The following is a 235,170-nucleotide window of genomic DNA, read 5'->3' as shown; positions in this document are numbered from 1 at the left end:
TATTATTATTATTATTATTATTATTATTATTATTATTATTTGCCCAATGCTAGGCCTCAAGGCAGCCTTACAAAGTTTAAAACATACATTGGCGGGGGCGGGGGAGAGAAACATAAACGTTTAAAATACACAACAAAATTATAAGACATTAACATAGATGGAGGGCCAGATTATTCTCCAAAGGCCTGCTGGAACAAAAAAGTTTTAGCCTGCCTCCGAAAGCCCATCAAGGAGGGAGCCAGCCTAGCTTCCCCAGGAAGAGAGTTCCAAAGCACTGGAGCAGCCACCGAGAAGGCCCACCAAGCACGCTTGTGAAGATGGTGGGACTGAAAGAAGGGCTTCTCCAGAAGATCTCAAAGCACAGGCAGGCTCATAAGGGAGAATATGGTCTTTCAAATAACCTGGACCCGAGCTATATAGGGCTTTATAGGTCATAACCAGCACTTTGAATTGAGCCCGGAAACACTGGAAGCCAGTGGAGCTGTTTTAACAGGGGAGTTGTGTGCTCCCTGTAACCAGCCCCGGTCAACAATCTGGCTGCAGCTCTTTGAACCAGGTGGAGTTTCTGAATACTCTTCAAAGGCAGCCCCACGTAGAGCGCGTTACAGTAATCCAATCAGGATGTAACTAAGGTATGTGTCACCGTGGCCAGGTCCGACATCTCTAGGAACGGGCGCAGCTGGCGCACCAGCTTTAACTGTGCAAATGCACTCCTGGCCACCGCTGAAACCTGGGCATCCAGGCTCAGGGCTGAATCCAGAAGTACACCCAAGCTGCAGACCTGTGTCTTCAGGGGGAGTGTAACCCCATCCAACACAAGCTGAATCCCTATTCCCTGATCTGCCTTTCGACTGACCAGGAGCACCTCTGTTTTATCTGGATTAAGCTTCAATTTGTTCGCCCTCATCCAATCCATTACTACCAACAAACACCGGTTTAGCATAGAAACCGCTTCCTTGGAATTGGGTGGAAAGGAGTAGTAGAGTTGGGTGTCATCATTGTACTGGTGGAACCGCACCCCACAACTCCGGATAACCTCTCCCAACGGTTTCATGTATATGTTAAATAGCATGGGGGACAAAACAGAGCCCTGAGGGACTCCACAGGCCAACAGCCAAGGAGTCGAACAGGAGTCCCCCAGTACCACCTTCTGGGTCCGTCCATCCAGGAAGGAATGGAGCCACTGTAAAACAGTGCCTCCAAGACCCATCCCAGCAAGGCGGCCCAGAAGGATACCATGGTCGATGGTATCGAACGCCGCTGAGAGGTCCAGCAGAACCAGCAGGGACACACTCCCCCTGTCCAGTTCCTGGCGAAGATCATCCACCAAGGTGACCAAAGCTGTTTCTGCCCCATAACCAGGCCTGAAGCCAGATTGAAATGGATCTAGATAATCAGTCTCGTCCAGGAATCCCTGGAGTTGGGAAGCTCTCCGACCCGGGTGGGCCCCGGGTGACTCTTTCGCTGGCAAAAGGAGGGTGGCGGGTAGGTGGGCGGCAGCTGATTGCCCGGCGAAGGCGCTGGGCGCGGTTTACTCTTTATCCCGTCCCCTCGAGGGGTGGCCTCCTCCTCTGCCGCTGCCTCTTCTTGCAACGCTTAAGGTAGGGTACACATTATCGATTTCGGGACGCCCTAATGCGCCGTCAGGGCGTCCCAAACCTTAAGTGTGGATCCGCCCCAAGTCAGAGCGGATCCAAGCAATTTTGTCTGCAAAGCGCTGGGCAAATTGGTCACAGCAAGCTGTTGAAAGGTCTGAAATGACTTTTTGGGGGCCAGAGTGTAGAAGGCCCCTGATCACCCGAAACAGCTCTGCTGGACGGCTCTTTGCAGACGCAATAGTGGAAGAGAAAAAAAGTTTTTTCACTGCCCGAATTGCCACAGAGTAGGCCTTCAAATAGGCTCTAGCCCATGTTCATTCAGATTCACTCCGACTTTTCCACCAACGTCGCTCTAGCCTCCGTCTCACTCATTTCATTGCTGCCAGTTCACTGGAAAACCAAGGGGCTGGTGTGGCTCCACAACGTGAGAGAGGACGCTCAGGAGCAATCGTGTCCACCACCCTGGCCACCGACTAGGCAAACAACAGCCAGAGATCAACCAGGGCTTCAACAGAATCACCTGCCGAGGCAACAGGAAAATCCCCAAGAGCCATCAGGAAACCATTTGGATCCATCAGCCTCCTGGGGCTGACCATCTTAATCGGTCCTCCACCCCTGCAGAGGTTCTGAGTGCCAGCAAGTCTAAACCCCACCAGGTAGTGATCTGTCCATGACAACGGAGCTATAGAAAGTTCCTCCACTCTCAGATCCCTGTCACCCCATCCAGCACAGAAAACAAGGTCCAAAGTGTGCCCAGCAACATGGGTGGGGCTAGATACTACTTGGGACAGACCTATAGTTGTCATGGCGGACATGAAATCCTGAGCCGCTCCTGACAGGGCAGCTTCAGCATGAATATTGAAATCCCCCAGAACAACAAGCCATGGGTACTCCAACACCAAATCCGAGACTACCCTGGCTAGCTCAGGAAGGGACACTGTTGAACAGCGGGGTGGATGGTACACCAACAGAATCCCTATTCTATCCCAGGCACCCACCTTCAGATACACACATTCGAACCCTGCAGGCTGTGGGACAGGGCACCTGGTCAGGGGGATGGAATCCCGATAGACCACTGCCACTCCACCTCCCCGCCCTCCAGGCCTTGCTTGCTGCTGGACAGAGAACCCTGGAGGGCAAAGCTGAGAGAGATTAACTCTCCCAGCTTCACCCAACCAGGTCTCTGTGATACAAGCCAGGTCGGCATGCTCATCCAGGATCAAGTCCAGGATAGCAGTTGTTTTCCCATTAACCAACCTGGCGTTCACCAGCAGCAATTTCAACCCAGCAGGTCTGTTGCCAGGGCCGTCCAAGTTATCTGAACTGGGGACAACCAACACCCTGTCATTGCACCCTCTCTTATTACAGTGCAACTGTCTCCCTCCCCTGTATCTCCCTCTGCCCTGTAAAACTGTGATGGCTGCTCCTGGGGGGATTCTACACGTCGTACTGAGGGCGCTTGCATGCGCCCCCAAAGCGATCATGTAGCTTGCCTGTTCGAAGAGATGAGGAAGAGGCGGAGCAGGAGGCGGCTGGGGAATCCGGCCGCATCCTTGCCGCCGCTGCCGCTGCCCACCTCCCCGCCGGCCTCCTGCTGCCGGCGAAAGAGCCAGCCGGGTCAGAGAGCTTCTTCCGCTCTCCGCCCCACATTCTTCCGCCGAGCTCTCCGACCCGGCCGGTGAGGAGGTAGGTGGGCGGCGGCAGCGGCAAGGACGCGGCCGGATTCCCCAGCCACCTCCTGCTCGCCTCTTCCTCGTCTCTTTGAACAGGCAAGCTACACGATCGCTCTGGGGCGCATGCAAGCGTCCTCAGTACGACGTGTAGAATCCCCCCTGGACGCCCATCACCTCCTCCACTCCCAGGAAAGCAGATATTCATGACAGGCTGGCAGAACCCTCACACGATTAAAAAGAGGCAGTCCAGCAGGCCGAAAGTAGGGGGAGGGGAAGAAAAGAAAAGAAAACAACAAAACAAACAAACAAGGGGACTGGACCTCACCCTCATGTACTTCCCCGACGTGACTTCCCAAAAGGAGCCTGCCCCCAAAGGAGCCTGCCTCTTAAGCTCCCAGTCCCCCAAAGTTGTTGCAGCTTGGGGTGAGATGTTCCTTTGCTGGGAGCCTGAGTCTGCTAGGAGGCAGTTGGAGGTTCCGCAGACTAGGCAAACAACAGCAGACACTGATTGTCCATTGCTTAGCAGCGTTTCAACTCCTGGCTGGATCAGATGGAAAGTATTCAGGTAACAGGAGCCTGCGCCTTAAGCTCCCAGTCCCCCAAAGTTGTTGCAGCTGGGGGTGAGATGTTCCTTTGCTGGAAGCCTGAGTCTGCTGCATAGGCCTCGCTGAGTTCAGTGGGGCTTATTCACAGGTAAATCAGATACCTGAAGTGTTATTCTCCAGTATACATATACGTGTACCCATGCATATATGTGCATGTAGGAAAAAAAGTGTGTAGAGAAAATGTGTACCCATGCATAAGTAGAAGACTGAAAGAAAGAGGCGGCTGAGTTTTATGCCACTGTAATATATTAGTACCAACAGAGAATAACAATTCATGCATCTAATGAAGTGGGCTTTAGTCTACAAAAGCTTCTGCCAAAGGTCTTTAAGGTGCCACAGCACTCTTGCTGTTATTTAGCAAAGCATCTGTCATTATGATGGGAGGGGGTGTATTGAGATGTGGCTTCTTGGGAGGCTGGCAAAAATATAAAGTACCTCGGCGGCCAGGCAGTCCATTATCAAGGCTGAACACCAGGTTTTGCCTTCTTTGCAATAGAAACCTAAAACGCAGGGCTTTGCTTTATCTCAAAGGAATGGATGAAAATCATCCACTCATATGAGAAAGAGTAAAGAGCTGCACAAAGGTATAGACTTTTCAGTTTCTGACGTAGGGGAACACTTGACCAAACACATAGTCATAGAAAAGTAACCTGGGGTCTTAGATGAAACAGTCTTGGGGGCCTCCTCCTGCGCGTGCGCACCCACCCACCCCATCAGTTGATAATAGAATATTAAATACATGCAACATTGACATATATTAGTTTCATATGTAGTATTTAATGATTTAATGTAGTAAAGGGGGTTCACATCAAATTTAAAAACAGAATCCACAGGGTTGTTTTTTACATAAACATTAAAAAAAACCCATAATTATAGCAGATGAAAACTGCTAAAGACAACAGGATCAGCAATATAAATTAAATGCCTGTCTAAATAAATATATCTTAGGACACAATCCTATGCATGTTTAGACAGAAAAATGTCATTCAACTCCTAGCATGCCTCAGCTAGCCATACTAGCTGGGGCGTGCTGGGAGTTGCCAGTCTTTTTTCTGCATAAACATGCATAGTAGAGTGACCATATGGAAAGGTGGACAGGGCTCCTGTATCTTTAACAGTTGTATAGAAAATAAAATTTCTGCAGCACCTGGTGACATTCCCTCTTGATTACAACAGTTAAAGATGCAGGAGTCCTGCCTTCTTTAGCTAGAGTAACCAGATACAAAACAGGGCAGGGTTGCTGGCGCTTTAACTGTTGTGATGAAGAGGGGATTTCACCAGGTGCTGCATGCATACAAATAACACCTACTGAAATTCCTTTTTCTATACGACTGTTAAAGATACAGGAGCTTTGTACTCCTTTTCATATGATCACCCTTGTATCGCACCCTTAATAAGACAGTGGAATACTGTCAGAAAGGGAGGGCAGCCAGTCTTTCCATGGAAGGGAATCCCACAATTCAGATGTAGCCACCCAGAAGATTCTCACACATCTCACCTAGGACGCAGAGGAGAACCTCCCCATCAAATCTCAGAGTGAGCAGGATTGTTCTCTAGGAGATAACCCTTTGGGTGACCTGGGCTCAAACCATTTTAGCCTTTCAAGGCAATCAGCAGCATCTTCAATTATGTATGGAAACAAATTATTAATGAGTGCAGCTTTAAAATAGGCGTGAAATGTTCCCTCAAGCAGTGCAGAGGTGTTATCACAATATTAGGCTGACCATATGAAAAGGAGGACAGGGCTCCTGTATCTTTAACAGTTGCATAGAAAAAGGAATTTCAGCAGGTGTCATTTGTATATATGGAGAACCTGGTGAAATTCCCTCTTCATCACAACAGTTAAAGCTGCAGGAGCTATACTAGAGTGACCATTTTAAAAGAGGGCAGGGCACCTGCAGCTTTAACTGTGGTGATGTAGAGGAAATTTCACCAGGTTCTCCATATATACAAATGACACCTGCAGAAATTTCCTTTTCAATACAACTGTTAAAGATACAGGAGCCCTGTCTTCCTTTTCATATGGTCACCCTACACAATATATTTACACAACCATCCCCCCAGCTGCCCCCCCATGTAATGGGACATTTTTTTTGTGATTGATTCAGTTGTGTGACTTTTTTTTTTTAACATCCTCTGCACTGAACTTAATGGCAACTGCTACCAGATCAGTTGTGTTATTTAGCTTCTCTGATGTTGTGTTATTAGCTTCTCTGATGCTTATCAACAAAGTTATTTAGCTTCGTTGATGTTTGGAATAAAAATGGGTGGGAAGCTATAACTCCGTGACATTTTGCTGGAATGGGCAAAACTGCACTGGTGGGGTGCTCTCATAGGGAGCCTTCAGATCCTGCCCAGGATAATTTGAGATTTTTCGTTCTTCATTGAAAAGTGGGTATCTCCTGTCTCACCCTATTTTCAACTTTTCAGCCACCAGTTACCTCTGTTCCATTCTATTTTTTCTTTTTGCTTTGTACATTTACACATTTCTGAATGTGCGGATTTTCAGAGTTGTGAACAGGGAGCTTTTACTCTTCTCTTTGCATTTACACAACCGTGCATTTGCACTGAATAGAAGCAATCTACCATGGGATCTGGATGAGGGAAGGCCGTCATCGCAAGCAGGGAGGAGTGGCAGAAAAGGAGAAAGGGGTTGGAGCTTGACTGGGGCTTATTTGCGCTCGTGAGGTGAGATCTCTCATGCGGAGTGAGTCTCTGCCCTTCAAGAAACTACTGCTTCTAGTGTGTTAGTTACTTTCTGTTCAGAATAATGTACTAGCAGGGGGGACCCTGGACAGGGGTGAGAAACAAGCCTCTCTCATTCTTCAGCGAGCACCTGCCAGGTTGACGAACTATGCCCCCCCGACCTAGAAGTATGTTTATTTCAAGCACTGAAAAGTTGGGTTTTAGGAGAGATATCCACCAGCGTGTAACACAGATGTACCAAAGCCAATTTCCTGATAGTACGAGGATACCAGAATGCACTTTCTGAAGATGGCCATGAAGATGGCCCCCTGGTTGCAAACTAAAGCCACCACAACTTGACAGGCAGCCTGATCTTAGGCATGTTAACTCAGAAGTAAGTTCAGTGGGACTGACTCCCTCATACAAGTATGCATGAGATTGCAGCCTTATTATGTTGATTTTGGCCATAGCTAGACCTAAGGGGCCCGATTCAAAGTGCTGGTATTGACATTTAAAGCCCTAAACTGTTTGGGGCCAGGTTATCTGAAGGAACGCCTCCTCCCATATGTACCTGCCCGGACCTTAAGATCATCTACAGGGCCCTTCTCCATGAGCCCCTGCCAAAGGAAGTGAGGCAGGTGGCTACTAGGAGGAGGGCTTTCTCCGCTGTGGCACCCCGGCTGTGGAATGAGCTCCCCAGAGAGGTCCGCCTGGCGCCTACACTGTACTCCTTTCGTCGCCAGCTCAAGACTTTTTCATTCTCTCAGTATTTTAACACTTAATTTTAACTTAAATTTAAATTTTACTGTTCTAACTCTGTATTTTAATCTGATATCAATTTTGCTGCGTGGTTTTATCCTGGTTGTGCTTTTTATACTGCATTTTGTATTTGTGCTTTTAACCTGTTTGTTGTTTTATTATGGTTTTAATTTTTGTGAACTGCCCAGAGAGCTTTGGCTATTGGGCAGTATAAAAATGTAATAAATAAGGTTTATCCCTGGATTGTCCAGGGGTCAAACCTGTTCATCTAGGTGACACACAGGGGATGCAGTGTTCAGGCAGGGGCGAACTCTGGATGATCCCAGGATAAACCTTAGGTCTAGCTGTGGCCATAGTATTCTTCCTTAGTTCACATTACAACAAATCAACAAATCAAAAGGATGAGAAAAGCCTTCACAATTGTGTATCATATAACAATGGTGGTGTTGATAATTCACCTCATTTATCTGGTAGCAGCAGATGTCTCATATTCACCTTGCTTTTGTTAATACTTCAGCGTATATTCAAATTGCAGCATTAACTCCTGTTCAGAGCATTTTATTTTTGGAAGGTTTCAAAATGTGTTGCTCTGCAAATTGAATGCATGTTGAACCATTCACTCCAAGAAGTGTGTATCCATGGCAAGGGAAGATTTTTGAGCTGTTAGTGCCCTGTAGGATCTGCAGGTTCCTCTCCCTCAGGTTGAATCTAATTGCACAGATCCCTCGTTGACAGATGCAAAGGTATAACAGACGCCTCAAAATCGTGAGGGTGTAGTGGCTGCTACATCTTTGAGTTTGCTCATAGGCAACCTGTGAAATAAGATTAAAGAAAGCTCTGGGAGACCAAAGTCTTGAAGGCAAAGGAAATATGAAGTACTGTATATGGATGAGACAGCACAAAAGCATAGCTCTGCTGTGGTATCATCCACAAATCACTGCAGCGGCTTGATGCTGCAATGAAATGACTCATATGGCAGTATGGGGCGGGAGATGAGATGTGGCAGGGAGGGGGGAGGGGCTCCTTGGAATATGCCTGGGTTTTGACTTCTCCTTTTGTCCTCAGTGTTATATCATTTGCCATTTAGAGAAATAAAGCAAATACAGCATTTTTAAAGTCCTATAACATTGCTGATCTCTTGCTTAAATATAGTAAAAACAATAAAGAGCCTTGTATCACCTTAAATACTATTTAAATTTATCATGGCAGAAGCTTTGTGGATTATGAAGTGTTATCAAAAGTTTCAGCTATGTATACAGTACACATGCTTGGGAGGGGCACATGGTGAGGTCAGAGGGCAATTAAATGCAGAAAGCACTGGCAGTGACAGTCACATTATGAACAATGGCCATTCTTAAAACAACTGCTGCAATGGCCATTCTTAAAACAACTGCTGCTGATAATATAAACATCCTGGCACTCGGAAAGCTTACTAACACAAGTATGATATATAAAAAAATATTTATCCCAGTTCAAGTCTCTGATGATAGAACTGTGATTTTGATCCTCTGGGGTTGTGCTGGTAATCCCCACACCAAGGAGCAAGCGGGGGTGGGGGGGTTACAGCTGCCCCTCCCCCCATCCCTCCCTGGTTTCACCCCTTACCCCCTTTAAAACACAAAAGGCTCTTCCTCAAAAGGGAAACCTTTCCACACTGGAAGCAGTGCAGGTCTTGGGCCATTTGGCTTGGCGGCCTACCCCTTCACCCTCCAGTAGCTTCTGGACCAATAAGAGGCCACATTCCACCCAGGAATGCCCCCGGAGTGGCTCCAAGTGAGGACAGACCAGCGGAAGAACCAGGCTGACCTCACTCTGGCTGGAAAAGTCAGGGTAAGTTCCTGACTTTTCCGCCATCCATCTTTACCTCTTTGTCCCAGGGTGGCTTCGCTGTGTCATCTAACCGACCCTGCAAAGATTTGGAACCACCCTGGAGCAAAGAAGACATCAAGTCAGCCCCTGGATCTCTTGATGAATTATAACTCAATAGTCTCTTGCTCTAATCTCCCTTTGAACTTTCTTTGGTCCACAATAGCTACTAAGGTCAGTGGAAGAGTGTCCTAGGAGGCTGAAGTGTTCTCCCACTGATTTATTTATTTTTTTAAATGCCATTTTGATGTCAGATTTGTGTCCACCTATTATTTTGCCTAGAGACTGGCTGTTTGTCCTACATAGAATGCAGTAGGGCATTGCTGGGAAAGGGCAGCATATATCACACTGGAAGATGTGCAAGTGAATTAACACCTATTACATTCTGTAATAGTATTGCCACAGTAGCTATGGCAACAGAGCTGACATCTGGAGTTGTGGGTTGGATTGTGTGTGTGTGTTTTTTTGCAGGGTCTGATCCCTGTGTGGATATCCTTGTTATGTAGCCTCTGGTTGATTGTGAATAGATTGGGGCTTGGGGTGTGTGTGCTGTCTGTAAGCAAGTACAGGCCCACCACCCAAGGCCTCTGAGAGAGAAGTGTCATTGTCCACAATGGGGTGTAACTCATTGATGATACATTTGAGTGGTTTTAGCTGAGAGCTATAGGTGACAACAAGTGGTGTTCTGTTGGTTTCCCTTCTAGGTCTGTGCTGTAGTAAAAAGCTTTAGCCTTCCCCGTCCCCCCACCCATTGATGCTAATGGTGGTGGTGAAAGACTGATCTTGGAGAGGACCACGGTGTGGGAGAGGCTTTAACTTTCACAGCCCAAGCAATCTGAGTTGGTGTCGCTGTGTGGGGAGGTTGAAGCCTCTCTCAACCCCCAACGATCCTGATGCTGCCAAGATCTCTGAGGAAACTGCCACCTTGGGGGGGGGGGGTTACAGGAAGATGGGAGAAGCTTTGAGTCCTTCCCCTTCAAGCTATCTCATCTAGATGGGCAAAGAGGGGAGGTTTAAATCTGCCCATCCCCGTTTGAGGGTGTATGAGAGTTTGTGTCTGTGTGTGGTTCTATATACACATTGAGTTGCACTACCTGTGTAGGGAAGCAGATTTGCAAGCAGAAAAGGCTGCATGCCTGCCAGCCATCATGCTATATCTCTACACAAGCAAGGTTGTATTGGCTAGTGCCCATTCCACCTACCCATTCAAACATGCCTTGTTTTACAGGGAAATTACAGATTTTTTACCACTGTCATGCCACCAATTTGCCAATTTTGGTGGCAAAATAAGCATTTTTTCAGCAACAAGGAGGGGGGCAACCCATGGTGGGTTCTAGGAGGGGTAATTGGTTCCCAGACCCACCAATGTTGGTCACCTGTGGGTTAGTGCTTGGTTGGGAGACCACCTCGGCATCCTATAGTCACTGCGTAGAGCTCCATGATGTAGGAAAGGCAGGTTATACATTGCAACGGAGTTATTGGTTCATGTTCATTTCTTCTACTATTAATATTCTTAACTAAGTCAAAATTCTTTATTGTCACTAGAGGGCAGTAAATAATCAGTGTGAGGGGTAAAACATAAATCAAATCTAAGCTGTGTTTTTCATCTGTATATCCAGCTTTAGAAAAAGAAAAGCAGGAACTGTCCAAGGTTTTGGTTTCTTTTGTTTTTAAAGATGTTATTGAATGATTTTGCAGTCCAAGGATTACATTGGAAAGTCACTCCATGGAAATTTTTAGCTGATCAAGGGTAGCTTTCCTCCATATCAAGTGGGAGAAACCTTCACTGTTTATATCCACCTTACTTTGCATATATATATATATATATATATATATATATATATATATATATATATTCTCTGCTAGTAAAAAAGAAAGAAGGAAAAGGGGGGAGACCATTGTCACTGTGGTTAATTATGAGGGAAAGCAGCTTCTAAGAAGCTTTTGTAAAAGAAAAAAGATGGCAACAACAATATTGTGGTGGATCTCATTACTGTGGGTGTTTTGGAAAAAGGAAAGGGATTCTCAGTCCTGTCCTGCTGTCTTTCAGCTAAACTGAGACTAATTTGTCTCCTTGGTCTCTGGGAACAGAACCAAAAGGTAAATTCTATGGTCTTTAAGTTGTTAGTTTGTTCCTTTATCTCTTCTTCACCTTGACTTCTCTTAGATGCCCTAAAGTCTGCCCAGTTCTGTCTGCTTTGGGTTCACCTGCCTCTAATACTTCCCAGGCATCTGTTCCAGTGATACTACTAAACATTTGTCTGCACAATTAGTCAAAATATGTCTCAGCTAACAGGTTCAAAACAAAAAGCAAGTTTTTACCTATACTGCCTGAAAAAGCATGGATAGTATCTTCTGAAAGTCTAGAAATCAAAGGCAGTCTTGAATAAAGGCTGAAGTGCCCTTGTGAGAAGGAAGAGGCTAGATTTGTTAGGATAGGAACCTATCTATCTGTTTGTAGCAAGGATGTGTTGTGTTCATTATTATTCTATATTTGCATAGAGCTGCCTTCTTCAACCTGTTGCCATCCCAATGTGTTGGACTACAACTCCCATAGTTCCCAGCTGGCATGGCAATTGCATTTAAATTGACAAAACACAACTTCAAATAAAAAGTAAAATGAGAAGGCTACCAGATAAAATCAAGGTTGCCAAACCAAACATATAAAGATGGCAGAATGCCATCAAGAAATAAGGCAAACCTCCCAGGGTGGGGAATTCCTAAAGTTGGCCATGGCAAGGGAGAAGGCCCTTTCTCATGTCCCCTGAAGTGGAAGTGGGACACCCAACAGAGCCTCACTAGCCGACATCTGTGGATGGGTAGAATTGTATGGGAGGAGATGTTTGCCCTGTCCTGGACGGGGTTGCACTCTCCCTAAAGGATCGGGTCTGTAGTTTGGGGGTGCTCTTGGATCCAGAACTGTCACTGGAGGCACAGGTGAACTCAGTGGCAAAGAGCACCTTTTATCAGCTCAGGCTGATTTACCAACTACGCCCTTATCTGGACAGAGATAGCCTAGCTACAGTTATCCATGCTCTGATAACATCTCGTTTGGATTACTGCAATGCGTTATACGTGGGGCTGCCTTTGAAAACGGTCCGGAAACTTCAACTGGTACAAAACAGGGCAGCACGGTTACTAACAGGGACTGGCCGACGAGACCACATCACACCAGTCCTTTTCCAGCTTCATTGGCTGCCAGTCCAGGTCCGGGCCCATTTCAAAGTGCTGGTATTAACATTTAAAGCCCTAAACGGCTTGGAACCAGGCTATCTGAAGGAACGCCTCCTCCCATATGTACCTGCCCGGACCCTAAGGTCATCTTCAGGGGTCCTTCTCTGCGAGCCCCTGCCAAAGGAAGTGAGGCAGGTGGCTACCAGGAGGAGGGCCTTCTCTGCTGTGGCACCCTGGCTGTGGAATGAGCTCCCTAAGGAGGTTCACTTGGCACCTACATTGTATGCTTTTAGATGCCAGGTGAAGACCTTTTTATTCTCCCAGCATTTTAACAGTCTATAAATAAATTTTAACTTGGTGTTTTAAATTTGTAATTTTGCATTGCTGCTTTTTTTATCTGGTTGAGCTTTAATATTGTATTTTATAGTATGGTTTTATACTGTTGTTTTATACTTTGAACGTTTTTAATTTTTGCGAACCGCCCAGAAAGCTCCGGCTATTGGGCAGTATAGAAATGTAATAAATAAATAAATACTCCAGTTGTGTTGGGCTCAATAGAGTTTAGACACCTGAAAAACCAAGACAAATACCAGGACAGACACGCATTGTGCTGTTCAGTTATCTCACTAGTCTATCAATCAAGTGAGATAACTGAAATAAATAAAAGAAATATATATTTCTTTTCTTTCCTTTAAACAGTTCTTCTTCCTCTCCCTTGTTTGGGGTGCTTCTTCTCTCACCCAGGAGCAAAACCAGGCCCTTGTTGGTGGAATCTGAGACAGATTGTAAAAAAAAGAAAAGAAAAAAGGAGAGCCACTATTGTGCAGTCTGCTTTGTCATTATTCCTCATCGTACTCTGAGGGCATGTTTTTCTAAGACACAAAATGAAATCTGTTTTTAAAACATCACCAGATTTTTCTGGGCTCATAAATACATCTGTCCATGTTATTGTTATATTATTGAGTTTCCACAGTTTACAGTTTCATGTTTTCCCATTTTATTTCCAGCATTTTCTCAGACAACAGTAGTCTCCACTAACAGGGTAAAACAAAATCTCTTAAACATAGAAAGATTAATTCATGCTCCTTTACTCTCATGAAATGTCAAAGGTACTGAAGCTTTGGCATTTGCTTCCATCTGGTGTGTGACATCAAGTAGACAACTCACCTTTAAGGCAATCTACAGGGTTACTCATCTGGCTTTTGCTGTGAATGATAGGCCTTTTGAAGAGTCCATGTGACTAGCACAGTCTACGCATTGTCAAGGTCCATTGACAAAGCTTAGCATCTTCAGCTGTAACAGACTCTGAATAGAGCCTCTCTAGAAACAGTTGATGGTTTGTGCAGCCCAGTTGTCAAGGCACCTAATGAGCAGCAGCTCTGGCAGGAATTGTTTGAAGACTGGAGTTTGAAGAAAAACTTCTTAGCAGCTCAGTTTGATGAGCCGCTACCCTTAAAATGTGTGCCTGGAGAGCCCAAAGCCCATATGTTGACTAAGCCTTGTGAATCTGGCTCCGTGTAAGGAGAATATTGGTTTAGGATAGAGGTATGACTAGCTGTACTAGATCAGGGCTAAGCAGCCTGGTACCTCCATACATTTTGGACCACAGTATGGCTAAAGGCCGGGGTTGTGGGAGTTGTAGTCCAAAATATTTTGCCTGCCCCTGCGCTAGACTATCTTCAGATCACTTCTACACTTATGATTCAGCAGGAAAAGAACTATTCAAGGGTTGGTATGCTGTTGGGTTAGGGTCTCATTCCAGACACACCCACACACCCGCCCCCGATGAGCTGTGACTGGAGATGCTCAAAGATTTTGTCTATTTGCATTTTTAAGCAAACCAGCTAGATTCAAACTTCTCAGACTAATGCATGGATTGGAACACACTCATCCTTTGGATTTCACTCCTCCAAATGTTGTGATATAGGCCTTAGCTAGACCTAAATTTTATCCTGGGGTCGTCCCTGCGTGCTCCCGGGATATCCTGTGTGTCATTTACATGAACAGGGATGACCCCGGGACGATCCCGGGATAAACCTTAGGTCTAGCTAAGGCCTCAGTCTCAGCTCAAAAAGTATATCCAAATGTGCCTAAAATTGTAAAGAACTCCATGGAGTCCATGGTTGGGTTCTACACATAACCTGCCAGGTCTAGATCACCATTGTAGCGCCTGGTAGCAGATTGCAACCTATGCATGCATTGGAATAGGTCCAACAGGAAACATAGTGCCCTGGGAAATGGGTCTTGAGTTGAACACTAAATTCCTAAATATAATTGGAAACTCTGCAGAGAAGCTCCATTGGCAAGACTCTGTAGCTGAATCAGTTTTTAACCAACATTGTGGTGGCTCCGGCATCCCTAATATTTACTTAGCTTCTGTTAGACCCTCCTCCCCATCACCACAAGTACCAAGATTGTCAAAGCCATCCTTTTTAGCTGTTTAGGATATACTTGTTACTTAAGAGTGCCAGACATGGCTAATGCCCCATTTTTGTTATTTAGAACTAAGTGAGAAACCTGGTCTGTGCTCACAGCATGTTTCTAATTTTTGGCAACTAGTCAACAAGTGCCATCGTTTGTGCTCCTCTTCCTCTGAAGTCAGATAATTACAGCGGCTCTTTTTCAGTTTATGTTCAATTCCATTTCCACCCCCACAACCCACCATTTTCACCAGCACTCCAGTGTCAGGCTCTGTCCTGCAGCACCACCTGGCGGCTGCAGTGCACCTTGCCGGCCGCAGAGTAGTTGCAGGACCCAGGCTCATATCATCCAGCCCTCACAGGTGGGCTGATGCAGACCAGCTGGGAGCAGCCAGGAAAGAACTGCATTTCTACTCCAGCTTTGCCACAGCAACACAGTCTCCTGTGCCTGCTGCAGCCCGTTCCTGACTACCTGCAATCCGGGACCTTGCCGGGCCTGACCTTCTGTTTCTCCTGACCACACCTTTTGCCTCTGGCCCTGCCTGAACTCTGTTTGCCTCTGGACTCCGAACCTTGCTTTTCTCTGGCCTTTGCCTCTGGCCCTGCCTGAACTCTGTTTGCCTCCGGACTCTGAACCTTGCTTGCCTCTGGACCTTGCCTTTTGCCTCCAGCCCTGTCTGGACTCTGTTTGCAGTTCCAATGCCATCCATCCCAGCCCCGGTGTTCCTGTGCTGACACCCGGCCGCCCACGCCCCAGACCCTGACACCCAGCTTCTTGATCATAAATCCTTACAATCCACCACATGGCCTTCCTTGTCCTTATTTGGTGAATGCTAATCTCCCCAATCCTCCTCTTCCTCTAGTTTTTAAGTTACGCCTATTGGGACTTTTACACTGCCCCATCAAGTCATTTTTCCTCCTCTTCAATAAATGTACATGCATTTCTTTTCGGTAACAAAAGAGCTATTGTGTGTTTGGACTTAGAATGTTAAGCCAATTAACACATGGCATTGAGACACAGGATCCTACCCACGCTTTCTCCCTTCTTGCATGTGAGGCAGTTAATACACTGCTGAAACCCCTAACCTGAAAACAAATCACTGTGAGATCATTCTTCACTTTTCAGCTCTTTTATTGCAGGCATGAATACAGGAACAGGTAAACAGTTCAGCCACAAAAAGCCTCTCTCAAGGCATGTTTTACTTACAATCACCATAGCATGCTGTCTTCTAGTCCAGGCTTCTATTCAGTTGGTACCGTGCTGGTGTAAGTAGCCTGACCCTGCAGCAACAAATGCCATCTCCCATCATTCTAGGATTCCTTTACAACACTCAAAGTTACAAAACAAAAAACAAAACAAAAAACCCCAAAACACATTTGGGCCTGATCTTGCATGCAAAACAACAGATCAGTCTCAGTATATTTATTGCAAACTCCTTGAGAATCAGGACGCTGGTGGAAAAAATAAACACAATATTCCACTTTAGTTTTCTGTTAACCAGAGAGGTTAGCAAGGGTGATATGAAAAGGAGCTTCCAAAAACAACAAAATCAAGGTATATTTGGCTGAAGCATTTTATTATAGCATTTCATTTGGCTTTGTTGGCCAAACATAGCTGGGGGAACAATTCTTCAAACAGAATATTTGAAGGAGCAATCTAATGTCAAAATAATAGAATCAAGAGTGAGATGGACCATATTGGATGCTGACTTAGAACTTTAGAAAGGAAAAGTCTGTTTACTTCAGGAGGTCCAATGCTGGAGCATGCAGAAAAATTACACTCTTTTGACTTCCTGTTAAAATTGTGCTGGAGAATCCTTATTCAATATTTTATATTTTCCCTCTTGTTGCAACTTTTAAAAAATATATATATTGAGAAGTTATCCAGAAGTTATCATTTCAGCTTCAGTTCCTGTGGGTTGTATAATACTGGGGAATATTTATGCATACAAAAATCCACCCCAACCTTCAAAACCCCTGCAGTAAGTATATCTCATTGTCTGGGATAAGCTGTTATGTAAAAGCTCTTCTTAGATTCATGACCATCTTATGAATCATCACACACACACACACACACACACACATACACACACACACAGATCGAAGACAGAGCAGAGTTCAAAGATATATCATGGACATACAATACTGTGATTTATACAGCACTGCACCCATTGCCTTCAACCATGGGGCTACTGCAAATAGCTATGAAGACTGGAAAATAATACTGATAAACATCAGAGCAAGGAAAATCTGGCTATGATATGCTTCCAATGGGAGGGGACGACAACTGGGGCTTTATGGTACTGTGATCCCCATCCCCCACACCTGTGGATGCTCCTAAACCTATCCAGGACATCACATATAAATCCAGGCTAAAACAAGTCCAGCTGTAAGAAGGGATATTTAGTGTGCCTAATGAGAGATGGATTTCAGAGCATTCTGTGAGAGCGCATCCAGTATTGCTCATCCACTGAATACTTCTCCTGATTCTAATTGGCAGTCCTCATAGAAAGAGCATCTATGCTAAATGTAAACAGCTGTGAGGCATCTGATATGACATTTGGTCAGTGTGAGCCTGTGTCAAAAACTAGGGGAAACTATCCAACAATGCACTACCTCACTATTGTTGATGTGCTAGTGGAAACCAGACGTTTGCTCAACATCAGTAGCACTTACTAGTGCAATGGGATTCCTGGTAACTTGTGCTAGCAAGTGCTATTTACATTGCACAAGTGTTGGTGGATCCTTCCCTAAAATTGGGTGAATCTGTCAGTTTCACTTTCTCCTGCATTCACATTTTTCAATCTCAAATTCATTCTGTCCTGTTTGTGAAGCAATTTTTGTGCAATTTGGTGAGATCTCATAAAAGATGAACCAAACAAAATCCTCACCCATCTGCACCAGCCAAATTCAATAGGTACAGCTATTCCCAGCATGTTGTACCTGTTTGCCATGTAGCTGTTAAAGATGAGGAGCCTATTAAAAAAAAGTAAGTGATGGCCATCCTAATTCAGCACCAGAATCAAAATTTAAAAATCTCAAGCTTTTTTTCCATCCCATTTATGAAGAAGTTTGGGAATGCTGTTAAGTTCTTATAAAAAAAATTAAAACCCAAACAAAATTCTCATCCCCGCTTGTCAATACACATAAAGACGACATGCAAAACTAAGCCTGCTTGGACCACATGATTTGCTAGTCTCTAAACGACTAGAAATGAAAGTTTCCCTGTCACTTGTTCAGCTCTTTCAGAGCACATGTAATGAACATATGTAGGTATTGGTGAGGGGGGTTGGGGTTGGGTTTCATCAAAACGTCAGTTCTGCAATTTCAGAATTAAAAGTTCTTATATGCAAGAAACACAGTGCTTCGGTTAGAAATGAAATATTTTGCGTCAGCCAGAAAAGCTGCCCGTCTTGTGGTGTTGCTCAAACTCAGTGCTTTGTCTGTGTATGGTAATAGATTCAAAAGTGGTCATCTCCAATTTGGAAGGGAGAAGTTAAACATTGAGGATGCGCAGAGACCTTTGGTACAATTGGTTCTCCAACAACAGCAAAAGAGGGAAACAGCTGTTGATGTGTTCCTAACTGTTTTGAGAAAAAGCCTTGAAGCCATTTCTTACACAATCTGTGGTCATCTAAGATTCCTACAGTTATAAACTAACCAGGCAACTAAAATCTGGCAAACAGAAAATGCCCTTCCTGGGACTCTATATCAGAGCATTCATAAATTTACCCATTGGGAATGGGAATTTGTGGGTCGTCTAATTAAAAGGAATAAGAGAATATTACAGAAATTCAGGAGATGGGGCAAAAGCCTAGGGCTTACACATTCTCCATTCAGAGATGTTAACAACAACTCTGAGACCTGCGAGCTCTAGCTTTGAAGGATTGACTTTATGGGTTTATTATTAGTTTCCAGTTTCTGTGACATGTTTCTGTCCTTCCAAAACAGTTGCAACAGGTCAATGCATTTGTTCTTCAGCTGGTACTTCCTGAACATGTTTGCATGAAAATTAACAGGTATAAGTTTAGATCTCACACTAATTGTCTTGTTCTCTACTGTCTCTCCAGTTTGTTCTGTAACTGTCAATGTAGCAACAGAGCCACAGTAATTTCACCCAGGCCATAGCTAGACCTAAGGTTTATCCCTGGATCATCCAGGGGTCAAACCTGTTCATCTATGTGACACATAGGGGATGCAGTGCTCAGGCAGGAGCGAACCCTGGATGATCCCAGGATAAACCTTAGGTCTAGCTGTGGCCCCAGTTAACTATTTTAGCCACTCCATTGCTGGTGCAATGGTGTAAAGCGGGGGAGTTGAACCTGATCTGTGAGCCAAATCTGGTTTGCCTGAGTGTCAATCTGTCTCTCTGGGGTGCCTGAAATGGCTACACCCCCTTCCCCTGCTCCCACCCCCAGATATTAGTCCTTATTTCTGAAGGCATCTTCAGAGGTTCATGAGAACATTAATATCACCAGTCCCATGCATGTTTACTGGCAACTATATTACTTCTAAGACAATATCCCCAGCATTGCAGCCTGCCTGGTACCTGATCTTTTTATCTCTTTATCCAGTTTCAGTGGCTAGACTAGGAGTAGGCAACAAACAAGACACATGTGGTCCTCAGAGGTCACCCAGGAAGCCTACCATGGGAGACCTGTCCTCCAGTTCCCCCTTGCATGTGCCACCACACTTGCTAAAAAAAGGCACTGGAGGAGAATTTTCCCCATGTGCCCTGTGTAGCAGCAAAATGAGGCTCTTGCCAGTCCAGCAATCAGCTGTTTGGTGGGCTGACAAGAACCAGATTCTGCTGGGAAACAGCTGCACAAGGAGGACCTCCCTCATGGTGATTCTGTTGGGAAACAGCCATGTGGGGCTGACTCTTATCACACACCTGTTTCCCAGCAGAATGTTACTTCTGGAAAAGAGGGTACACAGGAAGAATTAGCTAACCACTAGACAAATGTGGCTGTTATCGATTGTGCTTCGGCCTTGTAGGATGCAGGGAATGAGCCTTTATTTCCTCTATTGTGTGACTACAGAAGTTGCGGTGGGGTACTAGAACAAGGAAAATATCACTTTATGCGAAACTTTTCCGATTTATTCAGAGGAAGGTATATACACCACATATTTTAAAACCCTTGGATTGACAGAAAGAAACATACAAAGGCCACAATCCAGCTAAAGTTAAATATGATTGATTTCAATTGTTGAATACTCACATGCCTAAATCTGTCCCAGTGAAAGCAATGGGATGTCACTGAGGCCCGAAGGGTGTGCTACAAACTAAATTGATAACAATAACTAGGTGATAGCTATGTCACTGATCCTTTTGGAAAAGGATAAAGCTGAGAACAAAGCGGGCAACCTCTACCTCTGCAGATGTTTGTCCGACAATTCCTTTCATCCCTCACTATTGGCCATGCTGGCTAGGGCTTTTGGGAGTTGTAGGCCGAAAATTGTCTAGAACATTATTAAAGCTTCTTAGTGAGGTTTGTCTTCACAATTTAAAGCCATTGGGAAGAGTACTTTAATTCTGAAGCTATCATCAACCAGTCAACAATTATAGTGGCATTTCGAAGAGAAATGTTTGTTTTATATGGTTGAGGCACTGTATTTTTCTCTTGGTGATAATAGTCCAAGTATCAGCCATTTTTCTGATGGGGCAGTGATACTGCATTACCAACGCATTACTGGATGCCAGTGGGTAGAACTATTTCAGCTCGACTGCCATATAAGTATTATTGTATGGAATTTGCAGACAGACAATGATCTTGTCTTTTTCACTGTTCTTTAAGGCCTCAAAGTCCACCAACACTTAAATATGTTTAATTTTTAGACTCTCAGATTTCAAGAGAATGTCAAATATAGTTTTTCAGGATGAAAAACAGAAGTGCATGCAGATGTTTACAGGATTTGAATTTCACTTAAAAGTCATCAGATTTTCAGTTTTATTTGGTATGATATTGGGACCTATGGCAAGACAATCTGAGTGATATGGATATATGGTTATTGTAATATAAAATGAAAATGACTGCTTTTCTTCAGAAGGTGTAGATGGATTTGTGCATTTCCTCTTTCTGTAATAATTGGAGCTAGGAATTTTAAAAGGCAGCTTTTTATTTTTCTATGTAGACTAACAGTCCTAAGATAAGATGGAATCATGATTCTCTCCCCCACCCACCCACAAAAAATTATTAACAAACAGCAGTGGTTTTTCTTTAACAAACAGCAGTAGCTCAGTTTAGTTATTAGATCTACAAAATGACCTTTTGTATATGCTATCAAAATATTCTGCGTAACATTTATCTCTGTGCAGATATTAACATATATACAGAACAGAGTTTCTGAATAGAAATCAATATATATTCCTTGCTGTTCCTTTTTGACCTAGATTTACCAAAAATTAGCCTCAACTCCATTTTTATAGTTATATAAAATCCTAAGTACTTGGGAGAAATAAAGGGAAAAAGAAATCGTTGGCTGGGATCCAAAGAGCTACATAAGCTTATACAGGGGGCTTGTGCTTGCCGAATGGAATTTTTTACTCCCCCCCCAACACACACACACACACACACACGCACGCACATACACACACACACACATGTACAGCAGGTTCACGACCTTCTTTTTGAAATTATTCTCAGTTTTAAAAGTTTTTGCCATGTACAATTTGGGTGGTTGGGTGTTGTTTGAGGAGGGGGAAAAACAAATAAATCTGAATCCACCCACCCTGGACTCTCAGAACAAGTTTTGTGGTTCTTTGGATCCTGGCCATAGTATCAAATATACAAAGGAAGTCCTTGAAGTTTATGTAAAACTTTTTTTTAGCCAACGGTGATTAATCCAGGAGGATTGGATGTACCACTTTGTCACAATGCATCATGTTGTGTACACAGAAGCAGAGGAATGTAAACAGACAGAAGGCACAGAAAAGGCCCCAATCCATTCTCCATGTGAGACAGAAGTGAGAATTTTCATAATTCTGTCATCAGCAGTCTTTTCATCATCTTTTCTCGCTCCAGCTCATGCCTCAAAGTCTCAGTGCTGTGGAGTTAATAAACATACAAGCAATTATGGGAACAACATGCATCATGTTTCAGTTTAAATCATTAACACCTCAGTAACACTGACCAAAGAGTTCCCTTTATATTGTTAGAAAAACATGCTGAAAATAGATCACTGTATGAGTATAGTGTTTGGCTGACATTTTGAGCTTAATACCAAGGGCAAACCCAGCTGACATTGCTTCCAGACAAAGAGCTGCTAGGGCTACTAGTCAAAAGACAATGTGCACCTATTCCATCTTTTCTCCCTGAACAGATATTCTGCAGAAAGAAAAAAGTATGGAAAAGATGGGAGGGTTACAAGTTGAAGGTGATATTGTCTGGACACACATACCCAAAATTCCATGAATGCCCTAGAGAGTTTCTCACATTGCCAAATATGCCCATGCCCCCCAAAAGATTGCTCACCCTTGGTCTAGAGAGTGGTAGGATTTTGCTGGGGACCCAGGACCAGATAAAGGCCCAGCAGCCCTACAGGGTCAGTGTTGTGCCTTCACATGGGGCATCCAAGAAGGCTGGAGGCACTGCTCAGTTTACAGTCCACACCTCTTGTTAAGGGGACCCACTGAGGAGGCCTTGCACAAGCCACTTCCCAGTTCCTGGAGAAGTCAAAGCATGGAGTTAAGACTTCTGTGCCATCTGTGTTTTTTTGGTTCTAGAAACTGACAACTCTTCATTTTAACAAGTCAGTCTCTGACCACTCAGACCATTTTATTCAATGCTCCATGCCCTGCCCTCTGCATCATGATATTGTGTTGCCACCTCAAAATGTACAGCATTGTGATGTCGGCAGTGGAGTCAGCATAAATCTCTTGGGCAAGAAGAGTTGAGTTGGCCACATCCACTGCTACTATTCCATCACATCACAGATTACCCCCGAAGGTTGTTCCCCACTCCTGTAATAGGGTTTGTGGACTAGCAGGCTATGCCAAAGGTTTCATTGAAGAGGAGGAATTTGGAGAGAATATATCAGGCATAGACAACCTGGTACCCTTCAGATGTTTTGATTACAACTCCCATACTCCCTGACCATTGGCCATGCTGCCTGGGACTTATGGGAGTTGAAGCCCAAAAGTTGCTTGGTTGAAGTTGCCAACCCATGGCATCATGAAGGCATTCTGGGAGGCACTTCAAAGCATGAAGGGCAACAGGTAAGAAAAGGCAGAGTTATTTGAGGGTGCTGAAGACATTCAGACTGCTGCAGGTGGTGGAACGGGTTGAGCAGTAGCCACAGGCAAGACTATGTCTGGGAATAGAGTGGAGAGATATTGGAGGTGGGGGCAAGGCCATGGTGCTTTTTTAAAGTGACGACCAGAAGGGCCTGTGCAAGATTTTAGAGCAGAGAGGAAACCAAGGATGGAGATTTCAGGAGGGGTATCAGAGCAAACAGAAAGAGGAATGATTTTGGGAGCAGAGGTGAGGGGACCAAGGTGAGAGAACGGAAAACCAGAGAAGAAATCATTTCAGAAGTTAAGGTGAGAGGGTATGAATCAGAGTTTTTGCTGAGGGGACATTCAGGAAGGGCTGTATCATGCAAATGTGCTTTGAAATGTCATAAATAGAGAAGCAACATAATATGGCAATATATGGTTTCATTTGGTAGATATAGACACCTTCATGGGCTACTGCTAGAATAAATCTAGTTTGTAGCAGAGCCAGGCTCACAGGGTCAAAGTGCCAGGAGTTTTTGATTAGCAGATTGATGATGTTATCTGTCACACACACACACACACACCTCAGGTGTCCTTGTTCCCTCTGAGGTGAGTTGCAATCATTCCAGTAATTGGCAATGGGGGAGGTAATGGATTTTCCCAGCAACAATATATATTATTGTGAGCTTTCCCTGTTACAATGCAGAGTATTGGGGAGCTTGGTCTTGAATGGGCAACTAAGATTGCAATCCTATGCATGTCTACTCAGAAGTAAGCCCCATTCGTTTCAGTAGGGCTTACTCACAACTAAGTGTGTATAGGATTGTAGCCTAAGACCCTAAGAGAAAAGACCTGTTCCCGAGGAGATGAAATTTGCTATCACATAAGAAGATCCCTGTTGGATCAGACCAAGGGTCCACCTAGTCCAGTACTCTGTTCACACAGTGACCAGGAACCCACAAGTAGAACAGCACCCTCCCACCTATGTTCCTCTGCAACTGGTGCACATAGGTTTACTGCCTCTGGTACTGGAGGTAGCACAAAGCCATCAAGACTAGTACCCATTGATAGCCTTCTCCTCCAGGAATTTATCTAACCTCTTTTTAAAGCCATCCAAATTGGTGGCCATCACTACATCTTGTGGTAGTGAATCCTATGTGCTGTGTGAAGAAGTACTTCCTTTTATCTGTCCTGAATCTCTCACCAAACAGGTTCATGGGACCCCAGGTTCTAGTATTTTCAGAGAGGGAGAAAAATGTCTCCCTAGCCAAGCTAAACAACTGGTTTGTTGATACAGATCAGCGCAACTGCTTGCATTTTTAAACTCTCCTTGGGAACATGGCTATCAGGACGGTCACGATGAGCACCTGTATTTCAAAATTCAGCACTACAGCACTGCTAATGGCAAACATTCTGAAATAGAGGAAAGAGTTGTGGAAGGGTGACTCCTAAGCATTTTGGAAAACTAGACAACAGAATGGAGCTTTCACTTTCCCCTTCCCACATCCCTTTCCTTGCCACTGTGGGAAGGGGAAAGTGACTGTTGGGAGTAGAAAACAAGGCACGTAACATTTCTGTGGAAGGTTCACTCAGTACCTGTCTGCCAGAGAAATGGGTTTGTGAGATGAATAGATGGTCTGCACAGTTGGAGTTGGAATGGTCTCCACCAAAGACCTCGTTGCAGGTATTGGAATAACTGGTGATAACATCTTTGGAGATGACTGTATAACACAGCATTGTAGCTTACTGTCTATAAATTCTGCCTAGAAATGAAAGCAAAAGAGATAAGAGATGTTGCGGCATCTTTCCCCACATTTTCATCCACACTTTCCAAATCAGCAATCCTCTTCTAAACATAAGGATGAGCTGGAAATCAAAATCCACTGAGAAGCCAGAAAGACATTTGACATAATAATTGTGCTGGAGAGAAAAATGCAGAGCATTGCAGAGAATAACATTCAATTTTATTGTTAGACATTTCTAGAAAACCTCTGCAGAGCACTAACTGCAAGGGCTCTTTAAATCCTGCAAGGTTACCCCTTCTAACTAGAGGTAATTATATCATAAACTAAATATTGGTTTCCCCAAACTGGGCCAGTTCAAATGGAAGAATATGCTCTCTCTCACTCACTCACTCACTCACTCTCTTTCTACATCCAATTCTTAATAGGTTCTTCTAACCTGTGCATCAACACAATTTAAACGAGATTTTCCCAAACCAAGAACTTTCCATTTAGTCTTTAGTAAGGCAAGATTCTAAAAGCAAAGAAATGAACCACAAAAGCACAAACATTTTCTCTGGAAGCCAAAAACGAGACACTTTAAATAAATATACACTGAAAGGATACACAGATATTGGCAACTAAATGTGATCAAACATGATAGCAAAACATTCAGACTGGGGAACTAAAGTGCAGGATCTCTGCCTGTCTTGGACTCTGGCCTTTAAATACAATTATGCCCTTTTAGTAGGGATTATAAAATGTTGTTGACTATAGAATGGTTGGGGTCTCACCACAGAACTGAAAGACATGGCAGTTGCAAGTGTTTAGCATGACATAATCCTTAATACTGCACTTCATGTGTAACATATCTTCAAGTGTGCTTCGTGCATGCTTGCTTATATACTATATAATTATATATGCTTACCATTGAAAGTTGCTTAAGGTAATGCTGAGCTGAAAAAAGGCAAAATGCCCCCCCCACACACACACACATTTGCGGTGGTTATTTCCCCCCACACCCTTCTGTAAAAGGGGTACCAAAGGGTTTGTGAGAGGATGGGTGTTGAGGGAAGAAGCAATGGATCCCCATTCACAAGGCAATTAGACGGACATCCCTACACCCAATCCAGTGATAAATAGTTGACTACTTGGGGCCAAATGTGCAGGGGATGCACATTTGGATGTGCACCTAAATCAGATGCATTTATTTATTTAAGTTTTAGTCATTCTGTCTTGCTCTATAATACATAATTTGAAAATAGAAATAATAATAATAATAATAATAATAATAATAATAATAATAATAATAATAATCAGCAGCAGCAGCAGCAGCAGCAGCAGCAGCAGCAGCAGCAGCAGCAATACAAGCCAGGTTAAGCAGCACTTTACAATACAGCAACTAAGCTTGCAATCTTCAGGTCCCTGGGATGGCATCCCAGCCCTGGAGCTGATCTAAAGTCATTCCCTCCAGATGTAAGCAATGGGAAGTAAATCTTTGAGGGGGGGGGAGGACATTGGATGTGTATAAGGCTGCAATCCTATAACACTTACTTGGTAGTAAGCCCCATTGAACTCAATGGGGCTTATATCTGAGTAGACACACATCAGATTGCATTAAAAAAAAACCTTTATCTGATACCGGAAAGACCTGGGGAGGAAATTTTAAAGTTGAGGTGTGCCACAACTGAAAAAGCTCTCTTGCAGGTAGGGTGACCAACTCTCAGGATTTCCCCGGATTTGTCCTGTTTTTTGTTCTTTCCATGGTGTCAGGGAGGATTTTCTATAATTTTCAATAATGTCCTGGAATGACACACCTTCCTCTTTAAGGCTGCCATTAGCATGGCAGGAGGGAGTGACATGCTTTCTTGAGGCACATCATTCCCCCACCCCGAGCTCCAATTGAGGTCGTAAAGGGGAAAGTGGGTCATTCGTGGACATTATAGAAAAGGCCCCAATTGGAGTGGATGGTGGTGGTGCAGAATGAAATCCTTTCCCCTCCTCCACTCCAATCGGGTTCTTTAAGGTGGCAGGGGAATAACGTACTTTCTGCAGGACTCAGAAAGCTGCTTCCCCACACACACACTAGGTGTCCTCTTTTTTGGTTTCCCAAATATGGTCACCCTACTCACAGGTCAGAAAAAAAGGAGAATTGGGTTCTCAGGATGCAAATAATTTATTTTCACGATGCCCGGCACGTTTCGGCCTGCATTTTATTCGAAAGCCTTCCTCAGGGGGTTGTTAGAAGACAGTGTCGGCAGAATGTCCTCTAGCAAGATCATTGCCTCCTGCGATAACCTATGGTGACCCTTGAGGAAGATGTTCACTAGGCAGGCTTAAGTGGGAGGAGCCAATCCTTAAGTTGGTCTGCTTCCACGCTGTTTGGTAACATCTCAATGCACATCCCATTGAAAGTAATGCATAGATGGATGACATCATCATCTAGATGATGCACATTGGAATTCACAGTGCATTCAATTCCATAGGATGCACATTTGTATATGCATCCCCATTCCTGTTCTGCCCCAGCTAGGCATAAATAGCTATGAGTGATTAGAGCTAGATAAGAGAGAAAGTCTTGCCATACCTGCGGGATCGCCTTCTCCCGTATAATCCGCCCCGCACACTCAGGTCCTCTGGGAAGAATCTACTTCAGTATGCCAAAATTAGGCTGACAAGTATTACCCAGAGGACCTTCTCTTCTGCTGCTCCCAGACTGTGGAATGGCCTGCCGGAGGAGACTCGTCAACGTAACAGTCTATCAGCATTTAAGAAAGACTGATCTATTCTGGCAGGCCTATCCAGTGGAATTTTAGGATGTTTTTAGGATGTTTTAGTAATGTATACTATGTTTTTAATTCAGTTTTATGTATTTTATACTTATTGTTGTTCCCTGCCTTGATCTAAACGGAGAGGCTGGTAGGAAATAAATGTATTATTATTATTATTATTATTATTATTATTATTATTATTATTATTATTATTATTTGCAATGAACCCACCAGTGTGGTATTGGCCCAATTTCCTTGGTAATAGGAATGTGTTACGTCTTCTTCCCATTCAGAGTGAAGGCAGTGGACATCATTTGTCATTGATGTTGTCCCCCCATAGCAAAACCTAATTGGCTGCATGGCATAGTGATGCCTTCATTTTCACTATGCAATCCCTGATTGACTGCAGTGAAAAAGATTTTCAAGTAAAATAAAAAATGGCACCAAAGCAAAGGCAGATTGAGGAGACAGGGGCTGCGAACACATGAGGAAATATGTGAAAGTGTGCAAGGTAGTATTTTTTGCAGATCCTTTCACAACTCCAAAATGCCAACTTTTGCATCAAAAATTCAGCACAGCACTCGCTTAAATTCAGGGAAAGCACTTGGATATCTGCAATAATTGACAATGGCCAAAGTTTGGGAGATTCTAACTGCTGTTGACATCTTATGTTGGATAATATGGGATTGCACCAGTATATCCAGTGTGAGAAATGTGCAGCTGGAGGCTCTTAAAGAAGCAGAAAGATTCTCTGGGTCAGGGGTGAGCAGAGAGTATATCTTCAGATGTTTTGGACTTCAACTCCCAGTATTCCTGGCCATTGTCCATGATGGAGTTGAAGTCCAAAGTATCTGTAAACCTACCTTTTGCCCATCCGTGCTCTGGCTTGCAACCTCACAACCATGACCATAGTAACCATGCTAATAAAGTAGGTAAAGGTCAACACATTGTTCAGATCATAACCACAGTGGGGGCACAGAGATAAAGACCACCTACTGCCTGCACTGACTATTTGTGAAAGTAAATTGTTGCACTCAGGGACAAGCCATATGGTTAATGTAATTTATCATTTGGCCCCAATTACTAGAGTTTCGGATCAATTTTCACTATTATTCACTAAACAAAAGAGATTTTGGTATGTTGCACAATTAATAAAATGTATAGATCTAAGCTGGTTTCAGGCAGCCAGCTCAGGTCGACTCAGCCTTCCATCCTCCCGAGGTCCATAAAATGAGTACCCAGTTAGCTGGGGGAAAGGTAATAACGGCCAGGGAAGGCAACGGCAAACCACCCCACTATAAGGCCTGGCAAGAAAACGTCAGCGAAAGCTGGCGTCCCTCCAAGAGTCAGTAATGACTCAGTGCTTGCACAAGAGGTTCCTTTCCTTTCCTTTCCTATAGATCTAATTGCCTGCCCCTACAATTTTTCCTACTTTTTATTCTAAAAAGCCAGTTGAGAAGGGGTTTTTTTTAGCCTGTTTAAAAGAACAGATGTATTGTGGTCTCCTTATTTATTTGACAATTTTTGCCTTTAATTCTTTAATGCTTGGCCATATTTAGAGCGCGCTTTGGACTGTAGAAGGTTCATGGACATTGTTCTGAAATAAACTAGACTTGCACGTATTGTGCTAAATGCAGTTTTTCAGTTGCATTTTCTACTTACAGAAAACTGTGGTAGTGTTGGAAAAGGATCGAAAAAAGGATTAGATGTAGCAGCAGGGAATGTCTTTATCTTTAAGGAAGATAAAGAAAAAGATGTTACTTTCAGAACATACAAAGGAAAAGAAATGAAGCAAAGCGCTGCAAACTCCAGCTTTATGCCTGACACACCAGCACGGTTTAACAGCACTCAAATTAACTGACACACCCAGACACATGTGCAAAAATTAATGGTGAGCATTCAAAGGTTAACAGAAGGAACAATTGCACTCCTTTGATTCATGCAATTTATTAGCTAAATTGAACCATTCCTTAAAGTAGATACAGAACTGATTGTATACAGTGTATATCACAATTGCAAACAGTTATTAGAAGGGATTTCCAACTTGCTTTAATCCAGATCTGCTCAAGAATAATAGTTTTACAGCATTACGAAAAGAATGTCTGCTATATTTGTCACACTATGAATCCACGCTTTCACTTGTCTTAGAAAGGAATACAGAACAGACCACAGAAAAAGCACTTGCCCGGGCAATGGACCCTAAGCACAGTGGCAGCTGCTGCCCCCTGTTGGCTATATTTTGAGTGACAATGAAGTCCTGTGCTTACTGCTAACCAAAGGGAACACTGAAAGGCTGAATATAAACAGTATGAATCGGTATGTTCTGAAACGAGTTTTTAAAGTTGTTATTATTTACACTGTGAGCACGCTGAATGAAATCATAGGCAAGCAACTCCTCAGATACCATGTGAAATACTGATGTATCCAAAACATTAAGAGCAAGCAAAGGAACGGGCATATCAAATCAATGAACACTATTAAATACAAGAGCAGCATTGCTTTACAAGGTAGTCAGATTGCACTGCGAACGAATTATGTATAAATCCCACAAGAGATTCTGGAAAGAGGAAACCCATGTAACAGCCTTATAGAGATTAAGACTATTGGTTCATCTAGCCCAGTACAGTGCCAAGTAGGATGGCCATTTACACATCGCCAAAAGAACAAGACAAAACAGGATGGATATTTGCATAAAATGTGCATATGCTAATTTATATGAAAGTCACTGTAATTGTAGAAATAATACTATAATTTAAACAGAAATGCAGTACATTTCATCATAGTGGCGAAGACTGTGCCCAGGTGATCTGGTGCTCAGGGCTTTTCTACATGAGGCATTTATTGTGCACTTGTCATTCCCTACTAATGGTTGTTTACAATGTTGTGAACCTCTAATTTAGCTCCTGTGACTAACCAGCACTTTTGGTAAGTTTCTTTTAAAGCAAGGAAAATGCGGCATTTAATTGTGAAAGTGAAAGAAAGCGCAATTTCCTCTTGTGTAACTGCACCTATTCTACTACATCACCATGCCACCTAGAGGTTATGTAGTGGAAAAGCAGGAAAGGAAACACTCCTTGCGTAAGGCTAAGATCTCAATTCTGCAACAAAACTGAAACTAGATACAGCAGATGAATAGCCTTGTTTAGAAAAGCACCAAGTCTGCTATCTAAAGGCTACTAATTGTTGATAGGCAACTTCAGGGCCTCTGTTCTCTCATTTTAGGATTCTTTGTCTTTAAACTGAACTTAGACAGTCCTAAACTGGCAGCAGTCTCCAAAGCTTCAGGAAGCCTGATGTGAAGGACAAGATGGTGTCCGCCTCCCAATCCATGTACAAAAGCAAACTGGACTGACAATTGAATCTTTCTCCACCAAACCTGGAAGCCACAAGCTAGCTTAGGGGGTTCAGGGTAGGCTGCATAGCCCTCCCCATATCCGCTGCCTGAGGCAACTGCTTCACTCTGCCTTATGGTAGCCATACACCTGGGCCAGGGACTACACCGGAAGCTTCCGCATGCAAAGCATTTGCTAGGTGATTCACTTAACTCAGGAGGCAGATAAGAGGGGGTTGTGCCATATCAACCCTTCCCTGACCCACTCCTCTCTGAGCCTTGGTAACTCGGGCCATAGCTAGACCTAAATTTTATCCCAGGATCATCCCGGGTTCGTCCCTGCCTGAGCACTGGATGCCCTGTGTGGCACTTAGATGAACAGGTCTGACCCTAGGACAATCCTGGGATAAACCTTAGGTCTAGCTATGGCCTCACTGCCCCCCCCGGGGGAAAATGAAATGGTCCTTGCCTGAAGGCTTCTCAGCCACATTGGATTGAGCAGGTAGTTCAAATGATCAGAGCAGGGCTGGCCCAAGACAGTCTCCGGGTGGTTGTCCATTAGCATTTCACAACAAAGCCCATGCGACTGAACAGCAAATGGAAGAAGATGCCGGCCAATTGCGTGCTCTTCTCCCTGCCCAGTCTGGTTAGCGCTACCATTATGCAGAGTGAGGCTGCTACCTCCGACAGCTGATTTAGGGCTATTGACTGTTATTCTTTTGGCTGTTTGTGTGTGTGTGTGTGTGTGTGTGTGTGTGTGTGTGTGTGTGTGTGTGCTTTTTGCATCAAAGCCCCCTTGAGGCTTACATAAAGCACATCTGGCAGGTGGTTAGGTTAGGGTGAAGGGATGGGAAGCTTAAGGAAGTGTGTTGCTCATCAGTAGCTGGAACAACTGCCTACCCACAATTCTCCCCACTCTGTTTTCCCCTGGCAGCCTACACGATTGTTGATTTAAAATACCCTATTTCTTCGATTCTAAGACACACTTTTCCCCCCATATAAACATCTCTAAAAATGGGGTGCGTCTTAGAATCACGGGTGTGTCTTAGGGTTGTTGTTTTTCCTGTTGGTGGTACTGAAATTAGTGTGCGTCTTACAATCGATGGCGTCTTACAGTCGAAGAAATACGGTAGTAACTGAAATTATTGGCTTTGTTTCTAATGTTTTCTCATTTGTGGGTAGGGAGGATTAACAATACTTGGAGCCCTTCCCCCAGTCACCTGTTGGACCCAGGGGATTTGATTAACCTTTTGAAAGTAAAATGAATGTGTTAAAATTCAACCAAACCGTCATGGTAAAACTGTTTTATAGGCTTTAGCAGTCCCAGTTAAGTAAATAAAACCAGTGTAGCAACACCAGGTGTTGCGCTGCCCAAGGGGCACTCCCTATGGGCTTGGCCATTTCATGCAAACATCAGCCAAGGCCATGAGGTTATGCTCATTATGAAACATATTGTGAGACGAAATTAATTGAAGCTGGGTATTAATATTTAGGCAGACTATATAAGTAAGAAAAAGCAATATGCGGAATCCATAGAAGCTGACATCAAGGAATAAAAGGAAAACAAAGAAAATGTGTTTAGCAATAGAACAAAAATCAAAACAACTTTCATTATCAAATTGATAGTGGAGATCTGAACAAGGTTAACACAAAATCTGGCAGAAGCAAAAGAGGATTTAGAGAACAATATAAATAACAAACGTTGGAGGGGGGAAAAGGTTGCAAACATTTGAAGAGTGATGTTTTTCTGGTAGTTGGGAAGAATATCTCTATAGGCTTACGTATGTAATAATCATTTGAGAAGGTGACACACATTTCTTAGAGCTAAGGGAAGAAGTCATTTGAAGCCAATGTTGCAGATTGACTTTGAATCAGACAGAGTTTGGAGCTGCCGGTTGGCTGTAAGTGAAATATTCTGGGCTGCAAAGGCTCTCTGCAAAACTGATGTAGTGCTACTAGATTCCTGAGTGGCTTGTTTCCAATCTGCTTAGCTTGTATTTTTGTGAATAAAACAGATATTATACAGAGCCATAAATCTCCAGTGCTCCCGGAAACAAATGGTTGTATACAATGTTAATCCTACTTAAATTGTCCCATTGAAATGATTGGGATTTAAGTTAGACTAAAACTGGATACAACTCAGTAACTTATAGCTCCTAGGACTTCTCATTAAACCTTAAAAATTAGAAGTGAGTTAGAAAATGTATAGTGTACACTGGATACATCACCATTCTTTCTCCATTTTAGCTTGAGTCAAAATATATTCTAGAATGTTATTCGATGCAGCTGTCTCCAAGCAAATTTTCTGATCAACCTGAATCTCAGCAACCTTATTCTTGTTTTCTCCAACTGAATATCAATTTTTTTTAAAAAAAAAAAACTAACTTCCATTAACATTTTTCACTCTTGGATGTCTCAGACATGCAGCAGATGTTTCTGTTTTTGTTGTGATGTGAGGAAAGAGTCATTTGAGAGTCGGAGCACTGGGCTAGCAGTCATCACCACATTGCTAACTATTTTGTCTGAGAAATGTGTGCACTGCAAAGAAAAAACCCACAACTGCCATTCATGGGACCTCAAGTACAATTGTCGCTAATCACAATCAGGAAACAAGAAATCATGAATGTTATCACTGAAGAGACAGGAGAATTGTTTCTTTGATGGATATAAATAGAGCTGGAGAGATGGTATTTAACCTGAAGACTCTCATTGCACTGCCCCATGCATCCATATGGCGCTTCTGTGGTGCAGCTGATGTTTTCTATATGGAGTCTCATGAAGAGTCCTGCGGCATGATCCAGCAAGTCTCCTTAGATACATACATAACTGATTTTGCAGCCACCCTTTGGGAAAATGGCCATGAACAGATAAGACAAACTAAACTGCTTTAAGGTGCAATCCTATGCAAGTTTAGACAGAAAAAAAACTACAACTCCCAGCATTCCCCAGCAGTGGAGGCTGGTGTCTCCTATATCAGTGGGGCTGTGAATCCACCCTGAGTTTCAGTCAGTACCAACTCTTAAAGGAGCTATCCAAAGTGCTGAACCCATTTTGGGGGTAGGGCTCAGCACTTTGGACAGCTCCTTCCAGGCTTCTGCTCGCTCATCTTAGGATTCTTTGTCTTTAAACTGGACTTGGAAGTGGACAGCCCTAAATAGAGGACTGTCCTCTGTAAAGTAGGGGGTTGTCTATATGTGGGGAAAGCCCCATGGTGGCTGTGGATCTGTGCTGCATCAGTTAGGTGACACAGGTGCAGCTTCGTAGCCACTGCGGGGCTTCCCCAAGATGCTGTGCTTTTACAAAGTCAGGGATTTACCCAATTGTTTAAAAGGGAGCGACATCAATATGGTGCTTGCACTATGTGATGTCGCTCTGAGGCTAATCCAGGATCAACCCAGGAGTGGTGTCTGGTGGAAGGTGAACAGTGACTGGTCACCTTCCACCAGGAAGAGGGGAGGGGCGTCTCCGGTACCCGGATAACTGCCCAGAAACCCTGTGCTCCCTCCTCAGTGTCAGGATTACTTGATGACACCCCAGGAGAAGGAAAGTGCAGGGCTTGAGAAGGAGGTGGCACCAACCCAGTGTTGTGAAGACATCTCCTTGGGAAGGGCAAAATAGTGCCCACAATAGAAGAATGGCTACTGAAGATGTTTGAGCTAGTGGAGATGGCGAAACTCACAGCAATAATGAGAGAAAAATCTACTGTAAGATTTATAATTAAATGGGAACCCTTTGTAAACTTTATGAGGGGACGAGAAAAAGATGACTTGTATATCTGTGGATTCAACCAATAGTGTAGAAAATATTGAGAAAGAAATTAGAGATTTGGATTTGACAGTGACAGAGGAAGAAAAAAATAACAACATTGTTATATATTTTTGCTGGGGAGAATATTGGAAGAACATTTTATTTTGTGGGTTTTTTTGTTTGATTTTGTTTTGTTTGATTTTTGTGGGTGTGTCTGTTTATATGTATTATATTTTGTTCTGTATTTTTTTTTTATTTATTGGTGTTTGGAAATAATAAAAAGATTAACGTGAAAAGACAGTCCCTTGGACACATGGCTATCCTAGTGCAAACTGGCAGCTGTTCTCCAAAGCTTCAGGAAGGAAGTGAAAGACTACCCCAGATCCCATTAACTGGAGGGGCTTGGGCAGGGCTGGCTCAAGACATCTTGCTCCCTGACATGAAGAACAAGATGCTCCTTCCATTTCGGAGATATGGCTCAGCACTTTGGACAGCTCCTTCAAAGTTTGGCTGAAAGCACATTGTCAAAGCACATTGTAATTCATGTCCCTTTCAAAGCAATACAGTAAATTCTGTATCCTCCTTCAGATAGGCAGTCAGCTTTGTTTATGCTTGTGGTGTCCAATCCAAGTGATAAGAGTTTATAAGTCTATTTACATGTACAGATCTTCTTAGCTAGATCAGGGCAATTACCATCCATTTTGATTGGCAACGAATGCAACTTAGAATTAAACTGCTTTGCTAGATTTATCATACTTTCCCAAATAAAATGATTTCTCTCTCTCTCTCCACATTCACTTTTCATCACCTCATCCCAGTTCATCAGGTCAATGGAACATGTTGATCTCCCAAGAAATGAATGGGTACTTTCTTTGGATGGGAGTGCTTGCTCCTTAAGTTTCCACAAATGGAAGAACAACAATAACTCCACGTACATTTTAGAGAGAAAACAATATTGTAAGGACTGTTTGTGTCAGTCATTATATGAATTGATGTTTTTCATTTCCCCCTAACCCCCACTCTGTAACCTCTGGGATTTGTTACCATTTTAAGGAGGTTATAATTTTGTCATATAAGATGCAATGCCAAATGCATTGCCACAGACAACAGATACATTGTAACAAGCAGTTTTTATCCAAAGGAAACTGAGTAGCTACAACAAACCTCCACTTGAAGAAATATTCTCATTCAGAGAACTCAACATGCATTGATCGTTTCACCATCACCCATACAGAATCTAATTAAGGAGATGTCATTTTAAAGAATGCTTCATCGGTGAGAGACACTCCAAAGAAAACAACCTCCTTGAATAAATGCGTTGGGACATGAATGAAGCCAGCGAGAAATGAGAAGTTGTGTATGTTGTAATAATTTTGTTCCATCTAGTCTGATCCTGTGACAAAAGGGAAGCTTTTCATGAAAACTGTTAGTAAGGTCAGGCTGCCTATTATATAGAAGTGATAGAATTTGTATCTGCCAAAAGAGACTGAAACAAAGGAAAGGGATATTAGACAAACACTATTAGCAGTGTCAAAAATGTGTAGTCCATATAAGACAGACTCTGGCCTGCTTACATTAGCTGCCTGTACATTTCCGAGCCCGATTCAAGGTGCTGGTTTTAACATATAAAGCCTTACACGGCTTGGGACCACAATATCTGACGGAAAGCCTCTTCCAACATGAATCTACCTGTACACTACGCTTAACATCTAAGGTCCTCCTCCAGGTACCTACTCCAAGGGAAGCTCAAAGGACAGCAACAAGGAAGAGGGCCTTTTTTGTGGTGGCCCCCCAATTATGGAACAATCTCCCCAATGAGGCACGACTGGCGCCAACATTGTTATCTTTTTGGTGCCAGGTTAAAACTTCCCTTTTCTCCCAGGCATTTAATACCCTATGTTGAGTTTTAACTGACTCCAAAATGAGCTTTGGCCTGGCTGAGCGTTTAAAAATTGTTTAAAATGTTAGCTGGTTTTATGTTTTTGTTTTAAAATTTGTATATTGATTTTTAATGTTCTGTCTTTTTAATCTTTGTAAACTGCCCATAGAGCTTTGGCTATGGTGTGGTATATAAATGTAATAATAATAATAATAATAATAATAATAATAATAATAATAATAATAATATCACTATGAACCAATACAATTACACTGCAGTCAGCAGGTCCTCAATCACATGTTGACATCTGACATACAAGTAGGTTAGTTGCCTGTTCTCGATGGGGTTACACTTCCCATGAATGAACAGGCGTGTAATTTGGGGGTACTCCTGGATTCATCTTTGTCACTTGAAGCACTCCTGGGGTTTGACTCAGGAGCACTTGCAGGAGAACATTTACTGGCCATTGAATGAAGTCATAGCAATGTTAGCACAACTGGTATCTGGGTGTGTTAATCCTTTTGGGGGTCTTAGGAAGTAATTGCAGCCTTGTTTATTTACTTTGTATTATTATTATTATTATTATTATTATTATTATTATTATTATTATTATTATATTTTAGCATAGCTGAGCTTGGGCAATGGTGTTTCTACCAAAAAAACAAAAAGTAACAACAAAAACAGGAGTTTACTGCTGCAGGGTGGGGGCGGGAAATCCCCATGCCAGGAGGGAGTGCAGGGTTTTCCAGTGGTCATCTGGGTACTAGAGCCTGCCTGCCTGCCCACCGTCCTCTTCCCGGTGACCAATCACTGATCTCCATCCACCCTGAAACGCCCCCGGATCAAAGCCAGAGCAAGATGACATGGTGGAAGGTCCATGTTGACCTCGCTTCCAAGGGACAGGCCCCCCAACTTTTTTATATTGCAGCTTCGGGGAAAAGCCCCATGGCGGTTGTGAGTTGGCAGCTGCGTTGTATAACTGATACAGTGGCACCACACAGACACTGCAGGGCAAACAAGATATTTATACAGCCCGCAGGTCTTGTTAATATTTTTTTCCCTCTGCGCTTATAACCATTAAAAAAAACTGACAATGTGTGCAGATTTCATCAGAATTATACCCATTTTGCAGAAGGCATGATTGTGGCTGAGAAAGTATGGAATACACCAGTCTTGCAAAGTAGCTCAGTATTTTTGTTTCTATTTTATGGTGGAAGTGGGAGGTTAGAGCAGCATAAGACTACTCTTCAGTATAGTACAGTGTTGCTATCCAGACTCCTGGTGTGTTGGTGTTTTAAGGAAATGCAAATTGGGCTGTGAAGTTGATTGTAGCTACAGTGCAACTTATTTAGGAAGGACTGTTAATGTGTATATAGTTTTATTAAGAGAACCTGCCATTTTTAGTTCTTGCAGGAGGCCCAAATGGAGCCTCTCCCCATCTCTCTCTTAGGGCAGGCCTTGGAGCTGAGATGGTATGCCACATAGTTCCTCAGAGGTTAGTGTTTTCTCATGTAGTGTAGTAATAAATAACCTTGTTGTGATGGTACCTGAATCTACTCTGTGTTGCCTACAGAGCAGTTGAGCAGATCATTTCCCTACACCAGTATTAACCACCTCCTTCACCCCTGTAATGACCATTAGCCCAAGGGCCATCACAAGGGTGAAAGGAATCAGGTTAAGAATTAACAGTTTCAGCTGCAAAGACATTGTTCAGGCAATGGGTCTACCCATTAAAAAGCAACAGAGGAGTAGACCTAACATAGAGATACCTCAGAGGTTAAGTCTACCTATCTTGATAGACAAGTGGCCAGGCCTTGTCACTACCAGAAATCTGTTTCCAGGTGTTATCATGGATGCACATTTTTTTTAAAAAATGTACAACTGTGTACAAAACGTGCAGTTCCAGGAAAAATATGCAATTCTAAAAGAATATTGCTGCAGCTCAAAATTCAAGCCATGCAAAAGTGGTATTATTAGCTGGCGTAAAAGGTGGCTGATTACAATGTGAAAAGTAAAGAGCCCTCTTCCTCGACGTGGCCCCCCACTTGGTGGGCTGAGCAGTGCTGCTCTGTTTGGACTTGGGCACAATTTACGGGTCAGAGTCCCTGGCCAGATCTACACGTTGTAGGCGCTTGCGTGCATCTGGAGTGCACCCCGAAGCTCATCGAGACACACAGGCTTACTTTCAAATCGCATTTTCCCGGCTTTTGAGCGCTGTTATTTACTCCATCTTAAGTCAATTTAAGGCATTCCTTCTTCTAACGTGTGTAACAATTATTCGCTCTTTCCTCCCCACCCCGCTCCGCCCAGACTTATTTTGTTGCCTTTCAACTTCTGATACTATTTCCGGTGCGAACAGCAGCATCCATCTTTAATCATCACCTTTCCCGCGGGCGAGGACAGGTGAGGTTGGTTCCATTTTCCTCATTGCTTTCCTCTGTTGCTTTTCCCATTTTAAAAAATTTTTTAGCTCTTAATAGGGATGCGCATATGTGCATGTTCGGTTAATCTGCTCTTTACATAGCGGCGTCGATTGTGCATATACTAGTCTATAGGCAACCCACAAATCCAGCACGAAAAGCAGCATCCATCTTTACTCTTCACCTTTCCCCTTTCCCGCAAGTGAGGAGAGGGGAGGTGGGTGGGTTCCATTTCCCTCATTCCTTTCCTCTTTTGCCTTTCCCAATTTTATTTTTTTTAAGTTGATGATAGGGATGCGCATATGTGTTCGTTCGGTTAGGGTTAATCTGCTGTTTACATAGCGGCGTCTATTGTGCTTAAAGTCTATAGCCAACCCACAAATCCGGCACGAAAAGCAGCATCCATCTTTACTCTTCCCCTTTCCCGTGAGCGACGAGGAGAGGGGAGGTGGGTGGGTTCCATTTCCCTCATTCCTTTCCTCTTTTGCCTTTCCCAATTTTAATTTCTTTTTAGCTCTTAATAATGATGCGCATATGTGCATGTTTGGTTAATCTGCTGTTTACAGAGCGGCGTCGATTGTGCTTTAAAGTCTATAGCCAACCCACAAATCCGGCGCGAAAAGCAGCATCCATCTTTTCACCTTTCCCAAGAGCGAGGGCAGGGGAGCTGTGTTCTCATTCACTTTTTTCTTTAGAAGAAAATGCCGATGTTTTTATGTCTGTTGATGAATGCATGTTCTCTTTTTAATGTATTCTTCCCCCTGCCTCATGGCATAATTTCTTAAAGTAAGAACAGATACTTTCGTCAGTCCCCCCCCCCCTTTTCAAAACCTGCACTTTTGCACAGAATTTTTCTTAGCAGAACTGCTTTTGCTGCCTGGTCAAGCTCACTTCATTTCTGCATGTTGTAATGTAAATAATGTTAAGTTTCTCCCTCCACACACAAACCCACCCCACCTCTCCTTAGATTACCCTTTAATTTTGATGTTTTTATGTCTGCTGATGAATGCATGTTCTCTTTTTAATGAAGTGCTATTTTTTATTTATGTACATTATTAATTTAAATAAAGTTATTTTTTAAACAAAACTTCAGTTTTTGGAGGCTACTGGTTGAAAAGGGAAGTACAGATGCCAATACAAAAGGTTTTTATTCAATATGAAACAACGTAACACAAAACATAAAGTCGCGAAGAGAGTGAAGGAATATACAGCAACAACATTGCAATTATAGTACACTTTAATTTTACCGACGCAACTCTCTATTGCGCCACAAGTATGTGCAAATAGCATCCCTAACTTCGGTTCCCTCAGCTACACGCTTGTTTTCATTATTAACATATGGTTGTCCTAGGGTCGCAAGGTTACCCCCATAGGGCTTCATAAGCCATTTCCGCAACTGAAAGACAATGTTTAAACCAACAGGAATGTTTAAATTGAAAGACATAGCAATTTGTCTCACATGCGCACGTGTACAGGCAACTTGGGGCCAAAGGGAGAAAAACCTTGCTATACAAAACTCTCCTTCAATTGTCTCACATGCGCACGTGTACCAGCAACTTGGGGCCAAAGGGAGAAAAACCTTGCTATACCAAACTCTCCTTCAATTGTCTCACATGCGCATGTGTACCGGTAACTTGGAGCCAAAGGGAGAAAAACCTTGCTATACAAAACCCTCCTTCGATTGTCTCACATGCGCATGTGTACAGGCAACTTGGGGCCAAAGGGAGAAAAACCTTGCTATACAAAACTCTCCTTCAATTGTCTCACATGCGCACGTGTACCGGCAACTTGGAGCCAAAGGGAGAAAAACCTTGCTATACAAAACCCTCCTTCGATTGTCTCACATACGCACGTGTACAGGCAACTTGGGGACAAAGGGAGAAAAACCTTGCTATACAAAACCCTCCTTCGATTGTCTCACATACGCACGTGTACAGGCAACTTGGGGCCAAAGGGAGAAAAACCTTGCTATACAAAACTCTCCTTCGATTGTCTCACATGCGCACGTGTACAGGCAACTTGGAGCCAAAGGGAGAAAAACCTTGCTATACAAAACCCTCCTTCGATTGTCTCACATACGCAAGTGTACAGGCAACTTGGGGACAAAGGGAGAAAAACCTTAATATACAAAACCCTCCTTCGATTGTCTCACATGTGCACGTGTACAGGCAACTTGGGGACAAAGGGAGAAAAACCTTGCTATACAAAACCCTCCTTCGATTGTCTCACATACGCACGTGTACAGCCAACTTGGGGACAAAGGGAGAAAAACCTTAATATACAAAACCCTCCTTCGATTGTCTCACATACGCACGTGTACAGGCAACTTGGGGCCAAAGGGAGAAAAACCTTGCTATACAAAACCCTCCTTCAATTGTCTCACATGCGCACGTGTACAGGCAACTTGGGGACAAAGGGAGAAAAACCTTGCTATACCAAACTCTCCTTCAATTGTCTCACATGCGCACGTGTACAGGCAACTTGAGGCCAAAGGGAGAAAAACCTTGCTATAAAAAACCCTCCTTCGATTGTCTCACATGCGCACGTGTACAGGCAACTTGGGGCCAAAGGGAGAAAAACCTTGCTATACAAAACCCTCCTTGGATTGTCTCACATGCGCATGTGTACAGGCAACTTGGGGCCAAAGGGAGAAAAACTTTGCTATACCAAACCCTCCTTCGTTCGTCTCACATGCGCACGTGTACAGGCAACTTGGGGCCAAAGGGAGAAAAACCTTGCTATACCAAACTCTCCTTCGATTGTCTCACATGCGCACGTGTACAGGCAACTTGGGGACAAAGGGAGAAAAACCTTGCTATACAAAACCCTCCTTCGATTATCTCACATGCGCACGTGTACCAGCAACTTGGGGCCAAAGGGAGAAAAACCTTGCTATACAAAACCCTCCTTCAATTGTCTCACATGCGCACGTGTACCAGCAACTTGGGGCCAAAGGGAGAAAAACCTTGCTATACAAAACCCTCCTTCAATTGTCTCACATACGCACGTGTACAGGCAACTTGGGGCCAAAGGGAGAAAAACCTTGCTATACAAAACTCTCCTTCGATTGTCTCACATGTGCACGTGTACCAGCAACTTGGGGCCAAAGGGAGAAAAACTTTGCTATACAAAACCCTCCTTCGATTGTCTCACATGCGCACGTGTACCGGCAACTTGGGGCCAAAGGGAGAAAAACCTTGCTATACCAAACCCTCCTTCGTTCGTCTCACATGCGCACGTGTACAGCCAACTTGGGGCCAAAGGGAGAAAAACCTTGCTATACCAAACTCTCCTTCAATTGTCTCACATGCGCACGTGTACCAGCAACTTGGGGCCAAAGGGAGAAAAACCTTGCTATACAAAACCCTCCTTCGGTTGTCTCACATGCGCACGTGTACCAGCAACTTGGGGCCAAAGGGAGAAAAACCTTGCTATACAAAACCCTCCTTCAATTGTCTCACATGCGCACGTGTACCAGCAACTTGGGGCCAAAGGGAGAAAAACCTTGCTATACAAAACCCTCCTTCAATTGTCTCACATACGCACGTGTACAGGCAACTTGGGGCCAAAGGGAGAAAAACCTTGCTATACAAAACTCTCCTTCGATTGTCTCACATGTGCACGTGTACCAGCAACTTGGGGCCAAAGGGAGAAAAACTTTGCTATACAAAACCCTCCTTCGATTGTCTCACATGCGCACGTTTACCGGCAACTTGGGGCCAAAGGGAGAAAAACCTTGCTATACCAAACCCTCCTTCGTTCGTCTCACATGCGCACGTGTACAGCCAACTTGGGGCCAAAGGGAGAAAAACCTTGCTATACCAAACTCTCCTTCAATTGTCTCACATGCGCACGTGTACCAGCAACTTGGGGCCAAAGGGAGAAAAACCTTGCTATACAAAACCCTCCTTCGGTTGTCTCACATGCGCACATGTACAGGCAACTTGGGGCCAAAGGGAGAAAAACCTTGCTATACAAAACCCTCCTTCGATTGTCTCACATGCGCACGTGTACCAGCAACTTGGGGCCAAAGGGAGAAAAACCTTGCTATACAAAACCCTCCTTCGTTCGTCTCACATGCGCACGTGTACCGGCAACTTCGGGACAAAGGGAGAAAAAACTGTCCATAACCTAGCACTATCCATGGACTCCATCTTCTCCACAACGAGCACAACGACCCAAACAGGGAATTCTGGGATTTGAGGAATTTTTTAAAAAGGGGGGGGCAAGGGAGAACATCACAAGCATCCACCAAAGCCAGCCTCTAAGAAACGCCCACTTGGGACGGAAGGGACGGAAGGGACAGAAATTTAGAAGAGTGTGAACCACTCCAACGAAATGAAATGAAAGAAAAGGCGCATGAGGCAGTAAAGAAAGAGGCACTTCATTTAGGTACGTATTTAAAAACGGCAGACGGAAGCGCCTTCGCAACGACGTGTAGCTCTGGCCCCTGTCTGTCAAGTGGTTTTGAGCAGGCCTGAAATCCCTGTATAAGCTGGGGCAAAGGTGAAGAGCTTTTCCTGGGATCATCTTTTGATACATGGCCTGAAATCCCTCCCTGTTTGGATTCATCACCATTTGCGACTTCGAAAGCACTCTGCGCATGGATTCTCTTCTAATTGGACTTTGGATTTCTAAGGACTGTGCCATGAAAAGTACTGTGAGGCTTTTCATAGACTTAAACTTGCATTTGCGGTGGATTGGGTGTTTGTCATCAGCTCAGTTTTCGGCAGGCTGAGTTTGACTGTTTGGACATTTCCTGTGCCAGGACTCAGGTGGCTGGGAGTTGCCAGGGCTAAGCAGAAGCATAGGACTCCTGGTGCCTGGGATTTTTACCCACCCCGTGATCTTGTTTAGGGTTTGGCCACGTCCCCTCCAAGTGACCAACATATGCGGTGTTTGGACAAACTCCCTTGGGATGGTTTGTTAAGCCTTCCAAGAATTCCTCTGTGTGACTGCCTGAAGCATCATGTCAGGAATGGAGCCTAAAGTTTTCTGACCATCAATCAGCTTTAAGTGTTTTTTGAAGTGTGTAACCATTAAGGTTTTCACCATGAGATTTCCCTGAATAAAAGAAGTCTCACTGATTGGGTGTCTCATATCAGTTGGCCAGCATGTGTGAATGCCAGAGGGACCGTGAAACATGACACAATTAGGCTTGCAGCAGCAACTATTATGATAGATACCTCAAACGGCTGTAGAAAGGGAGTCACGAATTATTATCAATAATTAGAATGCCTTAAAATACTTTATGCCTAGGAATGTCGAGATTTAGAACAGGCAAATACAAGCTGTCCAAACCTATCTTAGGCTCTAGAACGGAGAAGTTTTTAAAATGTACTGGGTTAACATTCTTCTTCGGAGCAACGCACTTGCCAAGATGTTGAAAGGAAATGGAAACATAGCCACAGAGATGAACTAGACGTTGCACACAGTGGAGGCTGGTGGCTCCGATGCATGGGGTTTCAGACAAAACTCTAAAGAACCCAACAGGGTTCAGCACCTTGGATAGATCCAGACACGAAGCTTCAAGAGATACGTTTGGCGGGGAGAAGTAGCGGAAGGAAAGCGTGCTTAACTCAAGGGTGCAGAACCTCAGGCCCGGAGGCGAAGGCGAACCTTCCTGGGGACACAGTCCAGACCTCTGGAGTTCCCCAGACGGCCACGCACCCTTTACTTGGTTCCACTTCTTCCCTGACCACTGATGGTTTGGTGGTTCCTGGATTTTGCAGTTTTCCTCCCCCGATATAAAAGGTTGAAATGCCTCCCCTAGGGCTTCAGTTACTGGCAGCGAGAGCTTTATGCTAAGATATGCTGGCGTGTTGGGCTCCACCCCTTTTGCCTTTGGCTCCACCCTCTTTCACCTTTGGCCCCTGCTCATCGCTGGAATGCAGCCCCCCCCCCAAGGCCTATTCGGGCCCTTGGGCTGAAAGAGGTTCAACGCCACTGGTTTAGCCCTTCCCCAGCCATAGCTTCTGCCTTACAAATTGTAGCTATGCCCAGTTGCTTCTTCACTCCACACCTCCCTCCTAAAGTGGTTGTTCTTTCCTTTTCTTTTTAAAATTGGTGTTCTAATGCATGCATCGATGTGTAACATATCACTTCTCATACACCACAAGCATCATGTTCCAGCACCCTCAAGAGCAGAACTATCTGAGACAAGGAGGTGCCTCCTGCTGGCTGTGCCTCCACACACTTTGGAGATAATCCAGAGAAAGATAACCACAGAGTTAAATTTCTGAAGACCTGTGGGGTTTAATGAGACTTAGGCCTAACCTACATCAAGCAGGATATTGCACTATGAAAGCGGCATATAAAAGGCAGGAGCCACACTACTGCTTTATAGTGGTATTGAACTGCACGGACAACTGTTGGAGCCCATTGGCACAGACCATATACCACTTTCATACTGCTATATCCTGCTTGGCGTGGCTCCTGCCTTTTATATACCGCTTTCATATCTCTTTCATAGTGCAATATCCTGCATGGTGTCGATTGGGCTTATCTCGGGATAAATCTGGTCCATGCAAGCACATCAAACAATGTCAGGTTAAGGAAATGCCACAGTGTTGGGCTTCCTGGGATTTTAATTACAAGCCACGTGTTTCTAGTCCTCTTGAATGAAGAGAATATGTAAGACTGTTATCTGTCTAGCAGTTATCTGGTAAAGACTTTCAAAAAAAATTAAAGGGGGCCGTGGTTTGGCATACTTTCTAAAGGTCAGGGCTCTCCTCCCACCAACACCTCTGAGTTTCAACTGGTAGCGCTACCTTGGGCCACCTCCTGCCCCAGTTTCTGCCACCCACATCCTTGCAAATGTATTCCAGATGTTGTGCAACATCTCTAAATTTAATCTGTGCTCAAGGAATTTCTCTGCTACTGCTTGCATCATCATAGTAAGTATACAAGGCACAAAATATGGGGAACTGAAGTGACAAAAGTAGAGCAATATGCACTAAGCTCTCTGTATCGTTTGCTCACATAGGCCATAGCTAGACCTAAGGTTTATCCCTGGATCGTCCAGGGGTCAAACCTGTTCATCTAGGTGACACACAGGGGATCCAGTGCTCAGGCAGGGGCGAACCCTGGATGAGCCCAGGAGAAACCTTAGGTCTAGCTGTGGCCATAGTCAAAGCCCCTGGCCTTAAAAAAGTTAATTTGTAGTAGCTTGCAGTACAAGGAACACTGGCTCATGAAACTAATAGGCATTCCCAAAAAAACTGCTTGCAAAGACAGACATACCAGTATTGCGTAGTGCAATGCACAGCCTGATGGTATCCCACAGAGGAAATGATTCTAAGTTTAAAACAAAAGCAGACATTAACAATCTGGCAATTCCTACTTGGTCTGGTTTTGAACACATTCAGATGGAGACTGGGAAGTTGAAGAAATGGCCCAAAGCAGTAGTTCATTGCTTTTGTTTTGTGAGATAGCCCTCTCTGTCACACTCAAGATTCTGTCACAGGTCCAAACAAGACAAGATGTAAGATGCATTTAAGGGCGCAATCCTATGCATATTCAGACAGAAAAAAGGTCCTATAACCCTCAGCATTCTCCAGCCACCCATGCATAGGATTCCACTCTTAATGTGTCTTTTTCAATTGAAAAGAAAAGCTGCAAGGAGAGTGCTATCAGAATTGGGAATGCTGTATAAAGAATCCCTTTGCCTTTTGCAGTAGCTCCAGTGAACCCCGACTCCCTAAGATGGAAGCTGCCAAGGGAAAAAGGACTTCCAGACCCTGAAATCTAGAATGACCACTGCACTATGATCCAAAAAGAAAGTAGTAAAAATATTTCAAAAATCACATGAGATCACTAGGATGACATAATTTTCTCCCAGTTTGACGAAGTCTTAAATGGACCTTTTAAAACTGCCAAATCAACACCAGAAATCTGTCCAAATGTTACCCCATTTGTAAATATATAAAGCAGAACTATAAGGCACCAACCAGTGACATCACTTCCCAGATTATTACAGCCTTGAGCATCGTCACATTTTGCCACGAGGACTTAAGAAATTCTTCTTCAAGGCTTAACTTCCCAGGCTGCAAAATGAGATCATTTACCATCGGGGTGGCTTCTGTGAAATCCATCAGCAGATCTCCAGGCTCCAAGGCAAATGTACTTCCAGTATCTGTGGGGCTCTGGAACACAGCCAAGATTCAATAACAAGTTATTGGGTTTGAGTTCTAAAATTTAAATTTTCATTTTAGCAGATTACCTTAATGATGTATAAATCCTATATTTACTAGCAGTGCTAGAGCCACAACAATATTGGTTACAGAGGAAGCAATGTACTTCTTAACTGTTTGGTCTCCCAGAACTGGAAAAAGGCCCAGTTCAGACATTAGCAAACCTCCAACCGGTGAAAGAATGGGCAGATATTCCTCACCTCTACAACTCACAATATAATATGTACATTGCGTGTGCTACATGGAGATGAAGTACGAATGGAGGCTTCATTTGTAGAATTCATCCCCCTCAAAGAAGGGGAGAAAGATCACACAAATCAAGTTTATGGGCAGACAGGCTGGCACAATGGCACATGCAGCACTCGCCTCAGATTTTACTTTATGTATATGGTGGAAGGGTGGAATCCACAGATGTTCCTCCACCAGGTGAAGATCCTGGGAACTGGGCCTATGACTGGTTCAGATGTTTATCAAGTGGTGACAGTCTGTGTGTGGTGGAGAATGGTGGAGAGTTATGGAAATCTGTGCATGTCTTGTGGCGAGCTGAACGCTCAGCCACACAATTCATCCCCATTGGGGGGGGGGAGGCAGGGGGAGATTGGCTGGCTGGGTTTATAGTCCTCTGTGTTAAGCTTTTGCACTACTTTAGGATAGGGGTAGGCAACTTGTGGCTCTAAAGATGTCCTGACCTGCAGCTCCCATCGTCCCTCACCATTGGCTCTGCTGGCTAAGCCTGATGGGATTTGTAGGTCAAAACATCTGGAAAGTCACAACTTGCTAGGGTGCCCACTTGTGAATTGCCAACAAATGCCAAAAAGAGCATATGCATCATCAAAAAAGAGAACACCCTTCGGATAAAATTTGCTAATTTATATGAATTGCTGCAAATCCCGAAATTTTTATTATAATTAAATAAAGACAGTGTGAGGAACTGACCAGGGGCTCATCTACACCAAGCAGGATATTCCACTATGATAGTGCTATGAAAGCGGAATATAAAAGGCAGGAGCCCCACTATTGCTTTATAGCACTACTGAAGTGCACTGCAGGATCTACACTACTGTTTTATAGTGATACTGAAGTGCACTGACTACCGTTGGGGCCCATGACACATCTACACCAAGCAGGATATAACAATATGAAAGCGGTATGAAACTGATATATGGTATGCGTCATGGGCCCCAACAGTTGTCAGTGCACTTCAATACTGCTATAAAGCAGTAGTGTGGCTCCTGCCTTTCATATCCCACTTCCATAGTGGAATATCATGGTGTAGATGAGCTCCAGGTGACCTGTGTGCCATGCTCAGTATGCTGTTGATGGGCAGCTTCAAGGCACAGCCCTTCCTTCCGATGGTATTTTATTTTCTTTACGTCGGATTTGGACTGGACAGACCTTCAAATAGAGGACACCTCCAAAACAGAGGACAGTTCTCTGGTAGCCCTTCAAGCACTGTCCTCTGTAAAAGAGGACACCTGGCCACTGTGCAAGTTGCCCAACCCTACTTGAGAGGAAGGACACTTATGCCACTCCTCCATCATGGACAGCCTGTCATCATTTGGTAAACATCTTAAGCGTTCCTCTGTTTTGTCTAATCTACCAATAACTATGTTTGGTAATCACTGGATTTTTAAAGAGATAATAACTCATAGCAGACCGTTTGTTTGTTTTATCTATGTTATGAGTATCTGCCATTCCTGCAAGGAATTGTGACTGGGCACACATTAGTCCACTTCAGCTTTTCAGAACATTTTTTTTTTTAACAATACGCCATTTCTACCCTTTCAAAATAGCAGTAGGGTGCTCCCACACTATCTACAACAGTAAAATGTTTCACTTCTTTACTCTTCACACAGTCACTTCAGCAGGGGGATACAATGCCAGTTCCTCTCGCTTTTGTCTTCAAGCTGAGAAGAAAGTACTGTCTATCCCATATTCTCCAGCATTGAGTTCAGGAGTATGAGCGATGGTTCTGCTTTTGAAAAAGGCACCACTTAACTAGTTCTGCCCAGAAGGACTGAAGAAGTTGCCTTTTACTCAAGAAACAGACTGAAAGGTTTCATTTATTAACTATGATTTTAATTTCATTTTCCCCTCCCTACATTTCCTTCCAAAGACTCAAAAAAGTGCCATCATTCAGGTTTTGAGAATTTTAACATTGTTTAAATGTACATGATTAACTACTTAAGATCTGGACAGTTAATCAATTGAAATTGTTTTAATTAGTTGACAGCCGTATTCCAAACTAACCAACCCTGTCTCTTTCAAACACTGAGGGCAAACAGCAGGAAAAACTGCTATATCTTCCAGGAGGTAGTACAATCCGGTAATGTGGGAGTATTGTATAACCAGCAGTAATCTGAAGCATCAACCAGCAAAAGGTAGCCAGTTCTAATATACCGTAAATGTATTTATGAATATTCAAGATAAGGGTGGCACCGATTCATGTTTCAGTTTAATGAGACAACTCTGGGTTTCTAAAAATGGGTATGCTGTGACTATAATCGCTACAGCAGTGGTTCCCAAACTGGGTGGTACCGCCCCTTGGGGGGGGATTGCATAGGGGGGTGTTAAGAGGCAAGGGGGTGGCAGGGGGCGCTAAGAGACAAAGGGGCAGCAGGGGGGCACTCGAGGTGGTCTTTTCCATACCAGGAGTTTTGGTAACAGAAGGAAACTTCTGATCGCTATCCTGCACTATGGAGAATGGTTCAGAAGCTCCTGGTTGCACTCCCAACATCATATTTGGTGGAATGTGGTTGTAGTGGGGTCTGCCTACTTCTCTCCAAGCAAAGAAATCGACTCCAGATTACTAAACATGGTGATTTAAGACTCATGTTAAGTGACTTTAAACCAGACATTGGGAAACTGGTATCACTTCATGAAGCCCATCCATCACATTAAGAATTTACAGAATAGCAAGGTACTCTACCCTAGTTACTAAATGTGATATCTAATATTCTTGCTAAATGACTATCAGACATTGAAAAGATGATATCACTGGATAAAGTTCATCAACTATGTTTAATTGAATAAACTAAACAAATGTAATTGGATTTTGAAGAAATATTAAATTAACTGTTACTGTTTTTGAATTTTATTGTTATTATCTTCCTTAGTGGGTCATTGAAAACTGCTATTCTGAATGATGATTTTTATAGGGTAGGGTAGGGGGCACTGGGCATGAGTTTGTGGAACCAAGGGGGCGGTTACCTGAAAAAGTTTGGGAACCACTGCGCTAGAGTATACTTAAATATAGCAACAAAAGTGGGGTTATTGTTACACAGCAGCCTTCCTCAAGCTGGTGCCCTCCAGATGTTTTGGACTACAACTCCCAGAATTCCTGATCATTAGCCATGCTAGCTAGGGCTGATGGGAGTTGAGGTTCAAAACAGCTAGAGGGCACCAGGCTGTGGCAGGCTGTTATAGAGTGAAAGTCAGTGGAGGACGATATCTGAGAAAAGAGCTTCACAGATACAACATTAGAAACCATGGCTGACCATAACTATGATCAATGTAAAGAAACCATGGACTGGCTCAGGCAGTTTTTCACGTGGCTGTGGAAACATGAAATTTGGCACAAAGGAAACATGAAAACATGAAAACCACTAGAAACATGAAATTTGGCACAAAGGAAATCCAAAACGGGTGCATTCTACATATCTCCCCAAAATATGAGATATGACAATTACCTCAAAGCGGTTAAGGTACTTTCACTTTAACTAGCTAGCTAACTGAAACTTCATAACAAATGACCTCATAATAGCTTGTCTTAATGCCTCATAATACAGTATCTTTTACTACATCCCAGAGATCTACACTCCAGCACAGAGGAAGTCAGGTTGAATACAGGACAGAATGTTGGATTTTGGGAGACCAGTTGGCATTTCATAGGGAAGGGAGATTTTCAGAAACAACCAGGAATGTATATCTAAAATGCTGGGAGAGTGCAAGCTGAATTTAATATCCTTACCTGCTATTAACCTCATTTATTAAGCACTTGAATCATTGCTGACTCCTAGAGGGACACCTGCTTTCAGTGACGTTTTCTTGGCAGACTTCGTAGCGGGCTGGTTTGCCATTGCCTTCCCCAGTCGCGGTTACCTTTCCCCCAGCTAACTGGGTACTCATTTTACCGACCTCGGAAGGATGGAAGGCTGAGTCGACCTGAGCCGGCTGCTGGAGAACCAGCTTCCGCTGGGATCGAACTCAGGCCGTGGGGAGAGTTTCGGCTGCAGTAACTGCCGCTTACCACTCTCTGCCACACGAGGCCACACGAGCATTTTCTAGTTGTCTGTAAATGTACCTTTGTACATGATGAAAAATGTCCTTCCAACGTTGTTTTCTGTGACACAGGAGATGCAGATGAGAGTGGCGGAGACGCTGCTACTGCTGCTGCCAGCGCTGGGGGAAGGTCATCTTCATCACTGTGTTTGTTAAAAGTGCATGAAACTTTGTTCATTGCAATACTGAATCCATTTTTTTTAAAAAAGTACTCGTATTTAGAGGTAGGACAACCTGCAAAAGGTTTTCAAAATGGCTGCCCTTCGGTTCTGCTCACCCTTTCTCTCCTACTATATTTTTATCCAGGTTTTGAAATAGTATGTGTTCATTATACCACTTCCACCACATTCCATATTTAAGAGCAGAAGAAAAGAGGTTCTTAAAAGGCTTTCGCACCTCTCTACCTCCAGGAAACCCTGCTTAGTTAAACTTATCACACTCACTCACACCATCTTTTATAGCTTAGATTTCTGTTTAGACCAGCTTTCTCCAGCGTGGTGCTCACTAGATGTTTTTGGACTACAACACCCATCAACCCCAAATAACATGGCCAGGGATGATGGGAGTTGTACTCCAAAGCTTCTGGAGGTCACCACACTAGGCAAGGCTGTTTGGCTGTTCGCCTTGCTTTAAAATGTTTACAATGTGTTTTAAACGTGGCCTTTCATTTTGTATTATGTGTCTACTTGTATCCTGGAGAATTCTTGTAGGACTAGTTATGGGTTGCAAATTTTAAAAGTAATTATGAATACATTAACAATGTATTCTACAATATATCATACACAAAGCCTTGCCTAACTGTATGTTATGTGTCTCAGATAATAACTGGGATTTGGTTATTGCTTCGGTATGGGTTTCCCAGCTGCCATAACATAACCTCTCACAGAGCATGTTTTTATTCATATAAGCAACAATAATTTGTCAGCACACAAGAACTGCTTACAACTACACTTTTTCCTTGCTACCAAAAAACAAAAGGACTACTCTGTGCATTCATTAGGTACTTTATTAATGCAAAATGACAGATTTTAGCTCCTGACCTATTTAATCTTTCTTTTGTACCAAGGTTGTTGACATGTTCTTTCCCTTCTTACATAGCAGGGATGCTTTGGCTTTCCTCCCGCTCTCGCTAGGTAAATCTGTTTCCCTGTGGTACTCATTTGTATGGAAGTGGCGTTTTCTCCCAAAACATGCCAATTCAGTAAAGATTCGCAAGCACTTCAAAACCAGAACTGCAGTTGGGAACTGTAATCTAGTTCCTTTGCAATCTGGCCATTAAGCTGGAGCACTGAGTGACTTCTGAGATACGGGGCCCTTCATTTGAACTATTTAAAAAACAAGGATTTTAAAAAAATAAATAAGGGTGTGTTCAGTGTAACTTATGTGCATTCTTGCATGTTAAAAGGTATACATGAAGTTTATTCATTTATATTTATTATTTATTTATTTATTTATTTATTTACAATATTTATATACCGTTCCCCATTTTGGAGTGGTGTACAAGATAAAACGAAAATAAAAACAGAATAAAACACTTAAAACAGATTTTAAAAGATGCAAATACAGTGACTCATGGCTGGACATTAAGGAAAGGCTTCCTGGAATAATGATGTTTTCAGGAGGAGCCGAAAGGAGTACAAAGTCAGTGCCTGCCTGACCTCCAGAGGCAGGGAATTCCATAGGAGGGGGGCCACCACTCTGAAGGCTCTTCCCCTGGTGGACTCCATTCAGAGGATGGATCTAGGTGGAACCACCAGGAGCAGGCCCTCAGATGACCTCAGTGACCGGGCAGGTTGGTAAGGGAGAAGGCGCTCTCTCAGGTATCCCAGTCCCAAGTTGTTTAGGGCTTTGTACACAAGTACAAGAACCTTAAACCTGGCCCGGTAGCGACTAGGCAGCCAGTGCAGTTCCCTCAGCAGAGGAGTTACATGCTGGAAAGGGGCAGCTCCAGACAACAGCCGAGCTACAGCATTCTGCACTAGCTCCAGCTTCCGGAGCAGCTTCAAGGGCAGCCCCACATAGAGCACGTTGCAGTAATCCAATCTTGAGGTTACCAATGCCTGTACCACCGTGGCCAAGCTATCCCTGTCCAGGAGAGGCTGTAGTTGGTGAACCAGCCGAAGCTGGTAAAAGGCACTCTGAGCTGTGGTGGCTACTTGAGCCTCCAGCGACAGAAATGGGTCTAAAAGTACCCCAAAACTACGAACCTGTTCTTTCAGAGGCAGAGCAACCCCATCCAGAACAGGCAATGAGCCTGTCTCCCGGACTCAGGAACCACTCACCCACAGGGCTTCCGTCTTGATAACAAAAGTTCTTGCGTGGACTTGTACATCCACAACGTGCACCTGAATTCTTCTACATGAGCCAGCCTGATTTTGACATATATGATTTCTCCCTTTTTGCACTTTTTTTGAATGGGCATCATAAATATTTGTGATGGACACAACACAAGCGAACTGAATCGCCATTCAAGAAGCATATTCATTGCCATTTAAAATATTGTCCAAAGCTCACTTCAGCATGGGGAACTAGGTTTTGGTGGGGAACCTTGGCAATGTCTCGTTGCAAACCTGGGGCATGTCTAGATCAGTGTTTATCCCAGGATCAACCCTGTGTGTCCACATGACACACAGGGGATCTCGGTAGCAGGAAGTAATGAATCCTCCATTTCCTCGGGATAAGTGGGACCACTTTTAGCCCAATTCTTACCGTGGTCTCAGGATCATCCCGAGACCAGGGAAGGTGTGTGGCCACCCATCCCAGCTTCGTCCCGCCTCCTCGCGAGTAAACATGAGGAGGCAGGAAACAAGCACGGGGCACAGCAGGGGAGCAGGATTGGTTTTTTAAAAACTTAATTTTTCATTGGAGCACACGTGCGCTCATTATCTCAAAGAGTCGATAACACCCATGATCAGAATTGCACTTACAAGCTGTACTGCCTCGTCAGTTTCCTCACACGGGATACTTTAACTTCCTGCTTATCTGGCATGCCACTTGTCTGTGTTGTCTCTGGCCTTAAAGGAGCTGGACTTCTAAAAGTAAAAAGGCAAATATTAGACTGTTGGCAGATTAAATAATTTAAAGTGCATTCATTAAATTGAAATAAATTTATATATTACCCAAACCTCAATATAGGTGGCTGTTTCAGATAGAAAAAGTAGCCTTAGCTACCATTCACTCACTTAGCTACCATTCACTCACTGTTAAAAGGACAGGTATCTATTTTTAAAAAAGATGTCACTGGCCCTTTCTACACCTAAGGATTATCCCAGGAAAATGGAGGGATCGTCCCTGCCTGCTTCCAGGATCCCCTGTGTGTCATTTGGATGTATAGGGATGATCCCGGGACAATCCCGGGGGGAAAAGGCAGGTGTAGAAACAGCCACTATGTATTATACTAACATGCTAGAATCAAAATAACTTCATAAAAAAACATTATGCCCTTCACTTTCAGCCCGTGATGTCTTACCTTTTCCCGGAAAGATCTATAAAACAACATTTATTTCCGTGGTTTGGCTTATGAATTCTACAGCAAGATCATATGAGTGAAAAAGAATGAATATCGATTTTTCAAAGAGATAACTTATAATTACTTTGGCTGTTTGTGACTCTGAAGTCTAAAATCACAAATAGCGAAAATAATTACAAGCTATTGCTTCGGGAAAAAATGTATCCAACTTTCCTTTCTCTGATCAGTACTAATGGAAATGCCATGAATAATGTTTGACCTACCAGGAAGCATCTTTGCATTTAAAAAACAAAATAAAAAACCTCACCCCCTACAACTGTTGAATGCTATATTTGCAAAAATATAAATTTGCAACAACAGAACTTTATCAGAAGTTCAACCCACTGCTACAGGATAAAAATGAAGTTAATGGACAGAGTATATTAGTGATCTGGCAGACAATTTGAAAACTTGTCATTTCCCGGTGAGAATGATGGAAATGTGTCAGCAAGCTTCCGCCTACTGATAGGCCATCTAAAGAAGTTTAGAATGATAGGTAACACACTTTTTAATACCAAAAAACAAATGTTGTGAGAAGCAGACTGTATCTGCTAGGCCTCTTCTAATAACACTAGCTGTACCCGGCGTAATATTCGCCGTTGTAGCATTTCTTAAAGTTTATTAATTAAATATCATCGTGGGGGCGCGGGCTGCTTGGAGGCCACCGTTACAGCGCCGTCTGGCAGACCTGGGGGGCAGGGAGGTCGGGAGTGGGGGAGCAGGTGTCCCCCTCTCCCCGGGGTTCCTGTCAGCCTTGGGCCGTCTGCCCAGTTCGCATGAGATTAGGCTGGGGCCAGGGCTTGCAGCAGGTGAGCGGCCTCCCACCCAGCCCCCAAGGGCCCCGGCCATGCCTCGCTCATTCTCACTGCCCCCTTCATGGGGGAGGAGCGAAGAGACAGAAAGGAGGGTAGGATTACCTTGGAAAGCCCGGAGGAGTCGGGCGAGGGGCTTAGCAACCTGTATCAGCTGACGTTACACATTGTTACCGTTGCTTAGCAACCTGTATCAGCTGAAACCTTTACGGAAACACACCAAAGCATTTCATATAGATAGATAAATGTAATATTTTCTTTCAGAACTTGGAGCCAGAAACCAAGACGGGGATGACTGTAAAACAATTGCATTTATTCTGCGGAGTACAACGAAGTAACAGGAGAGCAGCCATGCTAGATTAGAACAAAGATCTATCTAGTCCAGCATTCTGTTCCCATAGCGGCCGACCAGACACCCATAGGAAGCCAACAAGCAGGGCACAAGAGCAAGAGCACCTTCTCACTCATGTTCCCCAGCATACTGCCTCTGATTCTGGAGGCAATACATCACCGTCCTGATTTGTAGTTTTGGCAGTTTTTAAAAAATCCATTCCTTTTTAGCACTTTTTCAGTACTGAAGAAGAACAGGAAGAGGAAATGCACATATGTAAGATTTCCATTTCAGTTTATTTGTCCACATGCAGACCATTAACCTGCCCAAGCCTTGGTTCGGAACATTAACTGCCTCACCTGTATTAGATGAAAAGAAGTAGTAGTGCTGGGTGTCAGCCACATATTAATGACACCTCAGTCCAGATAACCCCTCCCAGTGGTTTCATGTAGAATCTACATTGTAGATGTTGAAAAGCATGGCAGATAAAATAGAGCTCTGTGGAACCCCATAGCGGAACTGCCACTGGACACAGTAATAATCCCCTAGCACCACCTTCTGGAATTGGCCATCCAAGTAGGAGTGGCATCATTGCATATCCCACCACAGGCTGTTTCTACACCTGCCTTTTTCCCCAGGATCATCCCTGGATCGTTCCTGTGCATCCAAATGACGCATAGGGGATCCCGGGAGCAGGCAGGGATGATCCCTCCATTTTCCTGGGATAACCCTTAGGTGTAGAAAATAGGGATGTGCTCCGCTTCTAATCGGACCGGCAAATTGGAAGCGGAGTGGGGGGCTTCGCCTGCCCTTAAGGCGGAGGCGAAGAGGATTGGGGGGCCGGCGGAGCGTGGCGAAGAGGATCGAGGTGAAGGCAGATCCTTCGCCTCGATCCGGAGCTCCGCCGGAAAGGTAAGTGGGGTTTACAGGGCCCTGCCGCTGTCGCCGTCGCCCATGCGGCGACGGTGGCAGGGCCCGGTAACCCCCCTCCCCGCCCTCCTCTCCCTTACCTGCCTCCGTCCGCGGTCCATCGGCATCTTCAATTGAGCCCGCGGTTCCACTGCAGGCTCAATTAAAGACGGCGACGGACCACGGACGGAGGCAGGTAAGGCCCCCCTCTCCCTTGGTCCCTTACCGGGCTCTGCCGCCGTCGCCACATGGGCGGCGACGGCGGCAGGGCCCGGTAACCCCCCCGCCCTCCTCTCCCTTACCTGCCTCCGTCCGCGGTCCGTCAGCATCTTCAATTGAGCCCGCGGTTCCACCAGGAAGTCTGGGCCACTTGCGGCCCAGACTTCCTGGTGGAACCGCGGGCTCAATTGAAGATGCTGACGGACCGCGGACGGAGGCAGGTAAGGTCCCCCTCTCCCTTGGTCCTTTACCGGGCTCTGCCGCTGGGACTGCCTTGAGTCTTGGCGTGCATGTGTATCCCTGGACAAGCTATCATGGTGGCGAGTTTGAGGTTTCTAAAGTGCAAATTGACAGAGCTATGGAAAGGGGTGTGAATGGGGTGCCTGGTTTTCATAAATTCCCCAAAAATCAGGGGATGATGGGACTGTCTTGAGTCTCGGCATGCGTATGTATCCCTGGACAAGCTATCATGGTGTCGAGTTTGAGATTTTTAATGTGCAAACTGACGGAGCTATGGAAAGGGGTGTGAATGGGGTGCCCGATTTTCATAAATTCCCCAAAAATCAGGGGATGATGGGACTGCCTTGAGTCTCGGCGTGCTTATGTATCCCTGGACAAGCTATCATGGTGGTGAGTTTGAGATTTTTAACGTGCAAATTGACAGAGCTATGGAAAGGGGTGTGAATGGGGTGCCCGATTTTCATAAATTCCCCAAAAATCAGGGGATGATGGGACTGCCTTGAGTCTTGGCGTGCGTGTGCACCCCTGGATAAGCTTTCATGGTGGTGAGTTTGAGATTTTTAACGTGCAAATTGACAGAGCTATGGAAAGGGGTGTGAATGGGGTGCCCAGTTTTCATAAATTCCCCAAAAATCAGGGGATGATGGGATTGCCTTGAGTCTTGGCGTGCGTGTGTATACCTCCATGAGGTGTCATGGTGCCAAACTTGAGGTTTCTAACTTTAACAGAAAAAAAGTTGTATACTTTTTTAGCTTAATGCAAGCCTATGGGGGGGGGGAAATGGAGCTCCGATCCGGATCCGGAGCTCCGAGCGGAGCGGAGTGGACATAGGCGGAGCGGGGGCAGGGCGGCCTGATCCGCAAATCACGGATCTGGAAGTGAAGTGGAGCGGGGGGTCCGTGCACACCCCTAGTAGAAAAGGCCACAGTCAGCAAATCCAGGATACCACAGCCCAAGAGAACCAACATGGTTACACTCTCCTTGTCCCTCTCCCAGCACAGGTCACCCTAAAGAGTGACCAAGGCCCTTTCTGCACCTAAGGGTTATCCCAGGAAAACGGAGGGATCATCCCTGCCTGCTCCCAGGATCCCTTGTGTGGCGTTTGGATGCACAGGAACGATCCTGAGACAATCCCGGGATATAGGGCTGGTGTAGACATGCCCCAAGACAGCTTCTGTTCCAAAACCTGCGTTGGAGTTGGTTTAAAACATATCAAGAAAATCAGTTTCATCCAAGAGTACCTGGAGTTGCCCAGGAAGAGAAAGTTGGCAACCATCCTAATGGCAAGAATTGTTAGCCAAACTGTGCTTGAAAGAGCAGATGCTGAAGTAATTGCTAAGAGCCCCAGGGGCCACATTTAAGCATTTAATTCATTAGTAGAACAATATTCAGGCCATCATAGCAATTAGCAACAATAATGCTAGTTTCCTTACGTAGTGCTATACAACACCACACTTTCTAGGAGGTATCATATTTAGCATATAGTTCTCCCCATTTCCATGCATAGTAAGAAGGTTCAGGGGGACAGTTTTTTTGTGGAAGGAGAAAGTACTGGACACACATGCTTTTTGGGGGGATCATATTTCTTTTCAAAATATGCACATACAAACACACGAGCATGGGGAAACCAGGCATCGGGGAGCCAGGCAAGCAAACAGAGACCGGATTTGCACGATCAGGGAGGAAAAATAAGCCACCATGGCTTATTTTCATACCCTGTGCATGCAACCTAATTGCCAAAAATTATCCTTGCTAGCCATGGTTTGTTGGGACATCCGAACCCGACCAGGGTGGATGATGGGGTGGTTTACAAACCATCCCAGAACCCATGGCCTGTTCTAGGGTTGCAAAGTAGTTTCTAAACCACTCCTGCTGGGTTCGGACATCATGACAAGCCACACCCGGCAAGGGTAATAATGGTAATTAGTCAGTGTGCAACGAACACGCGCAAGGCAGAATTGTAACCCACAGTGGCTTGTTTACCCTCCGTGGTCATACAAACCCACCCAGAAGGACATTGGCCGAGTTCACACAATTGGGGATGGAAAATAAACCATTATAGCTTATTTTCTCACTGCATGCATGTTAGTTGCACCCTGCGCCTTTACTATGACTACCCTCGCTAGGCACAGTTCCTTGCATCATCTGAACCCGGCGAGAACGTGTGGTGGGGATGGGTTACAAACTACCCCGCAATTCTAGAACATGCTATGGGTTGTGGGGTGGTTTGTAACCCACCCTCACTGTGCACCCTTGCTGGGTTCATATGATACAACAAATTGTTCCCAGCAAGGGCAATTACGTTAACGACACAATGTGCAACTGGCACACGCAGGGCAGAGAAATAAGCTACAATGGGTTATTTCCCTTCACGAATTATGCAAACCCAGTCAATCCCAATCTTTAAAGTAGCATCAGGTCCACAAAAGCAAACAGCTTGTCCTTGGGGTCCCACTGTTGCCTCCTAAGTAGTCAAGTGATGTGCATACATGTGTGAATCGGTCCATAAACTAAGATTATAGTAGATATGTTTATTCAAATGCTTCTGAATGATACATTTAAGGAGACTGAAAGTTATACAAGAGAAGTTTCTACCTCTCGGCTTCATCACCCCATCTGCAATGCACATCACTTATCATACTGACCTACCTTTCAGGGTTGTAGAATGGATTACTGAAATAATGTGTGTGAAGCACTTTGAACATTGTAAAGCCCCTTATAAGTGCTATGTTTAATTAATTTTTACTTTGCCGGAATGGCATACTGGATAGAGTACTAGACAAGCCAGGGAGATCTGGTTTTAAATCCTTGCTCAGCTTGGCTATGAAAATTACCAAGTGGCCTTGGACCACTTGTTCACCATCAGTCTAACCCACCCCACAGAATTGTTGAGAGGACAAAATAGCCCATACAGGTCTTGCCAATCCTGTTGTTAGAAGAAGGGCTAGCCATAAACATGACAAATAAAAAGCTCTATTCTTTGTTGGTAGTACTACTACTACTACTACTAGTAGTAGTAGTAATATTAATAGGCCCTATCTCAATAACAAAACCACCTCAATTTCTGCTGTGTCCTGCTTTCTAGCTCTGGTTGAAACCTCTTTGTATGTAGGGCACATATGGCGTCGATGCAGAGACAGATTTTGAGGTTGGGTCACGTAAAGGATCACTGAGCGCAAAGGGAGAGGAGCCAGGGCTGTATTTTTTCAGCTTCCTCCCTTGAGAATTCTTTTTTTTTTTTTAAAGAAAAAAATCCAGATATACAAAGCATTTCTTTCAGAAGAGCAACTTTCCAATGTGGCAGAACACAAGAAAACTCTTGTAGCATACCAAAGAAATGCAAATTTTAGAGGTTTGGTGTGCGTGAAACCCAGTGATCTCATTCCAAATACTAAAAAAGGAATAATACTAGCCATGAAGTTCATTTTTAAAAAAAGAAGAAGTAAAATTCTTATTGGAAATGCGTAATGACAGTGAAATAAATAACAACATAGAGGATTTCTAAAACACCTCTGGGTTTTAGCTTTTACTCAAAGCTCATCCAGAATGCCTTTCATTAAGAAAAATGCCAAGGTACCCAGTTTATCTATTCACCATATACCCCAATTGATCATCAGAGAAGCTTATACATGGTTTCCAGGGCCAGACATGCTCAGCTCCAGCATCCATGCCTTCACGCTAAGCCATGGTTAGACCACTAACCCTTTTGCAGCAAATGGTTAGTGAGTGTGTTTAAACCACAGTTATGTACCCATGGTTGGGAATGGTTCACACAACACGCTAAGTCATGGTTCACATGACACGCTAAGCCATAACGTTTAGCTCAAAATGCTGAACCACTATGGCTTAGCGTGTCATCTGAACAGGGTCTCAGAGGGCCACTTTGCAGTGGAAGGCAGGGCTGAGGGCAAAGGAGGCAGGCCAATCTACCCAAAATTAAAGCTCAATGCAGCAAAAAGCACGTACTGCCAGTAACGAAGCCTTAAGAGACATCTCATCCTTTTAGAAAGGGGGAAAGAACTGCATAAAAGCAGAGAAACCGCAAAATGATTGGTGATTGGGGGGAAGGGGCTGGGCCAGCGGAGGCCCCCAAGCCTGAGGTTCCCCACCCTGACTTAATGAGTTTCAGTCTAGAGCAAGCCCATGGAGGTTTGCCTCCGTTTCCTCTGCTACTCTTCATAAGGAAGGGACTGTGGCTCAGTTCACAGATGTGTTTTCAAAAGAGGCATGCATGTATGGGGGTCGTCCTCTCTGGTTATTTGCGATCCTGAAGTAAGGAGGGTTGGCTTCCATCTATGGACCAACGTATCTCAAAGCGGCAGGAGAGGTTTTCCCAATAGCAGAGCGAGAGGAGCAACTGCTTCCAGCAGCCTGTCCTACTCAGCAGCTACTAACATGGAAGGCCATGTTTTCTGTGCGCCTCCTCCCTTCGCCTGCTCGGTTGAGAGCAGCTGCTGCCGGAGCACACAAATGAGCTGCTGCTCTAAAGATGCTGGCCTGCAGCTGCTGCCGTGCGGATTGGCGTCTGGGGGAGGCAGCTCCTGCTACTCTCTCCTCGGAAAAGGCGAGCTGAGGTCACGGGAAGCCAATCCTTGAGGCTTCTGTGGCCCCCACTGGCACTTCCGACGGTTATTAGAACGGAGCCCCCGGCATTCGTCGGCATTCCAAGCAGAGAGGGGAGGACTCCCGGCCATGTGTTCCCTCAAGGGGGAAAAAGAAGATGTGAAGTGAGGCATTGAACAGATCGTTGTTAGCTCTGTTCATTGCAGATGACATCTGGCTAGATGCTATGCACACCGCGTGGCATCTCTGCCTGTTGAGAATTGGGGAATCTGCCACACTAAGTAGCTTGTGTCTCTCTGTGTGTGTATGTGATGATGATGATGATGATGATGATGATGATGATGATGATGATTTCTATCCCCCCAAGCTGTAGTCTCTGGGGGCTTATCTACACCAAGCAGGATATTCCACTATGAAAGCGGTATGAGAGCAGTATATCAAAGGCAGGAGCCACACGACTGCTTTGTAGTGATATTGAAGTGCACTGACAACTGTTGGGGTCCATGACACATCTACACCAAGCAGGATATAACACCATGAAAGCGGTATATGGTATGTATTAATGGGCCCCAAGGTTGTCAGTGCACCTCAATACTGCTATAAAGCAGTAGTGAGGCTCCTGCCTTTTATATACCGCTTTCATACCGGAATATCCTGCTTGGTGTAATTGAGCCCTGGGTGTGGGAGGCTTCAAAATTCTCAACCAGGGGTTGTGTTCTCATAATGATCCTGTTCAGATGACACGCTAAGCCACAGTGGTTCAGCATTTTGAGCTAGACATTATGGTTTAGCATGCTGTGTGAACCATGACTTAGTGTGTCGTGTGAACCATTCCTAACCATGGTGACTACATAACCATGGTTTAAACACACTCACTAATCATTTGCCAGAAAAGGGCTAGTGGCCTAACCACAGGTTAGTGCTCTAAGCATGGCTTAGCATGTGGTCTGAACAGGCCCTATGTGTAGCTAGGCCCTGAGAGGGGACAACCATGGAAAGAAGCCCGCCTTTCCCAATTCCCAGCCATTATGGCAATGGTAGTCCCACACATCTGGACAATGCCAGGTTGGGGATGGCTGAAATAAGCTGCTGTGCATTCCCAACATCTGTCCTGGAACATAACAGAATACAAAATAATAGCAATAGTCATGATTCCCTCAAAGTTAACACCTGCAAATATCAAGGGTCTGTACATTTTAGTAGCCTCCCATGATTCGTGATCTCATGATTTGTGATCTCTTATTTTACAGCAAGTATTGGGGAAAGGAGGAAGCAGCAAGAGAGATGCCTCCTATTCCTTTCCTTCTTTAAAGCCCGGGGCAACATGATAGAAAGATACCGCACCCACCCACCCACCATCCCTCAAAGCCAACTGTGCATGGCAGACAGGGTGGCCACTGATGCACCGACATAGAAGTGGGAACGCATTGCTAAAAAATAGGATGAAAGAGGACACACATTTGCATAACGTTTGCAGATTTGAATTTATATGGATAGAGGCAAATGTAGAAATAATTAGTAGAATTCAAGTAGGGATACAAACTCTCTTCCTGATTTGGCCTTCTCCAAAAGCCTACTCTGAAGTGATAGACCAACACACACACACACACACACACACCAAGTTCCCTGTGGTGTACCGTTACGAGATTTGGTTCTCAGGCCTGCCATAGTGAAAGATCCCTGTCCTTCTGAGTTCTCTCATTTGGTGTGAGTGTGTGTGTGTCTGTGAGTGTGTGTGTGTGTGTGTGTGTGTGTGCGCACACACACACACGCAAGGATTTGTGTGCCAAGTATCCAGGTCTTGGGTGGTTGCCAATGTAGCTAGATTTGTAGACCCCTGGCAAATCTGTAATACATTCCTTAAATATTTCAGCAACTTCTGTTCACAATCTCTCAACCCTAAAAATAAGAAGTTACAGACCTCATGTTAGGGTCCTGCAGGCTGGATGTCTTGGAAGGGTTTACCAAAGAAGCATCTTCTTTTTCAACCTGTGGAAAGAATAGCAATAATTTAGTACAATGTAAAGGCAGTTTGGAGTTGAGGTGATGGTAGGCCACTTCCTGAAGCCTCTTTGGTCTCCACTGACAGCCCTCACTGGAACTCCAAATAGACACAGGAGGACTCCCATCCATATTTATTCAGCTGCAAGTCCCACGGTCTGCAACAGGGCTTGCTCTCTGGTACGTGTGTTTAAGGCAGCAACCTGAATAGTCAGAAACCACAATTTGTGGTATGCCGGTATAACAAGATGTTTATTAGAATGTTGTCATATATACATATTTGCAAGAATACCTGTGAATTAGCAGTACCATGAACAATTACTAGTCAGTCAGTCAGTTTATTGTGTTACAAGCAGTTAGCCATTATACACAAGTTATAAAAGAGAACAGTTTACAATAAAAATAATTGAGCATCATAAAAGGGGTCACTACCTAAACCCTTCATGCATTGTGTAGAACGTATCTGCATAGACTTAGCTAAAAAAATTGACACTCTAAAAGAAACAATTTTTTTTGCATCTGATAACAAATGACAAACTTTAGCATGTGATAATGAGCCCTTCAGCGATTTTAGCAAGGGAGAAATGTATATATTTCTAAGATCGTTATACATAGGACATTCAAGCAAAACATGAATTAAGTCTTTGATAGAGACTGCATTACATCCACATACTCTATCTTTAATTGGTAATCTCTTATATCGTCCTAGCTGAACTGCTAAAGGGAGAACATTTAGTCTTGCCTGTGTAAAGATTATCCTCAATTTAATGTTGGGTATATCCACCAGATAACTTGGTAGAGATAAATAAAATGGCGTGAAAGAATTATAGAAAGGGTTAGTTTTACAGGACTTAAGCTCTTCTGACTGAGACTGCATCTCAACAATTACTAAAGATTCTGTGCATTAGAAATATTGCATTATGTCATTTCCAACTTGATCACGAAAGACCCAATTAGAACAACTTTGAAACACTTTGAAACATATTCGGCCGCTATGTTCAAATTCACCAAACAATCCACTTCCTTGCCCAATCTCTGACCCAGTTCATATTCACACAAATGCAGGTGATCTGTGCGAACATCTCAGGACTGCACAGTCACTGCTGAAGGACCATCGGTACATGTGGAAGAACCATTTGTGAGAACCAGTGCCTCTACGGAGAGGGCCTCTCCGTGCTGCTAGCATGATTTGTGTGGTTGTCTTCTTGAGAAAGGGGTACTAGAATCACATACAAATCACCATTATCAACGCAATCTTTTATGACTGATTTGGCTCAGCAGCTTCCAGTTGGAGCAAGTCCTCATGCCACCAAATTGTACTGACTGCAAAAGAAAGTTGTGTCTGCCTTTGTCTGCAAAATACCTTTATGCCATGCACACTGTATCCTTCCTTATGCCATTCTTGTCAGCCATGTTCAGGCCACGTACCATAACTCCTGACTTCCTACATTAGAAAGAGTTAAACCAGGGCCAGCCCTACCGTTAAGCAGAGTGCAGCAGTCTCCTCAGTTGGGAGATGCTGGGACATGGCAGCAAGCATTGGAGGAGAGACCATTGGAGTGTCATGTGGCCTCCTCTACACCTTCTAAGTTAGCCTGCTGCCTTCAGGTGCAGTGGAGGATGCTGTGCCATCATCAGTGTTGAAGAGAGATTCATCTGCTGGTACAATGGGGAGTTATACATAGAACGGGAAGGGCCACCAATATACCTCAGGCCGCCATATGTCTTGGGCTACTCTGATTTCAGCTTTTCCCAGTTTAAATAAACTGAATTAAATCCTATTGTTATGAACAATGAGATTGCTGATGTAACAATGATGGTGGTGGGAGTTGAAACTCTCATAACAATATCTTCCAGGTTAATTTGAAGGGGGATAGGACTGCTGAGAAGTTGAATTTATTGCTCATCTGAGCCAGTGACTAATAGCAAACTTTGTGTGCAAAAACGCATCAGTGGGGGAAGGGCACAATACTCACCCACAGAGTTCTTGTGAATGGAATTTCATAATTAGCTGGCTCATTGGTCGAAAGTCAGCCATTTATAATGCTCACTGTTCTAATGAGCCTGGATTGATTTATTGCAAATTCACTATATTAAGTTTTTTAAAAAATATTGTGAGTAAAGAATCAGGAAGGTGGTACATAACGTTGTGACACATGACACCATGCTGGACTACACAATTCCAAACTACAACTCCCAAGATATACTTTGATGTTGTGCATGCCCAAAAATTCATATAGTGGAATGAGATCTCCTATTAAAGAAGAATTCTTGTCTGAGCTCACATGAATGAATTTGTTACTTTCCAAGGAAATAAGAAATCCACTCAGACTCTGTTCTTACTTCTGAATCTCCTATGGTGAGATATCAGATTCAGTGGGCTTTTTTTTGTAGGGGGGTGTGGAGGCGGTATAATATGCACAAGTTATCACTAAGAATTATTTAGAACCCAATCCAATTGTGGGAAGCTTGGGGCCTGAGTCCTTGGCTCTGCCTGCTTCCCATCTGATTGCCGGCCAAAGTAGGTGACAGTCCTATCAGTCCACCTTCTCCTTCTTGGCTTCCCCACATTGATCACCTCTGAGTGAGCACCAGCCTCACTCTGTTGCTGAAGCTTGCATCACCTTCCTCCAAGTTGTTATTTTTTTCTGTTTGACTTCATTTTGAAATCTGTGTTTCCAGTGGAGTGCCTCATCTCTAATAATACAGGGACTGCGCTTGCCTGGCAAGGGTGTTTCTTACTCCAGTTAGCCGCCTATCTGCCTGTATAGTGCCATGATAAAGTGGACTTGCTGAGGGTCACACTCTGTCCGTGCTAAGCCACAGGCCAAAAAGATACTTTCTTCTGGCACTCAACCTGCCTGCCTTCTCCATCACCCCTTGCCCACCTGTGCCTGCTGCCTGCTTAGCTACTCTGGCAGCGCAATAACAGAACTCTGAGCTTCAAAAACATTCCTCCCTGTGTTTGTATGGTGCCTGCAACAGATACAGGTGTTTCCTACTTCACTCTTTGAGCTAGCAACCTGTCCGCCTGTCTCTGCCTGCCTAAAAGACTGTCTGGGACCAGGGTGAAGTAGCAGACTTGGTGGGTGTCATGCTCAGTTCATGCCAACCCACAAGAGGCATTCTCGCAACTAGCACTTATTTATTTATTTATTTATTTATTTATCATATTTATTTATTTATTTATTTATTTATCATACTTATACCCCGCTCCTCAGCCAAAAAAACTTATTGCTGTCTCCTCGTGCTTCCTTCCACCACAACTCACTCAGCTCTCTCACACCTACAGCACATCTTTTGCCACTCTAGCGTGGCGCCCCTGTGCGGATTCAGACAAGGATGCTTTCTTACTTTGTTCCGATGCCTGCCTCTCTCTCTCTCTCTCTCTCTCTCTCTCTCTCTCTCTCTCTCTCTCTGGCTGCCGAGTGCCAGGCCAAAGTAACAGGGCTTGGTGGGTGCTCTGATGAACGTGCCAACTCATGGGCCTATATAGTGAGTGTGACGAACAGTTTAGTCCCCAGGGGGAAGAGAACTGTCTGGCTCATTCCACTACCACTCCGGGGAGGGGGGGATGATGTCAGGGGGAAGCCTCACCCTCTTGAAGTCCATCCCATCCCCTGAAGCCCCACCCCATGACATCCTGAGGGTGGGAGTTTCTTCATGCAGAGAGAGAGAGAGAGGCATGATCAATCCGTGCCTCTCTCAGCATGGAAAGTTTAAACTGTGCAGAGAGCCAGCATGGAACTGGAGCAATGCTGAGCTAGCACAGCCCTCTTCCCACTCCTCTCCCTTCTGAGGAGGTGGGCCTTTGGAGAGGGGGAGGGGTACATCCACAGGCCAGCTGTCCTGGCCTGGTGAGCCAAAGGGCTCGATCTCGATCCCTGCTGTATGGCATACTTGCATCTGGCACTCACTGCTGCCCGCCTCACCCACTGCTGCCACCACCAACTCCACCCAACCCCCTCCAGATGTTATTTATTTATTTATTTATTTATTTATTTATTTATTTAAGCATTTTTATCCCACCATTCAGCCAAAAAAAGGCTCTCATGGCAGCTTACAAAAATATTTCTTGACAGTCCCTGCCCACAGGCTTACAATCTAAAAGACATGACACAAAAGAAAAGGGGATCGGGAGGGAGGAGGAGGAGGGGGAAAAGGAAAGCAAATTCAGGCACCACAATCTTAGTTGCAAAGTTCAGCAGTGACAGTTGGCAGTTAGCAGCAGGAGGGAGGGGGCTCTCAGCTGGAGCTGGACCTAGGCACGATGGAGAGGTGCCTGGCTGCTGCTTCCTCCCTCACTGGTGGCCTCTGCAGAGACAGTTGGTAGCAGGTGGGAGGGGGCTCTCAGCTGGAGCTGGAGCCAGGCATAATGGAGAGGTGCCTGGCTGCTGCTTCCTCCTCAGATTACAACCCCCATCATCCCCAATCATTGGTCATGGTGGCTGGGGCTGATGGGAGTTAGAGTCTAAGAATATCTGGAGGGTCACAGGTTCCTCCCCCCTGCTGTATGCACGTACTTGGGAGGAAGCCCCATTGAACTAAACAGGGCTTACTTCTGAGTAAAACATGTGTAGGATTGAGCTGTAATGCAGACATAGCCTACTCCATATAAAAGGGTTGTAGTATGGAAACAGGCAATTTTCACTCCTTTTAAAAAAATCAAATGAAAAGTCTCACGCAAGCAGCTAGATTAGGTGTAGCTTTCCATTTTTGTAGCTCCCTGGTGCCTAATTATGAAGAAACTGATAACGCAGTCCCGCAGCTACAAAGCCAAAGACCCCGACAATACAACTAAAGAGTTTGTGGTGAAATATTGCTGGTTTCCTCCAGAAAACCCATACGGGCACTGTGAGCGACATTGTCATGGCATGCCTGAGTTTTATAACCTCCATCCCTGCTGAGTAGCATATGTGTACATGTGTTCATTTTGATCTATCGCTCCCCACCTTGCCAACAATTGATAAGCCATGCTGCATGAACATCTCCCCGTCTCATCGCTGACAACTTAGGCCCACATTTCCTTTTTATGCTTCAGTCGCTTTGCCAAAAGGTTATTTAGTGCGTTTGCCTACTAGATAACTGCAGCTCGATTTCCAAGCTGAGGCTGCCCGTAACTTAAAAGAGGAAAGGGCAAACCAACCAGAGGGAAATGGCAGCCTGTGACTGCCCTAACGCAGGAACAAACAGCATTAATTCTGGGATAAAACGAATGTGCCAAGGTAATTGTGGCAACGACAACGTGCACAAGCCTTGAATCAATTTAATTCCTATTTGTTTTTTTGCTGCTCCACAAATTACTGTACAAAAGGGCAGGACCCTAAAGTGTAGCTAGATATTGGTTAACAAACTGTTGCTTGTTCATAACGTCCTCCATGATTCCAATGTCTTTGATTTCACCCTTTTGTCTCCCTCCCATGTTCAAGTACTTTCCCATTCCTTCCTTCCCTCTCTGTTGAGTGCTAAAATATTTGTCCCTGCTCTGAATCATTTCATGAGGAAGGCATTAGGAGCTCTTCACTGCTAACTGCCTTCTCACCTACTATGTTCGGTTCAGAACACCTGTGATAAACTACAGAAAATTCTTCTGTGTGGTGAACCAGTGTGGACTGGGAGTTGGAGAGCCAGTGTGGTGTAGTGGCTAAGGTGTTGGACTGGGAGTTGGGAGATCCGAGTTCTAGTCCCCACTGGGCCATGGGAACCCACTGGGTGACTTTGGGCCAGTCACAGACTCTCAGCCCAACCTACCTCACAGGGTGGTTGTTGTGAGGATAAAACGGGAGAGGAGGAAGATTATGTATGCTACCTTGGGTTCCTTGGAGGAAAAAAGGCAGGATATAAATGAAATAAATAAATAAAAGTCTTCACCATCACAATGACTACATTACCTCTTCCCTTGAGATCTAATTTAAAAGTGAGGCCAGCTACTTGACCTCCATCCACTAGGTATGTATTTGGGATTTTGGGGAGGGGGGGCAACTCTAGCACTATCTATATCAAGTTCAAAGTTTAGCCTCATCTTTACTGAAGCCCTCTCTACCGGTGTGAACCAGCTATAAGATTTTCATTGATTAATCACTTTTAACCAATTCATTCATTCATTCATCCATTCATCCATTTTATATACATTTGCATATTAATACAATTCTCAGAATATACTTTTTGGGATATGGAACAAAGTGTTATTATTTCACAAAGAAAAGCTACTTTGTTTGTTCAACCAACAGTGGCTGACTATATTATTCATTTCCTGTTGAGGGAAAAGTCATCTTGATTCTTTTCTGTTTTTCTTTCTTATATTACAGTAACATATGGCAACTACAAAGTAGCTTAAAAACTAAACAGGGAAAAGGAAAGGAACCTCTCATGCAAGCACTGAGTCATTACTGACTCTTGGAGGGATGCCAGCTTTCGCTGACGTTTTCTTGGCAGGCCTTATAGCAGGGTGGTTTGCTGTTGCCTTCCCCGGGCGTTATTACATTTCCCCCAGCTAACTGGGTACTCATTTTACCGACCTCAGGAGGATGGAAGGCTGAGTCGACCCGAGCTGGCTGCCTGAAACCAGCTTCCACTGGGATCGAACTCAGGCCGTGGGGAGAGTTTCAGCTGCAGAAACTGCTGCTTTACCGCTCTGCGCCACACGAGGCTCAAAAAACTAAACAACTGCACCAATAATTCACAGGTTTTTAAAGAAGTTTTCCTTGAGTATTAAAATGTGTATTGGAGTGTTCGACACATTGGAGTGTTCGACAATTTTTATAACATACGGAGCGCATTTATTGACTTTTCAAACTGAAATAAAGAAATGCTTTATCCTCCCATGACTCTTGGGACCCTATGGCAAAATATGTTGGGTTCCAAAATTTATAATATACTGCACTGGTGAACAAAATGCCCCCCTCAGGACCCAAAAATGGTCCATCCTTCATCTAAGGTATTTCAGTGTTTCAGAGAAATGTATCTTTAGCCCATAGGCTTCGATGGGATCAAGCCATGTTAGAATTGACCTGCTTTTAATCCTGTATTTTGCCTTTCATCTTAAATCTGTACCGGAAAATGAGAGGTAGTCAGACCCGACTATCTAACTGAGAGACATGACAGTAAGTGAGGTGATAGGAGAATTCAATCTGTGGTTCTATTTCTCTGACAGTGCATTCAACAATAAAAGTCATCACTGGATTTTGCAGTCATCAAATGATCAGCACACATGTCAATCGGCTATAAAAGAGAATTTAAAAAGGCAATGTACACACACCTGAGCAGTGCCCACTCGAAATGCTGCTTCCATTTGAGCTTTAAGGATGTTACATTTCAAATGCTCTGGTACCGAGGAAGGAGACACAGGATGGTGGTGAAGGCTCTTCTCTGACATTTTTTTATCTTCACTCTGCCGTTAACATAAGAGGGTAGGAAACAGATACAGTCTTTAATAGAGATTTATCTTTACCCCCATAGGCTTCAGTATATTGTGTAAGCAGTTATAACCCCAAAACACAAAACTTTCCCCTGGACTAATTAGGAGGGTTGTTTCTTTTAATAAATTCTTGCTAAATTCAACTCCAAGCTTGTATAATGCTGAATAAATGAAACACATGACTAAACTAATTACAAACAGTTTACATTAATGATGGGACGGGGGGGACGGAAGAGTAGAGGTACATTTATTCCAGGTGGAGAGGACTGGACAGGCCAGATAAAGGCCTAATCTACACCAACCAGGATATTGCACTGTGAAAGTGGTATGAAAGCAGTATATAAAAGACAAGAGCCACACCACTGCTTTTGTTTCAAGTTATGGCATGTTCATTTTATATGTACCATCAAAGACAACCTTTCTCCTTGTTTTTCTGCAGCAAAAGTAGATGTCCTCCACTGTAGATACATAGTGTTGCTTCAGATTAGTCATGCTTAGACAACTGCCTGAGTTCATATTGTGTTTTTTTTTGAGAATGTGTCAGAGCCTTATACTCTTCAACCCACCTATGCACACCTTTGATGTCTCATGTGTAATAATTAAAACTTTTTGATAGTGAAGAGCCATCAGAAGAATACTGTTAATGTGCACACAAGACCCTGAAGAATTTCCTTGGAGGGGTCACCACCAACAGTGGCTAGATAGCAGAGTTTTTTCTGTGGAAGCACTTGCACTGTGGAAGTTCTTCCCTGGGAAGATTTGCCGGGCCTGCTCTAACAAAATCTTTTGGAGGATGGTGAAAAACATTCTGTTCTGCCAGGCCTTCTGAGTTTCCTGAGTATTGATTTTATCTTTGCTGGGCTGCTACGTTAGCTAAATTTGTGTATTCATTAATTTAAATTACCTACTTTTATTGTGTTTCTTCTTCCATTTTAACTGTGGCCCTTTCTACACCATACGGGCGTAGAGGGAAGGAGGGGAGAGGATCTCATGGTATTCTGATTGCAAGATCCTCCTCTTAGTCCAAACGCATGCGCGACATCCCATGAGGAAGGAGGGATGTTGTGCCTGCCATTTTTAAAAAATTATAAGATGAGTGCACGTGCACTCCAATTAAAGATATTAATAATATTTGTGTATGCATGCAGTTAAAACTGCAGGAGCCCTGCCCTCTTTTGTATCTGGTCACTCTACAAAAGTGGGCAGGGCTCCTGCAGCTTTAACTGTTGTGATGAAGAGGGAAGTTCACCAGGTGCTGCATGCATACAAATGACCCCTGCTGAAATTCCCTTTTCTATACAACTATTAAAGATACAGGAGCCCAGTCCTCCTTTTCATATGGTCACCCTACTGGTCAGTGGACATTATAATTCAGTGAAACCAAAGCCTACCCCCCAAAAAAAACATACACCCCACAAAAGCCAATGCTATCAAAATTCTTGTTTTATAGATTTTTCTAAATTAAATTACATCCTCCCTTCTAAAATTAACCTGCACGTGGAATTAGACACACTGCATATGTAAAAGCAGTATTTACGTAGCACTTTCCCTAAATGCTTCATATACATTATCTATTTAACCCTTACAAAAGCAATGCAAGGCAGGCCTGTGAGAGATAGTGGGTTAAGTACAGCTACCTAGGCCACAGCTAGACCTAAGGTTCATCCTGGGATCATCCAGGGTTCTCCCCTGCCTGAGCACTGGATCCCCTGTGTGTCACCTAGATGAATGGGTTTGACCCCTGGGTGATCCAGGGATAAACCTTAGGTCTAGCTATGGCCCTAGTGAAGTCATGGCAGAGGCAGAATTTGAATCAGGGCCTTCCTGATCCATAGCTCAGTCTCTTCACCAAAACACGACAACAGCTTTTAGTGCCATGGGAGCCCAGAGAGGTCTAGAAATTAATTTTAAATCTCTGGCCCTTTCTACACCTAAGAGTTATCCCAGGAAAATGGAGGGATCATCCCTGCCTGCTTCCGGGATCCCCTGTGTGGCTTTTGGATGCACAGAAACGATCCTGGGATGATCCCGGGATATAGGGATGGTGTAGACGTGCCCTCAGCTATAATGGTTTCACTCCAGACAGATATTCTCCTTCAGTTACCACTGGAATGGGATGAAACAACTTTAGAAAATGTTTGCTACCTTTTTGTTTCACGAACTGCTAACACAGACTTTCCCAACCTTTTGCACCAGATTGGCGGCAGGGTGGGGAGGCTGTGTTAGTATGTGGGGTTTAAAATGTTTTTACTGAGAAAAAATGGCCCTCATGCCATGGGAAAGGATTTGGTTTCGCTTCACGTTTGTGACGTCCTTGAGTGAGCCATTTTCCTTAAATGAATGGCTGTCACTGATTCCCATGGAGGAAAGCATAGTGCTACACTTGGGGACGGCATTGCAGTGTCCTCTGAGCAGTGTGCAGAGAGAAGACTTTGCAACCTCATTCCACCCTCTGGTTTCTGCAGTCCACGGACCTTCTAACCTCATACACCAGGGGTGTTGAACCTCTCAGTCGGAGGGCCAAATTCCATTTTGGAGAAGCTCTCGGGGGCCCACATTCCGGCGGTGGGTGGTGCCGAAGGAAAATGGGTGGGGCCAAATACTAGCACATTTTAGCTTAAAGCTCTTACTGCCAGTAACTAAGCATTAAAAGAGGCATTCAACCTTTTAGAATGGGTAGAAATGGCAAACGCCAGGAAACCACCAAAAGAAAAGGGGAAAGGGGGTGGAGCCAGGGGAAAGGGGTGTGGTCATTTGGGGAGCCCTGGAGGGCTGGATTGGGATCCCAGACAGGCTGGATTTGCCCCGTCGACCTGACGTTCAACACTCCTGTCATGCACCCTTCTAGTCTCAGTCAGTTTGCTGAACAAGGAGCGCCAAAGCACATATTCCTGTCCTGTACCTTGTTTGTATTGATGTGCAGAACTGGCCAAGGTCTTACTACTTTCACAGTTTCCACTTCAATCTTCTTTAAATGGAGAGAAGTTTCATCATAATGGCGAGGAACTCCTGGATGCCCAAAATTAGGAAAGAAAACAGCCTGAAAGCAAAGTACAAAAATCCTGCAAAGAAAACCACTTTGGGTAGATGATGTCTAAGCGGCTTTAAAGTTACATTCTTTCCCATTTGATAACAAAGCTAAGTGCATCGTTTGTAAAAACAAAACAAAACATATTCAGCTTTAAAATGTGCTGTTAAGGATTGTTGGCTCTCTAGCAAATGGTGCTGTTGCTGTTTCTCATCCTGACTAGAGGATTCACCTTAGACCAGAGGTGCAACAAATGCAAGCTGTGACCTGTATGCTGCCCACCAAGGCATTTCTGCAGGCCCAACAGCCCCCTTTGCATTGTCTGGGGCTTAGAAAATGGTAGCAAGGAGTGGAAGTGTGAGGACAGCCCAGTAAGTTTAAGGCTGTCACTTTCTCTGGGCATACCTACATTATAGCAGCGTGTTCAGAGGAGGGCAACCGGGATGATCAGAGGTCTAGGAACAAAGCCCTATGAAGAGAGACTGAAAGAACTGGGCCTGTTTAGCCTGGAGAAGAGAAGACTGAGGGGAGACATGATAGCACTCTTCAAATACTTCAAAGGTTGTCACACAGGATCTCTTCTCGATCCTCTGAGAGTGCAGGACACGGAATAACGGGCTCAAGTTAAAGGAAGCCAGATTCCACCTGGACATCAGGAAAAACTTCCTGACTGTTAGAGTAGTACGACAATGGAACCAGTTACCTAGGGAGGTTGTGGGCTCTCCCACACTAGAGGCCTTCAAGAGGCAGCTGGACAACCATCTGTCGGGGATACTTTAGGGTGGATTCCTGCATTGAGCAGGGGGTTGGACTCGATGGCCTTGTAGGACCCTTCCAACTCTGCTATTCTATGAGTCTATGATAGATTTATATCGTCATTAAACCAATTCAATTGGTCTAGCAGAGGCTTTTGGCACAGAGCAATATCAATCTTGTGATATTTTTCCCCCTCAGCATGATGCTCAGGATGCAATATTATGCCATCCACTGACCTGAAATGCATGGCACTGGTTCCTGATGCAGATGAAATACTGAGCTACGTCAATCATTATGACAAGCTAGTGTGGCAGGACTAATGTTTTTATAATAGGGTCCCGTATAAACCAGGATCTTGGGCCAGTAAATGTGAATGGGGCCTCCTACATACACGCTAGCTACTAGCCCAACCCTATGACTGATTCATTCAGTCAGATCAATCAGTGCTGACGGTTCTTCATTTCAAAAACCTATTTCCGGATCCATGAAGATGAAGCTATACACTCAAAATTATTGAGGCAAACCAGTGAGCAAATTACAAGTTCTTCTTAAATGTAAAGAAAATTTTTAAAAATATATCTATTGTTCCTGATGGGGAGGGGGACAAGGTAGGGAACAAGTGCACAGGTTTTACTAGAACTCCATTTTCAAAGTTTTGCTGGAGTTGAAGCTCCTTCCCACCTTTTTTCTTTTTCTTTTTTAAGGAAAATACAGTGTAAGTCAAAAATACAAATTGTCATGGGCTGAGCCCATGGTTCCTTTAAGAGAACATCTTTTGCTTCATCCCAGGGAGAGGGAGAGGGGTTTCTTTGTGTCTGAAAAGGGAGTAGCAAGTGAAATACCAAGGCCGCGCTGGGCAAGAAGCACCTGGCATCTGATAACGCCTCCCCGGGCTGGTACTGGGGGGAGAATAACAAGTTGCAGCTGTGCAATGTCTGGGAGCATTCCCCCCTCCCTTCGGGAGAGGTGTGGGTTGCTATGGGATTTCTATTGGTCAAGGTGGGTCTGGTGACAAGGGGGTCCCAGAAAGGGGTAAAAAGCATAGGCACCCAAGGGTCCGGTCTCTTTCCTGTGGGTGTCAGGAGTCTAGCGTGTGCGTGGTGAGTCAGAGCATCCAGGCCAGGCCGACTGGATGGCGGAGGCTCCACACGGCCACTGAGGGAAGGAGTCTTAATTTGAGTGGCGTAAAGCCAAGTCGGAGTGAGCAACAAAGAGGTTGAGTCGCAGAGTTAAATGTTTGTTATGTTTTAGATTAGGTTTGGGTACAAGTGGGCAAGGGACCTTGCCGGAGTTACGGCTGGTGGGTGGTTAAGTGGGGAGAGAGTGTGAATTTAATTGGCTTGAGTGTGTAAAGGGGGAGGGGGAGATATTAGTCCCTGCTGTCCGAAGTGTGTCATTCCTTTGTCCGTGTTTTTCCCCAAAACCTCTTACGTGTTTACCTTAATGTGTGGAAACTTACAGAAGTGTGTAATGTGAAGAATGAAAGTGTTTGGTCCCTATCTCTGGAGTGTGGTGTTGCTTCCTTGAGAACCTAGACTACAAAGGGTTAACAACCGGCAGTGAAGGGGCGTGAGTCTGGGCTGGCTGTGTCAGACCCCCCTTTTCCGGCCGGGGAATCGCTGAGTCAAATCAAGTCAGTAAATTTCCCACTTCTCTCACAAATATCCTTGCAATGCAGGAAAATTCACTGTACAGAAGTGCATATATAAGAAGGTATCAGCAATACGTTTGTAACAAAAGTAACTTCTCATTAAAAAAAGGAGTCCCATTTTCTTGGGAAACCTTTCCATGACAAAAGGTACATATGTCAGAAAGCAGGGGTACAGACTCTCAGTTCAGCTAGTCTCTTGGTTCATCTACACCAAGCAGGATATTCCACTATGGAAGCGGTATGAAAGTGGTATATAAAAGGCAGGAGTCACACTACTGCTTTATAGCAGCATTAAAGTGTGCTGCAGGATCTACATTACTGCTTTATAGTGGTACTGAAGTGCACTGACAACTGTTGGGGCCCATGACACATCTACACCAAGCACGATCTAACACTATGAAAGTGGTATGAAAGCGATATATGGTCTGTGACAATGGGCTCCAACAATTGTCAGTGCACTTCAATACCACTATAAAGCAGTGGTGTGGCTCCTGCCTTTTATATACCACTTTCGTACCACTTTCATAGTGGAATATCCTGCTTGGTGTAGATGAGCCCTGTGTCTCAATCTGGCCCTCTGGGGTCGCCCAGGTGGCAATGCCCTCACCCCCTGTTCTCACCCCATCCCCCAATCACCAAATTTCTGGCTTCTATGTATTTTCCCCCATTCTAAAAGGCCAAAATGAATCTTCTAAAGCTTAGTTACTGGCAGTAAGAGCTTTAAGCTAAAATATGCTGTCATTTTCAGTTTTTGGCCACACCCCTTTTACCTTTGGCCTTCAGCCCCTCCCACCACTGGAATATGGCCCCCGAACGCGTCTTTGAAATAGAATTTGGCGCTCAAGCTGGAAGAGGTACAGCAGCCCTCTCAGAAAGCATACTCTGGTTGGCAAGAAAATTCAACCTCCCAGTTCAGTTTCATGGCTTTCCAAATAATCTTCCGCAATAACACTGAGATGGCATTTGTTTAATAGACTTACTATTTGGACTTGGAATGATAGCAACAACATCCTTGCTGTCAAAAGGAGCAAGTGCTCCGTAGTTGGAGTGGTGGTGGTGGTGGTGGTGGTGGTGTCTTCCAGACATTTTTGTAGCGAATTGTGCTCCACCATTTTCCTCACTGTTAAATGGGTGAAGTTCAGTATTGTTCAAAGGGTAACTATGAGACACAAGTTTGGTCCAAATCAGAGTATTAAAAGAAGTGTTAAATTATTAGAGTATTGAAAGAAGTGTTAAACTTTAACATAGTAATCTATAATGAACAGGCCTCTGTTTATCACATTTGTTTTGTGCACTTTCTCCGAGTCCATCATCTTATCTACGCTGGACTGGACACTCTAATCATCATTGACAGACAAAATGATTCCTGAATATGCCATCCTTTCACTTTAGTGTGCATAAACCTCTGTCAAGAAATGGGAGTGACCACATGAATATGTACTCCTAACTGGCTCCAACTCTCGTTCACTACCTCTACTACTTTGTTTGTTATATTTATGTACCACTTTTCTGAAACCAACCATGGTGGTTTATAAAAAAAAAAGTTCGGAATATAAAAACAATAATCAAACGAATACATAGTAAAACATTAAGGGCACAGTCCTATGCCTGTTTATGCTGTCCGGGGCATGCTGGAAGTGGTAGGCCTTTTTTCAGCCTAAATATGCATAGGACAGCTCCTTAAAAACCGCTTTTAAAAATGTAACGATTTTGAAAGCCAGGTTAAAACGATGTCCTGACTCCCTTCCTGAAATTCTTGCTCAAACATCTGATGATTTCAACAGAAATCTTATGTTTAGCAAAGCATCTTAGTGTCACACATATTCAAGTAATTGTTGGTCATTACATATTTTAATATATTCAAAAACGGGGAAAAGAGATACAACTCTGACACCAAGTAGAAGCCTACTCTTCTATTTATTGCATCATAACTGTGTTATTATCTGACAACTAGAAGCAAGCAACTGGTAGTGCATCAAATAGATCTGAAACTGCAAAAATTCCAAGTTCAACTGCTTTCTATATCTGTTCATGTCCTCATTGATTCTGCCCCCCCCCCCCCGCCTTTTCCTCAATTTTCTTGTACTTTTTGCTTGGCCTCTATTCTTCATATCTTTTGAAGTCTTTGTTGCAAAGCAAGTTTCTGGATCAAAAGCTAAGACAACAGACCTCTTGGTTCAGGGCATCCTATACCTATGGTTGATGTTTCAGATCTCTGTATATCTAATAACTTATTATTCAGACTATCAAGCCTCCCTTCCTGACTTGCTCTCTTCCGACTTCTCATTTAGCTTCGGCTAATTATGAGCCATGCAAAAAAAGGATGCCCCATCCAACTGGCTTCTGAGAGTTCCCCAGATAGTGCCTACACACTGTCAACCATAGTTTTCACAAACATAAAGATCAGAAACATTATTTTCTGAAAATGAAAACAAAACTTCTCACATACAAAACCCCTTCTGGGCTAAATCCAACGTAATGTGAACGGGCTTCCGCTCGTGCAATGGGACTTCCTCTTCACCTCCTCTCCTCTGCACCCCCCACATCTGCTCCAGGGGTCCCAACCTCTGGAACAGACTTGGGCCATGTCTGATGGACTGCAGTGGGGGGTGGGGGGTGGGAATTCGCTTTGCCACAATTCCGCTCTGCTGGTGGAACTCCATTGGATACAACCTTCTGTGCTGTCATTTCACAGTATACATACAACTCTGCCTTTATTTACACTTCATTTACACCTTAGAAAGCAAGGTATGTCCTCTCATGTATAAACAAGAAATACAAATTGGTATTAATTTGCAGATTTGAAGCATCAATGGCAACTACCCTATCCTTGCAACTACCCTATAGGGTAACGTGTTATTTTTTAATCCGTTGCAAACAGGATTTGAAAGGGTCAGTAGTTGTAACAGTTACCTTTCCATAGTTGGAGCAAGCATTGTGAAGCATTATTACCTAGCAGTGGAGGCCCTGAACCAAGTCAAGTCTATGACATAAAAGTCAGTTCCAGGGACCAAATCCAGCCCTCTGGGGTTCCCCAATGGTCCCACTCCCTTTTCCCTGACCACCAATTAGCATTTGTAAGTCTGTGATCATGGGAGAACTGAAGACCTCACTTGTTATATTGCATAGCTCTTTATATCAAGGCACATAGGAGACTAGATAAGAATCTGGTTCTGAGTACTCACCATGGGATTTCAAATGCTGGAAGGAGCAGCAAATATATTCAACAGATTGAAGTTGTTTGTTCTGGTAAACACCTGGTAATTTTGATTTATAGCAATTACTCTTATTTTTGGCATGCTTAGCGACAAATGGGTGTATTTGGTTTTTCTTCACTGTGTAATGCATAGTTTTAGCCACTCAGGCTGATACTTTTGAATTATTTCCAAGATATTAATATTTACATATTACTGTGAGATCCACTTGGAGATCGTTTTGCAGTTTAAAACGAATGAAAAGAACTGCACAGAATAGGGGTGGCATTTTAATTGAACTGGATTTACTGTCTCGGTCTCCTGCATAAACAAAGGGCTATCCCATCATCTTTCTAGTGTGAACAGACCTCTCCTGTTACCAGTCATATAATTCCCCCAGTCATTCAATTCCCCACTAAAGTAGATCAGCTAAAATCACAAGCAAAAATCAGTTGATAAAAACATACATGGTTCGGACACAGCTGCCCACATAATGGTGGCCCTTAATTATTATTTTTTACAACAGCCTTGGGGGATGTGGAAAGCTGCTCCCACGTCACTGGTGTAACGTCTAAAAGGCAGCACAAGAAAATAGGAATGAGCAGTTGAGGTACATGAATTATCTAAGCCAATTTCAGTCAGGCTTCTGACCTACTTTTGGGAAAGAAACTGCCTTGGTTGTGCTGGGGGATGACCTTGCCCAGGAAAGGCAGAATGTCCCCCTCTGTTGAGCCTCGTGCATCTTTCAGTTGCATTTGATACCATCAGCTGTTGCATTTTCTGAACCACCATGCATTTGCAGTGGGGTTTTTTAGACTGTATTTACTGAGGTTCTGTTCCTATCAGATAGGTTTCAGAAGGTGGTGCTAGTTCACTGCAGCTTCACTCCATACAAGCTTCCATTCAGTCAACCCTGTCTTTTAACCTCTCCGTGAAGGCCCTGAGAGAAGTAGCCCAACAATATGGAATGGGGATTAGTCTTACCAATTTGCAGTTGTAGCTTTCCTTTCCTTACTATTTCACTAAGGAGATGACTGGGGCTTGAATTGTGCTAAAACAGTTATTTATGTATTAATTTAAAGCATCTCTATCCCATCTTTCTTACAAATATTCAAGGCAACTCCTTTCCTACTCCTGAGGACTACTCAACCCCCAAGGACAAAACTGGACTAGTAGTTTTGAATGGTACTTAAGAAGAGCAGTTTTAGAATACTTCTCCCCCATCAAACTTGCTAACAGGTAGCAAATATGGGCTGATATTTTTATGCTGCTACAGGCTTTCTGTACGACTTTTCTGTTCATTATAGCTTTTTGAATAAATGATTACCCCACAAAATGTTTGAAGCACACACCGGATAATTCACTTTTACTACTTTGTTTTCAATGGTTTTCAGAAAATGGAGTAATTGCATGCATGCTTTACTTTGGAATTGACGATTTTATGAATGGCACATGATACAAGCTATATGAGGCTGATGCTGTGTTACTAACATTTTATAATGCTATATATAGACACACATTTGATGTGTTGTAGATAATTATGATACTTTTATACATGGCTATGTGAATCCTTTTTGTAAGGGTGAGTTTGCATATATGGTTTGTGTTGTTTCTTTTAATTAACTGCGTGCTAGCTGAAATAAAGACTTCGGCAATGGACTTGTGGTTACACCTCACATAGCAAAACTAATGATTTCAGACTCTAGGTATATATCCACCATGGACAATTGCTAGAGATATAGATCTTCAGGGGCACATCTAACCCAATAGTGGCAGACACTTACCAGTTGCTGGCAAAAATAGACTGCTGCAAATTTGCATTTACCTTTGTGTAAATTTCTGCATGCCAGTCTCACAGAAGATTATTGCTTAACTATGAAGCAGCACTTCTTGATATGGACACTCCAATTGTTAGAGAACTTTTAGAAGTCTGGGCCAGTATTTTTCTCTGCTGGACATACTTGCTATCATATTTGCAAACAATGTGGTTTAGGTAGTAGCCCTCTCTCTCTCTCTCTCTGTGTGTGTGTGTGTGTGTGTTACAAATACATTGTGGATTTATGTGTAGTTTTCCAAGTTGATAGAGCAAAAGGGTACAGAATATATATAAAATGCCAAAGACGATGGAAAATACTCATATTTATTGTTTGGTACTTTACATGTACAAAGATCAAAACAAATGTAATAGCATCTGTAAACATACTTTAAATAAAAAAAATTAAACTATAATATATTTGCTCTGAACGATGTAGGCTTATCCCTATTTATAAACTTAGATTCAGTAAAATCGCATTAAAAACACTAACACTTTAAGATATCCCCAAAATATAAATATTCCTTAGTCCAATCACTCTTTTAAAAAATCACAGCTTTAAGGCCAAATCAACATGTGAACTAAAGTTGGCACTGTTATTACCACATTCAAGAGAAACAGAAGTATCATCATGTCAGGTTTACATGTTTAAAGAACCTGAGTGAGTGTACAGAATCCAACTTCGTAGAAGCTGGACTTATTTATGCATATCTTTCTTCCAAATGTATTAGTCTAAATTAAAGGAAGGCAGCGTGGTGCTATCCAGATGTTTTGGACTACAACTCCAGTAATCCCCAACCGTTGGCCATACCGGCTGAGGCGTATGTGAGTTATAGTCCAAAACAACTGGAGGGCACCAAGTTGCTGCCCCTGATTTAAACTATTTTTTTTTTAGAATCAACCTCTTTGGCCCCCTCAGATCTATGCATGATGAGATCAGGAGTGGGTCTTGGGAACTCACGTTCTTCCTCTCTGCCACTACCCAAACTCCCAGTGCGGATGACTGTAAGGGAACATATGAGCCTGAGTCCTGGCCCAAAGAAATATGGGACTGGAAGAGAAGTTAGCGTCTGAAAAAGGGTTCGTGTGAGAAGCTTCACCAGATTAAGGTATTCTTTCTTTCTGCTGCTCCTCTATTATCTAAACCCCCATTAACAATCTAATGAAAGGCAGCATGGCCTGTTATTAAGGCACTGTTTCTGACATCACATGGATACATTATATTACATAATAGCAGCAAGTATTACATCACTGATAGAAACTGATAAAATCTGAATGGTCAAATGCACTACATAAAAAAGTATAAAAACTCTAGTAGTTTTCTGGCACAAGAACTGTAATTTGGGGATAAAACAGATCTTTGTTTTGTTTTAAGTATTTGATTAGTTCTCTGGATCCCTTTATCACTGGCCATTAATTCATGTTTTATAACTACAATTATCCTGACTCTTGATTCCAGTATTACTCAAAGCAAAAAGAAATTAAAAAAAGACAACATGATTGTTGCTGGATTTGATTCATAAATGAAACCACAGAATAGATGAATTAAGCATAATGTGCAAACAGCAAAAAATAAAAATTAGACTGCTACATCAGACTAGGATGTAAAAACAACAACCCCAAGCAACCTGCGACATTCCAGAATTTGGGGCAGTGGAATCTACCATAATCCTTAGCTCATTCCAAAGTACAGGAAATATAACTTGCAAATATGTCTACATATTATGGGCTATGGTTTATGACACCATTTTTACAACTTATTTGCAATGTACACAGAACATTTTATGGAATGCAATGAGGATTTGAGATGGTGCATGAAGTAAAAAGATGGTGATTTCTCAAAGTGTTGTCATGAGCTTATCCTGATAGAACAAGCTCGGGGTCCCGCCTATGTTCTTCTGATTCTGTTCGTGGATATACCGTAAACTGCTGTCCTCTCCACTTGGGGATGGCTTCCAATAGTGTTTTTCATCATGATAGGGTGGCCTGAACCATACACACAGTGATGGTGAATGAGAAGCAAAAAGTAAAAACAGTTATGAATGAAAAAATAAACCAGCTTAGCATATGTGCATGGAAAATGAGGCAATTATGAAAGACTGTAAGAATGGAAAACATGAGTGGGGAACAAACCTAGCTGGGAAACAAATGAAATCACACAAAAGGCACAATCCTTCAGGAAGTTCACCCGTTGAAGCCCTACTGCAATGAATGGGAGCTACGTAAGAACCCACTGATGACCCACATGACTCCCATTTATTGGGGTTTGGGCAGAAGAACCTTCCGCAGGATTATGTTCCATGATGTTTCTCCAACATGGAGATAATCTCCATACAACAACATATATAGCCAATTGTGAAATACAGCAGAAGTGTCTATTTTGCCCCATATATACCAGATGGGTCACTGATGCGAACAGCGATTTTCTCCATAGAGATATCTTAAAGAGAAATGTTTCTCTTAAAGAAAAGGCTGTTTCTCTTAAAGAGAAACAGCCTAAGAAATTGTCAACTCTGAGAGCCATTTCACACATTATGCAGAGGAACATGTTTTTAGGTATACACTTAAAACATCTTAGCTGTACAACTAAAAAATAATGTGTGATACGCCCCCTGTAATAAGCGTTGATTGCACTTCTCTGCCCTTATCAGCCATATGATGTGGACCACGAAGTGAGGAAACTCACAGCCATGATCATGATTACGTTTCATGAAGAGAGCTTGGCGGGGGAACGGACTGCTTTACGCACCGTTCCCATATCACCCACAGTTTGTTGTTGCACCTAAAGTCTTTCCAGAATACATTTCATAAAACCTACTGATTGCTGTTTATTATTAGATATTCATAATGCAATAGCCTCTAGGTACTATCCGTTAGGAAAATATCCCTTGCATATGGCTGATGGAACTGAATGGAGTTGTGCAACAATCCAATCACCAACATCTGTCTCTCATTTCCCTTTTTGCCCCCAAATACAGACCAGACACGGTTTTCATTCAAACAGCACTTTTTATGTATCCAAACTGCTTTATATACGTTGGGTTGGGTTCAACATTAGTCCCACTTCGAGTAGACCCATTGTAATGAATGGGACTTGAAGGGGCATTGCTGTAACAGTTGATAGCAGTTGGCCTACTGTCACATAGTGAAATTATAGCTGAACACAGGACTTCCTGGCACACAGTAGATACACTTAGCCTCTGTTACATCAAGTTACCCACATGTTGTGCTTGCACACAAACGCACACGTAAAAATATAAACATTGCTTTCTATTTGCCAACTATTGATTGTAATATTCTTTTCTACAGTGCATAAATTGATTCAATGTCAAAACAGGTCAACCACTCACCTTACAGTCACAGGAGGATGGGGGTGCCAGTGTGATTGACCAGGAATCATATTTGGGTGATGCAAAGCCTGGAAATAAATGTGAACCTAGGTTACATATACAGTTGTAATTGTGCTACACAGGCTGAACTGTCTATGTTAGCCTAATAGGAAGGACAGACTTGTTTTATTCTCAGGACAAGTTGCTTATAAGCCAGCTATTAATGTCCGTTCTGAGCAAAAAACAAAATCAGAAGTTTACTTGAATTACCAGGTTTCTTTTCACATTTAGCCTTTTGAAAACTTTAAGCTGGATCTGGATGTGCACTGAGTGAGAATGAAGTGGTAGAGTCCTGAGATATGGACCGAATTATTTCAGACTGCAGGGGACCATTACTTTGAACACTCCTCTGTATAAGACACAGCTCTAAACTCCCTGCAATAAGGAAACAGGCATAGTAAGGAGAAGGCCTGAGCAAGAACCTTTCACCTTTTTGTGCTAGATTTCTATTTGCAGTGAGGAGAAGCATGGAGAACACTAATTCTACCACTTGCCATTGGAAATGGTTCAGCCCATTCTACTGCGGCAGGAGTTCATACATACATTCACTAGCTGCATGTATAGAACCAATCTCAGAGAGAAGCAAGCCTAATTGCTTGCCCTAAAGATGTGTCTTGTAAAGAGAAATGTTTTGGGGGCTAGCATACTTATTTTTCAATATATGACATTTCTATACTGCCCATTAACCAAAGCTTTCTGTGCAGTTCGCAAAACAGAACTTAAAACCATTAAGTACAATAACAGAGCAAAATATATGTTTAAAAGATAAGAAAGCCAAAGTAGGAACCAAGATAAAAGCCAGTAGTAGTGCAAAGATCTAAGAATGCACTAACACAATTTTTAACACTAAGGTCGTTGCTAGATGAGGGTTTAGCCCAGGCTGATACCTGGGCTCGCCCCTGTGTGTCCAGATGACGCACAGGAGATCCTGGGGTCAGCCCGGGCTAAACCCTCCCTTGGCCCAGGATAACCGGCACTGGTTGTGGCCCGGTATTTCCACAGTGGAAGGTCTAGCCCAGTTGTTCTCAACCTTCCTAATGCCGCGACCCTTTAATACAGTTCCTCATGTTGTGGTGACCCCCAACCATAAAATTATTTTTGTTGCTACTTCATAACTGTAATTTTGCTACTGTTATGTAGCAAAATTATGTAGCTCGGTTCCTAAGACCATCGGAAATATGTGTTTTCCGATGGTCTTAGGCGACCCCTGTGAAAGGGTCGTTCAACCCCCAAAGGGGTCGCGACCCACAGGTTGAGAACCGCTGGTCCAGCCGGTTCCGCGGCTTTTCCCGGCTATGCGGCTTACTCGCAAGTAGCTGGGAGAAGCCGAGCGCTGTGCCCATCGGGCTGGGGGGGGGGAAATTGCGGGGGGGAAATGGGGGCCCGGGGGGAAGAGCGGACCCAGCAGGAGTGATGGGGGGGAAGAGCGGAGCCAGGGTGGAGAGATTGCGGCCGGGGGGGCGGAGGGGGCATCGGAGATCGCAGCCAGGGCGAGTGGAGGGGGCATCGGACATGGCGAGCGAGCAGGGGGGTGGCAGGGGATCAGACATGGCAAGCGAGCGGGGGGTCGGGCAGGGGGTCGGACATGGCGAGCGAGTGGGCGAGAGATTGGACATGACAGGTGGGCATCGGTCCAGGCAGGCATATATGGAAGGAGACAATCCTTCAAGTAACCTGGCCCACAGCTGTTTAGGGCTTTGTAGGTTAATACCAGCAGTTTGAATTGGGCCTGCAAATGGCAAAATGATGGGCTGAATCACTAGCAGAATCCCTGGAAGGACCATCTCTTTCCTGGGTACTTCTTTTATGGTTGTGATATCCCAGGGGAGGCAAGGGCATCAACATCCATTTCTGTGGCAGGAGGAACAGCTGGATAGTGCATTAAAGAACTGGTCAGCCATCTTTCATGCTTCTTTCAACAATGTTGTATGTAAGACAGTAGGCAAATACCACTGGGGTACTTGGGTGCCTGGAGGCGAAGGCTATCAATGGCTACTAGCCCTGATGGTTGTGTGCTACCTCCAGTCTTCGAGGCAGTAAGCCTGGGTGCACCAGTTGCTGGGGAACATGGGTGGGAGGGTGCTGTTGCACCATGTTCATTCCTGGCCGACGGCTGGTTGGCCACTGTGTGAACAGAGTGCTGGGCTAGATGGACCCTTGGTCTGATCCAGCATCAGGGCACTTCTTATGTTCTTATGTGCATACAGACATATATATATGTAAGTATTTTACTACTGTGTTCAAATTGGGATCAGACAACTGTACACATTGGTGCTGGCAATCATGATGGATTGATAGCATCCATGAGAAATTCCGATGAGTCTAAGGCCTTTGCTAGACCAGGCTATATCCCGGGCTGATACCCGGGATAGTCCCTGTGCGTCCAGATGACGCACAGACGATGCCGGGATCAGGGAGGGATCATCCCTCTCTTGCCCCGGGATACAGCCCTATCCTTTGGCCCCTGTTTTTCCTGCGGTCTTGGGCTGCGCCCGAGACTGCAAGTGTGCGGCCCGGCTCCGCGCGATTACTCACTGGGAGCCAAGCGCTGTGCCCATCAGGGTTAGAGTGGGGGGATCGGGGAAATCAATTTTTTAAAAAAACAACAACCACTCACCGGTTGTGGTTGGAGCGCTCCTGTCTCTTTAAAAAATAAATGAATGGCAGGCGCGACCCCTCTCTTCTTGAGGTCATTGCGCCTTGCGTGTAAACGAAGGCAAGATCTCACGTTATTCACAACGTGAGGTCTCCCCTCCTCTCCCCCGGATTTTTAGGTAGGTCTAGCAAAGGCCTAAGAGATTTCATACATTACAAAGGGCATATCTAATTTTGCCACTGAAAATACAACCATCTCCCTAATGAGTGTATGTTCACAATACACTGACTTGCAAACACAAACTTGATCCCATTTCTTATCCACACTTCCACATTTTCAAGTGTGCACTTGGAAACATATTAGATGTACATTAAGGACACCGTAAGAACCAGCTTTGTTGGATTATATTCATAACCTAATGAAAACGTTCTTTCAGAGGCGCTCCCTGGGTCTCCAATTAAAAAAAATAATCCTTTGAAGGCCAACTCTCTATCAGACATGGCTTGGCTGATTAAAAGTCCAACTTACTTAGCAAACACTGGCACACTGGGGTGACAGATACGTAACAAGCACGCACACACACAATATTCAAGAACACAAAGGGTAGTGCCAGATAACAGGAGGTGCCTATTACTAAGGTAATAAAAACAAGTCAGTATTCCTCTTACCTGATAATTATGGATTTCTGGATTATTTTTAGCACTAAAACAAAAAGAAAGATAAAGGTGTTTTTTTGCTGTTGTTTTGCATAGCTCTCATGGAAGCATGTTTCAGCCATGAGCAAACGAAACTAGGCAAGAAAAATATTGCCAGCAGGCAACACCTTCTGGTGAAAACTAGCATTTCCCCTTCATTTGTCGCTCAGATTTCAGCAAGGAAATTTGAATGGCGTTTTAAGAAGCACAGGCATTAGGTTGACAGCTCAAGAAGCTACAACTTGAAGAGGTGTTTTTGTAGCGCACTCTGCATCCATTTCCCTCCCTCCATCTCTCACACATTCCCCCATTCACAGTATTCACAATACTCAACCTCCCTCTCCCTCCCTCCCTCACACACACACATACACACACACAAACGCAGAGCGAGAGAGCAGATTGACATGGTGACAATGCTCCCTTCTGGCTCCCAAGAGCACATATGGCCATTTGTCCTAGACTTTGTGTAACAACAGTTTTTAAAAGACTTTTAAAACCTCAGTAACTGACCAGTAGCTAGAGGGAGTTTGCGAAGGATGGAAAGTCAAAGCTCTTCCAGACAGTTGTGGTAGAGACTTCAAGACCTACAGCCTACGTTTATCTCAGGTTCTCTCTTTAGCTTGTTATTCTCCAAGTCAGATTCTTCCAATCCTTTGAGTGTAAACTGACCACATTTGTACATTTCTGATAGTCAGTGCTATAATTTGATAGCTCATTTGTCACTTTATGACCATAGGAAGTAACCAGAAAAATTATTGCAAATTGGCTTTGACTTTGCAAACAGATATATAAATGTGCCTCTGTAATACAACTACTTCTTGTACTTGTGTCTCCCTTTAAAAAAATAACAATCCTGTACTACTTGAAATAAACTATTCATTAGTAAAAACAGTAGCCTGGGCCCATAAACCACACATTATTCCTTTCTTTCAGCTGTGATGTAGAATAACAAGTTAAACAGGAAAATGCTGGTTTAAAATAGCATCAGCCCAAATTTTATGCAGTGAAGCATAAAAAAACCCTATTAGCTTGCCTTTATGGGCCCAAAATGCTAGGCAGCTTTGTACAAAAAAATCTATTTGAATTCACATGACAAGGATCAAAGGCTACATATTGAGAAAGCAGGAAGAACCAAAACTGCCAAGCTTTTGGTAGGTAGCAACATTTGACAGAATAGCAACAAAGACTTTATTAAGGCACAACTGATTGTCACTATTAATTATAAAGAGAAAGTGGACTTGCCCAAAGAACACTCAACAAAATAGGCAGAGCCACATATTTTACTGGGCCTACATCTTAGAGAAGAATACAATAGTGTAAGGCTTATTACTAGAGATTTACCAGACTGGTTTTTGCTCATTTTTTGTTTTAAACTGAAGCTTGTGTAGACGTGCAGAAAATTTTGAAACTTCCAAAAAGTTCAAAGCTAGAGCTTTGGGCAGCTTGGGAAGGGATAAAGGACAGGGAATGAGGCAAAGGAAAGGGGAATGCGTACGCCCCACACTGTGCATGTAATGTAACATGTGACACCGTGTGTGTCTGCACGTGTCATAATGCTTACTCCTGTGAGGTCTTAGAATGCTGGGCCAATGAAAGCACAAGCACAGAATGTTGGGAAGGGGCTGAAGAAAAGTCAGTTGGTGACAGTTAGAGGAGGAGAAGGAGAAGCTGAAGAGGAAAAGGACACCAGCGGCAGAAGAGAAAAACCTTAGATGTTTTCGACTGAAACTTCAAGAAATGGTAAACAATCTTTTCAAAAAGAACATCTTTTTTCCACCTTTGCCAGTTTATTTGTACTACATTTATTTTTAAAGTTCTAGTCGAAAGGAAAACGGGAAAATACATTTTTATCCAATCATCCTCAAGACTACCAGCCCTCATGGAGACACAGGATTTACATTAGGGAATTAAGACCTGAGAACATCACATCTACACCACGAATTAAAGACATTATCCTCAATGCAGTGTCTACAAAACCCTTGCCTTCCTCACCCTGCCCCGCTATCCTCACCTGGGCAGATGGCAGTGGTGCAGTGGTACACTGGGCAATGCATTTGGGGGATCTTAAAATGGCCACTGTTTATGGAGGATGGCAGCTACATGGTTCCATCCAGAAGCATCACTGTCCAGTTGGGTAAAGGGGTGGGTGGGACAGGGGAAGAGGGAAAGTGAAGCAATAGAGGGAAGCAGAATAACAGGAAGAGAAGGACGGGGTGACGGATTGAAGAAGGAAAAGTAACTGGAAAGCAGAGTGATCAGGAGAGGGGGGGAAGGCAGAGCAGACTGGGGGACCGGGAGGAGGAAAGCTGACTGGCCCAGGGACTGGACAGAAAGCATGGGAGAGGGAGGGGGAGAGAGAAATATGCAGGGCACAGAATGAGAGAGAAGGCAGCCTACACTTGCAAACACTCTCACGTAAAGGTCATATCCAGTAAACAGGTCCTCTTGGATTTGCATAATTTTTACATGGAATCCAACACCCCACCGCTACCATCAAATCACAGATCACACCTGTCTCCAAAAATTACGGATTCAGCACTTTGCAGTGCTGCCATGGCACGGATCCTTATGCACGGTTGTTTTAGTAGGGAGACCCCTTCCTCCAAGCAACCATCAATTTGCACCACCTCTGTAACCGTAGATGTGTTCTGTAATTTGGTTATGATTTTGTTGGCATCTGATATAGAATGCATGAGGATCCATGCTTCGGATCCATCTTTTTCTGCCATAGCTGTGTTTTTGTTTTTACAGTTTCATCCTCTGACCCATGAACTGCCCACAATGACTGAAAGTGAAGTGACATCTTTGGGCCCTGATCCTGCACTAGAGGCTTCTAATACAGTACTCTCATCGCAGGTAATTTCCCCCAGGGTCCAAACCATGGGTAGATAGTGCCAAACCCAAAAATGAATGTGAAAGCTGGCTAACACTTACCAAAGCTGGGATGCTTTGAGAGCGTTGCTTGCTTAAAAGATGACACAGAAAAGCAAGGTTAAATGTCACTATTTTGAAAAAAAGGCACACTCTTTTATATACAGGTCAACATTTCAGCAATGCCTAATGTACAGCAAGTAAGGAAACAGTATGTCACTGCCTGCGTTCAGTTTTCATGGACAGGCATGCGTGGCCTTTCCCCGCTCCACCCAACTCCTACTCATCTCAATTGATCTCTCCTTATTTCCTGATCTGGGCACAGAAAGGGAACTTAATATGGAGCCCACTTTTATGACTGAAAAAGGGATCAAATAAAAACTTGCAAGAAAACTGCAAAAAGCGAATGCGGCTATGCTTAGGCTCCATCGTTAAGCGACGCCCTGTGAGGGCAGCTTCTTTCATTGTAAATGGCCTTTAATCCAAGTCTGAAAAGTGAGTGGTATAGCAATATATACTCGTGCATATATTTTCCAAACCATTAAATATCTGAAATGGGAGAATTTGGATTGGGCAATCGGGAATCGGAGCAGAGCCATTCCTAGATCTGAATTTGTATCATCTTCTCCAGTATACTCTGATTAGTCTGCCTCAAGGGGTGATGTTTCTTCATACTGAATAGTCCATTTCTTTAGGGTTTCTGCTGTGTTTCCAAATTGGTGAACAACGTAACAAAGAAGGGCTTTGCTTTACAAGTGCTTCTGAGAACAAATAGAACAGAAAAAGAAAAAAAAGTCTATCGAAGCAAAATGATGGAAGCAAAACAAAAGGGACATGGTTGGGATGGATTAAAAATAACCCAAGGATATGATGAAATGAGAGGAGAAATATGATTTTAGTATTTCATCCTCACCCCCTCCCCATCAGAACTGAAATGAGAGTTGTGATGAAATGAAGCCATTTACACTATGGTAAGTGAGAAAAAGTGGAGAAAATGAGTTCTAATTTCAGTTAAGCAATTTGCTTAATGAAAATGGCATAGTAGTGGATGGCTATGAAATTCCAACCTTTGAAAGTTGAATGCCTTCGGGACGGGTACCGCTTGCTGGGTCGTCTTTCAAATGTACTGGTTCTGCGTAACCTGGATCCATGCGTTGCCTGGTACTCTGTTCGACCGCTTAACAAAAAAAAAAGTCACTAAGATTATAGACTTACAGCGGAATCCTACACTTGTCTAATCAGAAGTCCTGTTGAGTTCAATGTGTGAGTGGATATAGGATTAGGTGAGTATAGGTTTACAGTCTAATTAATTTCATGCCACACTTCCAAATGCAAAAGCTACACCTCTTAATACTCACATACTCCCACCCCATACATGCATTTGTACACACATACTCGTTCATGGAAGGAAGGTGGTAGACAGCATATCAAATTAATGGCAATGCATTTTATTCTCCTGTATAAAAAGCCATTCATCTGGTAACTTGTGAAAAGAATAGCTTCCAAGTAACCAGACTGGAAAGCTTTCAAAAGCTGGGAGTTAGTTGGTCCTCCGTGCTGCTCCTACTTTCAGGCCATCATTATGCGAACAAATGACTAAGGCCTTAGCTAGACCTAAGGTTTATCCTGGGGTCGTCCCTGCCTGCTCCTGGGATATCCTGTGTGTCATTTACATGAACAGGGATGACCCTGAGACAATAAACCTTAGGTCTAGCTAAGGCCTATGAAGCTAGTAAAAAAACACCCTACAAATTAGTTAACTTTTGTGGGCTTATTTGCAAGGCAACATATACAACTTAGTACCTGAATCGGAAACGAGACCCCAGCCGGATAAAATCTGACCGACTAGATTTACTGTTTGCAGGTGTGCGCAACCGGAAGAAGGCATGGTGCTCCACCGCGCATTTCCAGAGGTGCTTGCACGTTTTAGAATTGTCCAGTCTGAAAACAAACGTGTGCTCCTGCTCTCTACCCTACAAGACAAAAACGGAAGGTCTCGTAAGCTGCCCACCTGCAATAACGTTAGAATCAATGTCACAGAAGGGGAGCGTGAAATGGCAATGTGCAGAGTTAAGACCTGCTGAAGCTGCGGGACTCTTGACATTGCTAGATCAAGCTCAATGCAACATGAACAGGTTACCTGATCATCATCTTCTACCACCACAAGTGTCAGTTTGCTCTTTTTGAAGTCCATTTTAGTGATTTTAGGCCTAAGTACATAGGGAACAGATAACAAAAATGTTAATTCACAAGAGAGATAAAACACATTGTCTAAGCCAGTGGTTCCAAAGTGGGCGGTACTGCCCCCTTGGGGGCGGTGGGATTGCATAGGGGGCGTTAAGAGGCAAGGGGGCGGCAGGGAGGCACTAAGAAGCAAAGGGGCAGCAGGGGGGCGCTCGGGGTGGTCTTTTCCAAGAAGCGCCTCTCCAGAAGGTCTTAAGTAGTTTGGTCCCAAGCCATACAGGGGAACAATCCACACATGTATTAATACCGTTTAAGACGAGTCCTTTTAACGGTGAATTGAAATGTTTCAAAAGCACCAAAACGCTAATGAAGAGACATACGCTGCTTGGTGTGCCCCGCCATGCCGGCTGCAAAAAAGAGGTGTTCGCTCTCTTTTCCCTCCCTCCCTTGGCAAGCCTGCGGCGGGTGCTTTGGATTTTGAATAAATATTCAATTAATTGTTACTGTTTTGAATTTTATTGTTATTATCTTCCTTAGAGGGTCGTTAAAAACCACGATTTTGAATAATGATTTTTATAGAGTAGGGTAGGGGGCACTGGACATGAGTTTGTGGAACCAAGGGGGCGGTTACCTGAAAAAGTTTAGGAATCACTGGTCTAAGCATTTAGAACATCGCTACCTAACTATTTTAATTTTGCTTTCTATCAGCTTTACTGGCTTCTGGTCTGTTCCTGGGCTCAATTGAAAGTGCCGGTTGTACTCTTCAAAGTCCTAAACAGCTCAGAACCAGGATCCCATGTGAGTGAGACACGATAGAAGTGCATAAAATTATGCACCATGTGGAGAAAGTGAATTGGGAAACATTTTCCCCTCTCTCATGCTACTAGAACCCAATGGGGTCAACCCATGAAGCTGATTGGTGGGAGATTCAGGATAGATAAAAAGAAGTACTTCTTCACACAGCACATAATGAAACTATGAAATTCACTTCTACAAGAATTAGTGATGACCACCACATTGGATGGCTTTAAAAGGGAGTGGACATATTCCTGGAGGAGAAGGCTATCAATGGCTACTGGTCCTGATGGCTTCATGCCACCTGCAGTATCGAGGTAGTATATCTATGTAGCTCAGTTGTTTGCAAACATGAGAGAGAGGGTGCTGTTGCACTCATCTCCTGCTTGTAGGTTCATGGTCAACAGCTGGTTGGCCATTGTGTGAACAGATTGCAGGACTAGATGGGCCCTTGATCTGATCCTGCATGGCTATTCTTATGTTCTTAGTTAAGCTAAGAGGCTTTCCTGAATCACATGCCTCCAGCTGAGCCGCAGCTGGTGGGCACATGCGAGAGGGTCTTCTTTGTTGTGGCACACAGGCTGTGGAACACAGCCCTGCCCATGAGATCTATCTGTCCTCTTCCTTCTTCATGTTCTGTCACCAACTGAAGGGCTTTTTATTTTAGCAGACCTTTAGTCTGACCAATACTTGTACATACCATGTACATTGATGGTGCAATAATAATAATAATAATAATAATAATAATAATAATAATAATAATAATAATACACCTTGCTCTTCTCATTTTTAAAAGAAATTAGTTAATTTTTTAAATCTTCTACCCCACATCTTTTTAATGCTTTTGTTTTTCTCTCATTTGATATGCAAACCACTTTGGGAGTTTTTTCAAGTTGAAACAAAGCCAGGGTACCAATGTTAAAAATAAATAATGGGTATTAAATACTTTAAACTCATGAAAGTGTTCTATCAATGCTAAGCCAGAAACCCCCCTCCATTCTTCAGCTTTTTATTGGGGGGGGGAATATATTAATGTTGAATAAGAGTAAGTATAAGTAGACATGACTCACCAAAAAAATAAGCCTATTTTGTTTGCTCCTTCAAAGATCAAGATACCCGTTGGCGTCAATCCGAGAGCGTAGTCACAACCATCTCTTCCCTACAAGCAAACAGATGATGTTGTATTAAATGCCAAGTTTGAGCCACACGACTTAATTTGCAAGAAATAAGTGATGAAAGGAGTTCAAAGGTGTGCGGGTTGTTTTTTTAAAAAATATATGATGCATTTAGTGAAGAAATGCCCACACACTGTGATCACCTTTCCCATTCTCTACAGAAATAAATTGCAGATAAACGCTTACCTTTACTATGTGCATATCAACTCCATACATTTCTAACCACTTTGCTTTGTTCAAGTAGCACATTTCTGCCTGGGCAGGGCTCTTTCCCCTATGAAAACGAAAGGAAAAAATGTGTTTAGTTTAGAATATTTTCTTTTTCCTTCTCATAGTCCTTAGAGATTCCATTTTGCAGATGTAACCACAAAGACTTACGTTCATGTTTTCTTTTTGCCTCTTTTAAAAAAAAATCTCATCACATACTAAATTGCCACATGCACACACCCAAAAAACAAGAAGAAAACAAAAAACAAAAAAGCCCAACCATGGTTATATACCTGAACTCTTTCCACTTCTGAAAAATTTCAAATTCCATTGCTTCCGTTTGGTTAGGAGTAAATCTGAATTCTGACACAAGTTCTGGAGTATGTTCAGGAAGTTCACACTCACCAAGCTCAGCTGCCAAAGTTGGAAATTCCAAGTAAGAGATCACTCCAAAATCAATGATAACTATGATCAAAATACCTTCTCCCTTTTAAGAGTTTCTAACTTAGACAAATTCAGAGCAAAACAACATTAATCAAAGGGGGGAATTAGGATATAGATACATGGGCATATTTCTGATTCAGATTTGTAACCCAATTCTATTATTCAAATTATTTTTCTAACAAAAAAACAAACAAATAGTATCAAAAGGAAAAAAGGAAAAAGTAACCAACATTCAAATTCCAGATAATACAATATCAAGGAAATAAGGCAAAACTGTAATTGAACAAGTCTGAATATTAGAAACAACCCCATTTACTACCTTTGTGAAGTAAGTATTTCACAGAAACATGGATAGTAATTTGGGACTGGAATAAAGCCTACAAAGCTTAGAAAAAAACATGACTGCTATTCACATTTATGTATTGGTTCCGTTAGGCCCGTATAAGTAGTTGATCTGTAAATGCAGCAAAATGAAAGGGCTTCAGAAGGGTTTCAGTTAGACTCTCTGAGCCATGATAAAGGAAGATGTAAACTGCCCTCTCTAAAAAAAGGCAAGAAGCTCAGAGCCTGTTAGAATTAAAAAACCTGAGCATGCTTGCTTAACACTATTCCAACCCTATGCACAGGGTCATGTGAGAAACATACTGTGTATGTAGGCAATAGATGTGCTTACTCTCTTTGCAGCGATTTCCGTGTTCTCCCAAACTCTGCAACCCACCCCATGTGAAAGAGCAGCCAACATTTTGAACAGACCAAGTTGGCAACAAACATACCTTGGAGGCACAAACCTGCAAGTTCCACAGCTGTTTCATAAGGGCATTTCAATCTTTAAAGAAAGATACATAATATTTCAGTCAATAATAATAGACTCTCCCAAACAAGAAGCACCGCTGTCCTTCATTAAATGAACTTTATCTTTTATTCATTTATTAAATATTTCATATCAACATTCACAGATGGCATTCAAGACAGCCAACAACAAATAATTCAAAACAGAATCAAAATCATTTAAAAAAACAACAACCAGTAAAAAAATCTTATACACTGTATAGACTAATTCTATCCTACACTGTATTTAAACAAATTCCATCTAGTTACAGCAAAGAGAGGTGGGAAGGAGAGCCTTTCCATCAGTTCTGCTGAGAGACTGGCTACGTCTTCTTGTCCCAGAACTGTTTTCATTCTAGCTGGTCACTGTAAGAACTACTATTTCACATTAAGAATTAGTGGGTGAGTTTGCTTTCCCCCCCCCCTTCTTCCCTCAAGCATCCCTTTTCCCTTCTGTGTCATTTCACTTAGATTATAAGCCCGTGGGCAGGGGATGTCTTGTTTTATTGGCTCTATGTAAGCCACTCTGGGAGCCTTTTCGGCTAAAGAGCAGGATAGAATTGTTTAAATAATAAGAGAAATACATGCATAGATCAAGCTGAATATCCATGCATAGTGGATATCCTGCTGCTAAGGATGCATGAGAATTCCATTTGGGAAGTGAAAACTCGACAATTCTGTCTGGTTTGGCCCCGTGGTTTTCGTTCCATTCCCCACCCTGCTACTGGCGTCGATGCGATCTGTACTGAGTCAAGCCAATATGCAGATCCCATTTTTTTTAATGGCAGCCATTTGGAAAGGGGTGGATCTTGAAATTTCCGCAAATGGTGTTGTGGCCTGTCTGTTGTTTACCCAATATCCCTCCTTTTGTCAATATCTTTGTCAGTTTCATCCTGTCCACATACTACTTCTTTTAGCCTAGCAGAGCCATATTCTATATTTGTCAAAGAACTTAAAACTGACAAGTTCAGAATAAGGCTGTCCTGGAGAACACACAAAGTAGTGCGTGGAGAGGATAAAACTGACAAGATATTGGCAAGAGGGGAATACAGCGGACAGGCAGAATTCCGATTGTACAGACCCCCCCCCCTAAATTCGTACAATTACAATTTGTGTAAATGGCAGAGGCCAGAAAAAAACTGCAAACTATTTCTGGAATTGGGGGGGGGGGGAGAATCCACTTTACTCTGCTGCCACTTATCGGAACAGAAACGCTGCGGAATCCTGTCAGGCTTAAAAGGAACGGAATTCCCAGCGTTGCATGTCCCTAATTGCTGCGCAATCTTTATTTATGTCCATGAGATTTGCATGGGGTTACATTTCAAGAACAATTGATATGAAGTTGCTCAAGAGCAGCAGACAAACATACAAAACATCAGCCCTGCTGATTCAGACCAAAGGTCCATCTAGACCAGCATACTGCTGCCCACTGCAGCAAACCAGATGCCTCTGGGAAGCCCACAAGCAGACAGCATTGGCTCTCTTCACATCTGTTCCACAGCAACTGGGATTAGAAGTATGCAGCATATAGCCATCATGACTAGTAGCCACTGATAGCCTTATCCTCCATGAATCTAACTAATCCCCTTACAAGAACACAAGAAGCATTTGGGGACTGGACTTAGTGACAGTTTCTGGGATACAAAACATGCTTATGTTCATTACATAACCCAAACCAAATGCAATACTAATGTTAGGAGTCAATACGTATTTTTTTTTAGCTAATCTTGGCTGTAGTTTCCAGATAGTAAACCTATGTCTGTGTAATACTATTTCCTGCATATAGAAATCTAGCATGTCAGAGATATTGATTCTAGTTTTCTCCCTGACATGCTAGTTTTCTATGTGCAGGGACAGTTTTGTAAGGAGGATCATTCAGTTTTGTAAGGAGCACCTACTCACAGTATGAAATGGGGCAGTCCAGCACAGGTTTACTACCTCCGTGAGAAGGTACCACCACAGCTCAGTCCAACTGTAGCAATGAGCCCTCGCCATTTTCCCATTCTATACTTGCTGGACTAAAAGATACAGTCACCACTGTCAATCTCGTTTGTGGATCCCTGATTATTTTGCCCCTTTGATGCCTCTGTTCAGGCTTATCTATGTATGGGGGGAGGGGGGGAACCCAGGGCAAACTGACATCACCCTTCAATTATTGGGATTCCCAAATCCCCTTAATTACATACATAACAGTCATTGCCAAACCTGTGTAAGAGCTTTTCATGCCCTTTAAAATCTACAAATATTTATTAGTGGTAAATATTGCCTTTTCTCAGGGACACCGTGGAGAAAAAGCTTTATTGTTGACCAAATCTGCAATCCTAAACACACTTACAAGAGAGTAACCCCACCAAACACAGTTGGACTTTTGTCCAAATAAACACACAGAGGACTGCTCTGCAAAATTGCCCCATTTTATTAGATATAGGTAAGACCTGATGTAAGTTCCCCTGAGCTTCCATTAAGGCATCATTTCAGTTTTAAAAATCCATTTGGGGGCTCATAAATTGGAATCAGATTGGGCATATTGTACAGATGACTTGAGGGGCAAAAATTTCACTTTCACCCTATAACTGCTTTCTTCCCTATAAACCTGCCTGTCAGCTGAGATCTTCATCTGGACATGTCTCCAGTAGCTGGATAGAAGGGCGGCTACCAAATTTGCCTGGCACCAGCATTAGCTTCCATGCCAAAATAAACCTGTCATGTTTGCCTGGGGGTTTACTAACAATTGAGATTTATTGGTCATGTTTGGTCTTTTTCTGTGTTTGCACTACTGGTTTTTGCATTTTGTTCTGCTGCTTTTAAATGTATTTTTAATTATTGTTTCTATTTTATATTAAGTGAATTTGCAAGAGATGCTGAGGGCTTTTTTTAATGGAAAGGTGAATTAAAAACATATTACTATTATTTATTATTACATAATAAATACTATATATATTAACGGTTATTAAAAAATCGCGCTCTCTCCTCTTCCAATATGCAAGGCAGTGAAGCTCAAATTCTCCTATCATTTTTATTGCAGTGTAATCTGAGCATGGGGAAGCTATTTAACCCAAGGCGCCAGGGACACGCTGCTTTGTCAATTTAATATTTCTCAATGAATTGACTTAAATGAATATTTTACGGCTTACTGAGAAGAGTATTTTGAGCAATAAAATTTAGGATCTGGAGTTCTCTGTCTAACTGGTTTTATGTTTTTGATAGTTGTGCTTCACACTAAGCATCTGTGTGAAGCATCTTCACACTAAGCAATGTGTCTCAAGTATAACAACGATAAAAATAAAGATGAACTTACTTTCCTGAAAGAATATCTTGTCTTAGTTGTAATACAAAGAGGTACCTAGCAAATAAACAAGCCATTAGTTAGCCACAGTTCCCACCCTTTCTGTGAAATATCATCACCATTTATGATCGAAACTTTTTAAAAGGGTTCTAGCAATAGTTTTCAAATTACTTACCAAGAAGAATTTCTACTGAAACCAAAAGGATTACTTTAATGTAGGCTTGGCTTTCCTGGACCCCACAACTCAAGGGTACAGAACCAACCTTCACATGGGAAGCTTGGCTGCCCCCGCCCCAGGCCCTTTATGGGTTGGATGATATCAGTGGGCATGGTCATACCCACTGATGTGATGGCCTTGCCTCCACCTACTTTCACCTTTTCCCATTTTGAATAGAGTCTCTGAGTTCTGTGCCTCTCCTCAGCATGGAGAACTGGGCCAAGTTTGCTCTGGTTGTCCCCATCAGAAGCGGCGAGAGGGGCAGGAAGGAAGATTTCCCAGTGTTGGCTGAGTCACTGGCTCAGTACCTGACGTTATCTTCGATCTCAGATAGGATCTCAGCAGGGATTCCTCTATGTGCCACTCTTCTTTCCAACTGGGGTGGGGTGGGGGCAATCCAAGGGAATCCTTCCTGTTATTTCCAATTGGAGGTAACAGCAGAGATTCCCTATGCAGTGGTAGACGGGATTCCTTCAGGGAGTGGAGCTTGGAGGCTAAGCTTCGCCCCCTGGAGGAACCCCAGAAGGCTTGGTGGGCAAGTCTGGGGAACCCAGCGGGCCAAATTAGGCCTGTAGGCTGGGTGTTCTGCATCCTTGCCATAACGTCTGACTGATTTGTATCTCCCTGAAAAGACAGGCTATAATCACTTGACCAAAATCAGAACCACAACACAAATTTTCTCATCCTGGACCAGTATAGTCTGTTGGTTGTTTTATTATGGTTTTAATTTTTGTAAACCGCCCAAAGAGCTTCGGCTATTGGGTGATATAAAAATGTAATAAATAAATAAATATCAAATCTATATAAAGCAGGAATGGTTGATCTGATCGTGATCTAACTTTCAGGGTACCTTCAGCTTAAGCCAGGAAAGGTTTCTTTCCAAAAGTTCTGTGCTCCTGGGGTAAATCATAAATCAATCCTGGCAAGTAGAATATGAACATTTGGTTATGCTATCCATCTAGTAGCGTAATTTAGTTATGCTTGCTGAGCATTATTTTAAATATATCTTTTTTTTTAATTTAAAAACATATATTTCTGAATATGTTGAAAGATCTGCAGAAACTGCTACCTTATTTTTGGGTAGCCCCATTTTGTTTACAAACAATAGGAATCATTTTAGAGGGAACTGTGATGATGTAATATTATCTTGAATGACAGGACACTATCGCCTGTGCAAGCGGCTAAAAGCTAAACATTTTCCGCCAAATTAAAGTGCAGTGTTGAATGGAAGTCCAACAGGGGAAAGAGAAGAAGGAAGACAGTCATTTGACACTATTTAAGATATAAAGTTTTGGAGGAAGGAAAAATAGCCAGGGGGTTATAGTAGAAAGAAAGAAAGAAAGAAAGAAAGAAAGAAAGAAAGAAAGAGGAACAAGTAAGAATGGAACAGCTTTCAATTATCCTGTTATCTGCAGACTAGAATAACATAGGAAGGACAGTTTCACTTTGTATGTTAGACATGGCTATCAAAAAGGCAGGGCAAAGAAATAGCTCTGTTTGAGAGTAAGCACATGCTCTGCAGGTTTTGGAGATTCCTTGGCAAGAAGTCCTCTGGTGCTTCCCTTACCCCCCCCCCCCCCGCTTCCCAACACCATTCACTTGCTTGCCCAGAGAGCTGACAGGTAAGCAGATTGTGGCTCCTCCTCCTGCCGTCTGGGCCCAATCCTCACTGCTGCTGTTGCCTGCTCACCTCCTGACTCTTTGTGCAAGTGAGTGCACAGTGACAGGACTGAATAGCAATGGACAATCAGCAGGTGAGGGCCTTGGCAGCTTGTCCCGGGAACCCAATCCACGATGCCAGGTCTGGATAGGCAGAATGAGGGTTGGGCCTTTCTTACAAACCCCTTGAATCTTTTAACCATCAAGCCGGAAGTACTGGCTACAAATAGCTCAAAGGAGAAAGACATGGCCTCAAAGAAGCATCTGAATTATGTTGCAGTTTGGGCCAGATAGGCTGTAGTTAGCTAGGTCAACCATGCCAGTCAGGATTTCCCTTCCACAGGAGATGAGCCAGGGCACGAGACTGGGCAACTCTTAAGACTCATATCTTTTGCAGGGTGAGGGGATGCTGGGTTAGGCAGTCGGTATCAGTTTTATCAGAAATTAGGACCTAGGAAACATCTCAGTGTAAAAGAACTGGAAAGGATAAAACAAGGGACAAGGACACTCGGTACGGAGGACGCTACCATATCACCTTTTCCAACATGACCACTCCAAATGCCTCTTTCATGGTTTGGACTCCAGACCACGATGGGGTGGTTACCTGCCTTTGGAGAAGACAGACAGAAAACCCATCAGTCAAGACCATTTTACTCTCTCAGGCAGATGAGCTGGCACATGCAAAATGTACCAAACCAGTATCCTAAAAGGAGGGCAAAAACAGCCCCATCTGACAACCGTGACCCAAACATGAGACTCTAGGAAGAGGATTTAGAACAGCATCATCCCACTCAAAGACTAACGCCTGACAAGACTAACCCTCCGGCTTTCACTACACATTAAGGTGTGCGTGAATGACAAGATTGCACCTTGTTTTCTGGAGGCAGTCTTAGAAGGCTTCAGCTTGAAAGGCAGTATAAAAATATTTTAAATAATATGTAAAATAAATAGGATTGTTGCATCATGGACAGAAATATTATAAACCTGTAAGAAACATGGATACCAGCTGCCTTGTGAAACTCTCTGATATAGAGTGTAACCCAGCATCCTTTAGCCATGTCAAAGATATGGGGGGATATGAGAGTTGCCCTCCTTAGCTGTTGGTGGTGCAAAGTGCCAGTGTCTTCAAACATTTCGTGAATACGAAGTCTAGCGTAACAAATAGGCCAGAGAAATGGGAGTCAAGAAGAAGCTACTATGAAAGGTTCTTCTAACTATCCTTATGAGAAAGTCAATCCTTGATGCTCTTACGATACAATTGCTCAATCAAAGGAATTCTGTAACAATTGCAACATTTTGCCAGGAATCTACAAACAGGAATAAAGCCTTAATTAAAGGCACCAACCTTGATAAGGACACAAAACTTCCCATATCTTAAAATAACCAATTTAACCACCTATTAAGCAAAAGCTGCACACCATTCTAAAGTGACTACAGAAAAACATAAATTTCTCTTCAACCCCACCCCCATTACAAATGTTAGGGTTGCAACTCAAAATTACTTCCTACCTTGTGAATTCCTCATGGAGGTTGTTTGGTTCTGAAGAATAGTATTTGATTCGAAACTGAAACATATACGGTGGGCCCACTAGGTGAAGAAATAGTTTTAGAAGTTAAATGAAAGGCCGTGCAGTAACCAACATAAAATGCCTACATTGTAATGCAAGAATGCTTTGTGAGGATGCTGAAGCCTCTGGAATGAGCAGGGGTAAACAGAGGTTGTCACAGACAGACTGAGCAGGGAAGGGGTTGGTGTTAGGGCTGCTGAGGAAAAAAAAGAGCAGAGGAAGCCATGGACAGAGAAACAGGTACTTGACAGCCAACCAGATGTGACAGTGGCAGCCTCATCTGTTTAAACATGCATCTGCCCTGTTCATGTCTGAACTGTCTCTGAGTGTGACTTAACATCAAAAGGAGCACATGAATTTCCCCCAGCTTACCTCCATGCAGTGAGTGCAGCTAGGGCTAAACCTTTGGGCCAAAATCCAGGGCCCCACAGCCCAGCCCACCCCATGATCACCCAGAGTGGCAGGTGCAGAAGCAAGCTCCTTTTTATTCCTGCAGTTATGATAGTGTTATGATGCAGGTGAGTTTAAAATGCAAAACTGCACATGCTCAGGTTTTTTTAAAAAATCTGCCTGCATAGGGCTATGGTCAGTCACCCAAACTACTTTTCCCCATCCCAGTTCCTGTACAGGAAGTGAACTTAGCTGCCTGCCACTATCAGTTTACATTTGATTTTGAGGAGGGGACAATACCGAATGCGGAATAGGCAGAACAAGTAGGAAAGGAAGCATGAAGAGGAGCATGGAGCACAGGATAAGAGGCGAAGGCTAAGAATACGAAACCGGAGTATGTATGCCACTGGACACAATTTGCTTGAACTGGAGAGTAGCCAAGTAATATATTTAAATATCTTCATAGTAAATTGATATGTGGGCATATCATGCCTCAAAATAGGTAAGCGGTGTATTTTTTAAAGCAACATTTCTAAGAGGTTCATTTCAGCATAAAACAGAGGACATCTGAAGTAGTCAGGTTAGTAAGCATTTAGAACAGAGGTGGGACAATAATAGAACATAGAGGTCTATCAGTAAACTACTAGCCAATTGCTACTCCTGGGATTCCTACCAAGAATAGTAGGCTAGGTGGACATTGGTCATATTCAGCAAGGCACTTATTACATTTTAAAGGAGGGCCAAGCAACCAGATGTCCTTCAGATGTTTTAGACTACAACTCCCATCAGCCCCAGCCAGCATAGCCAATGGTAAGGGATTCTGAGAGTTGTAGTCCAAAATATCTGGAAGGTAGCAGGTAGCCTACCTCTGTTCTAAAGCAAGAGTGCTCACGCAGGGTCACATAGTACAGATTAGTTCAGAGATCCCAAGTATGCATTGTTGCTTTGAATATTCACAACACATTGGTGGAAAACAGGTATTTAGTTTTGTTTTAATAGACCATACAAGACTAAAGTCAGTCCAGCCCTAAAGTCAGTCCAGAACTAACAAACAAAACACAGCACCCTTAATGGCCTTATATCAAGGTAATGATCAAGTCCAAGCCTTCATAGTTTCTACAATTATAAGCTTCTTAGGTGCTCCCAGATAAGGCACAAAGAAAAACGATGAATGAACTTATGGATCCATTAAATGCAAGCACATTCTTGCTTTAAACACATGAAATATATTAGTAGCCAGTGAGCAATTCGAAGCTGTGCTTGAAAGTATGAAAGACTCAAGATACAGATTTGTCATACTTACTTTTTATTTGCTTCTTTATGGGTTTTGAATGGTCCAACCAGTGCTAGGAAATGAAAACCCTTGTTAAAATGGCAGATCTCTGGATGTCTTTTGCGATTTAGAAAAGAAAATATGCCGATCACCCTTTGCCTAGAGAAGACCATGCTCAGTAAGCATTCACGCCAATTTTCATAGGCTGCTTCCCACACTAGGCATCTGGTGTAGAATTGCCACTCTTAATTCACTCACTTTTTATAGGGCATCTGTATGATACTGTCATTGAATAATAACCATCCTTCACTTTCCTTGCATTTCTTCCATTTTTTAAAAAAAAAATACACTGAAGAAAATCCAACATTTTGCTAAAGAATGGAACAGCAGCGTAATTTCCACTGTTCTCCTGTCTTTGAGAAGTATGGCTTGAACTAGGACAGTTATGTGTCAAGAGCTAAATCTTATCGCCATGCCTGTTTAAGGGAACCAAGTGGAGAAAGAAGCAAGGGAGGAACAACAAAGAACCTTACAATGCACAAAGCAATTGTACCAGAGGCATTTTGCCTCTGAACACCAGTTGCTGGGGAACATGGGTGGGAGGGTGCTCTTGCACTCATGTCCTTGTGGGTTTTCCATAGGTATCTAGTTGACCACTGTGAGAGTGACACTCTTCTTCATTTTATTTGCTGAAAAAGTGGCTGCCCACATCTCCTGTTTGAGGCAGCTTACAAAATGACCATAAAAAAACCCTAATCCTACAATTAAAAACAAAAAACTGTAAAAGCAACACATCCAGCAAAGAAAATGATGATCGGGGGTGGGTGGGGGGAACTATTAAAATCAGAACTGCCTTGGTCTTTGCTTAGTTTTATTCTGCCCTGTCCAAGATTTGCTTTGAATAGCTTGCTTGCTGAGGACCTGTTCATTATTCCCTTTTCCCTTTCTGTAAATAAACTTACCAACTATCATAAGTGAGTGTATGTGCTTCATTCCGATTAACCTTGGTACTAAATCTAGAGTTTTCCTCTTGGTTATTGCTACTGTTTAAAGTTTCAGGCCTAGGGCTTTGAAATAGAGGGTGCCGGCTTGGGCTTTTGTTTTAGAAGCCTTAGGGGTGTCCGTACAGGTCATCAGGACTGGACATAAGGGGTGGTGGCAGACTACTTGGCTGGGTCGGTGTTCTTTTTGGACCTGCCTACATTACTGGGAGATAGGACACACACCCATCCTCTCTTCACAGCAGCATTATCAAGGTTCAACAGCCTGCCACATTTTCCCATAAATGTAAACATATCTAATATTGCCCAGTTCTTTATGGTCAAGCATCATGTCCATAAATCTGCACTGATCAAGATTTAGATTTAACACCAAAAGAATTGTTTTCCAATGCTCAGAAAAACCACCAATCTTGTTAATGAGCGCCATTACAAAGATTAAATATAAAGGAACATGTGCCTAGATGAATAGCTGTTCTCCAATCTTGGCATTCTGAACTCGAAAACACACAGACAGAGGTAATCAATAAAATCACTCATTTATTTTCCTTACTTTGTTTGAGTAAGCTGAAATATATTAAAAAGTAAGCCCAGAAGTTACAGCAGCCTTCTCCAACCTTGTGCCCTCTTGATATTTTGGACTACAATTCCCAGCTTTCCTAACCATTAGTCATGGAGGCTGATAGGGGTTGAAGTCCAAAACAACTGGAGGGCACCAGTTTAGAGAGAGCTGATTGAGTCCCAACCTGGGCTACAGGTTGGGACTACAATTCCCAGCATGACCATTATGTGTTGGAATTGAAGTCCAATCCATCTGGAGGGCACCAGGTGGGGGAAGATTGCTCTACTCTACCTCATAAATTTAAATAATTTTATAATGTTTTTGCAGCATGTAAATTGGTAAGCTGCTGAACAAAACCTAGTCTTTGGCATCAGCGGCCATATTAAAACTGTTAACACTTCTTAAAAACAAAAACAAAAAAGTATGAATTCATTGGAAAAAGCACGACGTTCCATAGTTTTTATCTACACGCTTATCCCAACTGCAATGATATACTTTGCTCGTTTACAGCACAGAAACAAGAATCAACAGAAGTGTAGAGATTGCTATTTCTGGGGCCTGCTGTACCGTGGTTTCTCTGTTTTTAGCTAGGTTATGGCAGGGAGTAATGTTGACAAGAACTCTCTTGATACTAATTTTGACTGCAATTTTATACACATTGAATTCAATGGGACCTACTTCTGAGTAAACATGCACAGGATTCAACTGTTAAGTCTGTCATTCTTGGAACTGGAGCCAGTCCATGTAAGACAGTCCAATACTCAAAACCCAATTGGCAAAGCCAGTAATAAGTAGTTCTTTAGATGCTACTTCTGTAACAGCTAAAAAAAAGAGCCAACTTTAACATATTCTCCCTTTGAGAAGTACATCTGCCTTCACAACATCTCCTTTAAGATAACGCATGCCATTCACCAGAGATTTAATGGAGCCAGGGCTCAAAGCACCAGCATTTATTTATTTAAAAAATAATAATTCAGGGATCCTGATGTCATCTGTCACTCCCCTCAGACTTTCCTATTCCCTCTGAGCTTAGCTGCTCAGTGGCTGGGGGGGAAATGAATTTTCTCAGCAACAATATATTGTTCCCTACCCTAATGCGAAGTATTTTGCAGGTGGCTTCCTCTTGAATGGGCAATTAAGACCCATTAGCTTTACCAAAGATCTATTCCTGGTGGAGATGAAAACTTGACAGCCTTTTTCTGGTCACCCAACTGAATTCCTAATGTCCCTATTATTTCAGAGCTCAGACAAGTCAATCACTAAGCAAGCGGCCAAGTTTTTGAACTTGGCCATTTCTATCAGATCCTCTATGATTGCTTGTCCTTTTAATAGTTAAATATACACTCAGTCCTTTTGTATGTAACTTCCTGGAATGGTCTATTGACTGCAATAAAATTGTTGTTGTTGTTGTTGTTGTACTAGAACTGGTTTGATGATATGGATCAATACAGCAGCCTGAAATTTTGGACTCTCGCCGGATGTGTGGCTATGGGGACTCTCATGAAGAGTGTCTTCACTACACCATTGCCACTCACCAATGGGGTGGGGATGACAACTATTTGCTCCGATCCACTGTAAATACTGTCATATTGTTTAGTCATAACAGTAAGGCAACCTTTGGTACAATGAATCAGGTATTTCTGCCCTTAGCAAGTCTGCATTATTGGATTTCTGCTAGGTGATACAAATTCACCCAAGCGTTTTAGTTTCTGAACAGCTGAAGTTTGATAATGAAAAACAATACTACAACTGAAGCATAGCATTTTCTATACGTTAATTCTTCCAAGCTGCTGGACAATTTCCAATTAATTAATGCCAATAGTGTGTATCTCCCACACATTTTATATTCCTAACGTCTTTTAAGCCACAGCCACTGCCCTCCACAATTATGTAATTCTAACAAATGAAATATTTACATCAGAAGTTTCAACTTTTGAACTGTGTTATTACAAGCACTCTCCTATCACTTTATCCAAGGTTTTCTGAGCTGTTAAGTTGTGGAGGGGGGCAGTTTCCCAGGTTTGACGGAATGAAGACCCCAAAAGGGACATGCCCTGACTACTTCAGTAGTCTCCATTTGTGATGGTGATGCACCCCAAGTACCATACCTCAAATAAGGCCTGTGACAGGACAGTGTTTTAATATAGTGATCAGGACAATCTTTTGCTATTTGGTTCATGTCATCCAAGCCTCATTTCTATCCTTTATAACACGTCTACCAAAACTCTCCATAACCTGATAAGAGTTAGCAGATGAAAGGGGGTGCATGGATTGGTGGGAAAAGCCTTGGGAGCCATTTTGCCAAACGAATTGCTTCACAATGTAGATGGCATCAGAGGGCACCAGTTGGAGACACTGCACCAGTTGCTAGAACCCAGATCCCCTTCGTCCAAGGAAGTGAGGGCAGGGTCTTGTCTGCAACATCACTTTGAGCTTTCAGAATGTCCAAAGCCCATACAAGACCTGGTGCAACAGTGGCAACCAACTTCCACCTACTTCTCCAGCTCCAAACTGGGTACAGGGTTGGGAATTTGCCCAGTTGCCTTCAGCCCTGGAGAGCAGTAAGTCGTCCCACTGATTTTTGAGTGACTTAACTCTGTGTAATGTCAGGAGAAGACTCCATCCTTCTGTAGGCTCCAGTGAAGGACAGAGCTCTCAGTAGATTTCACCAGAGGTAAGCTGGCAAATGCATGTCATCACCTCTGCCGTCTCCTAGGTTACTTCTTTGTGAGATGGTAGGACAGGAGGCTTCTAAGGGGCTCCCCATGGACAGAGGGGGTCACAAGACCCTTATAAAGAACAGAATCCACCAGGATATGCATGTTGAAAAGGCTCTTAACCTGTCAACAGCTGTGAAGTTCATGTTTGTTTTTAAATGCAAGTGTTCAAAGTATCTCCCTATGCTCCTTCCAGAGAGTTACTGCAGAACATGGATGAATAAAGATGTACACCATTTGCTTTGCACTGAAAAATCCACACTGGATTGATAATCATACAGCTGCTCTGCTGGTACCTGCCTAACATCATGTCGGATCAGCTTCAGCAATAAATAACTGCCTCTAATTTGTAGTTATCCATGCCCCAAGGCTTCTGGCATTGTCACTAAAGTGAGGAGAGCAACTTACAACATAAAAGGCAATCTGCCATACTAACTCCCCTAAGGGGACCACTGAAGAGCTTCTGAAGCACTACAGGACTGGGGAGGAGAAGGACAATCATGTCTTCATGCAGCCTTTCAGGAACCATCCACTGATGATCAAACGTGCAGGCAAACTCTTTTTTTAAAAAAGGCTCTGGAGCTGCACTGGGGGTGTTGAGCATCTACTCTAAAGGCTTTCACAGAACAGTTCACTGACTAAAATCCAGCCCCAGGCAATAGTCACTGGAAGCTCTTATTCACTTGATGGCACTTTGCTAGCTCCTTGAACAAGCAAGAGAATTTTCCTCAGCCCATTTACTACTGGACAGGAATAGACACTACAAACATTGGCGCACAGATAACAGTTGGAGTTGAAGAGAAACTGAAGTCTAAAAAGTCTAAATTCCATTTCCTTTATATTTTATTTATTTATTTCATATTCTTAATATCATGACTTGTATATAAAGTATATTTTACATTTCAAGACTACATTCTCCCTTTGGAACCTATCCAGGTTTTAAGACCCTCAGGAGAGACCTTTCTCTTGGTCCTGCAAATATTGGAGACACATTTAGCAAGAATAGAAGAGAGGGCCTTCTCAGTGGTTGCTGCCTCTGGAACTTCCTGCTAAGGGAAGCAAGGCTATCTCCATCTTTACTGTCCTTCTGCCAGAAAGCAAGAGGAAGGAAAGGAACCTCTTGTGCAAACACGGAGTCATTACTGACTCTTGGAGGGATGCCAGCTTTCGCTGACGTTTTCTTGGCAGGCCTTATAGCGGGGTGGTTTGCCGTTGCCTTCCCCGGCCGTTATTACCTTTCCCCCAGCTAACTGGGTACTCATTTTACCGACCTCAGGAGGATGGAAGGCTGAGTCGACTCGAGCCGGCTGCCTGAAACCAGCTTCCGCTGAGATCGAACTCAGGCCGTGCGGAGAGTTTCAGCTGCAGAAACTGCTGCTTTACCGCTCTGCGCCACACGAGGCTTTCCATCTTTGCTGTCCTTCTGCCAGCAAGCAAAGCCATTTCTTATTCAAGGCAGGCTTTTCACTGTTAAGCTACTTTGTTTGCTGAACTAAGATTTAACCAGTGAGCGCTGTTATTTCTTGTGTCTTCTTTTACGGATGTGTTTTAATGTGTTTGTAACTGATGTGTTTTACTTTAAGTGGTTGTTTTAATTATGTAACATTTTATCTGTATTCATTATTGGTAGCCACCCTGAGCACTATTTTTAGTGAAGAGAGGAGTTGGAGATAGATAAATAACGTGCAAATAATATGTAATTTTATGTAAAAAAAATAACAAAATCAATAAAACAACTGAATCAAAGCAGCAGCAGCAACACTATAATGCAATTAGAACAGTATAATAATTAAATCTTAAAGCCTGTTCTGCGCAACCATGTTCTGGTAAGTTACTATTATTGAGCAAACTTAACTCTACGTTAAATATGGGTTTCAGATGAAAGGCTTTCCCTTCATGTAGATGGTAGATTAGTGGTGAGTCAACTACTGCCATCATCTTTTCACAAATATCAAAAAAGCTGCTACGGAAGCTGGAGCTAGTGCAGAATGCTGCAGCTCGGCCGTTGTCTGGAGCTGCCCCTTTCCAGCATGTAACTCCTCTGCTGAGGGAACTGCACTGGCTGCCTATTCACTACCGGGCCAGGTTTAAGGTTCTTGTACTTGTGTACAAAGCCCTAAACAATTTGGGACCAGGATACCTGAGAGAGCGCCTTCTCCCCTACCAACCTGCCCAGTCACTGAGGTCATCCGAGAGCATGCTCCTGGTGGTTCCACATAGATCCATCCTCCGATTGGAGTCCACCAGGGGAAGAGCCTTCAGCGTGGTGGCTCCGCTCCTGTGGAATTCCCTGTCTCTGGCGCCAACTTTGTATTCCTTTCAGCGCCTCCTGAAAACGTCATTATTCCAAGAAGCCTTTCCTTAATGACCAGCCATGGTTCACTGCACATTTTGCTTCTTTTAAAATTTATTTTAAAATGTTTTATTCTGTTTTGATTTTATTTTATCTTGTACACCGCTCTGAAATTTTGAATGGGGAGTGGTATATAAATATTGTAAATAAATAAATAAATAATTCAAAAGGAAGAATTTTTCCTATAAAACGTACAAGACTTAAAATCAATTCTCCAGAAAGTATGTGCCTAACCATTAAATGCTTCCTTTTGATGAATGAGTTGTTTCACCACTAGAGGATAATGCCAACTGGAATAAATAAAGCAAGAGACAAAATTATTTAAAGATTCAGCCATGCAGCCAAGACAGAATACATTTATATAGCATCTCACACCCTCTCTCAATAGAATGCAGCCAGGAAGGGAAAATCTTTCTCTTGGGTCTCACTGTAAGATATTTCTTATGGGTTTAAGAGAGAGCTACTCCAAAGAATCAAAGACACATTAGTTTCAGCAGAGCAATTCAGGGTTCTAATTAAGCATGCAATTGTCTATGCAATGAGAGGTCATAACTGGAGAGTGTAAAATAAGCATAGATATACCGTCTACAAATTAAGGAAGCACATGCATGCATGAGAAAATATGTCAAACTCTACACTCAAGTTACCTCTAAGGTATACAACACTTACAAAACAAGGTATCAGTTTTACATATGGATACAGAACATTTGCACGTCTGAAACTGGTGCCAGTTTTCAGGCTTAATTGGAAACAAAGGCCTACCATATAACATTATATAAATAAATTCTTTTTTCAGATGACTGAATATAGTCTTCCCTACACCACAATTGGCACAATATAAAAGTCATACACATACCATAACCTGGAATGTATCCATGAACTGTAGGCCAAAGTAATCTGTTTCCACAAGGTCCAAATAATATACAATCTGATCAAATAAATCTTGTCCTTTTGCATGTTTCTGCAAGAAAAAGATTAAAAAAGGAAATATAGTTACATGCATATATCATGCAAACAAGATGTACTTCTAGCTACCTGATTTTTATCCCGTCCTTCCCCCAAGAAACTCAGGACTTCGCACTGCCCCCCTTTATCCTCACAACTACCTTAAGTGGTAGATTAAGTAGAGAGACAGTGACTGGGTTCAGATAGCACGATAACCAATGGTTGTTTAAATAGTCAACGGTTGGTTATTTAATCCAAGGTGAATTATGTTGCATGGAGGGAGTTTTTTTAGCCAACTGCTTGTTATTTGGATGAAATAACCAAGGAAAATAACCAACTTTGCGCAGAGTTGGCTATCTGAACCACTTTGGTTATCGTGTCATGTGGAGGGCACGGTTGGTTATTTCGTCAGCCACAGAGTAGTAAAGCAAGAGAGGTCAAAGCGGTGACTGCCGCTCTAGTTCAGCCGGCAGGATAGGTTTTCGGCAGCAAAGGCTGATGGGATACTAGAGGGAGGACTGGGGGGGAGGGGGGATGAGTGAGTCCACTCATCATGGACTAATAGTCAACTCAACGCCAATCCTAATCCACACCACAGTTGGTTATTATCATGTTGTGTGGGGAGTACTCCCTAGATAAGCAACTGTCGAATTGATTATTACCTCACAGTTGACAATCGTGTTGTCCGAACGCAGCCAGTATGAGCTTCCTAGCCAGGGAATGATATCATCCTCAATATTGTAGTCTAAGTTCAATACTCTAAACCACTATACCACAAGTGATCACAACCAGACAGGAAACAGAATAGAGACAACATAGGTGTCCCCAACTCCACTTTAGAAATAAATTTAAAAATCCAGGTCTGCTATAAAGTGTGAGAGCTTAGCAAAAAAGTGTCCAGGAGCCTGTTTAATTTCAGAATTTTCACAACTCAAAATTCAACAAAGAGGGAGCAATAGATTGTTTTCTATTGTTCTGTAATGATACGGGAGAATTTCTGAAACGTTTGTTGTCTATTGGGAGCAACCCCTCAGTTGTAATCATAGTCTGCCATCACTCCCCTCCAAACACAAAATAAACTAATGCCCACTAAACAAGTTAAAAGAGATAGGAACAAAAAGGTAATTTTTGACAGGGTATACACTTGGGCAGTTCTGTACATGAATTATCTAAAAGAAACTAACTAGCAAACAGCAACTAAAAGAATTGCTTGGAAAGGTAGTAGGATAGGACGGCACAAGACATGGAAGTGGGGGGTGGGTTGCACTATGGATGATCTCTCTATGTTAATAGTACTCACTAGCAGGGCATTAGTAAGCAATTCTGTGTAGGTACTGTAGTAATTCACAAATGGTATGCCAGAACACATTAGTGTCCCACAAAAAGCGATGGGAAATATGCCTTATAGAATCATAGAATAGCAGAGTTGGAAGGGTCCTACAAGGCCATCGAGTCCAACCCCCTGCCCAATGCAGGAATCCACCCTAAAGCATCCCTGACAGATGGTTGTCCAGCTTCCTCTTGAATGAGGGACGTCCAGTGTGTTAGATGCATCTCGCACTCCATACCCAGAGCAGGAAAGCCCCATTTGGAACTAACTCTCCCTTTCTTATGTATAAATATCATAGAATAGCAGAGTTGGAAGGGACCTACAAGGCCATCGAGTCCAACCCCCTGCTCAATGCAGGGATCCATCCTAAAGCATCCCTGTCAGATGGTTGTCCAGCTGCCTCTTGAAGGCCTCTAGTGTGGGAGAGCCCACAACCTCCCTAGGTAACTGGTTCCATTGTCGTACTGCTCTAACAGTCAGGAAGTTTTTCTTGATGTCCAGCTGGAATCTGGCTTCCTTTAACTTGAGCCCGTTATTCCGTGTCCTGCACTCTGGGATGATGGAGAAGAGATCCTGGCCCTCCTCTGTGTGACAACCTTTTAAGTATTTGAAGAGTGCTATCATGTCTCCCCTCAATCTTCTCTTCTCCAGGCTAAATATGCCCAGTTCTTTCAGTCTCTCTTCATAGGGCTTTGTTTCCAGACCCCTGATCATCCTGATTGCCCTCCTCTGGACACGCTCCAGCTTGTCTGCGTGCTTCTTGAATAAGAGTAACATCACCATACCAAAGAAGATGGAAGGACTCACCAGGATACTCTGATGCAGTTCATCTACAGCTAACAAATGCAGGGAAATTACTGAAGCATCAACATTTCCCAGCAAAGCATGTTACCTTTTCTAAATCCTGACTGATGTGGCAAAGGGAAGGATGGGATTCTGGAAGCCAATATTAACTGAGTTATTCTGCAATTGTAAGGAAGATACCTGTCCACAGTTCAGGAAGCTGATCAAGAAACATATACAAACCCTTTTCAGTTTAAGAGTGACGTGTGCATTCTACTTCAATCTAGGAAACAACCATCTCCTAGGTATCAACAGTTTAGGAAACAAAATTACAGAATATTGATTGGGTTTCTGAAAATAATTTTTGAAATGATGCGTTGGATTTCAAGCCTGTAAAATCTCAAGTGAGATTCTATACAAAGCTGGAGTTCATTCCTGTTTTGCAGTTCCTTATATTCACAGCTGAATAATAAACTGAAATTTTCATATCTCTGTACCCCCAAATGACCTCTGGGCTACCCGGAATCATACACACGAAACCCAACGACCAGGACATTATCCTCTTCAAGATGCACCAACACCGTGTCCGGGACACAGCTTCGGTTTTCCGCAATTCACATTAACATGCCCCTTAAGGAAATGGAGAATCTGCACTCACAAATTAACTACGTAGAAACCAGCATGTCAAGAAAGCAACTAGCCTAAAACCCTTCTTCCCTGATACAAAGTTTTTTACACAAAGGAAATTGTTTTGTATGGAGGAACAGCTATGTGACCTGTCCAACTGCATTCTGAAGTGTCACACACTTCTGCAGGCTGTTACACTACTCTCAGACACATACACACACACACACACACACAGAGAGAGAGAGAGAGAGAGAGAGAGAGAGAGAGAGAGAACGGGAACAAAGCCATATTAACAGAACTGTAAAAATGACATTTAATTAAGAAAAAGGATATTAAGTACACATTTTTGAAGAAGAACAAAAGGGCCAGTTAAATCAACTGAAACGTTTGTTTTAAGCTAGTATCTATAAACAGGGCAGCCATTACAGAACACTAAGTTCAAAAAAAGAAAAAAAAGTTATCTGGAAGCATAGCACTTTCAGATAGCACATACCACAGGACAAAGGGAGATGTTCTCGATTTTCCAGAAAACTCTAAATATATATAATTAGCTGTGCTAACGTAAGCAAGACTCATGAGCCTCCTCAAAACCCCAACAGAACTTCCACAAACCTGTGAGACAACACATTAATACCAAACCTACTGAAAGAATTCTATGACATCACAGAGAAATTCTAGCTCCAAGATTAGAAGGACTGTAGAGCAATTAATTATGATACTGGGAAAAGCATTTACAGTGTAAATGCAGCAGTCCAATTTCATATTTTTTCTCAGTATTAGCGGTACTTTGCAAATATATGTGATCTGAATGTTCAAAACACTTCAAAGTCATTATCTCAGTAATTCTCACAAGTACGCTGTAAGGTAGGCCTTGGTTATTATCCTCATATTACAGTCCAGGGGGCTGAGGATGAGAGTATAGTGTGTCATCTAAAATATATTTGTTTACTACATTTATACCCCATCGTTATCCCAAGGAGCTCACGGCAGTGTACGTGGTTCCTCCCATCCATTTTATCCTCATAACAATCCCTGGGAGGTAAGTGAGGCTGAGAGAGAGTAGGACAAGTTCAACAGTAAGATTCATGACCTAGTGAGGATTTGAACCCAAGTCCTTCCTGGCCTTAGTCCAACACTACATGACACTGGCTCCCACCTAGCGAATATGTGGTAGACGGCAGATTCAAGCAGGGGATTCAACAACTCAGTCATCACTCTTAGCTATTATGCTACCCCTACTAAATCAATCATGTTTAGCCCCCAAAACAAACATTTATAGACCCTTGAAAACTGCAAGACAAAGGCTGCCTTGATTCCATTGTGTAAGGTTGTGGCATGGGTGTGCATTGCTTAGGGCTGCCCTCTACCAATATGGGGCCCCAAGTAATGCCATGGACCTGGCAAGGAAGATGCTGAAAGCGAGATGCTTATTTTATGAAGACAAATACTCAGGTAGGTATTGCCACTTAAGAGGTGCTGTATGGTATCACCACTATCTCCGGGTCTGACTATCAGGCATCCTAGCAACCTGTTTTACTTGAACTGCAATCCAACATGGTTGTAGTAAGGCGGGGGAGGGGGGACTGCTTCTCCCCCAACATCTTCTCCTAGATCAGCCTTCCTCAACCTGGGGCGCTCCAGATGTGTTGGACTGCATCTCCCAGAATGCCCCAGCCAGCTGGGGCATTCTGGGAGATGCAGTCCAACACATCTGGAGCGCCCCAGGTTGAGGAAGGCTGTCCTAGATCTTTCCAGCACTAATGCTAGTACTCAACACCCATTTGATGTTTCAAGATGGCAGCTGTACTCATACAAGCCTGCAGTTGGCAACGAACTTGGAAAGGAGGCACAGGCAGAGTAGTCTTCCAAATTTTTTCTGACCTTTTTGCCCCCACCTATCAATAAGGTACTCATTTTTAAATCTATCAAAGAAGTTTGCCTTTCTGCCCCCCCCTCTCTTTTTCTCACTTGCTCTTAAAATGACAACAACCCCTGCAAAACCAAAGGCAGTGGTAATGGGAGTGCTAGTCTTCACCCACGTTGTTAATCCAAAGACACTAACCCTGTACAAGTGAGAGTAACTGAGCCATCAGAACGATTATTTTAATCCTAGGAATATACTGAATTCAGAAGCAAGCTGTTCCTCAGCTTTGCCAGTACTGTTTCCTATGCTTTCAAACTTTAACTTATGCCATTTCTTTAAACAGTATCCCTGCCTATTTGTGTCCTTTTACTTAATTAAGTTGTATTTATATATGTACAGACACATATACATACACAGGCATGAAAATTCATATGCCCCCTTTCCTATACCTATTTTTGGGGAGAAATCTGGCCAACTGTTTTGTTTGGAATTATGAAGTATTTTTTCAGTAGCCTTGTTTAATGAGTAACTACAATCTGGACTAGAGAAACCTGCTGCGCTTGTTATTCCACACAACGGTCAGATGACTGCGATGAGTTTGCAGTTTTAAAGTATAAGATTCCTGCCTGATAAATAGCATAACATATAACTAATGCTGTTGAATGATCCTGAGGACAACGGACACCTTTGCCAACTTTATTATTATGTTCAGTTGTTAACTCAATTTTACCAAGGCGGAGGAATCCCATCCCAATAACATCAAGAAAAGCCTCTTGGGATGTTATAGTCAGTGAAAAGGAAAGCCAATAAACTGTTTGCTAGGTTACCTTGAAGGTGATTTTGAATTATCCAAAGAAGCGAGGCAGGAAGTGAGAGCAACTCATGCTTCCAAATGTCACCAAAAAGTGGGAGGGATACATATACACTTTGAAGCTCAGTCCCAGGGGGGAAAAGATGAGCTCAGGTGTTACAGACTTCTGAATTCTGCATGAGTTTTGCCACTGCCAAGAATAAAACTTTGGGCCCTGGTTGCTATTTATTCTATGACACGTGCTGGTTTTTTCAAGTTTAATTAAAGTTTGCAGAGTAACTTGAACACGTCATTCCAGCTCCAGCTGCCAACACATCCTAGCTTAACAAACTGCGGCTAAGCTTTCAAAATGCAATGAAGCTACCAAGTGTTGTACCAGGGACTCGTCCCTTCTTATGCTGAGCCCAAAATGCATGCTTTCCATTGCACATGAGTACAAATGCGTGAATTCAGTTCTCACTATGGTATTTCAACATCTAAAACCAAGAAGAAGACATTCAGGTTTGCACTGATTATTCCATGCTAGTTTCTGTTAGCTAGCTATGTATCGTTGTTACAAGTTATAACTGGTACAAGCCTGCTCTTTCTCCCGACGCTGAACATGACAGAGCTTATATTTCCTGTAAAGAAGAGAACTGAAGTTCAATGCCCTGGTCTGGCTGTAGGACTCAGCTTTCCCTCTGGACAGATGCTCTATAGACAGAAATGCAACCAGATCTACCTACATTAGGTACTCTTAAAGCTGATATAATTATTGTGTTTAGTACTGACTTACAAGTTTCCCACTGGACCTTTTCCAGACATTTATGAACTCTACTTTTGGCAGCTTGTATTGTAAAATCATAGAAAGGATATTATTAGTTGGTTTGCAAACTGAAAGATCTCCTTACCAAAAATAAGGGAGTAGCCAACTTATTTATTATTGGGGGGGGGGCACTCTATTCTCGTGACTCTAGCCTGTGGGCCACACATGCACTTTAGCATATAAACTGGTCCCTGCACAGATGGTCAGGCAAGCTGTAAAATTAAAACAGTGCCATCTATCAGTAAAGGCTTTCACAGTTATTCTTGGGGCATGTGTAGAAGGGGCGATATCCCAGGGATTGTCCCTGTGCATCCACATGATGCACGGGGGATCCCGGGAGCAGGGAGGGATGATTCCTGCATTTTTCCAGGATATGGCCCTATTCTTTTTTAACAGTTTTTCTGCAGTCTCGGAATGATTCCGAGACTGCGAGACATGTGGGCAGCCATCCCAGTATAGTCCCGGCTCCTCGCGAGTAAACCCGAGGAGCCGGGAACCGGGCACGGAGGTCTGCAAGCGCTCCGTGCCCATCAGGGGTGGGGGGGAGCGAGGTTTGGGCTTTTTTTAAAAAAAAAAACTAACCTTTTCGCTGGAGCGCTAGTGCGTTCCAGCTCCTGTTTCTTTTTTTAAAAAAGAAGGCAGGCACAACATCCTCTTCCTCCTGGGACGTCACGCACCGTGTGTGGACTGACAGGGAAGTTCTCCCTATCATAAAATCACGAGATCATCCCCCTCCACTCACCTCGTTTAGCCATGCTCTTGGTTTCTTTACAGAAACATTTTTTAACCATCAATTAACATTTTGGTAGGTCCAGACGGCCACCCCTGCTGTAGGTAGTATAGCAGGCAAGCATCCATTTTTAATATGGATCCAATCAAGGTTAGCTGAGAGATCACACAAATTATTAATAGCATGAAAACTAGAAGTAGAGAGGAAGCTACGAAGTTCATAATGCAGTTTGCCCCCATCCTCAAAAAAATCTGAGAAAACATGTACAAAAAATCTTTATCCAATGGAAAGACCACTTGCAAAAATTGTGCACACAAAAATACATACATTTGAAAAAAAATGCATATAAAAATGTTTATAATTTGAAAAAATTGAAGGCATTTTTGTGCAGATTTTTTTTTAAAAAAAGGAGAGTTGCAGTCCAATGCAGAAATGGAATCGGACCAACTCATCAGTGAAAAGGTGGGACCTTATGAATCAGTGACCTCAGTCGCTTCTGTTGTAAACCACCCTATTCAGAACTTGTAACTTTATGTCCGTATCTTCCTTTATGGAGTCAATCCATCTCTTGCTTGGTCTTCCTCTTTTCCTTCTACCTTCTGCTTTTCCTCACGTTATTGTCTTTTCTAATGAGACACTTCTTCTCATTATATGTCCAAAGTATGATAGTTTCAGCATTTTCGCTTCTAGTGAGCATTCTGGCTTAATTTGTTCTAGAACCCACTTATGTTTGTCTTTTTCTTGGTCCACGGTATCTGCAAAACTATCCTCCAGCACCACATTTCAAATGAGTTGATCTTCCTTCTATCTGGTTTTTTTTTCATTGTCCAACTTTCACATTCATACATGGAGATCGGAAATACCATAGTCTGAATAATCCTGACTTTAAGGATTTTTCCCAGATCTCTCATACGTGCCCTTCCCAAACCTAACCTTCTTCTGATTTCTTGACTATTGCCTCCATTTTGTTTAATAACTGTGCCAAAATATTGGTAATTCTTGACTAGTTTGATTTTCTCATTGTCAACTTTAAAAGTACGCATGTTCTCTGCTGTCATTACTTTAGTCTTCTTGATGTTCAACTGAAGTCTTGCTTTTGTACTTTCTTCCTTAACCTTTCTCAGCATATGTTTCAAATCATTACCGGTTTCTGCTAATAATATGGTGTCATCAGCATACCATAACAACTGTTAATGTTTCTCCCTCCAATTTGAACCCCTTCCTCATCTTGATCTAAATCTGCTTTCCGTATATGTTCTGCATATAAACAAAAAGGATTTACATTCTTGTCTCACACCCTTGCCAACGTGAAATCATTCAGTTCCTCCATATTCTGTCCTTGCACTTGAGATTAACTCTGCACCAGCAGCAAATCTGTCCTCTGGCACTGGTGGCCTGGCCCTACTTTACAAAGGATCCTGCACCTCCCAGGGCAGTTTGCCACATACGAGCCCTTCCACACAAAAACACTCAACATGACTAAGGGTATTTTGTTACTTTACAATATATAGAAAGGCCACATGAGTCCATTGTTCATATAAAATAGGTGATTAGAACAGTCACATGCACTAGGGGGCTATTAACTCTCCATTTATGCTGGAATGGAACTCAATAAAATAGGCACCCAAGAGTACAAAGTAGTTAGTGAATTGCCTCCTTTGTATGCAATTGTCATAGGCGGCATTTCCAATATCAACATAATCCTTTCATGTGTTAATGCTTAACATTCCATCTGGCTAAAACCAAATATCACTAAGGCAATATCAGTTTAACCCAGACTTTGACTGCTATTTTACTATCAAGATTATATGGTTCAACCGCCCTTGCGGGCAGGACCAAAATTGGATACTTTCTTCTCACGGTTAGAAAGGAGCCTAAAGTAAAATTATCCCATTTCACAACACTTGCCAAGTCTTTTCCTTGTAATGGCAGTTAAAAACAAATAGTGCGTGTGACAATGAAGTAGGTCTTGAAGAAAATGGGCTTATTAAAAATACAAATTTGCCTCACCTTAAATTCATACAGCCAGTCTGAGATTGAGAAATGCAGATACGAGCAGAATTCAGTGCAAAATGAAGGGGTTGTGCAATTGCTAAGCCAGCTTGCAACACAGTGGTAAAGTATGCCACTGCAAAACGGATAGCATGAAACAGGCTGAGCCACAATTTCCCGATGAAAAGTTGGCTAATTTGTATAGCATAATTTGCATCTGACATTTTTTCAGTTTGTATCAAAAAATCACTAGAGAGTGCACAGGTATCTGACCTGAAATATTTGAGGAGGGAAATTAAGGCACACTTAATGTGATTTAATGGTAAATTATGTAGACATTTTGACTGGAATACTTGTGAAAATTTAAAGACAATAGTATGCAACTTCCTTTATATTCAAATGTAAGAACGAAACAAAGGTACTGAAAACTGTTGACACACTGAGTGGATTTCGATGATCAGCCGGAGGAACAACCCATAGTACATTGTTTTCCCTGCTGAATGTTCAAACACGGCCACTAATTCAGCCATCCCCAACCTGGTGCCTTTGGATTACAACTCCCAGCATCCTTCAGTCAGCATGCCTGGTTGGGGAAGCCAGCATGGATGGTTAGTTCAACATATCTGGAGGACACCAGTTTGAAGAAGGCTGCACTATGTATTTATTTATTTATTTATTATATTTATATACTGCCCCAAAGAACTGTGCACGATACGATGAGAACCACTCATCTATTTCAACAGAGTTCAACTCTCTTCTACTACAGTTGTTGGGGCACCTTCAGTTTCTCTGTCGCTATTTATTAGTTCCATTTCACAATGAGACATATAAGTATTTCAGTGACATATGTGTCTTCTCTCACATACTTGCTACTAGGGATAACCACCTGAAAATTAATTACAACTTAGAAACTGCCAAGCTTGCTTAATATTGTATTTGCAATTGTTACTAATGGACTTATGAAACAGAACATTTTCCGTGGAAAAAATAAAGCACCGGAAAATTCTGCATTGTGAAGAACTTGCAACCCCCATCACTGATAAAAATGATTAACAGCAAGGCTCCAACTATTTCAAAATTAAGAGCGTCGTATGAAACCAGTTGCTTGTACAACTCTTGTTTGCAAGAGCTGTACAAAAGTACCAGTAGCCTTTTCTCTTAACTGCTATACTTTAGCTAAATGCTTTCATGACAAGATTTACAGCTTTCATATCACTCATAATAGCCTGGAGGAGGGAGAACAAATCCCACATATAAAACTGCCACCTGAAGTGATCTGCATAACACCTTCTCAACAGTCAAGCTGTTATTAACCACAGGCATTCAACCTGTTCTTCCAATTCCTGAATCTTCTCTCTTACCCATCCTTGCACATAGAGACACATTGTTCCTCCATTGAAACTGGCTTATACTTCCACACAAACAAAATCATCTTAGATCAATCAGGCTTCAAAAACCCAGTGCAAGCTTTCAAGAATAATAAATGAAACAGAAGATGGTAACCCTGGCAGCAAGCAGCTATCTTACATTGTTTCCATATGAATCATTGAAATGTCTTGCTCTAGAAAGGGTGGAGACCTCATGTTGACCAATCTGGAATATACTCTGTGACATGTGAGAGGTGAAGTTGAGGATGATCCAAAGTCCTGCATAGTCAGAGTTCTCTTTAAGCAGTCATACAGTCAATTACAACATGCCAAATGCCCCTCCCACAACACAAAACCTCTCTTGCATATGAAGATTCAGTCCAGCATGTGATGTATAACAGGAACAGTTGAGGAGGCTTGGGGCCTATACCTATGTAAGTCACACCAGCTGCTACCATGTATTTATTATCAAACATGCCATAATGCCCAATTGTACAAAGTCGAGGCACGTCCCTTACAGGGATCCATCCAACCTCAATGCCAACTTGTAGTTCAAAACCAAAAGGCAACCTTTGCATGGCTCCAACTGAAAACCCCAATACAAAACCTACTGGTATTCTTAAGCAAGGGGAAAATATTTAGTAAAAAAAAGCAGAATGGAAACTATGTGGCATGGAATGAATTAAATCAGCTAATCACTGCTCTAATCTAAAAGGGTCATAACTGCAATTATGCAGTTAACCTAGCACTGAGCAGTGCATTTTAGCAGGCCTAGCTGCAGCTTCTGCTTAGGGAGCAATCTTGGGTTGCAACATGGACAGCCAGACATTTGGCGACCTCAGAACCGAAGTACAGGGAAAATAGACAGTGGCAGGGAGAAAGGGAGTTAGAAGGCATATTCTTTTTTGGAATCAATTCTCTGGACTGTAAACTAGTGACCTCACACCAAGGTATATACCCACACCTTTTTCCTTATGGCAGCCCCCTGAAAATGTTATGCATATGGTAGGGACCCTGGTAAATGCAGCAGGTAGGGGGGTGGGTTGAGGAAGTGTAGTGGAAATGCATATTGTATATCGAGGAGCAAGTGGCACATCACAATTGTTCTCTTCTATGCTCCAAATGTGCAACAGCCTAGCTTATATCTGTGCCTGGATTTCTCGTCCAGGCCTAGGTCAGCTTTCTGTATTATGCCACCTCAACTGCATGCATTTCCACACCTGCTAGCTTTACATGCTTGCCTGGGAAACATCTAGTTCTTTCCCCCATCTTAAACATTGGTGTGTGTGTGTGTGCGTGCGTGCGTGTGTGTGTGTGTGTGTGTGTGTGTGTGTGTGTGAGAGAGAGAGAGAGAGAGAGAGAGACTGCAGGTGGATACAGCCACTGACCATTTTCCCTTTGAGATAAGGTTTGGGAATGGGGGAAGAAAAAGCCCACCAGATGTATTTCTTCAATTCTAAGACGCCATCGATTGTAAGACGCACACTAATTTCAGTACCACCAACAGGAAAAAAAGCTTTGATTCTAAGAAATAATAAATGCACCCGCGATTCTAAGATACACCCCGTTTTTAGAGATGTTTATATGGGGGGGAAAGTGTGTCTTAGAATCGAAGAAATACAGTACTTTACTATATAGAGCTCTGAGAGAGGTTTGAGAGACAATGTCTTGACACAGACTAATTGCAAAAGTGCTGTGTACAAGCCAGGCTGATTCTTGGGGTATGTTCTCTGCTGGAAGGAACTCCCAGTAGCTGGAAGGGCGTAAACATATTAATGTTTTCTTGTAATTTCTTTGTTTATAACCTGTTTTAGCTAAATAAATGTCTTACCTTTGCTAGTTGGTGTGTTCATTGCCTCTGAATATGCAATTGACAAAACAATTGGCAAAACAGGGGGAAGAGGAGGATCTTGGGTGGAGCCAACTTCCATGAGCAGAGTTCCACTCAGAGAAGGTGCCTCTGCCTGATTTTGGGGGATACCTTCTTCCCCACCCTTGGCACCCCAGCCTATCTCATTCGGGAAAGGGTTGAGGTGGCGGGAAGAGGGTGGGGGAGCCCACTTCTATCATTCCAGTTGCATGTGCCAAAATCTGGATGCAACCCTCTGGAAATACTAGTCAGTGGAAATTGTAGTATTTGTGTATAGAATATTGTGTGAATAAAAGCATACAATCACCTAAAGCTAAACTTCCGACTCTCTTAGAATGTATGAAAAGGCTGGTTTTCTCTGAAAAGAATGAACTGTGGGGGGAAAACATCTTCACAGCAGTTCATGCACTTATATAATGGCTTGATACGGAGGCCAGGGACAAGAAAGTCAACACAGGCGCTAGAATCCAAGAGATGTTATCCTTTATCTCACCAAAATCATCCCGTGAACCCATATGGATTATCTTGTATTCCTCTTTCCTGAGTTCTGCAATACGTTCGGTTCAGAAGTTATTAATATTTATGACTGCCAAACAGCATGGCCATTCACTTTCCAGCTCATGGAGAAACAGTATTTTCAGCCTTGCATTTAAGTACCAGCCTGGTAGCCATAAATGACTAGGAGCTGCACACAGGGAGCAAGTTGGCTAGCAGAGGAGGAGCATCGGGCAGTTATAGGAGAGCCCTGATCTTCACACCCAGCATAGAAATGAAACTCTCTGTCTCTCCTCTCCTCCGTCAGCCCCCAGTAAACTAGTAACTCTTTTTTTGCAGGCAAGACACCATTGTGTGCTTATTTATGAGCCTGCAGTATTTCTCCCAGTAACAACTATCCTTTGCTTCTCCAGGAAGGTGATCTGGATATTTTTCATAGGAACCACTCTTAATTTCTGCTGCAAGCCAGACAGATCTTGTTATAACAACTCAAAGATCTTGAACATGGGGTCTCATCTCACAACCAGATGGCCCTCCTCTGATCACCAAAGATTAGAAGATTTGGGAGAGAAGTAAGTATGTCACCCTTGATAAACTCTGAGACAACAAATTTAGAGAAACATTTGTCTGGAAATAACTTCGGAAGGCGCTTTTAAAGCCCAATAAATCTTCCTAATCTTTATGAAGGAAATCAAAGGCAGCCTGTAGAGATGACAGTGACTGAAGTGCAGATTCAAAGGTAAGAGATATGGGTTCAAATTCAGCTCAGTCATCAATTCAGACAAGCCACTGTAATACAGCTGCAATTTCTTATCTGTAAATTATGGTGACGTATCTTAAAAGACTTTGAAATGATGAGTAAGGCAAAGCTGTGCCCAGCCTGTGACTTCTGGATATAGTGAATTATAAATTTTAAAAAGTATTCAAAATAAAAGAGTGAAATAGTGATGTAAGGAGAGTGAAACACCCATCGTTTAAACGTTGACCTAGATCAAAATTAACTCTGAATTTCAAATATCCCTTTTAATGAAAGATCCATCAATCTTGTGATAAATGAGACTCCTTAAAAAAATATCCAAAGCAACAAAAGCCAGAGGCAATATATTCTCTTTGCCAGCATTCAAGCTTACTATATCTCTGAAGAACAAAAAATAATAATAAAAAAAATGGTCATAATAAAAAGGCAGTGCTATTTATATAAGCCCGAAGCATAGGGATTCTAAATGACTTGTTGTCAAATTTAGCTACTTTAACAAAAACAACAAGAAGTCATTTGGGACTACAATCACATAATCCCTGACCATTGGCTATGTTGGCTGGGGTTGACGGAAGTTGTAGTCCAAAACATCTGGAGGGCACAAAGTTCCCTATCCCTGGTTTATGGAGAGTGCAACTCCTTCCAATACTGGTTAAATATGCATCAACCCACCCACCAACAGTATCGCCATCTTGTCTGGATCAAGTTTCAATTTATTCATTCTCATCCAGCCCATGACCACACCCAAGCACTGATTCAAAAAATCCATAGCCTTACCTGCATCTGATGAGAAAACACAGATAAATATGGGTGTCATCCACATACTGGTGACACCTCAAGCCAAAGTTCCAGTTGGCTAATCCCAATGTAAACCATATACCTCTTGAAATTTCTAACAGAGAATTTAAACTAAAAATATAAACAGTGGTCCATCTCACAAAGATAGGTTGCATTCATCTCTTATGTTAGTACAACAGAGGTCCCCACCACTGATAAAACAAGTAAATTTTCTGTTGCCATTTCACTCTACCTGCCTTCAAGATAAAACTTCCATTTTTGTGGAGGCTATTGGCACGACTGGGAATTTATCCTGTGTAGGCCCCATTGAAATGAATGACAACTGTTCCAAAGCAGATCTCGGTATGAAAGCTAGTCCTGGGCCGAAAATTTCTACAATTCCATTTTCAGCATTTGGGGGGGGGGGGGGGGGGAAAACTCAGGCAAAAGATGCTAAGAGAAAATTTTGTAGCCAGTTGTTGAGGGGTCTTCTATCTTTCTATTTTTTCAAAACACCCCAGGCATTTTCAGAGCCCAGTGCTTATTGGAGAGGGTGAGGTCACATGGTCTCCAGTAACATTCACAATTGCTGGGCTCCCCCAAAGGCCAAGTCAAGTGGGGGTGTTTTTTTCATATACATATATTTTGAAAAAAATACAAAATAACAAGCCCGCTCAGCAACCAGCTACACTTAAAAGGGGTATGTGGAAATCCTGGCCCTCTTCTCCTTGCAAAAGAGGCAGAAAAAATCATGCTTCTTTCGCAGGGAGAGAGAAAGTTCCCAAAAATAGGGGGCAGGATTCAGCCCAGCACTAATGAAAGCAGGCAACTATACCAAAGCAGGCCTGTTATTTCAATGGGGATTGCATAGTAAAACTTCCCAATAGATTGTGCTCTAAAGGCAGTTTCCTATTTGACACTAGCATTAATGCAAATTAGCACACCACTAATAATGCAAATTAGCACACCACTAATAATGTTTGCTGGTGTGATAGGTTTTCCAGAGAAACTCATAACGCCAGCAAATGACACTGGGATTACACTAGAGGTCGCTTACGCTAGCACTATGTAATTTACATTAGTGCTAGTGTCAAACAGGATACTGCCCTATGCCCCCATTTTGCTTCATCAATGCTCATAAAGATTCCTGCAAACCTTCAGTGTGTTATTAATCTACTGATTCAAAATATCATCAGCACAAAGAACTAGAGACTAACATGCTGTAACCTTGGGCAATATTCCACGGGGAAAGAAGGTTGAAGTCACAAGTCTTTTTTGCAATTACTATTCCCTAACATACACACTAAAGTCTTCAAGGTACACATGTTCATATACAAATCTTTAGATAGCCTTACTGCGCAATTCATGGCAATTTCAGGAAAAGATATACACAGACAAGATGTACATTAAAAAATTAGTGTACCAAATTCAAAAGGTCCATAGGTTATATAAAAATATACCACCACAATATATGCAATACTGATACAGAACTACTGGCACATGCCTGCACGAATTAGATAATAGTAATTATAATCTGTAGGTGTGACAATATTAAAGTTAAAAAATAGGGACAAAATTAACTAATATTGACTTTCCCTCTTGGAAGCTGTTAATTGGTATTTGTTACTCTAATTTTTGACTGTGTAGGTCTAAAAGTGTAAGGACATATGACAACTAACCAGTCAAATATTCTTAAACGACCAATATTTGATCTAATGACAAACCTATCACAAGGAATATTTCAGTTGCCTTAAGAATGTTTACTAAAGTATGAAGTACACCAAAGTTATGTTTTTTACAACTTTACAAAAACAAATTTAGGGTATTAATATTTGTCTCATTTCCACCCCAGTAGTTATGATGTGGGTTTTCATAGAACAATTGGCATAGCTCTTGCGGAATTGTGGAGAATGCCAAACAAGGAGCCGAATATATTTATTTTTAAAAGTCAAGCCATAGGGAAATAGGAATGCTTACTGAGAAATAATTAACAACGTCATTGTTAACCAAGTAGTGATTATATTAAGGGAAGACACACACACACACACGTTCATAATGAATTCTGGATAATAAAATCTATGCATTCACACAACCCACCCACCATCCCCTCTGCAGCTACAGATTTCACTGACACTGGTAGGATTAGTCGAGTTCCACAGGCATCCATTCGCATATCGAATAACCTCAGGAACCAGTTCTGAAGTATTCTCATGTGAAGATGTGCAAATGGAACCACTGCTGTGGTTGCTGACATAAGACCCAAGAGTTTCTGTATGGTGTGTGCCAGAATCACACCAAGGGACTGAACATCGCTGGCTAGGCGAATTAGGGTTTGCACTCTCCCCTTGGGAAGGAAAGCTTTTTCCACTCTGGAGTCCAGAATGATGCCAATAAAGTCTATCCTTGTTTGAGGCTCCAGCTTGGAATTTTCGAGGTTGATACAAAGATCTAGATTGTCCAGAAGTTGTAGCATGATATCCAGTGCTTCCTGAAGCTGGTACTTTGACTTCCCCACCAAGAGCCAGTCATTTGGATATGGGGAAATCCTGATGCTCCTCTGTCTGAGATGGGCGCACACCACAGACATGCACTTGGTGAAGACCTGAGGGGCTGTGGAGAGGCCAAACAGGAGGACCCGGAACTGGAATGGGAGATTTTTTACAACTGTAGGGAGATAGCCAATAATGAACCTCAAGAATTGCTGACTTGAGTGTGCGATGGACACATGGAAATGCGCATCCTTCAAATCAATCACTGCAAACCAATGGTCCATGTGGATAAGCGGAAGGATAGATGTCACTGTAATCATTCTAAACTTCTTTGGGGTAATAAATAAATTCACCTCTCATAAGTCCAGAATGGGCCGGACCCTCCTATCCTTCTTTGGGACTGTGAAATAATGAGAATAATAGCCCCTCATCATGTCGGATTTTGGTATGGGTTGGATTGCTCCTTTTAACAAAAGGGTATCTATCTCCGACATGAGAGGCAGTAATGGTCTCATTATTTTTAGTCCCGAAAAGGGTATGTGTGTTGAATTCTATTCTGTAATCATTGCGAACAAAGTTCAGGATCCATGAATCTGTTGCAATGTCTTCCCATGCTTGTAGAAACGATTGTAGGTGGTTTCCCCACTCAGCCATGGAAACCCACTGGGTGACTTTGGGCCAGTCCCAAACTCTCAACCCAACCTACCCTCAACAGAGTTGTTGTGAGGATAACATGGAGAGGAGGATTATTTATGCCACCTTGGGTTCCTTGGAGGAAAAAAGGCGGGATAGAAATGTAATAAATAAATAAATAAAAGTAGTGACAATCCTAATTCAGTCCCACTTTACACTTATCAATGAAGGAGCCTCCAAATGACAACAGGGTTGCTCATTTGCAATTTTAGACGTGGTTCACTTCTGAAAGAAGATGCCTCTGAATGATACCAGAATCCCGTGTTCAAGTTTTAAGATGGCATTTACTTATACTCGAAGGAGCCTATCAGTGATACTGGGATCATGATTTTAGACGTGCTTTACTTATAGATGAAGGAGCCTCCGAATGATAGCGGGGGACAGCTGGACGTGGCAAACCTGCCACCACCCCTCTGCCTGTAGGACATGCACAGAGTGAAAGGGATGGAGTTTCCTCCCTTTGGTAGTGTGCTCTGGAACCAGCACCAGTGGCTACTCACCCTCCCATCTCTGTTGACAGCTACCCAAGTGTCCTTGCTTTGCTACGCGATGGTTTTACTCTTCTGGCATTTTGTTGGAATGTTTCATACAGTATGGTTTAACTGTGTGAGTTTTGTTTCTCTGCACTTTTGGAAAGTAGAATTGAAACAGGGAGAAGAGAGCTGCAGGAGAGCAATGGCAGAAAGGCAATGCGGAGAAAAGGGACTGTCCCATCCCTTGACCAGGTCATAGAACACCCCTAGGCATGCCAGATTCAATTCGGAGGAATGGGGCACACTGCAGGGTGAACCACGTGGAAGCCGCATTTAAAGGGGGGGGGGGAATATGCACTAAAATGCCTCTGCAAAAATTTGTTTTTTTGAGAAGGAAGCTCAATCACTGCTGATTGGCAATAAATGGCTCCCAATAATTGGCTCCCTATGCAATAAATCACCGGTTTAGAATGGCCCTTTCTACACCTAAGGGTTATCCCGGGAAAATGGAGGCATCATCCCTGCCTGCTCCCAGGATCCTGTGTGTCACTTGGATGCACAGAAACGATCCTGGGTCGATCCTGGGGGGAAAGGCAGGTGTAGACAGGGCCAATGACTCCAGGTATGGCATATACATGTTTTAAATAAATTAAATATAGAAAAAGAGAGAGAGGGAGAGAGAATCCAGTATCATACTATTTAAATTTTGTTTCTTGCTACAACTATAAGCTTAAAGAAGCAAGGTGAGGTAACCATACTTCTTCTTCTTCTTCTTCTTATTATTATTATTATTATTATTTATTTATTTATTTATTTATATAGCACCATCAATGTACATGGTGCTGTACAGAGTAAAACAGTAAATAGCAAGACCCTGCCGCATGGGCTTACAATCTAATAAAATCATAGTAAAACAATAAGGAGGGGAAGAGAATGCAAACAGGTACAGGGTAGGGTAAGCAGGCACAGGGTAGGGAAAAACTAACAGTAGAAAGTAACAGTAGAAGTCTGCACAACATCAAGTTTTAAAAGCTTTAGGAAAAAGAAAAGTTTTTAGTTGAGCTTTAAAAGCTGCGGTTGAACTTGTAGTTCTCAAATGTTCTGGAAGAGCGTTCCAGGCGTAAGGGGCAGCAGACGAAAATGGACGAAGCCGAGCAAGGGAAGGAGAGGCCCTTGGGCAGGCGAGAAACATGGCATCAGAGGAGCGAAGAGCACGAGCGGGGCAATAGTGTGAGATGAGAGAGGAGAAATAGGAAGGAGCTAGACCGTGAAAAGCTTTGAAGGCTAACAGGAGAAGTTTATATTGGATTCTGAAGTGAATTGGAAGCCAATGAAGAGATTTCAGAAGCGGAGTAACATGGTCGGAGCGGCGAGCTAAGAAGATGATCTTTGCGGCAGAGTGGTGAACAGAAACCAACGGACTGATGTGAGAAGAAGGAAGGCCAGAGAGAAGAAGGTTGCAGTAGTCCAACCGTGAAATAACCAGTGCATGAACAAGCGTCTTGGCAGAAGAGACAGACAAAAATGATCGAATCCTGGCAATATTATACAGGAAAAATCGACAAGATTTAGCTACTGCCTCAATATGAGGAATAAAGGAGAGCGAGGAGTCGAAGATAAAGCCAAGGCTATGAGCTTCCTTGACCGGAGTAAGCGTAACATCATTGACAGTAAGAGAGAATGAGAGATGAGGAGAAGGTTTAGGAGGAAAAACAAGCAATTCAGTCTTTGCCATGTTAAGCTTCAAGCGACGATGAAGCAGCCAAGCTGAGATATCTGAAAGACATGCCGAGATACGATCGTACTTAAACATAATTGCGGTTTTAATTTTTGTTTCAGTTTTAGAGCTGCAAAAATATAGACAATACTCACTATTGATTTATGTATTTATTACGTTTTTCTACTACCCAATAGTCAAAGTTCTCTGGGCGGTTCACAACACTACCATATTTAAAAGGCACAAAGAAAGATAATGCTTACATGGCATATTTCTCAGAAATATTTTAAGATGAAAGCAGAGGTATGGATGGAAAAGGCAAAAAAAAAAGGGGGGGGGAGGAATGGAAATCTTATTGATAAGACCTACAAGATTCAGCCACATCTGCAATCTCCACCACCCTGTACCTCTTCCAAATAGGGATTATTTTCTGACTTCAGAAGGCAACCTGTCCATGCCCCATGATAAAACTGAAAGTAACCTGCGATCAGGATGGATTTGATTTAAATCATGATTTAAATCACTACTCAGAAAGACTCGGTTTAATCATGTGACTCCCCCCCCCCCAAAAAAGTGCACTCTTCCTCGCTATATTTTACACAATTCAGAATTACCAAAGACTCATTCTTGCTGGTATAATCTTAATATTTACAACCAGATGAACGGTTCATTTTTAGAATAGCAACTTTTCAGATTAGTTTTACAATTATATAAAAAAAATACTGATTTGGTTATACTATAGAAACACATCATAGATAGATAATTATGAAATTATTGCGAGGTGAACTATCTCCAGTTTAATAGGTTAGTCATTCATATTTGGACAACTTTTCTGCTGCACTTTATTGGAAGGAGACAAATAATCTTACAGAAACCTCTGGAAAAGGACATTATGAATGGATAAATGGAATTCAGTTACCAAAAAAATTAAACAGCCTCATACTACATAATTAAAAACTAATCCCTATTTCATGATGAATACCTTTGGACTAGAATGTATCTTAAACAGAAAACTATCTTTAGATAGATTTTTCCTCAAAAAGCATTTTATTAAAAAGAAACTGATTTAAATTTAAAAAATCATTGAGTACGATCCATTTGCACTCTTAAATCTTGGTGCTGAAGGGAAACTTCCTAGATTTATGCAAACAAAAACTATGACCAGTGGGCATATTTCTTAACACAGCCAATGCCTCCTGAGTTCTATAAGTATTATGGCCAAAACCCATGTCTTGTTCAGATTGGACAGCAAAGCTTATTCCCACCCTCTAACAATTGGCAGAAGAAAATTAATTCAAGGTTTCTGCTTCAGAGTGACCCGGTTTAAGATCTTAATATCGTTTAATTAGAATTTCAATACTTCTGAGAGAACGTCTTTGTAATTCTTAAGATGAAACACATAACATGTATAAATCTTAAATCAACATGCTCATTTATATTTGATGTCCAATTCAAGATTTCTGAGTTGGCCATTTGTTTTTTAACAGATCAATCAATCAGTTGATATCAATTTAAATTTGCATATTACTCAAGCTTCATTACAGGCATCTTTTTCAAATTTGGAAGGACTTACAATAAAGCTGTCATTCTTCATCTGAAAGATGTAATCTGTAATATTTACTTTATTCATTCCCCATTAATGTATCACATTTCTACAGAAGTAGCGTAAAAAAACCACACTGTTTGGTTGGCCTCCCAACGAAATTAATCATGAAGTTTAAGTTGATTAATCTACTCACTACAGTTTGCAGCTCTAGTTAAAGAGCAATTGTATAAGAGGGCTCACCATATGGAATTATTTCCCCCCATATATTTTTAGCCATGAACATAGTCCCTAGAGCTCTACAAATAAAAGTTGGCACTGCTTCCTCTTAAAATTAACAGAGACATGGAGCCGTGCATGTTCTTGGAGGCTGTGCCTTTTTGAAAGCTTGCGCTGACTAAGAATTCTATCTATGGATGCTTCAGTTACACTTTGGAAGTTAGGAGTTAGGAGGGAACATTGTCCCCCATTTTGTTCTGATGCATCCTCAAGCGGACAGACACAGATAAGATTCACAGGAGCCAATGCTTGGTCCAAATGGAATCAATAAGTTAATAAAAATCTTTTGTATTTGAGGCTAGAATGCTGTAAAAAATAAAATATCCCCCTGTGAGTCGAAACGTGTTTGGGATAGTTTTATGTTTGTGGACTATTCAGTCTGTATTTCAATTTTATGTATTGGTTCAAGTATTAAATATTTATATTACCAGGTGTTTCTTAATACTTTTCATGGATTAGTTTTTTTATTTTAGTATTCATAGCTCCATTTGAACTTTGAACATTGTATCATACCAATTTTCTTAACCCCTTTTTGTTTTTTGCCTTTCCTGGAAATTACAGAATTGCATAAACGAAGGCGAGGCAGCTTTCTGGGAGTGTGAAACTCAGGAGGCACTGGCAGAATACGTAAACTTGCTCATCTGTCATGGTTTTTGTTGCTATTTGCAGCATGTGGAATGTTTGCATGAATCCAGAAAGTTGCCCTTCAGCACCAAAGGCTTAAGAGTGCAAATAGAACACAGGTTACTTTCAGTTTTAATACAGGGCACAGACAGGAGGAAATGAGTCCTCTTTCGTAAAGATCTATTTAGGGCTGGGGGGCAGAGATGTGGCTGAATCTTGGGGGGGGGGTTGTTAATAGGAATTTCATCCTGTTCCTGCCATTTTCTCCCCCACTTCTGCTTTAATTTTAGCACATTTCTGCCAAGTAGCAGCTTTAGCTGCATCCAGCATTGCACAGCCTGCATTGAGCAGGGGGCTAGTCTGGTTTATCACCCAAAGTAACTTCCAAACCTACGATTCTATTAACTTTTCAGAACAACTGAAACATTTGGTACAACTGGCCCAATAAAGTGAATTTTCTAAACTAGAGAACTGGTTCAGCACAGTAACTAAGGGCCTTGCTAGACCTACCAGATAATCCGTCTGGGAGGAGGGGCGACGGCGCGCTACAGCTAGAGCACCATCGCCCTTTTCCAGACGTCAACACGCGACAGGGCAAGGGAAAGCCCTGTCGCGTGCTCCACGTTTTCCCCTCTTAAAGGGCCATGTGCGCAGGAGCGCACCGTCGAAACAGGTAAGTCTTTTTTTTAAAAAATAAAGGGTTCCCCGCTCCCCCTGATTTCCCCCCCCCACAATGGCTGATGCCCCCTGCCCACTCGCTCGCTCATCCTCCCCCCGTCTGCCATGCCTTGTTCCCCGTCCCCCTTCTTCTCCCCCGTCCCTGCTTGCCATGCCTTGTCCCCCATCCCCGTTCTTCTCCCCCCCTCCGCCATGCCTTGTCGCCCGTCCCCATTCTTCTCCCCACCCCCCTCCGCCGGGGCTGCGGAAAAGCCGGGCCATAAGCAAATCCACTTATCCCGGGTTAAGGGAGGTCTTAGCCCGGCCTGACCCCGGAATCCCCTGTGCGTCATCTGGATGCACAGGAGGGAGACCGGGCCTCACACTGCGCTAACGCCTCATCTAGCAACGGCCCAAGAGGCAGAGTTATGTATCCAGAAATCCCTGGCTCACATCTCACCTCTGGCAAGAACTCACCAGGTAGCCTTAAGCAAGCCACTCTCTCTCAGCCACAGCCCCCCACCATCTGCACTGTAGAGAGAAGTCCTTACATACCTTGTAGGGTTATTGTAAGGATTGAAACAGCCTAACATATTAAGAAGGGTATAGAATATTAGGATCTATTCCGGTTGCAATCCAGAATGGATTGTCAGTATTAATAACATGAGTCAGCAGGCAGTGGAATAGATCAGATAGACTCTCAGTCTGACCTGTTGAAGTTCAACAGCAGAAAAGCAACTTTGCCACAAAATCACGTAAGAGTAATTTAACATCCTGATTATCAGAAATTGTGCTCATCTTTTTTGGCTCACCAGCATACATTGCACTTGGCCATTCTGGACACCAAGTTCTCTGTTTATTTTTTATTAGTAGTATTACTGTAAAACCAGCAACAGATTTTCAGCTCCCTTCCCATACACAACTCCTAATTAACAGTGAAAGCTAGATGCACTGCTAAAATTTGAAATATGTGGGATTCAGGCCAAACATTGAGGCTTCATCACTCTAAGTCCCAATCTAAAAATCTTGGCAGCCATTTCCAAATCTACCATGCTTTCAAGGAAACAGCTTATCAATCATACTAACAGGAACAACGTATTCCCACAACACCTGCATTCTCACAAGATTTAAATTCTTCTGTGTCAAACAATCTTTCATTGTTATGAGTAAAATATGAACTGGCTTGATCAACTGCCTCTAAGACCACTGAGTTTGTACTTTTAGAACGTATAAAATTCAATGTAATTTACAAACTTGTAAGTGGTTTCCCCAATATCATTTAGTGGCAGTCTTGTTTTAAATTTCAGAAGTGTTGCCAGTGCTCTTAAGTAAGCTTAGGAAAGGAAGATGGAAGCCGGCAAAGACTCATCCTCCTCTCCTTGAGTAGCAGTCCAACAGTTTTACAGCAAAATTAACATATGGGAGAATTGTTGTTTATTCGTTCAGTCGCTTCTGACTCTTCGTGACTTCATGGACCAGCCCACGCCAGAGCTTTCTGTCGGTCGTCACCACCCCTAGCTCCCCCGAGGTTGAGTCCGTCACCTCCAGAATATCATCCATCCATCTTGCCCTTGGTCATCTTGCCCTCTTCCTTTTGCCTTTCACTTTCCCTAGCATCAGCATCTTCTCCAGGGTATCCTGTCTTCTCATTATTGAAGCCAAATAAAGTGTAGGATCACATGACTATCTCAAGAGCACTGGCATTGGCACAGGTAACAAGACAACTTCCCAAATCCAACTGTCAACTCGCCAAACAACACTGGGCAAAGAAGAGCAAAATGAAATTACTAGTCCATAATACTACTATTTGCTTGACCAAATCGAATTGTTAAGTCACTTGTGACTTCAAAGACAAAAAAAAAAGCTGTTGGAAAGCTTCCCTGTCCAGTCACCAAAAAGCCATTTTTACTTGCCACAGGTACCTGAATATTACGGGTCACTAAACAATAAGAGTTATTGAGGCATATATTTTAAGACATATGACTTAAGCATTATATAAGAAAAGACTCATCGCACACAATATGACACACGTTTACTTCTAATATATATTCAGTAGGAAGTACTCTGAAGATACAAGAATCAAATGTACTAGCAGGGGGATTAGAATAGCTAAGTGATATTATAGCTCACCCAGTTGCAACTATAAATTAGGTGTGTGTGTGAGAGAGAGAGGGGGGAGGGTATTTGGATAAGTTTCCAGTATTATATTTAATAGTAAATACCAGAGACATGAATGTTAGTAATATTTAGACATCATGTCTGTAAATAAATTATATCAATGCAGCATAAAAATTATCCTATTTTGGTACCAGAGGCTTTTTATACGGGTTATATATTTACATGGATTTTTAGTTCCCTGTTCCGATGAAGAACATTGTTGGATCAAAGCACATTGGATGTTCTTTATTAAAAGATGTCCATGAACGATGTGAGGATGCACGGGACTTGGGCTACAGCTGCTACTTCCCAATTGCCACTGACCTGCCTTCTTTTCCTTAGTCCTTCAAGATTCCTGCCTCTGACCATTGCCTTATACGCACCTTTATTTGACATCCTTGCTTCTTCCCTCCCACACTAGAGGCATTCAAGAGGCAGCTGGACAACCATCTGTCAGGGATGCTTTAGGGTGGATTCCTGCATTGAGCAGGGGGTTGGACTCGATGGCCTTGTAGGCCCCTTCCAACTCTACTATTCTATGATTCTATGATATTCAGATGTAGTCCGATCCTGCTGCCACAGTAGTTAAGGGAAAAAGCAACACCTTCACAGCATTGACAGCAATAAGACAAATTCCCATCATCAAACATCACTGCCCTTTTTCTGAGCCATGTTGGTTGCTAGGTATGAACATTTGTCCTGAGTTGAGGGTAGGGAGTGATGTCACAGCTGATGATGTCACAGAGACACTGTCTCCTCCCACACACACACAAGTAGGGAAAACAATTGTGGGTTTGGCTGTCTTTAACATGATCAATTAAGTGTCCAGGAATGTCACAAAAGACCACTGATGCTCCTTGGCAGCTGGCAGTCTCTTTCCAGCCTTGGAATGCAACACCCATCGGAATTTGGTGATGCCTCTCAGAGCTAGAGGAAGGAGCAAAGAAACATGTTGGAGCCAGTTTTGCTGTTTCAACTTGAGAGGAAGGGCTGAATTTTGAGCTGGGGTTAGCTGAAGCATGGTTGAGGTGCAGCTGCTCCCACTACGGACATGGTACAGGATCAATACTTGTCTAACGCAGGGTAATATACTGCTTGTTGTTGAATAAGGTAAATATTACCAAAAGACAAGTCTCCAGCACAGTCTCATCCCAACAAAAGCTTATAGTGTTGCCCCTGAAGTTGTTACCAACTGGGGAAGTAGGAATACATAGCCTTATTCTCCTACACAGCTTCTGGGAGGAATGAGAAGACGACACATTTGGGATATTCCCTCCTAAGCAATGAGCTTCTTAGCTTTCAGTTGGTAGCCAGCAGAGGGGCTTGGAAATGAACAGGAAGACAGACTTGCAGCTGTTTGAGACATTATTAAAGGAATTTTCATAGCATAGGAAGCTGCCTTATTGAGTCAGACCATTGGTCCATATAGTTCAGTATTATTGCTACTGCCTGGCATTAGGACTCTATGGTTTCAGGCAGGATCCTTTCCTAGGCTTCTGGATCCGTTGCTCCAAATGACAGCTGATAGATATGACGGCCAGGAGTGCCTACTATCAGCTTCAGCTGATATGCCAGCTGTGCCCCTTCCTAGAGTTGGAAGACCTAAAGATGGTAGTGTTCTCGCTGGTAACTTCGAAGCCCAACTTCTGCAATGTGCTCTACATAAGGCTACCTTTGTGCCTAGTCCAGAAACTTCAAGTAGTTCAAAATATGGCAGCCAGGTTGGTCACCGGTACACCTGGAGTGACCACATTACACCAGTTTTAAACTCTCTTCACTGGCTGCCAATTAGTTTCCGGGCGAAGTATAAAGTGTTGGTTATCACCTTTAAAGCCATACATGGTTTGGGTCCAGGCTACCTGCGGGATTGCCTTCTCCCATACAATCCGCCCCACACACTCAGGTCCTCTGGGAAGAATCTACTTCAGTCTGCCAAAATTAGGCTGACAAGTATTACTGGGGGCCTTGCTAGACCAGGCCTTAGCGCGCCTTCCGACCTGGTTTCCCTGCTGTGCGTCCACATGACGCACAGGGGAATCCAGCGGCAGGCCGCGCTGAGGCCTGGTCTAACACGCCATAAGCGAATGGCGTGCCTTTTCCCCAGCTCCGGCCTCAGGCCGGAGCTGGGGAACGTCTAGGGACTTCCGCGGCTTTTCGCAGCTAGTCACTTACTCGCGAGTAGCAGCGAAAAGCCGCGGACCTGCCTGGCACAGCGCTCATACGAGCGGTGTGCCCATCGGCCCGGTGGGGGGAGAGAGGGGAGGGGGAAGGATGGCAGGGTGGGTGGCAAGGGGGCAGGGCGGGTGCGATCACGTTGCTCGCCGCCCGAGCAAGCAGGTGAGCGGCGCTTGCCCGGGCAATGCCTGGCATGGGGCGGCATTGCCCAGGTAAGCGCCGCTCATGTGCTTGCTCGGGCGGCGCGCGGCGCGATCGCACCCGCCCTGCCCCCTTGCCACCCACCCTGCCATCCTTCCCCCCCCCCCCCCCGTTTTAAAAAAAACCCACTTACTTTCTCGGAGTCTTCGGGCCGCACCCGGCCCCTTTAACAGAAAAAAAAAAAAAAAATGGCGGACGCCGCAGGGACTCGACATCCCTGTGCGTCGTGCGTGTGGAAGCCTGGGGGAGGCGCGCTAATGTTAGCGCGCCTCGGCCCCGCCTCCCTGCCAGCGTAAGCCGGCAGGTCTAGCAAAGCCCCCAGAGGACCTTCTCTTCTACTGCTCCCAAACTGTGGAATGGCCTGCCAGAGGAGACTTGTCAACTTAACAGTCTTTTAGCACTTAAGAAAGCTATAAAGACCGATCTATTCTGGAAGGCCTATCCAGTGGAATTTTAGGATTTTTTAGGATGTTTTAATAATGTATACTATGTTTTTAATCAGTCTTATGTATTTTATACTTATTGTTGTTCCCCGCCTCGATCCAGACGGAGAGGCAGGTAATAATAATAATAATAATAATAATAATAATAATAATAATGAGATGCCAGGGACTGTAGCTCAGTTACAGTCCCTCCTACACAGAGTCTTTGGGATAGTCCTGTCTGCATCTTAACAGCATGGCTCTTTTCCTTTACTATGTTGTTGGACCACAATGATAGTATTTGGCATTTATACAGCACTCTGAGAATATCCCACATGTTTAACATACAACATCTCAGTAATCTCCACGACATCCTTGTAAGGCAGAAGGAAAAGCGAGACTGACATGTAAAAGGCTTGCCTGAGGCCATACGCACTCCAGGCCTACACATGCTTACTACTGAGCAATTTCCACAGTTCAATGGGGCTTATTCCCCTTAAGTGTGCATAGAATTTGTCCTCTTAGTGAGCACATGGCAGATGAGAGGCAAGGTATGAACTGGGGATTTCCTGGCTCACAGCTCAATCTTTTAGCCATCACGTGCTCTCACGAAACTGCCTCTCACAGGGTGCATGCTGCTCACCCAGATACTGAGCCAAAGAAAAAGAATTATATTCCAAGGCTCCCCTCATTTCTAGCCACTCCATAAAATAGCCTAGATTTCTGAACTGGTTATATGGTATCAGGTCAACAGGAACTAATGACTGCATTTACACCCTCCTTCCCAAGGGCAATCAGCCCACAGGAATGGAACTGATGAACTGAACTGGCATTTCATGTCAGAATCCCTGGGATTCAATATGGGACCCCTGAGGACGTCTAGGTTTAAGAGGCTAGCTAGTGCATTATTCAATTTAGAAGCAAATAGAACACTTTCAAAAGCACACATTGTAAAGACATAAAAGCAGAGCAGAGGAAAGGAGCAGAGGAAGGGAACATGATCAAGACCATTACGTGAAAATTCTGATAAGGAGACAGCTGTATATACAGCCTTTTATAGTTTTCTGAGAGTTTCCCCCAACCTGGTGCCCTCCAGATCCTTTGGACTTCAACACTTATCAGCCCCAACAGCATGGACAATAGTCAGGAATTCTGGGAGTTGTAGTCCAAAACATCTTGAGCAATCGGCTGGTGAATGCTGGGAGTTTTAGTCCAACATACCTGGAGGGCACCAGGTTGGGGAAGGCTGGTTTAAGGTATGTGCTACAGGGAAGGCAGAAATAATAGTAAGAAAAAAAGGCTAGAGAAAAATGGCACATTAAAGGGTGAAATTATTAACTGAAGTAGCTATTTTGAAAAATTGATCTAAAAATAATTTTTGGCTGCTTATCTCCCCCACCCTTCTGTCTTAGGTCCCACTTCATCCTCCTTTTCTAGGTCCCCACTTCTTCCACCCCCTTTTCAAAGGGTGTCACCTTTGTAGGGAAGAACAGAACAGCCAATGGCAGGGACAGGACCTTCTGCCAGTCACTCTTTGTCACACTGGAGCAGTTCAGCCAGTCACCAAATCTCTTCCTGAGTTACAATGCTGATTCTGAACCATACTGAATTCTCAGATTTAAATGGAGGAATTTTGCCTTGGATATTTGTAAAGAGATTCCACTTCACACCCAGCAACTAATTAGGTGATCAATTTAAGGGAGCAATTTGCCTCATAAGTTGCAAAGACTCAAATTAAAAGGAGCTACAAAGTACACCATCGCAAATTAAGTACATTATCCAAGTCTGCAAACAACAGTAGATTTAAGCTCAAGATGTGTTGAGCTCTTAAACATATGAGGAATAAGCAATCTGCTCTATAACATTTACTTTGAGAAAAATATAATGGAATACAAAAAGCAAAGGTAGACATGTTGGCAAAAGGAAAATTTCCAAAATCCACATCACAAAATATCTTTATTAATAAACCAACTTGAATGTCACAAAATACTACTGCAAGTTTTCCAGAACTCCATCAGTGAAAACAGCAAACACAACAAAATTGGGGAAAGAAGGAAGTTATTATGGAATTTGCTTTCGGTAGACACTTCCAGTCTACTAGAACAGTAAACACTAGAGGAAAATAAGAAACAGACCCTATAAAACAAGTCTTAAACTTTATATCATTTTGAAGTCTAGATTTCCTTTGGAAAAGTACAGGCTAACATTGTTACTAGCCTACCAATCTGCCTACACGTTTATGATAGCTGTTTGTGGCTCAAAGGGAGTGGGAGATAAGAAATTGGAAGTATTTTTACTTGCTACAGAGGACGTGGAGAGTGACTACTTCCAAATCTGAACGTGTTTACATAAATTAAAATGGTTAAGTTCTCCCTATACCATACCCAGTTCGAGCCAGAGAAACATGCAAAGCTAAGCATTTTTTTACAGTTCAATCCTATCTATACCTTTTTACTCAGAAGTAGTTGTCCTATGCTCAATTGCAGCCCTAAAGTTACAAGTATATCACAGAATTTTAAAAACGTATGAGTTCTTGTGATGCCACCACCTCACACACAAGGCTTTGACCCGCACGCCTCCCTCAGGCTAAGCACCACCACTTAAATACCTGAGGAAGGGGTAAAAAGAAAAGTATAACCTTTCCCTTATAGCAGAGGGAAAAGGTAAGGAGATTTGGAAAAGGCTTTTCTGTGAATATAGCGGGCTGAAGGTTTAACGTAAAGTGTTTATTTATGAACTAATAGAGCAGGAGACACAGCCAAACTGACGCGTGGAAAATGTTTATTGTTGTTTACAGTTCTTAATTCCCTCAAATTCTATTCAATTCTTGCCTATACTTAATAATACTGGTAGCAACCAATCTAGGAATAACAATCCTTATTATTTATTATTATTATTATTTATTTATATAGCACCATCAATGTACATGGTGCTGTACAGATAACACAGCACATAGCAAGACCCTGCCGCGTAGGCTTACAATCTAATAAGTTATGATCTTATTTCCACTCACTCCTCACACAACTCCTGACAAGAAATCACTCAGCTCAACACATCTACCCTCCAAACCCAATCACCAACCGAACCCCTCAGACCACTCAGCTCCCCCATATATAGACTCCTCCCCACTTTCCACTGCATCACCAGCCACACCCACTCAGTCCAACATTCCGCACCCTCTAGACATACTCACACAGACGTACCTAAGGGAATAGAAATGTGGGTAACGCCACAGTTCTAATTAAAATTCTTCCACAAAAAATAAGTTATTTTCCCTATTAGAAATATAAAGAAATAAGCAATTATTTTCCTGTTCTGGATACCGCTGCAGAAGTTTGGTCCTGCTCTTACATCGAGCCCTGCTCTTACATTTGGCTTATGTTGCACAAAGCATATTTCACCAGCTCAGAGTGGAAAGCCAGCTGCAACCTGCCTTGGTGGGAGATAATTCTAACCTTAAAGACCTTTATGGCCTTTGGGTAGGATATCTGGATGTGCCCATTGTTTAAGGCCACAATCCTATGCAAATATTGACAGAAAAAAGTTTACAATTGCCAGCATTTCCCAGCCAGTCATCGTGGCTGGGGAATGCTGGAAGTTCTAGGACTTTTTTCCTGTCTAAACATGCATAAGATTGCAACGTAAGATCTTTATCAGAAGCCCTTCAGAGATTAAGTAGGTAGTGACCTGTGATGGCACCCCAGTTGTGGCACTCTCCCCAGGAACATTCAGTTGGCACCAACTTTGTTAACTTCTAAGCAACAGGTAAAAACAGTCTTATTCTTCCAAGTTTTTAATTAGTTGGTTATTTTGAATACTTTGTTTTATTGATATTTTTGCTTTTACTGATGGCTCTCCTTTTATTCCTGTTTCTGCTTTACTGATATTTTAGCGTAGTGTTTTGTGCGTGTGTGTGTGTGTGTGTGTGTGTGTTTATGGTAATGATGATTTTCGTTTTAATTTTCTTGGACACTTTTACAATTAAAGGCGGAATTATTTTTTAAAAAAATAAATAGTGAACAAAATGAAGAGGCAAATCCCAGATCCTATAACCATGACTCTGCTTTGTATTGCCCAAACCACACACAATCACTGCACTCAGGAATTCAGACTTCAGATGAGCTCTCTCAAGTAAATTATTTCAGGGCCTTTTGCCTCACCATCATTCCCTTTGGACAGGCTGCCCTGTTTTAGGAGAACATTTTGGCTCCTGAGTATCAGGACTAAGCACGCCAGACCTATTTAAGATAACTGGCTCAGGAATCTCAGTACAAATACTATATACAGCTGCACTAACATCATTTGCAATTTAACTCTCAGATCCCATATACCTTTTTATCAACAAGTCATCCACTTGTATATCAGAATAATTTATGTAAGATCAATACCTATGACACTCGACGTACTGGGCACTGAGCTTTGCCCATGCCATCTTCAAGCTTACAGCTTTACTTATACTGCAGTTTTATGATCTTACAAGGGAGTAAGCCCCACTGAACTCAGCAGGGATTTACTGTGAGCAAACATGCACAGGATTGTGTTATTTTCAAAAACTCACAAGAATCCAGTGTTATTAACAATACAACATGTAATCAGGTTGTCTTGCTATGATTTTAATTTTTGTGAACCGCCCAGGGAGCTTCGGCTATTGGGCAGTATAGAAATGTAATAAATAAATAAATAAATAAATAAAATACAATACAGAACTCTGATGCTTAAAAAAATATACCAAAGCACCCCCTTGTTTATGTTGCAATCATTTCTACTTTAACACTGCATTGAACTGCATGGTTATTTTTTTCTGAGAATGACTGCTAAGCTTATTTTACCAGATCAAGGTCTATGACTGAGTCCCATTCTTCCATACCTCAAGTTGACCACTTTCAAATACACCAACGCACTATGCTTTCACAGGCAACGTAAGAGGCATAAAAAATGTCATTTAAAAATTGCAGGAAAAGTAAGAAGCAGCAAAAGGTGACAAACATTTGGGAACTTGGGACATATCTCAGCATCATCCATGCCAGGTAGGGCTCCCCAATGGGCCTTGCCACGGGGAAGGGCAGCATGATGTGTTTAGCAGTTCAAAGTAGCAGACTGATAAGAAATGAGTCCTCAACTGCCCTCAAGAAACCTCCATCCTCCGCGGTAAATCCTGCCCCCTTGGCTGGTATAAGGAACAAGGGACGGGCACGCCTGATCGCTGGCTTTTGCGATGCTCAGATTACACTTGATCCAACGCCCAGAGAACTCTCTCCGTGAGCTGAATGATCGCCACAACTTCTGGCGGAATTTCCCCAGCAGCAGCAGCAGCAACGGTGTCAGGCGAGAAAGGAAAGGCGCGATCGTGACCAGGCAAAGCAAAACACGGCGCGGCTCTTTTCTTTCCTCCTTCGGTTGGTCCCTTAGGTCCAATCCGCCTCGGGCAAACATAATCCGAACACGTATGTGCAGTCACGCAAGACCAAAAAACAACAACACCAAACCAAAACAATGAAATCAGTAACCCTCGGCTGACAATCGGCAGGTTTTCCCCCACCCCCTCGTAAGCTACAGGTACCCGTTGACCTGTCCCTTAGGGGGAGGAAGGGAAATCAGACCCAAACGAGGGCTGTCTACACATCTGAAAAGGGAGGGATTAAGTGGACGAAAGCACCCCCCTCGCGCAACCGGAATCGCAACAGGCCCTAGTTACAGAAGGCCCTAGCTACGGAAGTGCTACAACCACTAGGAAACTGGACGGGTTGCGAAATTGCGACAGCAAAGACAGCTGGACCCCTTTTGCATGCGTGCCAGTTGCATGGGGACGGGGTCGCAGGCATTGCCCGGGGAGGGGCCAGTTGCAACTGGTGGCCCGCTTGAACGGCTACAAAATGCTCCCGGGACGAAGGGGCGTTGCACGCTCATGCATGTCAGGTGGAAGGGGGACGCGCGCCTCGCCCGGGAAGACGCCGGTTGCATGCATGGAATGCAAAGGCAGGAGGAGGTCGCTGCTAGAGGCTTTTAAGGGCTCTGCAAATGCACGTGTGGGGGGGGGAGAACGAGAGCAGAGGATCGGGAAGCGGCAGGTGGCTGCATTGGCCTGGGCGAAAGCGAGGGCGACCACGGACGGCTCGAAGCCGTTTGCAAAGGGAGAGATGGGCGTGTTGCTGCGCGCCTCGGAGACCCCAGATTGCTCGGCCGCCGCCATGGACTCGCTCAACTTACCGCCAGCTCCACGCTGACTTCGACGCCGTCGAGGAGCTGCACCCGACACTGCAGCGCCCCTTTCCCGCCCGCCGCGGCCGCTTGGATGTGATGCACCGCCGGGGCGCTGTGCGCGGAAGCGAGCGGCGAGGCTGCGCCTGCCCCTCTCGGCGCCCCATCGCGCTCGTCTCCTTCCCCAGTGCCGCCGCCGCCGCCACCACCGCCTCGCCCGTAACGCTGCATCGAGCGCCGGCCAAAGGTCCTGCGTAAGAAGCGCAGCATCCTGGGCTGAGTCGCCTGATTCGGGGAGGGGGGCTCGGCTCGTGCGCACCCCCCTCCCAAGCCGAGCCCCACCACCGCTCCTCGCGGCGCCCGAGGAGGAAGCAAGCCTCGGCCGCTACCCACGGAGCTCCGGGCAGCTCTCCTTGCAACGCCACCAGCCGCCGCCCGGGGAGCGGGCGGGCGGCAGAGGTGGGCTGGGAGCAGCGCAGAGGCAGACGCTGGGCGGGGTCCTCCGTCTCCTCCTCCTCCTCTTCGGGCGGCTCTTCCCCGCTCCGCCTTCCTTCCTTCCCTCCTTCCTTCCTTCTTTCCTGCTGCAGACGGGGCTGCACAAAGCAGGCGGGGACGACCTGTAGGAGCCGCCGCTGGCGCTTCTGCTTCAGGGAGGCAAGAGGCGCCCCCCTCGCAAACCTCCGCTCCGACAGATTGCGGGCGCGCTTTCCTGCGGCGGGAAGGGCGGGGGCGCAGCCTGGAACCCCTTCCCCTCGCCCGGTAGTGGCGCCTCCTCCGTCCCCGAAGGCGCCACCTCTCCCGTCTGCGCGCTGCCTCCGTGGCTTCTGCCTCCCCTCCGGGAACAGCGCCACCAGCCTTTGGGAAAGCAAACAGGGCGTCTGCGCCGTTCCCAAGCGAAGGGCCGTTACGCCCAGTTCCTCAGTCCCCTCCCGCACCACCTGGTCAACCTGGCCCCCTAGCTGGGCAGCCGAAACGATGGTAGCCACTGCCTCACCTCCTCGCCCAAAATTAAAGGCCTCCTGGGTGCCAGCCTCGTGCCCTCTGTTGCCAGTGTTTGCGTCAGAGACCGAATGGTGATACATTAAGAACAGAGCCCATTATCATGTCTCCTCTGAAGAAGCCTCACTAATATATGTGCGACAGGCTTTCAGGTAAATCCTAGGTAAGTTCCCTTGACAGGATGAAGCAGGACAATCCAGCCCTCAGGATAGGGGCCTCCAACCTTCTTTGGGCAGGTGAACACATTTGGAATTTTGATGGGGGGGGGAATGCCCTGGGTGCCACCACAAAATGGTTGCCATGGGGCCAACATTTCTATATGTTGGAGCAGCCCAACCCATTTTCTCGCTGCATGTGCATACGCACACACACCCCTCCGTACGCTTCTCCATGCTACCGTCCCACCACCAAGATTACCCAGCTACGGGGTCCAAGATGACCAAACTATTGGGGGATGGGTCAGTTTGAGTTATGCTGTTATTAGTTCCTCACATCTTTAGAAATGTGAGGAAATGAAAGTGGAGGCCAATTTTAAACAAATAATTTGGAGTGGTGTCCACCTCGGTAGCCATCAGCGGTGGTGTGTGTTGGGGAGGGGGTGTATTTCTGCGCATGGATCATGCCATGTTGCTGAATTCAGTTTCAGGGCTTAATGTGTGCTGGGGCTGAGCCCTGGCAATTGTTTCCAGTGCCAAGGCTTAAGTCTGGAGTATATGAAGTAAAAGATAAATGAAAGAAAGTGTGTCATGAACAAGCATTTCCAATGATTTCATGAACTCTGATGGAGACCTGTCATCTCAGTGGTCTTGCTTTCATTATAGAAAGCATTGGGGGATGGAGCACGCATCAGGACAGAGCTTCCAGGGAGGCCTTAGCTAGAACTACCTTCTATCCCACAACGGAGGAAGGAAGATTTTGCGTTGTGATTAACGCGAGATCCCTCCTCCGTTTACACGTAAGGCGCGACGACCTCAGGAAGAGAGGTGTCGCGCCCACCGTTTTTTATTTTTTAAAGAAGACGGAGCACACGAACTGTCGTGCGCAAAGGTAAGGTTTTTTTTAAAAAAAATTAACTTAATTTCCCCGCTCCCCCCACCCTACCCCCGATGGGCACAGCTTCTGGCTCCACATGAGTAATCACGCGGAGCTGGGTCAAGCCACGGCAACGGTCCACACGTTCCACAGTCTCGGGCTCAGCCTGGGACCGCAGAAAAAGCAGGCCCAAAGTGGAGGGCGAGATCCCGGGGCAAGGGAGGGATGATCCCTCCCTGATCCCAGGATCCCCTGTGCGTCATGTGGATGCACAGGGACGATCCCAGGGTTTGCCCCAGGATTTCGCCCGGTCTAGCTAAGGCCGAAGTTTTGCTTCCATACAGATTTGATCCCCAGCATCATTAAGCACAACCAGTCCTATGTATACTTACTTTGAAGTAAATCTCATTGAGTTCATAATGAGGCTTAAAATGTTTAAGTAAAATGCCAGGGCTTGCATTCCTTCCACTGCGCAAAGGTCAGAATCGGGTCAGTGGAAGAGTGTGTGAAAAGAGAGCCCATGCAAAGGACAGCACACATTGATGGTGTAACAGAAACAATGAATTACTATTAATTGTGCCCTTTCTGTAGGTGTAAAGCAAAATCAAACCCCAGTGAAGGAAGTTCTTGCATGTCAAGACATGCTGAGAATCATTTGAAAACAAAGAAGATTGAATTACAGCTGATTTGGCTCTGCCCAGGAAAATAAAAATTATGTGCGGTTCAAATGCCAAGCTTTTAAAAGCACATTATTACCACAGAAGAATTCATTAGCAATTGTGCCTGGCATACTACAGATCTAATAATGCATGTTTGGCAGCAAGATGTAGAACACATAGGAAAAGGAGAATTATTACTATTTCACTTGGTGAGTATTTGTATCACCCAGTACTATTAACCCAAGTTTCTGAGTGTCTTGATTCTCAATAGCTGAGGTCACCACAAGCAAGGTGCAGGTTCTGCCCCCATTCCAATAGTGTCCATTCCACAAGTACAACCTTAACTTTCTCTCACTTAAATAAAAGATTGCCATTCACTCCAATGGAGAAAAGTAATGCACTGCACTTGGTGACACTGTTACAATGAGGGCAAAACCTGCCCTGCACCCTTGGTTCTGGGTGACCTAGCCCATGAGTAATGGTCCTGTATAATGCATCTCTATGTGTTCACATCACCTGCCAGGGATCATTCCAATGTACAAGACCACACTCCACATATAACTTGCCTGTTAGAATGATGTTCATTTTGCAACTCTTAAAGTAGACATGTGAATTGGCCATAGAGTGACAAAATAAGGCAGGATTAGGATGTGTTATAAGAATCTAGTCTTTAGGGGCCATTTCACAAGGAAGGAGAATGTAGGTATATCAACAACTGATATAACAGTCTATTAAAGTGTGATCCTCAATGTTTCCAATTTATGATTGGCAAAACAAAAGGATATTACTTTACTTTTCCATACTTCAACTTTCCTTCCTCTTTTGTAACAACCAGGCTGAGTATATACCAGTTGCAATAGTTACAGAATCCTTTTGTCCTTTGAGGATTGCTGGAGACCTAACTTGGGTATTTTCTAAAAGGCGAAGAACCCTGTGGGAGAGACAAGGAAAAGAAAGAAGATGAGAAATTAACATTGATCAAAAGTAGGACAACAAAGTAAAAATACCAGTTTAGAACAAGAATCCAGTCCCTGTTGAAAGAAATGGGTTAGGTCAAGGGTATAAAAGTTATAGCTTGTAAGTATATACTAGAAAGGAGATGTATTGATGTCAGTTTGCTAAAAATTCATCCCAATAGAAAGAATATACTGATCTCATCTGAAGGAATTCATCAACAAATGGCATCCCTCCCTACACACAAAATAGTTTTTGTTTATTTTTTAAAAGTTTTCCAAGTAGATCTGCAGGCCCACTAATTTCTTTGTGATTTAGTACCCCGTAGGTAGGACTGCAATCTTAAAAAGAGATTTATAACACACTCAAATCAGACGACCCTGATTTGCAGCTTCCTGTTCAATTTTCTGTGTAGACTATAGTGTGTTGTGATGTTTTGGGTGGTAATCATTCTCCAAACCAGAATCCAAAACTGTGGCGTTGGATCCTGGATTGGAGGCAAATGCTAGTCTTGGTTTGCTGATTCAGAGGTCACGGCAAAATATGCTGAGTGCTGAACTGGAAATGGAAGGGGAAACCACAAGAGAGAATAGGGAGGAGCTTGCAGTTTATTTGACAGCTGCAAAATTATCCTTTGGAAGATGGTATGAATTGAGCTTAAGTATTTACATAGCGTTTTAACAAGGCACTTCACTTACACTATTCTTAATCATCCTTACAACAACTCTTCTTAGTGAGCTTTTCTACACAAGGTATATATTGGGGACTCATCTTTCCTTACAGTTGTTTACAGGTTCTGTAGACAATGTCATGACCCTCTAGTTCTCTTATTTTTGAAGAAATCTTTTTTTTGGGGGGGGGGGTTAGAACTGGGGAAATGGAGTATTATTTCTAAAAGTGAAAGCAAGCATATTTTCCTCCTTGTGTAGTTGTGTTATTCTGTAGTAGCAAAGGGCCACCTACAAGTTATGTAGCAGAACAGCAGGAAAGAAAAATATTTTTGTATAGAGCTTTGATCGCAATTCTGATGAAAGTAGATACAGTGGTGGGGAAGCTGAGGGGTGGGGGAAGCTGAGAGGAAGTAGTTTGCCTTAATAAGTTCATGGCAGAGGTGTCCTTTGAACCAGACACTTCCCAGCCCTTGGTCTGAACCATTGTACTTCACCAGTTTTGTATGAATTTGCTCTAGTATGAGGCAATAAAGGGGAAGAATTTTGTAATCTTATTTTTTTCCCTTCTGGGCAGAATAATTCTGCCTTCATAGTTCTAATATGAGTCTAATCTCCAGTATCTCAGTGATATAAAATGAAAGCCTCAACTAATTGTGAGCAATAAAAGTTTGGTTGCTCTTTTTACAAGGGGAGAAGTAGTAATGCAGACAGTATGGCAGCATTCCAGCTTCCTTAATTACACCACGCCTGCCGTCATGTACCTATCTTCTCTTTTATTTCAAAAGGACATGCCCTAAGGCAGAACTGTACTTCTGTGTGCTGTTAACTATCTGCTGTGATCTTGCCTCAAAGTTGGTTGTGCCACTTACTTGTGGAAGGCAGTGTCCCTGAATGGTGGCAAAAAAAAAAAAATACAAGATAACATCTTACCTGAAGAAGAGATCTTGAAAACTTGTACCTTCTTGTGACCTTGAATTGGCCTAATAAACACATTATCATAATAGGGATTTAGGAATATACATGTCACTGAATCTTTATCAAGATACCCTTAAATAAGAACATTTGACTGATAAGTAATTGAACATTCATAATAAAGAATAAAGCTTGGCTGGAGTGTGTGTACCGCTGCTTACAAAATGTCATTAACTGGTGTTTGGCCATGGGCAACTAATTAATGAAATGATAATTTACCAAAAATGATAGCTATTGCCAAAATAGAACACCAGTGATTGAAATATGGCAGCTGTTGGGAGCAGAATAAGATAAGGGGGGTCATTATTGGAATTAATAATCCCACCCCCTGACTCCTCCCCATTTTATCCAAATCATCATCTCCCATTGTCTTAATAGCAGTACCTAACAGGGCTGTCAGTTTGGGTACTGGAGTACATTGAAGTATACTGACAGAAACCTACAGTTTGAAGGCGTGATCAATCTTTGTCAAGAAACAGCTGCTGCCTTTTACCATGGTTTGGACAAGCTGCTGCCCTACCTAGGAGAAAGTTGAAACTTTCTGTAATTTGACCAGAGAATAGCACAAATGTCCACAATAAAGTAAAATTTAAGCAGGTCTGGCATTGTAAGCAGTTTGGATCAGATGGGAGATTGCCTAGGAACCTTATGTAAGATGTTCTAAGCTCCTTGCAAAAAGAGTGGAATGTGTGAAATAAGTGCGTAAGATAATATTAACTGTAACACCAGTTATGTGCATTTTATTGTTTTAATGTATTAGGGCTTTCAGTGGTTAGGATTTATAAGGACATCCTTATTTTTGTGGTCTTTTCCCCAGAATATGAGAATTGAGTAATAATCAGTGAATATAGCTCTGACAATATCCTGTCTCATGGGTGTTAAACTGGCTCTATTATCATCTCTCTCCTCACCTCACATAACATAGTGTGTTAGATTCTCCCGTTCTCTCCCAAAATTATCAGTGCAGACATGTAAATTATCATGGAGCACCTTTGTGATCTAGAGATGACCTTCCATTTTATTTGTGATTACCTTGTGCTGGAGCTTGAGCACCTCAAGGATGCCATGAGCTAAACCGTGAAGGGACACCCAAGACGGGAAGGTCATGGTAGAGAGGTCAGACTAAATACGATCCCTGGGGAAGGTAATGGCAACCCACCCCAGTATTCTTGCCATGAAAACTAAATGGATCACTACAACCAGAGATATGTCGGTATACCATCGGAAGATGGGACCCCCAGGTCGGAAGATGGTCAAAATGCTACTGGGGAGGAACAGATGATAAGTTCAACTAGCCCCAGATGTGATGACGCAGCTAGCTCAAAGCCGAAAGGACGGCTAGCAGCTGACGGTGCTGGTGGTGAACAACGAATCCGATGTTCTAAAGATCAACACACCATAGGAACCTGGAATGTAAGATCTATGAGCCAGGGCAAATTGGATGTGGTTATTGGTGAGATGTCAAGATTAAATATAGATATATTGGGGGTCAGTGAACTGGAATGGGCCACTTCACATCAGATCACCACCAGATCTACTACTGTGGACAAGAGGATCACAGAAGAAATGGAGTAGCCTTCATAATTAATAATAAAGTGGCTAAAGCAGTGCTTGGATACAATCCAAAAAATGATAGAATGATCTCAATTCAAATTCAGGGTAAGCCATTTAACATCACAGTGATCCAAATATATGCCCCAACCACAGATGCTGAAGAAGTAGAAGTAGATCAGTTCTATGAAGATCTGCAGCACCTACTGGATAATACACCAAAAAGAGATGTTATTTTCATTACAGGAGACTGGAACGCTAAGGTGGGCAGTCAAATGACATCTGGAATTACAGGTAAGCATGGTCTAGGAGAACAAAATGAAGCGGGACATAGGCTGATAGAATTCTGCCAGGACAACTCACTGTGCATAACAAACACTCTCTTACAACAACCGAAAAGATGGCTTTATACATGGACTTCACCAGATGGCCGACACCGAAATCAGATTGACTACATCCTTTGCAGCCAAAGGTGGCGGACATCTATACAGACAGTAAAAACAAGACCTGGAGCTGACTGTAGTTCAGATCACGAACTTCTTATTGCACAATTTAGAATCAAACTAAAGAGAATAGAGAAGACCCACAGATCAGTTAGATATGAGCTCACTAATATTCCTAATGAATATGCAGTGGAAGTGAAGAACAGATTTAAGGGACTAGATTTAGTAGATAGGGTCCCGGAAGAACTATGGACAGAAGTTTGCAACATTGTCCAAGAGGTGGCAACAAAAAACGTCCCAGAGAAAAAGAAAACCAAGAAGGCAAGATGGCTGTCTGCTGAGACACTGGAAGTAGCCCAAGAAAGAAGGAAAGCAAAAGGCAACAGTGATAGGGAGAGATATGCCCAATTAAATGCAAAATTCCAGAGGTAACCAGAAGAGATAAGGAATTATTTTTAAACAAGCAATGTGCGGAAGTGGAAGAAGACAATAGAATAGGAAGGACAAGAGATCTCTTCCAGAAAATTAGAAACATCGGAGGTAAATTCCAGGCAAAAATGGGTATGATCAAAAACAAAGATGGCAGGGACCTAACAGAAACAGAAGAGATCAAAAAAGGTGGCAAGAATATATGGAAGATCTGTATAGGAAGGATAATAATATCGGGGATAGCTCAGACGGTGTGGTCAGTGAGTTAGAGCCAGACATCCTGAAGAGTGAGGTTGAATGGGCCTTAAGAAGCATTGCTAATAACAAGGTAGCAGGAGACGACGGTATCCCAGCTGAACTGTTTAAAATATTGCAAGATGATGCTGTCAAAATGGCCATCAGACTGGAAAAAATCAACTTATATCCCCATACCAAAAAAGGGAAACACTAAAGAATGTTCCAACTATCGGACAGTGGCACTTATTTCACATGCCAGCAAGGTAATTCTCAAGATCCTGCAAGGTAGACTCCAGCAATTCATGGAGCAAGAATTGCCAAATGTACAAGCTGGGTTTAGAAAAGGCAGAGGAACTAGAGACCAAATTGCCAATATCCGCTGGATAATGGAGAAAGCCAGGGAGTTCCAGAAAAACATCTATTTCTGTTTTATTGACTATTCTAAAGCCTTTGACTGTGTGGATCATAACAAACTGGCAAGTTCTTGGTGGTATGGGGATACCAAGTCATCTTGTCTGCCTCCTGAGGAATCTGTATAACGAACAAGTAGCAACGGTAAGAACAGACCACGGAACAACGGACTGGTTTAAGATTGGGAAAGGAGTACAGCAGGGTTATATACTCTCACCTTACCTATTCAACTTGTATGCAGAACACATCATGCGACGTGCTGGGCTTGAGGAATCCAAGGCTGGAGTTAAAATCGCAGGAAGAAACATTAACAATCTCAGATATGCAGATGACACCACTTTGATGGTTGAAAGCAAGGTGGAACTGAGGAGCCTTATGACAAAGGTGAAAGAAGAAAGTGCAAAAGCTGGGTTGCAGTTAAACCTCAAAAAAACCAAGATTATGGCAACCAGCTTGATTGGTAACTGGCAAATAGAGGGAGAAAACGTGGAGGCAGTGACAGACTGTATTTCTGGGTGCAAAGATTACTGCAGACGCTGACTGCAGCCAGGAAATCAGAAGACGTTTACTTCTTGGGAGGAGAGCAATGACAAATCTTGATAAAATAGTTAAGAGCAGAGACACAACACTGACAACAAAGGTCCGCATAGTTAAAGCAATGGTATTCCCCGTAGTAACCTATGGCTGCGAGAGCTGGACCATAAGGAAAGCTGAGCAAAGGAAGATAGATGTTTTTGAACTGTGGTGTTGGAGGAAAATTCTGAGAGTGCCTTGGACTGCAAGAAGATCAAACCAGTCCATACTCCAGGAAATAAAGCCGGACTGCTCACTTGAGGGAATGGTATTAAAGGCAAAACTGAAGTACTTTGGCCACATAATGAGAAGACAGGATACCCTGGAGAAGAGGCTGATGCTAGGGAAAGTGGAAGGCAAAAGGAAGAGGGGCCGACCAAGGGCAAGATGGATGGATGATATTCTGGAGGTGACAGACTTGACCTTGGGGGAGCTAGGGGTGGCAACGGCAGACAGAATGCTCTGGCGTGGGCTGGTCCATGAAGTCACGAAGAGTCAGAAACGACTGAATGAGTAAACAACAACAACAAAAGACGGGTAGGCAACTTGTGCCCCCCCCAAATGTTTTGGCCTACTTCTCCCATCATTCCTCACTATTGAGCTATAGGCCAAAAATAATCTGGAAGGTCCACAAGTTGTCCACCACTGGTAGTAGCAGTAGCAGTGTCCTGAATAGTTCAAAACAATGCAGTTAAATTTCTTTGGCTAATTTGTATAGCATCACAGTAGGAGTTCCCTGTCCACAGTTATCAATGTGCACTCCCTTTTCTCAGACAACTCCTGAAATGAAACCTTCAGGTGAGATGAGTTGATATACCATCATGAAGTGTTACCATATTTGCAAAAACCAAAACGCAACTGAACCTGACAGATCCCATGAAAAAGGCTTCATAGAATCCCAAATGTAACTATTGCAAAGTTGACTGAAATAAGCAAACAGTGTTATATTGCTCTGTGGGATTTTGTATCACCTGATCAAGAAGCAGCTGTTCAATGCTGATGTTTAAGTACAGCATCTAAGCAGCTCCCTCTTTTGGCAAGCTGTCTTGCTAATGCAAAGAACTAAGCACCTGAATCTAGCTGCCAGAGTTCCTGATTTGAGACCCCCTGCTGCCTTACATTTGGTTAGATTTTAAGAAAAGATGCTTGATGCCACATGTATTCAGTGATTAAATTACACAAAGTCATATCTAGAAATGTTTGCATAATATTATGAAATAGCTTCCCAAATACAGTGCCATGTGGTTAAATATCAGATGTGTCAGTGAATCAGTGTGCAGAAAGAAAAATGACACTTTCCATATGTTCCTTCTGTCTGCCTAAATGTAATCCTCTAAATCTAAATTATAGTTTAAAATGAAATTAGTCAAAACATTAATTCTTGCTTTTGTAACTAGCGGAATATAGATCTCCCCCCTTTTTCCATTTTTTTAAAGACATATTTCATCTGTCAGGGACCCTGGGGCTTAAACCAGAAACACAGGCTTAGCCTAGAAAGCTTTTGGTTCCTAAGCCTTCTTCAAGCACCAAAGGGAATAAGAACGTGCAACAACAACGAGAAGTCTTGTGACTGGCAGGGACTGTAAAGCCTTTGGGTTGGCCAGACCTGCTATAAATACTCGAAGAAAGAGAATGAAGCTAGACTGGACCTTGGGGCAAGACCCCACAGCCCCTGTGGTCCAGGAAGCCCACAAATGATCACCCGGAAAGTGGTAGGTGATGAGGGCAGCAAAGGCAAACCCCTTTTTATTCCTGTAGTCATGATGGTGCTGTGATTTTAAGTTTACAATGCAATACTGCACATGTTCAGATTATTCCTTTTTTAAATCTGGGTTGGCAAACACAGTTTTGTTGCTGTTCTGTATCAGAAATGTAGAAACAATTGTAGAGCATGGAATGGAAGTTGCAAGGGTTGGGGGAGAGAAATGTTAGTTGTGTCCTTCATGACTGAAGTAATACATATGGCCATCTAAAGTGGGGTGGGTGGGTGTAAGATCATTAAGTCCAGGGCCATATACATAGCTGTACCACTGAATGAAGCGGAGGAGAAAGACAGCATGAATCACATTGGAAGATGAACAAATGAATGTACCCCTAATAATCCTGGTTATGTGGCATGTTGTTAGTAAATAACTATTTAAGGTTGCCGGGACTGTCTATAAGCATGTATGGGCTACCCCCCTGGGACTGTGAGAGGGAAGCTTTCAGGAGCATATTGCTAATACCATTAAGACCAACAATAAAAATATCCTTAAATTTATCAGAAGCAGAAGACCAACTAGGGCGATATTGAAACTTTGGCTGACAAGAGACTTAAAGGAATACTAAAGGAAGATTTGGAATTTCCAGATAAGCTGAATGAATTATTTCTGTCTGTTTTTCTTCCTTTCTCATAATAGAATTCAGGGGTCATCCAATAAAGCTGGGAGAATCAGGACATATAAAAGGAAGTACTTCCCACAATAGAGTTAAATTATGGAATTCGCCACCACAAGATGTAGTGATAGCTACCAGTGTGGACAGTTTTAATGGGATTAGCCTTCCATAGCCTGATGCCTTCCAGGCATGTTGGATTACATCACCCATTATCCCCAGAGAATTCAACACATCTGGAGGGCACCAGGTTGAGGAAGGCTGACCAAAAAAGTCTAATGTTCCACTGATGTGTACAGAAGAATTCTATAGTTGGTAGTCATTTAACCAAATTGGATCAGAAACCTTCTGCAGATACCTAATCAGTTTCAGAGTTCTTTGTGGGAATTTAGCTTATTAGCAGGAGCTAATAAAATACTGACTGGAGACTCTTAAAAGCTTTTCAGTTAATGGTAGCAAGACCTTCGTGAGCCCTTGTCTTCAATGCTGTTCAAGGATGGCTGAAGAGCACCAGCTATTTTGGTGACTGTTTAGGATTTTAACCAAGGGAGGAGACCATTGCTCAGTGGTACAACATTTGCATGCAAAAGCTCCAGGATTCAGTTCCTGGCATCTTCAGCTAAAGGGTCTTCAGTAGCAAGGGGTGAGAAAGATCCAGGGCCCAAGCATTACCAGAAAAAACAAAATTAGACTAAATTATAAATCATACTTGAGGATATTTATGGAAACCTATTTTCACGTATCTAGGTGGTTGTTGCTCTGATCATAAGAGATTTGCTGGCACCAAGCAGAAGTAGTGTTAGAGCGGGACAAGCAATATTCTGAACAGTGAGTTGTTCGCCCAGGCTCTTCTCTAGAACAGAGACAGTTTTGTACAGTTAAACTAGGACTTGTTTTTGAGCGATTCACGAACACATTTTGTGGGTAAGGCTGGCATATTCCTGAGCTAACAATTGCATTTACAAAATTAGAATTTTAGGAGAGGTCACACTTTAAAAATGTGCTTTTTGTGCCAAAATATGAATTTTCACACGTTGGTCAATGGAGGGAAATTTGCGTTTGGGTGCATGCTTTAAATGTGTACACCTGCACACTTTTCCTGTTCAAATCAGAACAGCAAAAGCTTGTAATTGGGACTGGGAATGAGCTTTGAAGTGGAACTCAGAACCTTAACAAGCTCAGGCCTTGCTATCAATGCACATGTGAAGGAATGTAACTAATCAGCCATTTTGCATTTTCTTCTTTTTTGTAAAATGGTTGGTTTTGGTTTAGAGGCTGTTCAAAAGGTCAGCCAAGGAAAGTGAAACTTAAGAAGTGGGTGGGGGGAAGCCTATGGAAAACAGAAACTTGACAAAACTGTACTGCCCTTTAAATTGGCAAAGAACTTGGGAGGTAAGAGTAAAAACTAAGTGAGGCTGGCATGCAGGTTAAGGTATTATGTTGTTGCACAAAGACGGCAGCTAGAAATTAGAAGCTGCCAGGAGAGATACAGAGAATGCAAATTCCAGGGACAAAAGAAGCTGATCTGAAAGTAATAAGGCTGGAAGCTGCACTGCCATAATCAGGATAATTTTGTTGCACTCCTGTCTTGTGGATTTCTCACAGGCAACTGGTTGGCCACTCTGTGAACAGAATGCTGGAGAAGATGGACCCTTGGTCTGATCCAACATGACTATTATATTAAATGGGCTAAAAGGAACTGAAATTGCTTTATTACTAGGCCTTGGCTTAAGTAGGGAAACAGTCTAGGCTTATATGGTTGTGTTTTTCCATGTTATTTTTATATCCTAATTCCTCTTATGGTTAATTGCTAAAATGGCCACCCCTGAAATATCTTCACAATAACTGTTCAACTGGTGCTTTTGAAACCCATTAGTAAAAACTACATTTGTGGATGGTCTGATTGTCTTAACACACTAAGTACGTAGTACAGTGAGTTGGCTAAGAGCTTCTTCAGATGAGTGTTTTATAGTGTGTTCATGACTGGTCACACACAGCTGTTTGCAGGTCATTTTGATTTTGCAGTGATCCGCCTATGCGATTCCTGCTCATCTCCCACTCCTTCTGCAATCTTCTTCATTATAAAATAATCCTCAGAAAGCATGACTCTTCTGAGCTATAGTGGAATTGGTCACTATTTCTTGCCATGTGCAGGAGAAGGTTAGCTATAACATGCCTGCTAGAGGACGCTGTCCCACTAAACTGAATGGGCCACATGGTCGCTGCTTGATTCCCCCCCCCCCCCGGTGTGGTTTTTCCCTTGTCTGAAAGAGCCCTAAATCAAAAGTAAGTTACAAAGATCAAAGTTCTAGTGGAGGCAACCAGTAAATAGATATGTTTGTAAATCTAGTACTAAAAGGGTTAAATCATGTTACAAAAGAGGCTACTTCAAACTGCTAAAGAGGCTAATTTGATCTGGGATAGTTGAATGACCTGAATGAGGGTTTTGAGAAGATTTCTAAAAGACCGCAGGTTTGCATTTAAGAAGACCTCATACTTAAATTCCAGACCTCTAACCCATGGATATGAAGACTTTGAAGTTTTGATTCTATGCTAATTGATATTATCTCATTAATTAAGACTCTACCTAAGACTTGCAGGACTGGCTTTGAAGAAAAGGGGTGGGGGAAATGCAGCTGATTTTACAAGCAGCTTCACAGAGCTCATTCAAGGCCATGTTGCTGGCAGAATGTATGAGTGAGATGAACGAAAGAACTGAGCATGCTCAGACACCCACTAAGAGGAGTAAAATTACTGTTTTGACAACTTGCGGTGTGCACCTGCTGATAAGAGAATGCCCTTACTTGATGTTTGTTGGGCGGGGTTAGAGATGTAAAATTTCCGGAAATTTTGAAGCCATGGAAAAAACCTGTTTTTCCCCCCTATTTTTTTTGGGGTGGGGTGGGGGGGAACAAATTTTCAGAAAAATTGAAACAATGCAATATTAGCACTTTTTACAGATTGAAAGTCACTATGTTACTTTAGGAACATAACATGTAATTATGTCTAAGTTGGTTTGGCATAAAATTATTACATTTGGTATATTAAAAGTACATTTTTAAAGTACAATTATTACAAATTTACTTTACTTTTTTTTAATGTTTTTTTTAAAAATTGGTAACAAATGGAGCTACAAGCTCCTGAACTGTTAGGAACATCTGAACTGTAAGGAACCTCTTTGGTTCTGCCAATTTATGAGGAGCAGGCCAAAAACAATTTTAAAAAACGACAACAGAAGAAACCACCAACATTAGTAACAAGAAAATTATTTATGTCTCTGCTAGTCCTCCAGTGTCAAGACATAAAGCACCCATTCCCATAAAAAGAACTGAGAAAAAGTGGGGGACCAAGATTCAATGAATATGCATGACATTTAATCAGACTCATTTTCTGACCTATAGCTATCAGTATTAATTTCAGTTTCTGCTTCCATGGCAGTGCCCCCTAGAGGCAGAAATGCATCTTCCTCTTGCATTTGAGAGTTGTAGTCTCAGTTTGCAAACTAGGACTTGCTTGTCCTTGGTGCACAGACATTGTAATAATCTCATACTGTACAGTTTTTAGAAATCATTTGGAGAAGTAAATATCTGAACACCTTGCCTTAAACATTTTATTCATCATGCTAAAATAAAACATCCTGTAATCCATTTTTTTCTTCATTTTTTCAATTTTTTGGGAAAAAAAAGGCTTCGGGGGAAAACTGGATTTTTTCCCCAAATTTTTCAGGCCTTCACATCTCTAGGCGGGATAAGTCATGACAATATGACCAAACATGACCATGCATGCATTCAAAAGAAGATGTACCAGGAGAAATATGTCAATCAAGATAACATGCCCAGATGGCAGACTTTTTGGCATGTTTTAGGAAACTTCAAATTAATTCATTAGTACTGCCAGAAATGTACCCCAAACCATATGGACATAAACGTGAAATTGGGGAAGATAGATAAAGATAGAAGAAGAAGACACCTTACTTCTGATTGGTGAGCAGATGGTCTAACCACATACCTGTACACCCTTGTAATTGAAAAATAGTTGTTCATTTGGGCCCCCATCTTTTAACAGGAACAAACCTATAAAAGAACAGGTAATGAGGGCTCATGTGGGCTGCTGCTGTTCCTCTTCATTCTGTCTACCTCACCACCAAACTCAAGGCTTCGGGTAACTAGGCTTTTAGACTTCCAAGCAACGTGCTGGCGTTTAGACGCAGGGGGATGATCCTGGAAGCAGGTAAGCCCAGGATCCTCCCCCAGTCCCATCCCGGAAGGCCTCTAGGTGTAGATGAGGCCCAAGTCTAGATCCAGCCCATAGAGCAGGAAAGTATATAAATGAACTTCAGGAACAGAAAGCTGCAACACTGAATATGCAGTAATTTCAGAATTAATTGAAATTAATATTTTCATATTCTACCCAGAATTCAGGAGGTGTGGAACACAGGGCAGAGCAAAGCAACAGAAAAAATAATTAAACAGAAATGTGGCAGCAGGGGGACTTATGTACCTCTTTAATACTGAGCCAGGCCATTGATCCATCTAACTCGATATTGTCTACACTTACTAGCCGTGGTTCTCCAGGTTTCAGTCAGATGTTCTTCCCAATATCTATGTGGAGATTCCAGGGATTATTTATTTCTTTATTTACTTATTACATATTTATACTGCCCAACAGTCTAGGTTCTTTGGGCAGTTTACAGCTAAAACCATAGCATAACAATCCAGATTAAAACTTTAAAAGTCACCTTCTGCATGCTGAGCATGTCATCAGCCAGTGACCTACAGTCCCTCCCATGAAATCTACTCCTATGATTATTTATCTTGCATGTGCTGTTCTTTTATTTACATCATTGTACAGCAGGGAGGAAAAACATGCCTGTGGCATAGACAAATGACTAAGGCACAACTCAGACTCTGCTTAAACTGATTGATTGCAACATAGAGCCTTGGCAAGGGCTCTACACCACGGAAAAGAACACTTTCTTTGCTGCAATCCAACCAAATTATTCCCTGGGATGAATGGTCTTGTAAATCTCAGCTGTATTTCCTTTCTGCTGCTATAGACGTTCTTTCCACTGTTAAGACTTTGCAGCCTAGTTTACAGGGTAGAATGCTGATATTTGGCAGATGCTGGGCTAAGACTGGTTTTATAGGAGAGACGAGTATTGATGGGAAGGGTATCAGGAGATTGATAAAAAGGTTGACAATCAACCAAAAAAAATGGCCTTGCTTGGTTTCAAAACTATACGTTTTTGATTTGTTTTCATTGAGACCAGTTGCCAGGAAAACAAGTGGCAAAGCAGCCCCCATCCCCAGCTGTCTGGGATGGCGTTCATTCATTTGGGTTTTTTAGTTCCACACATTAAATGAATAGATACCTTTTGTACTGCACTCTACCCCAAACACACTAGGAACGACTGGTCTAGGCCAGGGGTGGGCAGAAGGTAGAACTCCAGATGTTTGGGAATTTGACTCTCAGAAGCCTCTGCCAGCATGGCTAATGATCAAGAATACTCGGCCGTCTTCTCCTCCTCTGATGACTAATATACCGATGTCGACGGTTGATACCGTACAATCCTCATCGACATCGAGGAATAATCCTTTGCCGCAATCTTCGGCGGCCGAGGCTTCGGCATCAATGCCGATACCGGCACAACCTCTGCCACCTCCACCGCCGCCGCCGCCGCTTCTGTTGTCGCCTATACCGACACTAAGACCGCAGTTGGCACACGGTCCGAGATTGACTTCAACGTCTGAAGGGGAAATCAGAGACATTTCTCCCACTCCTATACCCCCTGGTCAGACACGACCTGAGGACAGGCGCTATAGACACGACTCCCCAGAGTCCATGCTTTCGGGTCACTCAGGGAGAGGCTACTATTACTAAGACAGACCACCGCTGTCGAGAGACAGGTCCTGTTCACCACACCATGAGAGGTGGGAACGGTATCCTTGCAGTGACCAATATTACGGTCAAGACATGTATTATCAAAGACCTTATGAAGGACAGTGGGGATATTCTCCCCAAGCCTATCACGCCCGACTACCATACTATAGGGGACATCCATGGGCTGAACCTGTAGCTAGACCATCCGCTACAATGCCTAACCCTCAATCCAGTCTCATCGATGCCAGTACACAGCCAATGCAACCGCCTTCAACTCTACCTCCCAGTATACAGGCATCCCAACCACAACAACCGGAACCATTCATTCACATGCCGGTCCCTAGAGTCAATTCTCCATCGTCTCCTCACGACGATTATGAGTCTGATTCTTCATCTTCGTTGTCGGCACGACCATCCATTGCCTCCCCAGATATAGAGGTCGCTCCACAAGGGGGCACCTCTCCATCAGAGGATTTGGGTCATTTTTCCAGCCAGATTATTAGAATGGCTCAAGCATTAGGTCTACAAGTCGAACAATCCACATCCTCGATACAGGATCCGGTCTTCGACTCCATCCCCTCCGATACCTCAAAACCAGTGGCCATCCCTATGTTACCAGCCTTACTGGAAACTATTAAACAATCTTGGAAGTCACCTTCGACTGCCCCGCCAACATCTAAGAGACTAGAAGGGATGTACAAGGTCCAGAACGCAGATGTCCAGTTCCGGTTTGAGCATCCGCCTCCGAACTCCATCGTCGTCGAGGCCGCTCAGGGAAAAAGCAGGCATCAGCCTTCATCGCCTGTCGATAAAGAGGGACGTCGTTTAGACCTCCTAGCACGCAGGTTATACGCTTCCTCATCCTTAGGCTTAAAAATTACAAATTACCAAGCAGCAATGTCGGGTTACCAATTACTGCTATGGGACAAGATGGGGAAATTGATGGAACATTTACCTGACGACAAGAAGCATTTGGCTAGACTCTTCTATTCTGAAGCTTCACAGCTATCCCGTCAGCAGATACATACCTCCAAACACCAGGTTGATTGTATCACAAAGACTCTGACAGGAACCATAGCACTCCGTCGACATGCTTGGCTCCGCTTGGCGGGCCTTTCTCAAGAGGCTCGCTCTAGAATAGAGGACTTACCATTCGACGGTATCAGGCTTTTCAATGCCGACACCGACAATTCCCTCGATACCGTACAAAAGGCGAGAACAACAGCCTGCCGTATGGGGTTCAACCAACCCCAACAACAATTCCAACGACGCTGGGTCCGACCACGTTCTTCATATTACCCTAATAGGCAACCTCTCACAGGAGTGACGCAGGTTTTAAACAGCGTCTTTGATTCCCTGCCTACACCTGTAAATAATCCCATTACTTTCTTTAATGATAGACTCTCCCACTATTACCATCAATGGGAGACTATCACTACCGACACATGGGTCCTCTCTATAATACAAAGAGGATACCGCATAGAATTTTAAACCCTCCCTCTTCTCGGTAATGTAAGGGTTACACCGCCTACGGTACCTCTACTCCAGGAGGTCGACATGCTCCTTAGCAAAGGCGCCATCGAACCCGTTCCATGGAGTCACCTTAAAAAGGGTTTCTACTCTAGGTACTTTACCGTACCAAAAAGAGATGGAGGAATTCGCCCTATTTTGGATCTGCGTTTGTTAAATTTACATATCACAACCAAAAAGTTTAGAATGGTTTCTTTGGCTTCCATTATCCCACTATTACTTAAAGGGCAATGGTTTGCATCCATTGATCTTCGCGATGCCTACTTCCACATCGCGATGGAGGGCACATACCGAAGATATTTACGTTCTATAATTGGCCATAACATCTTTCAATACAGAACTCTCCCTTTCGGCTTATCCACAGCCCCAAGGGTCTTTTCAAAATGTACGTCTACCGTCTGTGCCCACCTTCGTCTCAACAGTGTAGAAGTTTTTCCCTATCTCAATGATTGGCTTATTGTAGCACCAACAAAACAACAACTTCAAAATTCGATACAAATTACTTGCAGTCTATTATGTAAATTAGGCCTCTATATCAACTATGAAAAATCCCAATTAAACCCCTCACAGGTCATTCAGTTCATCGGGAGGATTCTCGATTCCGTATCCGCCCGAGCCTTCCTACCGGCCTCTTGATGCACACGCATCATCCATCTCGCTCAAACTTTTCGACGTCGAACCCACATATCGGCGTTCAAAGTACAGCAGTTATTAGGCCTTATGGCCTCCACCACGGCAGTGGTTCAATATGCCCGCCTAAAGATGCGACCACTTCAATCTTGGTTTCTGAAACACTTCAATCCTCAAAAAGACTCAAAAAATCTCTTACTGTACCCTCCGACAAGAGTAAAAGACTCTCTTGTACGGTAATCGACCATCTAACACAGGGAATCCCGTTCAGTCAAGAACAACCAACAAAGATACTGACAACAGATGCGTCAATGAATGGTTGGGGCGCACATTTAAGCTCCCTAACTGTCCAGGGCTTATGGTCCAAGAAAGAAGCCAGACAGCATATAAATCTTCTCGAACTCCAAGCAGTTCAAAGAGCTCTCGTTGCGTTCGAATCCCAGATTACAGGACTTTTTATACAGATAGCCACAGACAATACCACAGTGTTTTCGTATCTGAACAAGGAGGGTGGCACCAAATCGGAACGTCTTCTAAAGTTGACAATGAAAATCTTCGACTGGTGCATCCCAAGACATGTCACTTTCACTGCCATCCATATTGCCGGCACCGAAAACACACTAGCCGATTTCTTAAGTCGTTCCCATCATCAGGCACACGAGTGGCAACTCAGCAAGACTGTAGCCAAATCAATATTCCAAACATGGAACACGCCAGACATTGACCTTTTTGCCACAGAGACAAACAAAATCATTTGCAATTTTTGCAGCCGAGCAGGTCTAGGCAAGAACTCCTTGGGCGACGCCTTCACACTGCAATGGACGAACGCCCTCTTTTACGCGTTTCCTCCTTTTCTCATCATACCCAGAGTGATTGCCAAGATAATAGCCAACAAGACCAATTGTATCTTGATCACTCCCTGGTGGCCGAGGCAAACGTGGTTTGCCGCACTTCTACGGTTGTCGAACAGTCGATACAGACAGCTTCCACTGTTACCAACACTGCTGACACAACAACAAGGCATAATCAGACACCCCAATCTACAAACCCTGAGGTTAACAGCATGGAACATTCAGTTCTCCAATCTGATGTAACTTCCACTCGATTGCAAGACATCCTAGAAGCAGCTAGGAAACCATCCACTCGGAAGTCGTATACACAAAAGTGGACTACCTTTGAGAAATTTGCCAAAGATAACAATTTCAACCCTTTCTCTTTCACCATGGACCAAATTCTCACATTTCTGTTATCCCTCTCAGAAAAGGGCTTATCAACGTCTTCCATACGCGTATATCTATCAGCAATATCAGCAATCCGGTCCAATATAGAAAATTCAACTGTGTTTTCACATCCTCTGTCAAAACGCTTTTTGAAGGGACTCAATAATTTAACTCCACCAATCCGTGCACGTATACCATCCTGGAGCATCTCAGTTGTACTAAATTCATTAACTTCAAAACCGTTCGAACCACTAGCCGCAACAGACCTCAGGTTACTCTCCTTTAAAACGGCCTTTTTAATAGCCATTACTATGGCTCGGAGATCGAGTGAGCTTGCAGCTCTCCGTATAGATCCCCCTCATCTAACTTCCCATAGGGATAAAGCCATATTAAGGCCTGACATAGCCTTTCTGCCCAAGGTGGTTTCAGAATTCCATCTGAATCAGGACATTGTTCTTCCTGCGTTTTTTCCTTCTCCATCATCACAGATGGAAATTACCCTCCATACACTGGACGTACGAAGGACATTAGCTTTTTATAAGCAGCGTACAGAACCTTTTCGCAAGTCACCCCGTTTGTTTGTCACCTACTCGGGACAACATAAGGGTATGCCTATTTCATCTCAAAGACTTGCACGATGGATCGTTGAGACTATCAAGCTGGCATACCAACTTGCCAAACTCCCTCTGGACACAAATGTCCAAGCCCATTCTACAAGGGCGATGGCCACCTCGACAGCCTTCGGCAAGGGCATCTCCATCCCTGAACTTTGCCACGCTGCAACTTGGTCGAAGCCATCGACTTTTGTGAAGCACTATCGCTTGGACACGAGAGCGAGAGCCGACTGCTCTTTAGGGAGGGCTGTTCTTTCATCGATATTGACATAAGGACACCGACCCACCTCCTGTAAGTCAGCTCGCTAATCTCCCATTTTGTGTGATGCACAGAGACCACGAAGAAGAAATGCAGGTTGCTTACCTGTAACCGTAGTTCTTCGAGTGGTCATCTGTGCAGTCACAAAACCCACCCTACCGTCCCCACTTCGGTGTAATAGGTATAGTAACATATGTCTTTCTTAATAACATATATATATATATATATATATATATATATATATATATGGGTAGTTACCCTAGGGATATAGTAACATTGTTTTGACAAAACTTTATTTCGGTATCGACACCTTCATCGATACTTACATTTAATACTACTGTAAGGACACTGGGTTCAGCATCGATGTCTCCATCGATGCCGGCAGTTTTTATTTTTGCTCGGTTTCGAGGCCACAATGTCGGTCTCCATGAACTGAGCTTCTGGGCGGGAACCCCTCAGCTTGCGCATGCGCACTCCGAGCGTGGGGGAGGGGTTCCCGCCAAAAACGCCTCAGCTATAGAAGTTTTTTCCCGATCGAGACTCCACGCAGGCGCAGAGCCCATTTTGTGTGACTGCACAGTTGACCACTCGAAGAACTACGGTTACAGGTAAGCAACCTGCATTTGTCATCTCTTGAAATAAAATGTTCTAGTTGTTAGACAGGGCATGGGGTAAAGGCCTCCCACTGGGGTGTTGGGCACAATAATTTGGGCATAATAAACTCGAATTCTTGCATGCCACTATGGGTTTGTGCTGATCCCCTCTTATACAAACAGTAGGCTGTTTGTACGAAACAAGAAGAAACCAGAACAGTTATTAACAAGCATATACAAATGCATTTGGTTCCCCGTTCTGAAGTTTTCCCATTACGCTACCACATATGCAAACAATGTTTTAGTTGTGCACTTATGTCTTAATTTCTAAGTGTGTATCTAAAATTTAGACAGCCTAAAGTTGCAATCCTAAACCCACTTATCTTGCAGTAAGCTCCATTGAACACATTCAATGGGACTTACTGTTAAGTAGACATGTATAGGATTAGGGTGTAAGCTTTTTGGAACATTAAACAGAAAATCCAAAATGGTATCCTCCTTGATGGTAAAAATATAATAATTAGGACAGTGCCAAAAAAGTGGGGGGCTTTCATTAAAATCTTAAAAACTGAACAGATCTCATGTTTTCAATGTTTTTTTCAGGGATCATTGTGAAAGTGTTCTTCTTGTGATTGCTGATTACTTAGGATCCCCCATATGACCCACATAGACGGTATTGTCCTTATTCTGAATGGGTTTCATTTGCCTTAGTGATGTCAGCAAATATCCAGATCTCATTGGTTACTTAAGTCATCACATGAGAATGTGATTCTGGATGGCTGAGATCATTTGAGGAGGGATGAAATGAAAAAAGGCAATTAAAGCAAGAATAAAATGGAGAGAGTGGCTGCAAGCAGCAGTGGACAATCAGGGAAAAGCAGGATTGAAAATTTGGGGAGGTGGCCCTAAAATCAGTTGAAAAGCAAACCTGAAGAATGTTCAGTCCTAATAATAACAAATTTAGGAATAAACTAGTCTTCCCCAACCTGGTGCCTTCCAGATGTGTTGGACTACAACATCCATAATCCTCCCATTATAACAGTTGTAGTCCAATACACCTGGTGGGCACAAGGGTGTGGAAAGCTGCTGTAGAAGATGTGTTTACTACACAAAAACATCTTGCAGAATGATCCCCCAGAAAAATTCCCCACCCTTTTTTAATGTTGTGCTTGTTTGTGTTTGCTTCTGTTTAAACTCAGTATAAGCAAAAGTGATGTACATTGGGCGGGGGTGGGGGGGGAACCCAACTACAAGTATAAGTTGATGGGAGATGAGCTAGCAGTGAGTGACCAAGAAAGCTCAAGGAAAATGTCGACTCAGTGTGCAGCTGCTGAGAAAAAGGCAAATTCCATGTTAGGCATAATTCGGAAAGGAATTGAAAATAAACAAATCTATGCTGTGACCATACTTAGAACACTATGTACAGTAATGGTCACCGCAACTAAAAAAGTGCACTGTAGAGTTGGGGAAAGTGCAGAAAAGGGGAACTAAAATGATTGAGGGGTTGGAGTATCTGCCCTATGAGGAAAGGATACAACATCTGGGGTTGTGTAACTTAGAAAAAAGAGTGAGTAAGGGGAGACATGATGGAGGTCTACAAATTTATGCATGGTGTGGATCCAAATTATCAAGGTGCTGGAGCAAGTCCCCTGTGAGGGATGGTTACAACATTTGGGACTTTTTACCTTAGAAAAAAATGTAAGGGGGAGGGATTCTCCCTCTGTCATAGAACTAGAATCCAGGGTCATCTCATGAAGATGATTCATGGGAGATTCAGAACAGATAAAAGGAAGTACTTCTTCACACAGCACATAATTAAACTATGGAGTTCACTTCCCCATGATGTAGTGATCTCCACCAGTTTGGATGGCTTTAAAGAGGGATTGGACAAATTTATGGAGGAGAAGGCTATCAAGTCCTGGTGGCTATGTGCTACCTCCAGGTTCAGAGGCAGTATGCTTAGTTGCTGGGGAACATGGGTGGCAGGGTGCTGTTGCACTCATGTCCTGCATATAGTTTCCCATGGTTGGCCATTTTGTAAATAGAATGCTGGACTAGATAGGTCTTTGGTCTGATCTTTTGTTTTTAGATGATGCACATTTGTGTCTTAGCAGACATCATCTTAGAAGACATGGGAAGGGAAGACAGTGGGGAACATCTTCCAGAATATCTGGAATGGGTGTGATAGGAAAATTTAAAGCAGCAGAAAAGTCTTATGTGAATTGTGGTAATGCACATAAATAAAAGTAGAAGGTTCCAAAATAATGTAAAAGATGTACATTTTCTTCCTAGGAAACCTACATACTCCAGCTATATAAGTCAAGGAAGTCTGGGGGTCAGCAAAACAAATGGAAGTGGATATCCTAAAAGTTCCAAGCTGTCAATGTTGCATTTGTCCTTTATAAAGATAGAATCAATAAGCTATCAGTGAACCGAATTACATGCTAATGTCTTTGTAGTTTTCCCTCTATAGTTCTAAGCCTTAAAGTGACATCCTATTAACACCCTTCATGTTCTTTCCAAGAGCACATGATTATTTCCCCCTCTTACTTTCCTAAGATAGAAAAAGTGCCCCAAAAAGGAAGGGACCTCAATAATACATAAAAAGTTTCTCTATTTGCTTAGACCCCTTAGAGCCCACACTTCATTTGTACACATGAAAAGGTTTACATTTGGAGTGAGAACTAACAGCTCTCTATGTGTCTGTTGGTGTGTTTGTGTAAATGAACCCCTCTTTTGTTCAAGGAATGCATGAGGGAAGTCACAAGGCTGCAAGGGCTTCAAGCCCCATCCCAGTGGCATGCCTGGTGGACACCCCCCACCATCTTTGTACATGGCAGGCATCGGAATGAGCTGTACACATATACAGAGCCAGACACATGAACATAGAGCTCCTACACATCAGGGAGATCTTGATTGGAGATGAGGGTGATGAGGGTTGGCCATCAGTATGTGTTTGTGGGGTGGTGATGCGGGGACAGGGTTCACTCATGTGATTGCAAGGGTCCCTTCATACATTGCTGGAATGCATGGTGAGGGTTATCTGAACATCCCTTACATGAGTCACTTTTCTAGGTGGGCCTCAAATTTGGAAGATGGAAAGTGTAAGGCAGGGATGCATGCAGAGATGGAAAATGAGGCCTTCCCTGAAAGTTCATTCTGGGCCATCTGTGCAACAAGTGATTGGATGATTCACTCCCAGCAGAGATTTTTGGAATAAGGAAAGCACAGGCTTTCCTCATGCAGAGACACGGTGAGCAGCCTCCTGTGTGCATGGATGCATTGGGGCTCACAGGAGCTTTTAATTAAGGCACAGTCCCAGTTCTTTCATGGCACACCATTTTGAAAATACTGGTATAAGCATTTCAACCTATGTCTTCTTGATGGTATGTTTACATTACATGGGACTGGAGCCAAGAGGCAGTGCAATGGTTACTTGTTATATAAACATGATGCCAGTAAGGACTACATGGGGGAAGTCTTGGTCGGATCTAGGATCTGCCTTCCTCAAGAGGAAGGACTCCACTTGCTGAAGGTCCCTCCAGCCATTTTTGGGCGATATCCTCTCCTCACATGAACACCACACCGTACCCCATTCAGCAGGATCTCCTAACTTTTTGTGTATCATTTTCATGTGGGTGCTATAGGACAGAAGGGACAGGAAAGTCCACCTCTGCAAGCAGGTTGCTCAGCCCAAAAATGAATCTGCCCCTTTCAAGCAGTGCCCTTGAAGGGCAGGCTCAGAGTTCAAGCATGCTGCTCAAGGAGGTCTAATCAATTCCTTCTTTTCCCCACCTGTCTGCCATCCCCCAGCCTCAAGCTGAATTCCTTTCTCTTCCCCTCCCCCTGCTACTGGCCTGTCTCACTCCTCCCCCCTCCCCAGGGAAAAAGCATCTTGTGGTCAGACAGGAGGTGGCAGCTCCAGGATCATGGCAGTTCTTTGGCTAAAGGGGGCCAATTCATCCTTCTTCTTTTACTAAAAAATGAGTGGTGACACAGCCAGCATCTTGACACTGAAGTAGTATCTCCTTCTGCTCATGGGATTGAACTTCAGTGCCTGTCATTCCTGACCAATAGCATTTTCTGCTAGTGATAGGAGCTATAGCAGAACTCCCACAATCTATACCAGGAGGAGGCACCACTGTGTCAAGGTGTTTGCTACATCTTTTTTCACTTTTGAAGGACATGTGGGGGAAGGTTTGGGAGGCTGGATGGGTCTCTTCCCTCCAAGCAGCTGCTGCACAACCATAGCTGTTGCTCCCTCCCTGGTGGGAACGGAGCACAAGCAGATTTGGGGGTGGGTGGCCCACTTTAAGTGGGCTGTGCTTCTTGTCCTAATTCTCCTCACAGAAATCAAGTGTGTGTGTCTGTGTGTGTGTTAGGGGTGTGTGACTTTTCAAGCACTGTTGCTCAATTTCACATGACACCCCTGATTCAAATCAGCATGAAAGCAACTGTAGAAATGGCAGCAAGCATGTTGGTATAAATACTTGCAAAAAGAGTTGACGTGTGTGTGAGATTAATGACACGCATGCCTCAGAAACATTTGTGGTTATTTACAGAAAATGTATTTATTTCTAATCTGACTAAGAATCATGATCAAAGTAAGTTAAAGAAATGATAGATAGAGTGATCCTGTTGAATTGACCTCAACAGGAACCCACAGGGGAAAGCCTCTGGTGTTTCAGCACCTTGGATAGCTCTGAGCAAACAACTTTAACAGAAACTGGAGGTAGATTCTGTTCAGATTACTCTTCCTATGCTTCCCTCTCTTGTCTGAGGAATGTGGTTTCTTAAAGGAGAAACCCATCGGCCTAAAGGTTAATGCTTCTCTTCTTCATGGTGTCTTGCCTGCCTCACTCCTAGTGTCTTTGGGCAAGGAAGATACTTGGATCATCGGGTGAATGAGACTCAGGGGGCTGCAAGTTCACAATTGTCTCAGTTTCAGTATGAGGAACATTGGTCTGTTGTTCAGCTAGCAGTATAGCATTCCCAGACATGACTGGGTCATCCTCTATCTGAGCATTGGTTATTGCTCAAGACTGGGAACATGACAATACCCCCACCCTGAATGCAGTCCACCAGCCTTGTCTGCCAGGCTATCATAGGCTCAATAACCCCCACCCTCAAACAGCAAAAATAGGATAGGTTATCAACCCTCTGCCTAGCCGTAGTCCATGGCTAGTGGGCTATACTTGGTGAACCACACACTGCAGAGCGCTAATTTATTCTGTGAAAAAGAAAATGAGCTGCATTAATATGCCTGAAGTTGAATATATCCCACATTATTCCTCTTCCAAACTTACACAATGCAATGATTATTTAGACATATTCTAATCAGTTGAATTATTAAATTCAACTAAAACAATGATAAATGCTATACAAAGAAAGTGACATTTAATTAATTGTGTTGGATTCTCATTTCCTAGAGAAAAGAAAATCTAGCATAATGTCTTGCATGTCACAGCCATAGCTAAAGCATCCGTGTGTCACTTCAATCCTAAATACATTTACTTGGAATGCAAGAGTGAATTTTCAGTAAAATCATGCTAGATTTCACTGCCACTACCTTTTAGTTGATTTGTGGCAGATATCCACATTAATCCAGATTTCACTAACTATTTCACCTATTGAAAAGTGGCTCATATTGTGAAGATTTCAAAAAACCCAAATTAGTGGAAATTCATGATCAGTCTCATTTACAAGAACAGCCTGTCCATGGGTGGGGGCTTTGCTTGAGTCTTGTGAATCCTTCTAAGTCCCACTGATTTAATAGGATCAAATTCAGAAACGTCTAAAAGCTCTGCAAAACCATGCAACAGTTGGACTGGCATCAAGAACTGCCCAGTGTCACCATTTTTTGTGTGCTTTGAGCTGATTCAATATTACTGTATGAGCAATACCTACGGCCACCGGAAGGAACGTAGCAATGGCAGAGAATTGGACTGCAACCTAATTGGGATTGGAATAGTAGTGGGAGATGACTCAATTGTACAGGGCATCCTTTTAAGCTGCACACAACATTCCCCTTTCCCTCTTAATGGTTTTGTTCTGAATCCTGCTTTAGGTGAGAGATAAATAGATTTTTAGAGAATTGGAAGAGATTGGATGATAGAACAGCCTTCTCCAACTTGGTGCCCTCCAGATGTTTTTGACCACAACTCTCAGCATTCCTGACCATTGACCATGCTGACTGGGACTGATGGGAGGTGAAATCCAAAACATATGGGGAGCCACCAGATCAGGAAAATCTGGAATAGAGGCATCATTTTACACACCCACCCACACACCTTTGTTTTATTATGGTTTTAATTTTTGTGAACTGCCCAGAGAGCTTCGGCTATCGGGTGGTATAAAAATATAATAAATAAATAAAATAAAATAAAAAAATATCCTATTTTCGCAACAGGATGGATGTACGCACCATAAGCAATGATATCACTTCCATTGCACAATGGAAAACAAAAATCTGTTCCCATCCTAAATAGCTGGATAAACAAATGTAACAAGGGAGGAGTGATTACTTAATGGAAGGACAGGTAGCAGGGCTTCCAGCTTGCATCCTACAGCTGTCTTCCCCAACCTGGTGCCCTCCAGTTGTGTAGAACTGCAACACCCATAACCCCACAGCCACCTATGATATGGTGCTGTGGGGTTACGGGAGTTGCAATCCAACACATCTGGAAGGAACCAAGCTGAAAAGGCTGCCCTAGGCTAGGAGGAAATGTGGGCTGTTGCTTCACCCTCAGAGCCCCATTAGGCAGAGGAGTGCAATAATGGCTCATGTGATTATGATTGGGAAGCAGTATGAAACCTCTGGATTGGCCAGGCCTGGGAGCCTGGCCTCGTCTTTGCCTGGTTTACAGAGTAGGATTTATTGCCTGCTGTGATGTAGTGGGTAGAGCAGCGGTGGGAAAGATGTGACCCTCTAGATGCTGGAAAACAACTCCCAGCATTCCTGACCATTGGCTATGCTGAGTGGGCTTGATAGGAGTTGGAGTCCAACTGCATCTAGAGGGCCACAAGCTTTCCACTGCTGGAGAGGACTGGAGAGACCAAGGTTCAAACCCCCACTCAACCTCGAAGCTCACTGGGTGACCTTGAACCAGTTACTATCTGAAAACCAGGAATGAAAGAAAAAATTACATATGTATTACAGGCCTGGATCACTATAAATCCAGCTAAGAAGGCCCAATGCCTGATATATTTGCAGTAAGCTGCCATAACGGGATTTCAGCAGATAGACAGCAAAGCCTGACAGATTTGTATCACTGACATTGCATATGATGCAAATCATTCTTTGCATCATTGTAACTACGCACATCTATACAATTTGACTGTTAATCTGATATAGGCTTATGGAACAACTTGAAAGTGCATTTCAAAGCATTGTGCAATTGATTGACTGGGCTTACCGAACATCTGTTGTGTGGAGTTGGAAATATATACTTAAAATTCATTTCCTGCAGGACAGTAGAGTTAAAGTATCATCCATATTTAGTTTCCAGTCATTAGCCTAAGTCCCAGACAAGTAACATGGTTTTTCACTATGCATATCAAAATAATTCAAATAAAATATAGAAATGATGTCTTAAAAGGATAGGACACAATCAGGACAAGGTTAAGCACTTTAACATCCCATGGATTGTGATGGGAGACACCTGACTGCATGCTTATTACAGTCCATGAGGTTTAATAGTGTTTAATTTTAGTTGGATTGTGCACATACTAAGTAATGAAATAAGTACCAACAAATAACCCCCACCCTCAAACTAACAAATACTAACAGCTGTAATTTACAGAATATTTTCAGACACAGAAAAATGTATTTTGCAATGAATATTAACCACAACAGAAGTCCAAGGCAAGTTCCCACCGCAAGCAGCCTTCCTACGCAGTTGGTTGCAAACATACCTGAGGGTCATTTGACCTTCAACGTAATTCCAAAGCAGGTGGAGAACCTGGCACTCCAGAGTACAGGAAGGTTAAGCCCTAGAGCAGGTTGCCTTGACTTTCAGCACAAATATGGTGGCATGTAACCATATTAAAGATAACGTTAAGACTCTTCTTGTCTCTTTAACATTTAAGCTCTTCTCCCTGGCATTTGATTTTCTATATGCAGGGAGCTTTTATATATGATGAAGCAACCAATCATGCAATTCTCTCACCTGCAGTCTCAAGTGGTACAGTCCAGGAATGGTTCACCATCTCATGTGTTGTTTCTGTGTATAGGGGGTCAATATGAGTCAGGGCTTAATTCTAGAACCATGAAGTAAGACTTAAAAACAACAGACAAACCAGACTCTAACAGAGTGTCTTTACTTTATTAATGAAGAACCACAATGCACCCCAACACTTCTGGAATTTGCAGAAAAGAATGCTCAGGTGAGCATTTTAAAAACTAAGCAATCATTTGAGGATAGATAACTGCATTTCCTCTAACCCACAAGAGAAAATGGTTGCCCCGCACGTTGTCTCTATCGTCTTAATCAGGCAGTAAATTGCATTTAAATGTGCAGGTCCCAAGTTATGGCAAAGTCTGATGCAGTGATAAATATATAAAGCAAAGATTTTGGAATTGGTATGTAGTATTTTAATTAAATTCCATCCAGCTCTTGTGAGGCAGAATACCATTAGCTTAGCTTTTACCAGTAGAGGGACCTTAGCCAAAAGGTAAAATAATGTGTTCAAGGCCTTTGAAGGAGATGATGTTGTAGCTGTCATTAGGAACTAAGAACCATCTTGTCCTTTGCTTCAGGCAGCAAAACGTCTTGGGACAGCCCTGATTGGCATAGCCTGTGCCTTCATAATCTGTTGGGATAAGGAACTCAAGGCACACAGTCCTCTTTGCCATTCCTTCCTCCCCACCCCTCCATAACCTCATGATAGTAGGTGAAGCTTGCATCCTACCTATTCCAGCCTATTTCTGGGAGCGCCCACCTTCCCCTAGATGCAGAACATTGAACCTCTTTCAGCCTAAGGGCTGAATTCCATTTCCGAGAAGTTTTCAGGGCCACGTTCCAGTAGGGGTGGGTAGGACCAAATGTAAAAGGGGTGGGGCCAAAGTTAAGGGTGACCATATGAAAAGGAGGACTAGGCTCATGTATCTTTAACAGTTGTATAGAAAGGGGATTTCACCAGGTGTCACTTGTATGAATGCAGCACCTGGTGAAATTCCCTCTTCATCACAACAGTTAAAGCTGCAGGAGCCCTGCCTGCATGACCAGATACAAAAGAGGGTAGGGCTCCTGCAGCTTTAACTGTTGTGATGAAGAGGGAATTTCACTGGGTGCTGCATCCATACAGATGAAACCTGCTGAAATTCCCTTTTCTATACAGCTGTTAAAGATACAGGAGCCCAGTCCTCCTTTTCATATGATCACCCTTCCAAAGGCCAAATGGGAAGGGAAGAAACATGCACACACACACACACACACACACTCAGCATATTTCAGTGTAAAGTAAGTCTGCAAGTAAGTCTGAGGAGAGGCATTTCAAGATTTTAGAATGGGGGGGGGAACTGCACATAAGCCAGGAAACCACCAAACAATCCGCTGTTAGGAGAATGGGGGGGGGGGAAGTTGAGTGGGCAGGGCCATCTGGGGAACCCCAGTTGACAGGATTTGGCCCCTGGCCCTGAGGTTCTGCACTTGGCCCTAAATCCATGCCTCAGAAAGCCATGATTCTGTCCCATGTGCAATTTGGTTTGTTCTCTGCTGGAATACTGGCCTCCGTTATTAGGCAAATGCCATGCCTTACGTGGTAAAAGTCTCACATGCAACAGATCATGCACACAGAAATGGAAAGCCTTTTCTACAAAGCCCAAATCCTACAGATTAGCTACTTGGCAGGGAAGGAAAGGTTGGAAGGTGGCAAGGTTCGATCCAGTTTCCCTTCTCAAACACAAGGAGATGTGGAGTGGCTAACCACTGCCACGTTATTGTCCTCAACACTACTAAGACAAAGGAGGTTGATTACACATGTCGGCATTTTGTCGCCCCAGTTTCATATCTGCAACTTCATACTGTAAACATATTTCAGTTCAATGAGACTGTGAAAATATATAGTCTGTGCTGGGATGTTGGGTGGTTTTTTTTTTCATTCCTCAGTCTCATTTCCTGTGGTATCTGCCTGATATATTACAGCGGTATTTAAACATAATCCACAGACAAAGCTCTTTGTCTTTACAGACAAAAGCATGTATTTAGGAAAGAATATAGCAAGAGTACGACTCTCATAAATTCAATGTACTTTCTGAAGGTCAAGATTAAATCTTCAAGCAAGAATAACAGAAGCAGTAAGGAATTCTTTTCTAAAGATCTGAAGTGGTATAATTGATGTTTGTTGTTTATTCGTTCAGTCGCTTCCGACTTCATGTAATTGATGTTACAATTGTTTAAATGTAGGTTTTTAAAGTTCTTGGGGTAGGGGTTTTCCTTTTGACATTGTTAGTATGTAAAGCATCGTGTAAATGGATGGCGCTATATTATAAAACTAATCAGAGAGCTCTGGCTATGGGGGAGGTATATAAGTGTAATAAATAAATAAATAAAGCCTGGCCCAAAACATTTTGCTATCTGGAGCAAAGGACAAGATGGCATCCCCTCCAGCCTATGTACAGAAGCTGACAGGAGTCTTAGCTAAATCTTATCAACACCAGCAAAGGGATATAGCATCCTTCACCATAGCAGAGGGCAGCAGGCTAGTTTAGGGGGTACAGGCCTGATCTGTCCTCCAAGAGAAGGGTATGCCTGGGGGTGGGGGAGCTCAGGGTGTACAGCAGTTGCCTCTCTCTGCCTGATGAAAGGACCAGCCCTGAAATTAAAAGTAAAATTTCATTCCCCTGCAGGTGCCTCATTGAACGGAAGAAGTCAAAGTTACAGTAGTTTGAGTTCAGGGCTGTTCAAACCTGGGCCTCTTACATCTATGCCCCCCTCCCAAGATAGGCTTGCTTGCCTCTGAGTGCAGGTACCACCCACTATTTTAATGAAGCTCAGTGCTCCTGACAGGCACGGTGGGTAATTAAAATGGTTGAGGACTACCAGAACTAGCTGCATCACATCAGGGCCCAAGGACCGCTGCCTAAAACATGCCAGGTTCCCACACTAGCCCTCTGAGGCTTTCTGGTGTCAGGCTGCTAAAGGCACAGGAGCAGGGCCTGTAGAAGAGGCAACAATACTAAATACCACCAGTTCTTTAGTAGATCCAGTTTTATTGGACTTTCACCCCTTTCCATATGCCAGCAGCTTCCAGTATTGCAATTACCTTTACTCAACTTCTACTGCATCAAATGAATCAACCACTTTTCTGGGTTCTTCCACCCAGTATCGGCTTGCTCAGGCTTTATATAGCAAGTGAGTTTGAGGCTGTGACCTTCCTTCTCATGGGATACGATGCCTATTGATGCAAAGCCTAGTTTCGCAGTAGTAGATTTCTTCTGCTACTGTGCTATATTGTAAGCTTACATTCAGCCAGCTGTCTGGTGTCAGAGTAAGTTCTCAAGCATTATTGCCATCCTAGCATCTTTCCCTGAACAGCTGTGTACTTCTACTCTACACACACACCACATGCATTAGCTTGTTTTCCTTGCACCCCCCTGCCCCGCCCCACCAGTTACATTTATTATTTCTTCCACTTGCATCTCTCAGCAGAAGGAGCCCTTTCCTGTCCCCAATTTAGCTTATAAGTGGTTAACGCAGAATGGAAAGGTAATGGGATGAGCATTGAATCTGTGAGGTGATCATCAATCATCCATTCCATTCAGCAACTAATGCTGAAAACAACACCCTGCAGGCTTAACTACTTTCGGCCTTATACATCTCCCACACTAGATTGATGGTTACTTATTGTTAGCTTTCATTTACAGGCTGTAATGAAGAGCCATTTGGAGCCATTGTACTAATAACTATTTAAGAAATGCAAGGCTGCAGCCTGCAGGTCTGAACTGATGTGGGTTCAAACTCTGGGTTGTTCATCTCCAAACAACCCAGTGATCTGGTTATGGACATAACATAAACAACCCAGGGAGTGGGCAAGCCTGGGATGTTTATTCCAGTGGAAGCGGGCGGGTGGAGGCGACCAGCACACCTGCTCACTCCCGCTGAATTTTCAACAACCCATGGTTTAACTGTCAGTTGTCCGTGACGTGTGAACCAGGTCAATTTCATTAAGATGATGCTAACACCTTGCTATTGTACTTTAGTCCTAGTTATTTAAACACAGCAGGATTAAAGGGCAAGAAACGTCTAGAATGTTTTATTTATTTATTTATGACATTTATTACTGAGTTTTAATTATAAAAATAATCCCAAAGTAATAAAATGCAATAAAAACATACAACATTAACCAAAAAAGAAAAAAAAGCAAGCAAATAGAAGAACAGTAACATAAATAAATAACAGTTTACACAATGCAAGCAAAAAACAAAAAACAAAAAACAAAAACCATCAAAAGCCTGGATGGACAAAAAGGTCTGACTTGAACAGAGTAGGACTGTGTAAACATGCATAGGAGAGTATCATTCGATACAAAAGCTCCTTCTGGGTCTGCATCTGGCAACTCTAGTACAGGGGTGAGCAGAAGGTAGAGCAGAATCTACTGGTACATTTCTGGGTGATCTGAAGTTGAGCAGTAAGGATTTCTGACTCCCCAAAACAGCAGCAAATGACACACCCAAATTATACTGCTGAAATGAAAAAACCTGGGAGTAACCAGGGATGGATTTTTGTGTGCTGGGTCTGTCAGCTCTGTTCAGGGTGTGTCTTGCACACCTTTGAGGGGCTGCACAGAAGGCCTTTGAGGTCACATGTGGCCCACGAGTTGCCCACATGTGACTTAACAGCATTGAAATACCAGATATTCAGTCCCTCCAGAGAAAGTAGTCATAGGGCCTTGCTAGACCTGCCGGATAAGCACGACGCGACAGGAAGCCCTGTAGCATCAGCCATTTTTTTTTTTTTTAAAGGCACCATGTGCACCGGGGAGCCGCCGGAGAAGGTAGGTGGTTTTTTTTAAAAACAATAAAGCCCCCCCACCTGTGATTCCCCCCCAATGCCCAATGACCCCCTACCCCCCTCGCTCGCCCGTCCTCCCCCCATCCCCGATGCCTTGTCCCCGGCTCACTTTCCCTCACCCCCATCCCCGATGTCCGGCCTTCCCCCCCTCTCCTGCCGGGTCCGGCCTTCCCCCCGCCCCTCTCTCCCCCCCCGGCCTGATGGGCACAGTGCTCATATGAGCGCTGTGCCCAGTCCATGGCTTTTCCCGGCTACTCACGAGTAAGCAAGCAGCCACAAAAAGCCACAGACCATGCTAGACGTTCCGCAGCCCCGGCCTGAAGCTGCGGAAAAGCCGGGCCATAAGCGAATTCACTTATGCCGGCTTAAGGCAGGTTTCAGCGCCGCCTGACCCCGAATTCCCCTGTGCGTCACCTGGATGCACAGGAGGGCACCGGGCCTCACACCGCGCTAACGCCTGGTCTAGCAAGGCCCATACAAATAATAATCTTCCACTACTCATTGGATAAGAAAGAAATGGCCATGTTAATGCAGAAGCATATCCAAACTCAAGATAATTCATTTCCTAAGCATAAACCTAGAAGCATGCTCTACATATTTCCTTGTTGTTTTGCTATGGCTCTTTAAAAGTCCTCTTATATATGAGTGTTTTTCAGAATCCAGAATCCAGAGCTTTTAGCATATACAGATTTAAGAAATCCTTAATTAAGCAACAGAAGGCACATTATCCCAGCTTTTTAATCAGCTTGGTATCTATCGGCTTCATCTTCCACAAAAAATAATCTCTGTGGCAAATGGAGTGTTAGCTATCTCTTGACACAGACTGGTGTCTTAAAATGTTTTTGACAGGCTTTGAGAATAATACAGGCAAGAGAGGTTTAGGAAGAAAGGTGAGCGGCTGTGTTTAGGATGTTTTTTATCTAGAAACCACTTATGATCATAATTTATGTTTTCTTTTGGGCGCACAGAATTACGTTTTCTTTTCTTTCTCTTTGAAGTTCCTTGGGGAGGGCACTGCATTTTCACACTATCACTGTGGTTGTGGTTTCTGGGTTGTTGTTTTTAACATCAGTGTTTCACTGTTAGGGGCTGCATAAAATATATGTATCTTTTCACACTTCTTCAGGGTATTTGTGAACCGCCCAGAGAGCTTCGGCTATTGGGCGGTATAAAAATGTAATAAATAAATAAATAAATATTCTGGGTAGCGGGCTAGACATTCATTTGTTATTCCATTCTGCAGAATTTGTCATCTACCTAAGGTTCAAACGTAGGTGGAATGAAAGAAATTATGGTCATGTTTTGAAAAGAGAACAGAGGCACAGCTGGACTAAAAGACATTCTACATGTAGCAGAAAAACTGTCCAAGAACACATTAATCCAATCAGGGTTTTAGGCCGTCCTTCTAACCAAACCATTTAAAAATGGATGACAACATTCCCAACAAATATCATAACACAGGCATTATCTTGCTGTCTCAGGGTGAGAGATGATAGTTGGATGGTAGAACATATGTTTTGAATACAGAAGCTCTAGGCTCAGCCCTTGGTATTTCCAGTTAAAAGGACCACGGAGCAGGTGGTGTGAACGACTTCTAGCTGTCAACCACTACTAGTCAAGTAGAAGATGTGAGGTTTGCACCTATTCCCTGGACCTATCATAGCCTTCAACAGAGAATTGGTGAGAGCAGCTGGAATAAGGAATATCTAGCCCCCGCTCCTTAAATTGCTACTGATCCTGCAAAGATTTTAGGCTGAAGGACTGCATTGAGAGGTATGGAACAGTCTTAATCACTGGCCCTCATGGATAGAACTTTTTGTAATCAGCCAGTTTTGGCTATAAGTTGGGATAGCAATGAAATAAATAAACTCCACGGCCCTAGGAGATTGGGAAATGGCTGGTGCGGAGTGATGACCTTTGCACTCATTTCCAGGGTAGGGAGGATTTCCCTGGGGCTCTTGTGTGGGTTAATGGTTGTGGCCAATGGGCCAAGTCCAAAACAGACAGCATCAAAGGGATGGAAGTGCATCTTTTAGCTTGTTTCTTCAGCTTGAGATCCCTTTAGCCTAAGAAGCCCGCCGAGAGAGTAGTTTCCCATGTGGTGGTAGGGGTGAGAAATATCTTCTTATAGTTTCAGGTGAGAAGGGAGCCTTGGGCAGAGACTGATTGGTTGGTGGCTATGGAGCAACTTACTTACTTCTAACAACATAAGAAGAGCCGTGCTGGATCAGACCAAGGGTCCATCCAGTCCAGCACTCTGGCCACACAGTGTCCAACCAGTTGTTGACCAGGGACCCATAAGCAGGATATGGGGCAACAGCACCCTCCCACCCATGTTCCCCAGCAACTGGCGCAGATAGGCTTACTGCATGTATACACCAGTTGTTATTCTGCTACTCTAATGTGTAACTTACTCCCACTCTACTTCAGTGGCATATTAAGTTTATCCTGCTCTAGCCACGTGGTCTACAACCTTCTTTGTGGTTGAACCCATGTTGTGGAATATTTTGCCAAAAGAAATTAATCAGCTTCTGATACTGAACTGCTTTAGGTGGTATGGAAAAACTTGGCTCTTTAAGAAGGTTAAAAGTCTTAATAACCCTTGTGTGGTGCTTTTTTAGCCCGTACTTTTAACTGCTGTTGTTTATTAATTTTGTTTTTAAAACTGTTTTAAATATTGTTGGGTTTTTTCTTTGCCTTGAGTTCCCTCTTAGGGAAATAGGTGGGATAATTTTAATAAATAAGCGCCAGCAAGGAAAACCCCAGGCAGTGACACCACAATTTTAAAGGCATTTAAACGGCTTGACCTTTTGCATCCCTGGTCTCAAAGTGCATAGAGACGTTTCTAGATCACTGTATAAAGATTTTCTTTCAAACTTATAGATATTCAACACTTGGGGTCATGAATGTGTGTATGTTTCCAAACTTCCCCCATAATTTGTATCCCCAAATCGTGTTCCTACTTTGTCTTAACAAAGATTCCATTAACTGCTTTTTTTAAATTAACAAGTCATATATTAAAACTGCGCAGTCCATTCAAATACTGGCTATTGAACCCATTACTCATACAACATTGTGTTCACATAAATTCACTAATTCAGTTGCCAAATAAACAAGTATTTAGTATCTTTTCTTCCCACTTTTCACTAAAGTGCTTTTCAGTATAAACAACCTTGTTCCTCATTTGGTTGACATATGGGAGTTTTCTACAATTAATTTCCTGGGAATTTTTTTACAAGGTTTCTAGAAATTGTAATAACTATCTCAAAGTATTTACAAATCACTGCAAGTCAGATACACAAAGAAAACAGTTCCTTTCAGATTAATGGTTGGAACATTACCAAAACATTATTTTGAACAGCTGAGCCTATAGCATGCAACACTTATTACTAAGTGTTCAATTGTAACTTTGAACAGCCTTGAAGCCGTACTTAAGAGTTCTGATTCCCCAGCTGCTCTCAGGAAGTTATCCCACCCTTTGCTGCTTCAAAAGTCCTATCCTTTTAAAGCAGGCGAGGGCAACCTTTTTTCTGTAGACAGCCACAATCCCCACAGCTCCTGCTTGCTACATGCAGGTAGCAGGCAGGGTTGAAGCTGTCATGTCTAACCCTACTGCCCCTGTTTTGGGAGAAGGTGTTTCAGGTAATCAATCAGAATCAGATTCGGATCTAGAGGAGGCAGCGCCAGACATCAGCCAGCCTGTACCTGTGGGGGAGGAAGCTCTCACGGGTGATTCACCAGCTGGGAATCAGACCTCTCCAGAGCTTATCTCCTCAAGGTCAAATCCTACACAGTGGGAAGTGAGCTTTCTTCTGGAGGAGAGCGCCCCAACAAGCTAGCTGATGCTAGGGTCTGCCAGAAGCTAAAACACGGAGTGGAAGGAAGGTGTGAGAAAGTCGGTCCAACTAGGATTGCGCCAGAACCTGCCTCCGCACCAGGCTCTCTGAAGTTATGGGCATTTGGGAAGGCGCTTCCTGGTTCTTCTGGATCGGACAATTGTCTAGCTTAGTTTGCATAGTTTTGCTTAGGGGGAAGTTTCCAAGAGATTAAACTCTCTTCAGGTAGAAGAGATGTTTGCTGCTTAATAAAAGCTTTGTGGATTACCTAGTAGGCCTCATCATTTGTCTCCCATCGAAAGCAGGAGTTTTCTGAGAAACACAACAGCAGCCCAAAGTGGTCACCCCTTTTCTTTTTCTTCCACTTCCTTTCATCTCTCTCTCTCTCTCTCTGATACCCTCTTTTCTCTTTCTTCTTCTTTCTTCCCATCCAACAGGCTGCCAGGACAGAGATAGATTGCTCTTGCCAGAGATCTGAATGAATTGCATGTAGAGAACTTTTGAAATTAGGCTGAGGGCACATAAAACAAGGCAGAGGCCCACACGTGGTCATAGGGTCACAAATTACCCACCCCTGCTTTTAATTGAAATGAATGGAGTTTGCACAGTTCTTCTTGGGACTCAATCCAGAGATGTATGTTTCTGAAAAGGTCCTATATGACACACTTTTTTCTCTTTTTTTGGTGAATACTCAGCTCCATCTGATACCCTTGCTTTTTTAAAATGAATATTCACTGCCCATGCTCCATTACCCAGGGCACTTTTCTCTTAGCAATGGTGTGTGGGGAGAGTCAGCGCATCTCAACCAAGCAACCTTTTGGATGTAAAGTTAAGCCCTCACTTCTTGATAGGTGAATAGGGCAGAAACAAGAACAACAAATGTGGCTACAGCCATCACATCTGGTTTAGGCCTCATCTTTCTGACGAGCATGCAGATTCTACGTACTAATGCTTTAATCCTATACACATGTACCTGAGTATAAACTCCATTGAACTTCCGCCTAATCTACACCAAGCAAAATATTGCACTGAAAGCGGTATATAAAAGGCAGGAGCCGCACTACTGCTTTACAGAGGTATTGAAGTGCACTGACAATTCTTGGGGCCCATTGACACTTACTATATACTGCTTTCAAACCACTTTCATAGTGTTATATCCTGCTTGGTGGGGCTCCTGCCTTTTATATACTGCTTTCATAGTGCAATATCCTGCTTGGTGTAGATTAGGAAAAAGGAGAAACAGCACCACAAAGCGGTATGAATCAACCAGTTCTTCTGGGACGATCTTGAAAAGAACGGTTCCAGGTGGTACTGGTAGAGGAGTCACTATGTTCGCCTAAGAACACCATTATGTGTATTCTGAAGAAATGTCTAAATTTTATGCAAAAGAAACTTTTTTCTTTTCGGTCCCTGCGTCCAACGGGTATACTCTTGTTTCTTTTGTAATCTTTATCTCTGGTGAATTTTTTGTGTTTGAACTCCTTGAGTTCATCATGGAACTTTGTGAGTTCCTTGTCCATGGTTGCCAACTTATGGTCAAACTCATTGGAGTTGTATGATGCTTTTAGTTCCGCTATCTCTTTGTCTATAGTGTTCTGTAGGGTCACATTTTCCTATAGAGAGGAGTCTATAAGTAGACTTCGTGAACATACATCCTGAAGATTTACTACCCACTATGGATGTCAGTTCCTTTTAAACAAGCATTCCACAGGACAAAGCACTAGATATCGTATCCCAAACTGTACAAAAACATGAACAACGAGATCCTCCCTCGCATTTCCTTGTGTCTCTAGCAGACCTGTCTCTACGAAAGAATTACTTTTCATTTAATAAAAAATTATTTTTCCAGATAAAAGGTGTGGCCATGGGATGTCCCATGGCCCCAGAAATTGCTCATTTCTATATGGAGGACTTTGAAGAGTAACACATCTTTACCAACAACACCTATCACTGCTACTTAGCCACCTGGCTTTGTTATATAGATGATATTTTCTATGTGTCCTACCTTACAACATGGTCACCAAGAAATTACAAAGACACATACATGTGAACTGGCATTTTTTGCAAGACCTACCAGGTTTGGCCTCAAAACCTATGGTCACATTCAAGAGAACTAAAAAGACCACAAGGGTTTTACCTGTGTGGCCACCGCACATACTGCAAATTTACAAAGAAAGTGCAGTTATTCACCAATGACAGCAACAGAAATCTGACAAGGATTACAGATTTCCTCAACTGCAACACCATCGGGGTTATCTATTAGGGTGACCATATAAAAAGGAGGACAGGGCTCCTGCATCTTTAAAGTTGTATAGAAAAGGGAATTTTCAGCAAGTGTCATTTGAATGCATGTAACAGCTGGTGAAATGTTGTCTTCATCATAAGAGTTAAAGCTGCAGGAGTCCTGCCCTCTTGACCAGATACAAAAGAGAGGAGGGCACCTGCACCTTTAACTATTGCGATGAAAAGGGAATTTCACCAGATGCTGTCTGCATACAAATGACACCTGCTGAAAATCCTTTTTCTCTACAACTGTTAAAGCTGCAGGAGCCCTGTCCTCCTTTTCATATGGTCACCCTACAGGAGGTGAACCTTTACTAGGGTGACCATATGAAAAGGAGGACAGGGCTCCTGTACCTTTAACAGTTGTATTGAAAAGGGAATTTCAGCAGGTGTCATTTGTATATATGGAGAACCTGGGGAAATTATCTCTTCATTACAACAGTTAAAGCTGCAGGTGCCCTGCCCTCTTTTAAATCTGGTCACTCTAGTATAGCTCCTGCAACTTTAACTGTTGTGATGAAGAGGGGATTTCACCAGGTTCTCCATATATACAAATGACACCTGCTGAAATTCCCTTTTCAATACAACTGTTAAAGGTACAGGAGCCCTGTCCTCCTTTTCATATGGTCACCCTAAAGCCTTTACTGAGCAGGAGAGAACTATTTTGGATCCTATCCTTAAAATCTTTGGTGCCACAAGGACTTAATGACTCTTTAGAATGGAACTTCTATAGATAACCACCATAAAAAAGAACCATACCCTATTTCTTCAATTCTAAGACACACTTTTTTCCCCATATAAACATCTCTAAAAATGGGGTGCGCCTTAGAATTGCGGGTTGTTTTTTTTTCTGTTGGTGGTACTGAAATTAGTGTGTGTCTTACAATCGAAGAAATATGGTATATTTAAAACATGAAATAGTCCCTTTAAAACCTTGCCCAAGATATTTGGACTAAGTTTGGGCAGGATCACTCCATCTGATCTCCATGTTGTCTTTCGGTGCTTGCTGATGCAATTAACCAGCTTAAATAACATCTGGCCTTGGCCTGCCAGTACAAGCAGCATTTTCGATAGCAAATGTAGCTCTTGACGTGGGCGCTTCACAGATAAAGTTTTTAACTTTGCTATTAACGGCAATATTATTGTCTCCAACAGTGAATACTTCTTATCAGGTTAGTTATGTCTAAGATTACTAATTGGTTGTTTAGCACAACCTATTGTGACCTTTTATTTCCTCTTGTATTTCCTCATTGATTTGTAGCTCTGTTAGCTCACAAGACAGAGTATCTTAATGTAATTATGAACATGCATGTGTCCTAAAAAGAAAACCTGTCATACTGATAACACAAAAGACTGAGCAATAGAAACAACATTTAGAACAGTATAACAAAATCTTTTACTAAAGAATTGGTTTAATATTTTCTAAAGTTAGGGTGTTGTTCTGTATACTTATATGGTATTTGTTTTGTACTTTGTAGCTCCTTATGAAGGATCCTGGTATCTGAAATGTTGAGCTTTTTCTTTTTACTACAAATCTTCTTCTTTTTTTTTTTAACAATACCATTATTTATTTATTTAAAACATTTATATCCCAACCTATATCATTAAGATCTCAGAGCGGCGTACGGATAAAAGCATACAGTGTAAAACAATAAATATGCACAGTTAAAAACAAATTAAACCAAGTTAAAACAATATGTAATTTAAAAGTAGTAAAAGCAGTTAAAACAATGTGCCAGTGAATTTAGCCTTCAAAGACTTTGTTAAAAAGCCATGTTTTTACTTGGCGTTGAAATGAAATCAGTGTTGGTGCCAATCGGGCCTCCAAGGGGAGGGCATTCCACAGTCGGGGTGCCACCACAGAGAAAGCCCTCTCCCTTGTCCCATCATAGTGTATATGTTGCATTGGTAGGATGCAGAGAAGGGCTCCTCCAACCGATCTCAGGTCTCGGGCAGGTATATATGGTATTTAATACCATTAAAGGTTTATTATTCTTCACAGCACCATAGTTAATCTCTCCTCTCTCGTACCATTAGTATAGATTAGGCCTCAGTAAGATTAACATATAAGCAAACATGCATAGGATTGTTCTATGTTACATTTAATGTACCTGTATATTAGGCAAGCATGTCAAAGGCACACATCCCTTTACTTCTGAAAAAAATAAGTTGTTTCATGGCAACACTGAAAGCATCCCATAGCAGGCCTTTGGTCCTTGCTCAATTATAACAAAGTTAGGGTGACCATATGAAAAGGAGGACAGGGCTCCTGTATTTTTAACAGTTGTATTGAAAAGGGAATTTCAGCAGGTGTCATTTGTATATATGGAGAACCTGGGGAAAATCCCTCTTCATCACAACGGTTAAAGTTGCAGGTGCCCTCCTCTCTTTTAAATCTGGTCACTCTAGTATAGCTCCTGCAACTTTAACTATTGTGATGAAGAGGGACTTTCCCCAGGTTCTCCATATATACAAATGACACCTGCTGAAACTCCCTTTTCTATGTTAAAGATACAGGATCCCTGTCCTCCTTTTCATATGGTCACCCTAACAAAGTAGGAATTTTTGGACTTTCATAAAAATCCTCCCACCCCACTACTGAATCTGAATGGTGAACTTGATTGACAACAATGTGTGGCTTTTTTATTATTATTATTTCTAAGCATCAGTCATACATTTACATTACAAATATCTCCCAAAAATCTTTGGTTAATCACAACCTGGCCTGTTGTTAAAGAAATTAAGATAATTATTACTTAAACAAAACAGTCCAGTTTTTTTTTTGTGTGTGTGTGTGCGCGCGCGGTGTTCTGAGATAATTCTATCAATTTATTTTCATCCAATAAGCCTTTCCACTTTGCTAATCCCTATTGTGCTGCCTCAAAGAAAAGAGAGAAAGAACGGAAAGGTTTGGTTTTTTACCAATGCCAAAGGGGAGAAACATGATATAGCTTTCAAGAGACCTTTTTTTCCCTTGGTGCGTTTGATAAAAGATGAATTACAGAGGCTTGGTTTTGTTTTTGTTTTTGTTTTTAAATGTAGCTTCATGTTACTCCTGTCAAATCTTTAGTAAGCTGGTCTCTGTTGTACTTACTTATAAGTGGGGGCAGGGGCGGGGATAATGTTCACCTTATTTGACATTTTAAGGCACGATACAATGTGTGTAAATAATTCTGTCAGTATGATACCTCTGGGCCTTTCATTAAACTGAAGTAGAAGGTAGGAAAATTGGCCAATTTACTTGCAAAATGTTAAGTATGGGTGTCATTCAGACCTCCTGAATGTCCTTGACCTAATCTTAGAATTGTGTCCAGACCTTGGTATATAGAATACAACAACTTGAACCCTCAGCACGCAGAGAGCAATTTGCTGGACATATTCCAGATAAAATTGCTTGTATTTGTGCCAACTTGGATGCCATTGTTTTAACAGAGTCTGAGATGGTTGGGGCCAGTGCACCATCTTGTTATGTTATGGATACTTTTCAGCTTGTACAACCTGGGGATATGGAAAAACTGCAGTGGATTGAGGTGTACTACTTGCTCTGAAGATCCTTCTCCATCTGGCTTTTGAAATCTGCCAGAGCTGTGCAGGGTATCTGGATCTCTGGGGTGGTCAATGTCTCCTTGAGGGATTGTAAGGGTCCCACAGCTTTGATGGAAGGAGTGGTGAACCTCTTGTTGAAGAAACCAAACTTAGATCCTATGGTTTCAGATAACTATTGTCCTGTAACAATTTTGCCATTCTTGGGCAAGGTGCCTGGAACATGTGGTGGCCTTGCAACTTCAAGCAGTGCTGGATGATACTGATTATTTTGATCCATTCCAATCAAGTTTCAGATCTGGTTATGGGATGGAAACAACCTTGGTCACCCTGGTTAATGACTTACATTGGGGAATGGATGGGAAGAGTGCACCCCTGTTGGTTCTTTTGGACGTCTTGGCAGCTTTCGCTACCATCACCCATAGTATCCTTCTGGGTCATTTATCTGAGTTGAGCTTAGAAGACATGGTGTTGAAGTAGTTCCAGTATTTCCTGGAGGAGCAGTCTCAGAAGGTGGCACTGGGGAATTCTGTTCTGTCTGGAGGCTATTTTCGGGTGGATGAAGGTGAACAAGCTGAGACTTAATCCAGGTGAGATGGAGGTACTATGGGTTTGGAACCAACTACTCTGGATGAAGTGGTCTTAGATGAGGTTACACTCCCCTAAAAGTCCAAATGTGGAGTCTGGGAGTCCTTCTGGACTCTGCACTAACTTGAGAAGCACAAGTTAGTTTAATTTTTGTGAACCGCCCAGAGAGCTTCGGCTATTGGGCGGTATAGAAATGAAATGAAATAAATAAATAAATAAATAAATAAATAAATAAATAAATAGACTGTGGCATCCAGGAGTGCATTTTATTACTCAACTTAAGGTCAATCATGTAAGATCATATTATTTTGAAGCAATGACCTTCACACAGCTTCAAAGGGCTTTCACAGAACCAGTTGATGCCCTCCGCATATCTTGATGGGAGATATCTTGGAATCCCAGTTACAGAACGGGAATGTATATTTGGGTGCAATCAGGTTAAGGACATAGTTTATTATTTGCTGTTTTGTCCTTTATATGAGTTTCTTAGAGGCAAATTTCTGTCCTTTATTACCCAGTTATACTCAGATCAAACACCTCAGGCACTAGTAATAGAACTTCTAGCTGATAATCATTTATTACATACTCGGCTGCTCAATTTGCCCTGGCAAACAAGAGACTACTGTAATACACTGTGTCTGAGGCTGCTTTGGAAGATGACCAGAAACTTCAGCTGGTGCAAAATGTGGCTGCCTGAGTATTGGTGGGGGTGAAGCAGTTAGATTATATATTGGCTATACTGCACCAGCTGCATTGGTGACCAGTCTGTTTCCAAGCCCAATTAAAGTGCTGGTTTTGACCTTGAGCACCTTAAATGGTTTCGTGTGGTGTAGTGGCTAAGGTGTTGGACTAGGAGTCGGGAGATCCGGGTTCTAGTCCCCACTCAGCCATGGAAACTCACTGGGTCACTTTGGGCCAGTCACAGACTCTCAGCCCAACCTACCTCACAGGGTTGTTGTTGTGAGGATAACATGGAGAGGAGGAGGATTATGTACGCTGCCTTGAGTTCCTTGGAGGAAAAAAGGTGGGGTATAAATGTAATAAAATAAAATAAATAAATAAATAAATAAAATTACTTGAAGGACTGCCTTCACCCCCATATCAGCCTGACTGGACTGAGAACAGCAACAGAGGCCCTTCTCACTTGCCCATCTTTCAGAGCAGTTAGGTGGGCAAGTATACAAGCGAGAGCCTTTTCCACAGTGGCTCCACACCTCTGGCATGGGTTGTCATCAAGCATCTGTCAGGCCCCAATGTTGCAGGCTTTTAGAAAGCCTCTTAAAACCTACTTGTAGATATCAGTCTATTTTATTGCTGTAATCTGCTTTGGAAGGGCTCATGCCCTGAAAGGGGGGGGGGGGCTTGAAATGTTTTAAATAATAAATTAATTAAAATAAAAGGGAAATCTGCCTTGATCTCAGTGGGATGTAGAGGGCACTCTGCTGGCATGATCCTGCCATTGAGGTATACTGGAAGAGCCTCCATTTTTAGATTCACTCGCTTGATCAGAAGCTGCATATGCTGATTTGATGCACAAGGTGCATGAGGCTGTCAGCTGGGATGGAGGAGGAGGGGAAGATGGCAGGGAGGGAGAGGAGCATTTAGATCTGCTGGGATGCTACTCGCCAGGGTTGGCCTACCAAGTTGTGTGTGTAAGGGGGGCAGGGGATGATAATCATATGGATTGAGAAAGGGACGTTGTGGGCACTGGCAGCCAGATGCAAAACCTCCAGCCTGGGAGCCTACCCTGGCCCATGGAGATTCTGCATCCCTACACAAAGGGCATCAGGCTGGATCCTTCGTGGATTCCTCACTTGCTCACTATAAGGAGCAACCCCCTTATAGTGGCCATTGCTACTTCATCACATCTTTGGAAAGAGAGGTCTTGATTTTTTATAACAGGCACTGAACTCAGTCTAAGACTGACTGGACATCAAATAAAAGTCTTCCAGGCACAGAACCCTACTAAGGCTGAAAGCAGAACAATAACGATCATTAGTTACACTGGAGAATTATTTGCAAAACAAGCTATGAAAAGAATAATGATCAAACCTGAAGTTAATTTAAAAGTCAACTTCATTTCAGTTTGATGTATTATCAGAAAATTGCTCTATTGAATCCTCTAAGACCAGTGTTATAGTCTATCTGCTAACCATTGGCCATGCTGGCTGGGAATTATGGGAGTTGTAACCCAACACATCTGAAGGGCACCAGATTCAGGAGAACTGTTCTAACCATTTTATAGCCATCCAAACTAGTGGCCACCGCCATGTCTTGCAATGCAGGATTCCGTAAGTTAATTGCACATTGTGTGAAGACGTCTCTAAACAGTTGTGCTTTCAGGAACCCTCCTGTAATCTTTGACGTTTTAGTTTACAGACCTCTTTGGGGACAGAAGCCCCAAAGTCTTAGGAATTGTTTATTGTCCAAGTATGCATATGATATGATCTGACACTCTAGTAACTCAAATGATGACATGCGGAGAACATCATGAGGGACACTTGCAGCCTTAGATGTAGTTTTTGTGACCAACACATTTTAATTGTACTAATGTCCCTGGAAAAGGAAGGAAAGGAACCTCTTGTGCAAGCACTGAGTCATTACTGACTCTTGGAGGGATGCCAGCTTTCGCTGAAGTTTTCTTGGCAGGCCTTATAGCGGGGTGGTTTGCCGTTGCCTTCCCCGGCCGTTATTACCTTTCCCCCAGCTAACTGGGTACTCATTTTACCGACCTTGGGAGGATGGAAGGCTGAGTCGACCCGAGCCGGCTGCCTGAAACCAGCTTCCGCTGGGATCGTACTCAGGCCGTGGGGAGAGTTTCAGCTGCAGAAACTGCTGCTTTACCGCTCTGCGCCACATGAGGCTCTATGTCCCTGGAACGTAACTGAAATTTAGACCCATGTACTCTGGCCTAGCTGGTTTAGAAATTGGGCTGCTTCAATGGGGGCTTGGGGTTAAATTTAGGAGAGAGGTGGACATTTTTATTTATTGTAACAATTGATTGATTGATTATTATAGCACCCAATAGCCACAGTTCTCTGGGTGGTTTACCAAAGTGAGACCTTCCAAATACAATATAAACATAATTTTGACATGCATCTTGCTGGCATGGATACTGTAGAGAATTTGTTGTACCCAGTGAGAGTCATGATGGAGGTGCGAGGCAGAAGTAAACAGAAGATGGGAAAACAAATAGTGTCCCTGCATTGAGGAAATTGTTTTACGAATGGCTGTTGCTCTGCTAGGGCTTTTGAAGGGTAGCCATTCTCTCCCTATTTGGAACAAAATCACTCCACAATTGTAACAGATGACGCAAGGCTTCTCTCTGTTCTTCAGAGACATGTCTCTTAATTAGGTGAAAAATGAGCATGCAAAGTAATTTGCTGACTGACTGAACGCAGGTTTTGGGGATTACAGTGCAATCAGTCATTGCACCATGAGTTTGGGACTGGACTGAATTCCTTAAATCCAGCCTTCTCCAACCTAGTGCCCTCCAGATGTGTTGGACTGCAATTCCCATTAGCCCCAGCCAGCATGGCTAAGGGTCAGAAATGATGGGAGTTTAGTCTAAAAGATACAGAGGGAGCTAAGTTGAGGAAGGATGATTTTAGATGGTGAACTTGGTTTAGCTTTATCTTCAGTAGCTGGAGTGATGAAACCTCAGCGAATCAAGTCCCAGCTTCAGGTGATATAAAATCCTCTTCCTCCAGTGTAGGATTCTGCTGTTGAATGGCTAAATTCAATATTCTCAAGTCATTCAAAAAGCAATGGTAGAGGTGTTGGTCATCAGAAAAATGCCAAAATCCATATTAGGATTTATAGGCCAACCCAAAAGTATTGGGAAATGCTGCCTTAATCAGTGCTGGCCCAAGACATTTTTTCCTATCTAAAGTGGAGCTATCCCCCCACATGAGGGCCCAACACTATAAAATGTCTTCCTGCACTATACCACTTCTTGCCTTCACCTGTCTCCCCTCCGCCTGAAGCAGGTGAGTTCCACCTATAAGCACATATAAGGGGCTGGTCCTGTCCTTAATTGTAAGTCCACCCTTATCACTGTGCGAATGGGAACACCGATAATTCATATTTATATTTATTACATTTATATACTGCCCTATAGCTGAAGCTCTCTGGGCACGTGTGTGTATATATCTATATCTCTCTCTCTCTCTCTCTCTCTCTCTCTCTCTCTATATATATATATATATATATATAAGGTACAACTCCTCATAATGGGCTCTAATGAAAGATGACTTGCTCCTAAATTTATTTATCACAAGAACCCATTTTGCCAGGGCAGGATCTACACTACTGCTTTATAATGGTTTATAACAATAGTGACAACTGTTTAGGCCCAGGACACGCCCCATAAACAGTTTTCAAACCGCTATAGATCTGCCCCCTGTTGTTGATTTAGATCAGGTTGTATCATGACCTGAGAGGCACAGAGCTTTCAAAGGTGAGGTTTTAAATACGCAAGAGGTGCTTTTCTGAGTTAACGTAATTGTTATGCACACCACTTTGGCCATTGCCAAATCGATGATGGCATCACATGCGATTTCTTCAAAGATCATGACCCCCAAAGTACTTAAGGTTCATTTTTGTTTTTCCATCGGTGTTTTATTTTGGAATCTGGGCAGATCTGAATTATTGACATTAACACAAAATAAAACTCCATTATTAAAATAAGTCTCCCCCTTCTCCCTGAACCCCACTTTCTAATCAAGCAACCCAGTGCTTTGTTTGCTCCCCTAACAAGCCTAGAGAGTAAAAATGTTTAATCCTGTAATTCGGAGGCTATTGAATTACAAATCATGTTTTAACGGCTGGTTTATGAGGCTGAGACTGGATTTAGGAAGCAAAGAAACACTGTAGCATGCTTTGTATTGTTAATAAAGCCAGGATCAATTCCTCTTTCATGCACACTGCTTTCTGTTGTCAAGAGACTGCTTTGGTTAGAATGGAAGGATTAAAAATGGCAACTACTCCCATCTTACAATTATATTGGCAGCTGCATCTATTAAAACCAGATACAGTTTTAAACATGCCCCTTAAAGGGATGTGGGAAACACAAAATGCCACATAGAAAAATAAATATTATGGGCTGCATCCAAACTGAGTTGTATTTGCATCTAATTGAATGTAATAGGACTAGTTAGTCATGGTTAACTTTTCACTTGGATTTAAATTCAATGGGATCTAAGTACAACTATGTTTAGATCCAATCTTTTAATAGATAGATAGATAGATAGATAGATAGATAGATAGATAGATTCCAGCTGGACATCAGGAAAAACTTCCTGACTGTTAGAGCAGTACGACAATGGAATCAGTTGCCTGGTGAGGCACACTAGAGGCCTTCAAGAGGCAGCTGGACAACCATCTGTCAGGGATGCTTTAGGGTGGATTCCTGCATTGAGCAGGGGGTTGGACTCGATGGCCTTGTAGGCCCCTTCCAACTCTGCTATTCTATTATAAGAGAAGTGAATACTTAGTCACCTATGGCACAGGCGATTATATTTGTGAATTGAATAATTATCCATTGGGAGGAAGGGCTGCTAATCAGATCTGAGCTTAATGAATTGATTAAATTAACAAGGGGACCTAAGAGTCCCTGGGAAATGTATGAATTTATTCAGCAGCAGGAGAGAGTTAAAGCACAGAGAGGGCTTTAACTCTCTAACATATTAGCTGCAGTGATAGAATCATATATTTCCATCTCATCACTTTTCACTTTGAATATAATTTTAGATTTAGAGTGAAATTAACAGGGAAAGCATTTTAGAATCTTGTCCAGCTATGCAATAGCAAAAGAGGGTTTGATAAATGACCGCATACACCTGCATTAAGATCAGGGGGATTTTTGATATTATTATTGTAACATAATTGGTGGAACTGAAGTTAAGGAGAACAGACTCCCAGGTGGGGGTGGGGGAAGGGACTGTTCACAACGGAACAGCTCCCAACCTCATGCGACTTTTACTTTTATTTTCAATAAAGCTTTGGTTGTAGGCCTAGCTCTTTCTATTTCCCACATAAACATGGTGGCAGCGGATGAACTGTAACCTCTCCAAAATATAGCTGTTAGACGCCTGGAGCTAGGGAAGCCTCCTGCACTTCTAGATCTCACAGACTGTAAGCTAGCACAGCAGTAGAGCAGATGGAAGGAAAAATTCAAGCTGTATACAGATTTGACTGTACAAGAACACACTGCCACTAGAAAAGTAACGCTTTTGATTTATCTCTAGGGGAACAGGGCAGAGAGGTGTGTAGCAATCTAAAGCTGAGCTCAGGTTCTACCTTGACAGCAGTTTTGGAAGTTCCCCTATAGTTCCCCCAAATGAAATGAAACTGCTGAGTGGCGTAGATTTTTCATTAGAGAGCAATCACAAGGGGAAAGTATAGACTCCTATGTTGTGCACACTGGCTAGAGCTTGCAATTTTGAACACTTGACAGATCCTTTGATTAGGGACAGGATAGACTGTGGCACTTGGGACCAGTGTCTGTGAGAACAGCTCCTCAGGGAAGTGGTCTCACCCTAGAACGATGCTTAGAGGTTGGGCATGCAACAGAAGCCTCATGAGAAAGAGTGAAAACCCTGGGAGGTTCTGCACCTTCTGAAATACATGCAGTGAGACAACAGCGGAAGGAAGCAACAACCCAGCCCTCCAGACCCTGTGTGAGATGTATTTATTGTGGGAGACAGTATGAGAGAAAAAAGGAGACATGTCCGGCATTAGGACAGCACTGCAAGGAATGTGGCAAACTGAATCACTTCAACAGTCTGTGCGAAAGCAAAAGAAAGCCCACTAGAGACACTGTCAGACTTGTTCAGGAAGAAGATAGCCCATCAGACAGTAGTGATGACATAATGGCCCTCTCCCTTAGTCTACAAAAAAGTCAGGTGCGGGCTATTGGATCACAGAGGAAAAGAACCACGACACAAGCTGCAGTCCATGCAACAATGCTGGTGGGACAATGGCCCATGTGTCTCCAGCTAGCTCAGCCTTCCTCAACCTGGGGCGCTCCAGATATGTTGGACTACAACTCCCAGAATGCCCCAGCCGCTGGCTGGGGCATTCTGGGAGATGCAGTCCAACACATCTGGAGCGCCCCAGGTTGAGGAAGGCTGAGCTAGATAGAAGGACCTCTTGCCAGGTGATCTCACAAAGTGAATTGGATCCCAACACACCCATCAAACAGAGCAGACACACATTAATTATGTACAATAACAGCACAATGCAGTCAATAGGAAAAAGGCACTAGTATAATAACTAATGAGAGAAGGTATCAGTTGACTTCGGTGGTTGGGGAAGAAGACAAACATAACCTTTCGTTGGGATGCACTGCCGCAAAGGCCTTGGATCTGATCCAGGTCCAGAACCAGAATTTTATAACTCCAGTAAAGGAAGGAAGAAGTGCTCACCCATGGACAATGAAGAGAAATTTAAAATCATATAGGGATATTTTTCAGGGATGAAGGTTGCCTGGAAGATGAGCTGCAATGTGAGATAAACCCAGTAGTGGAACCTGTATGCCATGAAGAAAACTGTCTGCTGCACTTTACCATCCAGCAAGAGAACAACTTGAAAAATTGCAAAGTAGAGACATCGTAGCACTAGTAGAAACCAATACTTTCTGGGTAAACACCATTCTAGTGGTAAAAAAAAAGCCATCACGCAAACCTCACATTTGCATTGATCCAAAGCCACTGAACTAAGCAATGAAGAGATGTCACAACCCACTATAGATGACATAGTGCCGGAACTTTGAAAAGTTAGAATCTTTACAGTCTGTGATGTAAAGAATGGATTTGGGCAAGTTAGATTGGATGAGGACTCTGGTATCCTTACTTACCTTTTCAACACACTTTGGTCAATTCAGATGGCTTTGGATGCCAATAGGAATCAGTCCAGCTCCCGAACTGTTTCAGAGGAGACTATCCCAGGCACTAGAAGGACTTCCTGGGGTGAAAATAATAGATTATATCCTCATAGTAGGTCAAGGATGTGCCAACTCAAAAGCAGAGCAGGACCATGAGAAGAAATTGAAGGCCTTTCTACAGTGATGCAGAGATAAAAAAGATTTATTAAACTGAATGCAGAAAAGATGTGATTTAGGTAACATATATTGGACATGTACTAACAGCAGGGGGACTGAAAACAGACCCCTGAAAGACTGAGGCAATTCGAGCATGCCTGCCCCAGTAGATGTAAAAGCAGTGCAACACATCATTGGGATGATCAACATTTAGCCACGGACAGATTAGAGTTGGGATGGAGCAGTACTAAAGGGATACTAAAGGGATAGGAGGGAGTCTAGCTGGGGGTTGTAGGGTAGAGGACACCACCCTTTTAATAAAAAAAAACTGCCCCTGGAGGCCTTACTTGGGTATTCTGCTTGCATGACTTCCTTCTCATTGTATTACAGTCATATCATTAAGTACGTCCCCAATTTTGCTAGCAATGAGGATTTTCATGGGTTCATTGCTTACCCAGGTTTGGTCACCTTGTTGGGAGGAGGTTATAGGTGGCTTACATCAGGTTGTAGTATTTGTATTTATTTGTAAGCATGCAGGTTGTGCATAGGGGGAGGCTCACAGCTTCGCATTCCAGGAGACACTCTGAGGTTCACTGCTCTCACATCAGATCTTCCATGGAGATGGTGTGTACACAGAGATGCTCCAGAACTCCAGCTTTGTTCTGTGTCTGCTCCTTTTCTCTCTCTGTCTACCCCCCCCCCTGCCATTTCTGCTTGATGACCTCATCCCCAACCAAGGGAGGGGGAAGGTGGGAGGGGACATGCCCCCTTCTCCAAAATGGCTCTCCCTTTCCACATCAGTCTCTGGCAATTTTCCTAGTCATTGCATGCCAACTATTAATAGCAATCAGCTAATCTCCTTATCAAAGGAGTATCTGCTTATAACCATCAGTGACTCTCCTTAATAGAGGGGATATTCCAGGCTACACCTGGCCAAACTGGTTTTGACCCTGGAGGTATTTCTCCTTGTTACAATTACAGCATCATAGAATTGGAAGGGATCCCAAGAGGACATCCAGCACCACCACAGTACAACTTTAAACTGGTTTGAGTCCAGTTAAAATCTTTTGGCTTTCCCTGAAGAACTGTGAGAATCCAATGCTGAGGATTCATTGTTATGGAGTCACACCAAATTTAAACTAATGTATATGTGTTAATCCTGAGGATTAACAACTATATATACCTGTGTACCCCATAGCCATAACTGGGCCAGGGGCAGCAGTCTGGAGTGAGTCGAGCTGGGAACCAGGAGTCAGGAACAGAGAGGAATCAGGATCAGAGGGCAAACCAAAAAGCATGTCAAGAGAACATGCCAGGAGTCAGGAAAGAATAAGATCAGAAACACAAGAAATGCTGGAGCTCTCTTGCTGAAACAAAGTTCCACTGAGACAGGGAGCTCTATTTTATTCCTTCTAAAGTTAGCAATTGACCGGCCTAAAAGTCAGTCCGGATGCTTCTTTGCTAAGAAGCTGTAATGATGCAACTCACCACATGGGGCAGTGGTCAGCAGCTCCTGACTGGCTTCCTGAAATCCTGGAAATTATAGTTTTGTGAAGATATTGACGTTTTCATTGTTACAGGTATCCAACCCCATCATAGAGCTACAGTTTTGTGGTGGCAGTGATATGTTGCAGGGCACAAGCTGCAGCTGAATTAGATTTCTACCATGAACTTTTCAAATTGGACACCTTTTCTCAGGTACTGAAATTTGTTTCCTGTAACCTTTTGCATCGTTTCAAATTTGCAATTCATTTGTCAGTGCGTTGCCTGAGAATTCATGATTCAGTGTTCAGGTTATGTAATCTATTTATATAACAGGGTTGCTTTTGTTAAGTGGATGGGTTTTTAATTGAAGCTATGTGAATTAAGCATACTTTAAGCTACTAAAATTAAAGTTCAGGGTCCCAATTCAAATTATTGTATTGGCCAATAAAAGAAAACACAAGTATTTAGGTATGCATATTTGAAAACCTTTTAAAAGGCTTCCCAGCTCTGTGATACTGCTCATGTATGAGAAATGGAATGATGGAGTATATACATGCATAGGTGTTTACCTAGATCTATAGCCTGTTCAGGGTAAAAGCAGCACTCCCAGAGTGAAACAGAATCAAATTTCATCACACTAACTGAGGTGTCCCCATCTGTCAACTTAATGCTGGGTCCAGAGGCCAGCTGATTTTGCGGCAGTTCAAAGAGTGTAGTAGTGCCAAGGGAGGCAGCTCCGTACTATGTCCACTGAGAGCAAAACCCACCCCCCCAGCACTCTTGCTGTCTCAATCTGACATTCAGGAGAACATTTCACCCACGACACCCTGCTGCTGACCTCAAAGTAGGGAAAGGAAAGGAACCTCTCGTGCAAGCACTGAGTCATTGCTGACTCTTGGAGGGACGCCAGCTTTCGCTGACGTTTCTTGGCAGGCCTTATAGCGGGGTGGTTTGCCGTTGCCTTCCCCGGCCGTTATTACCTTTCCCCCAGCTAACTGGGTACTCATTTTACCGACCTCAGGAGGGTGGAAGGCTGAGTCGACCCGAGCCGGCTGCCTGAAACCAGCTTCCGCTGGGATCGAACTCAGGCCATGGGGAGAGTTTCAGCTGCAGAAACTGCTGCTTTACCGCTCTGCGCCACACGAGGCTCATGACCTCAAAGTAACCAAACAACAAAAAGATATCAAAGGGAGGCTCCAATGTGGAATTCCTAAACAAGAAGCTATCAACAAATTTCATGTTCAAGTCAAAGCATTCATACTCCAAGCCCTTGGTTCACATCTTCAGTCTGCATTAACTGAAATTGATCCCACGTAACCAGGCTAGGCGGTGCTCTGAACATCTTCACAAGAACGGACTCAAGCATGGCATCCAGTTCATAGTGAATATGAGCGGCTTTAACCTCACAGTGGCTAGCAAATTTGTCTCAGCAGGCCTCCAGTGGTTCTACCACATCCCCACCTAGGTCTGGTTTGAACAATTTCTCAGAAAAGCTCTGCTGGGTGGTGACTGGAGGATCCAATAGAGGTGGAGAGGGAAGGCCACTTCTTTGCTGCCAGCACTACCACACAGTAGGCATAATCGTGCTCTTGCTTGTATTTGGTCATATTCAGAGTGGAATTTATGGTGTCTGCATTCCCGTTGTTGTCCTCCTTGTTTCATAGCCTATAGTTCCCCAGTAAACCAGGGAGCTGGTTGGACTCGATAGTGCAGGAGAAACACTTAGGAGCAATCATGTCAATGCCGTGTTCCATCTCATCATGCCTTTTCAGAAGGGCGGAGAGGGGAAACGATCCCCTGAAAGCTGTTCCTGTGATGCCGCTCTTACAGAGGCTGACACTTCAGTCAATGGTGGGTTAATAGTCAGCTCACAGTTGGTTACTTTGCAGGTACCCCCCACATGGCGGTCTGGTTCAGACAACACATATTAGGCAACGGAGGGGGGAATAGCACACTCACTGTGCATCATTTTGCCGGTACGCCCCACACGACATGTTGCCCCTCCCCCGTCACACGGCTGAAAGTCCCAGTGTCCTTTTGGGTGGCTGGTGCTCCTCCCTCAGTCCTCCCGGCCCTATCCCATCAGCCATTACGAGTTCTGCCGGCTATACAGGAACAGCCGGGGTGTTTTCAGCCGCTCCTGCCAGAGAACTCTATCATCTATGGAATAGTGCACTCAGTGGGGGGGGGAGAGGGAGCCCTCCACATGACATTTTAATCAATTGATTATTTGATAAGCAATGGAGCAGCCCATTGTTTTTCCGTGTTGTTTAAATGAAAATAACATACTATGAGTTGTGTGTCCATTGTGTGCCCCCCGCAATAATCAACTCAATGAACAGTTGCCTCTCCTCCACTCCTCGGTTGATTATTGTGTCATCCGAACCAGGCCAACACGTTCCTACACAGCTGTGGAGTGGTTGGGGCTGGTGCTGAGTGGACTATTAGTCAACGCGGCATTTGACTGACACAGCCCCTGCTCCTCTCTCCCATCTCAGTCCTCCCGGTACTATCCCAGCAGCCTCCACGAGTTGTGCCAGTTGTAGCAGAGTGGCTGGCATGGCTTTGGCCACTCTTGCCTAGGAACTCTGTAGGCCACCGAAATAGTCCAATCAACCCTGCAAGATAGTCCACTGAGCCTGACAGACAATACACTAACCAATGGTTGTGCAGATAGTCAGCTCTGCAGAGAGTCTTATTGGCTCCTGCAGGATGGAGCCAATGAGAAAGAAGGACCCACCCCATCCTTTTTCTTTCCATTATGGGTTTCCTTGCAGGCGCATGGCTCTATCAAAGCTTAGGAACTGTGTCACATGGCTGCTGGTGTACACAGTCACAGAGACCCCTCAGAGCAGCCCAGTTGGCTTAGTTATGGCTTGGCTGTGAGTAGCAGGTGGGGGAGGGAGCCATTATGGGAGAGGTAAGCCAGGCAGAGGTGTGTGCGCGCGCATGGCACTCCGTTCTCTCTGCCCCCACCTCTTTCTGCATTGTGGTTTATGTGTCAATCCCTCTATTCCCCCCCCCCCATTGTTCTGGTGATACTCTTGGCTTCCTCCCTCTTTTGGTGATGACCTGCTCCTTCTTAGCTTTCTCCTGCCCTGATCCAGATTAGTCACATTCCACTCCCTGGTCTCTCGGTAGGCTTCAGCGATCAGAGTTTCATAATCTCTCCTGTGCCTGCTTGTTTAGCAGGAAAGGAAAGGAAAGGAACCTCTCGTGCAAAGCACTTGAGTCGTTACCGACTCCTAGAGGGACCCCTGCTTTCGCTGACGTTTTCTTGGCAGACTTTGTAGCGGGCTGGTTTGCTATTGCCTTCCCCAGTCGTGGTTTAGCAGACTTTGCTGTTAAGCATTCATTTAGCACCATCAATGTAGATGGCACTATGCAGAATAAAACAATAAATCCCTGCCACAGAAATGTACATTCTAATAAAATCACATAATAAAACCAAAAGGAAGGGAGTACACTAAACGGGCACAGGATACAATGCAAAAATAAATAAAATGATCAAACCTTGAATAAAATCTAAATGAAACAAAACTTCCAAAACAACAACACCCCCTTTGCTTTGCTTCTAGTATTTGGTGGCAGTGATTAATGTACGAGGAATCCCCTTTCCCTGTTAAATGTGCAATCCCCATTTTAAAGCGCCCCATGTTGGTTTGTTGCAGTTATCATTGTGTTGCAAATAATAATTTTAAAAATTCCCCAAGGCCTTTCTTTCTCTTGGAGCAGGGAAGATTTGCTGTATTTTGCTTTCATCAGCTGCGTTGTATTTTAAAACTGCTAAGCATCATTAACAACACTTTTGCCAGTAAGTAAATAAAATCAGAGAGAAACCTCCACTGTGCTGTTTCAACTTGTAAGAGGAGTGGGGTGACTGTGTAATATTATTATTATTACTTTTACAAGTGACATTACAACAAGTAGCAGAAATACCAGCATTTTTTCATATTTCTGCTTCTATAACAGGATGAAATGTCAATTCTTCTTTACCAACATCCACTCTACTGTAGTTGTTTTCCTGGCCCCTGTCTTGATGGCCTCGGGTCTGTGCCCCAAGGCTCCTGAGTTGGCGTTCCTTCCCAGAATCTCCATGGGAAGGAGTGCTGATTCGGAATTGCTGCTTCTGCCACGGGCAGAACCAAGGAGAGGGGAGGAATGGGGCAGCTGGCTCTCCTCCCTCTGAGCTCCCTCTGGCTGCCCATTCCTTCCCCCCCCGGTTTTAAATTTTTTAATCTGTAGATGTGAAGGTTCACATCTACAGATTATTATTTTTTTAAACAATGGGTGGGTGGAGAGGAACGGGGCAGCCAGAGGGAGCTCAGAGAGAGACGAGCTGGTTGCCCCATTTCTCCCCTCTCCCCGGTGCTTGTCCCGGGAGCGGCGGCTGACTCCCAGCTGCCCTGTTCCTTTCCTCCCCCCCTTTTCTTTAAAATGTATTTATTTATTTACAGTGTGGAGCCTGGATCTCCCTGTCTGCCCCCTTCTAACACCTTGTTTAAAAAAAATTCTTAAAAAGGCTCTGCAGAGGCGCGGAGCCTGGCTCCAAGCTAAAAAAGTCCGGTTAACTACCTGACTTTTTTAGCATGGAGCTTTCCCATGGATCCCTTCGGAGTGGCACTGTGCTAAATTGCTTCAACTTTTAAGAGGCAAAATGCTTTGTTTTCTGTGCTTCCTTGCTGTTTTAAACCTGATGCTTGTACCTTGACAATGCGGCTTGCTTCTGAATAAAAATGCAGAAAACTGAAATGTGTCACTATTTATTTATCTATTTATTTAAGCATTTTTATGCTGCCATTCAGCCAAAAAAGGCTCTCATGGCGGCTTACAAAAGTATTTCTTGACAGTCCCTGCCCACAGGTTTACAATCTAAAAGACATGACACAAAAGGAAAGGGGATCGGGAGGGAGGGGGGGGAAGGAAAGCAAATTCAGGCACTACAATCTTAGTTGGAAAGTTCAGCAGTGACAGTTGGCAGCAGGAGGGAGGGGGCTCTGAGCTGGAGCTGGACCCAGGCACGATGGAGAGGTGCCTGGCTGCTGCTTCCTCCCTCACTGGTGGCCTCTGCAGAGACAGTTGGTAGGAGGAGGGAGGGGGATCTCAGCTGGAGCTGGACCCAGGCACAATGGAGACCTTACTTTCATTTACTTCTGAGTAAACATTCTTTGGCTTACTTCTGAGAAAACACATTGAAGGGGAGAGATCTACAGCTTGCTCTTTCTTCTGAGTAAACATGCCCTGGTGCGCTGTGGCTTCTTTCTTTCTCATGCAAATTGTTATTAGAGGTTTTCCTATAGAATGTTTAAGTACGCAATCCTATGCATGTAGGACTTTTTTCTATCTAAGCAACTCCCAGTATTCCTCAGCCAGCCATGCTGCATTAAAAGAGAGCTCATTTGATCACATAGAAACAGAGAGGTTACGATGTCAAGTGGCCACTTTCTGCCATTTCTAACTGGGTTTAAACCCCACCATTTTGCATCGAGCTGGACACTGCCACTGTCAGAAGGCTGTATCTGATTGTTTTATCAAACGTTAATTTCTTTTGCAATCACTTTAAAATACAACAAAATTAAAAAAACTAAATTTATTTTTGCTGGAGTAGTAGGTAATTAGCATAACTAGAAAAGCGCTATTATCACCTCTGGCTACTATTGTGAATTGGCCATTTTGTTCTCATTTGACCTGTAATCTCTTGTTAGGTGTTCTATCTGAGTGGTGGTGAGGGGGGGAATGTGAGCATGGAATTCTGGAGTGTCAGTTGGGACCAACAGTTGGTGACACCGACTGAGGTCCTTGTGGATTTCAGCCAATTTGTGGAATCCTTTCTTTATGGGTTTATTTCTCCCTCAGAGGTACTTTTAACGCTTCCTTCTCTTTGAGCGTTCGTATATTGTGCATAATCCTATATGCTAATTGACTTGAGTTGCTTTGAGTTGCTTGGTTTGCCTTTTATCTGTAAATATTTAACTGTTTCTTTTTATTTGCTAATTATAAAGGTATTCCAAAGTTCATCATGCTATGTTTTGTTGGTTTAAATGGGAGTGTAAACTGGATCCTGCCCAACCTTGATGTGAAATTGAGATAATCAAATCAAGTGGGGTTATACAGTGAGGGCTGGTTCACGTGATCACCATGGCTTAAGGAAGCCACTGTGGCATGTTTAAGCTGTGGCATGTGGCAGCCACCATTTGCCTAATTGTCTGCCCAGGCTTGTCATGCCATCTGAGCCCAGGTAGCATGGCTTCTTTGATGGGGAAACAACCCTCAAATAATCCATGGCCTCTCACTGAGTTATTTGAAGGCAAACTGTGTAAGCTGCAGTGATTTTGCAAACTGGGTCTTAATCTATTAGAAAAAGTTTAAATCAACAACAAGTGTTCCCCTGATTAATTGGGCAGATTTAAAAACAAAAAACTGAAGCAGCCACCTCATTCTCTATCAGCTGGAATTTCAGGCCAATTTTGGCAGGCTGTTTGACTATCATAGAACAAAATGTAATACTAGTTTCAAGATGACAAGGGCATGAAGAATATTTGCCAGCTTCTTGTTGGGACTGAAAGGGTTGTAGTCTTCTCAACAGATAAGAGTAAATTGTGCTGTTCACACATAACATCAACTCACCAGTTTAAAAAATGGTGGGTTGTTGCCTGATAGGGTGACCATATGAAAAGGAGGACAGAGCTCCTGTATCTTTAACAGTTGCATAGAAAAGGGAATTTCAGCAGGTGTCATTTTATATATGGAGAACCTGGTGAAATTCCCTCTTCATCACAGCAGTTAAAGTGCAGGAGCTATACTAGAGTGACCAGATTTAAAAGAGGGCAGGGCACCTGCAGCTTTAACTGTTGTGATGAAGAGGGAATTTCACCATGTTCGCCATATATACAAATGACACCTGCAGAAATTCCCTTTTCGGTACAACTGTTAAAGATACAGGAGCCCTGTCCTCCTTTTCATATGGTCACCCTAGTTGTCATGCACAAGCAAGAGTGCTGCCTGCGGTATGGGCACCTCTTCCACTTTTACTCCATGATCAGTGCCTTCTTAGGTTGTGGAGTATGATGTCCAAACCTGAATCACAGGGTTGTTTAGGGACTAAACAATGCAGTGGTTAACCCAATAACAAACCATGGCTTCTCAAATATTAGGTCAGGAGTGGGCAACTTATGGCTTTCTAGATGTTGTTGGACTGCAACTCCCATCAGCCCAAGCCAGCATAGCCAGTGGTGAAGGATGATGGGAGTTGCAGTCCAACAACATCTGGAGGGCCACAAGCTGCCCACATCTGTGTTAGATAATAGCAACCATGTATTTTTGAATCCTGAGATAAGAAAAGGGTTTCTTCACAAAAAGATTTCAAGTTCAATGATCCACAAACTTTCAGTGGTTTCAGAAATTCCAGGACGCTACATGGGTGGGACGATTTCTAGGTTGCAGTACAAAAACTACGTTCTTTGGTCAATATAGAGTACAGATGGGAATGACATTCTTGCAACTTTTATTCTAGCAAAGTATCAGAATCACTAACAATATGAAACTTGCTTGTTACTCAGCTCTATTAGAGATCAGCAGAGATTTGTTTGATAGCCATGATCAATTCACACAACCAGACAGTGGCTTCCATATTGACCTGTTGATTCGTTAATATCAAGTGGAGACACCCTTCTCTGTGTATCATGGAAACATGATTGGTTGAAACAAACAAAAAAGGTCTTTTTGGTGACTGTACCAATAGTGTGGAACACCTTGCTCAGTTAAGCTTGGTGACCCTCTCTCTGACTGTCTTCCACCAGTTGGTGAAGACAGTTTTATTCCATCAGACATTTGCCTTGCTGGGTAGATAGTTCTTTATATGGAGAATGCATTTTTATCTGCCTTGCCTGTCTCTGATTATTATATAAATACTGCCTTTTATCCTCTTGTAAGGAGCCCAAGTGTTTCACACGATGTCCCTCCTGTTGTGTTTATCCTCACAACAACACTTTGAGGTTGGTTAGGTTGAGAGTCTGGGACTGGCGCAAAGTCACCCACTAAGCTTCATGGCTGAGTGGGAAATAGAAACCAGATCTCCTGAGTCCCAGTCCAGCACCCTTACCATCACACACACGGACAATCAAATTGTGTTTTACTTGTTTTCCCATTTTAACTGCAATAAGCATGGATAGCAGAAAGGGTGGGTGGGAATAACTCTTTATATAAACAAACAAATAGACAAATAATTCCATTCTCTTGCTCATAATGTTTTCCATTCTTATCGCAACGTGATTTAGGGATTGTAACTGCTGAACTTTCCAACTAAGATTGTAGTGCCTGAATTTGCTTTCCTTTTCCCCCTCCTCCTCGTCCCTCCCAATCCCCTTTCCTTTTGTGTCATGTCTTTTAGATTGTAAGCCTCTGGGCAGGGACTGTCAAGAAATACTTTTGTAAGCCGCCGTGAGAGCCTTTTTTGGCTGAATGGCGGCATAAAAATCCTTAAATAAATAAAATAAATAAATAAAAAATAACTATCAGGTGAAAGCCAAAAAGGCACATCCCAACCAAGAAAATAATGATATATTCATTGGGTTGTGTCCAAAGGTTTCATTCCATGAACAAAAAGTTTCCATTAACAAGGAAAGTTCCACCTACAAAAAAGGATTCCTTCCACTCACAGAAGGATCTCTTTGATAAGTAAAACTCTCCTTCCATCCACTGAACAAAACCTTTAGATCTGACCCATTACGTATAAAATATTGGCCAAAGTAGCATGAAAACAACCGTTAGATCCGACCCATTACATATAAAATATTGACCACAGTAGCATGATGTGACATTTTAATTATGATTGCAAGCAAGCTTCAATTGTTTTAATTCTAAGATTAATTTCTTAAAGCTGAATTGGGGGCAATTTTAAGTTCAAGTCTTAATTGGTGGAGGCTGCAAATTAAAGACAAGTTTGTTCATTTTCTGGGACCTGGTTTGCTTTCCTGGGGATGAAAAAGAAAATATTTCAGATGGCCTCTCTTTCAACCAATGAAGGATAGCTTGTAAGTTCTTACACTTCCTTCGATAGCTCAAAAGGCACCACTCAAGCTTTTGGTTTTCATTAATTGATTAAAAGGCGGATGATTACTCAATTAAACATTCTATAATCATCTTACAGACCTAATTTTAATGTCTGAAAGCTAATTGAAAATCATCACACTGAATTCATTTCAGACACAAAAACTGTTCCTCAAAAAGAATCACAAGTTCTAATATTTAACCCAGAATGCTTTTCAAAAATGCTTTTTCTTACCAGCCCTCAGAAAATATCCCTGAATGGTCATATCTCTACGTAGCTCCCTTCCTTTGCTCTTCATTTGGGAAACATAACTAAATGCTTGTTCCACCATGTGATGATGAGGGGCATAGATTAGATACAGTCTGAGATATCTTTGCACAACTAATGTGCTTGGTGCTTATCTCCAATTTGTCAGAAGTGCCAGAATAGAAACATCATAATTAGCATCTGTAATGAAAAGGGTTAGGTTAACTATTGGGTGAAACATTTGGAGAAAATGGGGTGTGAAAATGTTAAGCACTGGAGTGGATAAGAACCAGTTATTTAATAAATCACATTTTAAAAAATAAATCAATTATGGGGTAGGATCGAGATTTAGAAGATCCCTAAATATTGGGTGGAGAAACTTTATGAAATTTGAGCCCTTTTCTTGCCAAAGACCCCTTCCTCTTGCAGAAGGCAGATCCTGGATCCAAACTATTATTGTTAAGAAACCTTTTAGTAAAGAAAGGAGACACAGTTTTCCCATGTACATTTGGTGGCTGTGAACACACCTGAACACACCTGCAGATTTCAATCACCTCTTAGGTAACATTTAGTTGATTCTGTAAATTTAGTTGCTACTCTTGCTTATACTGCAGCCATATATTAAGTCTCCCACACACACACACACACACACACACCATGTTCTATGTTTAGGAAAAAAATATTGTAACAAGTATAATAGATTACCTTTCTTAAGTTAAATTAAATTGGGTGAAATTTAATTGGTGAGCCCTGGAATCAGGCAACTGGTTCTTGCTTTTCAATTTTGCCTTTTACCTGCATGACTGCTTATTAAGATTCTGTCTTACATACATTTTTGTTGTTTGGTTTTTGTAGGATGATTGGATGGTGAACAAGGGTTGCTGGGAAGAAGAAACAAACAAATATACATGCATACAAAATTCAGCGGTTATTAAAAAAAAACAAGTCCCCATCCTTAAGCGAAGCAGACAGGTGTCTTGGTAGGAAGAATGCAGATAAAGGTATGGATTTTGGAAATTTTCCTTTTGGAATTAACAAATTATCAATCTGATTCCCATTGATTTCAGTGAACCTGCTCTAAGTATTACTATGGCAGTATCTGCACTACAGCTTTAAAACAGTTTATAAAGGTATTGACAGTTGTTGGGGCCCATGACACACTCCATATACAATTTTCAAAATGTTTTCAAAGTGTTATATCCTGATTGATGTAGATCTGGCCTGTGTCTGGATCCAACCCATAGTATACAAATGACCCGAGAAGGTGTTAAAATATTTCTCCTGCTATCATGACTACCTTAAGTCCCATAGGACTAACATTGGGTAAAAACCTTTATTAGCAAATGCCAGTTTTGTCATCCAATGGGAAGTCTCACCCCCCCAACAATGCAAACACAGGCACTGGGGGCTTCATCTGGATCAGGACACTGGTGCGTCAAAAAGGGGTTTAACTCTTTGCCCCCTGTAGTGGTTCTAATCTGAATTATGGGGCCATGCCTGCAATTCACATAGAGAGGGTAAAACACACACATTCACTCCAATGGGAAGTTTTTATTCCAATGCAAATAGCAGTTGCTGGCAGCCTAACCTGAATTAGGATTTTGGTGTTGTGGGGAGGGGCTTTAACACATTGCTCCCTGTGTTCCTAATCTGGATTGGCCTGCCACATCTGCAATTTACACTAGAAAAAAACCTCTTACATTGGAACAAATAGGATTTCCCCCACTAATGCAAATTGCAGACACAGAACACCCAATCAGGGTTAAAGCCCCCATGATACAGTCCCAAGTTAGTTTGGGGTCCCAGCAACTGCCATGTGCCACTTTTATGTGTTGGCTACAATGGAAGGAAAAATCCACCTTCAGCAGCCATCATGAATGCTGAGAAGGAGAGGTCTTATGGGCTGGATGGAAATCCTCTTTGGGCTAGATCCAGTCCATGGAAAGGTTTTTCCCCATCGCTGCCTATGCAAATAGTCCCAGCTCAGGGTCAGAGTAATCAGAAGCAGATAGCTTGGGAGATACGTCACAACAGGTGCAATTTAGGTCTGCTATCTGCACATATTGACTGCCAATATTAAATTATAGTCAGGGTTGCTGTAGGATAGGGACCATAAAATACATAGAAAGTCACCCACCGTGTGTTCCATGGAATTGGGATGTTTTAAGCCTGGGTATAGGATTGTGCTATTAATGTGCTACTTTACTAGCACAAACTTATACCTGTCTACTCAGAAGTAAGTTCACAAGTAAGTGGGTATAGGACTGCAGCCTAAAAAGAATCAGATTTCATAAAGCAAGCAGGAGACAAATCAGGATCCCCATGGTTTTTAATGATATCATCAATGATAATTATCTCTGGAGTGTCTAAAAGAGTAGGAGTAAATGAAGCCTTGTAGCTCATTTAGCCTCAGAACACTCTCCATGTCAGTCAGTAATCAGATGGCAGCAATTTCTCTGACTGGCTGAGGGATAATGTTAAGTGAGAGCCTTTTTAGTGTGCATTACCAAAGGAGATGGTGCATAGTCACCGAGGAAGTTGGAAAGCAGTGGGAGAGAATGTGGGAAGGGAAGATGGAAAAATGGAGGCATATAATATTGTTTCATGCTACCCACTTCCATCAACACTAGGAAATTGAAAGAGGATGGGAGCCATTTATAGGGTATGTTTCCTTATGAAGATAAAATACTAGAGACTGGAGCTTTTGTGACATCTACTTACATATCTACAAGTTGAGCATAGAAAAGCTGAGCATGTCCAAAGCAACCAGCACATTCTTGTAATCCTCCTTGTACAAGAACTCAGACTTCGGTGTCCATTTGTGGCTATATTCCAACTAATTTTCCCCCCCCCCCCCCGTTTTCTCTTGCTGCATACACAGGCAAAACACTGGCCACCAACTCCACTCTGTTTGGAGCTGTGTCCAGTACTTAGCAACCATCAGTAACCAGTCCTGAAATGTGTTATAAATTGGCTCACCAAAGTTATTAGCTTGCCCCCAAAATAAAGAATAAATAAATATTTGCTTGCTGGTCCATGAGGATAGATGGCGATCCCTGTCCCTCTTTTGCCAATCCCTCTTATGATTAAAAAGCAGACTAGACAAATGCTCTGCCTCCTCCACCAGCCTGTTTGCTTTTTACTCTAAGCATGCTGGAAGAGGCATCATCTCCTGTGCAGCCATGGTAGAAGAGCAGCGTCCAGCCTGCTGCTGCAGACTGAAATTGCCTGAGCAACAGAGGTAGTCTCAGATTTTGTGTTGAGGAGCCCTAAGTTGATGGTTATGGGGGATCTCAATTTTATGTCAAGGCTACCAGATCTGGGGCAGCTCAGGACTTCATGGCCACTATGACAACCATGGGGCTGTCGAACACGTACAGTATACATGCCCCTCTTCCACACCCTGACCAGTGTGTGTTCACAGTCATTTCTCAAAGTACTCTCTGGGTTGTTTACAAAATTCAGACAATTCAAGTATAAAACAACAGTATAAAACCATAATATAAATAATACAATAATATAAAATTCAATATAAAAGCACAACCAAGATAAAAACAGCAGCAATGCAAAAATACAAATTTAAAAGACAAATTTAAAACAGCAAGTTAAAATTAATTTATAGACTGTTAAAATACTGGGAGAATAAAAAGGTCTTCACCTGGCCTCTAAAAGAATATAATGTAGGTGCCAAGCGAACCTCCTTAGGGGGTCATTCCACAACCGGGGTGCCACAGCAGAGAAGGCCCTCCTCCTGGCAGCCACCTGCCTCACTTCCTTTGTAAAAGAGATGCAGGTGCTGAATCAACCTGAATATCTGAGACTTGTAACCTTGTTTTTATGCCATTCCCTAATCAATTTTTTCCACTGCACTCGAAATCCAGAGGCTAGTTCTTCATAGACTATAGGTTTGTAAATCAATTTCTCTTCTCTATTTCAAAAATAATGAGATTATTCAGGCATATGAAACCAATTTAGTGACATCTAGTATGTTCAGCATAAATGTTCTATCCTATTAGCTAAGGGTACTGCCTTCAAATGGCTATGAATTGCCAGCAACATAATAGCTTATGGACAGGTGAGCACTGATATATATATATATATATATATATATATATATATATATATATATATAGAATTAGGAAGAGCATATTTCCAGCAATGTAATTAAATTAATTCAAAGAGCTCATCCATGAAATCCAACTTATCTTGAAATTCAACTTATCTTCATTTGGTTCTCTTACAGTCGATCCTACAAAATGGTTTCATTCCACATGGCATGTTATTCAGATGTACCACTGAATGCTTTGTATGCTCATATATGACGTTGCTTTTATTCTCTTGTGCTGCTTTGGGATTTTAGTGTGGAAATTGATAGTATTATTGCTACGTTTTTAGTTTTGTCTTATATTGACTTATTTTGCATCACCTAGAGAATTTGTATTAGGACACAGTAAATAAATCTTTGCACCTATGTTTAGTGCTGAGTGGGAAATTGGCATTTGATTCCATAAATCGGAGTAAATATGAATATTTCTAAAGGAATTAATTGCCACAAGATGTGGTGATATAGCCATCAGCTTAGATGTGTTTTTAAAAGGGGGAGGTTAAGCTATTAGAAATCAGTGAGGGAGGATTCATTTTATTTATTTATTTATTTATTTATGTATTACATTTCTATACCGGCCAATAGCCGAAGCTCTCTGGGTGGTTCACAAAAATTAAAACCATAATAAAACAACCAACAGGTTAAAAGCACAAATACAAAATACAGTATAAAAAGCACAACCAGGATAAAACCACGCAGCAAAATTGATAGACGATTAAAATACAGAGTTAAAACAGTAAAATTTAAATTTAAGTTAAAATTAAGTGTTAAAATACTGAGAGAATAAAAAGGTCTTCAGCTGGCGACGAGAGGAGTACAGTGTAGGCGCCAGGCGGACCTCTCTGGTGGGCTCGTTCCACAACCGGGGTGCCACAAGCAGAGAAAGCCCTCCTCCTAGTCGTCACCTGCCTCACTTCGTTTGGCAGGGGCTCACGGAGAAGGGCCCCTGTAGATGATCTGGCTTGTGGGCTTCCTAAAAGTATCTGAGTGGTTACTGTGGAAACATGATGCTGGTTTAGGTGGGCCCTCAGTCCGAGTAGTTTAATTTGGATGTGACTCGGGGCCAGCCCTATCATTAAGCAGAGTGAGACAACTGCCTCAGGCAGCAGGTGCTGGTAGGGGCAGCAAGAATGGGCCAGTGTGCGCCAGGCGTCCTGCCTTGCATCCCCTCAGCTGACCTTCTGCCCTCAGATGCAGTAGAGGACACCATCGCATTCTGCCAAAGTAAGACTTTTCTGTAGATGGAATGGGTCACAAGCAATATCTTGCCCTCTGTGTCAGACAGCAAAATGTCTTAGGCTGGCCCTGAAGTGATGAGAGCCCGAGTGTCTAAGATCAGCTCCAGTTTTTCTAGGAAAGGGCACAGCTGATATATGAAATGAAACCAACAGAGTGATCTCTTGGTGCCGGTTGCTATCTGGTCATCGAGAAGCCAGGGGCATACTCAGTCTGTGAAACTGCTGCTTCAGTGGGATTGCAACAGCATCCAAAATGAGCTGGACACCTCCTCCGAGATTGCCAGGGTCCCCCAAATCCATCTTGTCTGGATTAAGCTTTAGCACTTCACCCTCATCCAATCCAAAACTGCCGCTAGACATAGAGCCTACAATTCAATGGGAAGGCGTTTATATTTTGTGGGGAACTAACTAGCATTCCATATTTGCCTCTTTGGGTTGTGAAGCAGTGCCAGGTCCAGGTTTTTGGCAGCCCGTGGACAAAACACCCTCAATGGGCCACCTCATTCTGTGAATTTTTCTCTCCCCACTAGCTCCAGTTGCTCTTCATCCTCTTTCTAATCATTACTGGATGGGCAGAGAGCCCATCCAGTAGGCAGGGGGCATCTGCTGCTGCTCGCCCGTCTCACCCTCACCGTTGGCTGGGCTGGACTTAGAGGCAGGTGAACTTAGAGTCAGGTTGCAATGCTGAAGAAAAGGCCTAAGTCCAGGGGGCTCTTTTCAGTGGACCCCTGCTGGGCTGTGGGCTTTTGGCAGGTGCCCAGCTATGCTTACCCTTGATGAAGTTATGAACTAACATCCTCTGAAATGCCTAACAAATGGATGAGAAGCCCATGTTGACACTTTCGTAGAGTTGATTATGTTCCAGGTCAGGGGTAGGTAACCTGGTGTTCTCTGGGTGTCTTTGACTACAACTCCCATAATCCTCAGACAGTATGGTCAATGGTCAGAGATTATGGGAGCTGTAGTGCAAAACGTTTGGACGACACCATGTTGCCAACCAAGATATTTCACAACAGGAAGAAGTTTAATAGAACATAGAGAACAGCGCTACAGTGATTTAGCGATAGTAGTTTACTATTACTAGACTCAGGGCAAACTGTTGTCTTGACTTCACTTAATGGATTCTGGCCTTATCTCTGTCTAGGGGGTATTCTCTCATTTCTATGATTTTCCATGTAAGAATCAGCTCATACACTTGAGCAATAAATGTCACAATAATCTTTCTTATTGATATTGATAAAAGTTCCACAATGTGTTGCGCTGTTAAGGCTTGGAGACGTGATTAGCTGTGATGCATTGCCACTTTGGACTGGACAACATGCCAGCACCTTAACTCTGGCAGTTTTCTAGCTAGTACAGTTGTGAACTCTCTTGAGACCAGACAGCCCTAAAGTTCTCTAAGTGCACAAAACATGTGCATCCCATGTACTAAGGGAGATCTGCAGGCCCTTAAACACTTTTTCATGTACCTTTGCAATGCATTCCTACCCAATTACAATGCTCATCCAAGACCCAATGGTACTTGGTTGGATGCATCATGTGATGCAAATGGGGGTGAGCATCCACAGAATGGGGTGTACTAAATCAATGTAATTAATTAAATATGACTTGCCATCTTGAAAATCAAAGAAATGCAGGGTACAACTACTACTAATAAATCAAATCATAAAATAAAAGTTGCCTGTGACTACAGGTGGATAAGGGCCATGGGTGCTTTCATGAACAGGATTTTAAATTTTGTTGGTCATTGGCTTTAATTAATAACAGGAGTGCAGAACCTTAGGCCTGGGAGCCAAGTCTGGGCCTCTGTGGGTCGCAGTCTGGCCCTGCAGGATTCCCCATACTCTTTACCCCAACCACCTATAGTATAGTGGTTTCTTAGCATTTGCCCAGTCTTTTCCCCATTGTAAAGGTTGAAATGCCTGCCCTAAGGTTTACTTACTGGCAGTAACAGCTTTACGCAAAAAATATGTTGGTATTTTTCATATTTTGGCCCCACCCCTTTTGGCCTTCAGCCCCACCCACTACTGGAATGCTGCCCCAGAGAGCTTCTCTGAAATGGAATTTGGCCCTCGGGCTAAAAGGTTCTGCACCCCTGTTTTATATGATAAAATGCCTCTAATGAAGACATGGGGGTGGGGTTACGATGACAAGAACACTGTTTATTTGCTTTCTATTTCCTAGCTGTAGACTCCTGTTCTCTTGTCCCTATGCCTTTCGAGAAACATAAGTAATTACATTACTTTTAATATCACCACTCCTTGGTCAATATGAAAAGTAATTGTCCTTCAAGGCAAATATTGATTCTGACATTTTCTTCCTGAAAGTCATATCAAGCTATTGCCCTATATGTGTCAAAAGTATACTTCAACACAGATAAATTTGACATGCTGGCTTTCTTGGTCTGTTGAAAACCTTCTTAAAAGACCCAAAGGAAACGATGAGGTGCAATACCTCTTTCCTGATAGACAAATTCACAGATGGGCAAATGCTTCCAACAGCAAGACAGAAACAAAATCCATAAGGAAGTCCTTAAACGTGGTGGAGATGGGGAGAGACATGCTGTTTGCCTTTGTGAATTGACTCAACCAAACAAGGGTTTTCAGCTGATCAAAATGAATGCAGAACATTCCTGACTTAATGCCATGCCTCATGAGTCAGTAATATTGGTAATATTTCAGAAATGTAGGATGCTCTGCAGCAAATGGACATAATTTCAAACTTTCAAATTTCTTGAAAGTACTTGCAAAGATCAGCACCCAACTCTACTAGGGGGCAAAGATACTCCTGTTTGGATAAAAACACAAGTTGATATTTCATCATTTCCCCTCAATACATAGGATGGCCAGTGCTCTAGGTTAGTGCACCCCAAAGTAAACATTGAGACGGTGGGAGTTATCTCTTCAATAGGGATGGACTGATCGGCCTATTTAGATTTTTCTCAGTTTCTCATTTTTCCAGTCTTAAGTTCATTCTGAATTTTGAGGTTTTGAAACAAGTTTTCATTTGTATGCATTTTTGTGTGTGTTCTTGCAAATGTACATAATTTGGCCTGACATACACATTTTTGCAAGCAAGTTATCTTCTTTAATGCATTTTAAAAGGTGTCCTTCAATAATATATACATTTTTGGGTGCACTTTCCCCTAATATACACATTTTGTACAGAGTTTTGGATTGGACTTAGTCAGACAAATCTATAAAACAAACAAACAGCACTTATAACTCTGGGTTATTGAACATTTCTGGCTCAGAAATAAATGTTTTATTGTGAAGCTCTGGGCCATCCTCTTTTGTCCTGCATCTATCTAAAGATAACACTGTCAAAATACACTTGGCATTTTGAATCTCAGGAGAGAAAATGGAACAGTTCCTTTCCTGCCATCTGTTTTTAAATACATCATGCTGCTTTGAACTTTTTAATTCTTTATGAAATATTTTATTTTTGTTAAATGCTAGTGAACATACCTGGCTTTGCACAGGTTAAAATAGCTCCTGGTATGATATAGTGAAGACTTCAAGCAAAGCAGCTATCAGGCCTGGCACATTGTGTCCATCCCAACTGAGAGAAGGCATCGTTGCTGGCACCCATAAGCACAGCCCTTGCTATGGTGCAACCGTATAGTCTCCCAGAGTCTGCCCACTCCATTCCCCCAAGGTTACAACAGCTGCACTGGCTGCTGGACCGTTCCTGGGCACAATTCAAAGTGCTGCTTATGACCTAGCCTTCGTCTATACGACTTCGATAATGCTGCACCCGGCAGGTCGAGCTGCGGCAAAGCCACAGCGTCTACATGGGAAGGAGCAAAGTTGAGGGCTTTCCAGGCACCACCAGCACCGCGCCCGCCCACCCGAGCACTCACGAGGCCGGTCCGGGGGCGCCTGGGAGCATCCGCGCCTCCTTTTCTCTGGTTAGTGGGATTTTTAAGGGGGAAATGGGGCTGATGTGTTCTGTTTTGTTTAGCTGTAAATGCGAAGGATCGCATTTACAGCTAACTGTGTATGGGGGGAACAAGAGGGGGAGGAATGGGGTGCTCCCTCCCTGGCAGGATTTCCAAACCCCCTTTAAATTCTATTTATTTTTCCTTGACAAGGGTCCGCAGAGGCGCAGAGCCTTGCTCCAATCTAAAAAAGTTGGGGTAAGTCCCCGACTTCTTTAGTGCAGCACTTCGGGGATTTGCCCCTGGATTGCTTCGGAGTGGTGGCTGCATCATGTAGATCACCTGCTGCCACTCCAAAGCAATCCAGGGGCAAAGCGCCCGTGTGGACGAGTCTCTATGAAGCCCTACATGGCTTATGACCAGGCTAGCTGGAGGACCATCTTTCGGGTGTGTTTCTGGGAATTTATTAGATTTGAATCACAGTCCCATAGGAATGGCTCAAAAACCTTTGCTGCCTGAGGCACAGCAGCAAGTAAAATCCCCACCAAACCAAGTCACAGTGCATGGTCTCCAAAAAAGAAGATTGAAGTCCATGCAAGCATATATATATATATATATATATATATATATATATATATATATAGTTGAAGCTGCCACAAGATAGTGACAGATTAATATTTTTACTGCTCTGAAAAATATTGAAAACATTGGTTACAGCATCATCTTTGTAAACCACCCAGAGAGCTTCAGCTATGGGGTGGTATATAAATGTAATATAATAATCCTCCTCCTCCTCCTCCTCCTCCTCCTCCTCATCATCATCATCATCATCATCATGATGTCTAATCAGAAGTAAGTTCCACTGAGCAACCTATTCCCTCTCCCCTCCCTTCCCCATGGAACAATCCCTTTTTCCTTTCTCCATCCTCATCCAAGGTCATGACACCAACCTTGGAATAGGAGCCACCATGAAGCTTTCTCTGGTGTCTGGGACAAGGGAAGTGGGGATGAAGATCCAAGCAGGGATTTTCACCTCCAAGGCCTTGGCTCTCTCTATGGCTTCAGCAGAGAAAACCCCCAGTATCCTGTCACTCCTCAGACAGTGTTTAGGGCTGGTTGGAGCATGCTGGGAATTGTAGGACCTTGTCACTTTTGCCCACATAATATTAACAACATTTTGCTTTGAGACTGAACATTTTCAGTAGTTGCACAACAGCGTTGGGAAAAGAGTCAAAGTGAATTTCCATGAGCATAATTTCCTTTACAGTTGATAGAACACAGTGCTTAATTTCTCAAGGACATTTGCACGCCTTGCTGAAGCCCTTAAAAGGCAAGCTGCTTTTTACGGATTTCTTGCAGTGGTTTAGTTACTCCATTCTCCGGTGATACTATAATAGGTGTTATGCACAGACTCACAATATATGCAAAGGAAATGCAGAATTACCTGTCTTATTTCCAGTGATATCTGTAGACTTAGGAGTCAAATGTCAATCTGCAAACTAAGCACTTCAGGTGTCAACTATCATGACAGTGTCTCTCCCCATTCACCCTCCAAGATATGAAAGCACTTTACAAAACTGGACAAATTTTAAAACAAATCTATAAGAGAGGCAAGCACAGACTCTGCACCTCTCTGAGGGAAGAAACCAGTTAATGCCTTCCCTCAAATAATTCATGAAAATACACATCGGAAGTGTATTCTTGCATTGAGCAGGGGGTTGGACTCGATGGCCTCGTAGGCCCCTTCCAACTCTGCTATTCTGTGATTCTAAGTAATCCTTATTGGTACCATTCCACCAGCAACTGCTGAAGACCACCTCCGTGAAGGCTTCTCCTCCCTCAGTTGTTACTAGCAGCAGCCATTCTAGCAGGCAGTGCTGAGAAACATGAGAGGGAGAAGCAGAACCTTTCTACCAGTCCCAATGAAAGACTTAATTTCCCCCTCTTTCCTCCTCCCAAACAGGATACCCTTTTTATCCCCTTTTGGATTTAGGGCCCCATGACTTCGCTGAACCAACCCCTAGCTCGGCCTGGCTTTTACCAACCCTCCTTTCTTAGGGAGGGCTTTGCTTTCTCTCTCACAACTCAACCCAATTATCCTAACGACCATGGAGATAACCTGCAGGTGTGAGGCCCAGTCTGACCTTGGAGTCTTGGCGCCTAGAGTGCCACACTCCCACCTCCACTTAACATACCATCATGGCTACACAACACATACCAGAACAGATACAAAGCAGAAAGAATAATACAATTAAAAAGCCAGTACACTTAAAGAGCCAGGATAGCCCATAAACCAGCAAGGCCCCATGTCCTTCACAGGGCTTGCGTAGAAGGACCCCTGAGGATGACCTTAGGGTCTGGGCAGGTACATATGGGAGGAGGCGTTCCTTCAGATAACCTGGCCCCAAGCCGTTTAGGGCTTTAAATGTTAATACCAGCACTTTGAATCAGGCCCGGACCTGGACTGGCAGCCAATGAAGCTGGAAGGACTGGCGTGATGTGGTCTCGTCGGCCAGTCCCTGTTAGTAACCGTGCTGCCCTGTTTTGTACCAGTTGACGTTTCCGGACCATTTTCAAAGGCAGCCCCACATATAACGCATTGCAGTAATCCAAACGAGAGGTTATCAGAGCATGGATGACTGTAGCTAGGCTAGTGGCCTTTTTGGCTGAGGAGTGGGATAAAAATGCCCACAGAGTTCTCAGCCTTTGAAGTATGGTGGCCAGATGTGGGAAAAGGACAGGGATCTGGCACCTTTAATAGTTGTATCAGAATAATTGAATAGTAGAGTTAAAAGGAGCCTATAGGGCTATTGAGTCCAACCACTTAGTCAATGCAGGAATCCACCTTAAAGCATCCCTTGCAGATGGCTGACCAGCTGCCTCTTGAATGTCTCTAGTGTGGGAGAGCCCACAACCTCCCTAGGTAATTGGTTCCATTGTCGTACTGCTCTAACAGTCGGGAAGTTTTTCCTGATGTCCATCCGGAATCTGGCTTCCTGTAACTTGAGCCCATTATTCCATATCCTGCACTGTGAGAGGATCGAGAAGAGATCCTGGCCTTCCTCTGTGTGACAACATTTCAAGTACTTGAAGAGTGTCGAAGGGCTCCATCACACCGGCATTTTATCGCACTCTCGACATGTCTGGTTGCTATTTTGCAGTGCGGTACTCAGATGATGTCATGCCTTTCCTGCAGTCACCCCACCTCTTCTCCATTTTTCATGTTTTCCTAGAGCAGGGGAAGTCCGGCTTATTTCCTCCACGTGGGATTAAAGTGCTCTTCCACCCTCCCCGTGTATTGCCATCCTCGTAGTATGTCCTTTGTTGTGTGTGTGTGCACATACGCGCATACACACACACACACACACACCCTAAAACTAGAGATAATGAATTAATTATGTTAATTATGCACATTATGGGAATAGATGCTTTCTTTGTCAGTCATCCTAAAATCCATGCTATTCATAATTTTGTAAGCCTGCATCAAGTCCCTCTTTGATTAGCTATTTTCTCAACTAAAATGTTCTACAGCTTTTCCTTGTAGGTGCTCCAAATTTCTGACCATTTTGGTTGCCAAGTATTGTAACGTGCCAGTATTTAATATTCAAGCCCAAATATGCTAATAGCCTGGCTAAGTTTTTTAACAGCTCTTAATGAATTAAGCATGTTAAGCTGTTTTATTTCAATAATCCTGAATTATCTTATCCTTCTTAATCAATGCATATAATTACAGACAAATTAGAGAAGAGTGTTGCTGGAGCAATCTGTCACACACTCAGTGGGAAGAAAGACTGCAAAAAAGATGGTTTTATTCTTTGTCTTTTTAATTCCTGTGAAGGCAACTTCTGAAATTAGTTGGCTTTTTCTTAGCACTTCATTCTTGGCAAAGATCATAATTTAATGGTTAATTAATCTATGACTAAAAAACCTCCAATTAATTTTATATAACAGTATACATTCTCTTCAAATATAATGGCTTGAAGCCGGACAATGCAGGTTAAGGTACAAGACTGCTGGTGTTATTACTGTATATACTGTTGATACTTTATAGGATTGTTTTATGTTGCATCTCATCTTATTTGCTGTTTGCTACTTTGGCCATTACTGTGAAAAAGCAGGATATCAATTTAAATAAAATTTAAAAAATAAATACTGTGCATCAAAGAGATTACTCTGTATCTTGCAGACATTGCTACAGCTGCCTTACCCATGGAAATAATAGCAGACCCAAGGGGCCACTCATGAGAGCAATGTAATATCAGAAATGCAACGTAGTGGAATATTGAAGCTTCCTTCCTGTTATTAGAATAGCAGCATCTTTCAGCTTTTCTATAAAGCTGCCACTGTGATCTTCCCTCCTCTGACATTACATTAACCACATAAGTAGAAAATACACTTGAGTAGTTATTTCTAGGGATGAGTAAATCTGTCAGTTTTTCTTTCTCCCCTATTTGCATTTTTTTAAAGCTCAAGTTCTTTCTCTCCCGAATGGTGGCTTTGCAAACTTTGGCAAATACTTATCAAAAATGAATGGAAACTACATTCTCACATATCGGTGCCAGCCAAATTCAATAGGACCACATTGGACCTGCCACTACAGAGCTGTTAAAGATGAGAAGCCTGTCAGACAAAAAAAAAAGAGAACATCGTCCTCTCCAGGGCCAGCCCTATGGTAAAGCAGCCTGATGCAGGAGCATCAGATGGCAGAATACAGGAAGAGTGGCGACACCCCCCTTCAAAGGGCCTGCAGGCGTGCTTGCTCCTCGGCTCACTTGCCTCCTGCTCACGCATCTCCCACTCGCCTGACCTGCTGGGCCAGCCAACTCAAATGGCCCTGCCGGCCCACCTTACTTTTGTTGGTGTGCATATGCCCATGTGATCCCCTAAGTGGTGCCTGCAAGGTCAGCCAAAGTATTGCGAAAAGTCCCAGAATTTCCATGGGGCACCTATAGGTGGAAGGTCTGGATAGGTGGTGTGCTGGCAAGGCTGGCCTGCGTATGAGTGCCAAAAAAAGTGGGTGGACGCACATATCAGGAGAAAAGGGTGGCGGAGAATCCCTGCTTCTGGCAACACCCTGCCTAGGGCTGTATTGTCTAGAGCAGATGGGTTAGAATTTCATTTCATTCATTTTTTGATAAGAACTTATCAAAAGTTCTTATCCCCCCACCATATGAATGGGACAGAAAGAATTTGAGATTTAAAAACTTTTAGATGTAGGAGAAAATAAAACTGACAGATTTGTCTACCCCTGTTTTTAACACTAAGAAAATTAGACTAATGGCCCTTGCCATTCATTTTCTTGATTTAACACAGCCAGTCTTTAACTTCTGCTACCAGTCTTGGTGAGCCACGTTCATGTTTCCAGGGCAGGATAGCACATCATTTGATTCTATTTCTTACCTTATTTTCAAACTATTTTTGAAAGTCATCTGCTAGACTCTAGAAGACTGCACTTGAGAAATACTTGTAATGAAGCCGAGACAGGTTTTGTTTGTTGTTTATTCGTTCAGTTGTTTCTGGCTCTTCGTGACTTCATGGACCAGCCCACACCAGAGCTTTCTGTCGGCTGTCGCCACCCCCAGCTCCCCCAAGGTCAAGTCTGTCACCTCCAGAATATCGTCCATCCATCTTGCCCTTGGTCGGCCCCTCTTCCTTTTGCCTTCCACTTTCCCTAGCATCAGCCTCTTCTCCAGGGTATCCTGTCTTCTCATTATGTGGCCAAAGTACTTCAGTTTTGCCTTTAATACCATTCCCTCAAGTGAGCAGTCTGGCTTTACTTCCTGGAGTATGGACTGGTTTGATCTCCTTGCAGGCCAAGGCACTCTCAGAATTTTCCTCCAACACCACAGTTCAAAAGCATCTCTCTTCCTTCGCTCAGCCTTCCTTATGGTCCAGCTCTCGCAGCCATAGGTTACTACGGGGAATACCATTGCTTTAACTATGCGCACCTTTGTTGTCAGTGTGGTGTCTCTGCTCTTAACTATTTTATCAAGATTTGTCATTGCTCTCCTCCCAAGAAGTAAACGTCTTCTGATTTCCTGGCTGCAGTCAGCGTCTGCAGTAATCTTTGCGCCCAGAAATACAAAGTTTGTCACTGCCTCCACGTTTTCTCCCTCTATTTGCCAGTTATCAATCAAGCTGGTTGCCATAATCTTGGTTTTTTTTAAGGTTTAACTGCAACCTGGCTTTTGCACTTTCTTCTTTCACCTTTGTCATAAGGCTCCTCAGCTCCTCCTCGCTTTCAGCCATCAAAGTGGTGTCATCTGCATATCTGAGATTGTTAATGTTTCTTCCTGCGATTTTAACTCCAGCCTTGGATTCCTCAAGCCCAGCACGTCGCATGATGTGTTCTGCATACAAGTTGAATAGGTAAGGTGAGAGTATACAAGCCTGCCGTACTCCTTTCCCAATCTTAAACCAGTCCATTGTTCCGTGATCTGTTCTTACCGTTGCTACTTGTTCGTTATACAGATTCCTCAGGAGGCAGACAAGATGACTTGGTATCCCCATACCACCAAGAACTTGCCACAGTTTGTTATGATCCACACAGTCAAAGGCTTTAGAATAGTCAATAAAACAGAAATAGATGTTTTTCTGGAACTCCCTGGCTTTCTCAGCCTCAATACTGCCAAGGCAATAGTAAAATAATGAAATCGAGGACACTACAGTTCTAGCTTTAATTATTTTTTTAAGTGTGACAGAGTTAAGACATTTGCTCCATTCACTCATTCACTCATTCATTCATTCAATAATGTCAGAAGAATACACTAGAAATAAGCTCTGGAGTTGCTCAAGAGCATTCAGCAGCCAGTTGGAAAGGTTGAACTATACAAAGAATGTCTCTCTTAAAAGATTTCTCATATTTATAACCTAAGATTAAAATTATTGATGTTGTAGTCATTACCTTGTGGGGGCTTCAGCCCTGAAAGGTGCCCAAGAAATGTTTTAAATTAATTAAATAAATAAATACACGATGAATAATAATAATAATTATTATTATTTCTTACCCGCCTCTCCATTTTGATCGGGGCAGGGAACAACAATAAATGATAAAATACATAAAACTGAATTAAAACGTAATATACATGGTTAAAAACATCCTAAAACATTCTAAAAACATTTTAAAATTCCACTGGATAGGCCTGCCAGAAGAGATCAGTCTTTATAGCTTTCTTGAATGCAAGTAGACTGTTAAGTTGACGAGTCTCCTAAGGCAGGCCATTCCACAGTCTGGGAGCAGCAGAAGAGAAAGTCCTCTGGGTAACAGTTGTTAATCTAGTTTTTGCTAGTTGAAGTAGATTTTTCCCAGAGGACCTGAGTGTGCGGGGCAGATTGTATGGGAGAAGGCAATCCCGCAGGTAGCCAGGACCCAAACCATGTAGGGCTTTATAGGTGATAACCAACACTTTATACTTCGCTCGGAAAGAGATTTTAGAGAGTGAAGAGATTTTAAAACTGCGCTTAGGTGTACCAGTGACCAGCCTGGCTGCCATATTTTGAACTACTTGAAGTTTCCGGACTAGGCACAAAGGTAGCCCTATGTAGAGCACATTGCAGAAGTTGGGCCTTGAAGTTACCAGCGCGTGCACTACCATCTTTAGGTCTTCCGACTCTAGGGCCGGATCTACACTAGTCTTATAACGTTGCTAGTGTCCCTTTCTAATGTGGTTCTCTGTATCGGTTCTCTGTATCACGGGGCACACTAGCTTGACTTAGGTTTAGCTGTAACGTTACTGCAGGGCACATTGCTAAATCCTTTCTGTTGTTCTCCCTCTTCTTTGAGAGTAGCAGTGTTGCTGGGTTTGCTCCGCCCACTGCCTGCCTCATTCCTAGCCAGCAGTGCAGGGCAATAGTCATAAGCACACACAAACTCCCTCCCAAAACATCATAACACAAGTCCCAGGGAATTGCCTGAATGCATGGGAGCCTGCCACTTTGCTAAAGCTAAGAAGGGTTGGGTCTAGTCAGGGTTTGGATGGGTGACCAAGTTGAAAAGTTTTAGCAGCAGCTCCGTTTTGGACTGGGAGCAGAGACCCTTGTTTATTTTCCTGCACGGAGCTACAGTGATCCTTTGAACGCTCCTCAGCTCCTTTGCAAAGAGGGGGGAAATGTTAAAAAAAAAATCATAAAAAATCAGCCGATGACCCAATTCGATTAAAATTTGGTATTTGAATTACTGTGCCAATTTTGGTGTCTTTATCTATAAAGCTTATGCAGATGTAAGCATTTGTTTAAAATCCTGCTCCTGCGCCCACAGCAGCGGCTCAGGAGAATCTTTTGCAAAAGGAGCACAATTAAGGCAGGATGCATGGGACTACTTCACAATCAAAGCAGATTCTAAGGTGGAAAACTTCTGAGTCCTTTGCATGCAATTGTCAGTGATTGCACAATATAACGCTGGTGTGATTTATCTGCTGTAGCAGATAAGATAGCAAACGGGGCGAAGGAAGGAGAACAGGAAGTGGGCGGCGCAAACCCAGCAACTCTGCTACTCTCAGAGAAGAGGGAGAGGAAAATTACCGGTAGAAGGAGGCACATGAATCTGTAGCCGCGCTGGAACTAAGAAATAGAACCTGTAAGTACAACTCATTTACAACGTTAGAGACCCAGGGTCACGTGACGCTGTGCGTCACAGTAACCCATTCAGAACGTTAGAATAACATCAGTGTAGATTCCCACTAGGAAGGGGCGCAGCCGGCGTATCAGCCGAAGCTGATAGTAGGCACTCCTGGCCATCGCATCTATCTGGGCTGTCATTTGGAGCGATGGATCCAGAAGTCTGGACATAACCTGCTGCCGTGCAAAGATCATTCTCTAACGTCAGCTCCCATCTTTCATTTACAACAGGGGTGGGCAACTTGTGGCCTTCCAGATGTTTTGGCCCTACAGATGTTTGCCTCCCACCATTCCTCACCATTGGCTATGCTGGCACAACTGGTGGGAGTTGTAGGCTAAAAGATTTGGGGGGGGGGTCATAAATTCCCCACCATCGATTTAGGAAGAAGTACCTTTTTTTGTTACTCCGTATTGGGAGGAATGTTGATACTACTACTACCACTTGGGGGTGGAAAAGGAAAGCAGACCATTCCATTTTCCAATAAAGCAAATCTAGAATTAATAAATGCTACTAGTAAAAATAGCACAATTAGGGGAAATATTATGAACCGCTTGATTGTTTGACTTGAACCCATGTCACAGGATACATCTTGAAAAGGGAAGGGAAAACAATACTAGGACCCCCGAAGTAACAGCACTATGTGCTTAGGTATGGGCAACCTCTCATCAGCAGAGCTTCCCAGCCACTTCTTTTGACCTTGCTGTGTTGAGAGTTAGGCAATTTAAGAAACATGTTTCAAGCTGATATACTTTAGCAATTTTCTTTGCCCTTCCCACTTAACAATGCACCACTCCTCTCTGCCTTTATCTAGTCAACTTAACCCTCCTTTTATTGTTTTCCATCCCTGAATGCAGTGCCAACACCTTCCCACCTTTTAAGATAATAAACAGTTGAACTCCTTTAGACTAGAGTTGCCATGAATTTTCATCTAAGCTGAAATTTTTAGCCAAATTTGGAGTTTCCTCTTGGCCGTGTGTGTGATGGAATTTCTAGGGTAAATCAATAACGTTGGCAAAGTTTCATAGAAGGTTTCTGCAGGCCCCTCTTTTTATGTTACCGTACAGTTCCTCCTTGTTGTAGCAACGGGCGCACATTAGCGAGGGTCATTGCAATCATGTATGCATGCTGCACAACAATAAAGAAATTGTTCAGGAGACACTAGAAACATGTTGCTTTAACAGTTAATGTTTAACATGTCCCTCCCTCTAGACAAATTTACACCTCATGAATTTCTTTCATGCACATACACTATACCTATAAGAGGGGGTGGGGAGAGAGAGAGAGAGAGAGTTGCTGTCGCTGGAATTCCAGAGTGTCTCCTGGCTAGGTGGCAGGGTGGGGGAGAAATCTCTCCCCCATCTACTCTTTTTTCTAGCCTCTCCTGCAGAATGATTGGGGAGGAGAGTGAGTGGATGGGGGCCGTCATGGTTAGGCTGACTTTGCTCTCCTTCAGCTGTGAGGGGAAGTGGTAAGTGGTGAAGACCTAGGTTTTCACTGCTTGGCAAGGCAGTGCCTGCCTTACAAGACTTTTGGATGCCAGCTGAGGGTGCTTTCTCCAGCTGCAAGAGGAGAGGTATCGCAATGTCATCTCATACTATCTTTTTCAGGGAGGAAAGAGAAGGTGAGGAGGAAAGCACATGTTGGACAGTTGCCAAGTTTTGCTGAAGCCCAAAGGAGTGGAGAAGGTTTAGCCATGAGAAGGACAACGATCTGAGGTGCAGCTAAACCCTCTCCTCTCCCTTTCTGAATCCTTGAAAGGGAAAGAAGCGGTTCCCTTTGGGGAAAGACTTAGCTGAGCACTGCTTGAATGGGCAACCTGATCCCTGATTCTTAAAGGAAATGGAACATATTCCTCCCACCCCCACCTCCACATGCAATCCACAATCCACTTCTACTATTTTGAGGATTTTTATTCTCCTTCTGGCCAGATTTGTTTATCTTCCTGGATCCCTCAAATATTCCCTGAGTCATATGCTCTTAAAAACAAAACTCTCATGATCTTTTCTTTATATTCAATGACTTCCTGTTTATTGTATTTCAGTTTTTTTGTCTGTTTAAAGTTTATTGTACCTTGGACAATTGTACTTTCCCCTCCTACTTTAATTCTCTGCTCTTTCCTTGCACTGATTTTCATAGTATTTGCAGGCAGGAATTTTGAGGAGGAGGCTGTTTCACTGTTCACCTACACAGCTGTGTAGCTGTGAACTACCACGCAATTTGTAAATGAGTCCTGCCCAGCTGCGAAGGTGGGCATGCAGGTTTTTTGGTGGCTATTTCTCACCTCGTACTACAGAGCTGTGCTGCAGTGTAAACCATGCACTTTATTTTTAAACCTCCGTTTCTGTGCAGTAACAAAGGTGTACAAGTGGTTAGCAGGCTAAACAAAGAAGCAAACTGAACAGCAGTATGGCCTCAAATTTCTCCTGCAGTTGCAGAATAAAACTGTGGCTTGTGACACATTCACACACTATAAACACAAATGATGACATGCATGCTTGTTCAAACTTGCTTCTTTTCCCAACAGTATTTGTGCGTGGCAATTGGTCACATTATAAACATGTGCTGTGCTGTGCTGTATTCATTATTGTATGCTCCCAAAGCAACAACTGCATTTTGGGGAGAAATAGCTTTCATCTTCAGTTAGAAGGAAATCAGGGCTGTGAAAGGTCTCTGCTTAAGACACTGGAAAGCTACTGACAGTCATGGTAGGAAAGGGGACCTCAAAGCTATGGCCACTCCCCTCACACACATGCCAGAGACGGGCAGGGGGTAAGTAAAACTGGTTCCATCAAACCTCAAAGTACCTGAAGTGCCTTGGTGGTTTCAGAAGGCCCCACTCACCCTTGGTTGGCTCTGTCAGTGGCTGCTGCCTCAAGGCACCTGGAGTGCTTTGAAGTGGCAGTTCCCAAAGGAGAAGCTCCCCTTTTCTTCCTGCCACAGGACAGCCCTCAGTGCCTTGAGAGGGTTCTACCCATATAGGTGGCCTAAATAAAACAGATAAGAGGGAGCTGTTCTGGCAGTGTGTACAAATGGGATGTGCCTGTGTGTGAATGGTGTGTGTGTGAGAGAGATGGGGGTGGCTGGGTCCCCCTCCTCAGCTGGTGTGCAGACCCGACTTGCTACCTAGATGCCAAAGCAGCCCTCAGGGCAAAAATGTTTCCCCACCCTTGCAGTAGAGAAAACTGGACTATAAAGACAAGCTCGTTCATTCTGTATAAAGCAACTTCGTATGCTTGCTGCACAACTCCAATTCACTTCAGCGTACTGAGGTGGTGGAACGACCAGTTTAACGTACTTAAACAGAGATCCTGAGGAGAATGAGGAGTAGGAAATTAATTTATACTGCTTTATATGGCAATTATGGTAGACGTTCTGACAGGTTATCCACGTTCTTGTGATGCCACCACAGTTTACATTGACTCTAGAGTGGCCTCCCCATATTTTGAACTTAACTCCCATCAGCCCTGCCCAGCATGGGCAGTGCTGGGAGTTGTAGTCTAAAACATTTGGAGGCCATCGGATTTTTGAAGGCTCTTCAAGAATACTCAAAATCTGTGTTCCTTGTTTCCAAAGAAACATGCAGACGCGCTGGGGTATTTATAGCACTGGCCTAAATTTTCTGGAAGATAAAAGCTTTTCTAGGTTTACTAGTATAAAGACCATGTAGCCCTGGGCGCTAGTTAGTGCCGCTCCTTTTCTAGCCCTCAGTCCCTTCACCACAGAGGGTCTCATGAAGAATGAAATGTGGCTAATGCATAATGAATCCCCACTTCAAAGTTTGCAAGTGGCACAGCCCTGCCCCCTCCCTCCCTCCCCTCAATTGGCCACCATTGTCCCCTTACCCATCCCTGCTGTCAGCAAGTGCGCAACTGCACAGCTGCGCCTGGGACTCGCCTTCATGCCACACTGAATGGCTGAGCAGGGCGGAGGGGCTGCCCTGCCTGTTTGGCCCAGAGGAAATTAATTGCCATTAAAGCTCAAGCACTGAACTTTTTCAAACTTCTCTGTATTTCTATTTCAGTTGAAAACAAAAATGAGCAAAACCAGTCTATACATTACCGTATATTTATATAGAATGCCTGAGGCTTTAGAACAGCCTTTGCCAACCTAATGCCCCTCAGAACATTCCTGGAGATTTGAGTTTTGGAGAGACACAATGTGTCTCCAACTATATATTTCTTCCCAACTTTCTATATAAGGAAAACACCAGTGAGGGAGGGGTGGTGGTGGAGAGGAATGGGTTTAGTATTGGGACTGGTAACTATAACTTCTAATCCCAATGAATGGTTTTGCCAGGGCTCTCCAATCCCAGTGTATTGGGGGACAGATACTGATATAATATACTGCAGGGCTGAGCCAGTGTTCAGTGCACTTTGCTAGTTTTCGCTCCCAAGAGCAGGAATATTAAGACTTTTGTAGAGCCTCGGGTGGGCCACAGGATGTAATATTAGAGTGCATTCTTAAAAATGGTGGATGTTCAAATCCTTCTGCCTCTGCCACCACCATCTGCCTCTCCACATCCATCATCCACCCATGTCTTGCTTCACTCCCTGTGACTTTGGTGCCAATTGAGCAGAAAACAAAAAAGTTCTTAAAATGTATTCTATTCATCATAATGCCCCAGCCTCTGCACCTATGCTTCTGAAATTTTGCAAGGTTCTTGACTATGAACACCTCTATGACATATGCCGCTTCCATAGAACTTGTCAAAATAATAATACTGGAGTGAATCATTCCCTACTCAAATATGAACATTCTCTTTCCACAAAAAATGCTGCATCTATGCTTCTGTTTTAACATTTCTTAACTAAGGCCACCTCTATCCTATCAGTCAGTTTTACAACTTCCCACAAAAAAGATTAAAAATGCAACTTTTGTGGAGGGGATCCCCAAAGTTTAAAGGCTGTTCCTGCACTTATTCATCTGAAACTTGGCAGGCTTGTACCCTCAGAAGGACCCTGCAAATTTCTGTTAAGAAATTTAAACAATAATTCACCATAGCATATTTTGCTGTTCCTTATGCTGGTGTTTTGAGAAATAATTTGAATGTTAGCTATCTAAACCAGAAACCATGGTGTTTACGATTAGTTAATACTGAATTGTTAGGCTCACTTCACAAGTGTTTTTAAAAAGGAATGCTCTTTCCCATTCCAGTCCTGCAAAATAATTTTCCCTGCATGCTGGCAGCCATAGCAACACCGTGGAAGATTTCTTGATAGCAGAGCCTCTTCCTTTCTCACAGGCAAAATTCACACTGGCAACAGTTCTCTTGAGAGGTGGGCTTATTGCTTTCTTGACCTAAGTGTTCCAGTGTATCTGAATTTCTAACGTGCCACAGATGAAATCAGTCAACTTGGTGCACAACTTGAAGAATTAAGACATGTTGTAATTTAAATCCAATTCAGATTTCTGGCAGACTAACATCCTCTCAAAGACAGTCAGTCAATTCTTTGTTGCAAACAGCTTTGAATACCTTGTGAAGCTGTTTTGATGCCACGTATTGCCCTAGCTGTATGAACTTTTCAAAACAAGTTGCAAATTTGTGTCTGTGGTTTAGCCAGATTTTCAGAACATCTTTTGAAAAGTACCAGGACAAAGCTGATACAGATTAGAAAGCTTATTTATTTATTTACAGTATTTATATACTGCTTCCCAGTCAAAATTTCAGAGGCGTGAACAAATGAGAATAAAAACAGAATAAAAACACATTAAAAGTACATTTTTAAAAGAAACTTATTTGAACATAAAGGCTGTTGATGGGATCTGCTTGAGTTTGTGAGAGCCGTTTGTGGCTAAACCAGCCAGTCACCCTAAGACAGGGGTAGGCAGTTATCACATTAGAGGATGAGAGATGTGTGAACCTGATACTATGGATGAGATTATTAGGTCCTGTAATAGTGTTGCCAGAGTAAACATGGGGGTCTCGAGAGTTGGCATCTGATTCTGCTACAGTTCTAGTTCCTTTGTCTGTATCTGTTATGTGGTCTGTTGCTGCGGATTATTGTTATGACACTTGACTATAAACCACCCTGAGAACCTAATTTTGATAGCAGGCATAAAATAGATCCTTTTTATAAATAAATAAACACGAATTTTTCAGCTTCCTGATGCCCATGCCTCAGGTCTGATTAATCAACAAAAAATTGCCTGAATATTGAAGGACAGTATATGCACAAACTCATTTTGAAAAGAATGTATACTCCAACCATACAACTCAAACTTTCTTGGCTTCCGGAAGACATTTTTTTAAAAAAATGCTGTCAACAATATGGAGCAAATTGCAATTGCAATAATGTTTAATGACTCTTCCATTATTCAGAATCATCTGTTTCTCCTGCTTTAATGCAATTAGTCAAGGTATGCTTGAGGGCCTGAGGCCTATTACTTCCTCCTTAGATCATTCTCCCTTTTGGCTTGTGAAATATACGACAGCTGAACTGAGTATC

At 43.1% G+C, this 235,170-nt stretch overlaps 2 protein-coding genes across 3 annotated transcripts; both read right to left on the bottom strand.

Moving 5' to 3' along the window:
* Positions 1 to 21,680: 21,680 nt before the first annotated feature.
* On the bottom strand, positions 21,681 to 75,417 carry LOC134398169 (band 4.1-like protein 4B). Its single transcript, XM_063125452.1, has 10 exons — positions 75,361 to 75,417; positions 74,243 to 74,434; positions 71,182 to 71,313; positions 63,844 to 63,911; positions 54,268 to 54,372; positions 51,363 to 51,483; positions 46,934 to 47,011; positions 29,153 to 29,221; positions 24,595 to 24,761; positions 21,681 to 21,827 (listed from the first exon to the last, which is right to left on the bottom strand). The coding sequence occupies exons 1-10, from the start codon at positions 75,415 to 75,417 to the stop codon at positions 21,758 to 21,760; spliced, it is 1,059 nt and encodes a 352-aa protein (XP_062981522.1). The 3' UTR covers positions 21,681 to 21,757.
* A 2,175-nt stretch (positions 75,418 to 77,592) lies between these two features.
* On the bottom strand, positions 77,593 to 147,115 carry EPB41L4B (erythrocyte membrane protein band 4.1 like 4B). Of its 2 annotated transcripts, none has more exons than XM_063131280.1 (16): positions 146,780 to 147,115; positions 112,846 to 112,950; positions 105,390 to 105,432; positions 103,638 to 103,716; positions 100,265 to 100,309; positions 96,912 to 96,964; positions 95,988 to 96,108; positions 95,674 to 95,761; positions 95,383 to 95,471; positions 93,474 to 93,543; positions 93,137 to 93,306; positions 92,401 to 92,510; positions 91,397 to 91,427; positions 88,436 to 88,469; positions 85,133 to 85,200; positions 77,593 to 77,934 (listed from the first exon to the last, which is right to left on the bottom strand). In XM_063131280.1, the coding sequence occupies exons 1-16, from the start codon at positions 147,038 to 147,040 to the stop codon at positions 77,694 to 77,696; spliced, it is 1,608 nt and encodes a 535-aa protein (XP_062987350.1). In that variant the 5' UTR covers positions 147,041 to 147,115; the 3' UTR covers positions 77,593 to 77,693. The 2 variants fall into 2 exon arrangements, with proteins under 2 accessions (XP_062987350.1, XP_062987359.1); XM_063131289.1 differs by lacking the exon at positions 77,593 to 77,934 and adding an exon at positions 82,788 to 83,768.
* Between the last annotated feature and the right edge of the window lie 88,055 nt (positions 147,116 to 235,170).

The sequence above is a fragment of the Elgaria multicarinata genome, chromosome 1, assembly GCF_023053635.1.
Source record: "Elgaria multicarinata webbii isolate HBS135686 ecotype San Diego chromosome 1, rElgMul1.1.pri, whole genome shotgun sequence".
In the NCBI taxonomy this organism is placed as follows: Eukaryota; Metazoa; Chordata; class Lepidosauria; order Squamata; family Anguidae; genus Elgaria; species Elgaria multicarinata.
Note: the sequence above shows the minus strand (reverse complement) of the source record. Positions and strands in the feature narration are given on the sequence as shown.

Excerpts from the sequence above, each read along its gene's own strand:
- LOC134398169 (XM_063125452.1), bottom strand. The coding sequence starts at position 75,417 with ATGATTGACGTAGCTCAGTATTTCATCTGCATCAGGAACCAGTGCCAT. Across the intron at positions 47,012-51,362 it reads ATTTTTCATCATGTACAAAG|AGCCCCACAGATACTGGAAG; the intron begins GTACATTTACAG and ends GCTGTGTTCCAG. Across the intron at positions 24,762-29,152 it reads CAACACTACCACAGTTTTCT|GCAGAATTTATAGACAGTAA; the intron begins GTAAGTAGAAAA and ends TTTCATTTCTAG.
- EPB41L4B (XM_063131280.1), bottom strand. The coding sequence starts at position 147,040 with ATGCTGCGCTTCTTACGCAGGACCTTTGGCCGGCGCTCGATGCAGCGT. Across the intron at positions 100,310-103,637 it reads CTCCATGAGGAATTCACAAG|GTACCTCTTTGTATTACAAC; the intron begins GTAGGAAGTAAT and ends TTTATTTGCTAG. Across the intron at positions 95,762-95,987 it reads CAGAAGTGGAAAGAGTTCAG|GGGAAAGAGCCCTGCCCAGG; the intron begins GTATATAACCAT and ends TCGTTTTCATAG.